The sequence below is a fragment of the Zosterops lateralis genome, assembly GCF_965231275.1.
Source record: "Zosterops lateralis genome assembly, chromosome: Z".
Taxonomy (NCBI): domain Eukaryota; kingdom Metazoa; phylum Chordata; class Aves; order Passeriformes; family Zosteropidae; genus Zosterops; species Zosterops lateralis.
In genome coordinates this window covers 21,531,290-21,773,747 of record NC_139800.1, presented here as the reverse complement: position 1 = coordinate 21,773,747, position 242,458 = coordinate 21,531,290, and the positions used below count along the sequence as shown (strand labels likewise).

Below are 242,458 nucleotides of genomic sequence, written 5' to 3'. Positions count from 1 at the left end.
ATAAGTGCTAAAAGCAAAAAATCAACCAAGTAAACCCTAAAATCTATAATAGAAAAGCCATATCTAAGGCAGCAAAGTAAAAAAGCATCATTTTTGCCATGGCTGGAGTACCTTATTTCTGCCTCTTCCCACTTGTGCTGTCTGTACTGACACTCAAACTTGTCATTTTTCATAGGTTCCCACATCTTATTTAATCTAGGACATTGGTGCACAAAGGGGATAAATTAAAGTTAACCTAGATAACCACGAATTTCCTTTTCTCCAACTTTTGCCAGCTTAACTGAGGAATGTAACTTCCAGAGCAGTGTTTATGTGACGCTGCTGTGGCTAGACACGCAGCTGGGCACACACACATGCACACACAGAGGCTGTGGCCACACTTCTGATGCAAGCAGCAGGTCTGCAGAGAAGTGAGGGACTCCCAAAGAGCAGATTACACCTCCCTTCACAGGCACGTGAGAATGCTCAGTGCACTTCAAGCACAAGCAAATGGCTAATGAGTGGAGGAAACTGGTGTTTTATTGTGCAGTATAATAGGATAGCACGGCAAAACACAATAAAAGGCAGACAGCCATATCCCTGCAACATAAACCTGGCTGGGCTTTGGAGCACTTGGGGTCTATTACATGAAAACTCTGTGGCCTGGGGAAGGCAGAGGATTTCTGCTCCATTTACTGACATTAGGCAGGGCTGCTGCTAGCATAGGTTCACCCCATTACAGCCACCTGGCAGGCTCTCCTGCAAGTTGTCTCCCCCTGAGATATCCTTGAAGTTATCTTGGGATATTCACCCTGGAGAGCTGGATGCTCCTGTAGATGCCAGAAACTCAGTCCTTCCCAGTCTGGCTGCCAGCTGAGGTTTCTTTGGAGCATGGCTTTCCTCTTGCCCCATTTTTTTGTTCTGTAAGTCCCCATTTACAGCCCAGCCCCAGCAGCTCAAGGCCCTCCAGGTGGCTGATACAGCCCCAGCCCTTGTGCTCTTGTGAGGCCATGGCTCATGGCTGTGCTTGCTCTGATTTCCCACCAGCCTCTTTAGAAGGTGGACAAGCCTTGTTAATCAGCAAGTGGCTCTAGGAGAGGACTAGGAGATAACATGCCTGCCTAGAACCAAGAAAATGGATTGTCTTCTGTCTTCTCTGTTTTGATGCCTTGTAATGCATGTCACACCTTAGAGAAGAAGATTCGGAACTCTGCAATCAGGGCTGATTTGTTAGTATTCATTAGGCATATATTGCCCCTGAGCTACAGAAACCCTGGGCTTTTTCAGACTGTGCTATTCAGCATCATCATGAGCAAAACCTTTTCCTTGTTTCTATTCCCAGCCTCATGTGAGCATTTTCTGCTTCTGAGCATTCCCTCTCTGATGCTGCTTTTGGACTGTGCTTGGTTGCTGATGGTCCTTGACATCTCCATCAGAGATGCAGGAGAAGATGAGTCCCCAGGTGCATGTGAGCTGCCAGAGCAGAGATGACCTGTCCTGGGGAATTTGTGTCTGTTCCATGGCAGAGACCTGCCCATGGCTCCACAAGCAGTGCAGATGGGGTGCTCTGCTGAGGTAAACTTTGCATCCCCAGGTAATCCATCCCATGCTGCTTCATCCCTCCAGTCACCGTTTCTGCTGCAGAACAGCCCCAGCCTGGGTAACTGCTCCCTACCTGGAAACCATCCTCCTGCTCATCTTTGCCAGCATCCTCTGTGAATCCTCTTTTCCAGCTTCATCTGTGCAAAGATAAAGAACAGAGCCACACCCTGTGCCTCAGTAAAAGGTGCAGAGGCTCTGTTCCACACCATAATGTGTGTGCCTTCCTAATAATTCCTGCCTCTTGGTTTGTAATTTCCATCACCACAGTTCACCAAGCTGACATTTCACACACAGGTGTCTGCCTCTCCATGACTTTTTGCTTTGTAGCAATGCTTTGTTCAGAGCAAAAGAAAACCTAAGGAAGCCTTTTAACACAGGCTTTCTTCCATAAGCTGGTGGAGCAGCGTGAATGACTCCTGACAAACACCTGCTGTATAATATACATAAGTACATGCTGCAGAGCCTGCCCTCTCTTCCTGCCATGCCTGCATTCCCCACAGCTGCATTTCACCCATCACTGCTCCAGTCTGGCTGCAGAAACCTTCTCAGCAGGACAGAGATGCAAATTAGTTGACGTTGCCCGTGTTTTTCCCTCCCTGGGAAGCAGCGAGTCTTCTGCATAGGTCAGCGCACGTGTGTGGGTGTGCCAGGGGGCAGTGACACAGGGACTGGGATGCTCCCTGTAGGAAGGTGGCTCTCCATCAGCACTTCTTGGAGCAAGAAGTCCCACAGGGAAGCAAGAGACACGCTGAGAAGTCACCACTGCTCTGCAAGACAGAGAGAGGAGCCCAGGGAAGAAAGAGGGGGTAATTCCTGTCCCCAGTGCTGCCCCCAGCCACCCTTGTGGTAACATCTCCCCTAGTGTTACCCAGAGCCCATCTCTGCACCCTTGCTGCGCATTGAAATATTGTCTTAGAGAGGCACAGATCTATGTGTGACACCTGAGGCAAATGGACTGGTTTAAAATCATGAACCCTAGAAAACATCCCTGATAGCATGGATGGAAGTGCATGGGAGGGTGCAGTTAGAGGTGTGGGAAGATCCATATGGTGGGGTGAGCTCAGGCATTCGATTGCTGAAGTGTTGGGGGAGATGCCTGTCCCAAAGACCTACCGTGAAAGGAAACAAGATGCCTCAGAGATGAGGCTGAGGGCAGCCCAGCTGTGCCCAGAGAGGCAATGGCAAATGATAGGTTAATAAGGCAGAGAAAAAGTCCTGCCTAAATATAATCATCATGCTGCCAGGGTGGTTAGGCCATGTCCTCAGCAGGTCATTCTGGTCCTGACCTGATCCAGTTGCAGCAACACGAATAGCCATCTGTGAGTTTTGGTGTGGAAAATATTACTAATTAAAATTTAAAAAAGGAAAGCAAAACATCTGTACTCGGCAGCATCTGCCATTCTTGCTTCTTCAGGGCATCGTGCTTGGAAACTTTAAAACAAGAGGATATTTTTAGTTTGAAAAAAAAATTAAAAGCACAATTTTAAAATTATATTTTAAAAAAATAAAACCAGCCCAACTTTCTTTTTTCTTCCCCCATTGCTACTGGTGCAGCCTGGAGAAGCTCTGTGAGCTCCTGCCAAGGAGCTGAGCATGGGGAGGGAGCAGGAGTGCAGAAGGATAAGGGTGGCAGTTTTACCCCTCAACATCAAGACCTGGCTTCTTTCTCCAAAAAGGAGAAAGCTGAGCAGGAAAAAGCTCTGACTTCAGTCCTGCCCTGCCCCTCAATCCGCTGAGAGTGTCACATGCGCTAACAGCAGCGTTTTGTTAATTAGGACGGGGCGGGGTGGAGACCAGACCAGGGTAAGAAAATGGAGAAATTTTAGGAAGTCTTCCCTGCTGGCCTATTGGAAGAAAACAAATAAAAAGTTGCCCATGGCAAGGCAGTGGGAGACAGCGTTAATCAAACGTGGTAAAAAGGAACCGGGGAAGGCAGAGAAGAAATTCAGCTGGCACCAAAAAAGGGGCAGGCAGGCCGATGGTGTGTGCCCTACCTGGGTGGTCTCAGCCCCTAGTTCAGCTCCATGGCGCTCCACTCTGGTCTGTCCCCTCCAACTCCCCACCCCACGGACGTCCCAGAGCCTGGTCCTCGGCCACCATCCAGCAGCACCCCTATTTCAGAGGTACTATGTACAGCCTCCAGAGCTCTGGAAAACGGGAAACCAAAGCCAAACACTTGCCTAAGCATCATTCATCTCCCCCACACATGGACGTGCCTTTGCCCTCCTCTCCCCTGCCCTATAGCCCTTGCTGCCGGCTGGCAGAAGCCCCACACTTTGGGGGTAGAGGGTGACTTGCTCCAGAGACAGCCTCAGAGCTGTTCTGTGGGTCAGTTTGATTCCTGCAGCATCTGGGATGAGGTAGCTGGGAAATGGCAAGGCTTTTCTAAAGAGCAACAAAATAGTTTGCAGTTTTTCTCATGAATATTTTCTAGATTTTTAGGTTTGGGTTTTTTTTTTTTTTTTTTTTTTTTTTTGTTTTTTTGTTTTGTTTTTTTGTTTTTTTTTGTTTTTTTTTGTTTTTTTTTAGATAGTGGCAAAATTACCCAAGGGCTTGTGTGGTTGCCTGCCTTAATCCTGAGAATTTTTGCAGTCATTAATTGGAAACTTGAAAGATTGTGAATGAAGCTGAAATGCTTGTCTGGCAGGCTGTGTCTGCAGGAAATACGTAAAGCCCAAGGGGACGGGGACGACAGGGAGGTTTGGGATGCTCTGTAACAATGCTGAATGCTGCAGGATGCTGACCAAGCTCTCTGCATTGTGCAGGCTGTCCTTTACCCTCACACACTTCCAATTTTGCCCGTGTTGATGGCACCAGTCTTCGAGAGCAGGCTCATAATTTCTTGGCTGCTGCCAAGATTAATGACAGTCACCCATCCTCTCCACCCAAAGCAAACTTAAAGATAGGGAGATCCAGCTGAGAAGTGCCAGGATTTATTCAGTGGCCCAGCTGGCTTCCTTTCTTTACTAGGTAGGCTCAAGTAATTTCTAGGAGTAACCTGTGAAGTACAACTGGTTTTCATTTGTATTTAGATGTCTGTATACGCACTGTCATCTGAGTGGCACTTTGGAAACCTCAGGGAGATGTTCTCTTCCTGGGAGCAGACACCCTCATCTCCTAAGCATGGTGGAGTGCACAGGGACCATTCAGGCCTCTCCTATCCTCTTGTCCTCCCAGGAGCAACATGTGTCTGCCCTGTGTCCTGCCCACCACCTGTGCCACCACAGTCATCTTGACACTTAACAGGTAGGGAGGACAAGATGTAAATCAGGAAGAGAAATGTACTGTCTTGGGAGAGGGTATCCCAACAATTATCCTGCATAAAAAAACAAAAGAGAGACCTGCTCCACCCTGATGCAAAATGGAGTTTGCCTCTCTAAAACCAGGAAATTAGGAAAATAATTCCAGGCACTGGTTGTGGCGGGGCAAGGAGAAACTCAGGACAATCTGTGACTCTGAGAGCCTTTGCACTTCCCAGACAGATGGCACTTGGCAGAGGCTGCTGTTGTGCTGCTTATGTTTGAAGCCTGGCTTGCTTTTCTGGGGAGGACAAGCCATGATGGGGAAGTGGTGAATATTCCCAGCCCCAAAATGTCCTTCTTATAAACCCACAGCTCTGCCTAGATCTTGAGGATGCAGGAAACATAGACGATTTTGGGCAGCAAGTGATGGTTTGTTATTGCAGGGGCACCCAGGGGCACACTGAGCAAGGTGCTGCACACGGGGACACCATGCAAGTGCTGGAGGGGGAACAGCACAAGTGGTTTAGTCCCTGTTTGTCAACAGCTCACGTGGAGGGCAGCTGCTGTGAAGGGTTTGGGGGTTTTGATTATTTTCCGAAGGGTTTCCAGGTCTGCCTGTCCAAGGGTCTTCGATGTGCCAGGCATGCAGGGCACATGCATGTGCAGAGTCACTGTGCATGCAGAGCCGTCACAAGGACGGGACAGGAGCAGAACCCCACATTGCCTCAGCTGCAGCCCATTAGCTGACCATGCTCTCTGCTCCTAAATCATTTCCTGAAGGGCTTTTTGAAACCAAAAAGAAAAAAAATCCCCTAAAGATTGTGGTGGAGGGGAGGGGGATGGGAGAAAATGGTGAAAAGTTCAAACATAGCCTGATGTCTCAGAGCTGCTTTCATGTCCGGCTCCATCTACCAGGAGCTTCGTGTGGGTGTGCAAGAAAAGGTAAAGCTGAGCACAGGCAAACCCTCCCCTCCAAGGAGGTGGGAGCCCAGGGAGACAGACTGAAGCTGCTTTTTTTTTTTTTTTTTTTTTTTTTTTTTTTTTTTTTTTTTTCCCCTGCCTGTGACTTTTTAGCAGTCCTTAGGGGACATTCCAAGTATGTGGCCAGGCATGGAGATAGTTTAAAACACATTAAGTTCACGGACAAGGTGTCATTAGGCTTCTTTGGAAGAGGAGAGAGGGAGGAATTATTTGAAGTTCATTTGCCCAGAGGGAGTGCTCTCTGAAGAGGAATGGTTTCGGGGCACGGCGGGTCTGGTTCAGGATTTTTGCTCTTCCTGCGACTTCGACGAGCTGTTTTGTTTGAAGACATTGGTTGTTACAGCGCAGGACAGGACAGAGAACAGAAACCATCAAAAGTATTTCGCCTGCCTTGCCTTTAAAGTTGCTCTCCCCAGACTGTCTAGGAGAGCAGGTCGGAGCCGCAGAGTCCCGTTTCATGGGAAATATCGACCTCTTTGTTGTTGTTGTTCCGAACAGGAATGAAAAATGTAAATTTCTGGTCAAGCAAACATTCCTCAGGGCTGTTCTGGAAAATTGAAGCGACACTTTCTCAGCATTTTTGTTATATTAAAATTCAGCATGCAAATTGGGGGTGTGATATATATTACATAACATGCTGTGAGCAAATCGCGATAGAATATAAGATGTAAATCTAAGCCATTAAGTTGAATGGTTTTCTCTAAATATGTTACCAAAATGTTACCTTTCTGGCAAAAGGTTTGGATTCTATTGAAACAGCTCCTGCTTTTGTTTTGGAAAATTTGCCTGTTGCAAACAAATCTGAGCTGTCTGCAGGCATCCTCCCAAGACATGCCTGCCCTTCCTCGGGGCCATCTTTCCATCAGGACCATCTCCTCTGTGAGGAATGGGCTCCTTCCACTGCTCCCTGCTTCAAATTTTGGAAGAGCTTCCTTGTGGCAGGGCTGGAATTTTGCTGGGCTCCTTGATACCAGTCACCTACTTTCTGGAAAAGGCAGGAAAAAATTGGCCAGACCTAGAAGAGCTTCTCTTAATTTTTTTTCCCCTGTAATAAGTCTGCAATTAAAGCTGGGTTTTGTTTGTTGGGTCGTTTGATGGTGGGTTTTTTTGGTTGTTTTTGGTTTTTTTTCTTTTTTTTTTTTCTTTTTGTGCTGTTGTTCATTTGAGCAATTATGAAATAAAACTTTTCCAAACCCTCACAAGCAGAAATGCTGCTTCAATATATGTACTAAAGTGTATTCTGGGTGCTGAGGAAGGTGAGGAAGGCAGGTAAGCCTGGGCTGGAAGTCACTGCCTAGCCTTACCTCAGCAATGGGCTGCCCCATAGTGATGTCCAGGGCTCTGGAAATATCCCTGGTGAAACCTCAACAGGAGACAGCTTTCAGTTTTGCCCTGAAAAAAATCACAAGCTAAAAAGCAAGGAGATAGGGAGTGACTTCTGAAGTGTCCAGACCTGAGCACTACCCCCAGCACTCTAAGAAAGAAAAAAGCATCATTTGGAGACATGACTGACTTTGGATTCACATTGCACACTAACTGCTCCAGACCTGCCTCAGGCTCAGGAGATACACAAACCTGAGCATCCCAGGCTGGCACTGTGCTTGTCCCTTCAGCTTGTTGAGTCTGGGAATCCTGATTCCGTGGGCAAGGTCCTTGTTGTACAGGCTGCAGCATGGAGACAAAGCCTGGCTGCTATGGGGCAGCTACAGACTTCAAGAATTGCCTCAATGCAGCAAGAAGCCCTTCAGCTTCCAAAATACTTTCCCTCCCATTCAACAGCCCACTGGTGACACAGAGAGGGCCACAAGAGTTTGTCTTTTTTAAAATTCAGTAAGACACTCAGGAAAACAGGGATACCTGTGTCTGTAGTTATGGGGAGGTATATTTTTTAATGATAATCACTCCAGTGAAGGCTGCAGGAGACATTCTATCCTTAGCCTGTTTTTCTCCCTGAAGAAGTCACCAGATTGGCAGATTAAATCCAACACAGGGGAAAATGTCCCTGCAAAGCTGGACTGGGGTGGGAAGGAGAGGCATTAGAATCACTCCAGGGTGGCACTGATTGGAAAAACAAAACCTCGCAATCTTTAAAAAATGTCTCTGTAACAGTAAAGGAGGAGTGTGGGGCCTGAGAACAAACTGTCTGTGATCAAAGCTTCTCCTAGAAGCTGCCTGCTGCCAAGTGATGCTTTGATGATGTGTTACCTGTTCAGCAGCTGGCAAGGCCCCCCTGGAGCAGGCATAATCTCCAGCCCTGCAGCTCCTGCACTGCAACAGACTCATTCTTGCTGGGGCAAACTGTGCTGGGCAAGAGGCTGCTCAGCCCACAGGCTGGTGGCACAGTGTGGAGATAGGAGCTGTGTCTCCATCAGCTCTCCCTCCCAAGGTGCCAGGGCAGACCTGGAAGCTGCCCTAAAAGGTGCCCTGAAAGGCTGCAGGATATCCCTAGTCTGCACTGCTGCAGCTGGCCTTGCTGCAGAAGGTGGATGATGTAAATTAACTTTGTCCATTTCTAAAGCAGGAGAGGTTAAAATTGTTCTCCCATCTCTGCACAGCACAGCCTAGGGAAAGCATCTGCTCTGAAGGGCTTACAGTGAAACCATGGGGTGAGACGGCAGGTGGAGGCAGAGGAAATAACTGTGGATAGAATCACACAGAGATTTGGGATGGAAAGGACCTTAAAGATCATCTAGTTCCAACCACCCTACCATGGGCAGGGACAGCTTTCAAATTAAGGCAACAAGAAAATTATCTGCACACTCATGAACAGGGTGGTGTGACAATTTAGGCATCTAGGCAGAACCAGAATTCTAGGGAAATGTAACATCTTCTATCAAACTAACTGACATTGGAAAAAAAACCACAGCTTTTTTTTTGAGATACGTCAAAACTTTTCCAGGTCTCAAACAGAAAGAGCAAACTTCAAAGGAAAATGCAAATGGAGAAGTGTGGCTCAAATTTTAATTGGACTTGTTAATCAGCTAGACTGGGGCAGTGAAGAAGTAGCTGATACATGAACATAGGGGAGAGCCTGGCCCCTGTCCCACTGAGCCAATGGTGCAGAAGCACAGGCAGCTCGCCACGCAGCCCCAGTTTTTTTTAAAGAGAGAATAAATTTTTTTTTAAATTTTAAAGAGAGAATAAAATTTTTAAATTTTTGATTTTTAAAGAGAGAATAAAATTACCCACTCACCTTCCCTGTTGAGGCAAGAGGTGCCCTGGGGACTGGGTCTGCCTGGTTCTGCTGGTGCAGCTCTCATGGAGCCCCAAGAAGCTGCAGAGCTGAGCTGGGCTGGGATCAGCACCCTCATGGATAGCCTAGCTGGGCTTCACAGATGTGCCAGAGGTGACCAGAGATGGGAGTTTTCCTTTCTACTGCAATCTCTGATATTTTTTCAGAAGAGATATCATGAGAGATCTCACCGAGCCTTTGCTTTGGGAGAAGTGTGTGTCAGGAAATCAGGAAACCACCCTATTCCTGCATGCTGAGAGCCCATCTGGGTATCACACCCTCAGGGCTGCTTCTTGGGGGCTGAAGATGTTTTTGTGCCTGGCATTACAGACAGAAACAGGCATGTCTGCCCTCATGGTGGGAGAATAGGAACTGGCAGCTGCAAATACCAGCAATGCTTGCTCCCGAGGGGGAATCTTATTAAAAAGCTCCAGTCCTGAAAACCTGACAATTGCATTTTCATACTTTTGGTCACTACAGAAGAAAACTGAAAGTTTTCCCAGAATGAAGCAGCCTGCTTTAGCTTCCTGAACTTGTTCCAAGTGATTGGAACTGTGTAAGCATCTCCTTGGAGATGGACATTGCTTTTGAGAGTGTTTCCCTGCAGGAGCCCAATGCCTTTTTTTCTTACTGGGTCTTTCTCATGGCTATGGAGCTGCATGTTCCAGTGTCTTCCTTGATAACAGGGAAGCCCATCTGGAGACGTCTGTGCTGCATGGTGAAGAATGAGACATTTTAGGGGGAAACTGCCACAGGAAGGAATGATTCACTGGCTCTAGGAAATGCAATGCTCTGTGTGAACATGCTGGTAGATTTACAATTCCTCATCCCTTTTGCACAGCAAGAAAACTTGCATGACAATAGCTTACCAACCTTGAGATGCAAATATCTGGCATTTCTGGAGATAGCAGAGGGCAGGGCTTTGTGCTGGGACTTGGTAGCAGCAGAGGTGTGTGACTGGCAGAAACTGATTTGAATAATTGGGTGTCACGTCTCTATTTTTCTTTCAGTTTAACTACATGTGTAATTAATTAAAATAATAACCTAAACGGTCTCCTGCTGGGGTTGTGTTTGCTGCTTCACTTCAGTCTGCCATCAACGCTGCTGAAAGAGTTTTATCGAGAGTTGCTTCTTGCTGAGAGGAGCTCGAGCAGAGAAAGGCTTTCCCAGCAGAGAAACCTTTAATGCTTGTGGCATCTCTGCTCTCCCCACCCATGTTGTCTGGGTGATGGATAGACAATAAGTAGGGATTTAATGTATCACTTCCCACATCCTCTGACTGACCTGAGCTTTGCCTGGCACAGAGAACTGCCTCATCCATGTCATGGGAAATGTGGTCCCTGTCCTGCATCCAAGGCATCTTGGTAATGCTGCAGAAGGGCTGTGAAATCAAGACCTCGCCCAGGTATAGACACAGAACAGCCCTGAGTATCTATGACAGAGACAAGGCACAGAACATAAGACTTGTCCTGTTGAGAAGTCCTCCAGGACCACTCCATAGACTGTCAATGTGTCCAAGACTCTAGGCACTGAAGTTTTCCTGAAAGTGCCAACTCCTCCTCCTCTAATTAATTCTAATTTCCAACAGCTCAACATAGGTGCAGCTGCCTCCAGATCCCATCTGATAATTTTGCTGTCTGTTTCTATCCACATTACCTGCCTCACCTCTGCTCTGCATGCCCAAGACTGGCAGGTGCCTTCAGCAGCCCTTACAAGAGAAGAAAGCTCTGGTCCATGAGAAAACCATTACAGGCTATTCATTCACTCATTCATTCATTCATTCATTCATTCATTCATTCATTCATTCACAATGCTCTCTAAGTGAAGGCTAAGATTTTGGTACATACTAAATCCCTTGCAAGATCATGGTGCAGCTTGTGTCCATTGCTTCCATGCTGCAGTTCTCTATGGAAGAAACAAAATTACTTGGGGAGCTGTGCTCCTGCTTCTCACACTCCTCCTAAACACTCTTTATCTGTGAGTACATGCAGTTACAGTGGCAGTGGGAGAATACTTAAAAAAAATCCAGATTCTTACAAGTCTTTCCCTGTTACTGTATTCATTGCTGGTACAAGAAATATTGTTCCCCTGCAGCTGAGTGCATTCACATCTCATCTTGCTCGTTTTCCCAGTTCTTTTTCTTGCCTGGCTGATTTTTTTCAGCAGCCAACACTAATCTATCCCTGGCAGTTCCTTCCCTGCTTTTAGTTTTAAGGATGCTTGAGATACAAGGTATTGACCACAGTTGTGACCATGGTGCCAAACAGCCCCTCACCCCACAACTCCTGCCTGCTCCTGGCAACAGAAGACAATAGTAGAGATTAAAGGGCCTGGCTGGCAGAAGCAAGATTATAAACTTGTCCAGAAGAAATTGAATTGGAATTTAGCTGAATGGGAAAGCAATCAAAATTCAAAAGGTTTTGGGTTCGGTGTTTTTTGGTGGTGTTTTTTTTGTTTGTTTGTTTGTTTGTTTTGTGTGTGTGTGTGTTTTGTTTGGTTTTTTGGTTGGTTGTTGGTTGGTTGGTTGGGGTTTTGTTTGTTTGTTTGTTTTGGTGGTTGTTGTTTGTTGTCTGGTTTTTGTTTGAGGGTTTTTTTTGGGGGGGGGAGTGTGGTTTGGTTTTTTGGTGGGTTTTTTTGGTTTGGTTTTTTTTTTTTTTTTTCTTTTTTGCTTAAACCAACTGACTAAAGTAGAGTTCCCAATACTTTAAACTTTAAGGATAATGAGGACCATTTTGATCGTCTGGTCTGACTTCTGCCTTGGTGTGAACGTGATCCCTCCTGCCAGCCTGAGCATTCCTGCCTCAAGTACAAGACTTTTGTACCTCTTTTAGAAAAACAATCTGCATTAATAGAGAGATCAAGAGAGTGGCAAGCATCTCAGTATCTTCAGTAATCCATAAGTGCAGATTAAGCTGATTTATCAACTCTTTGAATAAAAGGATGTCTCATTCCTACCTCAGAGAGAGTGAGGACCTCCTTCTGTGCCCACTTCTGGGCACAGGGTTCACAGAGCATGAAGGATATACCAGGAGGAAAAGCCAGAACACTGAGCCAGAAGAGAAAGGAAAGGAATCTAAAAGCATCTGCACTGCTTGACAAAATGTTCTCACCACTTTCCTCTGAGCCCATTGTCTGAAAATAAGGGATGGTGTGCTTTTGTTTCCATCCCTACTTCAATGTGGGGGACAGGCATTAGTACCCAGCGTGCCTCATCCAGAACCCTGACCTCCACTCTAAGTACAGTTGTGATCTACACCGGGATCACTGCAGTTATTTATCACTGGTTACAGCAGTGAGTGATGTGGTAGGAGATGTTACACCCCATGTACCAGCATTACAGCACTTTCCTAGCATGGGCTTGAAATGGCTGCTGGAGCGGGAGGTTTTCCTCTGACCCTGACAATCCAGACACTTGGGAAGGTGCTGAGAGGCAGAAAAGGGTGAACTCCTAAATAGGGGTTTCTCCCCTGGCAAGCTCAGAGGAGCATGTGGGAAGAATCCAGCCCATGAGAGGCAAATATGGGGCACTGCTGAGCTCAGCACAGCCAGACTGCAGTGGGAACACTGATGGCAACAAGCTGAGATACAGCACACTGGGATCTGGGCTCTCCCAGCCCTGTGGGGTCATTTGGTTGTTACACTGTTCACTGATCTGTTCTCTAGCTTCTGCAGGCCTTATCTGATGGGCTGCACATGCTTGGGGGAACATTCACCTCACAAGCTGCTTGAGGTGTCTGCTACCCACCTCTTCTGTCCTGCCCTGAATACAGCCATGGTTCACCAGCCACTGCAGACCTCAGATGTGAGCCCTCACATTCCTAAACCCAAGCACACCCTCCCAGAAGCAAAACAGCTGCTCAAAACATCTCACAGAGCAAGAGCCACTTGAAGGTGTGGAAACTGGTCCTTCTCAACACTTATACTCCTTTATATCACTGCTCCTTTGCCAGGGGTGCCTGAGGAGCCCAGGACATACTGCTTGATAATTTGAAGACATGGGTGGATGAGCCCTTGCTTCCCCACACTGCTGCAGGAACAGGAAAAAGCAAGACATAGGATTTAGGGACAGCACATGTACGCTGTGAGAGCATCTCAGGGATATTTTCATTTATACCATGCTGTAATGTCCAGCACCACTCTGCCCCTTCTGTCCGGACATCAGGTTTAGCAAACGTGCCTGTCATCCTATTTGTTAGAGAATGCCTATCTCGTTCAGACACCGTCTGCACAAGGCGTCACTTACATTAAAGCAAGGCAAAATGTGAGACCACCGTGTTACCACTTTCCTCTGCAAGTTCAGCCCCTGGGCGCTCAGTCCAGCCCCCGGCAGCCTGGGGGAAGCATCCGAGGCTGAGCACTGCGCTGTCGAAACGTGTGCCCACCCTCGAGAGCCCCCGCGGCCGCTCTGAGAGCGCTGAGCATCCTCCCGCGGTCCCCGAGCGGGCCCTGCCGGGAGATGGCACTGCAGGCACGGAGAAGCATCCCGCCGCGCTCCGCCGCTGCCAGCAGCCGCCACAATCAAGACAGTCCTTTTATTTGTCTTTCTCATCCTTCTCCCGAGACCCCGCTAGAAAAATATTCTCCTTGCCCCCTGTGGTCGCTGCCTCCTCGCCGCTTTGCAGCATTTCTTTCACACCGCGCAAAACTCACTGCTAAGGTAAGAGGTGGCGGGTGCACACGGGATGGCTGGGAGTAGCTGGCACATCCCTGTCAGCATCTAGGCAAAGAAGCATGGAGGCAGGAAAAGTCTGTGCCCTGTCCTTAAGCGAGAAAGACACTCCTTTCCAAACATAGGGTTTGCAGCCTCAGACTTTGCCTGGAACCCTCCAGAGCATGAGTATTTCAACTGCAGCCTCTTCTGGATTCATAAACACCCAAAACTTCCCTGGGAGCTTTTTTTTGAGTTTCACACAAAGAAGCTGTGCAAGCATAATTAATTTTCCTGTCTCTAGGTAGGAAGCTTTGCTAAAGTGGCTGTCAGGAAATCAAAATTTACAGCACCTGAAGTTTTGCTAACTCGCTGTTTTACATCGCAGTATCAGGGGAGATGCAGATTTTTCTTGTTTCTCATGAGAGCTTGAATCTCCACCTGGACGAGACTGAGAAATTTCGGCAGCCTTGTGCAATGCTGGCTCAATTTCCTAAGGAAACTTCATGGGCTTTTCCTCACCCTGCCAGATTTTTCAACACCTTCCAGGAAGTCACAGCTGAGCAGTTTTGGTCAGGATAGTTTTGTATTTCAAGGAGAATATTTGGACTGTTAGGTCTTCTTGGCAAATAGTTGTTGGATATTGTTGGATACTAGCAGAATGAGTGTTTGTGCCCCACAGTGGTGCAGTGTCTCAGGCAGCAAGGTGTTCCCAAAATGAGATATAATGCAAAAATTCAGTGAGAAGACACCCATTAATTTTCTTGTAAAAACACATCTGTTTGGGCTCAGATAAAATGTTCTAAGCTGATGCTGTCTGCAGCATGTTTTATTTTACTGACGTTTGGGTGCATTTATTTCTTTTTTGGTTGGTTGTTATTGTTTGTCCCTTTTTTGGGGGTGGGGAGAAAGGGGTGGATGGGATGAGAGGAGATATTTTTTAGTTGGAAATTCTCAAAACTTCAGATTTGAGAACAGAAACATGTAAGTGCCCTACCAGCTCTGAGGAGATGATAAAAAGCAATTATGCATTTTGACTTAATCCTCTAATCTGGTATTTTTATGGAGAATGTTTTGCTCAGTTTTAAGGAGACAAATAAATCTGAAAGATCAGTGTTGAAGGGTCACAAGTACAACATTTCAATATGGGGCAAACAGGCAGGTGGGCTCGACACCCTGTGATTGTGCCAGGTGTGTGAGAGAAAAGTTAATGTTTGTCCTCTTTGGTGCTTGGCAGTGGTGAAGGTGAAGGAAGGGATGGCTGGAATGCAGTTAATGGAGAAGAGAGAAAGAGGAAGATGGCAGAGGGCACAGGAGCAGAAAGAAGAGGAGGGTATTTCTCCATTTTTATAAAAGGACTGTATTGTGCACAGCAGTGTCCATTCTGACTTTGTCAATGGCCAGAGAAGCCATCTATCTCATGGTATAGATCTACCCCACCACAGGCACCAAGGAGCTGTGGGGTGAGGATGGGGCTTAGCCCAAGAGGGTTTTACTTGCTTGATTGAGCTTCTGGACTTATAAGAACTTATCCTCAAGGTTAAAGAGGAGAAACCAGCAAATCCTTATAAAAATTCCATCTTTGAAAGATTTGTACTCACTGATAAACAAAAAGGGGTGGGTGGGGGGACACAGGAATGGTGGTGGTGGCATCTCTTCATGGGCTTCATATTTGGGATGGTCATTTCCCACTGTAGCTCTCTCCTCTGAAGGCAGCTGATAGGATCTGCTGTTAGAGATGGGAGAGCTCTCTCTTCTCTTCATCCCCTGCTCCCCACACCCAGTACTGATGTTTCCCAGGTGTTTCTGACTTGCAGGGTTTGAAACTAAGTCGCCTTTGATTTCTCCTGACATTTCCCGGAATTTTGTTAACTACAATATTGTATTTATCCCAAATGTGGGTTTCTGGGGAAATTGTGCTTTTCAGCTAAATGCAATAAAGAGAGAAAGTGAAACAAAATTAATCTTTCTCCATCAACTGCCCCCCACCCCCCAAACCAACCAAACAAAAAAAGCCAATCAAAAAAAGCCTCACCAAAAACCCCCAACCCTTTTGAAAGTCATGGGGGCAGGGGTTTTCAAATTCCTCACCCAAAGACATTCAAAAAGCAGCTCTTTCACTTTTTTTCTTTCAAACCTGACCTTTTCATGCTAAAAACTTCAAACTGCTCTAATCCCTGGCTTCTGCTTTCTTATGTGAAGAAGATGATTTGTGATAGAAGCCAGTCCCACAACCAGAGCAAGGAGCCATGCTGTAGCAGATGCTGGCTTGCCTCAAGGTGCTAATCCACAGGCGGATCGTGGGGATGAACCAGCCCTGCTGGCATCAGCCACATTTTGGGAAGGGCTCGCACGTGGCTGGTGAATGGTGGGGTTTTGTGGCCGGGGCTCTCCATCTGGGCAAAAAACCCACAACCATCAGGACATCCTTGCTTTCTCCAGAGCAGCTAGAGCACTCCTGCCATGCAGAGCTTGGGGCAGTTTGGGTGCAGTTCTGCTACAGAAGGGCTGGAGGCAGAAGGTGGACGCCCTCTGGACACCTCCATGGCCCCCGACCCTGGCAGCTGAGAGCCCCAGTAAGATGTCCTGATCTACAGAGAAAAAACACCCAACCTGGCAAACACACAGGATTATGGTGCTGATTTCCCCATTCCAGAAGCATTGCAACACTAATCCTGTAATTCAGTGCAAAGTAGTGCAAAACATGAATGCTTTAAGGTCTCAGTTCTTGCCTGAGATTTCATAGGGTTCTATTTCTGACACTACAGGAAAGAAAGTGCTGGAGGAAACCTTTTCCAGACCCCTATCCTCTTGTTCCTCACTCAGAAATATATTTGCAAAAATGTATTTTAAATATGGCTTTCATTCCACGCTGAGCCTCTTCCGAGTGAGGAGCTGGCAGCCATGGGTCATGTGGTGAGTGGGTGATGGGACAGACGTTATTTATAACAGGTGTCAGGCGATACTTTGTCATCGATATCTTACCCTGCAGTGGCAGCGGCAGCAGCAGTGAGGGGTCTCTCCATATTCCAATCTCTGTTTTCCAGGAGTGGGTTTGGTAGCAGGATGCACTGAACCTGACATTCTTGTTGCACATGGAAATTTCACTCACTTATTTCAGCTGACTGGCAAGACCTGGTTCTCTCTGAATCCCAAACTGTGCTAATCACTCATCTCTGAGCCACTTGATGCCCATGATCAGGGCTACATCCAAGGACAGGATTTTCTCCTGCACAATCTTTGTGCACACACATGGCTGCATCACACTCTGTCCAGGCTCTGGATGTCCCCACAGCCTCTCCCTGCCTACACCTTTTTGTATGCATGCAGATGCTTGCCACCATCACCAGGACTCTTCCCCGGCAAATGGGTAATAGGCTGGAAGGCCACTGCCAGGTCCTGTGCTTATTATCTCCATCTTTGTCTGTCACATGCACCTCCCGCTATCTACACAGGAAGAAGTTTGGCAAATGTAATAAAGACAAGGTGAAGTTTTACATAAAATATTCTCTCCTGCTATGAGTCCTGAGGAATTTTAATCAGTCCAGGAGTACCAGCAGAATTCCTTTGCCTGCAAGTTTTCATGATCTTGCTTTCCTCTCTTGTTCCTCCTGGGGAGCATTTGCTGAGAAGATGATTAAACTGGGCTGGTAAAAGCTTGTCGGTTCTATACCTTCCATCTTTTCCTGCTTCTTTGCAAGAACATTTGTACTTTTTTCTGGCCTGTGGCATGCAAGGTCAGCTGCTTTCTTTGCAGTTTTCTTGTACGTTTCCTCACCATTGTTGTGGGGTTTTTCCCCCTCCAGAGAATCTCTTTTGTGCAAAGGCAAGAGACAAGGCTCCTAGCTCAGCCTGCTGTGTTGTTGTTCGCCTGAAGTCCAGCAGGAATTCAAGGAATGGTTCCCCACGTCTCCTATTCACCTTGCTCCTGCCAGTGGCAAGGGGTCGGGCAGGGGGCGGATATTTTAGAGAAGCTGTGAGCAAGGAGTGCAGACTCAGGGGCTGATATGAGCTCAGGGATTTTGGAGGATTGAAACTCATCTGCTGTTGCCTGCCAGTAGTTCAGTGTAGGAATTTGGGCATTTTGCTTTGAACAAATGATTCACCAGTAATCATTTAATCAGCTCTCCCGATGTTTGAATAATCTGTGAGTAATTTAGTCAGATGTTTGTCACAGAGTATCAAATAAATGGTTTGGAAAGGCACTGGCTCAGATCTCACCTCGTATATGCACAGCTTTGGGGTAAACCAGGTCAATGCTGTCCCCTGAGCTTTGGCCTCAGGTGTCCAAGAGATCTGTGCTGCTTTACAACTAGCCAGGACCAGCCTCAAATTGGCCAGTTCAGAATCTGACCATGGCTCAGCTGTACCATATTTATGCCATGCAGCTGTGTAGCATCTGCTCTCCTTTTTGGGGTTTCACTGCTGCTGGAGGCCTGGGGTGGCGTGTAATGCGGTAGAGTGGTATTTTTGGTGATAAGTGTCCTGGCTAGACATCAGTGTACAAGCTTGTGATGAGCCCCTTGCTTTCTCTGAGTGCCTCCCTCTGGGGTGCTATGGATGGGGAAAGCAGCCCAGGGTGATGGACCGATGCTGGCTCATAAGATAATGGAGAATCATTTCCCCAGGTTCAGGTCTCTTCCTGGACCTATTAGCTCTCCAGTATCTTTCCATTTCTGTCCCCACAAAACCACCTGCTCTCCTGACACACTTGCACAGCTTTTACTCCTTCTTTTTCAGCTCTGATCCTGCCTGATAGCAAGGAGGGATGGAGAGGGAGAATAAGGGGTTGTGATTTTTTTTTTCTTTTCTTCCATTTTGTGACTACTTCAATCTAGTCCTGACTTTCTGAGCAGCAGGGTCACTCACCAGCTTTGCTGCATCCTTTTGAAAAGCCTTGGAAACATCTCCTTTTTAGTTTAAATTTTCCCTCCTGGGTTTTTTTTTTTTTTTTTTTTTTTTTTTTTTTTTTTTTTTTTGGTTGGTTGGCTGGTTTTTTTGGTTTGGTTTGGGGCTTTTTTGTTGTTGTTGTTTTTTTCCATCTTTCTTTTTTCCTAGGACCTGCTATCACAAATTCCCCCAGAGTTCCAACATGCTGGTTATTCTTCATGGATAAAACTACTAACAATAAATAGATAATTTATTGTGCACTTTCATCTGAGACAAAATACCATTATTTCCATCCAATTAGTGTCTTTTAGCAGCATCAACAAAAAACTAGACAAAACCTGGCTCCCACCCAGCCTCCTTCCTCTGCCTGTGTGACATTGTCTCCACAAATGCAAAGAGAGGTGGTAGCTTTGATTTGATCAACATTTATCTAGTTAAAACAAAAGATAATTACTTTTGTAGGCTTGCCTGAAGATTAGGTTTTTGGGTTTCTTTAGCAGGAAGATCAGGAAGAAAATTCTGTTGTTTTGTTACTACTGTTGTTTTCTTCAGACCAGGAGAAGTCCTGGGATGCCAGGGAAAGTGGGAACCTGCCAATGGGAGTATTTCTCCCAAGTCTCGCTGCAGAGTTTTCTTGCATGTGTTGTTTCCTGAGTCACGGGGATTTGAGCTGGGAACACTCAGATATCTGGAAGCTGAAACAGCCCTTACTGCTGACCTGAATGCTGATGTCCAGGGAGCAGCACCCCAGCTCTGCCACAGTCACTAGGCTGGAGATAAGGGCAGAGGACACGCATAATGAGTTACAGGGCTCTGCAGGGCTCTCCAAAATTCCCTGTGGGCACTGCTCCCTGCCCCTTGCTGGCAGCTAGTCCCTGGCAGGGAGCAGGCTGTTTCTTTATGGGCATTTGTCTTTTCCAGGCTGGGAAAACAGAGGTATTTTTCTGCACACTAGCAGCCAAGTGGGAGATGTGGCTGGGAAAGGCTACATCCCCCAGGCCCCCTGCTCCATGGCATACCCCAGCCAATGCCACCAGGGTCCCAGTCAGCCTTACCCCAAATCCTACCCACATGGTGTTTGCTGTTGCCTGGGCAGCTGGCAGGAGTTGGAGGCGGGGGTGGATGATGCCCTGCAAGGGTGCCTTCCCCTCGGCCTCCTGCCCACCTGCCCTTCCTTGCCCTGAGGCCGCTTGGCTGTCCTTGCTCACCCTCCCCATTGGCTCCCGCTTGCTTGGCCTCACTGCTGCTTTAATTTTAGCAATTCCTTGGAAAGAGTCATTTTCCATAACTCAGCTCTCAGCGGAGCCCTCTGCCTGCCAGCTCTGCCTTCTCACACGTGTTGCTGGCGTGCCCCAGCAGCACACGCCTGCACCTGCCCGGCCAGGCCTGCCTGTCCCAGCCTTTTGCACACCAAAACCTCACACCCGTCTCCCATCCCTGCTTGGCACATTTCAGCCTGGCACTCCCAATTTTCTTGTGTCATGGCTGGAGTGGGCAACCTGGCCCAGCTGTATGGCCACCCCTGGGGTTTCCCTATCATCAGGAGTAGCTGAGCACAGCACAGGGAGACATCTGTTCTTTTTGCCCTGCAGACCCCACCCACATGTGTGACAGTTCTCTGTTCTTACCTGTGACAGCAAATGCAGTGCTCCTACATACTATAGGGGACGCCAGCCTGGGGTTGTGATGGATGGGCAGGGTGGGTTTGTTCAGCACCCAGCAGCAGTTTCTATTGAAGCAGGGAAGGTGGGTGCAGGTGTGGCTGCAATGGCTGTGCAAGAGGAAGCACAGCCCACGTGTGTTGGGTGTTTGGTTGTGCAGTGTGTGTGAGATGATTTCATGATGCTGTGCATCTTCCTGTGGACGCTGCTGGGCACTCCAGTAGGATGTTGGTGCGAGGGAGCATGGCACTCACGAGTGTGGGGTGTGCAAGGACGTGCACAGAAGTACACATGGGAGTGGTGGCACAGCGTCTTCTCTTGGGTCTGCATCTGGTGATGGAGGGAAGGACTGTGCATGGAGAGGGTGCATTGTGCACGGCCGTGTGTGTGTGCACAGGGCACACGTGAGGGTGACCACGAGCCTGCTGCTTCCACTCGGGGCCGCATCTCTGGGGAGGTGGGGGGTCTTGCAGGGGCTGCAGCTCGTGTGTGGGTGTGTGTGGAGGGCACCGTCCCCACGGTGCTTCCACGAGTGTGCATTTGCACGGAGGTCGGCGGGGTGCGCGTGTCTGCGGTGCCTCCGTCCGGCTCAGCATCCGTGGGGAGGGAGGACGCGGCGGCGGCGTGTCCGCAGGAACGTGGACTATCGTATGGCTGTGGGGGGTGCGTGTGTGGGTGTGCGTGCGTGTGTTTGTGTTTGTGAGCCTCTGTGTGTGTGCCGTATCTGCGTGTGTGTTTGCGGGCGGGTGCGCGCGTCGCGGCGGGGCCGGGAGCGCGTCCCCGGCGCCGTGCCGGGGGGTGCGGGCTGAGCTCATCGCTGGCTCCCCGGCGCTCCTTACCAGTGGCTTCTGCGGTCACATGGGTTATGTGCTGGAGTTTAAAAGAGCTTATAGCCCCCGAGCCGGTGCAGAAGCAGCCGGTGGTTGCATGGGGTAGCGCTGGGAGAGGCGGCAAGGAAGGAGCCGTGAGTACCGGGTGGCCGGGGCCGGAGGGCGGCACGGGGTGTACCCCCACCCACGGGACGGGGGAGGCGACGTGCGGGCACGGGGGTCAGCGGAGGCGAGCCGCGGGGCCCGCCGCCGAGGGAGGCGGAAAGGAAGGCGGGGGGAACGCTGTCTTCCCCCGCATTCGCCCCCGGTCTTGTGTTCCCTCCCGCTCTGCAGCCGCGCACCTTTCCAGCGCCCGCGCGTGTCCGCGCCCCGACGTGGGCCGCGCGTCCACACCCCCCGTGAGGAAACAATTTGGGCAACTTACTTTTCTGCCCCGCCGTGCGCGTGTTCCTGCACGAGAGATGGGGGAGAGATGGGGGCGAGATTGGGGCAAGGGGCCGGAGCGTTCCCGCACCCTCCAAGAGAGCGGGTCCGCATCGGGGCGCGGCGGCGGGGCCCCCGTCCCCTGCCCGGCCGGGAGGGCACCGCGGCCGGCACCAGGTTGAGGGCTGGGAGGGATGAGTTCTCCCTGCGGCAGTGCACGGGGCTGGAGCGGCGTTGGGCGGCTCTTTGTAAACTGGAGCCCGTGGATTTCCTGGGCGGGAGAGCAGGCTTCTTCGTCTCTCCAAAGGCGCAACCTGCTGTCTTCTCTGCTGTGGCAGTACAGATTTTTTTTTTTTTTTTTCTCTTTTCTTTTTTAATTTTTTTTTTTTTTTTTTTTTTCCCTGAAGTGCGATTTTGTAAGAAAAGTGTCTACATGGCACTTCTGGGGAGCTGCTCTCCGTAAGCTAGGCAGGCAGTTCATCCCGAGCGTGAGTACAAGGGCTGCTTTCCAGAATTGCATAATACACACCGATCCCTATGCTGCACAAAACTCCCTGACATTTCCACATCTTGGTGACTTCCCTCACTGCAATCTTGAAAACGGGTTGTGACTCCAGTCAGCTCGTGAGCCAATTTGTGCTTCCTTCACTGGGGACAGAACCAGGTCTGCATGTTCCAGCTTCCCTGGCTCCTCTGGCAGTCGTTTCTTTTACCACTAAACTTTTTTTTGCTATAACGATTGGCACTTCTTCATTCTGTCCCCCACCCCACATATGGACACATGTGCAGGATCTGTTCAGAGCGCAGGTTACAGAAAGGGAATTGCCTGCAAAGCTATTCAATTTATTTTTCCCATCTCTTTGTGTTTTAATTTGTGGGATGGTTGAGGAGGTCCTTTCCTCGGATTGCTTTTTGCTCGGGTACTTCTGATGCCTGCTCAGATTTAGCAAATTTCACTGACTGTGCCCACTCTCAGCACACCATGTTGTGTACTTGTGTGAGGGACAGGACCTGCACATGCTGCTGCTGACCCCACTGGCTGTATGTTCAGCATGTCTGACCCCACTGTCTGCTCCCTGAAAAATGCAAAGACATGGGACCAGCCATTCTTGCTCCCGGATCCCTGCCTTGACCCTCCATAAGGAGTTAGAGCTTTGCTATGATGTCTGGAGACATGCAAGAGATGCTTGTGTCTGGCCAGGCAGCATGCTGGGACCAGGTCCCGGGACCAGAGCTCTCTGGGGCTCACTGCAGCGGGAGGACTTTCCCAAGACAGGCTGAGCTTTAGAAATGAGAGCCTCGTGCCTGGCAGACTTCATTGCTACAGCTCCTCGAGATAAGTTTATCAGAGCCTCTTGTCAGAGCAAGCCAAGCCATGATCTAATGATTGTACATTACCTTTGGTCTGATCTACCCCAAGAGGACTCCATTCTGCCAGGACTCTGCATCCCCTTCCCCTTGAACAGTGCTCAGCACCTCCTGGACTTGGGAAAAGCCCTGGTACTCTCAGAGCCACAAAGCTTGTGCTGCACACACACATTCAAATAACTGTGCAGCCAAGGCTTAGCTTTTGGAGACGTGACTAATTCTCTGAAGCTGGCAGCAGGAGTTTTGTGGGTGCAAGCCCCAGCTCCTGGCCATTCTCAATTAATTCCCTGCAAGCTGGAGGCATGCATCCTGCTCCAGCTCAGTCTGGGGCTGGGTGTGCGCCTGGGGAGCCTGTCTCTCAGCTCTGTCGTTTATTATTGCTGCCGCTGCCATTATGCCTGACAAATGGGAGTTGCTGAGTAATGTGCTGTTTGTGTGTAAATATCTGAGTGCTCGCAGCTGAGCTCACTCCTGCCACTTTGCAGGAAGCCATCTCAGCACCTTTCCTCTGTGAAGACCCGGGAGTGCAAAAGCGTCCTTCTGCGGGGACCTTCCCAGTGCTACTGGCAGCTCTAGCCTCCTCTCTCTGCTGCTTCCCTGCAAACGTGAAGCCTCCATCCTCTCTGGCTATCGTGGTGGCCCTGCTGCTTTCCTGAGTGTGAGTCAGGGGTGGGAAAAGGCTCTGTGTGTGTGTGTTTGTGTGTGTGTGTGTGCGTACAAGCTCAGTTACTCCCAAGGGTCCTTGTCCGAGGCAGAGTGAGTTTCGGGGACTTTGAGTGTTTTGATGTAGACAGTCATGCATAAATAGGAAAGGAGTTTTCAGGTTGGTTTGGGTTTTTTTCCCTGCCTACTCAGCATTGAGTTCCCCCTTATTTCATCCCAGTACTGATGAAGATGCTGAATTACTCCTTCCCATATTGTTTTCATCCCATTTGCAGATTAGCATCCAACTGCTTCTTGCAGTCAGTACTTGCTCAGCCCAGCTAGGCTGATCGCAGCTTTTTTAATCTCCCATTGTAAATCAATCCCTTCTGCCTCCTGATCATTTTTGTCACTCGTTTTTCTGAAATCCCTCCAATTTGTCCATTTTGTGTCGGTGACGTATGTCTGGCCCTAAACATGATGTATACCAGGCATGGCAGTGTGAGGGAAGGACACCTCCTCCCCTCCCACCCCGCTGGGGCTTGTGATGCTTTGTCAGCACTGAACTGAGTTACTTCCCCATTATTCTAAGCTATAGTCCCTGCTCGGTGTTGCAGAAGACAGCAGCATACTCAGGTCAGTGCCCTGGGGAGAATTTCTCCAAATTTTGGTGATGGGTTACTGAGGTTTGGTTGCATGCTTCTAGCAGATGCTGGAAGGGGCCAGTGGTCTAGGTGTATTCCTGGGGTGCCTCTTCCCACAAGAACTAATTAGCTAACAGGAGGGATGAGGAAAATAAGCAAGGGTAAGCTGGGCAGATGGGGAAACTGAGGCACGTGCATGCACATTTCCTGTGCACCTTTCCAGCACACAGGTCTTGTTTAGGTGCTCTGTGTGTGGGGTTTGGTTGCATTCATTAGTGTTGCAGCTTGCATGCATGGGCATTTTCCAAGGAGATGCTGGATCTCTGGTCAGAGCAGTCTGGCACATGGAGATGCTGGGTTCTAGGCTGATTTTGTTCATTGCTTCTCATGCTCCTAGCCAGAGCCTGATGTCACAGGTGGAAGAAACAGAGTAACAAAATGCCTTGTATTTGTGCACTTTGAAGTTTCATCGTGCCAAACCCTGAGCTCCTAGGACTGAGCATTCCCATTCCCTGGAAGGGCCGTGCCCTTCCAGGATCTATCTATTTTTAGGAGGAGTTGTATTCTGGACTGTGTCCACTGCAGATGCTCTCTGCCTCCTCCTCTTGGCCCTCCTCCAGGGACACTGCTTGGAGGGGCAGATCTTGCCGGGGCTCGTCCAGAGCAGAAGAGAGGTGGCCAGAAAGTGCTGGGCATGGGGGACTGTGGCTGCCCCGGCATGCTGGGGGGGACAACAAGCTCACGCTGTCCCTTACATGAGCTGTAGGAGTGGCGTTTCAGTATGTTCTAGGTGCCAGTAGGACACAGTGGTTTCTTCACTGTGGGATAAGCAAGGGCACTGCCTGGGCCAGGTGGTACCCGGTGCTTGGCGGTGCCCGGTGTCGGTCCGTTCGCCAGGATGACACTAGGGGGCACGAGATCTGCTGGAATTCCTTTGTTGGGGATGGGAAAGGAGGATGCAAAGCTGCTCTTGACCCTTCAAGCCCCGTACATCATCCCCCTCCCTGCACGTTTTGTAAGACTACAAGTGTTAACCCCCACGAGCTGTCCCGGTAACTCATCCTGCTGCCAGGGCAGTACACAGCTCTCCGGAGGCTGCTCCACTGGGTCTGTCCGTCACTGGCCATGGAAGCAGCAGGAATAAGGATGGAAGCGATCTGCCTGAAGCAAGGAGGTGGTTGCAGCCGGAGTGCCAGGGAATCTCCGGGGAATCAGGGAAATCCAGGAAAACACCTTAGTATGGTTTTAATGCCTCTCTAGAGGCATTGTCCAGAGCAGGGATTAAGTTAGATTCAGGGCTGGCTTTCAAGATGCAGCATGTTATGGTTTCATTTTCTGCTGGTTGTTAAGTTCATGCATGATGTCTCCTCAGGGTCAGGTTTTCCCAAAGCAGCAAAAACTTTAGAGAGTCTGATTTAATGAATGGCTCTGATCGATCTGAAACATGGAGGGCGTGTGTATGTGTATATGTATTATATATGTGTTCATCTACATATTTGGACAGGGTGCGAAGAATATTTTTTTGAAGGTATGTTTATGCATTTCTGCATACATCCAGCTGTAATATTGTCCTGAGTCCTTAAAATCTATTATTTCAGCTGCGAATGCGTGTGTATATATTAAAACACTGTATACTGGAGTCTTCCTCTCTTGTTATAACAAACCTCACGGAAAGCAAATAAAGAGACATTGTTCTCATAGCAGGCTTTTAAGGGCTTAATATTTATCTTCTATGAATTTTGATAGTTTTTGTTCAGCATGTTTGCAGTTATGATGGTGGTGGGGGGCTGCCTTTCTACTTGGTGCTATTGGGAAACTGAAAACATTTGGATCATTTCAGCTTATTCATTACCTAATGAAAACAGAAGTCAAGCTTCTGGATTGAAATGTTGGCACTTGGTATCATTCCAGCATATTAATTTCTCAATGGTTAGGGTTTTTTCTAATGCCTTCTGTTGCCAGATACCAGGCTCCTTTGCTGGAGACCTGCTTCTCTTGCAAGCCCCCAGGCAATATTTTTAGTAGGACACTGATGCATTGCAAACACTCCTGTTCTCCGAGAAAAAGCTTTGCTGACTGTTGTTGAAAGTAGCACTAGGATGGCTAGGAACGAAAGATCAGAGGAGGACGATGCTGCTGCTGCGTCAGAATATTTGCTTTGTGCCTGTGATGGAGGTTTTGTGTCAGGTCCTGCAGGTGCGTGCCTATGCGAATATGAGGGCAGTTCTTCAGCTGGGCTCTGAGACAGGACTGAGGAGCAGGGGTTTATTTATTTTGAAATGCCTTGTGAAATGGAAGGAGGTCCGGGAAGAAATGCCGAGTCAACTTTCAAGTCAATTAGGGATGTATCTGGAGGTGTGAAGTGGTTTGAAGAGGACAGGGTGATTTGTCTGAAAGTATTACCTAATTAGAGGTTATAGTGAGGGCTCTAATTAGCCATGACACCCTAAAGATGTCATCAAAGCCCTCTTGAGGCGTGGCTGATCCAGTGCCATGGCTGTGAGCTGTCTGGTCAGTGTGGCCATGCACAACCAGAGCTGCTGCCCTTTGGCTCAGAGACAGCCCAGCCGGTGCTTGAAGTGGCTCTTTTCCTTTCAGGTGACTTGTGATACCCTCTGGGGCTGCTGCTGACTTCGAGTGATGTTCATAAAAAGTCACAGAATGAAGGGAAAGCTGCAGCAGCTGGAAGAATTAATACTGGTGCCCACTATGTGGGAAGTCTTCTCTCTTTTCCCTGGGGGAGATCACTTTCTGCTGCCCTCTGCCTGGAGGAGGCTAGCGGAGGAAGGCTGTGAGGGTTTGCATTAAGTGATGCTGTGCTAACAGGTTGTGGAGGAATTGTGACCCCTTTCTTAACATTGCCTGACAGAGGGGACATGGGATCAACTGAAAGCTGGCTTGCCCAGACCTGGTTGTATTTAAATACTATGCAACACACCCTGTGAGGGGGAACTGTTGCAGGAAGCAGTACAAGAAGTGCTGGGTGAGAGGGAAAGGCTCCTGGGAAGGATTTTCCCTGATATTGGAAGCAGCTTTCTGCCTGGACCTCCACTGGATCACACCTGGGTGGTGGGTGGTTGTTTCCCTTTTGAGAGCAGGGGCTGGGGGTTGCTCCCTCTGGGGCTGCTCTCACTGCCTGTTGTTCATCTATCAAAACCATTGTTCAGTCAGCCCTGTGAGGAGAAGAGAGTGGGAGTTGCCCATTCCCAGCAGTGGAGCCAAGAGCCAGTAGGAGCCACCTAAAGCCAGGGAGTTGACTGGTGGATGAGTGTGGGGAGCAGAGCCCATTGCCATTCTCAGCAACAGTGAGCAAAAGAATTCTCTCCTCTCTCAGGGCTGAGGTCCCCATGGCTGTCAGAGCCCTCTGAATTGTCAGGAGGGAGCAGTGGGTGGCTCAGACCTCCTTGGCAGGGAGGAGCTACTGTTACTCCTGTTTCAATAGGAAATAAAATAGATCTTGGGGCAAGGATGTTTCCCCTGTGTTTCATCAGTGCTATGAGGAGCCCAGCTCTGCAAAGGGACTCTTTTTGCTTTTGTAGATGGTATCTCAGCCCTCCGAATGCACACAACCAGGCACACTCCCATGCTAACAGTTACCAAAGGATGCGCCTGCTTTTAATTATGTGGGTGTTAAGCCAGTGAATTCATTTTGTTCACAAAGTTGCAGCCTGGTATTTTCCTACTGCTCCTGGTCTCTGGTGGCATTCCCAGACTCAAATAATGCAAATAACTTGGAGACTGGGTCTAGTAACCTGGAGGTCTAGTACCATGCAGGGGTGACCCACACAGCTCTCCCTGTGCTCCTGCTGTGGTGTCCCAGTGCTGCAAGGGCCACACTGGATTTTAGGGTGCTCTGTTATAGGTGATGGATGGGTCCCTGCTGTGGTGTCACAAGCTGATCAGCACAGAAGGAGGGATCTGCACTGCTGCTCTCCTGCCTGGAGAAGCAGCCTGGGTTGGGTACCTTTGCTCCTGGTATGAGATTTGGTTGTGAAATCAAACAGTGTCATGTATAATAAAACAACCTTATATCTGCTTTTGCTCTAGGTACAATCTGCACCATGGTCCTTTTGTCTAGGGCCTAAAAATGCTGGTGATAATGAGGACACATCCTTTCTTGTGGTTAGAGTGTGGTTCTCAGATGCAAAGGGGAGGCAGCCTGTGCTAGGCTTCACCACCAATGTGTGATTTACCTTCCTCTATGCCACTGAGCTAAGGGCTTGAAAAATAAATATGTTAAAAGGAAGGAGAGACAACAAAAGCCTGCTGCTGCTCTGAAATTCGATCAAAAAAAAAAAAAAAAAGCTCAGTCCAGTCCTCTGGGCTTCTTACTTAACGAAGAGCTCTGGAAATAACAGTGTTACAGTAAAGTGCCCACAGACAACTGTAGGTTTAGAGATGGGACTGCTTTGTTCTTGAGGAACCAGGTCAAAGTTCATTTTAGGTATTTTTACTGCCCCCAAAGGAGGGGTTACTGTCACTCTGTGAATCCAAGGCCATTCAAAACTGCCTGGCACCTCTCAGCTTTGAAATCCTTTCCTAGCCTGTTGTCTCTTGCCAGCATGCCAGACATACATATGGGTGGGAGGCTGTTGGATTTGGGAGCCCAGCTGGTGAGGGTGGGAGAAGTCACACTGAACTGCTGCTGCTCTTTCTCCCAGCTTGGTTCTGAATGGTTTCCTCTTGCCCCATATCCTGGCCATGTGTGGGGCTGCCAATTGCCCACACGTGTTGCACAGACACATTTCTGTGCTGCCTCTTTGTGCCTGCCCACCTATTTGCAGCTGGGGGAGCTGAAGCTGCTCTTTCTTGTGATTCATAAAAAAAGTCTTTCTCTGGATGGAGTTCTCTGTGCTTTTATTGACCTGGTTACAGGAACGACAGAGGCTTTTCCATCTCCTGGATGCGTGATTTCTGCAAGGGCTCTGGAGCAGGGGCTGGCTCTTGTTGCTGGTTTGTTTCCAGTTCTTCCAAGGTGATTAGTTTGACAGGCCCATTGGGTATGTTGGCAAGTCTAGTTTTTATTTTGTGCATGAAAGTAAGTGCTATGACAGGCAAAGAACACCAGCTAATGCTGACATCTGTGCAGGAGGGAGTGTCTTGGCTGGACACTATTTTTGGCCATGCCTCAGCTGTGCTACCTGGCAGAAACCCCTTGCCTTTTTGATGGGGCATTTCTGTAATGTCCCAACTTCCTGACCATTTTGGAGGCTCCTCCCTTGTATCTGCAGTTGGAGTTGTTTTGCCAGAAGGTGCGATTTGAGCTGAGTGAAACCTGAGTGCTGAGGACGTGCTAAGCATGCACCTGGTGACTCTCACCTGGTGACTCTCAGTGAAGGTGTCCATCCTTCAGAAATCCAGCAAGCTAGCATCAGTCATTCCCTCTGGCACACCCTGCCTGCTGGGCACAGTTTGTGCATATTGCCATCTTCCAGCAATGCCGAACCACACAATGTTCTTGGGGCTTGTTTAGATTTGAAGAGGACTAGAAGGGGGATCGTCGATAATCCTTACTCTGCAAAGTGCTTTTTTGCTGTACAGATACATCTGCTCTTTCCCAGTCCTCTTTGTTCTGGATCAGCAGTTTGAGCTTCACCCTAGCTTTTTCCACTGCAAAGCAAGGATGAAGAGGAACTTCCCCAACAGCCATGGTGGGTCCTTGACTTCAGGGGTATGCAGCATTTATGCTTCCTAGTTTTGGTAAATCTGTACCTGTGGTCAGGCCAGAAGTGGTGATGTTTTTTCCAAGCATAGCTCCTTTATGCACAGGGTAGAGCCATTTCTGCACAAATGCACCTGGTATCTCCCCAGTTCTTTCCAGAGGAAGGAAGGAGATGATGCCGTGACCTGCCCAGATCAAAAGAACCAACAGCAAAGGATTTGTGTTGATGATTTTGACTTTGCTTCTCCCAAGGAATTGATCTGGCCTGTCTTTGGGTGTAGGACCCAAACTAGAGGTTTAACCCAATGCATATCTCCATTTAGGCTTGGAGGGTTCCCCAAGGCAGTTTGCTGTAGTACATTACCAGGGTCAGCCTTTAACCTTGCCACCACTAGGGATTAGATGGAAGCATCATTGACTTCAGAGAGGGGAAACTGAAACCTGGAGTGTCCTTGGGATTTCCTTGAGGTCCCAGAGCAGAGCTGGTGGCAGAAAACCAGATTTCTTGAGTTGCTAACAGCTCCTGCCAGCTGTGGGACACATTAGTAAACACTTGAGTAGATCAAAGTAGGACATCTGGCTCTTTGTGCAGCACTGTGCTTATCTGTCTATCTGCCTGTCTGTATTTCTGTCTGTCTGTAGTGCTTCTGGCAGTCAAACCTGAGATGACATTTAAAGGCTTTACTTTTTTTCTCTCTTACCGGTTTCAGATCAAATTTGCTGAGTTGTCAAGCTGAAGATTCTTTTCTCCTAAGTGCTGGCCCAGCAATAGCTCGCTCTGCTCCATCCCTGCCTTGGAGGAGTCCAGTTGGGTTCCTCCTGCCTCCCATCAGTGGCATTAACATGTGGAAGCTGGAGCTACAGCTCTGCTAGTGGACGGGTGAAAAGAAAAAGATTTTAGCTTCCTTCTCCCTATTGATCAGGCCATTGTAGGTCAGCTAGTAGTAGCTGCTCAAAAGCAGCAGACAGAGCCAGAATTGCACTGAAAAAGATGTGTTGGGGTGGAGAGGGCAGTGGTAAAGACTTGCAGGCAAACCCTCTCTCCTCCTTAAGCCTGCATCATACCTAGGTCTTAGAGCCTGCATCATACCTAGGTCTTAGAGCCAAGCATGTGTGCCGTGAGTTGGTAGGCTCTCAGCAGAGTCCCAGCAGGCTGAGTGTCTGCCTTGAGACTGACAGGATGAGTAGTACTAATCCGTGTCTCACCCACTGGGTTTGAGCAAGGAAGGCGAGCGCTGTCCATGTGTGTGCAGCAAGGAAATGGCTCCTGTGTCCGTGGAGGCTGTCATTCCAATGCTTTGCTATGCTCTGCTGGTGGGGAGCGGCACCAGAGGATGCCTCTGTTGCTTCTGTCTGCCTTGGGGACAAGCACAGACATGTGTCTCCAGCTGGAGATCAGCTTGGGGAGTGGAGAAACCTCCCCAGAATATGCATTTGCAAGCTCTGATGTGTCGCAGTCCCTCACAGGCAGTCACAACCTCCTGCTACTGTGTTAGCGGGAAAACTCACTGCTTGTTTCCTGGCATGAGAAGAGGATGGTGCTTACCCTGCTCTGGAATAGGGAGCCAGGGGTGGCTGCAGGCTCTGGAGCTGGAGCCGGAGCCATCCCTTAGTCCCAGCACCAGCAGCCGGCTCCAGCTTTAGTCCTTGGAGCATTTTTGAGGGCTTTGTGCAATGTGGTTATAACTCCATCCCTTCCTCTTGTGCAAGCCTCCTCCCTGAACAGGCACAGTGACAAAGTCAATCCTGAGACAGCTGTAGTTCTCTGGATTTTGCCAGGCTCTCACCTTCCACTTCACATTCACCAGACCCTGCACAGTGCCTGTTAGGAGCTGTCTCAGCTGTCCGTGAGCAGCATCTTTCAGCAAGGATGGCAGCTCAAGAGAGTGCCCCATAATTCAGTGGGGTGCTGCCAGTTTAACCCAGCCAGTGGCCCCTTTGGAACCCCAGCTGTGCCTGTGGGGGATACCAAGCAGCTGCTAGACAGCAGAGACACAAACTGACCTGCACCTTGGCTTTTCAGGGCAGAATCAGGGTATGTGGATGGAGCAAGGCTGCGTGACACAAGCACTAACAGTGTTGGTTTCAGTGACCAGAAAGGCAGAGGTGGATCTTGTCACCCAGACTAGGAGACAGAGGAATTTATTTATTGTTCTGACTCTTTTCCAGAAGTAGCTCAGATGCCTCAGCAACAGGCAGCCCTCTAAAACTAAGACAAAAAGCAAACAATCTTTCCTTTTGCTGTGTCCTGGACAGTTAACCCTTTTAGCCATCCCATGTCCAGATCGCATGACCAGGATCTATGGGACTCAGGATCATCTTTCTGGAGACACTTTTGGGCATGCCTGTGTCCACAGAGCAGTAGTGCAGTAGTGCAGAATTCTTCCATCTGCAGATTTGAGATCTGCCTTGGGTAGAGTCTCTGTATCAGTACTGCTCAGTTCAAAAGCCCTGCCTGATTGCTGTCCTCCCTAACAATTGCTGCTGTGGACATTAACTTTTCCTAGATTTTTGCTTCCCTTTGAATATCACTGCTATGGATCATTTTCCTTGCATGTATTAGCTGGCATTTTCCTAAAGCTGAAGCTTGTGCTATTTCCTGCCTGTCTTTTTATGCTTTCTCTTGCTCCCTCTTCTGTCATGCCTAAAACCACCTTGGGCTTTTTTTTTGCTCACTTTAGAAGAGACTGCCCCTCTTCTTCTGAAAGGTCATAAGATGGGAAGAAATGGCCATTTAAAATATGAGGAATCCTGTCCACTTACATCGTGCTGAGCACCTGCCCAGCTGGAGAAAAGTGTCTCAAGGCTCCTGAGGTGGGAGGGTAAGTCAGGTGTTTTGTGGATGGGGAGAGCCTTGCTGGATCAGGCTGCTGAGGCTGTCAGCAGTTTGCAAGGGCTGCAAGGTGAAGTTCCTGGCTGCAGCAGTGATGGGAAGGGATCTGGGAGCTCCTGTACCAGGAGGCCTGAAGAACCACATATGATGGGTGCTGAGGATATGGCAGAAAGGTCAGGCTGGATGGGTAAGAGGGGTGTCTTCTCTCTGGTGTTGTAGATGAGGTTTCATGTTGGGAAGCAGTGTGTGTAAAAATTGGTTAGCTTGTCCTTTAGCAGTGTTTTTCCACCATTCTCTGTAGATTCCCGAGTGGAAACTTATTTTAGGTTTGAAGTCACCCCAATGTATTTTGTCTGTCTAGCTGTGGGTGCTGTTCAAGCTGAGGCTGTGTGGGGAGTGTGTGATAACTTCTTTTTTAACATCTCCTTAGTTCTATGCTCCTTAATTGATATCTGTAGTCTTTTATGTCTTCCAGCTGCTACGCTTGTCTCTCTTGAGGGAGAATGGTGCTGCAAAGCATGGGACAGGATTGCTATAGATCCTCAGGCCTCGAGCTGAGGACCTGAGCATCCCCATTGTTGGGTCCTCTTTCTTTGCCTTAGTCCTTGTGCCACACTGTGGCATTTTTAGAAGCCATGGGCAGCCATGTTAGCAGGGGAGGCTGGCACAAGGTTTCAAGAGGATGCAGTGGGAAGGTGGCTTTACCTATCTGGAACAATGAGCCTCTTTGTGCACTTTTTTTTTTTTTTTTTTTTTTTTTAATTTTTTAGACCTTGCCTTCCTTGTACCCTGCATCAAAGTAGCAGGAAAATACTGCTTTTCCCAAGGCCAGGTGCCAGGGGACCACCGCCTCATGCTCTAAGCTCAGGAGTCAGACAGCAGCTTAAAGACTAAATATATCTGCCTCTGCAGTTCTTGGCTTTTACAAAAATATATCTTAAAGAGGTAACTTTTTGCTGTGCAGTTCTCAGGGCTGGCTCTGCTGTGGTTTCCACTGAGATAGCATTTGGCTAACACAGCCAACCAGGAGTGGAACAGGCCTGGAGCTGTATAGAAAGTGATTAAGATAAGGCAGGGTTATGATTTGCCTGTCTGATCCTGAAGCTTTGTGCATTATTTAGTGTGTGTAGCAGGAGGTCAGTAGCCTCCTGATAATTTTCATTAGATTAGTCAGGCAGGATAATCACCTGCTCAGGAAAAAAACAACTCGACACTCTCTGTTCAATAGTTGGAGTTTAACTGAAAATAAATAGTCTTGTAATTATAAGGACATTGTCAAGGTCAAGAGGCTCAAAGATTTGCTTTCTTTTTTCCTCTGGTATGTTTACAGAGATCCTGCAATTCTTTGTGAGGTTTTTTTTTCCTCCCTTAAATTCAAACCGAGATCTTCAGGGCTCTTAAAAGAAATTCAACACTTCCACAGCAAGTGGACGTGAGCAGTGTTGCAATAGCCAAGTGGTACCTGTGCCCTGCTGCAGCTGAGTGACCCCATGCTAATGAGCAGGGCACTCGCAGGCAAGCTGGGAGTGTGTGCAGCCAGCCTAAGCAGACCTAAACCAGCATAGAGATGCTCTTCCCTCCTCCTCCTCCTCTGGCCTGACTGTGGGGTGGATCCAGCCCAGAAGACCAGGCCCTGCCAAGGAGGCAGAGGTTATCCCCTCTCTGGGAGCAGTCAGCCCAGCACGAGTGCCACCCTGTCGAAATGAGGCTGTGCATTATCTCTTGTGGGTGACTTTGCTGCTGTAATTAGCTGAGGCTTTCAGAAAGCCCAGGAAGGAAGAGGTGGGAGTGAAGCTGATGCCATAATCAGTACCAATTGGCTCTGCAAAGGGTGCTTTGCTAAAGAAACAGGGTATTAAATCCGGGGTTGGTTCTTGTGCAGTACCAAAATACTTGCCCTTTTTCACCCTAGAAGGGGTTGTGCTTGCTATTTATCCTCCTCATACAACAATAAAGCCTAGAGGGATCTTCTTGTAATCTTCTTAATCTGTCCAGCTGTAGGACTGCTTGGTGTTTGTGGATGAGATTTGGGAATGGCTTGCAAGTGCTCAAGGTAGATTCAGAGGTGGTGGTACTAGCCCAAGGTGATGGAGAGGTTGCTGTGTCTGTGCTGTTGCTGCGGTTCCTTGGCAGTATGCTGGCAAGGCAGTAGCCTTGGTTTGAACCAAGCAGTGGTGTGGGAAGCTCTCAGCTCTCTGCCCTGAGCTCAGCTGCAAGCCAGGAGAGCTGCAGGGAGCCTTCAAACATGGTAACCTATATGGCAGAGGAGGCACTGTTTGCATGCTTGTGCTGGCTGTGCATGTCTCTACCATGGAAAAATGGAGCTGATACCCCGAGTCCTTGCTGCTTTTGTTTTGTTTTGTTTCCAATCTAATTACTCTTAAGTGGGGATTCTTGTCATCAGAGCTGGTGGAGCTTGTGCTCGGCTCATCTTCACTGAGAATCTGCTGCTTTGGCTGCCTGTCATGGGCTGTGACGGATGTCCGGGGGAAGGCGAGGGCACGGCTGGGCCTGATGTGCCAAGTGACTGATGGTGTGGTCTGGTGACTGATGCCACACGTCTGCAGCAGGCGTGCGGTGCTCCCTCACTCTTCCTCCGTGGGAGATGGGAGGAGAGGGGGCTGCTTTGACAGCTTGCTTTGAAAGCAAAATTACTCCAGGGCTGGATTTCTTCTCCCCTCTTCCCATCATCTTCCCCCCCCCGCCCCCCCCCCCCCCCCACTTTCTTTTTTGCTTGACAGAAAAAACATAACTCGTCTTTAATTGGTGCTTTGTGCCTGTCTCCTGACAGAACTCAGCAGAGAGGGGGCTGGCTGGATCAAAACAGCTTGAAGTTGTGAGACTGTTACACGTCTGGCCTCCCTGTTTAAAACAAAAAAATCCCTAAACTTTTATTTCTAGCCCCCCTCACCGCATTTTAAGCCAATTCCTTGTGAACTATGAAACCAAGCAGCAGATGCTGTTCCAAGTGCTCCTCAGACATCCCATCGAAGAGCTCGATTGGCATGGGGAGTGTGCAGCTGAGCATGGCACACCACGCACTTGACCTTCTGCTGAGCCTGAGGTTTGGAGCATCTAATTGGCATGTATGTGGAAGGTTTCAGACTGCTTCATCATCTTACAAATAAGACCTGCCAGTGCCTGAAATGCAAAACAAATGTTGCGTGGCAGATCAGGCAGGGAAGTGGCCTGCACTCCTCGGGCAGCACTGCAGTGTGGTGGCAGCAGGGGGAAAAGACCTGGCCATGAACTTGTTCATCAGTGCTTCCTATATGGGCAAGGCAAAAGCAGTTTTAGAGCAGTGCCCCTGGCCCCTTAAACTGTTCTTTTGTGGTTTCCCTCTCTGTTGAACATCTGCAATTGTAATAGGCCAGGTAACATCTCCTGGGGGTGGGTGGGGTGGTGGGAGGAAGGCTATGCCCTTGTGATGTCTTCAAGATCCAACTCCAGCAGAAAACAGCCTTATGAGACCCACTGGGGCCTTTGCAGGCTGGGCTCACCCTGGTCTTTGCAGAACAATATCATAGAATCATAGCATATCTAACCCAGCATTGGGTTAGAAGGAACATTAAAGATCATCTCATTCCACCTCCCTGCCATGGGCAGGGTCTCATTCCACTAGACCAGGCTGCTCAGAGCCCCATCCAGCCTGGCCTTGAACACTTCTGGGGTGGGGCAGCCACAGCTTCTCTGAGCAACCTCTGCCAGTAGCTCAATATCAAATAGTTTGCTGCAAGATGTGGCTTCTATCTGGTCAAGCACTCCTCTCTCCAAGGGACTCCAGTTCTTCTCCTGGATTTCTGGAAGGGGCTTGGGTGTCTCCTAATGCTGCTTGTTCCAGCCCTGCTTGTTGGGGTGGCTTCCAGGGATATAAGACATAGAATAGGTGTGTCATTGAGGTCCTTTCCAGTTGGGTCTGTCCTCGTGCAAGATGGGGACAGCAAGAAAAGCAACTGCTTGGAATTATTTGTCTGTCTGTCTGTCTGTCTGTCTGTCTGTTTGTTTGTTTCTATTGTGGCAGGTGTTTCTGCTCTTCCCCAGCCAGAGGCAGGGATAAGACATCAGCTTGCAAACTGTTCCTGGCTGGGAACTCTGCTGGGCTCTTCTCCTAACTCTGCTTTTAGTGCAGACCAGCCCTGGTGCAGGTGGGGCAGAGGTCATTGCAAATGGCTACACAGCAGTTGCTTGGTCCTTTTTGCGGCATCAAAGCAAACCTGAAGCTGGATGGTACTTCTATAGGTGTTTCTGGGGCTCCTACTTGGATGATGGGAGCAAAGTACAAAGTGATTTGCTGCTAAATATTGGGCAATTCCATGGGCATCTTCAGGAACCCTGCCACTGTTGGTAAGCAGTGCTTTGGGGGAAAGGGGATGCTGGGAAGAGACTTGGAGGAGGATGCAGAGGGGAGTATTTGCAGCTGGAGGCTGGTGAGGTCTGAGCAGGGCCTGTTTGCTCCAGGAAGGTGGCTGCAGTGAAGGGCATGTGCAAAAGTGGAAGCCTGGAGGAGCTGCGTGCAGTCGGATGGGTGGAGTGGTGTTACAGGTAGTGTCCTTGAGCCAGGGAAGCATCATGGTGAGCATATGATGGTCAGAGTGATAATATAGTTGCTGTTGAGACTTCTGGAGAAAGAACTGGTAAATTGGCCTGTCTTGGGCTGAACTGGAAGTGACAGCTAGGTCTTCATGAGGAGAAGTCAAACTTATACTGCTGCAGCTACTTCACACCAAAGGGCTGTGAGCAGGGTCTTCTCAATATTTGGTAGGTATTTGAGTACAGAGGAGAAGGGAAAGAGCTGGAGCTGAGTCCTGGCTGGATTGATGCAAGTCCCAAGTCACATCACTGCCTGTGGTAAATTATAGTACTGCAAAGATCTTACCTGACTCTTGGGACAGGCAAGAAGGGGAAACACCACCCATGAGAGGCCAAAGCCCTGATGGGGTGCATGTGTTGCGGATGTTTAGATTGTGGACAGGGCTGGAAGCCCAAAGGAGTAGGTATTTGAGGAAAGCAGGCCTTTTAAGCTTGTTTCTTATTATATTCTCTATGGGAGCTTTGGACCATCTTACGGGAGGGAAGAAAAAAAAAAGTATCAGTTCCATCACAGTAAAATCCTTTTTCGCCAAATAATCATGTTCAAGGGTGTCTTCACTCTACATTGTAGGATTTTTCTTCACTTTTCCGGGGACTGTTCCAGACATTCTCCCTCATGGGTGGTCTCTCCCTCCCATCCACAATGCTTCTTGCAGACACCCAGAGCCCTTTCCAGTTTGTTCTCTGCTCTGGGTTGAGCAAGGCATTGATGCTCTGGATTGTTCTTGTTTCTGAATTTGTAAGGTCTATTCAGCAGATCAATATTTCACACCCTCCCAAGAGCTGGCTGTGTGGAAGAAGCTGGCAGCCACATTTGGGGGACACTTCTGTCCCACTTTTAGTTCCAGGTTTGCAGTCTCGGGGCTCCCACCCCACCATATCAATAGATCTGCTTGCCTGCTCCAGGGATGTCTGGAGGAGAGCAGGGCAAGGTGCTGTGACCTGGTAGTTTGGGTAGTAATGCAGTCTTTTTTGCCTTTCCTTTTATTTCAGCTTTGGTTACTGTGGGGTTTTTTTGTTTTGTGGTTTTTTGTTTGTTTGTTTGTTTTTCCAGTGGAAAATAACTAGTGTGTACCTATTAAGTTCCTGAGAGGTCTTAAATTTATTTCTAGGCTGGAAGTACCTTACTCCATATGGCAGAAACTGAGGGCTGCGGTAATCCCAGCACTGTCACCTCCGGGGAGCAGCCCACTGCCTCTACAGCACAGATGCTTTGTTGGTACCTCCTTGTTCTTGCTGCTAGGTGTGTGATGGACAGTGGCTCCTCAGCCCTGAGTCTGGAGGAAGTAAAGAGGGGCAGAGCAATGTCCTACAGTAGAGGAGGTAGTGTTGGGAGCTTTCAGCACTGCGCTTTGTCTGAGGGTCAATTTTCTGCCTCTTCATCCTGCTGAGAGCTCAGCCTGCTGCAAGCTTCCGACGTGTGTGCCCCTGCCAGGTGGAGAAAGTGCAGAGGCTAGAGGAAGAGATGGCCTCTTCCCGGATCCCTCTTTGCATTCGGTGGTATTCAAAGCTGCGGAGGGAGTCCCTCTTGCAGAGTTAGTGGGCGACCCTAATTGCTCCTCTTCCCAAGGCTCCTCTGCGTGTTAACGACCTGTAATGGGACGGGTTGTGCTAGCCCATTAAGCCCCAATGGGGTCCTTGTCGACTTAAAAGTGTGAGGAATTTCACTCAGCCATGTTAAAACACTTCCACCCTCTTTAATAGCTTCACGCGTTGATTTAACCCTATGGCACCTGGGGTTATTGGCTAGGAAAAGCCATCTGGCTCTCCCCAGCCTCCTGCCTTGCCTTCATGCAGCTACTTTGGCCATCATTCGCATTTCTGAGGGATCTTATTAGCAGGAGGGCTGTTCCAGCTCTTGCCTTTGCAGTGCTCCTGGTGGCTAGCCCGGCAGAGTCCGTGTGGGAAGCAATTTCCCTCCCATCGCACCGAGCGTGGTCTTGCTTTGCTGCTTTTAATGAGAGTACTTTTGCCCTGGCTTGTGTCAGCTGCAGCCCACCTGTGCTGCCAATTACTCCAGCGAATCTGGTGTGACCTGCCGGGCTGGATGTCCGAGGTTTAAGTGTTTCTGAGCTGCAAGGTGTGAAAAATCTCACCAGTGTTGAAACAGCAGGGTGGGGGAGCGGCTTTCTGGGTTATGAAAGACCTCAGGACATGCTGGTATCAGGTGCTGTTGATCTCCGGGGAATTTAGAGATTCAAGGGCTTGGTAATTGCAGGCATGTTGCCAGCGTGTTGAGAAAGAAATTCTTAATCACAGGCTGTGTGCCGTAATTTTTTTTTTTTTTTTTTTTTAATTTTATTCCTAGTAATTGAATTAGTTAAATGTGTATTGTAACACCACACTGCCTGGGTAGGCTGGGAAGGGTACACACGCTGGCCTGAGGAGTGCCTGGTGCCTGTGTGCAAACAGACTGACAGGGCTCTGTGGGAGCGGCAGCAGCGGTTCTGCTACATAAACACGATGCATCTGTCACACATTTCCCTTTTCTGGAGAAGCTGGCATGCCAGCCAGTGTGTGCCTTGCTCACGCTGACTGAGGAGCCGTCCAAGATGAGCTCTCCGCGGTGCCCACGTAGCCGTGACTTCCTTCTGGCTGGTGCCTGATGCTCAGATTCATTCCTGTCTCCTTGTAAAAACTGTTGTTATTGTCATAGTTTGAGTCATTGCAGGGCAAGTTTGTAGGAGAATATTGGCTGGGCTGCTGTTAGCCCAGATTTGTTTTTTATCTTGCACCAGTCAAAAGGCAGTAGTGGGGCATGGAAATGGAGGTAGCTGAATTAGTGCTGGGGTGTGAACCCTGTCTTGGAGCTCAGTGTCCCTTCTGTTGTTTATGCACCAACAAGCAACTCCTGATGCCTGAGGTACACATTTAGAGTTTCAGCTGGCTTGAAATCCTCTGACAGGGCCCAGCAGCTGAAAGTTGGGAGGAGATGCAGCTGGATGCTTGCTGAGCTCTACAGTGGCTTGGAGATCCTGTGGTCCCACCCTGGTGCAGAGCAGGAGGCACAGTCCATGGGGAGAGCAGTCCCTGGCAGCACAGCTGCAGGTCAGACGTGTCACAGAAATAGCAACTCATGTTAGCTCTAACTTTGTCAAGGCTTCTGTGTGAGAGCTTGTCTAGAGCAAGCAATTCTCAAAAGGCTGTACCAGGGTACTTGGTGAATTTTAGGGCAGAAGTTCTGCTGGCTCTTGCCCTTTGTAGGATCAGCTGTCTCCACGTTTCATTCTTCTGAATGTCTTGTGCTCCCTAATAAATGCCGCTCCAGTTAAATGCAAGGAAAACAGCTACAAATATTCAAAGTGGGTCAATTACAGGGAGAACTGAGAATGAATGAAGGAGGGTGTGCAATCTCCCTCCTCAGATCAGGGAAGGCGTGGGGGGCGGGGGGGGGGGGGGGGGGGGGTGTTTGATGCATTTAAAAGAAATGGGAAGATGTTGTTGGTGAAAGTGAAGTCTGTTTCAAAGGCTTAAACCTTCTCAGGGCACCTGTGGCACAGCCTGGCCTGGGACTTTTCTTTCTTGGCAAGGATATGTCTTGTACATGGAAAGCTGGTCTGAGTGACCTTCAGCATCTGGCTGTCAGAGAAAATGGGCTGAGTCAAAACAAGTGTTTCCAGAGCTGAGTGCACAGGCCCAGGATCTGTTTATCTCCATGCTGGGATGCTGGGGTTGGCAGCTGGGCTGTGGTCCTTCTCGAGTGCCTGGGCTTGTTCCCAACCCAGGCCCATCAGACCACTTGTGATATGAGCTTCCTTCTGACTCTGAAGGTCAAATGGCTTGCAGCAGGGTGACAAAAAAGCCCTTGATTTCAAAGAGATTGTTCTTGTGCCTTGCCCTAGGAGAGGTCTCATGGGCTGGGATGCATGCTGGCTGAAAGGAATGCTTAAAATGTTCTTTCTTTGCTCCTGTCAAAAGCCCTTGCAAATGTGAATCAAAATATCTGCCCCAGTGCTTTCCTGCTGCATGCTTTAGGCTGGCTTATTCCTTGAGAATGGCTTGGTCAGTGGAGCCAAATGTCCTGGGGTTCTGTCCCTGGCAGTGGAAGTAGTGGACATGCAAGGAATGGTGTAACAACAGGGTGAGCATGCACTAAAACTCCAGCCTTTGACAGTCTCAAAATAAAGAGATTGGGTTTTCTCCCCTCTGCATGAATTTGTCTAAGTACATGGATTCTAAGAAAACAGGTCCTGATCACCTACAGCATCATCACACCACCCACCCACTCTAGGGAAGAGCTGAGGGCCTGGATGAGCAGGCTTTTTCTCCTTCTTTCTGTGAGGGCTCAGCTGCTGTCAGGGTTGAGTAGGAAACTCATCCCTCACACTCCACCACTGCAAAGCCTGTGTTTTTGTACCTGCAGCTGCAAGGTGCCCTCCAGCAAGGCTCTGTGCTGTGATGAGCCTTGATGGTGCTGTGCACCCCAGCTTCATACTGCATCCCTCCTCTGCTCAGACATGCCTTGCCAAGCATCTCCAGGTACAGGTTTTATGCTGTATGACAGTAATCTGGTTGTACATCTTCAGCACTGATGTGTGACAGCTGTAAGATCAAGCAAATCCCAGCTGCACCTCACAGAGGTTTTCTCTGTCCCTTTCTGTTCTTGGTGCTTTATTGAATTACAGCTATGCAATAAAGCAACTGAGGGTACTCATACTGGGCAAATAAATTGTCAGCATCTAGGCCTGAAGAACACCTCACACATTTCTCTACACAACTTTAAATTCAGGAGAACCCACAAACTGGCAGCACCTGTTCTGGTAAGCCTTTGGCAGTCTGCTTGTGGTCAGAAAGAAAAGGGTCATGAGTGACTTTGGCATGGCACAAAGTTGTGCTGGGGGTGGAGCAAGGTTGTGATAACTAGATTGATCATCCAGCCCTAGTCGGTTGGAGATGAGGTGTTAGTTACTGTTGTCATGTGTGAATTGAAGGCAATGTTCAGGTGCTGGGAGGCAAGGATGCTACTCATGCACGACAAAGGGCTTGCCAGTTGGAGCAGTGTGGCTGTATTGCATTTGTAGCCTGACTTGAAGGCTTCCTGCTCTGCTCCCGCTGCAAGTGTGGCTTTCTACCATCTGCTTGCACTTGAGCTACAGAACATGGCTTTTTGCTGGGGCAGTGATACAAGGGGTGTTTGCAGAGCAGGGATGAACTGCGATTTATCCAGAGAGGAAACACTAATGGGAAAGATGCTGAGTGCTCCCAGCTCTGCCATGTGCCTATTGTGCTTCAGTGGGAGTGATGCTTAGGAAGATGGGAGTGTTTTGGTGTTGCTCCTCAGCTGAGTGTAGTCTCTAGCTCCTTGTATGGATTATGGCAGGCTGGTTTGGTGCTTCCAGATTAGGATAACCCTCACCAGGACCTAGCCTGCAGAGGTAGTGTATTATAGCCTTGGTAGCAGTGTGCTTACTTTCTTTTGGGTAACTAAAAGCTGAGTGTCTGCAGCTTTTTCCTTACAGAAAAAATAGAGGACCTGTGGGCTTGTGTCCATGGTGGGACAGGGTCTGAGCAGCCAGGCTGCAGTCAGTGGAGAGCATGTTCCCTGCATGGCATTAAGCCTTGCACACTGCTGTTACATCTGGCTGTGAAGCCTTTGGGGAATCTCTCTGCTGTCTGTACTGTGTCTGCGTAATACAAAATCCAGTCTACTTAAGATGCAGGTCTGTATGCACTCCCTCCACGCTGCAGCTCTGGGTCACAGATGGTCACTTCAAAATCACAGGATTCCATCTGCCTTGAACTAAAGGAGGCTGTTTGACCCAGAGCCTCAGACCGAGATGCTGCACAGGAAGGTGAGGGAGGGAGATTTTTTTTTTTTAACCTCTTGTTCCTTGTACCATCCCTTTGAAATGATCCTAGCTATTTAGGGAGTGGATGGTCAGAAGCCTGGCAAGCATGAGAGAATGAGGATGAACTGTCACTTGGTGATGGTCCAGAGTACCCGAGAAGTTTATGCAGGGCTGCCCAGACATTCCTGCTGGCGGAAGATGAAGTGTCCGTGCTGTCAACAGCTGATGGAGAGCCCCACTCTGACACCTCCCTGCATCTGCTGGCCCAAGTGACCTTCCCTGGGAGAGAGGGACCTGCCAAAAGGGTACTTTTGCTTTCCCTTCTGCTGTTTCCCACATTTGGATTGGGGATTTGGATTTGCATTTGGTTGCAAAGCTGCCATGTTTCTCCAGCATCTTCCAGCTCCTGGGGGACAGGCATGAGTAAGCCCACCCAGTGCTGCTTACACCTGCCTGACCCCAGTGCTTCCCTGAGAACTGAGAGGCGTAGAACAGAAATGGCACAAGCTGCAAAGGAGCTGGTTGGTGTGCTTTGATCTTCCCCTCTTAAGCAGATCATGCAGCTGATCAGCAATCCTGGCAGGTTCCTTGTGTCCGGGAGCCAGAGTATCATGGCAATGCAGGGAGCAGAGTACAGAAGGTTTGAAAGGGCACTGGGAGGTCAGGGCTCAGATCCAGCCGAGGGTGGTGTCACCCCAGGCTCCCCTAGGTAATGTGCAGGATGATATTGCTGTGATGTGGGCAGATTGCTGTGATCTCTTTAACAGGACATGGTCAGAGGCACTTAAGAATCTGGAATCTGTCCCTAGATAGAGTGCTCAGTGCCCTGTCATGTCTAGGCTGGGCCGAGGACAGCCTGGTAAAATGTTACCTTGTGGCACAGGATGAAGGGGATTGGTTTGAAATACTGAGGAAGGAAGTAAGGAAATCTCCCCTCCCAGTTATTTTTTGTTTGTTTGGTTGGTTTGGTTTTTTGTTTGTTTGTTTGTTGTTGTTGTTTGTGGTTTTTTGTTTGTTTGTTTTTGTGTGGGTTTTTTTCTTTTTTTCTTTTTTCTTTTTTTCTTTTTTTCTTTTTTTCTTTTTTTTCTTTTTTCTTTTTTTCTTTTTTTCTTTTTTCTTTTTTTTTTCTTTTTTTCTTTTTTTTCTTTTTTTTTTCTTTTTTTTCTTTTTTTCTTTTTTTTCTTTTTTTTTCCCCAAATCCTCTTCTAATCAGAGGGATTAGGCTGATTGTTGGCATGGCAGTACTCTGACTGTCCACATGATAATTTCCATCCTTTTGTCTTAAGCAATGGAAAGTACCAGCAAGAAATCTGTTTGCAGGAAATTCATTAAAACCCAAAATTGTCTGATACCCCTGCCAAAGCTGGTGGTTTCTCCTCTGCCCTTTAGTTGTAAAAGACCTTAGGCCAGCAGGACCTCAAGTGGAACAAGCGCCTGTTTTAGTGCTTGAGTGCACAAGGGCACCTTGTCCTACTGTTAAGGCCAGGGTCCATGCACATCATCTGCATTCTCTGCATCAAGGAAACAAGCGGAAGTTTTAAGGCCCCTTGGTTGTAAGGCTTCTTTCTTTCCTGGTCTTGCTGTCATCATGAAGATCTGAGTCTTCAGGATTGCACTTCCCAACTTTTAAGGGCCACCTTTCTCTTACGACAAAAATCCAGACTATTTTATCATGTATTCCAACATTTCTCTGCTCACAAGCCTGCTCTCCCTTTCCTACAGCTGCTTGTGTGTGCAAATGCTGCTGCGTGGCTGTGAGGTTTTGCCTTTGCAGCAGTTTTTGAGCTGTTCAGTGATGCCTTCAGTGTCTTGGGTTGAGAAGTGCTGGTCCTAGGGAGCAACATGCTCCTGCATGGGGCTGGGAAGGGGCACCTGGAATTTGTCTCCTCCCAGCATGGGTTGCATTTCTCTCTTCTTGTTTCAGTCAGTAATGCCTGACTGAGCTCATCTTGCTCAGGAGAAGTTTGTGCCTGCCTTGCCAGCTCTGAGCCCTTCTAATACGCTTCCCCAGGCATTTATTCCTGTGCTTTCTCCTGAGCTGTCACCAGCTCGGAGCACAAATGTCTTCGAGATTGAATGCTCTCATGTTATCACTTGGAAATACATGAGCAAAAAGGATTTTTGTAGGGAATGATAATGACCTTGATGTGTTTGCAGTCAGTGAGACATCAAACTGCCACTTCTAGGGTTCCTCTTGTGTGAGTGGAGCTGAAGCTTTTCTTTTGGGGAAGGATCTCTTGGTTTGCCGTATATTCTAGCAGTGCCCAGCCATCAGCCTCCTGTGGTAGTTACTTGTCTTGGGAGGGGAATCTTTCCTTGATTCAGGCATATTCTTACTGAGGATATTTCCCTAGGAAGGGAAGCTGTGAGGAGAAGGGGAAGGGTTTTATTCTCCCTGCACCCCAAACCCGGTCTCAGTGTTGAAGCATCCTGATGTCTCTCTAACACCTTGGATGTGCTTGTGATATGGGTTGCAAGCAATGGTGTGGCAGGTCTGTCTTTACTCTCCCACTGCTCCTGGAAACCTGGCTGTGTCAGAGTCCAGCTTCAGACCTGCATCTGGCTGGCCTCTGAGTTGTGCCACTGGCCAGCAGACTTCAAAGCTGGTGGCCCATCGGGGTGCAGTGCAGGAGCTTCTCTTGGCACCTCCTCTGATGCACTTGGCTGCAAGCTCCCTGGTGTCTGCCATCCCTGCTTGGAGGTGACCGGCATACTGAGGGTTTGATCCTGCCAGCTGCTGGCAATAGCAGATTTTAATTTCCATAATGGACCTGGTTCCTACAGAGATGGTCTGGAGAGAGATAAATCACACTACTTAGAAAAGAGAGGTTGGGCACTAGGTGAAGGAAGAGCCCATCTAGTTCCCATCCAGTTTCTTCCTCTGTTTCTTGTCTTTGCTGAGGCTGACATGCTTCCTGCATTCCTGGATCCTCTCCAGTATCTTATAGTTTACCAGGTCAGAGATGGTATAAATCACATTATTCACAAATGGAAGGTGCTGAACCAGAGAATTTCCTGGCCCTGATGGGAGCAGGGAAGGAAGAAAAGGAGTAAGAAGGGCTGAAGAGAGGAGAGGGTGGAAGTTTGAGTGAGTGGGAGATGGTTTTTGGGTAGGGGTGGATTTGAAGCAAGCAGGAGCCTGATTCTCCACACAGAGAGGCTGTTTAAGGGAAGGTGATGTGTTGCTGCAGCCTGTCACTGGTGCTTCCCATCACTCTTTCCCCATCTGTCCCCACACTTGTCACAGCAGCTGCAGGAGATGACTCAGAGGTGGGTGATGTTTCCAGATCTGTGCCTCCCACCATCCCTCAGAGGAAAACAGCACTGCTGGGGGTAGTTTCATATGCAGTTATCCTCTCTCCAGCTCAACCAGGCCTCTTCTCCTTCCTTGATTGAGACTAATGCTATTAAAAAAGAAAAAAAAGAAGTCTGATTTTAGTATGTGGTCTGCGTGCAGCATCTCTTCTAGATCTTCATGGCTCTTCTGGAGAAAGGCACCTTGAATGTGCTGCCAAAGCAAATTTTTTCCCCCCTAAGTCTTTTTGCTTATCTACTTTTTTGCTGGTTTTCTACTAATGCCTTACCGCTGAGCATAGGGCCTTTCTGCAGTGGGCCGGTGAAACATGGTCCCTGAAAATTCTCCAAGTGGGCAGGAACTGTGAGATGCTGGGGTGAGACAGTGAGTGAGTGGCCTGAGTACCATGTGTCTGTCCAGTCACCTCCTGGAAGGCTCCAAGCAGCCATGGCAGCAGAGCAGAAGCAGACAAAACTTTGCAGTAACTAACTCTTGTGTGTAATGGCAGAAAAAAAAAAAAAAAAAAAAAAAAAAAAAAAAAAAGAGACACTCCCCCTGCCTCCCCCACAAAATTTAAGAAATTACTGAAAAGAAAAAAGAACCCCTTCCTTTTTCCAAGTAATCAATTTGTTAGACTGACCAGTGAGGTGCTGTTGCCAAGGTTAGGAGGCAACCTAAAAGGAGGACAGAACAAAACCCAAAAATGTTAATAGATGAGAACTGAAGTCTGCCTCTGATGCCCCAGGACTGCCCAGTTAAATTCACTCTCTTGGATAAGCTGAAAGAAGCAACTTGGGCTGTGCAAATGCCCCAGGGCTTTGATAGCCTGGCCTGAGCACAAGCCCATGTGTCTTTGCAGGTCCTTCAAGAAATACTAAGAGGTTTTGGGTTGGATTTTGTGCATTCCCAGCAGCAGTTCTGCCCATTATCCCTGTGCTGCACTTTCCTGTTTGCTTGGAGCTGATGGAGACCAGAATGTGCCTCACAGTTTGTAATGAGCATGGATAATATAGATCAGAAGTGCTCTGTGAAATTATGTTTTCCTTCAATTATATGTGCTTGTTACTTGTGGCAAGGGCAGGAAGTGTCCCTTAAGGTGAAGGGTGGGTAAAGGCAAAACCAAACCAGCCTTTTTTGGCTGGTTCTTCTAGTCTCCTCTCCCTCCTCGTGGAGGTTACTTTGCCTTGGTGTCCGGAAGCCAGACTTGTGGTCCAGCCTCCACCAGTCAGGCAGGAATGGTTACAGATGAGCACCTCAGGCAGTGGAGAGGGAACACACAGTGTGCTCTGCTTGATGCCCTGCAACAAGTTGCCTTCCTCTCTCTAGACCTGGTTTTGTTTAGTTTTGTTTTTTTTTCCTCACTCCTGCTGTATCTGCAGAGGCTCTAAATCTTTCCAGGGAGGGCCTCATGCTGTGTGAGTGGTGTTGGAGTTGCTGTCCAGCCAAAGGCTCTGGGAATGCAGCAGAGACAAAACTGTGAATGGATGGTGGGGACAAGATGGCTCAGCACTGATACTGAGTGGCAGCAGTGCAAGCACATGCAAGTCTGATGCCCAAAGAACTTGCATTGGTTCTAGCTGCCTTCAGGAGGAGATGATGGGAAAGCTGTGATGGAACAGTGAAGGACTATTGTGGGAGAAAAAATGCCTGGGGCAGGATTCTTGCCATGAGGTTGTAGGAAGCTTTATATCCCCAGAGTACCTTGCCCGGTTGTATTTTTAGGTTAATAATTCTGTACCTGGGGAAAGTGAAGTAAAAAGTGGACTTTAAAATAAGAAGCTCTCAGAGGTATGAAGTGGCCCTGGAGAATTGCATCAGGAAGAGAACCAGGAAAGGAAAAAATTGTGAGAAGACATGCAGCAGTGAGGGATGTAAAATGAAGAAGTATGCTCATATGTGGATTTCTGTGGGCCTGGGAAGAACAGTCAGACTATTAAAAAGTCATCTGGAAGGATGCTCCTGGATGCCAGAGAGGAGTGTGGATGCTTTTGAGTTCATGCTGGGATGAATCTCTAAGTAACTTTGTGTGGAAGTGTATGCAGTGTATGATCTCAGACTTTCCAGCTGGTGATGGAAGGAAGGAGAAAGACTTTTTCACAGTACTGCCAGGGAGAAGAAAATAGAAGAGATACAATAGGTCCATTAAATAGAATTGTTTTCTCACCAATTTGTTTCCCTCGATGATTGAGATCCTTGCCATCTCTTTTTACCTGTCTTTAGCAAGACTAAAAAAGCCCAAAGAGGTGTGTGGGAGATTGGGAACACAGAAATAGCTATTAAGGAAAGCTTGAGGGTACTTTGCTAGCATCTCAAATGCTTGGCTAACCTCCGCAAATACTCTTCAGGGCATTAGGGGAATTAATGATAGAATGTAAATAACTGTGTCCCTTTGTTTTAAAAAAAAAGAAGGTAGTCTGGTGCCAGGGGTGTCGACGGTGAAAAGGATGCCCCAGTCTGAGGGGCAAGAAGGGCTCCCAGTGAGTTGTTCCTGTCCCCACGTGAAGTGATGTAATGTCTCTGCACTCTCACATGCAAGTTCAGCTCCAGGATGCACCTCTGAAATAGGATTACAGCCCCAGTGTGAAAGATGTATGCCATTTACTACTCAGCGCAAAGAGGCATCCTAGGCAGCTTTGACTTAAAGGTGAAGTGAGCTGCAGCTGGAGGGAGGAGTGAAGACCAGGCTTTGGTGTTGCAAGTGAGTTTTAGAGTTGCAGAGCTTCCCTGACAAAATTGGTTTCAATATGGAAGCAGAAATGGAAGAACAGTGGGACTTCAAAGTGATGGTGAAACACAGGGAATATCTGTTCTGACCTTTAGAGGTTGCTGGTCTGTCCATAGTGATCCTCCCCTTGATCCAGTGAGGATAGCTGACTTGCATTTTAAAAGCAATATAATCTGTCTTCTCTTTTTCCATTGGCCTGACTCTGAGAACATAGGCTTCTCTCTGGCAGGTCTCTTATATATGAAATGAAGAGAAGGTGCAGAGGGACACCTCAGAGTGGGCTGTCAGTAGATGTCTTTGGTGGTGTGATGCAGGTTGGCTTCTGGTTCATCATTTTGGGTGGTCTGGGGAGGGGACCAGGGCGTTTCCAGTACTCATCTGCAGTCCTCTGTTACAGCTCAGGCCCTCATGGGTGAGGTGGCTTGGAGTTGCAGCTGAGACCTGGGCATAGTACTTACCTCCCGAGAGGTGAGAGTTTGCCCTCTTAAAGTGACCCACAAGCTGAGTTGTCTCCTTTGCTTCAGCTGCGGGAATCTGGGCAGCCCTGGATGAGAGTCCCACTGCCAGCAGAAATCTTCTTCCTGCACCTTTGCAGGGGCTGATTAAGTCCTCTCCCAATCATCTCTTGGCTCAGTTGAACCAATCAAGCACTCAAGCCTGTGCCTGCACAGCAGGCTTTCCAGTTCCCAATTCATTCTCCTAATTCTTTTTGGAATCTGTTCCATTTCCACAACCTTTGTCTTTTTCCCAAGTGTGGACACCAGCACTGGAGACAGCAGCTAGGAATAGTCTCACTGTGTTCTAGCAAAAACTAATACTAAGCTCATGCTGTTAAGGATACTCCCTGGTGTAAGCAGGGCATTTTTCCCCCTTAATTATATTACTGTGCTTGAATAGCCTGACTTGTGTGTAGGAGCTACAGAGGAGATTTGGAATGGCATTTTTGGATATAGGAGGCTCATTTAGGTTAACAAGTGGACTGCAGTATTTGATTGTGCTGGCATAGATGGTGCTCAGCCTGGAAGAGGAACTTCAGCAGAGGGGACATGGCAAGGAGAGCCAGTTGCCCTTGTGACACTGGGTGTGCAGCTGATGCAGCATGGCAGGGTTTTGCTTATGCCATGGCCTCAGGTCCGAGGGTAGGGATGAAATAGTGATGATTACTTGGGAGGATCGGTTTTCCGCTGAGCAAGTAGGTGGAAAGTCAGGCAACAAAATTAGCTGAGTACACAAACAGTCTGGGCTGGACGAGGTTCTCTCCCCTGGGAGAGATTAAGGCATGTGGTGTCTTACGTAGCAGCAATGGCCCGTGTGCACTCGCCGTGCCTTGGCACTCTGAGCTGACAGTTGTTGAGCTGTTGGCTTTGTGCTCTGTCCTCATCACTCCCAGCCCCTTTCCGGTGACCAGCTGGGGTAGAATATCTCCTGACACATGCTCAGTCCTTCTTGCTGCTCTTTTCCACAGGTGGTTGAGTGCCCTGCCCTCCATCCCTGGGGCACTTGAGCTCAGTTTTGCATCTTGCCTGGATCTGTATGTGACTGTCAGGTTGTGAATGGTATGGTGGGACAGGCAGGACTCTGTAACCCCTGTGTCCTCTGGTTTGTGCCAGCTGAGCTTTTAACAACAGAGGCTGTACCTGTGAACATCATATGAGACTTTGGAAATAACTGTGATTGGCACTCAGACTGTGCCCCTGAGCTGCTGAGTGCAAGTGTCAGCACACCCATGAGCATGGAGTGACTGGCATCTCTCTCAGCCTCTTCCCTGACACACAGGATCACAGAGGGGAGGCGATAGGTGCAGCTGAGCATAGCAGTAAAAGTCTTCAGATCCTCAGCTGTTTGTCACCTGGAAGTGTAGAAATCAACAGCACGCTCTTGGTCCTGGCAGCGGGCTGGTGTGCTGTGATTTTCCTTGCATCAGTGTAGTGGTGGTCTCTGTGGGAGGCTGTGGCTGACCAGGACCCCGCAGGTGGTAGTTGTTCCCAGTACAGGTCTGGTAACATCCTACTCAAACTCCATGAAACAAACAAACAAACAAACAAACAAAATAATTTGTTGCATATTTGTTTTTGTTTTTGTGTTTTTTTGTTGGTTTTTTTTTTTTTTTCTCTCTGCAAGTGGGTCATATCTGCTCCCTAGTGTCAAAACACCAAAGCAGGTGGTAACTTTTTTGCAATAAAACTTGATGCAGGAATGGAAAACTTACATTCCAGCAAGGTCCTAATCTTACTTTATTTCTGAGAAGGATGAGAGCTCTTCCCCCAAACCTATCTAACAGAACATAGATAAACACTTGGCAAGGTCTGAATGTAAAGTCCCTTGGTGGGTCAGAATTCACAGTACATGGTAAAGCAATAAGAAGCTTGAAGGTGTCTCAAGTGGCATTGCAAGTAATCTCTTTAATTCTGCTTTTAATTTATGTCTGCTAATGAGCAGGGAGGAGTGGCAGAAGTCTTAAATCCATCTTCTGTAACTTGGAAAAGAGAATGAAAGTTGAGGAGCCGCCAAAAAAAAGGAAAAAAAAAAAAAAAAAAAGGCAATGATGTGAAAAGACTGTAAGGAAACCAAAACAAGAGAGAATGAGAAATGAAAACTCCAGGCTACTGCAGGAGGGAAATTAAATCCTAACGTGTAAGGAGTTTGGATGTTTCCTGTGCTGAAAGCATCAGACTTCAAGCATTTTGCAAATGGAGTCCAGAGGCCAGGTTTCCTTCAGCATAGTTTGGTATGCACCATGCTGGGTTCCTGTCAGCTGCCTGGCTCCAGATGTACAATTGCTCTGCTTAGGCAGAAGTGGGGATGGGAGGAGAACTCTCTGGTGGTCTCCTTTCTTGGTGTGCATCCCTGGGGACTGTCCCCTGCTCTGAGGCTGCTGGTTGTCTGGGAAGAAGTTAACACTGTAGGTCTTCCAGGTGCTTGCAGATAGCAACTTGATCTGGTTCTCTGGCTGGTTTTGGGTCACTTGCTGCTCCTTTGGCAGCATTTGTCACAGGGCCAATAACTTTGGTGTCTTGTAGCTCCTTTGTCATGGGTGTGTGCTGTCAAAAAAGCAATAAGGAGGGAGCAGGGAGTATGGGAGGAAAAGGTCCATGTTTTCTGTTCTCTCTTTCTCGCCTCAAATTTAGTCTGAGAAACCCTAAGGAGGTGTACCTTGAGGTGGAAAGTCCATATTGGAAAGGACTGGAATTGTGTTTTGCTAGATCCAAAGGTGGCTTGTGGCTCTGACACCAAAAGTAAAAAACAACAAAAAAAAATCCAGGCTGTGCAAGCTGGGGGAGCTTTTGCTCTGTCTCCCACAGACCCACTGAATGGGGCTTTGGAACCAGGTACCTTAAACCATAATTTGATCTGTGTCTCCTCATGGCTGGCTCCGTATGCGGCAGATGTTGAATTGCATTGCTTCCCCCTCATGTTCACCTGCAGATCCCCACAGTCTTGGCTAGTAAATTACCAGCCTAAATTTCTCCACAGGAGACTGCAAGGTAAGTAAATATTCTCTTTTAGAAACTTCTTTCCCGGTTGAATTGACTCTCTTGGTATTTTCATGCATTTTAAGAAGTCAGAACAGTTCACAATTGAAAACAAGCAATGTTTAGCTCCTGTGAAGGGAAATAGTCAGGTACCAGAAAGACTGTCATTTTCACCATGCTCTTACAAAAGAGGGTGTTACAGTAAGCTTGCTTATTTCACTGGAGGAGAATTCAGCAGGCTTGATGGAAACCGGATGAGACAGGCAGGGTAAATGGATTTTGCTGGGCGAATTGAAAGCAAAGAAACATGCACGTGTGGTGGCTGGTCAGGAATTAACTGTGTCTTGCAGAAACCAGGAATGATTAGGGACAGATAACTAGGAAGCCCTGAAACAACATCTGTCCAGCTATATTTAAGATTTCTTCACCTGTGGTATGACTCTAATGGCAATTGGAGGCAGTGAACTAGGTGGCTCTGTTGAACTGTCTTGCTGCATTTTGGCTCTCCATGGGCTGGAAGGGCTGGGAGTGTTGAGCTCCAGCACTCTGCCATGCTGGTGTAAGGTAAGTCGAGGGGACTTCCTCCAGATGCAGCATTCCATGGGGTCAGCATCACCTGCTGGAGGTGGCCAGGAGCTTGGGAGGACCACTGGGGTAGAGTAAAGGAAAAGGTTAGATGTCTCCTGGTCCCTGACCCCCCAGGAGAGGAGTGATACCCAGCCCTGCTTGCAAGGGCAAGAGGTTCTGCAGTGTTTTCCCACTTTTAGAGGGTGATGCCCAGTGGGCACAGGGCTTGGATCACTGTATCCCTTACTGGCACAAAGCACTTGTTCCCTGTTCCTGATGCAGCATCAACAAGGACCCTGCTGTTGGAGTGGTACCTCTGTCTTGTCTTGCTCACAGCTGTGTGGAGGGCTGGGGAGATGGAGCATTGGAGTGGTGTACAGCATCTTCTCTGTGCCCTCTTCTGCAACAGCTCACTGCCATAACATGAGAACAAGGCTCCTGTCCTGCAGGCCTGCAGGCTCTGAGCAAAATTACTTGTTTGCACCATTATAGCTACAGAAAAACAATCTTCCAGGCCTGGGGGTATGGGGATGTATTGGGTTTGTGTGCAAGGCTTTGGTGGTGGGGGTGGGAGCTGCAGAGGCGGTTTCTGTGGGAAGAGCTGCCAGAAGCTTCCGCCGTGTCTGACAGAGCCAGTAACAGCTGGCTCCAAGACAGACCTGCCATGGGCCATGGCTGGGCTTACCAGCAACTATGGCAGAGATTCTGAGATAACAGATTTAAGAAATGGGGAAAAATTGCTTTTGCAGCCAGAGAAGAGAGGAGTGAGGGTATGTGAGAGTGACAGCTCTGCAGACAGTGAAGGCCTGGAGAGAAGAGGTGCTCCAGGTGTCAGAGTGGAGATTGCCCTGCAGCCCATGGTGAAGATCAGGGCGAGGCAGCTGTGTCTCTGCAGCCCTTGGAGGTCCATCCTGGGGCAGATATCCATGTGCATTCTGTGGAAGACCTCACACCATCACAGGTGGATGCCCAAAGGAGGCCATGACTCTGTGCTGGAGCATGCTCCTGGCAGGACCTGAGGAGAGGAGCCTACACTGGAGAAGGTGTGCTGGCAGGGCTGGAGACCCCTGTGGGGGACCCACATTGAAACAGGCTGATCCTGACCCTGTGAAGGGGACCTATGCTGGAGAAGTTGATGAACTGCAGTTGGTGAGACAGACTCACATTGGAGTAGTTTATGTAGGACTGGCTTCTGTAATAGGGAACCCACTCTGGAGCATGGGAAGAATGTGAGGATTCCAGCCTCTGTGAAGGAAGGAGCAGCAGAAACAATGTGGTGAACTGACTATATCCTGTAATCCCCATTCTCCTGAGCCTCTGTAAGAGAGGAAGTATAGAAAATGGTGGGTGAAGGTGATCCCAGGAAGAGGGAAAGGGGTAGGTGGAAGGTGCTTTAAGATTTGGTTTAATTTTTCGTTACCCTACTCTGATTCGATAGATAATAAAATACATTAATTTCCCCAAGCTGACTCTATTTTGCTAGTGACGGTAATTGGTGAGCGATTTCTCCCTGCCCTAGTCTTGACTGAGGAGCTTTTGCTGTATTTTTCTACCTTCCCTGTTCAGCTGAGGAAGGGAGTGATAGATTAGCTTTGGTGGGCATCCAGCCCAGGTCAGCCCATCACAGGGGACTCTGAGCTTTATCCCCTGGGGATAACCAGGTGGGAGTCCAGGAGAAGGGAGGACAGCATGGTTGGGTGTGCTGTGCTTCCCCCAGCCTGATGAAGGAGCCTCAGAATTGCTGGGGGCTCTGTTTAGTGTGTGAGGACAGCTACAGCAAAACAGCCTTTCTAGTGTCATCCTAAGGTAAACCACCTTGGCAGGGAAAAGTCTGAGTGCCAGAATGAAATATCCTCCTTAATCACACCCCAAGATACTCCTCTAGCAGAGATTTCTTTCCTAAACAGAAGTGACATTGGCCAGGTATAATGCACAACAACAGACTCCTTGTGTAGCAAATGTGACCCAGAGTGTTAGGAAGAGGGTTTTAGTTCTTCCATGTTGACTGTCTTGCCTCTCTGGTGAGCACTGAGGCAGAAATACGCTCATTAATAAAAAAATATTGTGCTCTGCCTCTTGGTAGTGACTCTATTTACTTTAGTAAAGGGAAGTTATATTCTCCATCAGTATAAATCAGGAATAGTTGCCAGTGCTGTATCCCTTGGCAGGCTTATAAGCTCCAGGCCAGAGATGAGGAGCTGAGGCACTTGAATAGGGGGCAAATAATAACCAAATTATAAAGCTTATAATTTATAAGCTTATAAAAGAATAAGCAAAACCATGTAAAAACTGAAGAAAGGTAGGGCATCTCAAGATAAGGGAGGCTGCTTGAGTAGGCCTGGGAAATGCTTAAGAAGTGCCTGTTTAATATTAAAGCATTATATGTAGCCCATGAGTGTATTTGGATCTTGGGGCTAATGATTCAGGCATGGCTCTTGGACTGTTTGTTTATGTTGTCTGTGCGTTTGAAGCCAGAACACCTGGAGTCCCTCTTCACCACTGATCTGTATGAGGTTCAAGGTGGAGATGTGGGTGGGCTCAAAGCCTTGATTGCGCACTCATCTGGATCTTGCATTCTGTGTTGGAAATGACTGGATCTGGAAACCTCTGTCGTTCAGCAGGCAGATGCTGGCTGTCTCTGTGTTGGTTAGTGGCACAGACCAGTTTGGCATCATGGTTGGTATGAAGGCTAAATGGGATCCCGATACTTCAGGATGAAGTGATGGGGAATCAATCTTACATGGGCAAGGGTGAGGTAAGTTTTTTTATTCTTTGCCAAAATTAAGTCCTTCAGCTTGTAAGGTGTACCAGCAGCCCTCAGTTTTGCAGAGACATCAGTATCCATCCAGTTTCCAGCACTGATTGGTGCTGGAAGGTTCTGTGTGGCCTCACTACTGCTTTCCTCTGGATCTGTCCCATGTCAGCCTCTCCCTTGCTCCAGAGCTGGCATAGCCACTGCCTGGATTTCCCCTTCCCTGCCTAGGTGCTGCCTGCAGCTCCCTGCCTGACAGCAGGCACCTGGATGCCCTCTGAAGGGAAAGGGAACTTGCTTGCCTGGAGCTCTCACTGGACTTAGAGGCAGATGGTGCCCTGGGGAGGTGTAGAGCGATCACTTTCCAGTTGCTATCATGTCAGCAGAGGCTTGCTATGGAGCCACAGCTGCTATGAGACAGGATCTCTCTCTTGCTGGAGGATTTTTTTTCTCTCAGCAGCCTCCTTTCCTGGGTTAAAGCCTTTGACCTGATGAATCTGGGAAGCTGGACTCCTTGTGAAGTGTGCTTTGGGAAGAGTGTTGCTTAGCATTGAGTTGTAGCTGCCCATTGCAAAGTAGCAACAGGATTTTTACCTGGTGGCAGCATTCCTGGGTTCAGCAGCCCAGCAGGAGGCTTCCTGGACCCAGAGCTCTGTTTATACAGCTGCTCCAGTGGTTTTTGCAGCATCCATGGAGCCCTGTGCCACTGCCATTGCTGAAGGGTGTTGCATGGCTGGAAGTGCTTACAGGTGCAGTGGTGTCCAGCTGCCAGGTTATGTCCTCACTGAGTATCTGCATCCTGGTCTCTCCCACTACACCAGAATTACAGGCAGGGTCCTGCCTCCCCCAGATACTGCATGCACAGAACATTTTCAGTGTGAATGACCTCTGTGCCTTCCACTGGCTTAGAAATGTCCTAATCTTTATGCTAATACACTTCCCTATTCTCTCCTCTAGCAGGGCTGGCCCCCACTGCCCCACACCTCCGGATTTGTCTTTATTATCTTTCCATCCTTGTAGGCCCCTAACCTAGGCTGGCAGTGCTCTGAGGAGAAGTGATCGTTGGGGAATGGGTTCCAGGCAGCAACAGGATGAGCAGAGAGAGCATGTTGGTGCATCCTAGTCAGTAGTGCCACCAACGACTGTCACATCTCCTGCCAGCCAGATGCTGCCTGTAGATCCCATCTCCTAGGGGCAGGCATGGGGAGCCCATGGAGCGCCTTTTAGCAGGAGGCCAATGCTGCTTCTCGAAGCTGGGAGGACAATGAAGGCTCTGAAGCAGCCAGAGCACGGCCGGGGGCAGAGGGGGACAGGCAGGCAAGGGGAAGCCATGCAAATGGGGACTTTGATGTGGCTGCAAGGACTGGGGCTGGAGCATTGTTCCTATCACATCACATCAGTTTCACATTCCTCATGCAGGAGTGATCAACGCTTTCAGGGCCAGACAAAAGAGCCGGGAGATGAACAAAAGCAAGAGGGGGGGGCTTTACCTACTGCAGAATAGAGGCAGAGGATGAATTGCTCTCTTGGCAAGCCATGGAGATGGGCTGGCAGTTGCTGCGCTTTAGAGCACCAGCTTAAAATTTTTCTCTTTTATTTAGAGGAGAAGGGAAAAAAGGTAGGAGAAAGAGTTTCATGTGTGTAAAAGAGGGTATAAATAAGATAGTATGACAAGTATCTGTGGTTCTCTTACATTCCCTTGCCTGGTCTCCCCAAGTGATGACTCTTATCCTATTGCAGAAGTTCCTCCTGAGAAGAGCGGCTGGCAAACGTGGGTTTGACCCAGATTGCAAAGTGAGAATATTTTCAAGAGAACCTTCTCCCAAAATTAGCAAGGTGAAAGGGCTTGGAAGGGTCTGACCACATAGAGTGGAAGACTGGGCTCTCCTGACCCATGAAGCTCGCTGACATCAGCCCTGGGACAGGAGTAAGAGCTGTGTTGGTGAGAGCTGACCATTGTGCCCAGCTCTCCTAAACTAGGGTGTGAGGAGTAGAAGGGTGGAGGAGGTGAGGAAGCACTTAATCTTTGCTGCTGCTTATTTTGGGGTCCTGCCTGTTGCTGCAGGGATAACTTGATCAAGTCTCTTCACTGGGCCAGGTTTTGCTAGAGCTGGAGAGCAGGGATAGAGCCCAAGGCAGAATATGGCACATGTCTGTGTGTGTGCTTCTGTGCTACCACCTCAGCCTTTGCTTCAGCCCCAGTGGCTGAGCTCAGGGTCACTGGATTCTGGCTTTGCTCACTTGTTTTTTCATCCCTAGTGTCTCCTGGCTCTTGCCTGTGACTGACTCCTTGCCTCTCTGTGGGCCTGGAGTCTCCGTCCTGCCTTGCCCTCAGCTTCCTGCTTTCTCTGGTGTATGCTGCCATCCATTTACCTCAGAAAAGAGTGCATTGTACCAAATCTCTATTTTCCCCTTGCGTGTGCTATCTGCAATTTGGATTCTGCCTGTATTAAGTGGAACTTAATAGCTCCTCAAGGATGCTCTAGCCTCTCAGCCTTACCTAAAAACTTTTTTCCTGTGGAAGCACAAACCTTGAACATTGTCCCCACTGCACAGCTGTCCCTTGCTCTCCCACCCCCATGCACTGCTCTGGCTGCCCCCCCTTACCTCTGACCCACGGCCTCCTCCCCTCCCTCAGCTCCGGGCCCCTCTGCCTGAAAGGCTGTCAATCAGGCTGAATTGTCTGGTGGTTTTGTGATGTGGAAAGACTCCCACCAAGGAGTCAAGGGCCAGGCTGAGACCTTTAAACTCGATCCCATTTGTGTCTTAAATCAAACAGGAATCCAGGTCCTGGGATGGAGGGGGAGGTTTAAGGGGATGCAGAGGCTCAAAAGCCTCCACTGCCCCCCCACCCCAGTTTTCCTGGAGCCCTATCCCCACCTGCATTGTGTGGAGCAGGGAATGTGCCCATGGCCCTGGAGTTTAGGGCTTGTTTCTCTCTGTAGTCCTCTGCTCTGGGGGTTGGCAGCACTGCTTCCTTTAGTGGTGGCCCTTCGAACCACTCTCTGCCTTGGGGTACATGGCAGAAGTGGTCCTCTGGGCGAGGGTTGAGGAATGCGCTCAACATTCCCTAGGGAAGGGAAGGTTTCTGAGATCTGCTGTTGGGAGCATATGGGGTTGGGCAGGAGGGCAGAGCTCAGCAGCATCTCTGGTCTCACCAGTTTGTGGTGGTTGCTGCTGTGTGGGAGGATGTGGGTGCAGAGGTCAGATCAGTGACTAATGTCCTACAGATGGTTGCAAGGTTAGAAGTGATGTTTTAGCCTCCTCCCAAGACTCTACAGGTAAGCTTGACTTTACTGGACTGTTGTCATTGCAAAGAGGAGAGCGCCCTGGTCACTGTCTCTGGTGTGCCCGTGGCTCAGTGGTTTGAATCACACAGTGCCTGGTATTGACATCCATCTGATGGTGTCCATAGAGAGGGGATAAAACCAAAATGAGATGTCCCAAATTCCCAATCTACTGCCAGAATAGGGCATCAGGGCAGGCAAGAAGTGTTAAACACTCTCATCTTGTCTTTACTGTGTGTCAAGATGGGCTCAGTCTGCAGAAGGAAGATCATCTTAAATGGCAGGTCAAAAATCCTGCTTTTTTCTCTAGAAAGGGTCTTGACAGCAGCAGAGCTAGTGCTGCTTGGGGTTGAGCCCCATTCCTCTCACAGGCTTTGCTGGGGGCCCTTGACCTAGGACTGCTGCAAACAGGAGGGAGAGCAGGGCTGGGTAGAGAATCAGCTTTTTTCTGTTTAGTTCATGTCTTTTTCTGCCTGCTGGTGAGCAAAGGGTTTGCTATTGTTTTCTTTTCTTCCAATTTCTTTCCAAAGTCTGCATAGGTCAGAGATTTCATTTTGTCTTCCCAAGGGTAAGTTGCAAGTCTCTCTTCCCCTGACAGAGCCGTGTTTTCAGGAGAAGCCTGGAGCTGCCTTAAGACATGTACAAGCTCAGAAATGCAGTGGCTGTGTTTATTTTTTGTGTTCTGGGCAAAGTCAGAGCTGCTGCCGGTGCTAAGTAAATACAGAACTACCCTCATGAGTGACTGCATTAGCCAGGGTCATACTTGCTGCCTGCATGAAACCAGATGGATCTGTCTGGGGACTGGAACAGCAGCTTTCTTGTGACTAGCATAGGCAGAGCCACTGGCATTTAGATTACCAGCTCTCCTGTGCTTTTAACAGAGTGCCAAAGTTTGACAAAACCATTAAGTTAAATTAAGCCCTACGTGTTTCAAATGGATTCTGAGACTTCTGGCTCACTCATTAACAGAGCTGTCTCTTCTTCCTTTCTTCTTTCACTCCTTTTTTTTTTTTTTTTTTATCTATCCCCCTCCTCCATTTAATTCCCTCTCTGTAGCTGGTTTTACTGCTGACATTTAAAAGTAACATGTGAAGACTGAAGGAGAGACCTGGCACTAGGATGGCGCTGCTGTGAGCCCAGACATGCCCGGTCCTTCTGTGGTGGGAAAGAGGATGCTTGGAAGGTGTTTGCTCGAGGCAAGGCTGGGTCCCACAGGGCCTGCGTATGGGTTGGCCAGGGATGCTCCGGTCCCTGCAGAGCCCACGCCTGCTCTGTTTTTACCCATTGGCAGTGTTATTTATGGCCGGAGTTGCTGCTTTGCTGGGCCGTTTCCAGAGGGCAGAGAAGGATACCCTGGGTTCCCCGGGGTTCGCAGCTGAAGGGCAAGGGATAACAGGAAGCATCGGTGGGAACAGAGGCAGCGGCAGCACGGTCTGTCCGAGTCACCTTGACTCGCCTCCGGCGAAAGTGAAGTACTTTAAAGAGGCACAGGGCGATGACCTTGTAAATGGATGCGTGACCCAAGTGCTTCCCTGTGGCGTCGGCTTCTTTGTGTCCCTGATACTGCTCTTCACGCCTGTGGGGAATCACTGGGGCTGAGGGGTGGTTGCTGGGGTCTCATTTGCACAGCTGCGTCTCAACTGTGCAAGCTCTGCTAGTGACTGGTGTGAGAAATGCTGTCAGCCTTTCCCTGTCTCTCTAACGCAGCTTTTCGTGGGGCAGCAGAGCCCCTGTGGGACCTTGCTCTGGCTACCGGTGGAGCTGTTGTTGCCCTGGAGTGCATTTTGGCGGTGGACTGTGGAGTTGAAGAGGGTGAGCAGAAGAGGGGCGCCAGCCCCTACGTCACTGGGATTTGGAGGGATGGATGAACTCTGCATGAGGACCAAAGGCAGCTGCTTCACCGTAGCTCTCCTGCGGTTTGAGTGGTATCAAGAAAGAGGGAGAGTGGTAGTATGCAGTGGTCTTTAAGGCCAGGTAGAAAAACACTGAACAGTATTGAAGGTTTTGCAAACAGTAAATGCACTGAGGGTGATCTGATGGAGCTTGTGGACTAAAGAGAAAATACAGCTCGGATGGTGGAACAAAGCTGGAAAGGGTTTTCTGCTGGTGTCTGAGGCCTTGCAGTTCCCTGATGTGCTGCTCTGTAGTCCTGGTCCATGGAAGCATGCCTTGCCAAGTGCAGTACTGGCAGACAACATCCCGCATAGAGGCTCCTGTTCCTCTGCTTGAAAACTGCAAAATATTGGTTGCAGATGATGTGGGGACCGCTAGCTTTGGAGAATCTGGTCTTCACTGCTGGAACAGCCTTCCCACTGAGCAGGTCGGTGCTCTTTGCACTGATATGCCCTCAAGTGTCTCTGCTCCTGTGCGCCTCTTGCCCCTTGGCAAGAGGTCTTTGCTGCCTTGGCCTCATGTTTATCAGGTCACTCTGAGATGTGGCCTCTTGATGCACACGACCTCCCTTCTTGCTCTTCCTGTCACAGGCTGTCTGGAGAGAAGCCAGAAGCTGCACAAGGGGAGCTTTCAGCAGATCAACACGATTTGGTCTCGGGTGTGCAAAGCTGTAGTGTTAACCCATGCAAGGCACATCTGGGTGAAGCCTTGGGAGAATGTCAGCACTGTGCAATCTGCTCCCATTGACAGCCAGAACATGGTGCCCATCACAATATCTCCCTGCTGTGGGCACAGCCCCCTCCTGCCATCGTGTCTTGTTTCTCGGGGTACTCTCTCGTTATTTCCATGTTCATTAATGCTGATACGCTCAATTGCATCAGCTCATTTTGAGGGACCAAGTGCAATCCTGTGCCTTCATTTGCATCCCTGCTGCCTAGCTGTTGCCCAGGCAATGCCAGGTGCTCTGACATCATTACCCAGCCAACTGGCATCCTCTCTGCCCCATTAACCTTCCTGTAATTGACTTCAAATTGAACAGGGAAGGGAAGGGGAGGAGGGAAACTGTCTTGAAACGGCAACTGTTTGTGCCACCGTGGAGCAGGGCTCTTTGTTTTTTGAAGAGAAAACTGTGGCAGCTGTTTACAACTGGATACAACTAGGTTTGGGAAGTGTTTCTTGCCTGTTAGGCAGTTTTTCTTGTTTTGTAGATTTTCCCACCATCATCTGGGGTAATGAGATGTCAAAACTCCTTGGGGTGGTTTTGGGCTGGGAAACTTGGAGGGTTTGTGGAGAAGAGTGATGTTGGAGATGCTGAGAGCAGTGGGTCTGTGTAGCCCAGGGAGGGGAAGGTGAAGCAGTATGTTGAGGGGCATCACGGCAATCTCAAACTTCTTGGTGGGTAGGGAGAGGAAAGAGGTGGAGTGTTTTTTGTAAATGCCTAGGGATAGGGCAGCAGGCCACAGCCCAGTTTGGGGTCAGCCGGTCAGGCATTGAGAATTCTCTTGTCCCCATGTCAAACACAGGAGTAGGAGATGGGAAAAAGTCCTGTCTTTGAGATGCTCAGCCCTGACCTGCAGAGCCTCTGTACCTGAGATGTCCGGATCCATGCCCCTTGGATGGCACTAAGTTGAGATCTGGGTCAGGCTACAATATTCTATAGCTCTTATCCTAAATCCATTCTGGTAATTACAAATATGCTGCTTCTTCCTTTCCCCTTTTCCTTTCCCCTTTTCCTTTTCTTTTTCCTTTTCTTTTTCCTTTTCTTTTTCCTTTTCCTTTTCCTTTTCCTTTTCCTTTTCCTTTTCCTTTTCCTTTTCCTTTCCTTAATATAAAAGTTCTCTGGAGTTTTTCCCATTTAAAGGTAGAACTTGTTTTTGTGTCATTTTTTCTTTTGTCCCATTTTGAGCCAAAGTCACCCAAACAGATGCTTCACTTCAGATTCTCTACCACCGAATTGGCATCTTCTATCAACTTGAGTCAATTTTATTTACTCACCTTCTGCCTGCACAGCACTGCAGTCGCCAAGTCTTCTGTGTTTGCCCATGACTTGTGCTGAATGTAATTCGTTAGACTTAACTGAGCTGCCAGAGGAGAAGGACAGTGCAAGAGTGGATGGATGGAAACCTTGGCATCAGCTTCTTGATTGCCAAACCCAGCAGAACTGGTCCTGCTCCAGCAGAGCCCCTTGGACAGAGGCAGGTCTGTCCAAAGCGGGCAAGTGAAGCTTCTCTTACAAGGGAAGAACTTCCCATGTTCTTCAAAGTTGGGACAAAGGGGTGAAATACTTTTGAATTTTACTGCCTCTTATTCATTATTTACTAATATTATTGTTTTATTACTTATTACCTGTTAAGTATTAAAAGAGGAGATAATTCTGTACTGTGTTCTTAGCTTTTCAGAAGGCAAAGCTGAGGAACTTGTGGCAGGAGGGATTTCTTAAGCTCTAGGGTTTCAGATGGCGTGATCCTTCCTGCCTGGCATGGGCTGGTTCTTGCATTGCTTCATCTCCTTACTCCCTGCAAGATGCAGGAGTCCACACAGGATCAGATAAACCTGGGGCTTTTTGTACAGACCTTGAATTGCTGCTGGATTGTGGGGATAAGAAAACTGCTCATCCCCTCCAAGAGAGGAAGTCTTTATTTGGGCCGAAACCTGGGGCTGTCACTCCTAATTGCTGTGTTATGGAGGAAGTCTGATGGAGGTAATCACTGGCACTTGTGGGTGGTGGGTTTGCTCTGGGGTCTGACTGTCAGCTGGGAGAGGGTGTTTGAACCTTTGGTTGTCACAATGCTTAGAGGCAGGTCAGGGATGGAGGAAGTGAAGTATTAAGAGATGTCTGGGCTGAGGCATGCAGCTCAAGCTGGAAGTGGTATAACTGTGCCCTCAGCAGCTCTCCTGGGGAGCTCAAGCCCCTCATATTGCACTTTCAGTCAGTGAACCGTGGTGTGATGGGCAAAGCTCTGCCTCTGTTTCCCCTAGAGCTAACAGAGTTTAGTATCAATTAGCAGCTTAATTTGTAATTAATAACTTGCTGTCTCTTTTTAAAATGGCTTGTGGAGGGGGCTGACACAGGAAGCTCGCACAACCTGCAATGTGTTGTCATCAACTGCTGAGGAGCATCCTGAGATTTGCGGGGTGAGTTTGGACATGGATGTTGTTAGAAAGCAGGGAAACAGCCCTGGCAGGAGGTTGGGATGCAGGCTGTCCTCGAGATGAATCTGGGACCTCAGAAACTAATGCTTTTCAGTGTTTGCATCTATGAGTTCTGGCTGATAATTCTGGGGCAAATGTTGATCACTGAGCAGGGATCAGTCCAGGCACTTTCACCCTTGCAATCCTTCTGTGACAGCCACCTCAGCAGTGCTGGGGCTGCCTGTGTGTCTGGTGGCCACTGCAAGGGGCTAGCAGGGCCATTGCTTTCCTCTGTGAGTGGGAGCTCCTCCAGCAGCACAGGTTGCATGTGTCCCAGTCCAGCCTGGGATCTTCCTTTCTGGGGCTGACATATGTCATTTTCCTTGCAGGTCTTTGTGGGGTTTCCCTTCCTGTCCATATGGATTTTTGCTTTGCTGGCTGTACCATCCTGTGATGGTGTAGGGGAACTCCAGCCTGCCAAGCATCCTTTGCACAGGTCTCTGCCGTGTAGAAATTGGAGCTGCCTTGCCAAAGGTGGCAGTGAGTGAAGAGGTAGCAGGATACAATCAACCCAGGACCACCCAGGAGGGATTAGCTTGCCCTTCGTTGTACCCTGGGGAGATCTCCTAGCTTTAACTGTGTAGTATGTTACTCTGCAAGTAGTCTTCCTGGTACTGTCCTACAAGGAAGAGCTGGATGTAATGATGATGATGATGTTGATCCTATTTCTTCCCAATCTCCATTCTGCTCTATACTTCTCTGGTATGCGTGCTCCATGTAAGTTGTCCAGAGGACTCCTGCCTTTGTGTCGTGCTCCCAGGCCTTGCACCATCTGTCCCTCTCACTTTTCTTGGAGCCCGAATACATTTTAGGGCAGAAGTGACTATTTTTCTTTAGTAATTTTTCCTGAATGACCAGTTGCTGTTTCATTCTCTGAGAAATCAAAAAAAGTGTTTGTGTACAAGGAGGAAAAAAAAATCTTCTACGCTTCACCTGGGAGACGAGAGATGGCACAGAAAATGCAAAGTGGATTTGTGCAGCTGTGGGAACCACTGGAAAATGATGGCAGGAATATCAGCACTGGGGGATGCTCTGCATGTCCTGTGGGGAATGGGGCACATAATGTCTGAGGGATAGATGTTCTCAGGTCACTCCAGCCTCGCTTTCTCTGTGTGAGTGATGTAACTGGGTTTGAGTTGTTTTGTGTTTTTCCATTTCAAGGCTTTTCAGTGCCCAGCTGTTTGAGCCAAGTGTTCTCTTAGCATTTGAGGCTCTCTGTGCAGGGAGAGATTTGCATCTGAGTTGTTTGGCATTCATTTGTTGTCCAGTGGGTCTCCTGTCTGGAAAGGTCTGCAGTCGGGTCAGAAGCTGAGTTAATTTGCACTGGAAGGCAGACATACTTTGTTTTGCACGCTGGTTTCTTGCAGAAATCCCATTTGAGGTATTTGTTCTCTTATTGAAGCTGTGTTAGGAGCCATGACAGCCTCCCTGCAAGGCTGGAAAAGAGACAGCTAGCCTGAAAGGTGCAAATTAAACCTGTGCTCAGATAAAAACTGCTATTGCACTGTTAATGTGAGCCTTTCTTTAGAGTTTTGAGGCTTTTTGCTTGCAACTGAGGAAGAAATACTTACCAAGAGCCCTGTGGGAAGTAAAGCAGGCTCCAGAGTTCAGTTTGCAGCTACATTGGATGAAACACTGCAAAAATTCAGGGGAAAAGTGCCAGAGGGTCTTTAACTCTCTTTTGGATTAGTTCATGAAATGATCAGACAGGGCAGGCATTTTGGAACAGTTTGCCTATGAGGAAGGAGACTTGGGAAGAGCAGCTGTGTGGGGCTGTGGTGCTGCTGAGAATGGGGGATGTGGCCACTGCTCAAACACAGGAGCTGTTTGGTTTGAAACTTGATTATCCAAAAATTTTATTCTTCCCTGCCTGGGTGCCAGACTTGGGACCTGTGTGAGTAATCTTCTATGTCTCCCGAGGAATATGTCCTTCAGGGATTGCTCCAGATCCGACTTCCAGCTCCCAGCAATGTGTGTGTTTGCATCCCAGGTTGTTGTCACCACTGACAGCCCAAGGACCATGGGTACAGCAGGAAGGGTCCCAAGGCCTGGGGTAGAGAAACCCCAAAAGCATGTGTGTGGGGAAGGCAGATCCAGCTGCAAGTCTGGAGGGGATTAAAACCACAAGAGGCCGTAAACCCTCTTTGCTGTTAAGAGGGTCTCAGTGACTTGTTAGAACTCTGTGTGTTGGAGATGCTGTTGGCACAGTCCCCAACTCTCTCCCAGCCTGGGGTGCTCCTTAGGCCTCAAATACATCTTTTTCAGCCCTGCAGCAACATTGTCAGAGCTTTGACAGTAGAAAGTGATCCCTACTGAGTGTATCAGCACTTGAGCTTTCCTTCATTTCTCCTTGCACCCCAACCAGCCCAGGGAGAGAGATGGGAGAGACACCCATCATTGATGCCAGGGCTGTGCCATCTGTGGAGAGTCTGCTGCCAGTGGAGAGCCAGCTGTAGGCTGCAAAGGGTTAAAGAGACATTGACAGTAAACAGAAAGATAAGACAAAGCAAGTCTGCTGTAATTATGTAGCATTTATTATTAATACTCTGGAATTGCTGGAAGCAGGCTCTGTAATGTGAATACTGATACAGAGGTTCAGAAGACAATTTAGCTCATCTGTCTGTTTATTAGTTCCCTCAGCTCCAGCAGGCAGTGAACTAAAGCCGTGTTTGCCCCTTCCTTGTTGCAGTCCCCCCCTCTGCCCCTGAACTCTTTGCTGTTACCATAAAGAAACCTAGTTTTGTTCATCCTCTGGCCAGGTGCTGGAGCAATGCGTGGCATGATTCTGGATAGCCAAGCAAGGCTTTAATCCTTGACCTGAGCCTGTCTGTTTGCCAGGCATGGCCCAAAGCATGGCACTGGGCTGGGCAGAGCCATTGCCCTTCTGAGAGCAGCACAGCCACAGCTGATGCTGGAGTGGGATGTCCTAGGGCACAGGGCTGCACATCCTTGGGGTAGCAGCAAGACCACATGGCATGGGCTGCATGTTGGGGCCCACAGTTCATCATGGCCTTGTTATGAAGGGAGAGGGCAGAAGAGCTTTAGGAAGCTGCCTAGGAAGTAATTGGGAAGCTGTCTAGGAAATAATTAAAGGCTGCTGGGGTGGAGAGAGCAAGAAGTTAAACCATCTGCCAGGGGTTGCAACAAGTTTCCTTTTCCATCTGTGGCTTGGTAGGATTTGTCATTCTCACTTCTGTCCAAATTTCTGAGCTTCAGCCTGGGGTTTTTCTGCATATCCTGGGCATATAGGACATCCGTTCCTTTATGTATTTTACAGTAGTTTAAAGAGGATTAAGACAATAGCTAATCTAAATAATGAATGATGTAGATTGCTCAGCCTCTGAGCCACCTTGGTTTTTCTTGCACACAGATTAGTCAGCTCAGTAGCTAAATATCGGGGCAAACAGTATAAATCCATACACATAAGCCTCTCTGGCTTGAATAGGATAGAAGGAGTTTGAAATGGGCTCTGACACCGCTCTGTGTCTTGTCATGGTGTCTGTGGCCGCCTCGCTGACAGGACAGATGGGGAAGGAGGCTCAGTGGTGGCTGGTGCACAGCCCAGGTGGCTGAGGAAATACAGCATCCAGTGCTGCTCGGTCGATGCTGCTATCAGATATGGATGGTGGCAGGAGAGGGAAGGGATCGATGCTGCTCACTTCCCTGCTGCTGGAGCTGGCTGTGTTCTGCTTGAGCTGGGGGAGGCTGATACAGCCTCTGAGAGAGCAGCCTGCAGAGGGATAACATGGGCTGGTGGGGTTTTACTTGCATGAAAAGGCTGGTGTGGCTAGTACCTGCCTTCTGTCCCAGCATCAGTGCTAGGAGGGTGCTGGCAACTCCCAGGGAGTGTGACCTGCTGGAGAGAGCTTGTACTAGCATTGGACTGACAGCAGGTTTTTCTTAAGCTCTGAAGCAGAAGGATTAAAATCTTTTATTTATATGTCTGGTCGAGTCTGTCAGAGTTGTGTCAAATATTTTTGACAAGCAAAAATGCCATTTGCTTCAGCTTAATGAAAAATGATTTTTATTTTCCCCCCCTCCCAGGAACTAAAGGAATTGTAGTTTCAATTGCAGACCCAAAAGCTCCTCAGGAAAAAAAAAATCACAAAACAAAACCTAAAACCTGATTGTTGTAAGAGTTGGCTCTTAAAAGAGGCTCTGGGCTGATGTTTTGGGTCTCTGTAAAATGAGGGCCTGGAGAGCATTCAGTCATATGGTATCTCCTTTTATGAAGCTTTCTGGGCATATTATTCTAATGACATTTAATGGCACTGATTTCTTCATCTTAACCAAGTGGGTCTTTTCTCAGTCCCAAATAATTTTATTTTGCTCTCCTTCTGAGAAGCATGAGAGCTGGGACTGGCTTGACTTGGCACAGAAGAAGAGCGGTGTTGGTGGTTGTCTTATCCCTCCTGGTGGGGATGCATCTGGCTGTCTAAGCCTGAGGGTTGTGTGGAGGCAAAACTTGCATCAGGACCAGCACTTGTCAGGAGACCTGTTCTCGAATTTTCTCTGCTCCTTTGGAAATAATTCATTTTCTGTTGCTTAATAGGGAGCAGTGTGGAAATTATGGTTTGGCCAACACAGTGTGTCTAGCCCAAGGTTCTGCAGCTAAGTAAGCCCTGCCTCTTCCTTCTTTCCAGGCTGAAAAGCCTTGATGTGCTTGGAATGCCCTGATGCAGGAGATGCTTTGGTCCCCTTCCCTTGTGCCTCTTGTTGTCTCACTACTCCCTTTCTGTGAAGACCAGAACCATGAGTGGTGACCAAGTGATAGTCACATAATGGACTTGTACAGTGACAACATGGTCTGGTTTGGAGCAGAGAAGTGCTAGACCCTGTGGCATAGGCCAATTACACCTCAGAACATGGGTACAAGCCTTGCTCAGGAATGCAGGGTGGATCTGTGTCTGGATTTTACCTGGTCTCCTCATTGAGTGAGATCTGGGTTAAGATTCAGTCTGGGTCATGGCTGTGGAGAAGCTCTGTGTGCCACAGCTGGAACTGCACACTGATCCCTTTGGCTGGCTGAGTAGTGTGGGCAGAGACACAGATAGTGCAGGCTTGGGAAAAAGATCATGTGTCCCCACACCCTCTTTCCCCTTCCTCCCAGAGTTTCAGTCAAGGCTTGCTTTGCCTATGTCCTCCTCTTTGGGCACAGATCTCTCTTCCCCATAGCCCAGTGCTTGGCAAGGGGGGCCCTTTCTTGGGTGCCAGCTGGGAGGAGGATAGGGCAGTGGGACAAGCTGACAAAAACACTCACTGCTCATCCTGAGCTATTTGTCTATGCATCCTGACTAAGGATCAAGCTGTCACAACCCAGTTCCCTGCCTTGTGTTGCTTCCCCTGGGAGCTGTCAGGAGGCTGCTGGAGCCATGCGGTAACACGGGTCTCGGGGAGGCAAGCAAGGTCAGATGTCTGCTCAGAAATGAGATTGGCAATGATGCCACCAGTGCTGACAAATGGCCTGTCATTAATTTCTGACTCATGGCAGCAGAGAGGGCAGCAGTGGAAGAAACCCATGAGGTCACTGGCAGCCTCTCTCCCTCGGGACCTGCACACAACTTCCACCCTAAACCTTTCTGCGTAGCGTGGGCTCATCCCACGGGATCAGAGGGGGTTCTTTTCCTACACACCTGCTCTGAGTTTTTTGTTTCTGCGTGCAAGTGCGTGACACAGCTCCAGATGAGCTGCAGTGAAGCCCATAAGCACCTGGGAACTGGCACAGTCATCCAGTCCCTGTGGGAACTGAATTTTGTCTTGTGGCATGACTGGCTCAGCACTGGTGCAAGCAGGATGAAGGTTGAAACAAAGCTTGTGTTATCAGTGTGTTGCAATACTGTTGTGAGACACGAGGTGCTGTGCTGCTGGGAGATGCTGCAGGGAACTGGGGGAGACCAGGCTGGGATGCTCAAACCCTGGCTGTGCTCCCTCATGCTGGGGCATTGCCAGGGCTGGGTCTGCAGGCTGCTCAGCCCTCTTGCAGAGCAGCCTTCCCTCCTCTTCTACTCTTTGAGTCTCTTCTCATGCTTTTTATAGAAAGGGAGTTTTTCCTCAGTTGCAAAATACTCCTTGGAGGTTATAGCCAAACAGACAGGAATTTCTGTGGTAGATGATGCTGGTGGAGATGCTGCACTCTCTGCTCAGTCACGCTGGTGAGCTGCATATGACTGGGCTGCCTTTTAGGGCAGCTGTTGGTGCTACAAGTACAACCTTTGCATATGTGCAGAGAAGAGGTGACTTTCTCCTCTGGATTATTTGGGAGTTGTTTCAGTCTCTTTTAGGACATAAGAAGACATGGTTATTCCACCTTGACTCACTCCAGATGCTTGAACCTCTCAGCTTGCACTTGGGAGTGGATGGGCAGCAGCAGGCAGAGGCTGCAATGTGGGACTGGAATTTCTGTGTCTGGAAGAGCAGGGGGGAGGATGAGGAGGTGGTGATTTTGGAGAGTGAAGGCTGCACCACCACCTCAGGCTGCTGCAGTGGTGGTGCAGCCTGAGCTGTGCCTTCAGGACCTTTCCCCTCTGCCTCTGCTGAGCTACGATTCAATTTTTCACTTTTCTTCCATCCCCTCTTAACTGGAAGAAGTCCTAAATAAAGTTGCTGTCACTTTTATTTATGGGCACAGAGGAAGACACGGACAAAAAGCCTGTGTGCTCCTGACAGCTACAAAGCATCCGGCTGTTTTTGCTCACTCTCCTTGGCGAGGCAATCGATCTGGGCACAGGCAAGCACCCCTCCTTGGGTACATGGGGCTTCTACATGCCCCTACCCAGGGCACTCCAGGATGGGCTCTGCATCCTGGGTCCTCGCACTCAGCTGTTGCAAAGCCTGGCTTGTCTGGCAACACCTGTCCTAAAATCCTGGACCCCTGAAAATACAGTTGCATGAACATGCCTGCCTTAAGAATCCATCACAGGCTTCTTGTCTCCATCTTGATTGGTTCCAGTGAGGTCAACCTTTTTTTAATAACTCCTGGACTTCGGCAGGGAAAACTATTTCCTTCAGGAAATAATATAATTAAGGCTGCCTGACACTTCTGATTATAAGCCCCTGTCTTCAGTTGCTTGAAACTACGCCAGCCTTTAACCATTTGGACTGAAACTTCACATGTCGCTGCCTCCGGCTGAATTTTTTTGGAAAATTTTAGCAAAGAGAGTTTTAAGCTGCTCTCAAAACAGGGTTGGGGGGAAAAAGGCATTTGCGTATCCACAGTTAAAAATAAAATTTAAAAAAAAGGCAGAAAAATTCTTGCAGTTGTGCTGAAGAAATTCCAGTATCTTTGTGCTGTGAGACTGGGCCTGATAGTTTTGGGGAAAGTTTTGTGCCAGGCATCAGGGTTCTGCTTGTTGCTGACTCCACAGAAATGCACCTTCCCCACACCAAGTCGTGAGGCTCTGAATTGCGCACTATGTGCGTATGTTACCTGCAGCATATGCGGGGAGCTTCCCACAGCAGGGAGTGCTTTGCCTGGAGCACACAGCACTGCAAAACCTCTGCCCTCCAGCTCGTGTGGGGATGCCTTGCTGCTGGGAAATGTTGAGCCCCTTCTGTTGGTGCAAGTAAAATCCATGGATCCCTGATCAGGGTAGTCCCAGCTTGTGCTGGAGAAAGATTTTTTGCAAATGCTTGCGTTTGGATTTTTTTTTTTTTCATTAAGCATGTGGTTCAGTTATCCATTAGCCCTTGCTGTGCCATGCAGGTGCATCATGAGGGACATGCAGCATGCCATGAGTGCTGGGCTTCCTCGAGCGTTTTGCAAGGACTTGTTCAAAAAGTTAGTGCTTTTGCAAGCACGTTTCTCACAAGTCAGCTTGTTGCTACAGAAATGGCCAAAGTGAGAGTATTGCTGTGGGGCAGCCCAGACAGGCCCTATAAAACAGATGTCACACTGGTGAAGTGACCTGACCATGGCATTGCTGAGACCTCAAGTCCTGGTGCTTCAGGGTGAGCTCAGCAGTGATGCAAGCCCTCCTGCAGGGACCTGACCCAGGACTTGTCCCTGCTTTGTGCCTGGTGACATTTGCTCCTTATGTGAGCCCATCTGAGCTGTGATCAGCTGTGAGCTGTTCCTTGATTATGGGGAAGTACACCTCACAGATTTTCCCTCTGGCTCAGCAGTAACACATGCCCCAAATCAGGCCCTTCTAGTGACCTGTTTTGGACATGCTGAATTCCTTCAAAATCCACTTTGACCTCAATTTGAAGCCCCTAAAAAGCAAGTCATGCTTTGATTTCCATGTGGAAATCTGGGCTGCTGGACCTGTGGCAGGGCTGGCTCATCTGGCTCAGCATGGGGCACAAAGGTGGCAGGGAATTTCAGTCCTTTCCACAGGTTTCAGAGATGTCTCTGAGAAAAGGCACTGGGATTTTGCACTTTTTACCCATAATAATGCACTCCCTCCCTGAGGGTACTCAGTGCTAAGCCTAGTCTCTCTTCTCAGGTCCCTGCCAAGCTAGAATTAGAGCCCAGGAGGGTCTCTGGCAGGTAATGATAAATGAGCATCTCTTGCTGTAGCCTTTCCTGTTCACTTTATCTGTGGGTAGGAAAAAGCCCAACATTCACAACCAAAAACATTTCCAAAAAATAACCAAAGAGTTACACTGGCATTGCAGAGTGAGAGGAGGTTTGGTGCGAAGCAGCTCTCCCCCCTTCTTGCCAGTCACTCCTCAACTCTTGGGTGCCTGGCAGAGCAGCTTTTGAGTGATGGGGTATTGTGGGTGCTGGGCTTGGGGCAGCTGGAGTTAAATTTCTTGGTGGCTGACACCTGACAAGTGTGATAAATTGAGGCTCACTGTGGCTGCCGGCATGACAAACAGTCTGCTTCCATCCTTGTAAACTCTGTGAAAAATTTGTAATTATTTCCAAGCACTTTGCAAATGAGGGTTTTGCCATTAGGCTCCCAGTGTAGTTTCAGGGGGTGGTAATTTATTTATTTAGGCTTTGTAGGCAGGCAGGAGGTAGATTGGGGGTTGTAGTTTGGGTTTCTGCAGCATCCTCCCATTGGCTTGTCCAGGCTTTGCATGAGGTCCTGGGAGGAACTCTGGCAAAGCTCATCAGTTGAGGGTTGGGTGCTAATTAAAGCCTGTGGTGTTCCAGGCTTGGAGTCACTGTCACCCTTGGGAAAGAATCTCTGCAGGAGAGTGAGTACCAGACTTTCGTCTTGCCAGTGAGTTTTGGCTCCTATTTTTCATTTTTAATAATGCAAAGCCATAAGATTTTTTTTTTTTCTTCAAAGCATTTAAAAAGAAGTGGGGGGAGCAACACAACCTCAGCCACAAGAGCTGGGTAATGAGCGCAGATCTCTACTGATAATTTGTTTGTCTAACACAAAAAGCATATTTCCTGCTGTAAGGGAGGGCACCATTGGTTACGCTAATGCCTCTGACTCCATCTCACCAGGCAGCGTGTCAGATGTAGCACAGAAAGTCCTCCTCCTGTTTCCAGCCCTTAGTGTCTGTGCTGCAAAGCTGTACAGGCATGCTTTCCTCTTCACACTCGTGGGTTCAGTCGGACTGGCCTCTCTCTGCACTGCTTAACATGTGGCTTTTCTGAGCCTTAACTGAGGCTTTTCAGGATTAGGGCTCAGGCAGCACAGGACCTCATGGATGAATGCCTTGGTGCTGGGCTGACAGTGTGGTGCTTCTGTGCTGTTCTGTCTGGGGAGCATTGCTGTCTGCCTTTAAAGAAGATCAGAGATGCCCCAAGCTGCAGGGGTCTTTCTTCCCCTCTCCCATTTCATGTCTCTGAATCGAAATAATTAAGCAAATACGTGCTTTGGGGCTGGACTGTGACGCTCTTGTGGGAGGGCTCTTATTCTAATGAGGTTCGTGTTTGCACCGGTTACCCCCAGCTGTCAGGGCTGGAAAACAAATACCCCCCTACTGCCTTGGTTGTTTGCTAAACCTGAAGCAATGGCAGAGCTTCACCTGACAACAGAGCTTCAACCTGACATGTTGTCTCTTCTGTTTTTTTGAAGAAAATCCTAGATCTGAGCAGCGAGGGTTGGACAAGTGGCCAGAAGAATCCCCCAGACGTTTATGAGAAATTGGGGACGCCCCAAGGACTCTGGACTGGTGGAGAGGTAAGAGGTGGGTTAAAAACCTTGCTCACCCAGCTTGTCCTGAGTTGGTGTGCTTCATAGAAGTGCGGGACACATGTCTTCTGGTGAGGGTGATGGTGTTTATTAAATTGCGACAAAATGCTGCTCCTGGCTCTGGCGTGTGAGCAGCTTTTTAGCTGCTGTGCAAAGAGGGCAGATGCTGACAGTGGTTATTTGGGATGTGGAGGGGCAAGTATGGATGAACAGCCTGGAAAAAGCCTATGTTATGGTCTGCCCATGGACAACTTCTCCATAAAGAGCTCTATCACTTGAAAGCCCTTTGGGCAACTCAGAGGTACATAGTCCAACCACAGTCACAGAGGTCCTGTGTTGTGGCTGAACCACTCTGGAGCAGGTAAGTGTCACCCAGCCCAGCTTTGTGCTGGAAGGTGAGGTACTACCTCTTGCAGATGAGCACAACTTGGAGCTCTCATGTCTGCTGGGTGTGTTTTTTTGCTTTCCTGCCCTGGCAGGCTGCAGCATCAGGGATGAGATGCACAAGCTTTGCTTGAAAAGGAATGCATCTCCTTAGGAGACCACCACCAGCCATGGGCAAGAGTGGCTGCCCCACATCTGAGGCCTGTTGCATGTGTGCTCAGTATGGGTCTGTGGTAACACAGTGCTGTTTGAGGAGGGGTTTGGGATCATGTTCTTTGAGCCATGCTGCAGCAGGGAAGGAGGCTGGAGATGGAGCTGCCCCACTTGGGGATGCAGACCCTCTAGAGCCAAGCTGGGGAAGCCTGGTGCTTGCTGGTGCTGTGCCTGAGAAAGGAAAATTATGCATTAAAATTTAACGAGTTTCTAAATGCCAGACAAGGACGTCTTAAGTGGGAATTGTCACTGTTTGAGTAGTGCAGCCTTTTACTTAGTTAAAACTGCATGGCTTTAATTACGTTGATCCTAGAAAGCAATAGCTTACACCAAAGAGGAGAAACTGTTGACCAAAATAGCATGAATGATGAATTTTCCCTGTGCAGCTTCCCTCTACCCCTGCATCATGCTCCCCAGAGTTGTTTTGCAGCCCTTTTAACCCTGGATAAGCAGAGTTCTTTATCCTTTGAGCCACAAGCAAGGACAGAAATGCTCCCTGTGTGCATGCTTGATTGTTTGCCCTGGAGTTAAAAGTTCAAGGTTAAGGAATCTGGGGGTGGGCAACACTGCTGGAGCCACAGTGGGGAGTGGGCTGGGGCCTGGGCATGCAGAGATGCTCTCCAGCAGTGAAACCCTGCCCTTGGCATTGCTCCTTGGTGGCATCCCTGAAGTGGAATGGAACAAGGACTCCTTCCCTCCCCATCCTCAAGATAGATCAGCCCACCCACGGGACTCCTTGCAGCTCTGCAAATAGAGCAGCTCAAGCAGGGTACATCGCTAATAATACCAATTACTGTTACATGCTGGCTACAAGGTACACTGGCAGTAATGGGATCCTGGGGGGATGAAATGAAAGCGATATAATATGGTGAGATAAATTAGTGTTGTAAAATTAGCCATGGGTCTAGCCAGGGATCTGACAAATGTGTCGCAGCTTTGGTACAAGTTCTGAGCACTGCTGAACTGGATTTTGTGGCCCAGAGCAGACCAGATGGGAAAAACGGAAAAAAGAGTTTGAGGGGTCTCCATACACACGTGCTACCAGTTAATGCTGCTTGTTTCTTCTTTGGATTTGTGAAATAATACATCCCCTGATGCCTGCTTGTGTGTGGCAGTGAAGGAGTAAAAGCCCAGCCCAGATGATGTGCTGCTGGAGGAGCTTGAGCCTGGCAGAGAGATAGGAAGGGGGTTGGAAAAGCATCAGCAGGCTAGTACTCCTGCCAGCATTGGTGTGTCAGCTACCCATCCCTACTCTGCATCACTGGCTCCCTCTCCTGAGTTTGCTCCCAAAGGATTTGGTGGGATGTGTGGCAGGCATTTGCACAAGTTTTAGCTGTGTAGGAAGGGTAGAAAGCTGGTTTCTGCTTCCTGTGTTGCAGGCTGACCTGCTTTCCGACACTTAGATGTGCTCTGGGGCACAGGGATGTCTGGAGAGCTGGGCATCCCACAGCTCAGGGACTTCTTCCTGTTGACCAAGGGTGTATAGCCAACTCTTTCTCATCCAGATGCACACTTTATTCTTCACCCTCTGAGCCAAAGGGTGGAAGCCAGGAAATGGGGTTTTGTGCCTCATGGAGGCTGGGAAATGAATGTGGTCAGTTCCAGTGGGATCCACTTCCTGGTGGCTCGTTAGGACAGGCTCCACCGCAGGGATATGAACACTCCTGCCCATGAGACGCATGAGAGCCTCTCATGGGTTTGTAAATGCAAGATAATTGCCTGTTTAATGTCTGACATATTACACGGTATCTGGGGAGAGGCAGACATGATTTAGGTCTGATTTGATAAGGCATGTTATGTGACTCACTATAATAAAAAAGTGAAAGAAAAATTCTGAATATGCTTTGTAATGCCCTGCAGTGGAGCTGAGGGGGGCAGAGGGGTGGCAAAGTGATCTGCAAGGCCTCTCCCAAGTCTTGCCATGATGGTGTAAGAGGAATGGTGTGTTGCTAGAGGCCTTGAAATTAAGGACACGCATGCAGTCAGTAGTCAAGGCAAAAAAAAAAAAAAGGACAGTTTATTTTCGACCTCGATTTATATAGATTCTGGACAATGACTAGGGATTGGACAAATGAGGTTGACACCTCTCCAACTACACTGATCAAACTAGAAGTCTATCTATTGTCCCTCCTCCAAAAAAAAAAAGTAAACAAGAAAAACAGTTTACAAAACATTACTTTTGTTGACATGAAAATCCATAAGAAACTCCTCGACAAAAATGCAAACATCAGAAGGCTGAAAAAGATCAGAGTGACAATGCTGGGCACATGGCAGACCTGTCTGTGAGAGGGAACCAACTTGCCACGTCCCTAGGGAGGAGTTTGTAGAGGTCAGGCTACTGCAGTTCTGCAGCAGCACCAGCTTGAGAAACAAATCCCAGGGGATTGTCTCAGCACTGCCTGGAGAATCCCCAGAGAGCTGAGACAACTTGTGTGCTGACCCCAAGCAGACAGAGGCCTAAGGAGACAAGCTGCACTTTGTGGGAGGTCAGCCTGACCACTTTTTGCTGCCCTCCTGCTGCAAACAGGGTACAAAGTGCAGCGGTGACACACTTCAGATATATCAGACCCCAGCCAGCCCCAGGGCTGAGTTGTCCTGGCAAAACCAATGGGGTGATGAACTGCAGCAGCGGAGGGAACCCCTTCCTTCAACTTTCCTGCTGGAGAAGCAGGGTTGTGGGACCACAGCAGGACATTGAGCCAGCAGCTGGAGTGCCAGTAGCAGCATAAATAGAAATACAACTTCTCGGCTTCTTGTGCAGCTACGATATATCTTGTTTATATTGACTTTCTTAAACCTCTAAAATACATTGTAGATTGATCTACAAATCTGCAGAAAGCACCTTTTTATTATTTTTTTAAAGCCTAAAGCGATTTTCTGCCTGCTCCTTGTGGTTGGTTCTGAACAGACACATGTTCTGTTGTCCTATTTGAAGCTGGCATGCTGCCACAGTGGTAGGAAGTTTAGCAATACTTGAGCTGGATCGATTCAAGCCCATTATCTGTGCTGCCTGGGACTTGGTGGTGAAGAGGAAGAAAATATTCTCCCCAAAAACATCAAAGCCCTGTGATAAAGACACAGAGTTAAGCTCTATTTATAGGTGGACAGATGTCTTGCCAAAGCTCTGCTGCTGTCATTTGATCAGGCAGTTTTTAAGTGCTTAGCAGTGTTTGGATCCAAAGGTGGCTGAGGTGTGTCCCCTCCAGGCACAGCTGCAAGCCATACAGCTTCTAGGCAGTCTTTATCCTTCTTCCAAGAAGGGACCTGATGTTTAGATAGTAAGAATGAAGTGGCTGAGAGGTCTTGGAGTTGGTGACTAAGATAAGGTCAACAATCCCTCATCTTGTTCTTGCACCTGCAGAGCCCTCAAAGCTCCAGAGCAGAGCTGCCCTGATGTTACATCAGAACGGTGTGGCTGTTAGGTTTAAACACAGGCATCTTCTATCTCCTTGGATATCTGGCTCTTGGCTGTGTCACCCTTCCAGCAAAGAGATTTTTCTTACTGTTCACCCTAAACTTCCCAAGCACCAAGGTTTATCTCATGAATTTTCCTTCCTTATCAAAAGCTATCAAGATATTTGAATCAGGACCAGTCATGCAAGCTGAATATTTGGAGTGATTCCCCAGGCCAAGTTGTCTCAGGTCTTGCAGTGCATGTGCACATACATGTTACATGAGTGTTTGATTTTTGAGGGGCTGGTGAAAAGGGTGAGGTGAAATGGGTTAGCTAATCCAGATTCTGCTCCTGGTGTAAGAGAGTGCTGGTGCTCGTTTGACAGAGTTGCCCTTCATTTCCTTCCATACATTGGTCTGTCACAATAGTCATGAATTTGGGAATGGGAGAAGGGCAAAAGCTTCATTCTGCTTAGCTTTGAGTGGTGGTGTTAAAGGTGCTGTGCTGGTTTTCTTTTAGTTCTGACCCTAGATAAAGGATGAAAAAGCTTTTTCTAGCATCCAGTGGGAACCTTTTGTTTCAGATATGTCCACTGTCACTTACCTTTTTGCTATGGGTTGCTGTGGAGAGCCTGGCTCAGTGTCCTCAACAGCTTCCCTGGATATTTCAGTGACCCTGGCTGAATTTCCTTTACTTAATTAACACTGGGACTTCCCTTAGAGCTCCCAAGACTAGGGAAACATCTTGATGTTGTTCAAGTGCTGTGTGATGTGCTGGCTGTGCCTTTGCTGCCACAGCCCAGCCTGCTGTTGATCCTCCAGGCAGCTGGCAGGACCATGCTGGCACAGAGTAGGTGTTCCTATACCCAAGCCCAGCACCAAACCACAGCAATGAGCTGGAGAATTTCACGGTAAGTGCTCTTTTTTAGGTCTCAGTGAACTATGACTCCAGGAGGGAAGTTGTCATATATGGGTATGTTTGGGGACCAAGACCTGACTTCTTTAATTTATTTAACATATCATCTTTATCAGGTGCAGGATAGATGCTGGCTGCTTGCCATTCTCGAGGCTGGGAGAAAGGAGATTTCCCTTCCCCAGGGTGTCCATAATGTGTTCACCTGCACGGCTCCTGCAGAGCCCTCCGAGCACCGTTTGGTTTTAGTGTGTCTCCAGGGGGCCGCTCAGCTCTGCTTGTATAGTCCTCTGATGAGTGGGCAAGGCAGGAAGCAAATACCTTTGTTACAAAACCACATATGGGCTTTCAGTGGGTGATGACACTTCCTCAGGCTATCTGTCTAGTGAATGCACTTTCCCTCCTGCTTGTTTATATTCACAGGAGTGTTGCTTAGCTGCTCAGGTGAGCCACACTTGTCAAGAAAGATGTCAGTTTCAGGAGAAGGCTTTAATGCAAGTTTTTCTGCTGTTCTGTGTGATGGATGGTGGGGTGTGCCAAGAACCAGGGGAGAAGGGATGGAGCACTTTGCTGGGTCTAGCACAGGAGCCATGGTTGGGAAAGTGGATGCAGCAGTGCTGGAGGTGACATTTTACAGCTGGCCCAGGATGCTGATCTACAGTGTGACCAGGCTAATAATTCAGTAGTAATAATTCAGAGAAGTCTGATGGAGGCAAGCTGTGTATTCCAACTCTGAAAAATAACCATCAGCAATAAGGGCTGAACTTCTCTAAAGCCTTTTCAGAGGGTCTCATGGATGCTGCGGGTCTCATGGCTCCTGGAGAGCCTTGGTGGTGGATGCCTTGTACTCTGCACAGTAAAGCTGGAATCCATGGGGCCACAAACATGAGATGCATTTGCCTGGGGTAAGAGCTACCCCACTGAATCCTGGGTCTGATACATGGGGAACTACTGTCAGCCTGGTGGAGGGCATACATGTGTAAAGTGGGCACCTGCTGCACTGGATGGAAGGGAAAAGTGCAGGCCTACCTCCTTGTAGTCCTCTTTAATGCCCAGGGAGAGTGGCTGGAGGTGGGGATCTACTGGAGGAGTTGTTCAGCTGCGATGCGGATGGGCAGGATCCCACATCTAGGTGGGAAGAGGAGCGAGGGGCTCAGCTGCACACACCTGGATCCCTTCCATGACCATGTCACTCCCAGTGTTGTGTGCTCAGCACCAGTGACGTTGTTCAAAGAAGAGGTAGACAGCAGCACTTATTGCACTCTTTAGCAACGTCTAATGTATTATTTCTGGTTTTAAGATTACTCTTTTTAAGTTATGGATAGCTCCAGGAAGCCTGGACTGAGGCCCATATCTCCAGGGCAATTTACAGCACTCACCAGTCCCTCAGCACTCATTATAGCCCCCAATGAGGACACTTCAGTGCAGCCCTTCAGTAAGATCACATATTACTGGCTCTTTTTTCTTCCTCTTGCCCCAAATCTTTGCACTTTACATCTAAAAGGAGGGGCATGCAGGTGGGGAGCAGCACAATTTATGGATCAAAGATTTATATGCTGCTGCGATGCTGTATTTTTTCCCCACAGTGACACTTTATTGCCACAAATTACCAAACAGGCAAGGTTATGCGAGTGACAGCAGGCAGAGCTGTAAAGGACAGGAACAAATGGCAGCAGGAAAAGTACCCAGAGGAGAGGGGGAGGTCTGGCAGAAATAAAAGAAGGCGGGACAAGCATCAGAAATTAGTTTGCTTTAGAGTGGGATATATGGGTGAAATCGAGGAATCAGTTTGCCATCTCTGATACATGGGCATGACATGGGGATGGGAGAGCAGCTGGTGGTCTGGGTTGAGATTCTGTAAATTCTTTGGTTTTAACTTTCTTTTTCTTCCCCCTCTCCCTAAATTGCCAGGTCCTTCCTTTCTGCAGGCTGTTTCTTTTTTGTTTGTTTGTTTTTGTTTGGATTGGGTTGGGGTTTTTTGTTTGGTTTTTTGTTTGGTTGGTTGGTTGGTTGGTTTTTTGTTTGTTTTTTGTTTGTTTTTTTTTGGGGGGGTGTTTTTGTTTTTGTTTTGTTTTGTTTTTGTTTTTGGGGGGTTTTGGGTTTTTTTGGGGTTTTTTGATTTTTTTTTTTTTTTTTTTTTTCTTTTTTTCTTTTTTCTGTAAAAATGGCAGGTATTTAGTTGTTGAAGGGTTTGTTTGGGGTTTTTTTCCCTGTCTTCAGGGTGGTGTCAGCAGGGAGAAGGAGGGGTTCCTGGGAGGTGGTGGCATTCAGAGAGTTATTAGGAGGTGTTTTACTGTGCAAATGGTTGCTGTATTTTCTTACTTCATGGTTGTGGAGAGTGCAAATATCCCAGTCTTGCCCTTTTAGGGAAGCAGGATGGTCATTTATCTCCATCTGTATTAACACATTCAATATCCTTGATGGTGTGTGGGGGACAAGCACCAGCCCTTGGGCAGAGGAGCGTCTGAGACATTCTTTGGCTTTGGTTGAGTGACTCTGTCTGCATCCACTCACCCAAGTTAGATCAGCTTAACTTCAAACAAATGTAAAAACTGAGAGGCTGGAGTTTGGCAGAAGTATTAAGGGTGCTTTTGAGCTGGGGATGCTACTCAAAGCTGCCAGGGAGCTGTCACTCTATTATTCTTGCAACAAAACACTACCGGAGGAGCTGAGAGCCTCAAAGGCTCTGGAGCCACAGCCAAAATTGCATTTAACTTGCAGAAATGTGCTACAGCCATGAGGCTCACCACGCCGGCCCCAGGGAGAGTCAGCACTGACATGTGCCCCCCTTGCTGGCAGCACAGAGGGGATTCAGGGGCACCTTTGCACCACAATGGACCATTACACAGGGCAATTTGACTTGTCTGTTCCCGTGCTTGTAAAAGATAATTTCCCTTGAATCCCAATGCTATAAGCCAGATATTTAATCTTGCTTGAAGGGAGCATGTCTGAAGCATGCAGGGCATCACAAACAATAGTAAGCAATCAATAGGCTAAATCCTGAGGTCTCTTACCCAGACTTTGCTGGAGTAAAGGTTGACAAAGTGCTGAGTAGTTACTCCAGACTTCAGCCCTGAGCTGAGGGTAGAAGTGATTGAGTGACTTATTGATGATGCATTTCACTATGAATCTAGCCTGTCTGTTAGTCACAAATGCTCATTTAAGCATAAATCGTGGTCTGCTATGAGCAGATAGCTTCTCTTGCAGTGGAGCTGGGCAGAAAGATTTTAGATGAATGGCTTATTTGGTGAAAAATAGTTTTGGATCAACGCAAATAGCTTGTGTTTCTGTGTTATGCTTGGAAAATAGCCTCACAGAAGAAAGTGAAAGCTCATTTGCAAAAAAGATGAAGAGCTGGATTCTGACATGATGTTTAGATCTCCTTTCCAACTGGTTTTAGGTTTTCTTCCCAAATCAAAAAGCCAGACAAGTTTCAGAAGATTCCTCTAAAACACTTTTTCCTCTGAAACCCTTTTTCCTTATCCTCTGTTCCTGGCTTCTGCAGCAAAACCAGTGACACACAGAACTTCTAAAACCTGATGCTGACTCTCTGTGAACCTACACCTCATTTATTTTCAGTTGGCCCAGCAGCATGAGGGCTCAGGCTCTGGCAGGCATTCGTTCAATGCTGCGAAGCTGTGGTCTGGGATGTGTAAGGCTGCTGGATTTGCTCTCCTGATGGGGGACAGGGCTTATCCTGCCTTGATGGAACTTTGGAAGGTTTGGAAGTGGGATACAGCAGCCAAGAACACCTCAGCCCCAAATCAAGGCTAGGCAAAGCTGCTCCTGCTGCAAAAGACTGCAAGCCCTTTGGAGTTGTCTATGGTGTCACCTTCACCCCAAACTCTCAGCAGCTGGGATGTGGCTTGCTTGCTCCCATGTTGGCAAATTGCCACCGTTATTTTGATTCCTTAAGCCAAGTAGTTTCCTACTATTCTGGAATAAAACCATGCTACTCTATCACCTCCATAGCTGTTTTTTTTCCTCATAATGTTGCTTTTTCTTTGTTTTGAGCCTGGCTGCTGCTGGCTACATTGCTGTGGCTCCCAGAGCCTATGCTTACTGTGGCAGCATGTCGGTGCATCCATGGTTCATGCTGTAGGAAACCCCTCAGACAGATTTGTGCATGTGTATATGCCTCTCTCAGTATTTCCTGTTAATTAATGGACACTGGAGTCTGTCGTCTGTAACAACACTCACTGGCGGGTGATAAATTGTTTGTATGACAAGATGGCAGTGAAAGCCAGGCGAGCTGCGGCTGTCGGCACTGGGTTTGGGAACCAGGGGTGAACGTCAGTCAATAACTGGATGGGAAGAGGGATGGTGAAAAGCCCCGCAGCTGATTGCAAGATCCCCGAGGAATCCTGCCTGCTCATGCTGGAGGAGCCTTTCCTGTGTGCTCCAGCAAAAGGGCAACAGCCTGCACCAGACCCATGATTAACTGGCACAGCCCAGCCCCGTTGATGCTTTTTGGTGTGGAGGGAGGAGGAGGAAGGATCTTATGCCATGCCTACTCCACAGGGATGGATGCTGGCTAGAGATTGGATTCACTTGGAGGAACCTCTCCTGACCCATACTGGGCTTTGCTGCCTCTCATACCACAGAAAAGGCACTGTGCCAGGGTCTGGGATCTGTTCTCCTGCAGTGCTACAGCTTCCAGCAAAGCCTGCTTGGTGGCTGGAGTACCCTGCAATGCTGCCAGCACCAGAAATCCCTGACATGCTTTGCCTGCTGATGCCAGCATGCTAACCATGGCACAAGGCTTGTCTAGGCATCTCTGTGTAGGACTGGTACTTTTGGTGACCTTGATGGGCAGCATTCATGGCAGCAACTGTGTCTACATCACCAGTAACTGGGTTTAAACCACCAGCTGTGGTGGCTGAGGTGCTGTGTTGCAGAGCTTACAAGGCTTCATGGATGTGCTGGAGTGTGGGGCTGGATGTGATAGATCTGGGCTGCTGGTGTTCAGTGTTCTCTGCCTGGTCAGTTGTGGTTCTGAGCCCAAACTGAGCCCACACTGCGAGCCCTGCATAGGAGACTCGTCCCAGGGAAACAGTGCTGGCACCAGAGTCCAGCCTCCTGGGGAGCAGACATGGACTGACATTGCTTCTTGCTGCATTCCCAGTGGGACTTATGGCTGCTGCAGCCCTCTGCGTGCTGTGCACTGTAAATCCTTCTCCATTCTGGCTGGCATGCTGAAGCTGGGGTTTAATCACCCGTTGTGCTCACTTAGACTCCAGCAGCCAGAGCAGGGATCCCACTTGGGAGGACAGTGTGGGATCCCTGCTGCCCTGGGACCTGTTGTGCTTCCCATAGTGCAGGAGGGGATGTCTACATTTACTGGGAAACGGAATTATCTGCTTCCCTAAGTGGGGAAAATAATAATAATAAAAAAAAGTGCCTTCCACTAGGTCATGAGCCATTACCTCGAGGGGCCCTTCATCAGCTGATGAATTCTACTTAATAAAATAAATACTGAGAGAAAATGTAATTGGATTTCATTTATTACCCAGTTCCGCCTAGCAGCCCCAGATTATACAAAAGCAATTAGAGAAAGCTCTCCATTAATAGCTATCTTCAAGCCGCCCAATGGGTTCATTCCATCAAACCTTCTGGCTTGTGTAATTTCCTTTCTTGGAGCTCGCTCCTGGCCGGCGGAGGATGTGGGGTGCGCAGCGCCATTGCCAGCAGCCTGTAAACAAAAGCAGCCCTGTCTCTAACATTTGCACAGGCATCATCCTCCCAAGCATGTGGCTCAGCCAAAGGGTATCCTAGTTTAGGGCAAGAAGCCAGAGCACCTGGGCAGTTTGGCTGTAGACTAGGGCTTGATTGTGCCTTCCCTGGGATAAGAGCATCCTTCCTTTGTTTGGCATTGCCACACAGTGGATCTGGGCTGCTTGGCAGTGGGTGGGTGTGCAGAGTCCCACGGGGGCATTGGGTATAACGCTGTCCACCTGAGGGCCTGGCTGGTTCTCTGATGCTAATTTTTTCTGTAATGCCAGCTGGTTGCATCCCAGCTTCTATCTCTGGCATCTTGCAGGGACACACTTCCGCTTCCTTGGTTTTTTTTGCTCAGAGTACAAGGAACGCCTGGTAAAGCTTGCTAAGGCTGGGTGAAGGAGGATGACTCATACTATCTCCCTGAAAGTCTTATGGCAACACAGAGAAGCATGTTTGAGGACACTCACAGGGCACAGACCGACGTCTGGCACCTGTTGTCACTGAGGACAATGGCAGGTTAATCTGCAGCAGAGGGTTAATCTCATATCTTTTTCCATAATCCCTGTTTACAATGGTAGATAAGGAAAGACAATTACAGTGAAGATGGTAGCTGGAGGGAGAGATGTTGAATGATTCTGGAGGATGGTTAGTGAGGAGTAGTCCATGGTGGAAGTAGAAGGGGATGTGCACATCCCTTGTGTGCGTAGCATGTGTGTGTACAGCCATGAGAGGATGCAGCCCTCTCCCTCACTCCTCCAGAGCTTGAAGCCCTGGAGGAAAATTGTCTGGCCATGCTGTCTGCTTTTGGGCCAGTCTCATTTATGGAGGGACCACATTTTTGTTCCACCACAGCAAATGCAGGGGTGGAGGGAGAGAAGCGATTTTAAAGGTTAGTTCCCTTGCAGTGTGGAGGCGGAGGAGGGAGGGCTTTAGGGGACAAGGAGGTTCTTAGCTTCTGCCTGGGGGTGACACTGACTTCTCATTCCAGTTGTCACTCTGGGCAGAAGCCAGCATCCTTTCTCAGCTCAGACAAGCAGATCTGTTCCAGCTGATGCTTTGGTGGAGCCAGAGTGGCTCATCAGGGATGTACCAGCACCCATCATGCTTGTGAACCTGTACTTGGCTTGGGCATCTTTGATCACCTCTGCTGTAAATACACTCCCTCCCCCACTGCCTCTTGCTGTCCTCTTTCCTGGCTTACTTTTCATCCTCTCCCTGTCATGCTATAACATCCCTGGCACAAGGTTGGAGTGAGAGTAACAGAACAGCCAGGAAGGAGCTGATGTTTAATTTCAGACAAGAAACAACATAAGGCGTAATGCAACTGGAAAAGTGAGGGCAGATGGAGAGGGCCAGCAAGACTGTGTGGCTCTTCATCTTCATTACAAGGCTGATGTCTCTGGTCTTGCTTCCGTGCTGCTTTCCAGCAAGGGAGGGATGGCTAGCAAGCAGAGATGAGCAAGCAGGGAGAGCTTTGCTTACAAGAGGCAACACTGGTCCTACTGGATAGTGAGCAAATTGGAAGGGGAGTTGCTGGGGGAAGCAAGCATGGGAGTAAGGGGGTGCACAAAGATGATGTGATGGAAGACCCAAAAGGGACGAAGAGGGATGCTCTCCTTGATGGGAGATGGCAAATGCCTTGTAAATGCAAGCTGCCTGCTCACCTTGGGTACTCACTCTGGAGAAAGGAGAAGAGTCTTTGAGAGCATAGGAGGGGAGTGGTTGATGCTGATATAATTATGGAGGCAGGGGATTAATCTTGGCTGGTGAGATGGAAGGTGGTATGGGGGCACCTTTTTCAGAGGGAGAAGATTTAGAGCATGAGATGGTGAAACTGTGGGTCTGAGAGGAGGGCTGAGGTGTGGAAGGTGGAGACCTTTCTAGCATGGAATGAAGGATATGCAAAGGTCAGACACTGACTCTTGGGCTGCCACTGCTGTTCCCTCCTTCCTAGAGCAACAGCTTGTCTTTGGCCTGAGAGTTAACCTTGGGCTCAGTTCTGAGATGACAGAGAAGACTCCAAAAGAAGTGAATCCAGCCTCCGAAGAAGAGTGGGGACCTGAAAACTTCTTTTTCCAAGCCACCCAACAGCAGTGACAATGTGAAACCTTCCTTTTTGGCCTCATTGTTTGTCATTTTTTTTTACAGGGGTCTTTTACATCCCTGCTTAAAGCAGCCTTATTAGGATGCTGCCCTTCACCAAGGAACTCTGCTATCGAAAAAGAGCATTAAAGATTCAACAAATAGCTGAGAATTGGGATTGATCCTAACCTCCCATAAATGGGAGTACCTTCCCCCATTAATCAGCCTTGGTTTTCACTTACAGGATGATGGCCTCAGTGCTACACTTCTTCAGGACTAAAAGCACGTTAAATATTTATCACAGCTGAGTATTCACTTCCCCCACTATTGCCAACTAAGATCCACTGCTTAAGCCTGCGTTGGCCTGACAGGTTGTGTAGTGAGGTGGCATGCCATTAGGAAACCTCTTGTGCCAATGTGCTCTGCTCATTTGCTGTGCTAAGCACAAAGAGATGGTGGCATCTCTCATCTCAAAGCATGGTCAGCATGGGACTGTATTATAAAGTCTCTCTGCTGGCATTTTGCACTATTAAATTAAACATACTAGGGATGAGATGCTTGGATCTGCTCTTTAGCAGAGGGTTGGATTATCCACATTCCTCCATATCTCTTTTAACCTCAAAAATAGGATTATTGCATCCAAACTGCTCTGTAGGAGCAGCCCTCTGTGCTGAGGCTTTGCCCCTTGCCAGGGTCTTCATTAGCAGTTCACTGTGGTGCTGTTTACATTGCTGTGCCTGAAAATATTTCCCAGTTTATGACCATGCACTCTCCTGTGCTGAAGGGATGCCGGCAGTACTCTTTCCTTTCCTTAGGGTGCTGGGAGAGTTTTTATTGCCTTTCGAGGCTTGAAATGATGACAGGGTGTTCAATGATCCAATTATTGGTCTATACATATGTAGATACATCCTTGCTAATTGTGCCAGGTGTGCCCATAGCATTTCAGAGGGCAGCTATTTTAGGAGCATCTCTGGAAGCTGCCTTTCCATTTTGCCCTCTGATTGTGTGCTGGCATTTCTTAAAAGATGATGCTTGACTTTGAGAGCTGCTGCTGAACCTCAGAGGTTGGAAAAAGCTTTGGCTGCTCCCTACCTGAGGTGCCCTGGATTGTTGCTGAGAGCAAATCCTGAGGCTGGGTGGGAGCAGTGTATCTGCCCAGGAAAAGCTCCCTGTGATGTCAGGTGGAGTACTGCTACAACCCCACCCACGTCCCTGAGGAGCAGCTCTCCTTCAAGGACCTGGTCTCCTGTGCCTACCAGGTGGCATGGGGCATGGGGTACCTGGCCTCCAAGAAGGAGAGGAACTCCCACCAGAACTCAGCACAGACATCACTTGGCTAGTTCCAAGAGCTGAGATTAAGCTGTTGTTGCTGGGTTAGTGCTTACTTTTTTTTTTTTTTTTTTTTTTTTTTTTTTTTTTTTTTTTTTTTCCTCTTTTCTTTTTTTTCCAACTTGTTGGTTTGGCATCATCATGATGCATCTCCCTGTCTTGGCATCCACCCCCTGCCACCCCCACCTCCAGTTTGAGCTGCTGATGTGCGCAGCAGCCTTGTTGTAGCCGTTTACATGTACGGGCGCACAATGTGTTTCATTATCCTAGTCTCAAACTTGTTTTGCTGCTGTCACGCACCAGAAAAGTTAAACACGTCTGATCAAAGGCATGTAAACACAGCTTCAAAACAAATGCCCTCGAGTCCTGCCAAAAGCACAGAGCTGTCTCCAAGCAAATCACATCTAGTATTCCCCTGCCTGTGCCTCCTGCTTCTCCGAGCGGGTGTGCGATGCCACCTGATATCTGGGAGCTTTGTGGGCTGCTGTTTGCAGCAGGGAAGGGTTGCCCACTGGTTGAACAGACTGCAGAGAGGACTTGCACCAGCGAGGCAGCTGGGACAAGAGCAGATCTTCAGCCTCACAGCAGGAGGGAAAAGCTTGCTGCATCCTTGCACATGAGAGGCAGCAAACCCCCATGGTCTGCAGCTCTGGTGGGTCGAGGGAGAACAAAGCATGGTATGAATTGGCTGGAAATAAAAGTGCCAAGTGTGCTTTTTCCAGGTCTATCCTCATGCTGCAGCTGGTGTATTATCCTGATGCAGTAGCTATAGGACCAGGAACACCCAAGGCTACTGATGCCTGTGCTGCCTGGGCGTCACTGGGTTTTGGGCTCGGCTTGAAGGAAAGTCAGCCAATTGCATCATTTGTGGTATGAGAGGGGCTGGGCTATGGATCTGGGGATTGTCCCAAACCAGGAGATGCTTCTGCTCTGCTGGGTTTCCAGCCCTTGGGGGACACGGAAGGGTGAGGTGAGGTGAGACTTGCACCCCTGGCTCAGGGACTCTAATGTCACTCGATTTCCCATGAGATTGATAAAAATAGGGAATTCTCTATAGTGGCAGACAAGTCAGGTTTTCATCTTACTACAGCTTTACAGAGGCCTGGATATGCATCTTAAATAGGAATGGAAATCTTTGGGCTTTTGCAGCTTCTGAGGGCAGGTGTTTTCAGAAAACACTGTCTCCTTTCAAATCTGCCAAAAATCTATTCACAGCTTGGCTACCACCACGGCCAGCAAATAGTTTGGGAATTCATGAGCTTGTGAACTGACTCGGACTCTGAAAATGAGTTGCCCAAGGTCTATGCCAAATGCCTTTGAATAATGGACATGTCAGAACCAGATGGGGTTGCAAATGGCAGGCTATTAGTGCCCGATGCCTGTGCCAAGGAGTGCTGCACGTGTGTGCAAGCATGCAGTATGTGCAGGGCTCATCCCTGGAGTGAATGGAGTGACTGGGTTGTTGCAGTTAAGATGATCCAATGCGCCTCCTTCTAACCATCTAATTGCATTAACAGTGGAGATAAAATCACCATCATCCCCCACATTGCTGCTGGACAGTAGCAGGCAGGCAGGCTGTGAAATGCCCCGTAGGCAGTGGGGACATGGTCAAAGGTTAACGATGGTGTCAGCCTTCATAAATCATCCCTAATGAGACCTGGGAAAACGCTGGGTTGCAGCTCGGAGGCATGGCTTGGCTGCATTGACCTCCCTTTGCTTTGGGCTTTTTCTGCCGTTTGGTTTCCACCATTATCTGTGTGAAACCTTAGCGAGGCTGAAGGCACCGGAGGCTTTCCTGTATGGTGAGGAGTGGCTTTTCTCCTGGCACAGGCTGGCTGATGTGCTGCAGAATAAATACATTTCCCCCCTTTTATCTTCCCTAAGGACTAGTTCATGCCCCTAGAGTGCCAGAAATCTCGGGCTGGAGGGTATTGCCTGTGTCCTTGTGTGGAGGAGCAGCAGGCTCCACCCTTGCTGATGCTGGGTTTGGGATGCCTCCAGGTAGAACCCGAATCATAAGGCCTGGCTGGTTCGGTGCTGTCTTTGGGCATCGTTCCGGTCAGACAAAGGGCTGCAGGGACCTCTCTCAAACTTTTCTCCCAGCCCTTCTCACCTGCATTTGGAACCATATTATGGGAATGTCACAAAGTCCAAATGCTTTGTCTGGGAGAATTCACAAAATAAGTTGTGCAAGGTAGGAAGATGGAAAGTGATTATTAATGTCCCCACCAAAGGCTGCTTCTGGGGCTGGCAGTGGTGGGCTGCTCTAGGCTGTGTGTGGTCCCTGCAAAAGCTGCTAGACACCGGCTGGGACACTGGGAGGAGTGAAGCAGGGTACAGTGAATACTCCCTCCGATTTATTATTTATAAAGTACTGTCACAGCCCTGGAAGTGTTGGGACTCTCAGAAAAGCTGTAGGAATGTACTAATTAAAGAACACAATGGGAATGCAAATTGAGAAAGCTCCCCAGGGGGAAGGAGTCCTGGGGGGAGCTAATTTGCCAGTCCCCACTCCTCCCCTGCAAACTGGCTGAGACACTGGAGCAATTAAGGAGGAATTTGAGTGTTAAATATAATCTGGAATTGTGTTTTGGGCTTTTTTTTTTTTTTTTTTTTTTTTTTTTTTTTTTTTTTTTTTTGTAATTGGTTTATTTTTCTCTTGGGTAACTGTGTTACCAATTCTGTAATTGCAACTTTAACCCTCTATTCTGCTACAATAGCGGCTTTTTGTGGGATTTTTTGGTGTGGTGGGGTTGATCTTTGTTGTTGGAAATAAATTCAGATGAGTCTGCCAGCACCAAGGTGGCATGTCACCTCCTTGTGTGATGAAGGATATATGGTCCCAGGGCAGGGCTAACAGTAGCCAGTCTGGTAAGAGACAGTCCCTGGCTTTGGAATCATAGAATCACAGAATGGTACTGGTTGGAAAGGACCTTAAAGATCATCTCACTTCAACTCTGCCATGGGCAGGGACACCTTCCACTAGACTATGTTGCCCAGGGCCACATCCTGCCTGCTCTTGAACACTTCCAGAGATGGAACGTCCAAAACTTCTATGGGTAGCCTAGTCCAGGAATAAAGTACTGATTGTCAGAGTTGTCTCCTGAAATCCATTCTAAAAATATGGCTTTTTTGGCTGATCTTTTTTCCTGCCCATTTCTCTTCTGTGTGGCCTGGCTTACTCTTCTGTGCAGTTTTCACTTATCTTGCCTGCTCAGGAAATACATGTATTTGGTGTCATTTGAGCTGTGGCCAGTAGTGTGGGCTCAGGGTGGTGGTTGTGACTTATTTCTCTTTTTCCTGTCAAGTTCTTTTATATAGTCCAGGGTGAGAAGACAAATGGAGAGACTGTCACAGATATGAGGTGAAGTAAAAGTATGCTGAGGCTATGGTGGTCAGCAAGGAGTGGCCATCATCTCATGTGCTGCTTGGTGTTGGATTCACAGGTCAACTGTCTCCCTGTGTCCAGGTATGCAGTTGAGCAAAGAGCTTATGTTCTTGGGCTTTGGGTTTTGTTTTTTTTTTCCTTTATCTTTAGCACACACTTCAGTGTGCTGTTTACTGAAGGGTCTTCAAAGCTTGTAAAAGAGCACTGAGAAGAAAAACTGGTGTGATTGTAGCTGGGGTTATTTGTGATGGCTTGGTTGTTGGATTATTTTAAGATCGCGTTCTTAGGGAGGCAGTAACTAGTGTGTTGCAGGGTCCTCCTCCCTCTTTCAATTTTATCCTTCTGATTAGCTTGAATATTTATTGCATTTTATCAATAGGCATTAGTTGCCTGAGATTCTCATCCATTGCTGCTACTGCATGCAAAGGTTTGAGAGCTCTCAAAGCCGAGACATTGGCATCGGAAAACATCATAGATGTAGATTCATGTGATAATGAGAATCCTCAGAGCAGTAGGATTTTGTCTGCCTGTGGGGGTTGACGTGCTCTGGATAAGCTAATGCTTTGTGATAGAACAGCATCCCTGGTCCTAACCCTGAAAAGCCAGAATTCAGCCTTGCATGAGGTTGCAGAGCATCCCCCCTTCTCCCAGGGATATTGGGAAGGGAAGCCCCCACACACAGCCTGCTGCAGCTGGTGATTTCTGCTGTCACCAGAACAGGTTCCATCCCCAGGGTCAAGCCACAATACACCATGACCTTGGTGTGGCTACTCCTAGATAGCCTGGTGGCTCTTCATGTCCTCTGCCCACCTGGATCCAACAGCTAGCTATGGTGAAAAGTCACACCAAGCCCAGGAGCTTGGGGAGAGCCCCTCCATGGCTGGAGCTGGACGAGCTTCTCCCCAGCCAGGGCAGGAGGGTGATCTGGTGGAACTGCCTGTGGTCCACATCTCCCACCACAGGCCACATCTGTCACTGGGCAGAAATGGCCCTGGGGTTTCAGCATTGTTCAGAAGATCTCTGCCAGGATCCAGAGCAATCCCAGCCATTTTCCTCTAAGCCTGCCTGTATTTATTGCCATTTGTTTTGGTTTATTTTTCCAAAAATAAAAACTGGTTGAAGTAGTACAAAAGCTGGGGAGGAAACAGGCTGAAGGAGCCTGAGGAAATAAAGATTTAGCGATTGTGCTGCCCCCCCTCCCTTCTCACCCCCATCTCTGAAAAAAACCACAGAAATGTGGAATTTAAAACCCTTCCACCTTTATTTACTGTAGGGCCTACAGACTCCATCTATTACCCACAGTAGGTAGTCTGGTGGGGCAAAACAGCAGAAAAGTTTGAAGGTGGGAAAGGAAGGGCTGGGAACCTGTGGTGGAGCCAGGAGCATGGCCCATACCTCTACGATCACTGGCCATCCATGTTTCTTTCTCTACTGCCTGCAGCACCAGTGATGGTCTTTTAGAGACCATGCTGGGACCTGCTGACACATAGGATTGCATTCAGGTTCCAAAACAGCATTTTCCCATGTGACCTCTGACCAGCCTGTGCTGGGGTATCCAATTCTCCCCAGAGTTGGTGCTGATCACTCTCCCTTCTTCCCTCTCTCACTATCTGAAGTTAGTTTCCTCTGGAAGACATGGGTCAGGAATACTTGGGTGCTGACGGATCAGTATGTGCTTTCCTGGATCGGGGCCTTGCATTCCTCCTGCCCATCCAACTAGATGCAAGATCCCTTCAGGGCTTGCAGCACTGGGGAGATGCTGCAGTGGGGATGAGACCCGAGCAGTGCACCAAAACCTTTCGCCTGCAGCCACTGCTGCTGCTTTTCTGCTGGCAAAGGAGCTCACCTCCATTGTGGGGATAAATTACTGCTCTGTACTAGACTGGGTCAGGCTGATGGTGGATACCGGTGCACAGTCCTAACCCCAGCCAGCTCATTTAACTTTCTGACCTGTGAGACAGCAGCTTCCCGCTGGGAAACAGCCCTCGGCTTTGCTCATCTTGTCTTTGGGCAAGGGGAGAGGCTTCCTGCGAGCGGGCGGTGTCAGTCGTGGGACAAGGTAAGTCACCTTCTCTGCGGGGTTGTTTGCACAGCTGCGGGTGGCCGTGCCCGCTCTAAGAACCCCACATTCTTCTCTGCGCCAAATATCCGGGACAGGCATCCCTTCGCTCTCCACGCACTTTCATTTCCGTCGGCGAGCTTGGGGAGCCTCACCCGAGCATCCGAGCGCCGGGGCTGTCCCTCCATCATCCTGCTGGTGTTCCTTGCCTGGCCCATGGCACCACGGCGCAGCCACCTCCAGGCTGCTCAGGAGCGCCAGGGGAAAGCTGCCCGTGGGAATGCCGCCGTGGAATGCACAAGCAGCTGCTGCCGTCCCGCTTGGCGTGGCTCGCCGGCAGCCAGGCTGTCAGAGCAGGAGGCTCTCTGCGACCCCAGGGCGCTGACAGCCTCCCTGCGCAGAGCCTCCACGGTCACCCGGTGCGTTGTTTTGTTTCTCACCAGCTCTCCCGCTGCCCAGCCAAGCCCTTCCCTGCGTGCGGATTTTATGGCGGTGCCTCCGGGACGCTGACAGCCTGCTGACATCCGTGGGTTGTGGGTTTTTTCCCTTTGCTCAGCTGCCTCCGTCAGCCGGAAACCCCAGCATGAAGCATCTTCATGCTAGCAGGCGCTGTGAGATTTTCATGGCTTCTCTCTTTTCTTTTCCTGCATTGCAGAGACCTCCAATCCTGCCCCGTTTGTCCCGAGACACCACAAAGTGAAAGTCCCGTGCAGACAGCACATTGGGGCAGCTGCCTGTGTTGGCCCTGGGATTTACTACAGGCAATTTGTTTTCCTGAGGAAGTTACTTTCCAAGATAGCATCTGGTCTTTTATGAGATCTGATCAAATAAGGTGGTATGTGTGCAAGCAGGGGGTGGTGGTTTTATGTTTGTACATGTATTTTAAAAGTTTTATAAATAGCAGAGTGATGAGATGCTTTTTTAATCCACAACTGCATCTCCTGTGCCTGTGGTCTTGCTGAAATTCTTACTGGATCCAGAAAGCAAGTTGCTTCTCTGAAACTACACAAGGGCAGTACAAATACTCATGTCTTGGAAGATATAGGTGTTAGCAGTAGTATTCTGCAACATTTGATGCAGAATTATTCTCTGGGAGGATTACTCACAGCACAAGAGACAGTCAGCCACAAAGGTTATGGGGGAAAACCAAATACTTCTGCACACAGCTTGCTGGCCCATTGAATCTCTACAGAAAATAGCAAGAGACATAACCAGTTCTTAGGGAGCTAGGGCTCAGTTTGCAAATAATTTTCCTGGAGTAAAAAATTAAAAATAAAAAGAGGGTTCATTGTGTGTTCATGGGCAGAGCTGGAGAGAGAAACCATGTGCAAGTTTCCAAAGGGGCTCTGGGGTTTCACTGGTGCACAGCAAGTCCAGCATGGAAAAAGGACTAGATGGAAACTTGCTGTAGAGCTGCTTCTGCTTATATTTCTTGCTTTTAAAGCTTTGGCTGAAAGAAAGGAAATGAGAAATGGAGGTGCAGGTCTCGGGTGTTAGCTTTTGGGGGAATTTCTTGCAGTGACATTGGAATGAGGATTGGCTGAAAAGCATTGTAGTAATAGAAGAAGGAACTGTGCTATCTGCAGTCCTTTCATTAATGGGTGGTTAATAAGTGATGTGCTAATGGTGTGTGGGGACCTGGTTACTTCTGGCTTTCCGTCTGGGAAGTTTTAAAAGTATCTACAGAGCTGTATAATCTTATTTATATTTTACTGCTACCACTTCACCTCTTCCTTTTCCCTTTCTTCCTCTGTGTGCATCCCTTTCACTTTTTCTCGGCTGGCTGCAGCAGAGCAGGTAGGCATCATCCCTTGGCACGGGGTTGTGTCCCTTGTGGGAAGTCTGGCTGCCAGGGAGGCCACCAGTACATAAACTTCTCCAGGTGCTTCAGGCAGCTGTGGAACCCAATGGGATATAACCACCCCAGTGAGACCCTGCCCTGCCTTCCTGTTGGTTTTCAGAGTATCTACCCCTTTCCCCTGTCTTTAGAGTGTCATGTCTGGATGTGAGTGCTTAATCCCCTCTCCCGTGGTGACCCCCGCAGAGCCCACCCTGTTGACAAAGATAACACCACGCAGAAGCCACCCCTCGGCACATCCCCGACTCTAGGATTTGTTTTTCATTTCCTCTTGGTCTCCCCTCTCTCCCACTGTGAGACGTAAGGGTTTGGCAGCAGATCCCATTCACCCTGTTTGCTTTCCTGCGGAGAATCATTTCTTCAGGGCGTTGTGTTAGCAGCAGTGGGGGGCTGAGCTGAAGCCACTAATGTCTTCTTGAAGAAGATGTGAAAAGCAAATCTGTGATGCCTGACCTAATCTCCTACCTGCTTGCCACACCCCAGGGGATGACCACCAGCTTCCCCAGCTCCTCCCTTTTTGTGTTGTTCCGTACACTTTATTTTTTTCTGGAAAGTTTTTAAGCTATTCCTATAGACTTGTACAGAAAGGGGAGACAAAATGTCAACCCTTTGAGACAGAATGACAATAGAGCTGGTATTTCCACTACTTTAAAGCAAGCCATCATCAGATGGAACCAAGGTTTTCTTTGCCATGTGAGAAAAGTATTATTAGAAGAAAAAAAAAAAAAAAAAAAAAAAAAGAAAAAAAAAAAAAAAAGAAAAAAGAAAGCAACCTTCTCAGTTGGATATAGAATTATCAGCTGATTTAGCATCTGCACCCAGGCTTTGCTGCTCAGCTAAACCTACATCAGGATGTCACTGCAGTCATTTCCAGTTTGGTACCAGCTGTCCTACAGGCATCTCTGAAACAGTGCCTACCTGATGACAATGTGATGCTGCGTGCAGGCACTGGTTTTTATGAAGATCAGAGCTGCTGGTCAGGGGTAGATGATGTTTCACATGGCAAACTTCTCTTTCTTCTGTAGGAATGGCCAAGAAGCCATTCATGTAGAGGAGAAGGATTTTGAGGCCAAGATGCCAGTTGTGTGCATGTTTATAAGGGAGATGGGAGAGGTATATCCTTTTGATAGATCCTCTTACTTTGGCTCAGTCCCTTTACTTCTTCGGTAAAGGGCTGAAGAAAAAAGGCCCTGAGCTTTGATTGAAAGACTGGGTGCTGCTTTACCAGGAAAATGTTACTTGCTGTTGTTTGCACTGCTGTGAGATATTTACTCAGTGCCTCCTGCCAGCAAGTGTTTACATCTCTCAGGAGCAGCTTGCCCAGCGGGAACTTGCCTCACATCCTTGTTTCTGGCTGCTGGTGGGCACCCAGCCCTGTGGGTATGAAGACACTGGGATCAAGGTACTGGATCAAGCCTACTGTGCCAGTAGCTCCTGCTTTAGCTTCTTTTGGACACCCAGTGCTCTCCCCAGAACCTTTGGGAGATCTTTCCAGGGCTCAGTGGTAGCAGGAGGAAAATGCCTCCTCCAGGTTTTGTCCTTTGTTTCTGCCTCCACCACTGCTTGCTCAGCTGTTGTCCTGCTCTCTGCAGAGGGCACGTCCAGTGCCATGAACAAACAGCACCAGGAATCTTCTGCACCCAATGCATGCTCATGCCTGAGTTCAAAGCCACCTTTCTATCAGGGCTTCATAAATGACGTTTCTCCCAGGCACTTTTCTCACTTTTAGCTGAAGTTTTTCTGGGAAGCAGACACAAACTGTTCTTGGGGAGTTATTACAAGGTATTTGCTCAGTTCTGGGTGTGCATTGAGGAGGAGCAGGCCATGACCCAGGAGGCCCTGCTCAGTCCCCTGCCCTTGCAGAGCAACAGAGCAGATAAGAGATAGCTGCCTCACGCTGAACACTTTTTTCCCCCCAGCTTCTCATTTGGGATGAGGTGAGCATAAGCAGGGATTAGTTTGTTAAGCTGTGACAGTTCATTAAACTTCTTGGACTTTTTCTCTGTGTTTCCTCTCCAGACACTGATTGTGGCTGAGCTGGTGTGTGTGTGTGTGCAGATACTATGGGATAGGGCAGGCAGTGGAAATTTTTGAGATTTTAGTTTCCATACACCCTTATCTATTTGCAAAGCCCAGCGAGTACCTGCAAGAACTTTCACATTTTAGATATTTCTATTTCGAAAAGCCTCTGGAAGTGAAGTTCATTTTCCTTGGCTATTTTTTGCCTTGAAGCAAGCCTCTTTTTTTCTTAGGAACTGATGGCTAAGGCTTAGATGTGTAAAACTTGGTAAAATTAATGGGAGCCATGGCCTGAATCTCCTGCATGGCTCTTAAATCCTCTGACTTGTAAACAAGGAGCCTAGTTTGCAGCTGGCTTTCAAAGTCTGCCAGAGAAAAACCCAGAAGGCTGAAGGTAAAACTAGAGGGATGCTCACAGGGAAGAGAGAAATGTCTTGTTCCGTGATTAATCTCTTGTTAATTGCTGCACAAATACTGGGTTTGGAGCTTGTGGTGGTGAAGTGTCAGGGCTGTGCTGGTGGGTTTGACCATCACACCAGTCCTTTTTGGCTCTAAAGCCTGTGAAACCCCATTTTTCAGGCTTTGCATGAGACCCCATCACTCAGGACTCTCTGGGCTCTTGCATTGGGTTACTGTGCATGGGAATATGCTGCTGGCTGTATTTTTCCCAGTGTGAAAAAGTCATCTTGGAAGGGAACTTAATTGCATGCAAAGCTGTGCCACCCCACAGCGAGCTTCACCCTGCACATAGCACAGAAGGGGCAGCTGAAGGTAGAGATGTGAGAGCATCTCTTGTGTACCCACAGAAATCTCATTTGATCCTCAGTGGTGGGAAAGGAAACGAAGTAATAACCCAAGACAATTTAATAGAGTTTGGGTGAAATACAGTTGTTTTTGTAAGTTGGTCTCTGTGCAGTGAGGGCTCTTTAGCCCATTTGTTGTGCTTGGCTCTTCTCTGGATGCTGGCATCAGCTGCTCTGCAGGTGCACATGTCTTTGGCAGGAAGGAACTGGGATTTGGGGATTCCTTTGTTGTGGGAGGGCGAGAGCAGGGGGGTGGAGAGGGAAAAAAAGAAATGAGATGATGGTTGTGCCTTTCAAGTGAGTAGGGCACACTAGGGAGGCGGAAGGACATAGCCCAGGGTTCAGTCTCCTGTCTCAGACAGTCAGCTGGAGAAGGGGATCCTCTCCTGGTGGCTCTTCCTGCTTTTTCTGGGACAGAGCAGGAGTGAATCCTGCAGGTTGTGGGGCTGCAGAATTAGGGTGAGGCCAGCTCTGGTGAGTGGAAGTTTGCCCCTGAGATGAGAGCAGCTGAGGCAGGGAGAATTTCCTGTCATGTCCCCAAAATCTTGAAAGTTTGGGGCAGCAGGAGGATTGTGCATTTCCAGAGCAGAGTCCATAGAGACATGACATATTGGGACGTTTGTTGCCATTTACCTACCTGTTGTTTTCACCTCCACCTTTGCTCCTTTCCTGCCTTGTGTTGTGCAGGGGACTAGCAGAGGTCAAATAAGTCAAAGGCACAAACAAAACAAAACAAAAAAGCCTGAATCCCAGGTGGCCCTGAGGAAGTTATTTCACCCTCCCAGCCAGTGGTGGGTGGGACAGAATTCCCAGGGCAACTGTCCCCAAGGCCTTCAGATGTTATTCTTGGGAGGTATCACTGCTGTGAGCACCCCTGTGCTTCCAACCGCTTCCCAGTTTTGGAGCACAGGGACTGGTGGGAGCAGGCTGAGAACCCCTTTAGGCGCCCTGTACAGGGGCTGTTGGGCCCAGCAGACAGAGGAAGGGAAAAGGCTGATGTTTGCCCCAGCAAAACCCTGCGGATGAGCAGAGCTCTGCACACTGGCATGAGCCCAAGGCATCTTTGCTTCCTGCCACCCTTTCAAATTAAGCAAACGATTCATTTTATTTCTTTAATTTTCCAAATGGAAGTGAATTGGCTGCGCTGGCAGGTGCCTGATTGACATTCCAGAGAGGATGGGAGCTGAGGGCTGGGGGAGCTTCCTGATCCATGCCTGCTCCAGTGGGGACCCAGCCCTGCTGCTGGGGGCCACTTTGTCCTGTAGGAACAAGAAAGGGATAGTCGGGTTTCAAGTCATGGGTGAAACAGTTGCAATGCTGAGCTCCTTTGAGGTCTTTCCAGGGCAGAGAAGAGAACCATGGAACCCCTAGTGCCCCCTATTAACTCCTGGCATTTAGTATTTTATGAGTGTGGCTTTTCCTCTTGCCTTTATGATGCTTTGCAGAGCCTTTCTTATGCATTTGTTCAGTCCCTGCCTGCTTTGTGGGGATGCTATCAATAAATGACACTGGCCTCACCGGTGAAAGGGACAGAGTCCTCTTTTTCAGGGAAGTTTTGGGGTGGGATGCTCCCACTGGGGACCCACAGAGAGGGCCATGTACCCCTGCCCTTCTTGGTGTTTGTAGTTGCACCCCTAAACTTCCATTGGTCTGCACACAGGTGCAGGGCTCTCTGCAGAGCTGGCTGCAACTCTCCCTGCAGTGAAGTAAGTGTCCAGAGATGGAGAGGGGAAGATTTTCTCCACTACATGACAGTGATTATCAAATCTATCCGCTGCATCGGTGAAATGAGTGGCAGCTGGTGGCTCGCTGCCCAAGTGCATGGCGTGTAATTAAGGTCTAGCTCACCAGTCTCTGTAAAGATCCCTTCCTAATCTCTGGCATCACGGTCTCATACTGGCTTTTTACCCCTGCTGCTGTTTTTCTGTGATGTTTCTTCCCCTCGGCTGCCCTTCCCTGTCTCTTGGCAAGCAGCAATGGGGTAGGAATCCTCTTGACCCAGCCTGGGGCACTGGAAATGCAAACCCTCAGGATCTGAAGGCACTATCGACTGTCCTGGAACTGAATCAATCCTATGATGTGATGCTGCTGAACAGCCAGGGCTTTTTCACCTTGCCTCCATATCTCTGAAGCATATTGGCTGCTCCATGGGGTCCCTGGGAGGGTCTTGGCTGAGCATGTAAACCCCTGAGCTGTTCCACTGTGGAGCAAAAGAAACATGGCACACAAGTCATGGTGGTGATCCTAGTCTAAGTATTAAAGGAGAAGTTTAATTGACCATTTGAGAGAGGAAAAAGCAATTCTCACACTCCTCTCACCTGCTCTCAGGGAGGAAATCCCCTCTGAATTTCAAACCAGGACTCATGTTCTTGGGACTCATGCTGCTGCTGCTGCTGCTGCTCTGCTTGGTAAAGGTGTTACCAACTCTCAGTCTGTTTGTGACAGTGGGGAAACTGAGGCACAGCATACTAATGCAAAAAATTTTGGGTCTACTCAGCCTATGTCCCTGCCCAGCAGGACTCCCAGAATGGCAGGGACTGGCCATGGGACAGCAGAACCCACAGCATCCCTGCACCAGCCCTGTGGAGTGATGGGTCCTACCAACTGCCCCTCATCTCTGCAGTGTGCCCTGCTGTTGCAGCAGCCAAAGATCAGCTGTACCAGGGTTACAAGCACACAGAAAAGGAATTTCTGCTTTCTCTAATGCCCTGCCTATGGAGGACAAAACCCTTGGCGGTTTGAAAGAGGAAAGGTAAAACATGAGCTGTCTGTGAGCTGCATGGCAGCCAGAAGGATGCAGATAAAAGCTCTGCTGTCTACAACTGCGATAAATTTCATCTCTGGCTAATGCAGGAGTAAAAAGGAAACTCGGCAGCTGGGTTTTGTAATCCAGCACAGACAAGGTTTTCTGGGAGACACTCAAGCTGACTCATTTTTACGTGGGCATTAGAGATGTGACAACTTAATTGCAGTGAGTTCTTTGGAAGGGGAGCAGGAATCAATAGGTGTTGGGTAAGACACTCGTTTTAAGATAACGTCTATTTGTTAAATTATAGTAATTTGTCTCCGTGCAGCCTCGGAAGCTGTTAATTGTGAGCAGTCCAGAGGGTCGGCATGCTCTGTCCCAGCTTGAAACCCAAATAGTGTCCGTGCACTTTACATGCCTGGGATGGACATGCTGGCAGTGCTGCCGGCTAGTGGTGCTGCTGCCGCGGTTCAGGCAGGAGGGTCCCCAGCTCCGGGGGATGCTGAAGGTTATGAATTCAAGCCCTTAAGCGTGTCCTGTAATCCCTTTTCTGGCGCGTAGAAGAGGCAGCCTCTTCAATTTCCAGGGCATGAAGGGCTGGAGGGTATGCATTTCCCAAAGGCCAGCCCAAGGCTGCAGGGAGAGCAGCCAAAAATACTTAGCTTATTTGGGCACGGTGGGGATTTGCCTTACAAGGCTGGAGAGTAGTTTGTTAAACCAAAAAAACCCAAAAAAACAACCCAACCAAAAGCAACGCACCCTGGGACCAGATGCTGAGTTTTGCATGCTGGAGCAGCAGGGAGGTCTCCATGGGCTCCCTGGGACTGGCTCTGCTCCAGATGTTCATGCAAAAACCCCCCTGCTCCTGTCCTGGTCCCATGAAGACATGGCTCTCTAAGACTTTCCTCTCCGCAGCTTTGGGCTGATGTGGTCCAGGCTTAGAAGCATGTTGCAGGCAGGAGAAGGTTCTAGGGGATACTCCTGCTCCTTGGTAGGTTTGAGGAGGGGGCTCTCATAGAATCACAGAATGCTGTGGGTTTGGAGGGACCTTAAAGATCATCTAGTTCCATCTACCCTGCCATGAGCAGAAGTGCCACCCACTGCATCACAGGGCTTTGGTGTGGCATGGTTGGACAGACCAATTCCCCTAGCTGGTGCATGCTGCAGACCTCCTGTGTGCTCCTGGCAGCTCCCGGCTCCATGTCTCTTTAAGCGACTTTGTAGGATGTGGGTCTGGTGGAACACTGCACACCTCTGTGTGAAGATCCCACAGGAGTATGGGATAGCTGGAGGTGATGGGTAACACCTGCAGGAACTGTGTCGTCCAGCTGCATGCAAACCACCCCTCAAAAAACCCCTGCATTTGTGGGCATTTTCACAGGAGGCACAAAAGTCTAGACAAGCACTGTGTGTTTTCTACTCAACATTTTGCTTAGACGATGCTTTATTTTTCTGATCCTTCGCTTTGCTTTTTCCGGCTCTTCTTTCATTCCCCAGCCGTGTGAGCACAACCTACTGCCACCTGGTGAGAGCTGTCTGATGCTACACATCCCCCTGGCCTGGGACACTTCCCCGGCCTGCCTCCCTACCTGGTCGGCTTTGCCCTGCCCGGCTCCTCGCAGTTCACACTGCTGATACACAAAAGCAGCAAGGGACAGGGAAGAACATCTAGATGAGAAAATGAAGCAGAAGAGGCCCTTACTGGAGCAAGGGGTTGTATATTCTCTCTGTCTGATACTGAGGATATCTGTTGTGCAGTGATCTGTTCGATGGTGCTTGAAGTTTCCTCCAGAGCTCTTGGGAAGCAGAAGCACTCAGAACTGGTTTAGTGCTGTGTTGTGGCAGTCCAGCTGAGAAGTGGGACCAGGTGGGCCCTGGTTTTCACTCCACATCCAAAATGTGGCTCAAAACCATGCAGAAAAGAAGCCAGGAGACAGTTCTTTTTGCATCTCAGCCCTTCAGCACAGAACAGGTTGAGGGCCTTGTATCAGCAGGCAGTGGCTGCTGAGGGAGACCTTGCCAGAAGGACAGGTTATGTTTCTCCTTGAGTAGGTTGGGGCAAGGGAGGAGTATGAAGCAGTCACACCAGTATCCTTCCCTCAACACCCTGGAGAGGGCTGGGAGGCTCTCTGGGGAGAACAATACACAGAGTAGTTAGGAGAAGAGTTGCTCAAACCTCCTCTTTGGTCAGTAGGGTATGAGAATCTTGTTTCTGCAGAGAACTTGAGGCAATTTTTTTTGCTGGCCATGTAGCCAGCAAGGTAGCACTGCTTATCCAGGGCTTTCAGCCTTTGGTACAGGCTCCAACATGCTCCCCTCTCTGTCTTCAACTTCCACTTATCCATCAGAGTATTAGCCACTGGATTGGTACTGGAGGGTTAATAACTGAAGTCTGCCTTTGGCAGTGGCTGAGCTTTGGGTGCTGGTGCTGGAGGGAGCAGGCTTTGACCTTCCCACTCCCATGGTCCCTCACCACCTCCGTAACCAGCAAAAATCCTAGAAAGAAGGGTTCTGCCCTTGTTCCCTGACCTGAAAGGCCAGGATGCTCCAGCAGCACAGCCAAGCACAGAGCAACGTGGGTGTGCTGGGATCCAGGGCATTTGCAGGCAGATCCCACTAGAGCAGGAGGAAAGTCCTTTGCATGTGAGCTGGATGTGTCAATCTGCACCAGGCTTTGTGTTTGCATGTTGGAAAGGACCTTTGTGCTCATCCATGCACGTGCTCAGAGGGATGGGGAGGGTGCCCACATCTCACATGTCTGGGGTGCGGAGGTGGTTTCTGTTCTCTCAGGCTCCAAGGGGGAACAGAGGCGCACACACGTGACGGTCTTCGTGCCTGCACACCATCCACGTTGATCTCATGTGCTGAGATTCTCGCAGGCACCCAAAGGAGTCATCGAGCTGCGTGCTGATCGCTGCACGCTGCCAAAATCCTCTGGAATCCTCTCCCCTGTGTCGCCCCTTCCCAGGTCAGCGTCAGGCTTTGCTGCAGCAGGTGCTGAAACCCGTTCCTCCTTGCGACCTGCCTCCCTTGCTTTTCCAGCACATTTTCCAGAGGTCAATCATCCCCTCCCCACCGCTGGATTGCTTTCCTGCCCCTTCCCACCTGCTCCATCCACCCAGCAGATTTTTGGAGCTGGAGAGCAGCTATGGAGGGGTTTCATTGGGGGAATGTGAGTCCAAAGAAGAAATCAGTCCTATTGCGACTAGAGCTGAAATATTGGAAACACCGTGTTCCGATCCAGCAGCTCTCGAAGAATCAGGGCTGAATATGGCACTAGCTATTTCTGACCGCTAGCAGCTATTCCTGGTCTTGACCCCAAGGTCAGTCCTTTTTTCTCACCTCCTTCCCTGTGCATTTGGGTGAGCTCAGTGCAGGGTGTGCACACTCAGCCAGCTATAAATAACAGCAGCCATGGATGACCCCTTGGAAGGGCTCCGAGCGGAAAGCATCCCCAGCTCTGCAGGCAACCAAGATCTCCTGCCCCAGCTGAGGGTAATGGGCTCTGCCTTCCCATCAGGGATTTTGAGTTCCAGAGCCCCTCTCTTCCCTGTAAGCAGCCATTCAGACTTTCAGGCTGAGTGGGTGGTTATGGATGACTTTATTTTTTTAATATTTCTTAAAAGACACTCAAGCTTGATTTGCTGTCCTGCAAGACACCTGGGTTGAGATATCTTTTTTCCTCCAGATTTCTTTTCCTCTGTTGAGTATTGAGCAACCCAGTGGATGTGGCAAGGGGAGCGTCCAGGCAGAGGCAGCTCTGCAGGAGCCTGCATGCCGCTACAGCCTGCCGTTTCCTCAGTGCTTTTCTCCTCCTCATTCTCCCTCTTTCCTTCTCCACACCCTCACTTTCTCTGCACTCTTTCCTCCTTTCTACCAACTATCTGTCCCCCTTTTTCATTCTCTCACCTTCCCTCTCCTTCGGTTTTCCTCTGTGCTTTTCATCCCTCCTCATCTCACTCCGGTAGCTACTCTGCACTTGGACACACTCCCCTCCCTCCTCCCACTGTTTTTAGCCCTCCTTCTACTCAATCCCTTTTCTCTCCTTGATGCTCCCTCAGCCCCTCTCTGCAGCTGGGTACCATTTTGCTCTGCCAACACCAGCTGCCTTGTTTTTCTTGTGGTGCAGCAAATGTTTCTGCAGTGTTGTGGAGATGGCCAAACAAAAGGATCTTTTCATTTCAGCTGTGGGATGGAGAGGGACTGCACTGCTGGCCTGAGAGGTTGATACTCAGGTGGCTCCCACGCCTACATCCAGTCACCTCACCAGCCTGAGCACTGACCCCCCATCCTTGGAGATGAAGGGAAAGCCTGGTGGTCTTGGAGTCACTTGGGGTTTAGTTGAAAACACTCAGCTTGTTTTCACTTATTCTCCCCTATGCCTCTCCCGCTGAAAAACCAGTGTAATTGGAGCAGGAAATTAAACATTTGAAGCGTTAATGTGATAATCTGCTGGTTTAGGCTTTGTGGGGGGCAGAGAGCTACAAGCTGAGAGCTCTGCTGCTGCCATGGTGTGCAGAGACGGAGAAGGGATGTGATGGCCATGGGGTCTCCCCAGCATATCCCACACTCTTGGCCCAGATGGGGAAACCACGGGGAGGGTTCTTCTTCAGTTGTCTCTGCTTCAGGTGGTCTTTAGGCTCTTAGTTAGGATAATTTTTTGTTTTTTCCCTTGGTTCTGGTAGCTGTACCTCATTGTCCTTGCTGGTGGGATCAGGACCACTGCTGGTGTGTGGCTGCACCCATCACCTGTGATGACTTCCTCAGTGTTTTGCTGATGCTGGTGGTGTACAAAGCAGTCAGGGACCTATGCACGTCCCATAGCCCCAAGGCCATGGTTTGGAAGCATTCAGTCTGGAAAAGAGAAGGCCCAAAAAACCTGGAAGCTTTCAGAGATGCAAAAATCTCATAGAGCAACCAGCTCTTGAGTCCCTGGGGCAATAAGCTATTTAGGGGGTAAAACACAGTGTGTGAGGTTCAGGCTGTGTGCTAGGAGAAATGATCCTCATAGAAAAGATGGATAGATATCCAAACTGACTGCCAGACAATTAAGTTGGGTTTTCCATCTCTAGAGGCACTGAAGAGCTGAGCAGATCCTGATCACAATGACTGCACCAAGATGATCCTGGGTTCAGTGGAGGGTGCATTCCTCTGAAAGAGTTTGGGCACCGGGCAGGCAATGGAGAGCGGGTGTTCCCTAAGCTCCTCAGTGGTCTGTAAAGATGACTGGCATGACCGTATTATGGTTTTTTAATTCCTTTTTTTCTTTTTTGGTCAGGCTTGGATTGTCAAATAGACGCTTGCATTGTAATTTTTTACTTTAATAGGAATCATTTGTAGAGAGATCTGCTGAGCTCAGCATCCCGACTAAAGCTTTTGCATTATGGAGAGTTGCTGTCTTTGCAGATGGATGAGTTTCAAGGATTTCTAAATACACAGGCCTATCTGTCTAAACAAAAGTTCAAATGTTGTTCAGTTCACTGGTTTGGAGCAAATGTCAAAGAGGCAGGACTAGGCTGTCACCACTAAACAAACCTCTGCTCCATTTTCTTTTGCGCTTTCCACAAAATCCTGCACAAATTTGGTGTGATGAGCTCATTTCTATTTATGGGGTGAAAAACCAATGTGGTGCAGAGCTGTGGAGGTTTTTGCTCTGCTTGAGCTCATGAAAGTGTTGAAGGGAGGAATAGTGCCACAATTGCTATAACCCCCTTCCCTGTCCAAAAAGCCTTTCAGGGAAGAGACTGTGACCTTTCCTGAGGAGCATAAGATTTTCTTGGCCTGAGATGCTGAGTTGATGCCTTTTCCCAAGGACCTGAGATGAAGATGAAGGTTGTCCAACATCCTCCCTTAACCTAGAACATGACCAGCATTCTGTCCCTCACCCATAAGGATGCTTGTTTCACTTTTTCTAAATAATACCCCAAAATCTGGGCTCTGGAGCCACTGGCTGCAGAAGTGGGACAAGTTCCTGCTTGTGTCTCATGGGTTTTAACATGTTGCAAGCCATGTGGAAAAAAAATAAAGAATACAGCTGTTTGCTGACAGGGATGTCACCAGAAGATGCCTTGGGGGTTAGTGTTTAACTCCTGCCCTAACCTTTGTCCCTTTCTTTCTTTGCTGCAGCTCTGAGGGTAAGGCGAAGACAATGTGTTTTCTTCAGTGACACTTGTAGCAGAATTGTGAGATGGTATTTGGGTAGAGGCTCATATGTTCAGCTCTCTGTGTCAGCATGGAGTATTTGAAGGCTTCCAGAATAGGTGTCATCTCCAGATACTTACTGGGGCTGATGGGCATGGAGAATCCTCTCCTTTCTTCACCTAGTCCAGTTCACTGACAAGCCAGTGGAGGGAAAGGGTCATCCTTGGCTATTAACCACTCATGGGAAGGCTTTGTGGGATGGAGATAGCAGCCTGGCGTGGGAGACAGGAGACCTTTTTCCCTGACACCTGCATATGGTGTGACTTCGGCACAGCCTCTCACATCCGGTGTTTTTTGTGTGTTTTCCGAGGCGTTTTGTATTTACTCCTTGGCCAGTGCTGGGAGGACTGGATTGGAAAGGAAAGGGATTTTCATACTTCATCTTTTTCTCACCGGGGCCTGAAACGTGAGCACCTCTGAAGCATTGCCGAATGAGGTGGTAATGTGTTCATCAGCTGGGAAATCACCAGACCTCAGAAAATGGAGGGGAGAGATGGAGAGACACACGAGGATTTGTATCTGCCCACCTGCCCCTGGGCAACTGTGGTTTTGGGATGCAGCTGGTGAATATGAGGAGTACAGTATGAGGAGCATCCCAATGATGTTGGGAAAGCTGGGGATTCTACCTGTTTCCACTCTGTGGGCAGCAGCTGCCCTGGAGAGCTATGTGGACATGGCATTTGTAGTGATATGCTGAGAGTGGTGCTCCTCAACAAGGGCTGAGGGAGACATGAGAAGAGAGAGGACCCAACTCATTAAATACCTAAATATGCCAAAGAGGTGCTCAGGAGAGCCTCCCTCCTGCAGGCCTTGGGTTGACTCTTGGCTCTGTCCAGCCAGGAGCAACTTGCTGTAGGAAACAGGTCCCACTTTCCTGTCTGGATAAAGGTCTCATCCATAAGACCTCGTGCTGACTGTGGTGGTGCTTCTCTAGACCTTGGTGTTCTTTTTCACAGCATGACTCTTCCTTCACCCACTTCCAGTGCCACACCACACACCTGTAAGTCTTTTCAGAAACCAAAACACTTAATTTTTGTTCTAAACTCCCCCTGATTGTGGGTCTAGGGGATCTTCAGTGGCAGGATCTAAGGCAACTAAGACCTAGCTGTGCACCAAGTGCTACTTGTGTAACTAAAGCAGCTTGAAGTCTCCTTTTTAATTTGCGGGCCCCCCATCCTTCCCATATTCAAGGAGCATTTGTCGGCTCCCTTTTTTGCTCTCTGTACTTCCTTTCTCTTCCTGTTTATCCACCTCCTTTGTAAATTAGTCTCAGGCTCCACTCTTCCACTCTTTCTCTGCATCTCATGGCTTTTATTGCCTGTCTCTGAACAGATACTCTTTGGCCCTGATTTTTTTTTTTTTTTTTTTTAATTTTTTTTTTTTTTTTTTTTTTTTTTTTTTTTTCCCCTCAGGATATCCAGGATTAATCAGAATGTTCCAGGTCAGGGTGTATTGTTTATTTACAGTGTCACATATGATCCCAGATCTTTATATATCAGCTAATATTTTGTTTGCCATTTTAGCCATGGCCACAGAGCAAAGGCTGACATCACTTTGCTGCCTGTTTTTATCTAATTTAAGCCACAGCAATGTATGTGATTAGTTCAAAATTTCCCTTTCAGCATGCTGTGCATTTATCATCACACCATGCTTCCTCAATGCCTGGCACTGCCACTCACTTTGATGGTCTCCCCATCCATCGTATTCTTGATTAGCCTAAATAGTATTATCATCTGCTAGTTTTTACTCCTCATTGCTCAGCCCCTCTTCAAAGCATTAATAAACAGATTATGCCATGCTAAGCCTCGTCCAAACCACGAGGCACAGAGACCTGGCAGTGCCAAGCTCAGTCCAAGCTACTTTGGCTGCTTAATAAATTCAGGGTGTGAGACATAAAGAAGGTGATAGCAAAAGGAGACAGAGAAAACTCCCATAGTTTTGTTACAAGTGAAAGTGTTTCTGTTTTCTGACATGCTCACATTGCTGCCCCATTCATTTTGTGTGAATGGCTAATGCTAGTCTCCATAACCAAATACGCTCTTATTGTTACTACTTTGAAATTTATCCATTGTGCATTTAAATAGCAAGGGCCTTTTTAGGGGAATACTTAGGACTTTTGTTTCATGAGAATAGAACAGTTTAATATGAAGAAAGTGTAGAATATTATTGATGTGTGATATGGTAAAATTATGGATGTGGACATACGCTTGCATTTAGATCAATAAATGTTATTAATGTGTAAAGATATAATTTTTATGTTTCTTTTTTTCCAAAGGGTTTGTGGTTAGTTTGTATTTTGAGCCTATTGATGAAAGAATAGTATTTATTTTGAAAAGTCAATGATTCAAATCAGGGCAATTTTTTAAATGGGCTGTAACTTGTAAGCAGCATAATAAATTTTCTTTGTCATTTACAGAAGTATTTCCCTTTGTGCTCAAGATGAATGTGGCAGCCTTCAGGTCAATGGCTCCAGTTTTCCCTAAGGTTAATTCAGGAGGTACTGAGCTGGCCTCTTCAGGGTGAAAGCAGCTTGCATTCAAAATCCTTTAAAATTTGCATTATTTAGGAAAGGAAGCAAGGCAAGAGTGATCACAGCCATGTTCACAGTTTTCCTACATGTTGCCCAAATTGAAATAAATGTAATTCCTAAAGTACATAGGAAATGTGGCAGAAATAGCACGTCTGTGCTCTGGTTTGTAGCCTCACGGCTTCTTGGAAGCAGCTGCTGCTCTGGTGGCTGTGTCAGCATTAGCAGACCTGCGCTTTGTGAAGGTCCCTTCCCATCTGCAATCAGGATAGGTGGGGGGTTTTTGTACAGTGTGCCCTGGCAGTGATTTCTGATGTTTCTTTCTGAATGAAAATATCATGAGAGTTCTGTCTTGCGCTTGCTGTAACCAACTGTTTGGTTGAGCAGCCTTCAATTGCTGTGCTGGGTGGAGGAGCAGTCTGTTGCTCCCTTTTCACTTCCTTGTTTATTATGTTTGTTTTGTTTAGAACTTCACTATGGAGAGGTTGGGAACTGTATTGCAGCTTGCTTGCTTCCAAAATACTCTACATAACTTGCTTTGAAATGCTGGTTGGGAAGTGGAAGAAGAGCTCCCATTTTTGGGGGGTGCCCTATGGGTGCCGTGCCCCCTCCACTGGCTCTGGCTTTCCTCTTGTCTCGGGAAAGCTGTGTTCTTCATAACCCTGAGCAAGAGCTGATCAGAGATGGGAGAAGGACTCGGTTGGCTTTATTTGTGTCTTTGCATTGGTGGGATTTCTGCTCTGACTCTGAATTCAGCTTGAGTCCTTGCTCTCCCACTGCACTCTAGAGCCGTTGGGAATATTGTTCCTCCAAAACCTCCACTTCCCCTTTCAGAGGATGGTGGTAACCTTCTCCTGCTCCTATTTTACTCAGTAAAATAGAAATTCTCAGTAATTTTTCAGTAGGATGAAAATAGATGAGGTCATTGGTGTCTATACAGGCAGATTTGGCCTCCATTTTCTGTTTACTAGGACTGCATTAGTTATGAATAATGGCGCGTCAAACTACTCGCTCCAAGCAATTTATTCATGGGATTTGGCCCCGCTTGCTGTCTGAGAGTTGCCTGCCAACAGGATCTGATTTTTAAAGTACACTTACAAACATGGAGCCATTTTGCCCAATCTCTTTGCAAATATATCTGGGCCTCTGGGTGCTCAGCGCTTCTCTCAGGGTGGTACAGCTGGGCTCCAGAAATCACATCCTGGTGTTTGAATCCATGCATGAGCAGCGGCCATGTCCTTTGAACCAGTTAAAAGAGATGGAAAACAATAAGTCATGGGTGATTTTAAATAGTCTTCTTTCTCTTTTTGCCCCTGGGAATGTCATTATGCGAAGCTGGCAGCACACACACGATCCCAAGCCTTTGAGACAGGATTCCCTCCCTAACCCAGGAGAGACTGCAACAATTTCTAGCTCATTTCTTGCCGTCTGGCAAATTTTATGTCTGATTTTTTTTGCTCTGTCACGTCCCCGCAGAATAACCATTGATTTATATAGCGTCCAAGGCCAAAACAAATGCTGGATACCTGTCCAAGAAAGGGTCCTGCTCCCCAAACTTGGACTAGAAAGCCAAAACCAAAGGGAAACCCCCACTTGCTGTGATGTTGGTGGAGAAGGGATACAACAGCCCACCTGTGATGGGAAACAACCATAGGCCAGCCCTATTCTGCTGCTCATAGGATGTGCCTCATGGGCTGCTCTTCTCCCAGGTATTGCTTGCTTGCTTGCTTGCTTGATTGATTGATTGCTGAATTTGCACGCCTCTGCGATAGTCACTGTCATGCAATGGCTCTTTTGTCAGGCTGGACTGAAAGATTTTATTCTTGGGAGACAGTTTAGGCTCCAAGATGCTTCCCGAGAATGCCTGGGCTGTTGTTCCCATGGGCCATATTTGGAAATCCCAACTGTTTCTGCTTGACCAAAAGCACCAGTTGATTTTAAAGGATGTTTTGTTTGTGTTATTGGGCAAGTTTCTGGCCCCTGATGGTGTTGAAAGGTAAAAAAAAAAAAAAAAAAAACAACCCACCAAAAAAAAAAAAAAAAAAAAAAAAAAAAAAAAAAAAAAAAAAAATGTTCCCAGCTCACAAGACATTTGTACTAATTAAACAGCAGGGAATTTGCTTCACTTCACCACAGGTTTGATTTTTAGGCTTCTGTCAGGCTTTTTGCACACAGATTTCTACAAACTTCATTAATATGGATGGTAGATGTCATACAAAGTTGGAAAAGTTTTTCTTCTCAAAGTTGGTGGGTTACAGACTGAGGATTAGAGATCTGTTCCCACCACCCAGTCCCATTTCCTGCTGTTCCTGATCCCCTCCCTTGCCTCTACAGGAAGGAGGCTTCTCAGTTTATTAGGGGGTGATTTATGCCAGGAGCCTGTCCAAGGTCCTTTGTGCTGCTGCCTCTCTCCCTGGATATAGAGGAATTTTGGGAGAACTGCATCCCAGAGAAGATAGCAAGAAGGATGCACAACCTCCCCTAGGTACCACACCACAACTGAAAATCTTACTACATTTCTTGTTAAATTCTGGAGCCACTGGTGAACTTGGGAATCCCCCTTTGTCCCAGGGAAGCAAAGCAGTCCCTGTAAAGCCACCAACAGATTGGTCTTCAGTGATTAGCCTCTGCTGCCAGCAGAGAAGCTGAGTGCCATGACAAGAGAACCCTCTGGACTGTAATAGATGCCCTGATGTTACTTGCAGTGTTGAGACCACAGGGACAAAGCTCCTGCTCCCCCCGGTTTGGAGCAAGGGACTAAATCCCTAAGCTTACATCAGGGCAAGCCCCTGCTTCTTGCTCCAGCAAGGTCTCTTATTTCAACCATAATTTCCCCTCCTTCATCCAAGAGATTCTCCCTGAAACACCCACCCCTTCCATGGAATATGAGGATTTTTTTTTCTCCCCCTCTTATGGAAAATCACACAGTCGACAAAATCTTTTCCAGTGCTAATCCTCAGCTATGCAGGAGGACTCCTCCGGCCCCGCAATAGCAGGGGAGAGACAGATGTTCAACAGATAATTAGTGCAGTTGTGCAGCGCCTTCCTGCTCGAAGCCTGGATGCCAGAGCCTCCAAGTAAGTTGCTGTGTGTCTGCCTGCATTGCTTTGCGCTGTAAGACCTCTTTGAAACATCAGGACTGACAGGACTTGCTGCTTTAGGAGACACCATGCTCCCCAGTAAAGTCCTCTCTCACCCCCATTCCCAGAGCCATTTCTCCTCTTTATCCATTAAAGCATCACCGAGCCTCTCCAAAGTCTTCTTCCTATGGGTTATCTGCAAAAGAGGTGCTTATTTTTCCATTTTGGAAGTTTTCTGATGTCAAGGATTAAATTTTTGAGACAGAACCAGCTCCTTCCCACTGAGGATAGCAGCACTGAATGCAAAGGGAAGTGGCAATTTCAGCATAGGGCAGAGAAAACACTAACAGTTTCTAGAGGTTTCATTTCTTCATTTCCATTTTTGAGTTGTTTTCAGAAGCAGGCAGAAAAGGCATAGGCTCATTTTGGTTGAAAACCAGGGAAGAGGAGTCCTGACTCCTGTTTGACAAATGACATGAAGTTGGGTTGCAAATCCCTTGCAGAAACTGGGCTTTGTAGGAACAGGTGGCTCCTTTCTACATTTTTCCATTGTGGTCCTGAAGTCCATCATCAGCTTGTTTCCTAGTAATCAGTTTGTGTGGGTGTGATGGCATCTTTTAAAAAGCCAGGTCATTCACAGGGCACTGGAGTGCATCTGGGGGCTGTGACACAAGCCTCTCCTCACAGTGAGACTCCTACACCAAGATCTGAGGACACCTGTAAGTAGCTGGCAGCCACAGGGGTCAGAGGTGCCCACAATGTTAGAAGCGGATCCTCCCACATGAGGGGTCCTAATGGTTGGACTCAGTGAGATAAAAGGTCTTTTCCAATCTTAGCTGTTCTATGATTCTTGGTTTATATGGCTCATTTCCCCCTGACTAGGAGGGAGTGGACATGGGGAATGCTATTTCATTTTCCCAGGGGAGCAGCATCACCCCCTGAGGATGAGCACCTGCATTTCTTCTGATGTCAAGAAGACCTGCCCAAATTTCCTCTGTGGCATTCCCCAGCTGCCTCTCCTTTTTGGACTCCATTTGATCTCAGACTAGAATATTTTGCAGAGTTCTTGCCCCTCTGATACCCACTCCACTGCTTCCCAAGTACAGCTGCCTGTGGCAGCTCATCGTGGGTCTGATGAGAGTTGGCAGCTCATTGCACCCACATGAAGGCAGCCTGGCACAGGGAAGACCTACACCAGGGCACATTCTTTTAACATGCTCTTCAGCAAATTTAGTGCTGTCTTTTAAATCTTGGTTATTTATACAGAAGCACTTCTTGCTTTCTGTGTGCATATGGGGTGGGGATCACCTTAGAGGAGGCTGGCCATATTTGGCTTAAGTAGTTGGAGCAATTTTCAGATTGGTGAGTGGAATAGCAACTGGAGGGCCCAAAAGTGGAGCCAAATCACTTATCCTTCCTCTGTCCTCCTCTAGGCAGGTTCGTAGCTTGCTCAATATTCACCATGCAGCATGAACTGACTGTTCACAGCACCTACTGTTGTAAGATTGTTTTTTGGGGTTTTTCTTTGTTTTAAAAAATCTCCCTCTTTCAACAACAACAAAAAAAGGGCAGCTTTTGATGCATGTCATTCTTCCCTTCTTGCATATGTTCATTTTTGATTCAAGCACAGTTGAACCTTTCTTCTCTCACAGAGCAAAATCCCCTTGAAAAGTGCAGAACCTGCTTGTGTGCATTTATTTTTACTAGATCTTGAAAGAATTTGTTACTTAAAAGAAGGAAGAGGGAAAGAAAGAGTCTGTTCCTGAGCTTTACTATGATAGGACCAAAACTAATAAGGTAACAAGCAGCTCTAACCTCAGCTTAATTAACACGTCGTTAAGATCAAGTGTGTGTAGAGGTAACAGCTCAGTGTCACTGCCTGGCACAAAGCTCTTATGGGTGAACTGAGAGGTGTGGCGACCCAAGAAATGCATCGCATTTAATTTCTTATTTGAGTGTTTATTCTTTAGCCCCAGTGTAACCTAAGTAATTTTTCCAGGGGAGACCTGCAGCACTCATAGCAATTTTCAGGTACAAGTGGGAAGAAATGAGTATTTGTGAGAAAGGGCAGGATGTGGTGAGGGAAGATCTCAGAAGTGCAGGCAGGTCCAGATCTGGATCCTCGGCTGCTGAGAGCAGTCAGGAAAATGGGAGATGACTGAAAGCTTTTAGTGCCAGAGCTATTTGTTGACATCTGAGGCAGATCGCTTTCTGATCTCATCTCCCCTTGCGCTGGGCTTGGAACCAGAAGGAGAGGTAAATGGGTCAAGATTCCCGAGGGAGTGGTGAGAAGGGCCAAAAAGCAGGCGTCCGCAGGGGGAAAACAGTCGATTTGGCAGGTCTGGAGTTCATTGAGAAGTTATTGCTTTGGAAGGTACAGGAATATCTGTTGGGAGTCATAGAAGAGTTATTGGTGTTGGAAGTTATGGTGTAGAATTATGGTGGAGGATATAGAGACCCTTATGGAAGCTCAGCAAACCTGTGAATCCATCTATCTAAGCACCCTCAATTCCCACTGAAATCCTCTTGGAACAATAATAATCATTTAACAAAGGAAATGGTTTTTGACCCAGACAACTAAATGCATTTCCGCTTAGTGCTTCCCAGCCCTCGCCTAATGCTCAGCCGTGTGTTGAGGTTGCCTGTTATTTTCCCAGACATCAAAGGCTTTGAAGGAAAAAAAACCCGAAACTGGGGAAAAATTGATCATTTGCCATGAAAATCTGCCCTGAAAAGAGCAGTCTGAAGAACAATTAGCCAGAGGTATGCAAATAGATTGCAAAGGAAAACATGACTGAGGAGAATCCCCCAGGGAGAGGTGGTGCAGTGCCCTGCTGGTACAGGAGTGGTTAAGCAGGATGAGGGCAGTACAGTGACATTAATGTCTCCTTTAATCAGGTTTTGTTAGAGTGGGTGGTGGAGGGGATCTACTCCAACGGAGTGCTGTCAGGAGGAAATGGATGAAACCGGGGGCTTTGCTCTGCCTTTGGAATGCCAGGTCCTGTCTAATACATTAAGAGCCCAAAGAGCACCATGCCCTGGATGGAGGGACTGATCTGCTGCTATCCTCTCTCATTCAGCTGGGAAACTGGGGCTCTGAAGTGCTTTTTTTTTGCTGCCTTTCCTGTAATAGGAGGTGATGGTACCCACGCACGGCTGCTGCTGAATGTCTCTAGCATGGACACTTAGCTGCACCAGCTCTCTTTCTATGAAGCTCCTTTTGGGTGATGAATATTTAAAGTTAAATGATAATTTTAGGTCATGAAAACTCACTTTCTACCTGCAAACTCTGACAGTGAAATGAATCCAGCCTTGTATGGTTCTGTCTGCAGAACATATTGTGAGCATCTGAGAAGGACCTGAGTCTCCCTGCAGTGCCAGTGCCATGGGGCCACTTTCAAGCACCAAGTTCATTTTGCCATTGCAATCTCATTCCTTTATTTTTTGTGTATTTTGAACCAAAGAATGATCGTTCTGAGAAGGGATCAATAGGCCAGCCGAGTGTTCAAGTTATTAACTCACAAACAAACAGTGTCAGGGCTGATGGGAGAAGGAAGAATGTCAATTTTCTGTGCAAGCGTTATTGCGAGGAGCCATCAAGGAGTGTTTTATTTAGCAAATCGGGGCTATAGGAAACTGCTGTTCCCTTGCTGGGAGAATGGAGAGAGATAAGGAATCAAATTATGTATCTGGTAAAGTGTCTCAGGGGTATTAACCTTCAGGCTGAGGGTCAGCCTGAAGGGACCAGATGGGGTAGGATGTCATGTGAGAAGGATTCCTCTCTTTTCTTATTCATCTGCCTTTCTATCTTTGCTCTCACCAGTGATAAAACTCTCTGCTGAGTCTACTCTCTCATCTCTCCTCATTTTTGGGATGTTTGCCTTCACAGGCTAAGGACATGAACCTGTCCTGATTCTTTCCATAAAAGGAAAAAGAAGAGCTGTCCTGTTCAAGCTATCCTCCATTGGAAATGGCTGGTAAATAACAAGGAATCACCCACTCAGCACCTTTAGGGCTACCCACAGAACAAAGTGTTTGTCTTATCCTTCTTTGAATCCTCATCCTGCTCTTGCCTAGAATGGTGTACCAGTGCTTTACATCCCCTCACATCATTTCAATCGCATTGCCTTTTGCCCATAAGAGAGTGGCAGAGGGCTGGAGAGCCAGGCTGGCAGCTGGGGCTGTCCCAGTTCTTAGCAAATCCAACCACGCATTAAAATCTTTGAAGTCCCAGCTCTTTTCCACTTTTATGTCCTGCATCACCAGTGATGCAGTATGTAAAACATATTACCAAGGTCAGAGTGTATGCTTTGAAATCTCAGCTGCCACAGAGGAGGTGGCTTTGCAACACATAAAATGTAGTTGGTATCTTGCCACGTCCCAGACTTGAAATGTTCCATGCAATATGCTCTCTTGCCTGATGCTTAGGAAGTACATGGGGGAAACCCTCTACTTCATTGCCCTGCACTCAGGTTTGTCCTGCTGCTAGAAACAGAGAGGTGAGGTAGGACTTCTCTGATGTTTTTGTGTGGATCTCTCTTATGGAAGTTTTTGCAGCAAGTGTGCTGAGCCCTTATCCTGCAAGGGCATTGCTGAGACACCAAAGGGCACTGGGGGGCTACAGCACAGAAACCTTGGGACTGCCTTCTCAGGTTTAGTGTGTTTCCTGATGAGCTTCCAAATTCTAGTGTTAATGTGGGGCAGAGCACATGACAGTGTCATCCCTCTGCCCTTTTCTGCAAGGCAAGTTAGGTGCTGATTTTGGGAAGGCAGTGCTCTGCTCTGGCCCAGTGTGGGTGCAACGGGTGGGAGGGCTCCTGCCCATCTAAACCCCCTCACTTTGCACCACCAAGACCACTGCTCTCCTTTCCACTGGTAAAACCCTACAGGTGGCAGGTCCTCAGGAAAAGAGAGCCTGATGTTTTCAGGGAGCATGCAGCTACTTTGCCTTGACAAGGCCGTAACAATAGGGTGGGAAAGAGTCTTTCTATTGCCATGCAGCCATCTGACATTTAAGAAAAAAAGTGCAATTGAGTCAAACATCTTCTGGGATGTGTTAGCTCAGCCCTGCATGATCTTGTTCTTGTGATGCCTCTATTTCCATGATCCTGTGGGGGTCTGCGGTTATATTGGGTAAAACCCTGCCCACTGAAAGGGGTCTGGCTGCAGTGGTGCATCACAGCCTGGAAGCTTCATTTCCCCCAGAAAAGAGCCAGACAGTTTTTGGGATTCATGATTGTACAGTCCTGATGCTTTCTAAGTGTGGAAGGCAGAGCATGCTCCTGGACCCAACTATTGTTCCTTTGCTTGCTGAATCACATCTCTCAAGCTAGATTTTGAGGTCCTGATGTCCCAGTTGCTGGAAGCAACGGATTTAATGCCAAACCCACTTGGCTGCATGATTGTTCCTTTACATACCCTTTGCTCACACATGTGTACATCTCAGGCATGCTCCTGTGAGCTGTGTCTTACAGGCTGATGAAAAGCCTTTTCCTCAATTAGAGGTGGAAAAAATAGTGAGGGATGGCATTGGGTTCACATCCAGTGAACTCCCAGTGCTGGTTTGCTGTGGAACATCGTGCTGGGTTCCTCTGTGGAAGTGCATGAGGTGCCTTGCTGAGCAGCCATCATGTCCCAGAAATCAGTTGTCTGCAGTTTTGTGTTGCATTTCTCACCCCAAAATCTCTTCTCTTCAAACACAATTTGGTAGTGACTTTCTGCTGTGCACATTAAGTCCTCTGACTCATACACCACAGAGTTTGGGGCGGAGAGCAGTGGTGGTTTGCAGGGCAGAAGTTGTTGTTCGAGGAGGCAAAACAGCACAAGCTCTGCCCTTGCAAACAAGAAAATCTGGCCATAAAGTCCAATGTTTTGTTCCACATACAGCAATTCCTTTAAAAAAAAAGATTTAAATGAATGAGCCCTTCAGCCCATATTTTTGCAGAGCTCTGGTCCCAATCAAATAGCTGGACTGGGAGAAGCATTAGAAAATGGGGGAACAATCTCAGGTTAGTCCATTGGGAAAGTTAATAGACATTTTCCATCCCAAGTTTGTAGGATTCTAGGCTTTTTGCAATAGCTGTTTCACTTAAACCACAGCTCTGTGCATTGCCTTGCTCAAACTGACGGCTCCTTCCCCTCCAGCGGCCCCGCTTGTCTCATTAAAGCTCCCACCTTTCCGCTGCTCAACTGAAAATCAACAAAGGGAAATTTAGGCTGGATATCAGGAACAATTTCCTCAAGTTGACCGTGAAAACGCCTCCAGGGAGGAGCAGTGGAGGCTTCATTTCTTGAGTGTTTAATGGGTTTCCCATTTAGGTGTGGGAGGGAGAGCAGCCTGTCCTCAGCAGCCTGTCTGGAGAATGCTGGGCATCCCTGGCTGTGGGCAATGGTCTTGCTCTTCTTTTGATCATTTCCCTAGGGAGAAGCGGAGCAGGTGTTGCTGATACTCCATCCCTACTGCTCTCATCCCCGTGCTTCAAGCATGTCAGTGCAGTGGATTTCCCCATTAATAAACCCTGAGATAACTCCCTGCCTGGGACAGTGACCGAGGCATATTCAACTTGAAACAGCATGTGCTCACTAGCTGTCCAAAAACTGATTTCAGGTGAGAGTAACTCCACATGTGTGCTGGAAAAAGCAGGCGCCTTCCTTCAGTGACTCATATTATTTCAGCATCTCATCCTTGGACCTGTGTTTGCTGGACTGGGGTTTCACTCAAAGCTCTTCTGTCCCAGGTTGGCTTGGCTTGTCTTGGCTCTTCGCTGTGTTGGGGTGAGCCTGTGGCTGCATTGCTGGGTACTGCTGCTCCGTTATTTATTGTATGGATGAGAAAGTGTTTTTCCAAATGGAGTGTGGTGTCCTGCTCCTCACTCCATCACAGCGAGTGCACAGAGCACTGTCAGGGCTGAATCCTGGCATCACCACGTTGCACCTTCTCTATGGTCCCTAGGGAACAATCTCAAGAAAGGGTCCAAGGCATTCCCTTCCTGGGGAGGCTGGTTATGGCATGTCACCATGTTGGAATTTAATTTCATGCTGGACTTTTAAAAAGATTATTTTAACTGGAAATGCTATGTCTTGCGCCAATCCTCCTTGACCAAACAAAGGGGCAGGAAGGATTGAGGAGCTGCTGCTTTACTAAAGTCAGTCAGCTTGAATGGAGCAAACCATGGTTTCCTGAAGGGAATGCTTGAGTTATCATGGAGGATGCTCTGGGGCAGAGGAGGCCTGGAAAGGAGTGGGCATAGGCAGGGCTGCCATTTCTGACTGGTGGTGCAGGCAGAAAGTGCTCACAGATGGGAGGTTCTGAACCAAAGTGAAGCAGACATCCTGAAGAGCTAAGCTGAGGGGTCAGCTCATGACTCAGACAATGTGAGAGATGGGAAGAAGAGGTGACAAGGAAGAAACAAAGCTGTAGGTAGAGTTAAATCCTTGCTTGGATTCCTGCAGCATGTTGGAGGACTTCTTGGAGATCAGTGGTAGAGAGGAACAGAGAACCTAAGCATTCTACAAGGATAGTTGGTCTTACCTTGAATCACTTTTAGCCTGGAAGCCTGGTACATGGAAAAAGACAAAGAAAGATCTCATAGTTTAGCATCATATGGTTGCTCTTGCAGGAGCTTTGAAAGGAGAAGAAAGTACATTTGTGGTGTGAGAGAGAGATCAGAGTTTCCACAGTCCATGTTCCTCATGGTGCCATGTGAGTGTCTTATGGCTGCTCGTGGGCATTCCCATTGCAGGGACCTTGTGAAGCCATACATATGAGGGAGAAAGAAGCCCCAGCATTTCTGGGGATCACCATTTCAGGGTGTTGGCAGGGAGTATCCCACAGTGATTTTTCCAGGTCACATGTCCTTCCTTTCCCACTCTCCCTCCACAGCTGGTGTTGAACAAATGCAGAGGAGGACATTTAATCCTTTCTTTGAATAATTTCATAACCTAAGGCTAAAGGCTACGGATGAGCATGGCCTGTGGGGGACAGTTGAAGGTCCTGGTCAGTGTGACAAGAGGTGGTGGCAGTGCAGCAGCTGCCAGGCTGTTTTAAAGCAGAACCCTCTCTAGATAGCTTTTAAAAATACACATGATATCTCACAAAAACATGGTTGAGGTGTGGATTCCAGCTGTGCACTTCAGAGATTTCCAGTCTTTTGTTTCCCGTGCATGAACCCAACGCACTAATCTGTAATTTGGGTCTGACTTTGCTCTTTGCTCCAGCCGGTGGAGCTGTGCCGGGAAGTGGGACGCCACGTGTGACCCGCAAGGGCTCGGCAGAGAGCAAGCCAGGAGCAGCGAGGGGGAAGGGGAGCAGGTTGGGCTTAATTTCTATGGCTCAGTTTGCAGAACACTGTCTTCCCATGCAGGATACTTCTGGGAGATGGGGCATCTCCTTAGGAGCTCTTCTAAAGGCTGTGCATCCTTGCAGTAACCTGCTGCCTTCACAGAAACAGCACAGTGTCAGGGATCTCCTGGCCTGCACCCACATCCCAGTTCTCTGAGGAGACATTGCTCGAAGTCTTGCTTTTGGTGCAAAGATGTGTCCTGAAACTGCAGACTTTGGGCAGCATCCCATGAGGGTATAGCTGTCTCTGACATGAGCGCAAGCAGGCTCTGAGTAGGGACAGAGCTGGTGCAGAGCCCATTTTCCTTATGCATCACAGAGGACCATCAGGATGGCGGTACATCTCTAGGCCTTTTCTCAATTGGCATTGCCCTTAGCCCCTCCAAGATGGGTCCCAGGTGTCTTTGCCCTCCTGTGCACAGGAGCTTCATGGGCATTCCCATGTCTTCCCTGGGGAGTCTCACAAAACAGAATAAAGACCTGCAGCCCAGCGCAGGAGCCAACACCAGCAGGAGCCATGTCAAGCAGTCTGGAGCCAGGATATACCCAGGCAGTTGGGAACACAGACCTCAAGAGTTTCTTTGGAAGAGGAAGCCACAGCCGTGTAACACAGGCAAGGCTGTTCCTGTAGCATTCTGTGGGCTGGGAACAATTCCCTTTGGGAAGCCCAGATGCAGCCCTGCAGCCTTTCCCCAAACTTTCTTAATTTTCTCACTGACTCCAGCAACATGAGGGTTTCCCTCATGCCACGAAAGCTTGTTTTGCAATGGAATTTGTTTCCTGCGATGACGACACTTTGCCCTTCCAGAGCCAGCTGAATTCTTGCTAATCCTCCCTTCCGTCGATTCACACATTTTTTCTTCGTTCTGCTCCTAGACCACGGCACTTTGCTAAGCGTCACAGTCAGCAGCAGGTAATTTAAGCACACATCTGCTTGCAATCTGGGAGGAAGGAGAGAGGCAGTTTGTCTTTGTTAGAAGCCTGGTGATCATGGCTCTTTGCTTACCTGGTGGCACGAAGACTTTTCTGTGGCTCTGTGGGGGCTAGGTGGGAACCAGGGGTCAGCTAGGATGGGGACACAGTGCCTGGCTCTGATCCCTTGCCTGAGGGTATCTTTGGGCATGTCCAACCAGGGTTGATGAGCTGCATGACCCAACTTGAATGCTGCTATCTGCTAAGTTTGGCTTCCTCATCTCTCTTCCCTTAGGTCCCCTTCTTGTGACTGCTGGACTTTCAGCCTTCTCCAGTGGAGGCTTGCTGTCCTGCTGGTTGATGGCACCCAGGTTTGATAGACAGAGAAAGCAACTGGAGCCAGTGCCCAGACCCATGCCCTTATTTCAGGAAAACTTCGAGGTTTTGGTCTCATCCCTATGGATGATACAGGGAACACCTAATTCACAGGAGGTGGTTGGAGCTATTGTTGGGGGCATGGGGGGATTAAATAGCACAATACTGTAGGAAACGAAGGCTTGTCCCCTTCCAGTGCTTCAGGTGAAATTTATTTCAGCAAATCCTCCATTCCCTATTGCTATTCTTTCTCTTGGGTTTCCTCTCAAAACGCAGAGCTGCTTGGTTTATTTTTGAAGCTGCCCACTCCCCACTGGCAGAACAGACATGTCAGAGCATTTATGTGTCAAAAAGGCTGAAGGTCTGCAAATTAGGATGTAACTGCTGATTTTCCTGGGGAAACGAGGACATGTCCCTATATTTTTCCAAGGAGCTGTAGAAGTGGAGTGGTGCTGAGATGCTACCATGAGATATTTGGGCTGTGGAAGGATGCTGCAACCCTGAAACACTCTTCATTCACCCCTTGCAACTCCCTCCTTTCCTGTTCCAGTCCCTGTGACTAGTTTTTAAATGCACCAAAGTCTTTCTCTGTGTTTTGCTAAGTTTAGAATGCTTGCCTTTTCTGTCAATGTTCCAAAACAGCTGCTGAATGAAAGGCAATCTTTTTCTGATATCCAATACCATAAGAAGGAGTGATTTGAAAATGTGTTGATTCCTTGGGCTGTGGGAAAAAGACCTGTACTGCTGGCAAAACTGGGCTGAAAAGTAATGTGGGTTTTTTCAGGGTGGTTTTTCTTTTTTTTTAAATAGGTTCATGGAAAAACAACTCATATTTCTTCATTGCTTTGAATTTTCCCTGGAGGATTCTAAGGGGCTGAAGTCTTGTATTTCTATACACTTGTTTGCAGGGACGGCAAAATACAGTGGATTCACACAAAAGCCTCAGATTTGGCAGTATTGGAAAAAGGGGATCTACGTAATGCCCCAAAGCATCATTCTTACAGCCCACAAAAGCCAAACATCCCAAGGGGAGCCTAGTGCCAAAATTAGCTGAATTCACAGCCACATCAGTGGGGTGAAGTGGCTGTCCAGTGGCTGGTGCCGGAGGAGCTGTGCTTCCTGGCCCTTGCTTTGGCACAGATGTTTTGTGTCACACTCAAGTCCACTGGCAGCAGTGCCGGGGCTTTCCACTCCCTGTGCCTTCAGGGCACCCATGAGGGAATTGCTCCCACTATCAGGCTTTAACCCTGTTGGCTAAGTGTGAGGTGAGAGGCTGATACCCAGGCTTGATCCAGATGCTGCTTTGCCGGCTGTGCGTGGGCTTTCCTCCACCCCGGCAGCAGTCTCAGGTCCTCTAAAGATTGCATGTTTGAGATATGTGTAATATTAGTTCACGTAAATCACATCAAGCCCATAGTTTCCAGCACTGCTGGCTTGGGCTCTTGCAGACTGGCTTGCTGTCACTCAGCCACAGGCCGTCTAGGTTAGCTTAATGAGGAAGCCAGACTAAGATGAAATAATTAATGCAGCTGTAGGAGTCTTTGGGGAATTAACGAGCTGGCCCAAATCTTCCTCCCCAGCCAAAGCATTCCAGGCCTTTGTGAAGGTTTGGAAATTCTCCATTTCCACTGGGTACTGAAGGTGGGTCTGTGGTCTTTCCAACCCAGGATGCTCCCAAGCAAGTCTCTGAATCAGCTGCATAGGCATGAAGATCTGGACTGGCTTCAGGGCAGCAGCTGGGCTGGAACTGTGGGCAGGAAGCATTGTGGGGGGTCACAGGTGTTTTGGGAGGGTCAAACTCCCATGAGAGGAGTGAGGAGAATGGTGCAAGGTTCTGGAGGATGCTCTGTGGTTGAGATGCTCTTGTTGACTCCGAGAGTGAGGAGATGAGCCAGTGGCCTCTCACTCAGGGCTCTCCCTGCTCCACCAGTGCAAATGGGCACTGACAAGGGGAGACACCCACTCCTACTGTGGTCCTGCTGCTCAGCACAAGCCGAGATTAAAGAAAGTTTATTTAGTAAACCCATTCCAGGATAAAGCTTTTGATTTATAGGCGCCTCGATAGCGCTCCAAGGAGAACTTGTACAACTTTAACTGCATTTTCTCAGCATCACACCAGCCCAATAAAAGAGAGTTCATATGCACTGCACAAATTCTCACTTCCAATATAAAAAAGGTTTTATGAGACTGGAAATCTCACTGGCTCTGCGGGGCCGGGTGTATTGGCGGATACTCTGCATGACAGACCCGTGATTCCTCTTTGAGTTGTCAGACTTCAGTAGCATTTACAGCTATTTAGCTATCAAATTTTATGTGCAGCTCTGAGAGAAATGTGTCTTTTAAATACTGCTCTGTCTCATAAACAGCAGTCTGTTAAACCATGTCAATGGTACAAGCAGTTTGTGGAGTCCTACAATGCAATCACCTACAGGTCCACTCATTACCTGAGCAGCAAAGTGCTAAACAACTCACCAAGTTAATTTCTCAAGCCAGTTCTCTTGGCTGGGGATCAGCTTGCCAAGCAAAACCTCGTAATAACCATGGTCCAGCAGCCCATATTTAGGTCATGTTTTAGGTAGAGTCTCACTTGCTTGGTGCTCGCTCAGACAAGAATCTGATGTTAGTCATCTGCACTATGGTTATATCAAGAAGCCATCAGCAAGTTCACATCCCCAATTTTCCAACCCAAAACTTTGAAGCTCAGAATCCTCTCCCTTCTACAGAAAGACTGTTTGGTCTTCTCTTTGTTCCTCCTCCTCAGAGAAGGAGCTGGAAGCAGGATATTTCCAGGGTGCTATCCTTGACTTTGGCCATAACAAAATCCCTTCACTGCCCCTTGAAACTTCCCCTTAAGACATCCCTTTCCTCTTGCTTTGCCCCTCTGTGCTTTTCCCAGCCATGGTTCAGGGGAACAATATGTACCACATTACATCTCCACTGTATTTATTTGGTGACCCAAGCTGAGCCTGCTTGTGTCAGATGAAGACCAGAAGCTTTCTTGCCCTTTTTGCTGATAGTGCAATCCAGTTCCAACACTAGGATATAATTTATGGACTCTGAGCAACAGATCGGAGTTGAGCCAGACATGAGCTTTCAGACTCTTTTATTTCATTCTTTGCTCCTTTTTTTTTTTTTTAATCATTATTTTAGCATAAACTAGTAACTTTATGTGCGTGTTTTTGAGCTTGTGCCTCTTGGAAGGTGCGGACAGTGCAGAGAGCCCAAGCTTTGGGCGCCTTCACCTCAAGGCGTGGGGTAACAAGCACTTGGATTCCTAATTGCTGCTGTGTACTGCAGACTGGGAGGTTTGCTCTCCCATCACTGCTGTTTCTGTGTGCAATGAGCCAGGGGAACAGCAAGAAAAAATTTTATATATATATATATGTGTGTGTGTGTGTGTGTGTGTGTGTGTGTGTGTGTGCAGCATGGTTATTTTCAAACATGAAATTGCACCTGCAAAAATAGAAGCCAGGAAAAGGACTGGCAAGCAGCTTGGATCTGGGAGGCGCCATGCGTGTGGAGCAGAGATGGAGACAGCATCTCTGAGTTCCTTTCCCATGCTCGTGACGCCTGATAGTTTTAGCGGACATTGCTTTTCCTCCCACTTGCATTTCAATTAATCATCTGCTTGTCAGCGCTCTTCTCCCCAGCTCCCCACCCCGCCAAGTCCCAGGCAGCGGTGCACACACATGCAAAGCGCCCATGCACGCAGGCTGCGTGCTGATGGGCTTGGGCGCTCGTTAATCACTTACTGGTGTCATGTGAGGCAGCCCCTGCAGAAGGATCTTTGGAAAAGGGACAGACAGCCATCTCCTTGGTCTTCACTTTGTCAGTGGGGTTGAGCTGAGCACAGGATCTGGCCCTGACAGACCACAGCTCCGTGGCCTGTGTTCCTCTCCATGTTCTGTGTCCCACTCCAGGCAGAGAGCTTGTCAGATGTGTTCACCCGGATTTTGCTTTTTAGTATTTGAAATGAGCACTGAGCAGGTCCATCCCCCTCAGAATTTGTGGGGGACTTCATCATATGTCATTTTTCTTGGCAATGGCATACTCATCTGTCCAATGAAGTAAAAAATGTCCTGGGAAAGCTCTAGTCCAGAAACCTGCTCTGGGCAGGGTGTATACTGAGTGTGGACCAGTTTACTTTGCCTATTTGGGTTTTGAAAACCTCCAGGCTTAGGTCTTACAAGCTGCCTGGGTTCATCTTCCAGCAGGTGACCGTAATGAGGTTATGCCTTCCTTATAGCAAGCCTGAACCTCTCCTGCTTCAGCTCTTGCAGCTCATGCCTGTTGTCTCTCACCTTCGCACCACAGAGGAGACAGCCTGTCTCCATCACCTCAGTAATTGCTAGGTAGGTGCTGTTAGGTTGCTGTTCAATCCTTCCAAAACCATCACTTTTACAGGCTGTGCAAGCCATGTTTTCTCAAACTGTCTTCATCCCCACTTGCCTCCACCTCATCACCACCCTTTCTGGACTTGCTGGAAGTCAGGCATCGCCAATCTTGAACCAGAGCCCCAAAACTGGGCACAGTGCTCCAGATGTGGTTTAAGGACATTTTTTTTTCCATTTAATTTTTTTTTTTCCATAGTGAGTCTTACAGACCCTGCCTAGGCATATACTTGGCATCAAATTTCCCCTTTCCCATTGGAAAAGCTTGCCAAAAAATATGAAAATTAATAAAGTCTCTGTGTGTACACACTAGTGTGCACACTTATTTAGGCAAGATTCCTGTTTTGAAGATTCAGTAGATTTTTTTATTAATACTTTTCTCAAGTGTTTAAGAACTCTTTGAGCCCTGCACAAAGGTGCTGCTCTGCTCACAGGCTTTTCTGCAACCCCCACAGGAGCTGTGCCCTTTTTCTGAGCTGTCTTTGACTTCACTTCCACAGAGATAGTGGGATCAGACAGTTTCTTTTCCTAACCCCTCTCCTTGCCCAGGGTTTCTCCCAATTAGTGCTCTGAGTTTTTTCTGCCAGGAAGAAACTTTTTTCAGGGCCAGTCAGAATTGCTCCAGCAAGGCTGGTACACTCTGTGCTGGGAGGTGCTGGAGTTGTAGAGAGCAGATTGATAGGGATGAGAGATGCAGCCAAAGGTGGAGAAAGGGAGCACAAATGATTTAGGAAAGGTTAAAGAAGGTTGGTGTCCAGGCAGGCTGCAGAGGAGGAGGCAGAGGTAGGGGCTTACAGAAAGAGAGAGACTCAAGGAGAGGAAGGGAGCATTTGCTGGAGGGGAGCATCCCAGTGAGAGGACAAGAAGATAGTGTGAGCTAGGCTCCTTCCAACAGAGCTCATGGCATGTTGCAGAAAAGCCAAGGCTGCTGAGACAGAAGCTGAGGATGGAAGGGCCAGCAGCATGATGGGGGAAAATGAAAGACCAAAAAGCCATGGCAGTCCCTTCCTGGGTCAGGCTCTGCTCTGCAGCCAGAGTGAGTATTTTCGGTCTTTCTGAGTTTTGCAGAAGGGCATTAGCTAACAGATGTACCCAATGGCAGGTCCAGGATGAGCCAGCTCCACATCCCAGGAGTGGAGAGCTGGGTTGTGAATTGAAACCTCTTGTTGGGCCAGGGAAGTAGAAGTCAGGCTCCCACTCTCCATCCAGGAAGCAGCATAATGGGCTCAAGCAACCGGAAAGCAGCAAAACCAGGGGCAGAAATCTGTTTCCCTGCATTTGCTGCTCATCTGTGGCTCTATCCTGTGGTGAGCACAGTGAGCTGATGAGTACGAGCAGACCTGACTCTGACTCAGTTTTTCCTTTGTTCTGCCACTGACAAATATTCAGGGACTGAAGTGAAATGCTGTGCTTTCCTCTTCCAAAGCAGGGCGGGGGGGGGGGGGGGGGGATGGGCGGCAGCAGGGGGCAGGGGAAAAAGAGAGAAAACAAAAGGGATGGGAAGGAGTCCCTTTTGCATCCTGCACCAGCAAACCCTCGTCATCCTGTAGCAGGAGGCCAGCACACATGAATATTCCTGTGCAATATGTGCAAGTGATGAGCCCCATATGCAGGCCTTGGGAGAAATTAAATGTTTTCTACGGCATTTTCCAAAAAGCCTTTCTATCAAAGTGCTTGGTCAGGAGCCAAAAACGCCCCAGCTTTCGTGGCCCCAGCTGGTTGACACTTCTTTATTATTTTATTTTTAAATGCTGATGAATATTTTCTAATTAAAAAACAAGCCCTCCCCTAAACTGAGTCTTGCCCCAGTGGATGGAGTAGAGCCAGACAGATTGGGAGGGGGCCGGAGGCTACTGGGGATTCTATGGCTGCTCTTGGCTGATGATTTTCTCTTCCTTTGGTGCTGGAGCTTGCAGGAAGGGTCCTGAGACAAAAGGCACACGTGGTTCACATCTGCCCTGTGGAAGGCAGCCTGCCAGGCAGGGGTGGCACCCTGGTTCCTGCCTGCTGCCTGGCCCCCGAGAGAGGGGAGGAATGAGCGCAGGCTCCATGCAGGAGATTTGAAGCATACCATCCTCCTGGAGTGGAGATCACTGAGGTACATCTAGGCAAGGGGATTTCCAAGTCAGATTTGGCATTGCAAGGGCTGACATCCATATACTGGTTGCTTTGCCTGCAAAGGTGAGAAGGAGCAAAGCAATGGTGTAATTTTAGGGGTGGAAGAGATTTTAAGGATGGTTGCTGGAGGGAGAAGGAGCCTGAGAAGAAGCAGATGCATAGGATGAGACTTGATGCTGGGACTTGTCTTGAGCACATGACCAAAAATCCTGATAGTTTTAAGACATGTGAACGTGGTGCACCTTTGGAGAGAGCTGACCTATCAGAGGCTTAAAAGAGAGATTTGCACTGGTTCTGTGGACCAGAGGGACAGCAGAGCCCAGAGAGTCCAGCAAGAGCCTGGCTGATGGGGCAGGGTGGTTGTGCAGGGAGTGTGGGGCCAAGCAGGAGAAGTATCAAGCACTCCTCTGCTTACTCCTGGAGTCTAGTAGCATGGTCACCTCCAGACTCACAGCCCCTAGAATTGCCCTAGCATGAATAAAGACTTGGATCTGTGCTCCTTGGATGTGAGTCTTCATGGCAGATCACAGAGGCCAGTGCATTCTTTTTTAGTGGCTGGCTTTGAGGGCTTACCAGTGGAAAATGTGTCTTGCTGCAGGAATACTGGCAGAACTGTCCTTACCTCCAGCCTCCTTTGTGACAGCCACATGCTTTGAGAGTGAGAGCTCACAGAGCAAAGTTCAGGGAATGGAGAAAAAGGCTTCTGGGATCTTGCAAAGTGGGACTCCTCCCAGTTGAGTTGTTTTTCTCCTATATGGCCAAGTTGGATTCAAACTGCTTCTAGTGTAGGTAGGTATAAAGGTGATGGTGTGTCTACCTTGGATGCTGTATCCCATAAAGAATAGGAAAGAAGAAAATAGAGAGGGGAACTGAGCAGTTTGACATCACTAAATCATTTCTGGGGCTTATTACCAATGTATGCATCTTCCCTCCCTTGCAGGGCTGAAAACAATTTGTATTTTAATCCAACCTCTCCTTCATTGAGTATTCATTTATTTCTCTTGGCTTTGCATGGCAAAATCTTCCTCCAAGTGTACATCTTCTTGGCTTTGTTTCTTGGAGAGCGACTGAGACCCAAATACAGTCTCACACCATGCCTCACCTGCCAATGGCAACACACAGTGATGCTGGGCTTGCCAGAGCCATGCTTGGAGGAAATCCTCATTTCCAGAAGGGTATTTTATTTCCCTCATCACCACCGAGACCACCACAGCATGGGTCTCAGTGGACAATCACTCCATCCTCCTCTCTGCCCTGCAGGAGCTGCTTCCCTGATGTCACACAGGGAATACCCCTAACAAACATACTAATTTAAGAGCTGTAAAAGCCCAGGGGCAGTGGGAGGTCACAGTTGGCACAAACAGATGGTGTTTTGTCCTTGATAATTAAACTTTCCTGTAGTCTTGAGCAAGATACTTTCCTGAATTTTTTTTACAGCAGAGCTACCTCCAGCCAACTCTATTTCTCCCTCCTCATCCTCTGCTTGCCCACATCAAACACTGTCTGTGAGCAGATTCTGGGACAGGATGCCAGGAAGGTCAAGGGGCCCCAGGGGTTTTCAGAAGGGTCCTCAGTAGCCCCTTGTGGGGTCTCACCCCACATGCTCTGCTGGCTCCAGGCTCTGGCAGTCAAAGAGGCAGCAGCTGGAGGCTGGAGAGGAGCACCAACCTGGGGCTTTGGGGTACTCCCAGCCGATTTCAGCAATGCTTCTTCTGCCTCTCATGGCTCCCTTTCCTCTTCCACCAGCTGCATCCAGGCAATGCTAAGTGGAGAGGGGGCAAGAGAGCAGAAGCCAGTGATGTCCTACTACAAACTGAAGCAGCAGTGGTGCCAAGACTGCTGCTGCCACTTGGTGAGGCTTGGCTTGTGAGTAGGGTCCTTGGGGGGTCAGAACAAAAAGAGGTCAGTTCCTACACCCTGCTGTTGCAGAAGAGCATTTGCAAGCATAAGAGAGCAGGCACATCGCCCCAGTCCCACTGCCAGCCTTAGGTTCAGTTCTGGGGCAGACCACTAAGTCTACCAAAGAGGCTGCTGGCAGCAAAAACCCCCTTCCAGCCTCGCTGGAGCCATCATGGGCTGCTCTCACTGAAGAGCAGGATTGGCTCCTCCCTTCAATGCCAGCCTTGTCACTTGTCATTAGGGCATTAAGGAGAATCCACATGCTTTGGTTTTCCCCTTTGGTGGCCCACTTCAAAAACTGGGTGCTGCTGTGATGTATAGACACAGATCTCAGAAGTCTGCACAGGACATGCTGTCCTGTGGAACCACATGAGGTGAGTGTGGTGATGGAACTCATGGAACTGGGTGAAGCAACGACCAAGAAACCTCATCTGTCCACAGAGTGGGCAGAGTTCCTCTCCAGTCTTCTTTTTCCTGCCCAGGTTTTGAGCAATATTCTTGCAGTGAGGAGGGAGGCAAGAGACAGCCCATATGCAGGAGGAGAACAAATGTCCTCCCTGTCACATCTGTCCTGTCTGCCTGCAGTGGACTGTGTCCCCACAGCAGCACTGTGGGCCAGTGACCCCAGAACAGTTGGTGTTGTGAAGGCATTAGAGGCAGTGGGGACACAGCACCTCCCGTGGAACCTGAAGAGGGAAGGACAGCAAGCAGGGACCAGTGGGCAGCACACAGTCCCCAGCATCCTGAGCCCCTGTCTGCCTCCAACTGTGTTTGCTGCTTTCCTGGGCCTTAGAAGCTGCCTGGCTCCTGCCTACCCCATCCTCCTGCCAACTCGTGCTGCAGGCATGGAGGAGAGATGAAGCAAAGCAACACAACCCATAGTCACCATCCCTAGAGGTATTTAAAAGACATGTAAATATGGCACTTAGGAACAGGGTTTAGTGGTGGACTTGGCAGTGTAAGGCTTACAGTTGGACTTGATGAGGTTTTTGTCCACCCTAAATGATTGATTTTATGATTCCATGTTCCTGAGGCATCTCTGGGGAGGCAGCATCAGAGTCATTGTAGTGGCTTCCTCTGTGCCAACAGTTTAAAAAAAAAGAAAGCCCAAGCAAAACGCCAAGCTAAAATTAAAATGCCTGAGAAGCTCTGTACAACTGGGTGTTTCATCAGTTACTCTCCCAGAACTGCTAAGCCAATAGCTTCTTCCCTCCTTGGACAAGACTTCTGCCAAGATCTCTTCCAGAGCTCCTCAGTCTAATCCTGCTCATGTCCCTGAGCTCATTCAACACAACCTCAGGCTCTTGTACTCCTCTAGCTCTCTCTCAGAATGCTGGCAAAAAGCAAACCTGCCCTGCTGTTTGAGCAGCAATGCTGTGGCCTCAGACCTTGGATGCCTGTGTTGATTCAGGAATGAGCTGTAGCACTCCCTGGCTTGGGGACATCACCACCAGGAGGTTTACTGAGGCCAAGCCAGCACGGTCCTACCTGCTCTGGAGGAAGGGGGTCCTGCAGGGTGCCAGCAGCCTGGTTAGGGTTACAGCTGACAGTTTTGCCCTGCTTTCCCCTGTGCTTCCACAGCAGCACTGTGCTCTTCACCTCACACAGCCCCAGTGCCAGTGAGCTCAGACACAGTGTCCACATTGTGTCCAGCCCCTTGTCTGGGTGCTGCAGGGAACAGCCCTCCTGAGGAGCAAGGCTGGGCTAGTAAGAGATACAGTCCTGATGTTTCAAGCAAAAAAAGGTTTCTGTGGAACCTTGTGTGTGCAGGTGCTATTGAGGGGAATGCTAAAGCCACTGTGGCCAGACATGCCCCAAAATCTCTCCTAGCAGTGACCACAGGAACCATCATGCTCCTCTATGCCATGTCTTCTGTGTCATCGGCATCTAAGTGATAGAAGTCTGTCTGGACAAGCCCTGTCTGTACTCCCTTTCCTCTTTGTTTTTCTCAGGATGGCACATGACTATGCCAAGGTCCAGATTTTAATACTAGGATGCTCTTCTCTACCCTGGAGCTTTGGATCTGAGGGGATGTTGGGTATTTCATAAAGCAGCCTCACTACAGAGTCTCTCCTAGGCAGAAAACAGTGATGTGAGCAAAATCTTTGGGGGACTGAAGGGCAATGCAGCCCTGCAGACAAAAATAAGAAACGTTGCCAGCATATGCCTGGAAAGCACAAAGCAAACCTGGCATGAGACAGCAGAACCTTCCTGAAGTATTTAGCGTTGTTTGCTCAGTGAATGGGAGTTTGGTTTTGATTTTGTGGGGTTGTTTTGGTTTTGTTCCACATCATTAATTTTCTGCTTTTGTGGGTGGAGCTTGGGAATTGAAGTGCCAAAAATCAGCATGACACCAAGAGCTCCATCCCACAGTAACCACAGCCTGGAGACTCAGAATGAGCAGGAACTGCTCCCAAATTTGCCCATCTTGGGTAATTTTTCCAGCTTCTGGAGAGGAGCACTGGTCTGGAGAGGAGCGCTGGGAAGCACCTGAACCACAAGCATCTCCCATCTCCAGTCTCTCTCCCTTCTCTGTCTGATCTCTTCTATCTGTTCCTGACATAGCACCATCTATGGAAAAACACTGCTCAAGACCTCATTTGAATGGAGGCTGCAGATAAAAAAGTGCTCATTCTGGCAGTTCTTTAATAGAAGCTAAGATCTGATTGATTCCTGCAATCTCTCTCTGCAGGGAGACAGGAAATTCTCAGTGCAGAGGAAACTTGAGGAAAAAGAGAGGGAAAAATTCTTTTTCCATTGTTGTTCTGAGCTTTCCTTCATCTCAGAGGTTGCCTGGGTGGGACTGTGGGCTGTGGAGGAGTGGGGCTTGGGTATGGCAGCTCGGCTGAGCTTCCTGCCCAGGTGGCACTGGTGTCTCTGAGGAATAGTCCTGGGGCAATGTTGCTCCTCTGCCATAGGGATTCAAGCCCCTCCTGCCCTGCTGTGCTTCCTCATAGTGCCATTGTTGAAGACATGTGATCCTTATTAGTATGCTGTTCCTTGTGTTGGCTTTTATCACTGCTGGAGCAAACGGCTGGTCTTGGACTGCTGCCCTCCGCTTGAAGAAAAACTGGTTGACATGGTGGGAGTTGTGAGGACAGGTATGGGCTATAGGAAACATTCCGCTTCGAGGCTCCAAGCAGGAACAGGGAATGGGCGCCAGCTGGCGACTGCCTGTGCAGCGGCATTGCCCCACAATGGATTTGACACCAGGGGCTGTTGCCTGGCAGGGTCACAGGGGAGGTTCCCATGCATGGTACCTGTCCCATACTCTCCTGACATTGTGCTCCTGCCTGTCCTCTGGCCACAGAGGGATCATAGCATCCCAGTGTGTCCCAGGGGTGGACTGCACTGATTGTACTGATACTTTCAGACACCAATTTGAAGAGCTGCAAGGTGTGGTTTGAGAAGAGAGAACCACACCTTGCTTGTGGAGCAGGAATCCCCCAGCCCCTTGAGCTGCAGGGTGAGGACCTCTTGGGACTCTCAGGACCCTACTGGTCTTTCTACAGCTCCCTACCCTAGTGGGAGCATGTCACCATGACCCACAGAAGCAAGAAATTACCTGTCCTGGGAGCCAACTTGCCAGTCTGGGAGATTCTCAAACAGCCTGAGCCTTTTCATGGGTTATTCCTCCCCAGACCATCCCAGCTACCCCTGTAGCTCCTAAACACTACATTACTCCCTGAAAAGTAGCTCTGATTTAATCTGTGCTGATGTTCCCTCCCAAAGAGCTGCTTTCTTCAGCCCCATGGATATGGAGAGCAGCTTTGGTCATTGCTTTTTACACTGAGACACCTTTCCAGTGGCATCCAGGGAAGATGGAGCAACCTTCAGCAGGTATGTTGAAACCAAGAGCTCTACAAGTCCACAGCTGCCTTTGGGGCACAAAGCAGCTGGGAAGTTTTATGAGGACCATCCTTCCACCATTTGCCCATCTCTTAGACCACAAGGGCAGGAGGGTCTGTTCTGCCATCCAGGGCTCCAGCAGTGTTCACTGGGATGGCAGAAGGAGAGTGATGAAGGAGCTCTGCTGTGGGGTGCTCCTTCCTCCAGGATATCCTCTTCCTTGGGGCCTTTGCTTCATTACCAGAAGGGGAGGAGGTGGAGGGAGGAAAGTCACAGTCCATGAGGGCCAAGAGTGAATTTATTTCTGGCCCCAGTCATCCCTGTGGCACTCATGGTCCAGGGGGGCAGTGCTAATTGCTCTATTGACAGTGAGGGTTTAAATTAGTTTAAGAAAGCTTTTCAAGAAGTGGGGATTCTGTCTCTGCAGATAAGGCTTTCTGATTATATGTATGAAGGAGATTATAAAGTCCCTCTTTTCTCTCTTCCTCTTAGGCAGCAAAGAGGAGTTTAGTGCTGACAGGGCACTGTAACGTCAGAAGGCTTTAGGGCTGTTAGCAAGCATCTGACATTAAGTGACAACTATTTTTCCCTCTCCTTTCCCTCGCCTTGGTGCCAGAGGTGATCTGAAAGGAGGAGAGAGCACTCAGTGCCTTCAGGTGGCCAAGCACTGCTGCCCACATGGGGTGCAATCCTTGGGAACCCGGGGCTGGAGGGTGTCTTGCCCACTTCAATGCTTCACTGCTCATACCAGCACTACACCCTGCCCTTGGGGAGGGATGGAATGCCACAGGAGGCACCCTGGATCGCCGAGGCTGGGGCAAGATGTGTGAGCATCTCTGGCAAAGGACTAGACTGAGGAATTGAGAGTGGCTTTGGTAAGGGTGTTGTTTCTCCTTCAGTGATGTTGGGGGCCAGGAGGTGTCTGCTGTGAGTGCAGGGGTGCATTGTGATGTCTACAGTTGGCTTCTGCACGGGCATAATACCACACCTCAGGAAGAGGCAGACTGTGACCTGGCCTGCAGGACAGGTGAGCTGCAGTGCCTGCAGTCAGCATCTGCACTTCAGGTGTTCAGTACCACCCTACAGCCAGTGCCTGTGGTGCAAGTGTGCAGTACCACCTACACTCGGCATCTTCAGTACAGGTGGTACCTGAGCACATGCCATTGGTGTCTGCAGTACAGGTGTAGCAGCTACAGTCTCTGTCTGCAGCACAGGTGTCCATGCACAGCCCATGTCTGAAGTACAGGTGTCTGTCCACAGCCCATGTCTGCAGCAGAGGCTGTACTGCAGCACTGGCAGTCGCTATGGGCAGTGCAGTCACACCGTGGTGCCTGCTGTGGGTGCCTGCAGGACAGGCACTGCAAAGCTCCTTTGGAAGGCTCAGGGCAAAGCTGGAGGAGAAGGAAACGACTAAACAGAGTTTGTTTTCCCCTAGTTCACAACTTCAGAGCCAGGCCCCATAACAGCACCTGGTGGAGAATTGTCTGATGGAAGTCTTTGTCAGGGAAACACTAGGTTTTCACTTTTCTTTTGAGGCAGCCACACACTTCTAGAATGAGGGTTTTATTTATTTATTGTTCCTGAGAGCAGCCTGTGGCAGGTGAGAGTTGTGGTGAGAGACTGGGGTGTAATCCACATCCCTCACTAAGCCAATGACAGCCCTGCCCTGGAGCTGCTTTTTACAGGTACCAGTTGGTACTCCACTGCTAAAGCTTTGGGGATTATACTTAGGGAGATCTGAAAGGGATCCATCCTTTTGCCTGCTCAAGAGATGACACTGGGACTGTCAAGCAGAAAGTGGCATCCTACTTTTTGCCTGGATACACAATCCCTTTCAGTCCTTTTGTGCCCTCCCAGGACTGTCCTTACCCCATCACACCACAACAGCTAATGTCACATTGCTGTGCTCCTTCCATCCTGATCCAGCTCAGGGAACACATGCCTGGATACATGTTTGTTTAGACTGAGAGCTGCTGGAGGGGACCTTATTCATGTCTGTTTTGTGTTCCCTTCTGCTAAGAGTGACCATGACTGATGCCCTCCCTATCCTTGGTGTAAAGGACAAGGCAGGGAAAGATCAACCCTTTGCTCTCTCCTCAAACAGAGAGCTGGGGACAGGAAGGATGGCTCCTGAACTCTGGTCCACCCTTTTACATGTTCCCTCTCCCCCTTTCCTTCTCCCCAGGATCCTCTTTCCTCTCTACCTCCAAGAAATTACTCATTACAGGGGGAAAATCTACCTTTTGCACAGAAGATTGAGTTTCACACTGTGGGATTTGCTGTGTAATGAATGTGGTTCCTCTTCATCACCTGTAAAAATGCTCCCTGCTGGCACGGGGACATAGCTCAGGAACCTGCACACCTGGGGAGCTGCTGCTTACTGGCCTGTACACCCAAATGCCAGGGTGCTGGCTTTTGCTAGAGAAAGAGATAAGTGAGCAAATACAGCAATAGAAATTTGCATTGGAAGCATTGCAGAAATTGTGAAGGCTTTGTTATGTGTTTGGGGGAAAAAAAATCAACATGGCTTTGGGCAAAACAGTTAAACAAAGCAAATACTGCATGGAAAATTGCAATTCAAATGAGAAAAAGTTGGTTTTCTGGCTAGATTTTTTTTCCTAAAATAGCTCTGCTCCTGCCTGGTCACAGGGCTAATCTCTAAGAAGAGATGAGGTTTTCCAGGGTGAGCACAGCCAAGTGGTGAATTCTGTGTGCTGTCACTGGAAGCCTCTGCCTGTATCCTGGCAATGCCACGGAGTCTTCAAGGATGTTATCTGGGTCCCTCTGCTCTCTTACTCTGCCTGTATCCCTGGCGACTACCAGTGGGACAGGAACCATTCCTTGCCACATAACTGTGTCTGTTTCGATGCTTGCCTAGGCATGCCGGCAGGAACAGCAGCAATTCTTTTAAGAGCTGATAAGATGAGGGAGGAGCAGCAGGGGGTGGGCAGCAGGTGGCTTCGTTCCCTGGCAGGACTGGGAGGTAGAGAATGATGCTGGTGATGATATTTGCACTGAGCCAAGCTGAAGGCAACATCAAGGAGATCTCACACTTTTCAAAGAGCAGATTGGTTGCTGCGGGGTCCTGTCCTGCCTCCTGTCATTGCCATTGACCCCAGAAGCAGGGTGGCTGCACTAGCTGGAGATATCTGGATTGTGGTGAATGGAAGCTCTGGTCCCTGGTTCTTTGTCTGCTTCAGTTCCTGATGCCACCCATCTACTCCCAGGGCTGTACGAAGGGAATATTCAGTGGAAAGTAAATTTGAGTGTGTTATAAATGCAATGGCAAATATCGGATTAATAAAAGACAATTTATTAATAACAGAATATCGAACACCAGAAAGATGAGAAAACCACAAAATAGGAGAATATCAGCGCCGCGCTGGGTGGACAGGGGTCCGCACACCAGGGTGCAAGACGCCCAAATCCACGCCGGTGCAGCTTTCAGTCCACCGTTTTATAGGATTTTTCTGCCCTTAGGCAGTCCAGGTGTCCAGGGCGGGCTGAATAGTCCGAATTTCTTTTCGATGGTCTTCCCGGATCTTGTCAAGTCCTGTTGTTCCATTCCGGGAAAGTTCTTTTCTTATGTCAATTTCACAGGTCAGTCTTATGTTGATTTCAGTTTGCATGTCGCGCCAGGGAGTTGATGAAATCTGCATCGTCGTCAAGAAGGAATTTCTCCTTGCATTGGCGAGGAAGTGATTCTTATCAAGGTTGGCCAGAGTCTTTGTCTAGTCTGATGATTCTTGTCCTGTTTCACAACTGAAGCCGTGCAGGCTGAGGGGGGGAACGGTTTGCTTCCTACTGGATTTTACATTTTATTAACATTGCTCTTATTATACACCGGATTATTATTTCATACACGAATTTTTACCCCAAATTTATCACAGAGTGTAAATAGGGAGAGTTGGCTTCTGGGTTGCAGGTGGTTTCCAAGATTCTCAGGGCCCCACATGTCAGCAGTGCCCCAGGATGTGGCATTGCTAGCTGCCTCAGGTTCCAGCTACCACGCACTCCCTGAGCTGCCACTTGTGAAGGCAGCTGGAGCACAGGTAGCGTGACAGTCAAGGAGCCATGCTGCGGGCACAGAGGGGACACATGGAAAAGGCAATGGAGGTGGAGAGCAGGCAGGACTGAAGAAGAGTGATAAGGAGGTTGTAATTAGCACTTAGCACTCCTCGTCCAGAGCTTTCAGAGGAAGGTCACCTTCATTATCTCTGTTTTACAGACGGGGAAACTGAGGCACGGGGAAGGCAGTTAGAGTGATTTGCTCAAGGTGACCCGTGATGGCTGGGACTTGCATGTCTGTGCTCTGCAGCACCAGCACACTGGGAATGGCTCTTGCTGCTAGCCCTTCAAGGCCAAACCCAGCACTGAAAGATCAGCAGTAAAGGACATGGCTCTGCCCATCTCCAGGCTCATCCTTGTCAGACCCCCTATCTCCCGCAGCATCTCTGCCCCTGAGAGACATTTGAGATCAGGCTGGTCAAGCTGCACCCCAAAATCTGCTCATGAGATCCCACCCAGTTGCTCTTCCCTTCCCCTCCAGCCCTGCAAAGGCTTGCTGTGAACCCGAGGCCATCTGGGCTCCTGCAACCGTCGTGTTGGGTAATGGGATATGTTTTAGTGGATTTTTTTTTTCTCTCACCAATACAGCTCCCCCTTTATTTAGGTTTAAATGGATGCCATCTGGCTAATGAGCCCATACTCATGTTCTAGATTAAAAGGCAATCCTGTGCACGTTACTGATACAGTATCTGAGATTAGAGAGGCTTAAATGGTTTTTGAAGGTGCAATTTGCTTTTCATGCATGGTGCTATTTACCTCCTGGTGGGTGGGCTGGCAGCCACCGTTGCTGTCCCCAGCAGCTCCCTCCTCGCTATAGTCTCCTCTACCAGCCCTGACTGCAAGAAAATAAGAGCTTGGTCATCTCCGGCCTGGCAGGGCTTGTACAGGGTATCCTTGTAGTTGTTGCTGCCATTTGTCCACTCCTGGGGGGGCTTTTTGGTGCACACGGGGTGTCTTCATCGCCTCCTTTCTTAGCTGTCACCCCCTCCACAACTCCCTGCACCACAGCCTCCCCTGGGACAAGGTACAGCTCACCAGGTTGGAGTAGCCTCTGCTCCTCTCCCAGCCCAGAGAAGTGGGGGACAACTGTGGCCCATCAAGATATTGATGGCAGGTGGCTGAGGCTGAAGTGTGTGCTGAGGTCAACATCTTGCACACTCAAAGCACCAGCTGCTGCTGTGAACTACCTGGGTGTGCTCCCATCTCCTCAAAACCCCTCTGCAACCCATTTGCAGGTACTGCTGGCTCTTAGGATGATGCTGCATCTGCCAAGGGGAGCCCGGCACCAGGGGTTGGCTTTCCGAAGGAAAATGTTGAAAATGAGACGGGGAAGATAGAGCATTTGTGCAAGGCATATCATCACCTTCAGACACCTCCCATGGAAAGCACCACAGGTTATCGAGTGATGAAGCGTGCACCAGCAAAATGCCTCATTTTGCAGTGGATTTCCCCTTGGCTGCCATGGAGTTGGTTTTACAGTCATCTCCTTGCAGTCTCATCACCAGGGGCTCTCAGCACTGGGGGCAAACCATGACTGCTCCTGCCTGTGTTTGCTTCCACAGATGGCTAACCCTGTCCGGTCAGCCTGCTGCGTGGTGCTCGCTGCAGTGGTGGTGGTGTACGCCCAGAGGCACAGCCAGCAGGGTGAGTCCTTTACACCTCCCAGGCCCTGGGGGTCCTGAAAAACAGGAAAAATGGAAATGCTTCTCCTCCAGCCTCTCTCCTGGGGGAATCTGGGTGCACCCTCTGGGTGTGTCTGATATTATTTTTGTGCATGTTATCACTTTTCTCCATGACAAGTGCCCCCTCCAGGCCATCTCTATGAGGTTTGGGCATCCTGCATCTCCCTCCACTGATGCCCCTTGCCTTGCCCACAGCTCGCTGTGTCCCTACTGCTTTGGATCCTTTTGCCTATGCTTTTGTGGATGTTGCCCCATGCAGCCCACCCATGAAGGGATGAAGAGTTGAGAGCATGCATCAGCCTGTCAGCTCCGAACTCCAGTCACCCCTGATAGCTCCATGACACCCTGTCCCATGACAATGATGGATGATGCTTCATCCTGCTCTCACCTCCTTGTGGTGACTTAATCCCCCACTGTCAGCACACATCTGTGCCCACCACTAGCTCACATCTCTCCAGGCTGGCAGAGGATTCAGGGCTTATTTTAGTGGTGATTTTAGAGAGATTACACTTTAGAGTCACTGGTGGCATTGGGAGTTGAAGGAGCCACACATAATCCTGGGTCTAGGCAGGAGCAGGAAGATTATGAGGGCTGGTTGGGTCCTGGTGTGGAGTCCAGCTCTGCAAAAACAGGACAAAATAGGGAACCTCCAGAGTTCACTGCTTTTCCTTGCAGCCTGCCTGTAGTTGCTTTTAGAGGATCTTAGAGGGGACTTTTGCTGATTAACTCCAGTAAACACATTTATGCACCCCTGGGCTCTGTGAAATTGAGAAGCCCAGCCAGAGTGCCCCACTGAGCAGCTCTAAATCCATTTGGGTGGTTTACATTGCCACAAGTTTTCAGGTTGGACACAAAGCAGTCAGGGTTGGGCAGCACATCCGCATTGCATGGGGACAGCCACTCTCTAGACATGGAAGGAGCTTGTTGGCAGGTGTTGCAGGAAGGTCCCCAACCCCTTCCCAGGGTGCCTGCTCAAAGCATTGTTGTGCTTGCAGGACCATTCCCTGGGAAGTTTTAAAGGACCTGGCAAGAGGACTGCCAGAGCATCCTTTGGATGCACTATGCTGCTTCCTGCTGTGCTGTAGCAATAGTAGCCCAGACCTGTTGCACAGGGAGATGCACGAAGCACAGAAGTGCCAGGTACTTCACGGTTGCCCACATTTGAATTGTGTTGTCTAGGCAGGAACAAATGCTGCTTCTCACCAGTGAGTGGACCACACATTTTGCCATGGACAGCTGGTGCAGAGCTGCAGTGACTGTCACCTTCTGCTCTGTGATACAGCAGGATTCAGGGGTTTGGCAGCATAGCCTTCCATGTCAATGTGTCTCTCCTCTTTCCCTTGCCTGCCTGTGTCTGGGAGGAAGTCTGGGACACCAGCTCAAAAACTGAAGCTGCTGAGGTCTGTGTGCATCAGCAAGTGCCCAAATGGTGTGTGAGAAGTGACACAGGACTCTTCTCATCTGTAGCAGCTTCACTGGGGGTCAAAAAAAGGATACAAGGTCAGAAAATCAATTACAGGACAGTGGGACACCTTCAGGACTGTCCTCAATCTGTTCCCCAGAGGCACTGCATATCCGTATTGGGCCCCTCTCTGAAACACTGAAGTATGCTCTGGGCAGGAGCTTTGGAGCAGCAGGTCTCCCATCCACTCCACCGTGCCTGGCTCGGAGAGTCTGCACATAGACAGGTCAACGCTGGAGACCCAAAGCTTGTCCCCTGTGCCCCCCACCCAGAGCTCATCCCTCACCAACTGGGCTGAAAAAGCACAGCAGGAATAGGGGGGAGGATGGATTAATCCCACTGGTGGCAGGGACCCCATGGAGTGGGGGGAAGTTGCTGGCATAGAGTCCATTTATCATGCACTTGAGGCACGTTCGACTTTAATAGCTCATGAAGCACTTTAAGAGATGCATTAGCACTGAATACTTGAGTGAGGAGGATGTGACAAGCTGTTAAGTGAGCATGAGCACGGTGGAGGGAGCCTGGTCACCTTCTCCTGGCTCTTATATGCACCCCAGTGATTACTGGAGCGTCCTGCAAACTGCCACATGAATTAATAAAAGCAGCATCAGGCTTGGTGAAGGTGAGGCTGCTCATATATTAACCCCTCTGCTGCTCACCTTTAGTCCTTTTCCATGGAGCTGGCAGAGCACAGGGTGCATCTGTCTGGGATCCAGAAGCCTGGGATGATTCCCAGTGTTGGTGGAAGGGGGTGGAGGGGCTCAGAGGTCAGTGGATTTGGAGTTCCTGTGACCTTTGGGGTGACAGAGCTCTCATGCATTAATCCCTGGCAGGTTGCTAAGGTTTCACATGCATCACACAGCTGGGTACGATGCAACTTCCCAGGGCGGTGGGCACTGGGTGGTGGGAGACCAGAGACATCCAGCAGGGCAGTTCCAGTGGGATGCTCAGAGGCTGGTACTAATGTTCTGGTTCTGGCAGTGGGTTTGGGGTGTCTTGCTGCAGGGAAGGGCAGAGGGGCAATGGAAGAGAATGTCCAGGACTGTCATCTCCAGTGCATGAATAAGCAGCTTTCGATGGGGCTGCCAAATTGGGCCAACCTGCCTGCAGAGATGGGCATTGCACTGGACAGGCACAGGGCTGTCCCCATCTGCACAGATCCAGCTGGCATGGAGGGATGGACAGGAGCTGCAGGAAGAATGGGAAAGTACACAGTAGGCAGAACAGGCTGAAGACCTGGGAGAGAAGGGGAGAGCCTTAGGTCCTTCACAAAGAATCACAGAATGGTTAAAGTTGGAAGGGACCATCAAGTTCCATCCAATCCCCCTGCCATGGACAGTAACACCTTCACTAGACCAGTTTGCATCAAGTCCCATCCAGTCTGGCCATGAACCCTTCCAGGGATGGGACATCCATAGCTTCTCTGGCGTGAAAAACAAGGTTCAGTTTTTGGAAAATTCTAAGAAATATGTTTAATAAAAATGAAGACAATTAGGAGATAAAAAAAGCTAAGTATGGCCGGCCCAGTGACTTGGCATTCAGCCAAGTCCACACCTTGTTATCTCAGAGACATTCTTTAAATACCCTTTCTATTGTATTAGTTTATGAATATTCATCTACTTCCATAAACTAGTTTCCATATTCCAGGAACTGCTTTGCACGGCTCCTCCTTGGGTCCACCTTTTTAGAGCATGCGTGTTTCGTGGCTGCGTCTTTATTATCGCCTCCAGCTTGGTCCTTGGTCCATGCTTTCTTCAGGTGGTAGGTGCTGATAGTTGGTGTATCAATAGCAGGGTCCTCTTTACATGTTCACTGAATGTTATCCCAACCAAACAGACAGTTTAAGCATACTACATCAGTTGCTACCACTCTGCCTAATCTTCTTTTACTAATAGCAGAAATAAAAAACTTATATGCTATATCCTTAAAGTTATTAATCATATAGCACACATCTTGTGAAAAGCCAATTTTATAATACACATTTATAACATCTGGGCAGCCCTCACCAGTGCCTCACCATCTTCACAGTGAAGGATTTATTCTTGATATCTAATCTAAACCTACTTTCTCTCAGTTTAAAGCCATTACCCCTTGTCCTGTCACTGCATGTGCTGGTGAAAAGTCCCTCCTCAGGTCTCTTGTAGCCCCTTTACATACTGGACAGTGCTATAAGTTCATCCCAGAGCCTTCTCTTCTCCAGGCTGAAGAATGCCAAATATCTCAGCATCTCCTCATAGAAGAGGTGTTCTCACCCTCTAATCAACTTCCCATTATTTTGGATAGCTCTGTTTTCCTTCCTGTGTTTTGTTCTCCCGGCAGTGGTTGCTGCCAATTTTTTTCAGAATGGAGGAAGGTGATGGGGAAGGCTGAGCAGAGCACTGATGTGATGCTGCCTGCTGTGACACTCAGACCTTTGGTTGCCCGAGGCCTCCACTGTGTGAGAGCAGAGCTGGTGGGGATCCCTGCAGTGCAGAGACCTCCTCCTTAGCAGGGCCTGGGTGCCTTCAAAGGTCTGTGAGAGGTCACAGCTCGAGCTTTGGGGTTTAACCGAAGGTGTTATGTGGGAAGTGTGTACATGATGGAGGATGCCTAATCACGTTAGGCCACAAAGTGAGCATGCATGAGTGATTTCAGCTTTTTGTACTGAATGCTGTGACTGCCAGTTGCTGGACTTATCTGTTCTTATTAAAGCCAATGCCCATAGCAGTCCTGAGAAGAGGGAGCTTTGCTTCCTCAGTCTACCACAGTGACCAAGATGTCTTCTCCATTCATCAGCTCTGCCAGAGTTATGTCCACATCTGTCCCAGATTGAGATTTCTTTGCTTTTAAAAGAGGAGTAATTCTGCTTTATTGATCCTCACCTTGCTGAATTAACTCATGTTTAAACAATAATTATGTTTTCACCCAGGAGAGGAGACAAAGAGATAAAAGGCTCTGGAAATGAATGCACTTCAGATGCCACATGCCGGGGTTAATTTATTGATAAGCACAGAAGCTCCCATCTCCTCTCTTCCTCACCAACAACAAGCAATTAGCCCCCATCATTCCTCAGCTGAGGAAAAGAGAGATTTTGTTTCATTACTCTCCCTTCTCTCTTGCTCTCTTAAGCCCTGACGCTAATCTTTTGCAGTTGGTTCTGCTGCAAAGCCTCCCGGGGGCTCCAGTTTGTACATGCCTCGTTAGAAATGCTGCTGCAAAAACAAAGCCTGGACCAGTAAATAGCCTTCAAAATGCACAACAAAGCCATGCAAATTGGCGTTTCAATGAGAAATCAACTGTAGATAGGAAAACCTCTCTCACCTTCTAGAATTGCCCAACCTTGTCTGTGTAGCATTTTTTGGCTGACAGGAATGTGACCAGCTCTTTCTGGACTCTGCTTCCTCCATGTAAGTCAGCCCATGCCAGGGAATGCCACCTGCTTGGCATACTTAAACTGGACACTTTGAGTCTAGAAGTGTTCTCTGGATTTGCTGTGTAGGAGATGGTTTTTACATTCACATTGGTCTGTGTGTTTTGTTTGTAGACATCTGTCTAGGTTTCGGTTGTTGTGCAACTGCAGTTCCTCTCCCTCTCCCTCTCCCTCTCCCTCTCCCTCTCCCTCTCCCTCTCCCTCTCCCTCTCCCTCTCCCTCTCCCTCTCCCTCTCCCTCTCCTCTCCTCTCCTCTCCTCTCCTCTCCTCTCCTCTCCCACAGTGTCCTTCAGTCATGCATTAAGCGACATGACAAACATCTGTCATTTGTTGTTTGTTTTTGCACACATTCCCCAGGGTGAGTTGCATGTGCAACAGTGATCTGGAATTTTTGTAATTGCCAAGGCACAGGCAGTCGCTGGGGAGGGCAAGGTTAAAGGGACTGACTGTGTGTGCAGAGTGGCTGGCTGACAGGTTGGAGATGGTGCCTTCTTCCAGGCTCAGGCTGGGGCCAGTCCAGGAGGAAGCTCTGTCTTATTACATAGCACCTTCCTACCTCCCATGACACCTCCTTTTGCCTCTGGCTGAGTTCTGCTCTCAGCACTGGCACTCTGTCTCCAAGTGGCCCCCGACAGGGCCTTACGGTGTTGTCCTCCCCAGGACACTGTTCTGCACTCTGCGAGTCTGACCTACATTCCTTCACTGGAGATGAATGGACTTGTGCTTGGCTGCATAAAACACATGTTCCTGCTGAGGGAAGGCTCGTATATTAACTGCTCTGGACTCTGTGTGTGATGGACTCATCCTTTCCATTATGTACATCAGCCCTCATGTCACTGGCAAACTTTGCCAGCAACAGTTTTATGTTGCCTTCAAGATAATTGATAAGACAAGTGATTAGCAATTGGCCAAGAACAGATCCCCGTGGGACCACACTGGGAACACCCTCCTGCAATGATGATTTCCCATTAACAATTAATTCCCCATTAGCAATTACATTTTTTAAATCCTTCCTGTTATAACTCTGGATGCTCTCATTATCCAGCTGGCTGAATATACCAGCCTCACTCCAAACTGGAGCCCCATTCAGCAGAACCTGCTAAAATCATTCTGAAGGCTGCCATTCAAGGGCAGATATCTGCCCTTTGCCTCCTCTGCCTTGCTCATTGCTGCTCACAGCTAAGCTAGTCCAGGCTTGTGGCCATTCGCTGGGAACCAGCATTGTCCTAGTGGGATTACTGTGTCTGCTGGGGGACAGTCTGCTGGCCCATCCCATGCTGGCCAAAGATACAGCCTGGCTGTAATTCAAGTTGCCCTATGATGCCTTTCCAAGGAAGGTCCATCATCTCCACCCCTGAGCATTCATTACTGTGATGGTTTTCCCACTGCTTCCCCATCTTCCCTGCCAGCCCACAGCTGCAGGGAAGCAGAAGAGACAGCAATCCCACCTGGAGGTACACCCCCGCTGCAACCTGTTAGACTCTGCTGCACACTGTTAGGGTGCTTAAGCACCCTTCAAGTTCTGGAGTCCCCTTTGTTGCTCTGACCTTCTCTGGTGAAGATGAGCCTGTCTAAGAAGAACCCCAGACCTAAACAGGCACAAACATCTGCATGCTCCCCTTTCCATTCCTAGTCCTTTCTCTGTCCATGAGCACCTGGCTTTATTTTTCCTTTTTTTCCCAGCACAAGATGCATCTCCTGAAAGTTTCTCTGTTTGCAAAAATAAAAGAAAATAGCAAAAATAGCCCAAGGTCCTGGAACAACTTTTTCTATTACTGGACATCCCCCTGAGCTCAAGTAGATTTCCTGCCCAGACACAGAGTGAATTACGGCCAAGCTCTAGGCAGCTGACCTTGTGGTCAGCCAGAGCACAGGCTTGCTAATAAATGTGGTCAGCCCCTACCGCAAACAGCCTATTTTTAGTGCCTGTGCTTTCTTGCCCACTGCCTCATAACTCCACAGGTTCCAGAGCCGAGCATCCCACAGGGATCCAGCCAGCAATGCAGGGTAGCCCTGTCGGGAGCACATCCCAGGCTCAGTCCTCCCTCCGGGGAGCTGGGGAATCAAGAGGGTTCATTTCCACGCATTGTCTGTTAATTTTGCACTGTAGAAAGCCGCTAGCGCATGGTGCAGTGCAGCCTGTCCTGCTGGGACACACTGCGGGAGCACGGCTTATGCCTGTCAGACCGGGATTGGAGAGCTCCCAGCTCTTACCTAGGGTCTGTGTTTGAAAAATAGCCACAGGTGAGCAGTAAGATTGATGTCCCGTTGTGCTAAGTGCTGTTGGATGCAGGAGGTGAGATGTTCTTGAAGTGTAAGTGGGGGAGAGAAGGGAAGGACAGGAAGAAAAATAGAGGGACTGGCACTTAGGTGAGAGGAAACACGGCTTGATGGTTCAGGGCTTTCAAGTCTTGCTTTTCACAAGTTACCAAAGTTTGTGGACACCACAAAGAAGCTGCCTGCTTTCTATGTACAATTCTGTCTGGAGTCACTGGAACTGAATTTGCCACCCTCTGGAAACGGAAGTAGTTGTTTGAAATGGAGCTGATGAAGTTCTGGAGTAAAGTGGAGATTTCTCCCATGTGAGCCATCCAAGAGCTTGGAGAGAAACCTAGATGGCAATATCTGTGATGCTAACGAAAAAAGGAAACTCTTCCCAAAAATAGGTCCTGTGTATTAAAGCAGATCACAAATCTGTGAAAGAATCAAAGACAGAAAAGAAAATAGAAAACACAGTTTTAGAGTGTGGATCTATCAGGCTTTTTATGAGCCTGTGGTCCCACAAAACTGGTAAAAACAGTTCATATCTGTGGTGAGAAGAAACTGCCAGGTGGATCACAGTCTGCCAGGTCTCATTAGTTCTGCCCGTGCTAAGGAAAAACATGTCTCAGTAGTCTCTTAGGCTTCATTACACATCAACAGTAGGAGGAGGAATGGGATTCATAGTCCACCCTGACATCTAGAGAAGCTTCAAGTGGAGGATTACTGCTAACACAGGGCAATGCCGCCACAACCAAGGGGGCAGAGGCAGGAGTTGCCAGGCTGTGGCTGTGCAGAGGGAGCAGCACTAAATTTGTGGATCATCTACATAGGCCAGAGGGTCCTGCCAACAAATCCATATTGAAACCTAATGCTGAACAAGGCCTGCTTGTTGGATAGAGGCTGGGAGGAAGGGTTTGGATTTTCTTCTTGGCATGGCATTGTCCTGCTGTATGGAGCAAGAGCATGGCTTCCTCTGCTGACACATGGTAGTAAATGGACACATTGCCACAGCAGCTGGGATCTCCCAAAGGCTGATAGAATACAAAATCTCATTTGCACAGATTTTTCAGACTTTAGTAAGCTGAGGTTTAGCCTAGCACAGAGAATAGCCATGGACCTTGTTCTTGACTGCTGAAGAAGGGCTGTGTACTGTCCTAGCATTGAGCTCTTTTGGTAGGAGGAGGAAGAAATCCTCATCTTTTCTTTACATTCTCAAAGGCTTCTAAAAATGGAAGATCACATAGAACTGTGACAGGTGGAGTGGAAACCTTTATTCCTTAGGGATTTGGCTTCAAATAGCCTCCAAAAGCTCAGAAAAGTCTCAACTCAGAAGTCACACGTGGCCATCCCAGTGACATGTCACATTTCTAGAGCAGGCTGGTCCCACCAGCCCATGTGTCCAACAGAACTTGGACTGAATGTACTACTCATTATTTATCCCATTTAAAGAGTTTTCAGTGTCTGAAGTCCTGGATGCCCTGGGACTGCAAAGCCAGTCTCCAGTCAGGCTCAAAGACCAAAATGCATCAGCCCTGGGGGCAGCTCTGGGCACCACTTGTAGGAGGCAAAACCTGAGCAGTGGATGCTACAAATCATCCCTAGGATATGTCACAGTGGCAGTGTGTGGCAGAACCCAGAACCAAAAAGTCAGGAAAGGCTGAGACATTCAGGTCCTGCACATCCTTCTGTAGTATTGGGCATGGAATTGCTTGCTGCTATCTTCAGCACACCTGTGACAAATCTGGGAACAAGCAAAGCCCTGGATAATGGGAACACAGGCACAGAAGATATTGAGTACAAACATCATCATCTCTGCTTCCTCAGAGAGGATTTTCTGCGGTGGGAACAGAGCAAAGATACCATGAAGCATGTTCAGGAGGGCAGATGCTGGGGACACAACATCCACAAATGTCTATTATTGAAGTCCTTGGTGGGGTTAATTTCTCAGAGCAGACACTGTGCTTCTGTGGAAAGGGGAATACCAGATTCATAATCAGGCCAGGAAATGCTGAGGTGTAAAAAATATACAGAACAACTTGCAAAATGTGCAGTCTGTGCTGTGGATGAAAAGAACATCTTTCAGCATAAGTGGTCTTGGGCAGCACTAAATGGGGTGGATCCATGCAGAGAAGCCAATATAATTGTGGCATATTAAAAGGAGAAAGAGAAGGATTGAGGAGGGGCTGTGGCAGGCTTGTTCCTTACAGAGGGGAAAAGCGATGTGTGTCACCTTGTAATGGCTGCTCCAGGAAGGCCCATCAGGTGGAGAAGTGAAGTGAAACCACAAGGCAGTTGACAGTGATGGAGGCAGGAGAGGTTACAGCAGTATTAGTCCTGTATGAACCATTGATCTTTTGGTGTACAATTTGCTGGAAAAGACTACTATCTAGGCTTGGCTGTTAGCAGGTGCTAATTGAAGCCAAGCAGCCTGGAGCCTCATTGCACTGCCTTCCCTTGATTAGAGCCATACTGGGGAGGCTGGTGTTGGGGACAGGGATTTGTGGGCGTGATTCACAGCACGGGGATAAAACTGCCTTTATATCTACTTAAGACACAAAAGGAAGGGGATAAAATATTCTTCTTGCACAATTGCATGCACCTGTGTGCAGGAAGAATCTCTGGCAAAACACATCCACTTCTCAGTTCAAAATTCCCTATGGATGGGGCAAAACCTCACCTCAGGGTGCACATAGTTGGCAGAAAGGTAGTGCCTTTCATCCTAGGTTCAACACACTTGACCTTCCTTGCTTTTTTTAGTTTGCAAAGCCTACAGCATTTCCCCCAGAGCAGACCTGATTTAAGTCATCTGCTAGTAGCCAGGTTCTCTTAGTTATTAATTCTGGAGGTTTTCAAAACAGCCAGAGGTCTGCAGAGCTGATGCTAGAAAACATTGACCTGCAAGGCCAGGAGCCCATAGGATTTCTGCCAGCCAAGAACTCCATGATTTGTCAGTAGAAGAGAGCTGGCACCATCACACTGAGGAATTTACTGGGATGCACAAGCTAAAGCAAGGCTGCAGCGTGTGGCCTGTCTTGCTTGATTCCTGCTGGATTTTCTGAGGTGTAATGAGGTGTGCCCACATATGCATGCATTTCTGATGTCCAGGCCTTGGGTATGCTGCTGAGTAACAGCTCTGCTCACAGAGAGATGGTGGAGAATGGATGCTCTGCTCCTCCAAAGGACACTTCTGTTCTCTGTAGAAAAGTTCACTCCAGCTGGTCTCTGCTACTCATAGAGGGCCTGCACCTGCTGCCTCTGGGATCCAAACTTAAATAAAACCAAGGAAGTTGATAAGCATCCCTCACAGAGGTAACAGAGCTCCAGAGGGAGATCAGGGTCTCATCCTGTTGTGAATGGCATGAAGGCAAGCTCAGAACAGCATCACCAGCTGAAAACTGGGGTGGTGCAGAGCATACACACGGGTGTCCACTGCTGGGAGCTTGTCCTTCTTAGCCCCACATCCATTCATCCATCGAAGTGAGGATCTTCTCCAACCAGGTGGTTGAGCTCTGCTCATCATCTGCATTGTTTATGCACAAATCCACTCACAGAGGGAGTGCAAATTGAGCCCGGACTGCTCTTGATGGGATTCTCCACTCATAGCCATGAACTTGAGACTTTGTAGGATGAGTCACAGAGAGCCTCTTAACTACAGCCAAACCACAGGCCCTGGCAGGTTGAACTCCACTGAGTTTGTGTCTTGCCTGTGCTGTGGTGTGGCAGCTCCAGCTGACTAGATGCTGTGTAAGAGAGAAACTGAGGCACATGGGAGTGAGAGTGCATTAAATCCAGAAGCTAATGTCTGACTACTTACTCCTCTCCTGCGATTTCCTGTGGGAAGCCTCCATGACTGGCTATAACTGTGAGCCTGGAGACCTGCTACAACCCATGCCAGCTGCCAGGACAACTGACGAGGCTGGGTGCAAAGGGATGAAAATCCAGTGATTTTGCTGGGGAGTAGGAGGAGCTGTTGAGCCTTGCAGGAGCTCCTGCTGTTGGGAGGTCATGTAACATTACATAGGACAAGTCTGGTGGTCATATTCACATCACAAGTTCCTGTGCTCAGCAAACTTGAAAAGTAGTTTTTACCTTTGTGGTAGGAAGCTCAAGGTCTTGCATTTTTCCTTTGTGTAAGGGTCCCTCAGTGTGGCATAGTGGAAGGGCAGATCAGGAACTTGGATTCCCCACTGGTGTCTCCTCACTCTTAGAGCATCACAGAAGCCCTTTGGCAGGGTTAGGCACCACGGCCACAGGCTCACCTTCTAGTGAGCTCCAGTACTGTTTCCACTGGTGTTCCAGTGAAGTCCATTTACTCTCCTGGGTCTCTTTCCTGTCTCCTTTGCTCTCAAGGAGCCTCCTCATCTTTGTCCATTAACACTCAGCCCTTGCCTTCCTCTCTCCCAGCATCACAGGGCTCATCCCTTTGGCCACTAAGACAAAGGGCTTTCCTCCTCCTTGGTTTTGGAGGGTGCTCATGCTCTGTCTCCGGCCCCACACAAGCACCCTCCTCTTAGCCTTGGCTGGGTGTAAAAGCTGTGCCAGCTGTTGTTGGAGAGCCTTTAGGGATGCCTGCAGGATACCTCACTGTTGATTTACAGCTGCAGCTCACTAGGGTCTGCCCCAGCTCAGATGACTCCTTCAGCTCTCAGCTCTGTCACAGACATGTCTGTCTATCTCTCCTGGTTTGCAAAGAGAGTTTCTGTTGTTTTCAGCCCAAGTTGTTCGAGGCTGATCCTCACTTTTACGGAGCCTGAACTCTGAATATTCAGGAAGAAGCACTGAAGTTGGTGTGACCATGGTTGGCAGGCTCTGGCCCTTAATTAATTAGCATCGATTGTACTTCCAACAGTGGAGGAGGGAGCTGCAGCTCAAGGAGGCAGTGAAGTGTTGCAATATAATCACTGCAGCTATTTCCATGCTGCTGGTTGGTGCTCTTCAAAAGTTACCTAGCTGCTGCATTGGCAGCATGGTAGACAGAAAGGAAAATCCCAGGGAGAATAGCAACAACACGGGACTTTGGAAGCTGCTGTCATTTTAGAGGAAACACCTGTCTGTATGTCTATGCAGGGTTGGGGGTTTAAAATTTTTTTGTTGTTTTATTCTTTTTAAAATTTATTTTTCTATTTATTTATTCGTTTTCTGGTTATTGACATTGCCTTAGTTTGACTCAGCCTAATCAAAGGTGCTGTTCATGTCTTTTGCATGGCAGCAGGGTCAGTTCACCCCTGAGCTACAAAGAAGTGCTGTTTAAAAAGTGGCATGTGCGTTATCTCACAGGAAATTTGGAGCAGGTTGCAGGGTTAGATCAGTCTTTTAAGTGGAAGTGTCTGCCCCCTCTGAGCAAGATACCCAGTGGACAGCCCTACCTCTGTGTTAGTGAACCCCCTCACTCTGTAATTTGGGCAACCCTATTTCATTGACCTCTCTGAGTCTGTGGGCTTTTGTATCCGTGATACATTTCTTTCTCCATATTTTTATAATTTTATTCTTGGCAGCTCCAGACAGGTGGGCCCAAGCATCCTTCTATTGATCTATGAGGACTTTGAGATCTAAACCCAGAAAGAAAATTTCAGGATTCAGGTAGACAGATTTAATCCCGTCACATTCTTCATCCTGCCCTAAATCACAGCTCCAGAATGAAGAACCTCACAGTGAGAGCCACCATGAGCACTCACAGTTCTTTTAATGCTGTTACCTGATGTTGCAGATGTGTCTCCTGGTGAATACTGAACCCTCCTGAAAACATTCAATGGCTTTAATTTGTGCTATGGCACGGGGCAGTAGCTCCCAGGCTTGTCCCTGTGCAGCCCAAAGCCCCACAGCATGCTGGACTGTGACTGTGTGCTGGGACTGTGGAGGCCTTCCTTTCCCCACATAACATGTGTGCACAGACACCTTGCCAGGATTCTGGAAAAGCTGTGCCAGGACTGGGTGATGGGTGGGAAGTGTGTGTCAGCAGGCAGAGACCTTCATGTCAAGCCTGGTAGCACAAGGAATTAGTGAAGAGGGGCTGTGGGGTGATTTGTGTTTTCCTTCCTCCAGTGAGTTTGCACCATTTTTCTTAACTTGCTTAGCCCTGAGGAGCTTTTTAATGTAACCAGTATTTATGGAAGTCTTTTTGCTTTGGTGCCTCAGAGGGAGTCACTGGTGTGCACAGCAGCAGCTGTTCCATAACCCCGCAAGCCATTCCTGCAGTGCCCAAGTGCTGGCATCCCGAGGGCCATACAGGGGTTCCAAGTGGATAAAAAGGCACTGCCTGAAGTTAATTCAGTGCTTTGTGGTTTTGTGTTTCAGCAGGGTCAGGAGAGCCCGACCAAACCCTGGTGTCAATGTACGAGGTGTGGTAGGATCTCAGGGAAGGAAGAAAACCAGACCCTAGCTCTGATGAAAACAACTCTCCTGGGCCAGTCATTTCATCTGCTTTGGGGACTACATCTCCATGTGTAAGACAGGGAGAACAACGATATCCTCATTTGTCTCACTCATTTGTGTTGTCAGATCCTTTTGACGGGAGCTGCATCTTGCTTGGTGCCAGCACAAAGCAGTGGATGACAGGGTGGCGCTCCCTGGGGGCCTGCAGGCACTGTGACAGTGTGAGTGCTTGGAAGAACTGCCTCCATCCGCTCTGCTGGAATCCTGTGCTTCCCATGAGGGGCATCTCCATCAGGGAGCAAAGCGCTGGCTGCCAATCTGTCCTGGGCAAAGCTGATGGGGAGAATCCTCAGGGGAGCCATTTTCTGTTGGAAATTAAGTCCCATCAACATCCGATGTTTTACAAAATCATACTTCTCTGTCAGGGGAGATAAAAAAGAGATGAAGCGTAGGGGGAAAAAAGACTGCAGTTTGTCTTTTTGGTATTTTTCTGAAATGGTTAGGTTCTTCACTTTGACTTGACACCCCCTTCACCTTAAAAAAACAAATGTTTTGCAAAGCCTCTTGCTTAACTCAGTGGAGAAGTTTTGAAAAAACACATGAAAAACATATGAAAATCTTTGGTTTCCATTCTGAAGGAAGGGACTTGGGTGTTTTGGTGGTTTTTTTCCTCTTTAACAGAGAATATTAGTAAATTTGGACTTTTGCCCTGGTGGAGGCAGAGCAGCATTTTCAACTTCATGGCACCCTGAGCCTGCCCTGGCCATGCCAGAGCTGCCAGAAGGCTGCAAGCACTGGCTCTTGGAGCAGCCGGGGCATCTCCTCTCCCATTCCCACTCCTGTGGCTGCTCTCCCATTGCTGTCTGCAGCCACTCTCCCTGGGTGGGCTGCAGAGGATGCTCTTATTGCTGTGCTCCAGTTTTTCTGTTCATGAGCTCAAGCTGGAGGTAGGGGAAGTGCAGCTTGCTGCTTGTAGCTGCTTTCCATGCATGTGTGCATAGATTTGCACTGATTTTCTCTCCTTAAGGATTTCCCCCTCTCAGAGGCAGTGCATGTGGTTGTTTGCAGGCTTCTGCCTCTGGGCAATTTCCTCCTCCTCATTACTACCCTTCACTCCCTCATCCCTTATCCTCTTCCTCCCTCCTGATAGAGACAGTCTCTCACAGCCGACTCATTTCAGAGATGTTTTTTTCACTGCCGAAGCCAAGATTTTTCTCTCTCCCATTGCACTTCATCTGGAAATAGGAGGAGGAAGCAGGTTTTGTGTTTGGTTTGGGATTTTTTTTTCAGCAATAAATAATTTCTGAATGTTGAAGAGGCAGGAGAATGAAGCTGGTGTTAGGCTACATTGAGAAATACTCCATTTGTTCTGGGAGTCTTTCACCACCCTCCTCCAGAAAGCTTTCTCTAGTGCTTAATTTTAAAGCAAGTCACTATTATTTTTTGTTTTCTTACTTTCCAGAGGAGATTCCTCTATTATTTTGGCTTGTCTGGAGATTTCTATGTACACCAGGCTTTTTTTCCTTGGCTGTTCTTTCTTCTTTGATTTCTTTTCGCCAGGGTTAAAAGCCCCAAGTCAGCAAGGTACTTAAACACATGCTCAAAGTTAAGGCCTTGCCTAAGTGCTTTGCTGACTTGGAGCCAAAGATATTTTCTCAAGTCCTTTAAATGCTTCAGAACCTGAATTCAAAACATTTTACAGAAATTCCAGATTTCAAGTATCTCTTATGCTAATAATAGTTGAAATTCACTACTACCTTCAGATGACTGGAGCTCTGGACATGGCAAGCTTCTGAATAGTCTTACTTTCAGAAAATATGCTTCCCTAAAATCTTCTGCTTTAAACCCAAGAGCTCTCCAGAGAGCAGGACACACTTACTTGTATTTCAGTCAATGAAACATAACTAGCCTTTTAGCTGTTGTTTTGCAGTAAGACACTCGTAGCTTTTAAAAGTTGAAATTTAGAAAATAATGCATAATTGGTTCAAGAATGGATGTCTGCTCCTGAACTAATATTTGCTCATTGTCCCCAACAGAGGCAATAAAAAACCCCACACCAAACTGAGGACTCTCTGACATGGCAGGATCAGTAACTGGAGGTTAGGAGATGCTCTCGAAGGCAGACTGGGTTCCCAAAAGCAGTGCTGCTTCTTAAGAATTTCACCAGATGAATGGCAACAAAAGTGGTATAAAGAGGGAATGGCAGTGAGTAGACAGGCAAGAAAAGGCTCTGTTGAATAGGAACAGAGGGAGGAGGAGAAGAATGTATTTCTAGAAGCAGAGAGGCCGCAAATATCAAACAGAAATTGCCGCATGGCTTTTTTGGGCTCTGCATGATGAAGCCATGAGGGTTCTGCATAATGAGGCCACCAGCCAGCCAGTGGGAGCTGCTTTTGAAATGCTCAGCTGCTTATTGAAGAGCATCTTCTTCACAAGTTTTGGAAAGGGTGCTAGGCATTGGTGCTTAGGGTACCAACAAGGGAGCAGGGCCAGGCAGTAACTGGCTCAGTTCACAACCCCTCAAGGAGTTGCATGCTCCCTCCTCTGAAGCACTCTGTGATGCTGCTGAGAATGGGACCAACCCTACTGAGAGCTCCTGACTCATGGGCCTTGTCTTAAGCTTCTCTCTTCTGAGGTGGTGTGATCTCCTCTGAGCTTCTGCACTGTGCTTTGCAGACATATGAACAGGATGTATCCAATCTATGATTCTGTGATATGCGCCTATCTGTTGCACTAATGATCTTCAGAGGTCCCTTCCAACCCAGCCCATTCCATGATTCTATGATCTGCACAAGAAGGCATGCAAATGCCCCAAAGCACTGAGTACTTTCAGTCCTGTGCTTTCTCTTGGATCTGCTCCTTGCTTCTGGGATCTTCCATGTACTGTGCAGAAAACCCTGTCTCTCCTACCTGCTCACAGACAAATCCAAAAGGCACTGACACCTTTGGTAGCTCTCTGACTGCAGAGTAACTTGTAACTACACATATAGCCTGTGGATTTATGGGGCTCCTGAATAATGCTGACCCCCAAGAGGAGCTCAGAAACCATGTGGAGGCCACAATCCTGTGGTCATGACATCCATTGTTCAGATACACTTTCCAGCCCTTAATCAGAGACCCAGCCTCATTCAGCCCCAAGCTGGAGTGTGTCTCCAAGCTCTGCTCAAGATCTAGGGGCTCTGTCCTGGGGTCATATTGTGTGGTCTGTAGTGCTCCATTATCTATACTCACTGATTTATCTTGTCTCTGGTGTAAGTAACACTTTTTTTGACGGTGCCATGTATCTGATATGCACCACCCATCTTTCCCCCCAGCAGATGTTCTGTGTGGTGGGAGGCCTGCAGCTCTACTGCTGTGACACAGCTCAGCACATGCTAGTGATCCTTTCCAGGCTTAGCTTTGCTTGAGGATCCTTCAGAATTAAAGGCATCAAATGCAAATGTAGTATCTCGTATTACCAATGCAAACCCCAATGCCTTGTCTTAGTTGTTAATACATCCCCTGCAGGGGAGAGAGGATGAGTGCCTTATTTTTAATATTGTTTTGAAATCAGCACTGGACTCTAGATATGCATGTGTTACTTGGAGGAGTGATGGTGACCGGGTCAAACTTGAGAAAATGGTCCCCATTATATCAGCATTTATTTTCCCCACCCTCTTCACTGTGCAGCAGCTCAGCTCGTCTGCTATTCTGTAGCCACATACCCAAAGAAAATCTTGGTGTTGTTGCAGGGAGAAGAAATCCCTCTTTTGGGAACAGACAAGCCCTGGGGTATAATCTTCAGTGGATGTACAGGTGGAGACAACAGTAGTGGTGCTTCTGTTGGGAACCCCAGGGAATGCCTTGTCCCCAATGTCTTGGTGCTACAGGCTGCACCCCTGTTTTGATTTCTCAGTCCAGCTTCCGTGATGCTTTTGAGTCCTGTCCCTGTGTGCAGTGCACTCTGTGCCTCCTCCTTGTGGGGCTGAGCAATCAGGAGGAGCATGAACCCCCTGTATCTGTATTTTAAAAAGCAGAGGAGTTTTTCCATCCTCAGGCACAGAAGGTCATGTGTTAAGTTGTAGTTACCCCAGCTCCAAGCCCAGCTGCTGACGATCCACCCAGGGGCATAAGTGACAAGCCACTGGCCTACAGCAGGCAGAACACAAGCCAACAGACAGACAGAAAGAGCCTGAGGGGCTGAATTTTAAAGCTATTAAATGATTAAATGCAAGGGGAAAAAAAGTTAATTTAGCATCGCGGTTGTGATTTTACACACCCAAGAGCCTGAAAATTGAGAGCTCTGCTTCTCACACAGGGACTGTAACTTGGCACTGCACAGATTGTACAGTATGTAAAATTAGACTGGAGAAATAGTAAATATGCTGCAGGGACCAATACTGTCTTGGCAGAAGGAGGATGGACTGAGTGGGACCCAACAGGTCTTTTATGCCTCTGACTTCCATAATTCTGTGCTAATAAAAAAACATTGTACAATGCCTGATGCTAATCTGCAGCCCTGAGCAGGGTGAAGCAGGAGCTGGGTTGTTATGTGAACAAATAGTGGTCACCCCCAGTGTATTTGAGTGAAGCAAGGCTGTTATTTGAGGGCAGGTGTGTGGGCGTTGGCAAACAGGGATGGGGAGGTGTGCACTGTGCACCAGGCTGGAAAGGCAGGTTGAGGTCAGCGGGGAGTGAGGCGCCTGGATGTCTCTATCCAGCTCTGCACCCACCTCTCCCTCCCCAAACCTCAATAAATACAGGCATCTTCGCACTGTTGCTGGACCACAATGTGCTTTTCTTGTGTTTACGGCTCTGATTTGGGCACCTAATTCTGGATTGTATTGATTTCCCCCTAAACGGCATTGAAAAGCCTGATCTAAGCACTCTTTTGTGGCTTAGAGTTATTTGTCCTGTCTGCATGAAAAAGCAGGACCAAAAAACAAGCCTCTAATTCACCCATTATGCTAGCAGCTGTCCTTTGGCAATGAAGGTTGAAGGCTCAAGTGAGCCCAGCTGAGAGGATATTGGTGGGATTTCCTATTGTGTGCTGGTTTCCTTAGTGCCATTCCTTCTGGTGTTTCAACACCGTTCACTCCATACTGCCTCACCTGCTGGGGCAGCCAGCCTGATATAGTTGCAGGGAGCTGGATGAGTTGCTGCTTTGCCAAGCAACTGCACTTCCTCAAGATGAGTCATCTAAAGCTGACTCTGCAAGGAAGCCAAGTGGACAAGGTCGCATCCAGCCTTGCCTCAGGATGAAAACAGTGTCACTGCTCAGACAGTTGCAGCAAGGAGAGCACTTAGACTCCCAAGGCACTTGGACCAGGAGAGCTCAGACAGACATCCATGTGATGGTCTTACCAAGACCTTCTGGAAAATGGATCAACACATGAACTCAGGTCCCTCCTGAGATGCAAGAACAAAGCCTCCCGTGGAAAAACCTAAAAAGCCAAGATCATCAACCCAAAAGAATCGAGACCTCTCTGCTGTAGAGCTGGTGAAACAGAAAAGCAGAAGTAGCAGCATCTTCTCCTGGTCCCGCCTTTGTCAACAGAGTATGATCCATGATAGAGGAATGTAGACATTGCAGATGGGTGTGCACCAGCATTAGCACCTTCAGGCAGAGCTAAATCCTGCCCTGAAGCCATAGGAAATGACGGTTTCTTTGTGATCTCCTGCCTATACATGGCTGAGGAGACTCTGTTACAGAGGCAGGATGGATTTGGTTGCTGTTCTCAGTTTTGTTTGTCCCCTGTGACCAGGGTCAAGTTATGCTTGAGGGACTACATCACTGTACAGCTCCTACTACTCCCAGCGAGAGCTGAGCTGGATGGCATGCAGGAAAACAAGGCTGCCTCTGACACAGAGCCCTTCTGGCTAGCAGCCAGGAGCACTGCCAGTGTGGAGCTCTGGGCTGATGTGAGTTGGCAGGTCTAGAGAGCTGCATGAGAAGCTCTGTCCCACTGCGGGGGCTGATGAAAAGGCAGCAGTACCAGGATAAGACACAGACATAATAGGGTGCATGGAGGACTCTCTGGCCTGGTGAGATCCCACTCAGACCAGACCAAAGCTGTTGATTTAGGCAGTCTGATGATACAAGCAGAAAAATGACACTTAAGTTGCTTGTCTGCTAAGGCAGCATTCCCCATGCTCCTGCCAGCCAGGGCTCCCCATTGGCCCACTGCCCAAAAGACATAGGGAGCTGCTGTATCCCATGGGCTGAGCCAGTGCTGCAGCAAGGACTTGGCCCTCGCTTCTGCTGTGAGGCTATGTGTCTTCTGCTTCCAGCAGTGGGTCTGTGTTCTGTGGTTTCCTGCTGAGTTTAGCACAGTGTTTTCTCCTCAGGAGGGTGCTGATTTTCTGCCTCTGCACAGCCTTGCTGGCCCCTGTGCATGAGTGATGCAAGTGGCACCATCCTGATGGTGCTGCCATCCTGTCTGCTCTTGTCACCTGGAGCTTGGCCTGAGCAATGGCATGTCAAGCTCATAGTGCAGGCATCACATCTCCCACTGCTGGACCATCAGGTCCAGTAGGGAGCCTGTGGATTGGATTATCGTTTTTAACAATGGAACATTTGATGGTAAAAGTGTCCCTTCATCCTCAGAAAGGCCCAGAAGATGTTTCATTAAGATTCATGGGAGAGGCACCAGCCTGTGGGGCACCAACCCCAGTTAGAAGGGCCATGAAGACCCTTGTCAGCCCACCATGGACATCCTCAGCTGGGTTTGGGGTGTGGCTTCAGAGGGAGGTGAAAGGTCAGACTGTTGCAGAGCTGAAGCAGAACTTCTGCAGGAGCATCAGGGCTTTGCCAATGTCCACAGGAGGATGTTTTGTGGTCACATCCAGGCTGAGGGAAGACGTTTTCCTGCCCTGGATCCTGCCCTGAGCCAAGCATGTTGGAGGGGTCAAATCCCTTCTTCACAACACTCCTGAAGTAACCCACGGTCTGCTTCCATGCTACCGTGGTGTGATTGAGTACAAGTCCTTTAGCACCCATCTGTTATCTCTTAATTAAAGTTTCTTTCTAATTATTTTTTCTTGTCAAAAGCAAAGCTGCTGACTCCAGGGATTTACCAAAGTAGAGCAAACAAATGCAGTCTCTGCTTTCTGCAACTCTTCATTAATGGACAAAATTAACTTGGAGCAGTCCATATCTTTGGCTACATCGATGACACTTAATTATGCTTGTTTCCTTACAAAGATATATCCAGTTTTAAATCACTTGTGGAAGAAGTGCCTCCTTAAGCATGAAATTTCTTCTCCTTGAAGGAAGATTTCTGCTGGCAAGAAAAGCTGTGCAAAGACCAAGTGGCATCACAGGGAATAGATGTGAGGAGATCACGAGTGGGGTGTGCTTCGGGAAGCTGGTGTCAGGAAACCCTCTTGATGGCCAGAGGCTGCTTAATCTCAAGAAGGGCAGACCTCAAGGGCTGTCAAGCTGCACAGGGGAGTGGAGCCACTGGCATTCCTTGGACAGAGTTGGTGCTGCTCAGGCCAGTGGGCATGGGTCCTGAAGCAAGGGAGAGGCCACAGGATTGTGCCATTACCCTATGTTATGGCTGGAGCAGGCCAAGAACATCCTCCCACAAAGGCTGATCAGGTCACCTCTCTGTCCTCTTGTCTTTTCCATCCTGTGGGGCTCCCTGCTCATCTCCTGTGGGCTGATTCATCTCTTTTTTCATGGGAAGTTGTGGGATGAAAGACTCCTCTGGTTTGTATGCCTGGAAAGCTCTTGGCATAACCCTGGCACTATGTAAATATTAAATGTACAATTTATTCTGTACATAGGCAGTTAATTAGCTGCTGAGACAATTATTTGTGGTTGGTTTCTCAGCTGTGGGAGGGACATATGAAGGCCAGCGGGGTGATGTGGAGGCCTCTGTCCAAAGACACACATGTAATGCTCTGTCCCACTGCAGAAGTGCTCCATGTCCTGTCAGAGAAAGTGGGGACCTAGCCTTTCTCACTCTGTTGCTTTCATCATCTGCAAAAGAAGGAAAGAGCCAGAGGCTGTGGAACCTGCAGAGTGCTCATCCCTCTCTCCAAAAGTGCTGCAGTGCCTTTCTTTTGCTCACTCCCTGTTTACACAAGCCACAACCCTGCAGTGCATTTCAGCACAGCACTCAGAGGGAATATTTGTCCCAGTCTGCCTGCAAATCACTGTGGCAAGCAAGGGTGGTTTTGGCCCTGTGTGTCTGCTGGATGCAGGCCCTGTCTTGCTACAGGCCCTGGCTGAAAGACCCCCATTAAAGGGCTATGGTGGGTGCTGGTGCCAGGAATTCAAACCATCTTCTCCACTTCCCCTGCTTGCTGTCCCAGTGACCCCTCAGGCATCTGGCATAGACCCTCAGTGCCATGTCTGTGGCTCCACATTTGCCAGTGCCCAGCAGCATTCCTATCATGCCTGGCAGCTGTTCATGCTGGCTGGGTGGGAGCCTCAGCTGGAGCAAGAAGAGTGGAGGAGTGGAAATGGAAGGTCCCAAGAGGTGTTCTGCTCCTTCCCAGCACAGTGCATACCAGGGCAGTCCTCACCTTTTGGCAGGATTTCCTTCTGCTATTGCCCTTCCAGTTTCAATGTAGGTCAAGATTTCATTAAGGAGGAAAATGAGGATGAGGTTTCTACTGGATTTCCAGCTGGATGGGTTTGGGAAGCATCCAATATGTTTCCGTGGGCCCCACATCTCAGATGCTTCTGTCTGCTGTCCTGTTGGTCTCTGTTGCAATTGCAGGACCTATAAAGATGCCACTCATCATTGCTAGTGCAGCAAAGCAGGCCACAGCTCATTTCGTCAAGCTGCCCCAGGTTCATTACTCTAAGCTCTCTATGTTTGTCCCACAGCTAGAAGCTCTGTATGTTTATTCCCATCTTCCCTGCACATAATTTAGCTGAGATGTGGGTAAAGCTGTCATTTCTCCCATTATGCATCACCATGGCTCCTTTCTAGTTCCGGAACTTCATGTCATAAGCCATGCTGTGGCTGGCAGGTGAGCTGTGCCCGGCAGAGGATGTGGCCCTTAGTGGGCTTGGGTGCTGAGAGGCCTGTTGCTAGTCGGGGTGCCACATCACAGCCCCTTTATGATGATATCACAGCCTTGTGATGTCACTTGACCCAAAAGGCAGCATGCTATGGAGAAGCAGGGTGGTGTAGGGGCGGGGCAGGGCAGGGCAGCATCTTGAAATGTCACTTCTAGGCAATGAACACATCTCTGTTGCTGGGAAGGAATCTTTGGAAATGTCTAGTCCAGTGTCCTGCTTGGAAAAGGTCTGTCCTCAGCAGAAGACCAGATCAGTCATGGCTTTGTCAACAGACCCCTGACAACCTCCATGGATGAGGATCCCCCTCTCTGTGGGTACCTGTCCCAGTGCTGTGTTACCCTCCAGGAGAATAAATTATCCTCCATGTCCAGCTCAAATCTTCCACCAGCACATTCATGTCACCAGCTGATATCCATCCAAAAGGGCTGGTCCTGCAGGACAGGCATCATCGTGGTCATTGATCCCATGGGTTACCAGTGACATGGTGACCAGGAGTGTGGACAAACCTCCCTTTACCCCCTGTTGAAGGGAGCTGTGGAGCTCTGGGTGGGCTGGAGGGGCTCCTGCCCATTCCCAGCCTGCAGGAAGTGGAGGGTACCAGTAGAGCTCTAGTCACCCCTGCTCATCCCCATCCTACAGCAGAGCTGCTGTTCTCAGTGGAAGATAGGCTTCTCCAGCATTCCAGGGGAGCTGACCCCATAGTGCCTCTTCCCAAAGGTGCCCCTTCCCACACATTTGCACATCACTGTAGTTGGATGGGACTCCCACACCTGGCATGGGACAAGGGAGGATGTGAGGACTTGTCTCTGCTCCAGTAAGACCCTCAGCAAATCCTGCTGGGAGAAATGCCTCCTCTGAAGTTTGCTTTGGGTTTCTGCTTCATCAGGAACCTTACACCATTGTCTTGGAAAGAAGCATTACTTTCAAAGACCTGTCTTCCAGTAATGGCTCCCTCAGCCCTTCTGGATGAATCCCAATGTGTTTGTACTGTGTTTAAGGAAATAACTCAATGTAACTTTTTTCCTTCCCAGCTTAGTCCTTCAGCCACTAGCTATGGACAAGCTCTAAGCCACCATCCTGAGGGGCAGAGCTGAGCATTCCAGAGCTTTCCCCCCATCTCAGTCCTTCTCTGGAACTAGGCATCGGACAGGCAGGAGCCAGGCAATGGTGGCAGGTCTGTGGATCCATCACTGCATTGAGCCTTTATCTGTCATAGCTGGTGGGTGGTGCAATGGTGGGTGTCAGAGCTCCAGTGTCTCTGGTAAGTAGAATTCCAAGGGTAAGAACAGGATAGTCAATGGTCGTGTGAGGCAACAGGAAACAGGAAGACAAAACCTCTTTACCTTATGTAGTAGAAGAAATTAGAGAACTTGAGTAAGATGCTTGAAGTCTTACTGAAACTCTGGTATCTGTATTTGTCCATCCACACATGTGCCTAGTCATCTGTCTGTCCATCTGTTCATCATCCATCCATCCATCCATCCATCCATCCATCCATCCATCCAGATCCAGAGCCATTCAAATAGCCATCCATCCATCCAACACCATTCACATTCATTGGCCTTCCATACCTCCTTTCCTCCATTCCATCTGTGCCCATCCAGCCTACTGTCCATCTGTCTGTGGTTACACATGTTTGTCCATCAATCTACTGTCTTCTTCCACTTCTGCTTATCTGTCTGTTTATCTGGTCTTGTTCCAGCTATGCCTCCTCACACCGATGGTTCATCTTAGATGTTCTTTCCTCTTTCTGCCTGTCAGTACATCCTCCCAGCTTTTTTAAGACCCTTGAAAAAAATTTTTGGTGAGCACAGTTTCCCAAAGGTCTCCATCCTTGGCTAGCATCAGAAATGGTCCTGAGGCATCCCACCAGCAACTTACTCACTACAAACCATTTTCCTTGTCCTTTGCACCCCCTTTCCCAGCAGGGATAATATACACAAATTCTCTCTATTCCTGTCAGAAGCAGGTGTCCAGACAGACCGTCTACAGGAGGGCTGAGAACTGCCAGGCACACCTCCAGAGCCAGCTTTGCAGATGGGATCAGGATGTGGGCTTAGATACAAGGAATAGCTGGATCACGTTCATGTGGTCCCACCTATCAGTGGGACCCAGGAGCTGATGTATGGAGAGGGAGAAAAGAGAGGAGAAGCCTTGGAGGTGCTTCTTCTGTCATCTCTACCATCAGTTGCTTGCAATCTCCCAAGGTTTACTTCGTAGCTCAGTGTTTTAGGTTATCTTCTGCTGACCTAAATTAATTTGTTTACTCACTGTTCCCCCCACCAATGTTGACATCAACAGCATCTGATGGATATAGATTTCTGTAATTTAATCACAATTCATGCAGAAAAAAAGATCGCTTTCTATTGCTTGTTTTGCTCCCCTTATTTTATTAGGAGAAAGAGCAAGCAGTCCTTCTCTATTTGTCCTCTTCATGTCACTTATCATTGCTAAGGTGTCTGTCATGTCTTTACTTGGTTGTCTCCTTTTATGGATGAAGGGTTTGAGTGTGCTAAACCATCCTTACATGGGATCTGTTTCCAGCCTTAGCTGTTCCTCTTTCCTTCCTCTGCCCTGCTTCCAGTGGTGCTGTGCTCATAACAACATGGAGACGGGCTTGTTCATGGTTTTTGAGTTACCATGCTTTCCATTTTGAGTTTGAGTTCTTGTTCACCACTGAGCTGATGTTTTCAGGGAAGGGAGTGTAATGACTCCAAGATGGGTTTCCATGGAGGGTGTGGCACATTTGAAACCCTGAGTGTGTAGGGGAAGCAAGGCTGCATGCATTCTACTGTGCATTAATCAACACAGGGTTACTGCCTGGTGGTCTGTACCATGATGTCCTGCAGCACTTTGGAACCCAGCTGTGATCTGGCTGCCCTGACAGCCTCAGCAGCACTCCGTCTTCTCTCTGCCCTGACCCCTTTTACCTCTGAGTTACGAGGGTGTTGGGCAGATCCAATGCAGCTTGGATCTCTGTCAGACTTCAACAGTGACATTTTCTACTGCTACATTTGATAGCTTGTTTTCACCTTTGGTCTCACAATTTTAGCTGCTATAAATCCTTGCAAAGACTTTCCCTGTGTGTCAGGGCTGCTTAGTTTCCTTGGAAGGCACCTTGTCAAATGTGGTTTTGAAGCCCAAGAGAATTTTGAGAACTGAACCACCCTTGTCTGTGCACAAAGGCTCAATGAAGCCTTGAAGGAACCTCATCCCCATTCATCTTCCCGTCCTGCTTCACCCTGTGTCACACACACGCACTCACGTGGTTTTATCCTTGCCACATGCAGCTCAGCACAGCCAAGTGTAGCAACACGGGAAATATTCAGTTGCTAAGGATCATTAATGAATGTCAGCTCCAGCTCCTGTCCAGAAATCTGAGAAAATTCAATTAGGCAGCTGGTGCCCAATGAGCTGTGTTGCCCCACTCGTGAGCTGCTACATCAAACAGCTCAGCAAGGCATCATGTTATTGTGGAAAGAATAGAAAACCCAGACAGGGAGACAAACAGCACTGCATGCACCAAGCAGCTGTGCCTTTCCACAGCACACCATGGTTAGGTTGCAATCCTCCTGCCTGGTTTCCTGGATAGGGAATTCCTCCTGCTTCCCATCTGTGCTAGTAAATACCTAGAGTTTGCTGGTGACAGGTCCTGGGGCTGTGTCATCTCTCTGCTGGGAGTTTCTGATACATGTGTTTGATTTGTGTCCTGAACAAGTCACCTGGACATACAACTGGCAATATCTTGTGTGTCTGGCTGTGCTGTGGGGCGTTCAGCTGGTGAGCCGTATGTGCAGCCTTGACATGTGTTCACCATAGCAAACGTGAGAGGAAGCGATCCTGTGGGTGCAGGTGGTCCATGATCCTCTGGTATTCGTCAGCTGGTCCACTCCAGTCTAAAATAAATCATGGCAGGGGACAGGAGCAGAACTTGGGCTTCCCTGGCCACTAACACTGTGCCAATCCACACCCCAGTCCTTCTCTTTACTTCCCAGATGGAAAGGTAAGATCTTATTTCCAAGGACTGTGCTGAGGGGTTCTGAGCTCACCTGCTTTTCTCCTTTTCTCCTATTCCTTCCCACAGACAGCCACATCCAGTATGAGCGGGTAGGTGCAGACGTGACCATGAAGTGCGGCTCCATGGACTGGGATGCAGCCGTGACCTGGACAGCCAATGGCACCAGGGACATGGACGAGTCCCACCTGAACGGGTCCTACCTGATCCTGAAGAATGTTGACCTGTCACAGAGTGGCCAGTACTCCTGCTACGAGGGCTCCTCCTGGCACCTCAAATACCAGACCTACCTGAGGGTGGGAAGTGAGTACTCCAGCATGTCACATTGAGAGGGACAGTCTCTGCTCCCATATTGACTCCCCACAGCCCTCCCTCTTGCCATGCCAACCCCTCTACTTTCTGTATATAGGGTTGTCTGCTGCACACCACCATATGAGGTCCTCATGGCATACTAATCCCAGATGGAATTGGCTATTCTGCCCCAAACTTTAGATCAAAGCCAGTAGATTAAATAATGCCTCAGGAATAATTTGCGAAGGGGTTTACCTTCTCCCTCCACCCCTGTGCCACAACAACCATGTCTGCTGGTGGAAAGAGCTGTCAGAGAGGATTGCAGTCAGCAAGGAAAAGTGTTGACTAGGATTACTGTGGTGTGGTTGTTTCAGAGGAGCAGCCAAAAGGTGTTGGTGATCCCTGGGTTTGCAGGATCCTGGGTGCACAGGCATACTGGAGGACAGCTGTTCATTCCCCAGCATTTTGCGTATCTTCAGCATGGGATGTGCTGATTCCTGGGCCTCAGCAGGGGAGATAAGAGTTGTGCTGTATTTCACATGATGCTGAGAGCTGATAGCAGCTGTATGTTTTGAGGGCTTCTGTGTTTATACAGCTGATAGCAACTGTGTGTTTTGCAGCACGGCATATGCAACTGGCAGCCGTGGCTGTCTGGGAGCACCAGCAGGCATAGCCAGCTGGGGGATAGTAACTGTGATGCACCAGCTGGAAGCCCTGCCATCCAGGAGTTCCCAAGTTTGGAAGACACAGCAGAGCCTTCCTCTGCTCCTTATCTCACCTTCTGCACCTGGCATCAGAGCTAGGGTGGTGTTTCCATCCTAGGCCATGCTTCAGGGACAGAGAGTCACAGGGGGGTCTGTGTAAGCCTGAAAATAAGGCATGAGGAGTTCACTGCACCTAGAGATTTGAATTTTAGAGATGCTTTGTGGTGTCCTGCTCATTTAAGGTGTTGTGGGATGATCTTGACGTTTGAGCCAAGGAGAAGGTGTACTGGAAGGAAATGGAAGGCTATGTGAGAAGCAGATAAGGGAAAGCAGTCAGCACAGGGCAGGCTTTACACCAGTGAGCAGGAGTGGGGGTTGGGAGCATGGCAGACAAAAAGCCACTTCTTAACAAAGGAGTCAGGGGCTTTTTAGCCACATTATGATCAGGAGGTGTTCACAGAGCCAGAAGAGGCAGTAGCTGGGTCCAGTGCAGGCAGCAGCACAAGGAGATTGTGCAGTTCCTCTGCTTGGGCATGTGCTCACCAGATCCCACCTAGGGAGAGGCCCCAGGCTGTGCCAGTACACAGAGCGCAGCAGGTCTGCAGGAAGCAAGGGGAGTGGGGAAAGGTCCACAGCCTCCAACCACTCCTCTGCAGCTGTGGCATCGCTGTGATTTCAAAATGGCTCTTCCATCTGCTAAGCACCTCGCTAATAGTAATCCCTGTCAATCCGCTCAGGGACCCGTGGGAATTGCTCAGCGTTAGAGCCCAAATCCTGCTGTTCCCTATTACTGTGTGTTCTCATTTGCTGGAGACTCAAAGCCCCCTGAGCACTAGGCAGCTGAGAAGCCCAGTTGGACACTGCTGGGGCCACCAGCCCCCGGAGAAAGGGTGACAAATAAATAAATAAGTGTCTGGCATTGTTAACACAATTAACTGTGCAAGGAACTAATCAGGTGAGATGCTTTTCATGGTAATTAATTTAAATGGCTGGATTTTAATTTAATGTTCTCTGTGAGGTTTCTTTTCCCAGCACTGCATCCCCGGCCCCTGCCTCCCCCACCCCACCCTAAGTGTCCTGGCTCTGATGGGAGTGATTGATTCCCTAGAGGTGTAAGGACTCATGCAATGGAGTGGATTTTTGAGCATCCCTGCAGGGAATGGAGATGAGCTTGGGCATGTAGATGGAGATGGGTGACTTGTGGGAGGTTTGCAGTATGGTCCTGTGGTAGCATTGCTGCTGCAGCTGAGTGCATTGGGATCCCGAACCTGAGATTTCAAGGATCTTGGATTCATTTCATTTCAATTGCATGAGAAATTAAATGAAAACAGGCCTGTGCCTGCATTTTTCTCTTTTACTGAGGCAACAAGAAAGATGACTGCAGTGAGAGTGATGGGCTGGGGCTGCATGTGGAGAAGTGCTGGGGATCTCATTAAATAAATGATGGTACCTGGAATGTGCTCCCCAGGCAACGCAGGAGTGCTCCTGAGCATACAACACCACAGGAAGGATGTATAGAGGGAGCAGAGAAGGGTCGAGGACCAGGAAAGGGTGTCAATTAGCAAAGCAAGCCCTGTCATGGGGGTCAGTGAGCACAGGGATAAAGGGAGACCTGCCAGGAGTCAAGCTGAGCGAGACCTTGCAGAGGAAATGAAAAGGGGGGTTAGCCATATAAATACAGAGCAAATGAGGAGAGAAGAGCAGAGCTGGTTGTGCAGACAGGTTTCAGGGGAGATTAAAAGTAAGCTCGGCAGAGCCCAATACCAAATGAACCCCACCGGGTCTGAGCAGCGATGCTGAGAGCAAGGGCAGCACAGGCTAAAGGAGAGGAGGGATCATAAAACCTGGAGATGACCTTCTGTTGTGGAGGCACCTTCAAAGACAACAATGCACTGAAGGCTTGGGGAGCACCTCATCCCCATATGAGGACATCTGTTCATTAGCAAAGCTCATTAGCAGCTGAGAGGTCAGTGGTGGTACCCAGTGCAACGTGTCTCCTGTGCCCAAGCAAAGGAAAAGTCCTCATCAGACAGCCTGACCCCACTGCACAGTGAGGCCGCATGGTGCACTTGGAAGAGGGAGCAATTAAAGACATGGAGACAAATGGAAAATGGGAAAGAAGTACAGGGGGGGCTTGCCAGGGATGTATCACAGCAGATTAACCTGATAGCTCTCTTTGATAAAGGAACCAGTTTTCTAAGCCCAGAAATGTGGTCAGTGTAATCTGTCTTGACTTCAGTGAAGTATTTGCTATGATGCCACATGGGAAATTATGAGTTAAACCAGAGAAAATGTGGATTAGTATGAGAATTGGAACACAGCTTAGGAAATAGCTACAGGGGATCAGACTGTGCTGAAAGGGGGAGCTCCTGAAAGGGAGGGGAAGCTTCGGCACCATGTTTGGGCTGCATTTGGGCCACTCTCTGTGGTGTAATCTGTAATGGCTCTGGCCCACAAGGACCATGGGGCTTTGGCTGGATATGCCAGTAGCTAAGGAGGAACAAGAGAATATCTGGGGTGGGGATTTTATGCTGAAGGGACCAGCATGCTACATAATGGTGCAGGCACAAATGCGTGAAGGTGTTTCAAAAATTCAGCAGATGAGAGGGAAAGCACAGGTAGCTCATCTGGTCCCTGAGATGGGTTTTACACCCAAGTCCACATCATGGGGGGTTTGGCTGTGAGCCCAGCAGCACCCTGCAGAGGCTGTGGGTAGCTGGGCTGTCTCACTCACTGCAGAAATGGGCACACTGGTGCACGTGCAATGGGACACTGTGCATTCAGGGGCTTCCCAGACTTTGCTGTTGCTAAAGGTCCCAGATCAGCCACCTACAAGGCATGAATCCTCCTCAGCACAAATTGGCCTGGGGGAAGCTGGCACTTCTCCAGGGGAAACCTCTTCCAGGGCAGTTTGAGCAGCGACTTGTTGTTCTGCCCCATTCTTCAGGCAGCTGAGTAAGAGGTGAAGCACAGGAGAGCAACCAGGTGTTTATCTTCAGTGATCACCTGCCCTGCAGCCTGACAGCAGCAGATGCCCTTGTGTGGCCAGAAGTAGGAGATGGGTCCAGGTCTTTTTACACATCAGACGTCCGTGGCCTGAGCCCAGGGCTGAGCATCAGGAGCAGGGCAGGAGGGAGCACAAGGCTCTGGATCACCAGGAGCATAGTGCCAGGCTCCTGGCTGCCCCCACAGGCCACAGCTCTGCATTTGGAAAGGCGCAGCCGGAGGGCCTGGGGGTGGATATAACAAAGACATTGGGAAATAATGCACTCTTGAGGTTTGGCACACGGCTCTGTGTGTTACAGAATGTTATAAAAATACTGCTAATGGGCCAGAGAGGAGTGGAAACGCACGTCGGAAAGGCTGCCAGAAGCCAGAGAGTGCATATGAGAGCGAGGAGGCCTTGTGTGCAAAGAAGGGAGGGTGGGAGGGAGGCAGCCAGGGCAGGCACCCTCCTTCTGCTCCTATCCCTCCATCTCTTTCTAACCTACTTATCTCCATCCCAACCCAGCACCCCTTCCCCTTAGCCCTTCTGTCCTGCTTTGGGCATACCCAAGCCCTGGTGGACACACATCTGACCCTCATCATTCAGCTTGCTGGCCGAAAAGGCTGCTGCCTGATGGGATGGAGTGCAAGCAGGGATAGCATCTAGATGGGAGAGAAAATACAGCAGAATCCCCTCCAGCATCAGGGGCACAGATGCAGGCAGTGGAGTTGTCTTTCATGTTCCCGTGGTGGCCTGGGGTCTTGCAGCCTGGTGCCAGCCCCAATGCTGCCCCATGGGCATTGCTGCCTCCCAGGCCATGGATGTGGGAAAGGGACTGGCAGAGTACAAGCAGTCCTGAGCTGGCCTGCTTCCTCCATGTCTGTCACTGCAGTGGCTGGCGAGAGAAAGAGGAAAAAACATGCGGTTTGACGGAAAATGACATGGAAAAAACAACCAAATTAACAGAAAAACAAACAAAGAAAAATCAGAGAGCTGGGGGGGAAAGGGACAAAGCAACAGGAACCACATGTGAGCAGGGAGGCCAGGAGAGCCTGAGTGTTCTCTGGACTGATTAGCAAGCAATCAAACATCGGCCACTAATAAATAATCAGAGCCTCCTTTTTCTCTGCCTTAGAAGTCTCTTTCCTCCCAGCTGGGCTCCAGCTGCAACCAGAGGGTTGTACTGCAAGTTTGCATCTATTTTTTGTTGTTACTTTAAAACATTTTTTCCATTTCACCTATCCAAAATAAAGAAGCAAAACAAGGAGGTAGTGACCTCTCCACGTAAGACATGTGAGCATCCCATGATGGGCACTGGCTAAACAGTGGAGGAAGGCAGTGCCAGGGCTTGGTGTGTACCTGCCTATTTCCATGGCTCAGTTGGGTGCAAAAAAAATGCAGAAGGGCACTGATGACATGCCAGCTTGGAAGAACTGAAGTTTGACTGGCTCTGGCAGCCAGTGGTGAAGATGTGGCACTTGGATCAGGGTGCCTCTGGTCAGGCTGGTGCTCCTACCTGGACACTGATACAGAAGCACAGGCTTGGGGTCAGCATGTGCAGATAGTTCATTGCTCATGTCCAGCAATCTGTGATGCAGAGCTTTTTTTTTAAATTATTATTTTGAAAAAGCCCTTTTGATGGATTTTTCCCCTCTGAACTCTTCCAATCCTTTCCCATGGTGATGTAAACTTAGGCTATTTCAGGAGCAACAAGTTCAACATAACTGCAGCCATTCCCTGGCACCAGGCAGGGAACAGCATCCACCCCTTCAGTTCATCTGTCTTACCCTCCCAATGTGCTCCTGCCCCTTGAGGGTAGTCCTACACAGGTGCGACCCTAAGGCTGTGCCCAAGCAGTGCTTGGGAGCAGTACTACATTAACATGGACCAAATCTACTGTAAGGGTGGAGCTAATTAATTTAAATGACTATTGGTGCTCCAGAATCAGGAGATGCACACCGGAGCTGTTGCATTCATTACTGTGGAGAGTTTTTTTCCCCCATGTTCCTGTGGCACTGGGGGCTGGGTAGGTGCAGTGGTCCTGAGGTGATTCACAGCCAGGGATCACCCCCCCCAGTTCCTGAGAGCCACAGAAAGGGAGTGTCAACAAACTTGCAGGTATGCTTCATTCATTGAAATTCAGCTTTATTTCACATGGCATGCAGGCTCTCCAGTCACTGCCTTCCCACGTTGTGCTGTTCATGCATGGTTGGGAAAATTCAGTGGATGAACCATGCTGCCTGCAATCAGATTTCGGGTCTTGGCCCGTCTGAGAGCTGGAAAGGCGTACTGGGTAACAGTATGCAAATTACTATCCCGGGTCTTTAAGGAGAAAGCCAAAAAAAACCCACCCAAAAACCCCACCACGCTCCCAGATGCAATTAGTCCTAATCGAATTAGGAGCCAGACTAGAAAAACAAACACATTTGCAGGCAGCAGGCGACCTCTCCGCCCCGTTCAGTGGGCTGCAGGCTGTGTGCCGCAGCGAGAAGGGCTGAATGGAGCCGTGCACACACTCCAACACTCCCACCCGCACTCACACCCGTGCCCCACTGCTCCAACCCTCCTTCCCCTCGCTGGGCTGGGCAGCCAGCCCAGCTGCAGCATAGCAGAGTGATGCTTCCTTGGCTCACTATGTAAAACATGATAATCTGGGGCAGCCAGTGTCAGAAACAATAAAAATATCCCCTCTCCCATTCTTATGGCTCCCCCTTCCCACGGGGGGCTGGGGACAGCAAGGAGCACGTGGTAGTGGGGCCAGCAGAGCATCACAGGACATTTATGAGTTTCCACGACTTAGGACAACAGCACCAGCAGCTCTGCCCCAGCCTTGCCAATGCTATTTGAGGGAAGAACATGCCCAGGAGGTGGCCAATGAATGTAGGATCCCACTCCCATGTTCTGTCCCCACTGGTATGTGAAGGGATATGGCCCCACACTTGACCCTAGTGACTCATGCTGTGTTGAGTGCTATGGAGAGCTCATGGCTCCGCCGACATCATGGCAAGAGCATCATGTGGCACAAGGGCACGGAGAAAAGGAGAAGGTGGTCACTCTCTTGCCATCTTCCTTCAGTGGCAGAGTTCTAGGGTTGCCAGCGATGAACCAGAGCCAAGGATGGACTGTCTATCAGAGAGAGGCTGCTTAAGATGCCAGAACCCTCACAGAGGATGTGGGATCCTGAGCCTTGGACTTCCATGTGACATGAGCCCAGAGGCTCCCTGTGCATCCTCTCCTGCAGTTGGGCTGGGAATAAGATCATAGGATAGGACAGAGAGGGAGCCTGGCTCCAGCTGCTGGGCTGGAGGAGAAAAGGAAAAAGGACTTTGGGGCTTGGCAGCTTCTTGGAAAACCCTCCCCATCCTTGCCTAGCACAAATACCAAACACTGCATGCAGTACCGACATCCCATGTCCTGGGTGGATGGCAGCACAGCCTCCTTCTTCTTTCCTGAGATTTTGTTTATCCTGCCTAACATTACAAAAACAGCTCTGTAATTAAAGAATCCCAAGTCCAGTCTAAACAGCTTCCCACAATCCTTGTTCTGCAGTGCCAGGAATTAGGGATGCCTAGGGCTGAGAAGACAAATCCTCCTCCTTTGCTGGGGGGTGGTAGTCAAGGGTGGGGACTGTGACAGCTGTGGGGACTTGAGGGGACACACACTGCTTCTCTGTTTGCACTGACCTCTGCTCCAGGAAGGATTTTATCTGAGCTCCTCCTAAGTGCCCCTTGTCAAAATATTTGGTGCAAGCTTCCTGCCGCCCACCAGCAATGTGTCCCCAGCTTCCAGAGTCCTCGGAGGGGAGGAACAGGCCAGGATACAGCCACCTCCTGACACTGCAACTATGGGGCAAGGAGTAAAGGAGCCGATGCTCTACGTGTGAATGCTCCTTTCCTTTATCCACTACAGCTCCAAAGGGCTGTGGTACTTAAATAAGATCACTATTTGCTTCCCAGAAGATGATGAAAGAAGAAACATCACCAATGCCACCAGCCCAGGGTATAACTCTTGCCTGTCACTGCCCACATGTGCCCATGATTGCAGGTACCCTGGCCAGGTAGTGTCACCAGGCACTGACACTAGAAGACCCCACAGTGGAGATCCTCTATGGCCACATCCCTCCGTCTGAAGGAGAGGAGATGGCAGGCAGCAGCAAATTCTCATCTTTTCTCAGTATCCAAAGCTCTTCCATCTCTCTCTGGAACTTCTAGTAGTGGCTGGGAACAACCCTGGGTCCCAGGCATGCAGTGAGGTGCCAGCCAAGGGCTCATCAGGGTCAGGGCAAGATCCAGGGTACTTCAGCATGAAAGACATTGTCATTAGCTGTGGTTTCCCGAGCTGCTGAGTTTGCTGTAAATAATTTAGCAGACTAAATGTGTGCTAACAGCAGGTCAGGACAGGGAGCACAGGAGAAGGAGCAGAGCTTTGGGCCTGGAAAGCAGGGAAGGGCACCAGGATAAAGTGAGATTATTTTCCTCCTGTTAGCTGGACAGGGTGGTGTCTCCCCCATGGAAAAGGAGTCAGAGGGTTCCCATGCCCAGTGGATCTCTTTCCTCCCCAGTCCCTTCTTGAGCTGTCAGCATCAGTACCAGAGGCAACTGCAGGACAATTTCCAGTTGCTCTTGCTCCAAGCACTTTAATGCTGTTTAAACAATTATGCAGTTGATAAATTTTGACAAGAAGAGATAGAAATAGCCTGGGAGAGCCATACAGTAGAAATGCTCTAAACAGATGTCCCTTTTCTCCCCCTCCTGTGCTCCCTGGGGGTCTTTATCATTTGCTGCCAACTGAACAAGGCAGCTTTTGCATGAGTTAGGATGGTGGGGAGGGGGAGCAAAATGCCTCATTAAAATGGTTTATGATACCATCCCTGGGGGGACAGCTGCTTGTTTTCTCTTCAGGATAGTCTTCTCTGCACTGATGGGAGCCATACAGAGCCTGCTGAGCATGGTTAACTTTGGGCTGTGTGCCCCTCTCTCCACCAGCTCACAGGGCACCAGCCTGGGCAGCCTGGCTGCTGATGAGGCTGGGGAGGGAGAGGGGTGTTTGCCAAAAGCAAGTGAGGAATGACTAGCTGATGTGCCAAGCAGCATGGGGAAGTCTGGTCTCACTCTGGGGACATGAAGAGCAGAGCCCAGCAGCATGTACACAGAACCTTGTGTCAGTAGGCTCTCCAGCACTGCAGTTTGCCCCAAGTGGCAGAAATGGATGACAGAGGGATCACAAAACCATGACTGGAACAGACTCAGGTTCCCGGAGAAACTCAGTATCCTGTGTGGCTGAGTTTGGATGTAGGTCAAGGAGGGGGTTCCTCTGGAGATTCACCTCTGGAGGACAGTAGATCATTTAATGGGTCCATGCCAGGAAACCATGAGCAGGTTTGGAGCTATAGCTCAGACCTTGGTGCTGCATTTTTGCTCATGTTGGGCTGTCTTGTCTTGAACATTCCCAGCCCTGGATGTTTTTCCTCTTCATAGCTGGACAGTGTGAGTGGCTTTGTACTGAGCACATTCCCAACTCTGCACATTCTGTGAGGATCAGCCTTGAATGGCATGGCTTTTCACATGCCATGGAGCCATTGTGTCCTCTTGGTCAGGGAAGAAAGCAGAGGGTTGCAAGCAGCTCTCCACCTTTTGGCTTTCTGGATGCTGTGTGACCTGTGTTAGTCTGAGCCAGTGCTTGCTACCAGCAGGCTAGAGCCAGGGATCTGTAAAGTATTTTTTTGTGTGGTGGATGAGCTAGAAATTGCCATCTTTTGATGTCTTTGCAGTTGATGTGGTGCCATTCACTTTTTTGAGAAAATAATTGCATAGCCCTTCAATGCAAAGCTCATCCCTGCTTTCCTCATATGAACTCAAGCTGCTTCTCCTTCCCTCTGTGCCTGACTTCCCTGAGTTGCCAGCCAGGCTCCTTGGCCTCACCAACCTCTTCCTCTACTTTCTATCTTGTCTTCACTGAAACCCAGGGACAAGGATTCAAGTGCTGCACTGGAGATACAGGGCAGCCTGTGCCACCTCTCATTCCTCCCCCAGCTTGGTAGTAAACAGGGATGTCAGTGCCTAAATGAAAAGGCAGAAGTGAAAATTAAGACACAGACTGGGGAGGAATTTTCTGAAGCCACAGAATCTGGCTTAAAAACCTCTGTGATGATTCTGTGCCATCCTCACCTTACAAGGCTTCCCAAATGGGATGTGTTGGTTTGGACAGCCCCAATGCCAGGACTCCCACCCACCGCAGACCACCGTAGGGACCTCTGATCACACAGGTCTTCATGTTTCCACATCACACTATGGAGTGGGACAGCTCCCAGGCAGTCAGCCTGGATGTGTTACCCGTGGGCAACCTCCCCTTTCTGCCACAGCCTTCATCATCCAGCCCTTCCTCCATTCCTTCTCCCTCTCCTGTGGCCAGCATGTGGGTTTGCTTCTGCTTATTCTGCTCACAGAGACGTGATTTCTAGGCAGAGAGGAATTCCCCTATCTCCAGCTGACCTGAAGCATTGGACTTAAGTAGCCAGATAAGGTCCAAAATCAGAAACTCCTTCCCGGAGCAAGGAACACGGAGGGAGGAGCTGGTACTGTGAGCACCCCTGCTGTTCACATCAGTGCAAAGCAAGTGTGATTATGCTACTGGATTGCTCTGTGTAAAGGCACCGGGCTGGTCCTTGCTGTGAATGTCAGTGGTGATACACGGCCTTTGCAAACACCACTTGCTTTACTGGAGCAGCATAACCATACCAAAAACGCTCCCATCACCTCCAAAGGCTCAGGAGGGGAAACACCCCTCACTTTTTTAGCTGCCAAAGCAGTTTTCATGAATGTGATTTTTGCAATGGTCATGTGAGGTCTGCTGTGTCTGCCCATGGATGGTTTTGTCCAGAAGCAAAAAGGAGCACTGGGCTTTTTCATGGGCATTAAAAAGCTCACAAAGCTCCTGTGAGACATAGTCATTGCAGGCATAATTTTGCAGCATTCCCTTCTCCCACTTCCCTGTCTCTCAGCAAAACTCAGGGATGATTCCCACTGGAGTGAGCAAAGCAGTTGCCCAGGAGCACTGGCAGTATGAAGTCTGTGCTGCCACACACCTCTGGGGCTTAATTATTACTAAAAAACAAAATGGCAGAGAGGACAGAAGACAGTTCCTGCAGGAGGATGGCAGGATGGAGGTGCCCCAAACTGTGAGTTTATGTTGGGGCAGGCTGGCAAAAAAGGGGACTCTTGGATCCAAGACCGAGCCAGCTTTGCCAACTGCTGCATATGTACAAAGACAATATTAGATCCTTGCATAGTTCACGTGATGCTATCAAAGAAGTGATTTGAGAAGGACCCTGGGAAAACGGGAGTAAAAAAGGAGGTGAAGGGAGCAGGGGGAGCTGCCAAAAGGAGAAAGACTTAAAATAGTCTGTTCAGTGATTTCAAGGGAAGCTGGAAAGATGCCTTGACTCCTTTTGGTAATTACCTCCAAGCAGAGAAGATACTGGGTACTAACCCAGCAAGCAAAGGCATAACTAGAGCCAATAACTGGAAGCTGAGCCACAACCACATTTGAATTAGAAATGAGGCTCATATTTTTAATAGAAAAAATGATTAAGCATCGGAACAAACTGCCAAAAGCCATGTCGGCTCCTCTGTCACTTGTTATCTGCAGAGCAGGGCTGGCTGCCTTGCTGAAAGATGGTTCTGTCAAACACAAGTTATTGGGCACAATAGAGGGGTAATGGAGGGATGTAATGGCCTGTGCAACCCAGGAGGTCAGGTGAGATGAACTAATTTTCTCCTATGGCCTTCAAGTCAGTGACTTAAAGAAGGTACATGTCCCTGTCTTGCAGATTTAGCTTTGCAGTTGCTGTTTCTTTCATCAGAAAATGTGGCTCAGGTGTTCAGTGGTGCAGATCAGGGCTGTGAGGAAAAACCTGCAGAAAAGGAGGATGTGGGGTGTTTGGAGGATGCTGCATGTCCCCACTTAGGATGCTCCTCACCCTGCTCCATTCCAGCTCCATGATGTCTTGGCTTTTGTGCGCCCTGCTCCTGGCTGGGAGCAGACAAATGTTGCCTCAGTTCTGGGATATCTGCAAGGCACAGGGCAAGGCAGGAAAAAACAATGGGACAAAATGGGACAAGATGGCTTGGGTCTGAGAAAGGGAAGGAAGAAGAGAGATAGGATGAAGATACTCATGTAACCATTAGCATGAAAGACAGAAAGCTCTCACAAGCCTCCTTCGAGGGAGGGATTGACAGAGAGATTTTGATGGGGAGCCGAATGGAGATAATGTGCCATCAAACAGCATGAAATCTGCCTCCAGCATGCAGACAGGAGCTTGGCACAGCACACCCAGAAGCACTTACCTTCCTTAATGACTGGGCAGAGCTTCCCAGGCCACCCCATTATGAGCTACCTCCCCAGGCGAGCTGGCACAAAGGGCTTGGCCAGCCCAGGGGCAGTAGTGCCACAAAGCCAATGATGCTCCAGATCCCAACAATCTCAGCCTTTCCAACTGGGTGTAAGGCAGACCCTGAGAGTACAGTGGGGCAGCACACAAGTTTGGGGTCAGACCTGGTTAGCTAGTCTCTTTTTCAAGGTCTCTGACCCCTCCAGGAGCAGGAAAAGCCTTGCATCAGTCACAGGGGGCCATGCACCCTGCACGTCACAGTGCTGGTATTGCTCACAGGGCCACTACCCAGGGCAGGAGCAACTGGTGGCCAGAGTAGCAAAAAGGTTGTGGTGTGCTTGCAGCTGGAGTTTCAGGGTGGTGTTGCTTGTGGGCAAAGCAGCACTCACTCCCCCAGGCTCTTCACCAGCACCCTCCAAGTAGCAGGCACAGCTGAGCTCAGCTGGGTGGGCAGCCCAGCAGAGACACAAGAGGAGGGGGATGCAGCCCCAGCACAGGGCTCCTTCTGAGCAGCTTTTCCCCATGAAGGAGCTAACACACCATTAGCTGCTGCCAAACACAATTTGGGGCACGTATCTGGGACAGGAGGAGCTGGCTCGTGCTAGGAGGAGGCCAAGTCATGTTTACCTACCACCCTGACAGCACTCCCTGTTTTGTGTGAAAGAGGCGCTTTGATTGCTGACATCTGTAGACAATCAGATAAGATTTAGAGTTATTCCTCTAGGCATAAATGGTATTTCTAATCTCATAATCCCTTAATATTGTTCTCACCATGATGTGGCTGGTGCTAATCCCTGAGAGTTTTTTCTAGGGCAAATTTCAGGGAAGCCAGGGAGGTGGCAGGATGAGGGGTTGTCCACCTTCCCTCTCTTCAATCCCAGAATCCCTCCTGGGTGCAAAGCAGGCAGGGACAGCAGGTCAGGCTGCATCCCCTCTTGCCAGGTGGAGGATGCTCACACAAGGACAGAAGCATTTCAGAGCCTTTCACCTTTTCACTGCTGCAAAGAGCCCCTGCTGGTCTTCCTGCCCCTATCCTGCTCCCAGTTTGTCTCTTGGCTGATCAGCTCTGTGGCTGTAGACTCCAGCCTTTTTAGCAATTTTGCTGCTTTCCAAAAGGAAATACTGATCCCTGAGGAATACCTGGGGCCTCTGTTTCTGTTCTGAAGAGGTGCAGTGAGGGAAACACCCAACTGCTGCAGGGCTGCAAAGTCCAAGATTCCCAGTGAGCTGAGGGTGATAAGTGCTTTTTAAGGACCTGGGCTGCCTTTGGCCCTAATTTTGCATCCTCTTTGGGATGGTGTAGGGAGAACCACTTGGGCTGCTCCTTACCCCCTGTCCTGACACTGGTGTTCTGGATACAGATATGCCTCTCTTCAGCAAGCCAGTGGCATTCCATACTGGCCACCTTGCAGGCACAGACAAGGTGGAAAATGAACTGAAAACCTCTCACCATCTACTATCAGAACAGGCAGGGATTCCTGTTTCTCTTGTCCCTGCTGCATCTTCCTTTCTGCAGCCCAGCCCACTTGTGTATGACAGCTCCACTGGTACTGAACCACTCCAGCGGTTTGCACACCACTCACAGCAGGAGCTGGGGTGAACTTCAGTCTGGGTGATGTCAGGCTCCCCTGCTGCCTGCAGTCAAGAGCATCCCACCATGGTGCAGAGATGGAAATCATGCTCTGGGCACCAGTCCATCCCAACAGATGGTAAGGGGCCAAGGTAGCATTGTCTCAAGGAAGCAGTTTCCAGTTCAGAGGGCCTGGTGTGTGCAGACACAGGTCTGTGCCTTTCCTGTCTTCTGGGTTCCTTTGCTTTTACAGCAGCTATTGCTTCTCCTGCTGCTTCAAGTTTTCCCCTGCTTTTATTCTGCAGAATAGGTTGGAGAGGCAACAGAAATGCTTCAGCCACATTCTGGGAATCTCCTTCATCCTGGCAGGGTGAAGGTGTTGGAGATGGCTTGGTAGCAGTAAATACCCAGCAAGTTTGTGTCTGTTTATGAAGTTTGGAGAGCCTCGTGCTGGTAACAATATGCCCATGGCATGGGCATGCAGCAGGACAAGGGATGTGTGAGGAGGCACTTTCTCTAGGAAAGTGTGCCCATCACTGTGCCCTTCACACTCCTCTCACACCATCCTATCCCCCAGCAACCTTCCCACCTGCCTTGCTGAAACCTGTCCATCACTACCTTGCAGCTCTGAGCAATTTGTTACTACAGCTACATTTTTCCATGCAGGGAGAGCTTGGGTCTCTGCTGGGGTGAGGTCTCCCTCTCATTCTTCACAGTTGGAAGGCTTAGCCTAGAGGCCAGGCACTGAAGACTGTGCCATGGGAATACTGTGATGGCAGGACTCAGGATAGAGTGCTGTGACGGTGCAACCTGTCTAGGAGTCCCTTAGTGTTTTGCAAACACTGAAACTCTGAAAAAATCCTTGGGAAGAGAGGGGTGGATGGTGTAGGTTTGTAGTGAGTCAGCCTAACATTGCAATGTACATCCCTCCTGCTCTCTGAAGGGTGGCAACTGGAGAAGGAACTAGCAGGAGCTCTCATTGCACTGGGAGTTGCTAATCTTCAGATTCCTAAGTGGTTTGCCCAGAAAGAAGAAATGAATGGGATTTGCAATTTCCTGGCAATTTTGGAAAAATGCCCTGTAAGTCAGAGCCCAGTGAAAATTTTTATTGTATATTGTTAGAGAGTTAAGCACTTGTGTTCAAGATTTTGCTCATTCTATTTTGGTTTGATGAGGTTTTTAATTAAATCAGAGGGAGCTCCAAAAGCAAAAGCCCTGAAAACTCAACTTTCCATTTAAAATCACCAGAAGCAAAATAAATAAAATAAAATAAAATAAAATAAATAAAAATAAATAAAATTTAAAAAAAAAAAAAAAAAAAAAAAAAAAAAAAAAAAAAAAAAAAAAAAACAACCCACCCTGCTGTTGTTGTCCTGTTTCTGTTGTGAACAAACAGGCTGCAAAGCAACCACAAATGTCTAAAAGCCTTTGGCACAGCCAGATCTGTGGTAGTCCCCTGGGCAAGGTGCTGGTAGGACAGTTTGCTTTGTACCCATTTGGGTGGTCTGTTAGTGCAAACTGGCCCTGCTGGGGAGGGGGTGGATCCATGGCCATGGTTAGGTGAGCAAATGCTGTTCTGTGCAGCGTGGGCCTGGTGTGGGTGCAGACCAAGGGCTTACCAAACCCTGAGACACAAGGGTGGGAAGGACACAGGTTAGTGTGTCCATTGACATTGGAACTGTGAACCTCTGCCCCTTTCCATGCTTTCAGTCCCTGGTGTGTCTCTCTCTGTGTAGGACTACCATCACTCTGCCCAGAATCTGGCCTTGCTCTGTATCAAAGCTTGGACATAGAGTCATTAAGATCAAGTAGACATTCTAACTTTGCCTAATTAGGGCATCCACATCTGCAGAGGGAGGGCAGTGACAGCATTCCCTGGACTCTGATGACCTCCAGAAGTGGATTGTGCCTGTGTTATCTCCCTTCAATGAGCAGCCCAGTCTCTGTCTCTTAAAACTTGTTTTAACCGCCCTTTCTCTCCTTGGGGCTAGGATAACATTGCTGTTCACAGCCGAAGGCCCTCCTGCCTCCATGGAAATCATCCAGGGCTGCACCAGGAAAAGTAGATAATTAAATTCAGGCCCTTGCTTTTCCCCCATCAAGCAGATGCAGCATGATGGCAGTCCTACAGCGATTTTATTTGGGGTGGGGGGCAGAAATTTCAGTCTTGAACTTCCCCATAGCAGCTGCTGCTATGCGTCCTCTGAGCCAGGGACCTGCTCCCCCTATCCGGCCATGCCTCGCTGGCTTATCATTTCCAATCCTATCAGAAACAAAACTGCTGCTGCTTAATGCTTCATTACAGGCTGTTATGTGTCTTCTGCACTGCCCAGGAGAGCAGCGAGGAGGGCTCTGACTCTATTTAATAACTGTTTCATGGTTCCTAATTGACAGATAAAAACGCTACTAACTCAGTTTCATCGAACATAAACCATGGGCAGGAGCAGCGGTGCCCTTCTGGAGCCAGGGTGGCAGCATGAATTTTGATCCATTATTTTGACATGGGAAATCCATAATATGCCAATCTGCCATCACAATGACGGGTTTACACCTCACTTTTTCTCCCTGTTGGTTTTGGCTTTTGCAACCTGGGAGAAGCTGTTGGAGAGAGATTTGAGGAAGGGTGGCCAGGGAAGATAGAGGGAGTGAGTTGGTGACTGGTGCTTTATTCTGAGGGGCATTTCCCACGAGGGGCTGCAGCACTCCTGGCACAGCTCTTGGCAGCAAGGATTGGCTTTGCAGCACGTGCCCATGGGGATCTGTGTCTGCTCACCTCAGGACTGTGCCTCACTGTGGCAGGTCCCTAGCCCCAGGACCATCACAGTGTGGTTGTTAGGCTGAGCCACCCTTGTACCTGGGGAAGACTCACCAAGACTTTCAGCTCTGGTAGAAAAGGACCTATATGTGTTCAGATGAAATAGGTAAAGATTGACTATTGTTATTTGGAGATGCTGGTAAATAGAGGTGGGTTTTTTTGTGCCCTCTGTGGTTAGCAGGATTGTATCATCCCCTGGGGTGTTCCCCTCCCTCTTTCTGCTGGTATAGGTGACCAAGTGACTCAGAGTTCTTCCATGTTCTGCCGTGAGAAACTCCAGACAGAGAAACCCCTGCTGTCTCCAGGAATAGTAATGATAAATGTTGGGATTCAAAAGCCACATGCTGGACCTGATACCTGCTATTCAAATAATTTGGGATTTGCCTTATCAGATCCCACATGGAGCTGGCACTTAAAAAAAAGTCTTTGGAAATGAGATTTTTCAGGACTTTCTCCTCCCATCACAATGACTAGAAACTTAAATACCAGCTGGGAGTCCCATAGGTATTTGTGACTGCTGCTGGGGTTGAATTTCACCCGAGGTGGGAGCAGCCTCCCTCCCAGGAGGCATGGGCAGAGGTGGAGTTGCAGAGAAGTGTTGAGGGCTCATAGCTCTGTGCAGAGCAAAGCAAAGCTGATGGCCACTGAAGGCATGCTGAGAGGATGAGAGGTTATTAGTAGTGAGTGCTTCAGGGATAACACAGAAGATATTGCTTTAAATAAAAATCACCATAACAGCAGCTCTAACAGTACCCTGTGGGTCGCTTGGAGGATAATCAGAGGCAGCAGAGGTCCAGTGCTGGCACACTCCTAGCTGGAAATATCACACTGGAGAGAGCCAGGACTGATGCCTGTGCTTGTGAGCAGGGACAGGGAAGCAGACACTGTGCCAGGGTGTGCAGCACACACTGGGATGCCTAAAGAACATCACTGTAGTGAGGTGAGAGGCTGGACCCACCATGACCTGCAAGGGCACACCGTACTTTTTGCAGCTCTGCTGGGAGCCACAGTGCCAAGACATGGATATCCATGATCTCAACCAGTTGCACAGCCCCCCCGTGGAGGTCAGATTCCTATGGTGTGAGTCAGCTGCATTCCTCCCCAAGGTCAGCGAACTGTGCTGGGCTTCAGCGGCCTCGGCTGTCTCCTGCCCCCAACACTTGCAGTGATTAACTGCACTCGGGATGCTCGATTTGGGTGGACAACACAAAGGCTAAGGGTCTCAGGTCAGCTGGGGACAGCTTCAGCTGCTTGTTCATGAAAGAGGAGAGGAGCAGAGCAGTTTCTTGGCCACCCTTCATACCAGGAGTGCTTTTATCAATGGAGTGTGTAGCGGTGATAAAATGCTACCGTCTCCATAGACAGCTAATCCATTGGTATGGATTTGTTGCTAGGGAATCCCATAGGCCCACCCAGTTCCTTGTAGCTGGCTGTAACTCTCCTGCCATGGGTACAGCCACCTGCAACACCAGCTGCCCCCATCACAATATGGAGCCATGTCATGATGGGCTGTCAGCAAACAGAGATGTGATGCAAGATAACAGCCAAGCTGTCAACATGGAGAAGGCCTCAGCATGTAACAGAAGCATTTCTCCACTCCAGGGATTTTTGTATGTGGAGTTTTTAGTGTGCTTCCTCCTGATAGGCATACTTCCATGAGAATTGGGCATTTTGCAGAGGAAACCTCCCATGCTCTTCAGCTTTCCCACTGAATATGGGCAGACCATCTGCTGGACCTGCTAGACCTGCTGCACAGACAGCACAGGCTGCTGCACCAAGGTGGATCCACATTACCAGATCTCTTGTCACTTCCTGCTCAAGGGAATTTAAATCACCTGAGTAGGTCCCTGCCTCTAGGATGACACAGCTTCCTTCAGGCCAGCTCACAGCCCGGTTCTGGCATTGAGCAGGCAGTGTAAGGGTCAATCCAGTGCACTCATGCATTACAATCAATGAATGGAGACAGCGCCCAGCCTGGATCCAGCCCTGATCCTACCCACTGAGCTGTTCCGTAAGCATTACACACCTGATCAGTATCAGCTTCTCTCTGAGGACAAGGTAAAACAGCAAACCCATCTGCACTGGAGTGGCTGCTGGGAGTGGTCAGGTGCCTGGAGCTGTGGCTGGGTCTCTGCTTGCACTCAGACTCTGCACCAAGACAGTCACTTGGGTTTAATGTCCCTGTGAATTACATGTGTGGGGCTTTTTTCAAATCAATGCCACCTTCTTGTAGATGTGAAGTTCCCAGTCCAGTGCTGTAGCCCTCCAGCAGCACCCCTGCACTCCCTCAAGGAGCTCATTTCTGCATGGAAAACCCCATGGAAAACACGGGGCAAAGCTAAAGGAGATGCAGCACAATCAAAATCCAGCTGTTTTGGGGCTGCAAGCCTTACTGTCAGTGAGTCCAAGCCAGTGGTAGTATGAACAGAGTGCCAGACAGTGTCTTCAACAGAGATAAGGATATATCCAGCACTCTTAGAGGCCAGTTTACAATGCTGAGATTCTCTCCAACTAAACCACTTGGGTTCAGATTTTCACTCACTCACTCACCTGATTTCCTCATTTTTCTTAATCTCCCAGCAAAAATTAAACCACTGTCTGCTTTGACCAGCTCCTTGCCTGGAATTAAATTACTAACTTCTGGCCACTGATGGTCTTGGGCTGGCTTGTCCTAGGAAGATGGCAGTAGAGAGTACAAGAAGGGTAATAGAGAGTAAAATTGCAACCAAAGAGCTTTGGCCAAGGAAGCAGCTTTGTCCTCAAGCACTACAAGATGATTGATCCCAGTATCTTTGTGCCATGTGAAAAGGTGGGTGTGTGCACCCCCTGCAAGTGACCCTGTGATGTGGAATGTGAGGAAGATGTGGGGCCCCAAGGCTGCTGCCTGCTCTGCTGTGTGGCCTCTGCAGGGCAGGATACTGCCCTCAATAGATCTCTCATTGAAGGGCAGCAAAACTGTGAGGAAACCATTCAGCCCTGATATCAAGACTTCCAACGGCAAGAAATCCTCTTGAGCCTTTGGCAAGCTCTTCCAGGTGTCAAAAATATTTACCATATTTAATGCATTTTTATCAGGCACTGGTCTCTGTGGTGACCAGTGACAGGACCTGAAGGAATGGCCTGAAGCTGTGTCAGGAGATAGTTGGGCACTGTTACAGCTCTCCAGGGAAATAGTCACAGCACCAAACCTGACAGAGCACCAGAAGCGTTTGGGCAATGCTCTCAGGCACTTGGTGGGATTCTTGGGGCTATCGTGTGCAGAGCTAAGAGCAGGGATTGATGATCCTTGTGGGTCCTTTCCAACTCAGCATATTCCATGATTCTGTGAAAACGCTGCAGAGAGGTGTGTACTCCATATAAAGGAAAGATTCGATTTGCCTTCCCTAAGTGTCTGTCTGTCCCCATCCGGCACAGAAAGAGTGGAGACAGACTGCTTGATCCAACCAGTTCCTTTCCAGGTGGTTAAAGATAGATAAAGGTAACTGAGAGCATCAGCCCAGCCCTTCAGAGAGGTGACTATCCAGCTCTCCATGGCATTCCTGCAAAGTTTCTCACCAAGCTTGGCTCTCATCAGGCTGGCATCTCTCCTGACTCAGGGCTTGGGGAGGGCAAGATCTGCCCTGCACGTCTTCACTCTACGACACTCAAGTCTTCTAAATCCTGCCTTGAGAGACATCCCACATCTTGAAAGACTTTTGGCCATGTCAGGGCCAACATCCCCATCTTGTAAACCCTCAGCTCAGGCCGAGCTCAGGTGGTTTTCCTTACTGAGATCTATTGGTAGCTTTACTCTTAATAGCATGTACGTGATGTGGAGTGGGATAGCCCAGTCCAGCTCTGGCTGGCACGTTATAAATCTCAGAAAGAAAAAAAATATGGAAAGGGCCAGGAGGCTGGGGGGCGGGGGGGGGGGGGGGGGGGGGAGTGGGGGGGGAGCGGCGAGAAGTGATAAAAAAGCAGAAGAAAGAGACTGTTTTCCCAGAACCCAAAAGCAGACAGGGGTGGGGAGTGGGAAAGGCAGGGTCATACGGCTTGCTGGGGCAGAGTGTGCAGTTGTTTATACTGGAAATGAGTTTCTGTTTATTGCAAGCTATGGTGGGGAGACCACAAAGTGAACGTAAAACAAAATGGGAAGGGTGTGGGAAAAGTCAGGGAGGGGGTGTGGGTGCCTTTGACAAACTCCAGGAGTCACGTCCAGTAATAAATCAAGCCGGGATCTGTCTCAGGACACAGGACCCAGAACATCTGCTTGGGCTGCAGGGAAATCAGGCAGGCAAGGAGGGATCTCCCAGACTTGCCAGGGGCAAGGCCAGAGACAGGGGCTTGGGCAGCTCAGCCACCCATGGGTGCTGAGCCCAGCAGCACTCAAATGCCTGCAGAGGTGACTGGGCACCTGGGGTTCACCAGGGAACTGCACTCGGCTCTGAGGGATTTAACAGGCATCTTTAGTCAGCCACTCCATCCTCAGTAGCCCTCCCTTTACTGCTCTGTTCCTCCATTTCCCTTTAAGGAGACTGTCCGTAAGGTGATGGTAAGGTGGCACAGGATGCTTTTCTCCCATCTACCACTTTTCCCAAGCCTTGCAGCAATTACCACGTGGGCAGGCAACTTCTTCATCATTTCAGAGCATGGTGTAAGTGCGATCAGGAAAGGAGGACCGCTGCCCAGTTCCAGGGCAGCAGGAATTAGTATGTTAACAGGGCTGGTGGTGAAATAAGAGACAAATCCCACAACTCCACTGGGGCCAGCAATGCATCCATTCTGTGTACAGACTTTGAAGGTATTAAGTGCTAAGGATTTTGGTTTGACATCTGAATCCAGCTGCATTGTTGTGAGAAGCCCTTGCAGGTTATTGCTCCAGACCAAATTTCCATAAATAATCTATTGCCTTGGGTGTAGTGCTTTGGAAGGGGTGGTGAATGTTTGTTTTGCTGATTTAAGCATTCCCATCCTCTTCTTCCTTTTCCCCTTCCCTGGAAAATAGATCCTATTAACCACTGCAGATGACACAACACATGCCAATACATTTGCAACCCATTTGGCTCATAGCGACAGCTGCTTTCGAGCTACAAACTTCCTCAAGGGTCCAAGTAAAGCATCAGCATAGGGGTGAAACAAAGTCATTGCATCTGCTTGGTGGGTCCTGGCCCAGTTCTTGCCTTTCCATCCCATATTAGTGCAGAAAGCAGGATAGAAAGCCACTGAGATGCATGTGTGAGTTACGACCTCAAAAGTCATTTGAGTTTTGCTATGCTGGGCCATGGTATGAGCTGCTCTGCCATAAAGCTGTGGGTGCTGCTGTGGGATCTGTTCTCCAGAAATGCCTATGAGTAACTTTCTGGGCATGGGACCAGGTACCTATGCTATGTCTCCAGCATCTCCCTGTGGCAGACAAACCCCAAATCTTCCCATACTGGATCGTGGCCAGGGTCAATCTCGTATCACCACTGGAAAGGACCAAAACTTTGGCAGCATCACAACATTTACCCACTTATTCCAGACCTGTTGCCTTTCTTCCAGTACTGCTGGTGACTTACACACCATAGGACAGCCCTAACTGCATTGGCATTAACCCAGTCAGAGCTGTTTTTTTCTGCTCCAGTAGAGGATGGCAAACCATTGGGAAACCCAGACTGCTCTGCCTGTCTGTTTTTTGCCAGCATATCCTTGCAGCTCTCATCTGCAGCCAAGCCCTGGCTCTCAGACCTGTCCCAGCTGCTCACCTCATCTCAGAAGGACTGTGAATCATCTGTGTGCATCAAGAGGAGAGTCCCTGTTGCAGGAGGTATTTGCAGGAGAATTGCATTCTCCTGGTCTGTGATAGGGAAGTGTGAGTCCAGACACCAAACATCCTTATGCTGCTGGCAAGGTCCACACCATGGGGCTTGGTCTTCACCTGTAATTTTCTGTGCAACACTTCAGAGAGCACAGCAAAATCCTTCAGTGACTCTAATGACATTTCTCTCCAAAGCTCTAGGGTATTTCCCCCCCATCCCTGTGAAGTCACGCTTCAGGTCTGCTGAAATGCTAGCAAATGCCTCCTAAAATCCCCTGGAGCCCCTGTGACAGTTTATTGAGAGTCCAGGACTGTTTGACCTTGGAGGGGGTGAGAAAGGGAGGGGAAGAAAGAGCAGCCCTAGGCTTCCCTGCCAAACTATTTGTTCCATTACTGAGCCCATTGCAGAGACCACAACACAGGCAGAAATCAGTCCCAGACCATCAGTGGGGTATCTGGGCACAGTACCTTCCTCTCTTCTCTGCCCCAGGTCTCTCAAGCATCTCCCACTGCTGCATGAACAGTGTGGTGTGTTCCCTGAAAAAGCAGCAGTGCCCCACCCACCTGTGCATGGTGCCCATCCTAGCATCCTGGCCCTCTCATCCTGCCAATAAAAGTTTTGTGAACCTCTGGGTCTCAGCTGTGATGCTTGGATTGTGCAGAAAGGTTCCCCACCCTGGGGGAGCTCTGTGCTAGAAGCTCCCACCATTCCTCAGGAAAAAATTAAAACACTGATAACAATACTTTTATATGACAATAAATGCTTTAAGTGCTTTTTATTTCTTCTTTGTTGTAAGCAAATCAGAGGATGCATGGTAGGCTGCTGTTCTCCATGAGGCAGGAGAGGCTGTGCTGAGCGTCCAGGTTATCGCTGTCGGGGCAGACTTGGCAACGATACTGCTGTTGCCAGTGATCTGGTGCTGATGCTCCCAGGGAAGATGTGTTTGCTTCTGGGGTTTCATTGTTAAAAGGCCCTCGATAAATTACAGGGAGTCTGGAGGAAAATTGATTAAAGAATTAAAAGATATCGTATGACCTAAAGGAGAGATTAGGAGAATTTAGTGAGGTGCTTGCTGCTGAGTGAAGCTGAGGGGAGTAGGGAGGGAACAAAATGAAAACAACCTTGCAAAGGTGGTGATTAGAGAAGGTTGAAACAGTCTCTGTGAGCAACTGAATTGGTTTGTGCCTCACATTTTGTTTTGCAAATGCTAGGCTCTCACACACGGGTGGGAACGGGCTCCCCAAGCGCTTGAGCCATTGGAGCTGCCCGGACAGAACATGCCACAAACATCCCCTGGGGTTTGCCGCCTGCTGCTTGTGGGGATTTAAGCATGAGCCAGGATTCGAGGAAGATGAGCATCATGTTCATAGAGCAAAGGGCCTTTTTTTAGCTCAATTTCTTTACAGATGGACTGGATAATGGGACCTCCCTTGAAGCCAGCTGAGTTAAGGACACAGCTATTACTTCCAAATGCAGTGAAGTCTGGAGCTGTGTGACTTACATCATCCCAAGGACCCCATTGCCTTAAGAATAGAATGAGGCCAGGGTCCGATTCAGGCCTGAGGTTAAAAAACAGACATTAGTAAAGAGAGAAGTGGTATTGAGCAGTGCTGTTAGCTGAGCTGGTATTGCAGCCCCACGCCTCCAGAAATGTCACACTCTTCTGTTTTTCATCTGCTTGAAGGACACATTTTGGATGAGCTACAAAGACTGATGCTCTTCCTGTCTCTACCCCAAGGTACCAACAGCACAGGGGAAAATTTTGACTTGAGCTGGGAACACTCCTACTGTTAGTGACATGTCTGACTAGTATTTTCTCCAAGCCAGAGAGTGAGCAGCTAAGAACTGGTGTGGAGATCTCATTTCCTGTGATAAATTAGGCATCTTCCCAAATGCCTGTCATTAATGGGCTATCATCATCCTTGAGCAGCCAGAATAGCACCATAAACCAGAGCCACCCCCTGTGGTGTCCATCTCAACTCCATCCCTACTATAGCCCAGTGCTGTGATTTTTCCAGAGTGTTTCATGCAGAAGCACAGGTGGGATGAGTCAGGTGGCTTCTCTGGATGTACCGAAGGAGGCTGACTGCTGCTTGGAGGACTCTCACATATTTGGGATGGGAACAGGATGGGGAGAAGCTTCTTCTGGTCCTGTGTCAGTTCTCTACACCTACCTCTAGCATCCTCTTTGGCTCCAGCCCAGCTGTTTTTGTGAGATGCCTGCAAGTGGTTTTCCTGCAGGACTGCAACAATGACATGAAGCTGGGCAAAGCCACCAGGATTACAGGAGACAGGGCTCTCACACACTCACAACAGGGTCCAGGCAGCTGAAGGACAGGCACAGGTTGCAGATCAGCCCCGGGAACAGAGTAGCTTCTCACCAGGAGATGATGTGGAACAGAAGGGCAGCCCCAAGGATGTGAGTGGCTGACCAGGGGATTCTGAGTCTGTGTGAGCAAACCCAAATGCAGTCAGGATGGCCAAACACAGGATGTGCAAATGGCTCCTATGCCTGTGCACACATCTGGTGCACCATGTGGTACAGATGCCTACCTTTATGGTTCCTGTCCTGACTGAATCCAAAGTAGAGCAGTCAGCTCGAGGGCACTGTGGGGTCTGACTTGTGAGGGGATGGAAGAACAGACTGCAACATATTCCCTAGCAGAACATGTGGATGAAAGGAGAGGGTGATTTTCAATAAATGCTGAAGGAAAGGAACTTTTCATGCAAAAGCCAGTCTTAGTGTGAGGAGAAAGTGGGTAGGGGTTATGTCTGCTTATTAGCCACTCCCATTAGCTCCTCTTGCCCAGACAGGAAAAGCCCAAAAATATTCTTCACTGCTGCAGAGAGTCAGAAACCTCTTACTTCTTCCTCTCCATTCCACATGAGGTGAGAGGCCTCTCTGCCAGCAGGTACCTCCCTCACTGGGGAAGAGGAGAGCAGAGAAGGCGACATAGCCACACTGCATGTCAAGAGAGAAGTAAGAGGACGCATTTTTTGAGAGCTGCTGCCTATTAAAGGCACTCCACACTCCCCCATAGAGATAGCTGGTAATATTCGTGGCTAACTTGTTGCTCAGTTCATGACAAAGTGCTTATAGCTTCCCTCCAGAGGCTCCTCCTGGATAAATATACGACTTCCAGGAGTTCTGGTGGGACCGCTTTGCCGAGGATACATGGCTGTTGATGGTCCCAGTTGCATCTGATCACACCTGGTATTTTTCCTGTCTTCTCCATCTGGAGAGAGGATGGATTGCTTTCTTGTAAGCAAATAAGGTGATGGAGGGGGCAGAGGCATTGCATGGTGTAGGTTGTGTTGGGAATTTCTGCCCGGAGCTAGGAAAAGAGGGAGAAGGGGATGCTGAGTTCTCTGCTGCACACAGTGGAGGCATGAAGGCAGGGGACCCTCGGGGTCCTGAATACCTGAAGAACCCCTGGGATCACACTGCGTTCCCCCTGCATGACCAAGACAAGAAAGGCACAGCCCTCTCTCTCAGCACACAGGGATGTTTCCTCTCTATGGCTTTCCAGCTGATCTCCTGAAGGAGATTGTCAGGTGTCTGCAGGCTGCTCTGGTCAGTCCTTTTATTGAGCTGCCAAGGAAGGCAGCTACTTCTCCCTGGAGTCCAGGGCTGTGATATGCTCCCATATGCACCAATCACAAGCTCCTTGGAGTGTGGAGAAGTTACTGGAGAAACTGTGTCCCACTAGGAAGTATCTCCCTCCTGCATTCCCTTGGTACAGCATATCCAGCCCCATGTCAAGGAGAATAGTCTCCTGGAAGGAGGAATTATTTAATCGGGGACTGGAAAATCCCATGTAATTCACACCCTTCATCTTTCCCAGCCATTTTAGAAGAGACAGGCTTAGCATTTGAGTGAGAGCTGCAGGGGCATGAAGCTCTCCTCTCCAAATCCCAGCTGTGGAAAACCCTGTGAATGTTCAAAAAGCAAGGGCACATCAGCCCCCTGCTCTCCCTTCCCCGCTGTCTGGGCATGGCAGACTGGCATCCTGAGGTCCTCCAGCCCTGACCTGTAGGCAGGGATATGCTCTCCATCCCCGGACCCTCCCAAGGCCCCGTTTGCCGACTCTTTTCCGTCGTTTGCTGCACACTCCCTCACCCTAGACTGCTCTCCAGTCTTCAGGAGCTGGACGGGGGCCCGGCACAGTCAATCCCAGAGCAGCCGGTAACGAGGTTTGGTCATTACTGCCCGGGGCTATGTGCGAACCAGTGACCTGGCTCTGAAATGGTTTATGTTACATGCAAATCCCCTCGCAGAGGTGTTGGGGGAGGAAAGCCGGCCTCGCCGTGAACTCCCTGGGCTGAAGAGCAAACCCCAGCGCCGCAGAGAACTTCCCGTGCTCGGCGAGCTGCTGTGCTGCCGCATCCCACCTTGCCGGTGTACCCATCCCAGGGGTACCACACCGAGCACCGCAGCCCCGGCCCTGCTCCAGGACTGGCGGTGCTACTGTTATACACAAAACAATAATCAGCTGCCGTAACGAGGATGCAGAGTAGCTGAGCTGGCTTCCCTGCTGTTGTGCCGGCTCCAAGTGGAAACAGCTGCATTTGGTTTGGTTAAATGTTTTATTTACTCACAATTATCCCAGATAACAGGTTTACGTTCGTTTGTTCAATATTGAATATTGTTTCAGAGCAAAGCTGCTCTTTGGTCCCTGGTGGAAGACTGGAGGGTCAGAAGGGACTTTCTGCTGTGGTGTGGTCCCAAGAGAAGGGTGGAGGTGTCTAGCGATCCCGAAGGCACCCAGCCTAGAATGCTGCCTCATGGGAATAAAGCCAAGTCCAGGAGCACAGCTGGGTTCGTGGTGCTGGTGTGCTCAGCAGGATGGGCATTTCCCTGGGGCAGCAATGATGCCAAGAATCAGCACTGCCAGAGAGAGTGGGAACAACAGGGTCTGTCATGCTTTTGGGATGCCAGATGGCTTCTCCTGCCTAAATCACCTTCCTATTGCATCCTGCACCTTAGGGAGCACCTCCAGCAAAGGCTGCCATTCCAGACAGCCAGCCCGCCCCATATCAGCATTGCCAGAGCCCCTCTGCTCTTGCTCTTTCCTCTCACAGATCAAGGCTGTGAGGTTTGATAGGTAATTTTCTGGAGGCTGGAGGGTGGTCAGGTTTGAGGAGCAGCTCTGCTGTGCTGGAAACAGCATAGCCTCATGCAGTGCAGGATGGAGTGAACTCTAGTGAGCCTGTGGTCACACTGGGAGCTTGCCCTGCCACTTTGGCTCAAAGTAAGATGCTTCTCCTCTCCTCTCCTCTCCTCTCCTCTCCTCTCCTCTCCTCTCCTCTCCTCTCCTCTCCTCTCCTCTCCCAAAAATTTACAGCATTGCCTCTTGCCATGCTCACTGAATTTTCTGCAAGGGAAATGAGAAAATCCATAGCTTGGTTTATGAGAACCAATCAGTGCAAAACAGGGCCTTTAAGAAATTTATCTGTTGCTGAGTCCACCTTTTTCTCCAGCACTTCTTGTGGAATAAATTCTTGCTCTTTGAGGCTGGGTAGATGGCTCTTTGGTGGCAGCAGGGTCAGGGGGTTTTGGCTACAGCTGCAGGTGTCCCTGGCCAGTTTTGGGAGCTACAAGGGAGGTGCTGCAGTGTTGGTCTGAGGGCTGGGCTAGATGCTTGCTGAATGTGGGCAACTCTGGCAATCAGCTGGGGTGACTCACACTCCAGAGGAATATATCTTCAGTGTCTAATTTCATGGGAAAGGAATGTCCCTCTGAAAATGTCCACTTGCTAAGCTTGGGGTGACTTAGCCTGAAAGAAGAGACATAAACCCTGTCTCCATCACTTGCCCGGGTCACCCAGGAGTTCACTGAGAAACAAGCCCATCTCATCCTGTGCTCCTGAACCCCTAGGTTCTCTAATTCTCTCTCAAATGAATTTTGCTGCGTCAATTAAAACAAACAAAAAAAACCAAACCAAAATCAAATCAAAACAAAACAACCACACAAAACCAACAAATCAAAACCTGTTTTATCCTTCTTGAAGAAGTGGTGGTTATGAACATGATGTTCCCAGAACATAGGGAGCATCACCTGCTGCCCTCTGCACCCCTTCTCACCCTCACACTTATCCAAGAACAGACGGTCAAAGGGAAACAGAGCAAATTCAAAGGTTCACCTCCCTCCCTTTCTGCAGCAACAAAAAATGGTTGTACCCAAACATTTGGGTCCATGGAAGGGACTGTCCTCAGCCATAGCCATGCTGCACTCCAGCACAGGTGGCACATGGCAGACAGATGCTCCCCTGATCCACCTGGCAGTAGAAACATGATTTATTCATCACTGTTTTCTTTGTTGTTTCCTACCAGCCTCCTGTACACAAACAGGCTTTTAGAAAAGCAGCGTTAGATAAATAATACATTGTGCTGGCAGCCAGCATGTGCATAACAAAAGCATCTGTGTAGATGCGTGTGTGGACTAGCAAGGTCTGCTGCTTTTGTGTCCATGTGTTCAGTGCTGGCATTTCATGCCCAGGTGGATTCCTATTGTGCTGTCCAAGCCTCTGCAGCTTTGCTTTTGGTCAGTTGGGTGGCTTTTTTTTTCTGTATTGGAATGTACCCACCACCAATGGTGTGAAAAAAGTCTTTAACTGATGATGTGATTGTGTGATGGGCAAACAGCAGGAGGTTGGCAGCAGAACAGCATTGGTTGTGGGGCTGTCCCCCCATGTAGGGCAGCACGGGGGTCCTGCCCATGTGCAGGCAGGCCGTGTCACAGCTGTACCTCTAGCTCAAGCACATGCTGCTGTTATGGACCCTGGAGTCTCTGCTGGCCCAAGACTGAGATGATGAGTTATGCAGGTGACCCCAAAAGCACACTATGGGCTCATTATCCGCCATCAGCCCCACGCCTGAATGTGCCCCAAGTGCACCAGAAAAAATACCTCCTACAGAAGTGTTTGAGAGGCCTCTTAAAACTTTTATTGGCGCTATTTTTTGTATCCCTCCACCTGTGGAGCAAGGCATCTTTAGTACATTCGGCCCTCAGCAGGAAAGGAAAATTATAACTGATCCATTTCAGAAACCTCTAAAAGTGACCTAAAATAACTTTTCTATATATAAAAGTGTCATGATTTTAATGTCCATTATCTCATGACCTAGCAGAGCTAGGAAAAGCTCTTGTAGATCATTTTTAGTGGTTTCTAAAATGGATTGGTCACACTTTTTCCCTGCACAGTGGGACTGAGGGTACAAGGACAACTGGGCTTTAGAGATGAGGAGGGAAACAAAAAAAAATCTGTTTCTGTGCTGGTGTATCCAGAGCTGTTTCATCTTCAAGAACCACTTGTGATGCTGTCCCCAGCTGAGCAGAAGTGCTGAAGTGACAGCTATTCCCAAAAAGCTGGAGAGTTAAATAGACGCAAAGCATGGAGCACTGTGTGGTGGGAAAGCCAACTCCATCCCTGCCACTGGTCTTCTGAGGGATCTGCAAAGATGATGACCCTGGCACCAGCTTTCACTGCTGTGGCAGACCCAGATTTTGCTGGACCCTCTCATAGTTTTGAGCCATGCACCCAGATGGGATGTGCTCAGCTCTGAGCTCAGCTCTAAGCCTTTCTTCACCTCACCCAGAGTTTTTGCAGCGAGGCTGGTTGCAACCCAAGCCTCTGGGAAGCTGCCACAGCAAGGCATTAAACACGCTGGGTTTTCAGAGAGAACATCAGCAGAGCACATGGGAGAAGTGGCTCCCTGCCATGCAAGAGGTTAATAGACAGATTAGAGAGGGCAGGCGCTGTTTGTGGTGAAAGGAAAAGAGCTCTGCTTTTACAGAGTTCAGCAACTTCATGAAGCAACAGGGATGTAAATATTTGCCAGAATTAGAGAGGCTGTGTGTAGGAACCCAGGGAGGAATGCCCAAGTAGCTCAACATGTTGTTTGGGCCGTTTGTGGTGTGGGGCAGGTGCTGAGATCTGGACATCATCTGTGACAGGATGGAGAAGGTTGGAGCAGGACACCCCACACCCAGAAGCACTGCCCAAAACCTCAGGGCAGAAAAAGCCTTTAATGTTGCTCCCTTGATGGCTTTGTTTTCCTCCACTGCCTTTCTTGCTCTCTCTGTTGGCCTGATGGGCTGGCCTACCTCCAAAGACAGCATTACAGAATGCTCGATCGATTGGAGCCTGCAATTTTATTTGCTGCCTTTAAGAGCCTTTGATGGGCAGCATGAGCTGTGCCAGTGAGCTCTTTCCTGGGAGAGGAGAGGAGAGGAGAGGAGAGGAGAGGAGAGGAGAGGAGAGGAGAGGAGAGGAGAGGAGAGGAGAGGAGAGGAGAGGAGAGGAGAGGAGAGGAACAAGGTTGCAGGCTACCATCTCCCACAGGGAGATGAGGAACCTGCCATCACCTTGGAGAAAACACCATGGTTGGGTGGGCAAAGAAAGCCCTCCTGATGCAGCAAGGCAGCTGAGAAGAGACTTGCAGCCCTGTCTTTTTGTGGTGCCTGGCAGTGGTGGCCATGGTCACCCATGTGGTGTCATGGTCACAGCCCCTGAGGCACATTGCACTGGCCTCACGCTCTGCCATGAACTTTCTGCCCATCAAAGTGGAAAGTGGGGTAGCTGCCTGACAACTCCCTCCCAGGACCCCTGTGGCTCTGGGACTGATCGCTCTCTGGAGAGATGGAGGTTGCAGGAATGGCTATTGTGAGACAGCTTGTGCCTGCCCAGAAAGAGAGGGCAAGGGCTGGGGTGAGACAGGCTTCATACAGCAACTTCCCTTCGGCTGCATCCGTCCTTGAACTCTGCATCAGGAGAGCAGAGATGCGAGGATCATTTTGTCTCCCTTCCCCAGTCTCTCTTTCCACCTCTGGCTTGCTAAAAGACACCAGAGAGTAAGAAGTGGAGCATGCTGGACACAAAAGGTTGAGGCTGCTGTTGGGGACCAGCCTTGAAGCAGAGGGCAGGATTTTCACAGCATTCAATGCTGTGGAAATGGGGCATCTTCAAAGGCTGCTGCGGAGTGGGGATGGAAGCGGGATACAGAACGGGCAGACCTCCCTCCTCCTCCCAGCAAAACGAACCCGGAGGACTGAGCCCGCCCCAGCCTTCTCAGTGGGGGAATTAGCACAGATCACAAAGAGCCAGATCCGGCGTGATACTGGAGACAATGGAGATAAATTATCCTCAGATGGACTAATTGTGGTGCATAGCAGCGCAGCATCTCGGGCCGTGCTGGTAGGGCTGGACCCTGCAGGAGTCCAGGAATGCTCGAAAAAGCCCCGCCTGCTTCTGCCCGTCTTCCCGGCGACTCCCGGTTACGAGCGGAACAGCTGAGCGCAAGCCGCAAGTGGGCGAGTCGCCTGCGGTGGCATCCCCAGTGTCCCCAGCATCCCCAAGCAACATTCCCAGCCCCATCCCGGTTTGCTGGGTGCCGGGCAGGTGCTGTTAGCCCACAGTGCCGCCACGCGGTCACCCGGCACCCAGAGGCTGTCCCCAAACCCCCTGCACTCCTTCAGCCCCTCCGGGACACCTCCTGACCCCCCCATTACACCCTGCAAAGAGCAGCGCTGCCTTTGCTCCCACCACGCCCAGGGGAGGCAGGGAAGGGGTTAAGGAGCCTGCGGGGAGGAGGAAGAGGACAGGGCTGTAGCAGGGATCAGGCCCTTGTCTCTGGCTTTGCGATTAGCCATTCTGTTTTGATGTGGAGGGTCTGCTTGAATAATTTAACCGGGAGGCTCATTAACCAGGCTCTGGCCTTCGTCTGTCGGTTGAAGGCTGAAATAGCCATTAGGAGGAACATGCGGAGTGGAGCAGTACAGCCTTCCCTCCTGCCAGCCCCCTCCGTTCCTTCTCCCTCTCCTCCTTGCTCCCAGTTCCCTGACTGCTGCACTTGGCTCCTAATCAACTGCTTGCACCCTCTAAGCCCTGCCCTAGGGGCGCCGGGGGTGTGCAAACGCTGTCCCTCAGTTTCCTCTCTGTAGACCATAGTAGACTCTGTAGACTCCAGTCACAGATGGAGCTCACTCCATCCCCTGAGTGTGTCATGCCACTGACGCCCGGTCTGTGGGGCTGAAGAGGCACTGAGGCTGCCAGGTCTGCTCAGTTTGTTCTAAACCACCTGCTTGGAGAGAAGAGCATGTCCTGGGATATTCCCAGTGGGTGGATGGGGATGAGGGCTAACAAAAAAAGGAAAAGAGGGAACACGACAGGATGAGACAGCCTTTCCAAGGGGAATCCTGGTGCACATTCAGCCCAAGGAGTGTATTTTATGGCAAGGCACTGTGCCAGGGTGCTGCTCTTAACACTCAATGCAAGTGCCTGGGTACCAAGAAGAGTTGACTTTGGTGTCAGACCAGGTAAGATTTTTAGCAACAAGGGCAAAATTTGTCAGCCAAAAGGCATCACATCTCATTCTTCATATGTGCTGTCCCTTAGTATTATGCAAAGTTTTCTTGCAACTCTTGCTGTGCTCCTGCAAAAAGCAGAGTCCTGCACATGCATCCAGGAAAATCAAATACAGTGTGAACACTTTGCTGGGTTTAAAATCCCCTTCTATCTCTAATCTCTAAGATTAGCTGATGAGGCCAGAGGAAGGCTGCTCCTACTGGGTGCTCTCATCCTATCTCCTGTTGCCTGTGTGTCTCTTTGGAGGCAGTGCAGCAGAGTCAGAGAGCTCTTCCCCATGGCAGCTCTTCCCCATGCCAAAGGCGTTAACATTGTTAGTCTTCCTGCAGAGCTGGATTTTCTCTGCTGGTTTCACATTGTTCCTCCTCATCTTGCCAGTGGTCTTTCTTCCTCCCTTGGGTGACCTCTGATCATTTGGAGGATCATCCTTCAATAAGTTTATCACTCCCCAGGGATGTGGCAGAGAAAGCTGTGAGCAGTGTAGATTAATGGGGTCAAGAGAGCAGCACCTCCTCCTCATCAGCAACATCTCTGTCACAGCCTTGAAGACAATTTCCCCTGGTACCTGTAAACCTTCTCTGTTACTCCATCCCTCATTAGAAGCAGTGAGCTGCCCAAGGAGAAGGTGAGCTTTGCACAGCCCAGCCCAAAGCAAGGTGTCATGGAAGACATCAGCAGAAAACATAGGACAAAGATCCCCATGGTACTTCCAGTGGCTGATAAACACAGTCCAGGCTCCCATTGCAAACTCTCTCCTCCCAGTGTGGCAGCAGCTGGGAGTGGTGGGTCACCCCTTTGCTCAGAACTTGGTGATTACTCCACCTCAGCAGGTAATTACCCTTTCTCTTTCCCTGGCAGCGCCCCCGAAGGAGCCAGTGCTGATGTGCCGGTCCAACAACTACCCGAAGGGTTTCTACTGCAGCTGGCACCTGCCCACTCCTACGTACATCCCCAACTACTTCAACATCTCTGTCATGTAAGTGTCTGGGAAGAAAGGGTGCAAGGGGATGAGTTCCAGTCCTTGCAGCCTGGAGTAGGTCTCAAGTAGTGCCATGAAGTCTTGGAGCAGTGGTATCACTTGGAGCATATGGTATCATTGTCCCAAAAATGGGGATGAGAAAGGATTTTCTGGAGACATACAAACTGCATGTTTGAGACCAGGACTTTGTGCCAAAAAAGTTTCAATTTCCCTAGAAGGGACCAGGAAAGTCCCCATCTCCCTGGTCTCCTTTCCATGCTTCCCAAGACCATCCTCTCTGCACCAGTTGTCTGTAGTAGATGTTGTGCCTACTGTTTTTTGGCACATTTGGCACAGCCATGCTCTTTTCTGGTGTAAGCTGGTTTTTGTTGGGCAGCAGCAGTTTCTCTCACCTAGAACTGGCCATTCCCTATCCTGAACCTGTGTTCTGCCACACCCCTTATGCAGGCTGATGCCGTGTATTATCTCCTGAGGTTTGTGTTACCATCAGAAAGGAGACCTTGTTTCTCTCGTGGGAGGGCCAGACCCAAACCCAACCCCAGCAGGGTCCCATTCTTTCCTTGGGGCCAGCATGAGGACATTCACTGAAGCCTCTGTGTAGGCTTGGGAGAAAACCTCATACACTGGAGCCCACACAATTCCTTGGCAGGAGGAAAGCAGCCCTTTGGCTGCAGCAAGGGCTAATGCATGGGGACCATTGTCATAGTGGGGATGCAGAGCTGCACAATCTGCCTCCTTCCTCCAGCAGCTTGGGTGCATCCAGAGGTAACAGCTCTTCTCACTTCTGCTTTTCAGACATGGCACAAAAGACATGGTCTGTGAGAAGGATGCCACTCCCAAAAACAGGTGTCACATCAGATACCTCCAGCTCTTCTCGACAGTGAAGTACAAGGTGACTCTGACAGTCACGAATGCTCTGGGCAAAAACTTCACCACTCTCACCTTTGACGAGTTCGCCATAGGTAACTTCCACAGCAGCAACTGCCCTCTCCAGGGCAGTGTTGGGGTTGGCTTGCTCTGCAGTGTCATCCATCAGAAAGATGGGGCAGGGAAAGGACTGGTTCTCCAGTGGAGATTCTGCCTATCCATGGAGATGAGGGTCTGAGCCACTCTGGCATCCTCCCTGTGCCCCTCCCACTCTCAGGGCCCTGCTGGCCTACCTGAGCATCCTGGGGGAGCCAGGCAGGATGCCCACAGGCAGCCTCCTTGCTGGTGACATCAGTGATCTGGTGTCATGTGTGGTCCCACCCCCAGTTGTCCAGATTGACCATGGTTACTGAGTTGACATGTATTAGGGCAGACAGCTGTGAAAATTGTGAGGTCCAAATGGTGTTGCCATTCTTACCCTCTGAATGTCCCTAAAGAAGAGGTTTGGTGTTTGTGCTGCAAGCAAAGTCATGGGAATTAGGATTAGAAAAGAAATTAAAATGTCCCATTCTCTTCTCTCCATCCTTAGTCAGGATAAAGCTCTCCTATAATCAAGTTCCCCCAGCCCTTACCTAATATTTTCCTAAAAACTCCATTCCTTCTTTTGCACCTGTTCACTGCAGCATCAGGACAGCAGATGCTGTGCAGTGTGGGACAGAGAGCAGCAGGCCCTGTGGACTGGGGTGTCCATGTCTTGGGCTGTGCCACGGGGATGCTTCCCAACCATGTCCAGACCCACAGCAGAGATACTCCCCTGACTGTGAAAGGCAGGCATGATCTCAGTAATCTAGTGCCAAACAGGAAAGCAGGGAGCTTTTGCCACCATCCAAAGCCAGATTACAGCTGGTGCTGTGACATTCTAAAAGAACAGGAAAAATGGGAGACAATGGAGTTCAGGAATACACTGAAAAACAGTTTTCTGGCTGCATGTGTCAATTACTGAAGCTGAAAAACAAATAAGCAAATCATTAAAGTGCAGCCAGTGGTTGGTCTTTGCCTTCGATGTACTATGCATCATAGCATGGGGAAGCTGGAAGTGCTGCAGTGCAAGAAGAGGAGCTCCACTACTATACCAGATTTTCCCTTTGTACCCCAAATCCTGGAAAATACCAAACAAGGCACCAGCTCCGAACAGAGCCAGGAGATAACTTGGAGCGGGGACTGTTCTGCTGTGTGTCTGCAGCCAGGGTCCATTCCTGAAGCTTGTGTTCATCAGTGCATTGGTAATGCCTATAACAATACAGGGAGCTTTTCAGGGAAATGGTGGAATTTCAGTCAGTTGGATGCCTTTAAATGTTGAAATTGTTGTGTTTGTGGAAGATACACTCCTTAAAAATGAAGGTAACCTCCAGCCTACATGGCCCAGGACAGCAATTAAGCAACGTTTTCCAAGTTCCTTGCATTCCCTCTTGCAGGAGTTCAGGGCACCCTCTTGTAACATCTGTATCCCACCCATGCCCTGCCTAGCTTCCCAAACATCTGGTCCTCCATCCAGCACACAAGAGCAGCTCCCCCGGGGAAGCACACCCAGCTGCAAGCCTCAGGCATCCCAACCAGCACAAAGCTAGATCCAGCCCAGCAGTTCGAACTTGGCCCAGATTGGAGCAGAGAGTCGGTGAGCAGAGGCCAGCACTGCCCCAGGCCAGCCCTTAGCAGGGGTGTACTATTGCTGCCCTTGTACAAGTGCCTGGAAGGATGCAGGGAGCCTGGACATGTTTCAGCAGTGCTGAGAGGTCAGACCACCTGGCATCACCTGGCTCCAGGATGGCATTTGGGAAAGGGGTGATGGGCTGATGCCGATAGGAGAGGCTGCATCCTACACCAGTCCACTCCCATAACCACTTCAGTATCCAGTGGCCTTAAAATCTCTATATTCTGTAAATACTGAGAAATTCCCCTCCTCAAGATTTGGTATGAGTGCCATGCATCAGCAGCACAGACAGGGTGGCGACAGAGTGCTGAAGCAGGCAGTCACAGGCTTAGCAGATCATTACTTAGCATCTGCTGCTGCTGAACAACAGCCACCTACCCTGAGTGGAATTTCTCATACCATCCTGGTGTTAAAACAAGTGCACTGCATTGTTGTGTTTTGCTAGGTAGTTTTGCCCCAGGTTGCATGCAGTCCTCACTGAAGCTTCAGTGTCTCTTCCAGCTCTCTTCTCTGCAGCTGCAATCCAGGACTGTGTCCCAGCATCCAGTAGGTTCTCTAGGGATCTCAGCTGGCCCAATGAGATCTCATCTGGGAGATTTTTCTGGGTTTCCCTTTGCTAGATGAAGGGTGGAAAACCTATGGCTCAGGGCAAAGCCGCTGCTTCGCCTCATTGAGAAAATGCTGAGTGGGAACATTGCAACATCTGCACACATTCTGCTAAAATGAAGAGACAGTGTCAGCCAGGACCTGTGTGATGCTTCTCCTGAAATCCCTGGGCTATGATTGTCAGCGCCTGCCTTGTGTTTTCCCTTCAGCCTAGAGAAAAACATCATACCTTCTGCATGGAGGTTAAAGTACAGTCACGTAGCCCTGATTTCCTGCCCTGCTGGGGACAGAGCAACCTGGAGCCAAGGACAGAGCAGTTCAGGGCAGGCAGCTCTCCCTCCCAACACCATCTGAGCTGGGAGAAAGCCCACTCCTGGGTCAGACCACCCACCCAGGCTGGGCAAGCACAAAAAGCCCCCTGGGAAGGAGTGACCTCCTTTGGTTTTGTTTCTTCACTCCTTTCTCTGTCCCTGGAGCCCTCAGCAGAAAATCCCTTCCTCGGCCACTCAGAAGATAGTCTCTAATTGAGTGGAAAATGCCTGGTACTTTCTTTTGCTGTCTCGAGCCCATGCCTTGCTGACAGTCATACCATGCTGGTTATTAGCAGCCAGCTGTGAAGGGTCACTCTGCATTGCCATTTTCAATGATGACTGGAAAAGTCAGGGCTTTTCTGGCCCTCTGGCCCCTATCTCCTATTGGCAGAAGATCCAGACTGCCTTCCTCCTCATCTTGCTCCTGCAAATTGTTTTCATAATTATATCTTCTGCAAAAGTATTGATATTAATAAAGGTGAGTGTGAGGAGGCCCTGCAGAGCCCTACGGACATCAGGGCTGCAGCCCCAGTGAGGAGGAAGTGGAAAAGGAGCTGTAGAGAAGAGGATCTGGAGGCAGAGGAAGATACCAGGGAGGAGTGAGGTGGTGTGTAAGGAGCTGCCATCTCCTTCATGATGGCTGGAACAGCATGGGGACATTTTTGGCCCACTAGGATGGAACCACACCTTCCTCACTTGTGTTTCAGCCCAAGAGCTGTTTTTTGTATCTCCCAAGAAAGCCAGGACAGCACCACCATATAGCAACACTGGTATCCTGCCTCAGCACCTTTCTCCTCATATGATCCTGGGGAAAAATATGAGAAGATGCATAGCATTAAAAGGAGGAAGGCAACCTTGAATGGGGCCTTGCAGATGTGGATAACTTCTTCAAATGTGCCGCCCATCCTTTCTGTGACCTTGGGAAGGTCATCTGATCCTTCCAACTCCAGCTCTGGAATGATGAAGATGCAGAGCATCTCACAGAGGCTGCATGATGCCCATGTCTGTATGAAACTCAGAGTCTTTGAACACAGGTATATAGTTGCCTAAGCAGAAGGTCAGTTCAATTCATACTACTTAGGGAGGCAGAATTAAATTACCTAGACTGACATTTGGCTAAGACATGGAGTTTAATATCCCTCTGCTCATGGAAAATGCCAGGGGATATTTAATGGCCGCAAGGGATCCATTTTACTGCTTGTTGGAGAGACGGGATGGGCGACAGGCCACTCCATGCCACAGGGTCTCAGCTGCCTTTCTGAACCACCAGATTCATTTTGAGACATATCTGACAACAGCCAGGGGCGATGGATAGCTAAAGACTTGCAGTTAAGGGTGAGCATGCAGCATGCAGTTAAGGAGAAGCTGCTTCCCGATGCTCTTCTTGCACTTCAAGCCCTCCCTTAGACACAGCAGCCAAAAACCAAGCAGGAAGAGCCGTGAGTAGCCTCCTGGCCAAGTCCCCTTCCCAGGAATGTCTGATGATGCTCCCTCAGCTCTGCAGGATAATATTACATCTGGTTTTATAGCCGCTTAACCAGTACTCAGCCTAATGCCCATCATCCATTATTATTATTACTATTACTGCTTTTATTACGTTACTGCCTGCAGGCCCTCAGTGAGGACAGGGCTCTATTATGCTGGCTGATGTACAGCCAGACAGCCCCTGCCTCACCATGTGCAGGCTGAATGGAGGCAGACAAAGGCTGGGGAAGGAGGAGCACTCGTCCCTGTCTGCAGGGTATAAAGGACTCCTTCAAGGTCACATAGAAATCGGGAAGCTGGACACAGCCTGTCTCCCCTCACTCCTCAACTGGCCCCTGTGGGACCAGCCCAGGTGTTTCCCGTGATAAGAACAGCAGGATGAGGTCTGTCCTCAGAGACGTAGATTTCAACTTCTCTGGTCCCCTCTCCTGGCTATTGTGTCCCTGCTGCCTTGGAAAGACATGGCAGGAACAGTTTGGGCTTTGCAGTTTTGGAGGGGTTGTCCCTGCTGTGCTCTCTAGCCTGGGCAGGAATCCTGTAGATGGAGGGACACAAAAGGAGGTACCAGGGTCTTTTGGTTTTCCTGTTAACCTGCAGTGCTGTTTGAAGGCTCATAGCAGCTGGGAACACGCACTTGAAGCCAGGACAGCCCTCCTCTGTGCACCAGTAGCAGTGTCTAACTCACAGGAGAGGGGCTAGGGGTCAGTCACATCCCTGCAAAATGGGCAGGTGACTCCCAGCTCAGCATCAGGGCACTTTTTTTTCTGACTTCCTTTAACAGTCACCTTAGTATTTCTTATTGCTGCCCAAGCACATTTGCCATGCCCAACTGAATTTAATCATGCCTTCAGGCTGGCATACTAAAAACCAAGGCCAGACCCCTGCATAACCCCAGGGAGTATCCACTGCATCCGTCCCTAGCCCAGCACTTTCCTTCCCACTTCTTCGCTGCAGAGCTGCAGTTCACAGTCATCTGCATTCATTCAGCCAAACGGACTTTTGTTTTGCAAACCCATCCTGCTGAGCCAACACTGGATTTATACTTTTCCATATGCATTTGGACTCCAAGTCCCTGTCGATGGAAGCTGATGTCCAGCCCCAGCCCTGGGATTCAAAGGGAGCAGAGGAATTGCAGAGCCATCTGGAGTAGCTCAGCACAGCCCCAGCAAAGTGTTCCTGCTGCTGAGGATAAAGCCATAAATGGAAAACTGTGCCCCATCCTGCCACAGAGAGGGGTCTGTGGGAGTTGGGACATGGCACTAGGCACCCATCGTCAGGCTCACCAGCTGAGCAGCCACTGCCAGAGCTTCTGGAAGCATCCTCTGAGCGTGAAGTGACATTGGAAGGAGGAAGCTGCCCAGCCCTCCTCACACCCACTGTGATAGAGGGAAGGTGGTGAAAGCCAGGGTAGTGGTGAAGATGATGGTGATAAAGGACTGCAGCAGGGTGTGTGCCAGGGTGGTCAGCAAGAGGAGGCTGGGGAGAGAGAGGTAGTGGTGGGCTATGTCATGAGGGAAGCGGGTCCCACCAAGGTAGCTGTCTCATGTGCAGACAAGGAAGGGTGTTCTCAAAGCATCACAGGCTGGTTTCTCCTGAGAGGAGCAAGCAGTGGCAGTGCAGGGACAGTTGCTGCAATACCACCATCATTGTGGAGCAGGGGTGGCACCAAGCAGCTCACATGTGACTCCGCTTGCAGCAAACTGGCCACACATCAGCACCTGATCCCATTTGAGTGAGGGAAAGATGCCCTTCACACATTGGGATGGGCTACAGGCAGGTTTAGGTGGTGAGGGAGCAGCTCACTCACCACCACTTCCTTCCTCTCTCAGGGTAAGCAAGGCCCCTGTGAGGGCATCACTTCCCACCTACAGCAGGTGAACGGGAACCCTGGAGTGAGCATGGAGAAGACCTCTGACTGCAGGGCATGAGCTCTGCCAGGCAGAAGGGGGCTCCCCACAGCTCCACCATCCCTTCTCCATCCTTGGGAGGGGAGTTTGATGCTGACATCTTCACAGGCTTCTGCTCAAGGTGGTCAGAGCCTGGGGACCATTGTTCAGTCCAGAAACTGTCAGGTCAGGAGGGATCCACTTGCCTGCATATGGACTTGGAAGGGGGTTAAGCACCTTCCCAGGACATGAAGACTTGTGCATTTCTATTCTTGGAGCCTACATCCATCTCTGGCACAGCTTTGTGCCTAGCTCCATGTGTCCAGCTCCTTCCTGACCATGATTAAAGGATAAGCATGGGCGTACACAAAATTTTTTAGCTTTGCTATTGCAATTGGGAGTTTGAGCTGTCAGGATTTGATCAAACCCTTGGCAAGGAGCAATGACTGCTCTGCAACAGGCAGCGACATTCATCACAGCCTGTCTGCAATGAGCTTCCGGCACTCTGGAAGTAGCTACAACATCAAAGCACGTTGCATACCTCACAGCCAATTAATATTCACCTGAAATACATGTCAGGTAGCAAGAAAATATCCCTATATCCCAAAAGCAGAGCAGGGCAGTGAGAGAGAGAGAGCTGGGGTGGAAGGTGATCAGAGCAATCCTTCCCCTTTAGTAGAAATGATGTGCCAATGCTCTGAATCCTCAAAACCCCAGCCCTAAACCCAAGGGCCAAACCCTGCCACGTTATTGTAAGGTAAATAGGTTTCAATGTATGTCAGACTCACAGAAATCAGCAGTTGCAAGGGAAGTGCAAAATTTTGGCTTGGTGGGCTTCTCATCCTGATCCAATTAGCTCTGTGGAGAAGGGATGCTTTCTGCCCTGGCCCAGTTGTTTCCATGTGTCTCCAGTGCTGTCACCTCCTTAATGGTGGTATTTTGAGCCAGAACAGCCATACCGCTAACCTGGACAACAAAAGGTGATTTGCATCTAATTAGTTTGTGGAAAGGATGCATGTTGGCTGCTCCTCTTGGAAAGCACAATGGTGTAAAGCCCAGCCAGCTTTGCCAAGGGGTATAAAGGAAATAAGCCACGTGCAAAGCTTTGCCAACCATCCTCTTTTCTTCTCTTTCAGTAAAGCCAGACCCTCCAGAGAGTGTGGTGGCCAAACCCGTGCCCAACAACCCTCGAAGATTGGAAGTGTCATGGCAAAACCCCTCATCGTGGCCTGACCCTGAGTCTTTCCCACTGAAGTTCTTCCTGCGGTATCGGCCTCTCATCCTGGACCAGTGGCAACATGTGAGTGATGCTGCAGTGCCTGGGATGAGAGGGAGAGGGGCAGCTTGTGACTGGGAACAAGTTATAAAAAACTGTTCAGGGACAAAAAAGATGTATATTTACTGCCCAGGCAACCTGGACCCTGTTGCTCTCCTCTTTCTTGTTGCTTTTCTCTTCCTCTCCATCTTTCTTGTAACTCACACTCTGCCTACAAATGGCTCTGCAGCCTCTCCCTGCTCTGTGTTTTCATCCATGGCCCCTATCTACTTTCCATACATATGTTCTATATAAAACTTGCCAACGAGATGTAAAAGGCATTTAAAGTATAAATGTCACCACATTTAAATGTGCCTCTGCCACATTTAGATTTTGAACTGGAGATAAAATACCGCTCACCATAATTCAGAGCACAGTCACTGAGCAATTGCTGCGATGTTATCGTATTTCTTACTTTTATTTCTTGTTACTTTAAAAAAAAATAGTCAGTGAAATCCTTGGCAGCCTGGAGGACAGATTTCATTTGTTAGTGCAGGAAGATAACAAACAGGCTTTCTTCTTTCTTTTTTCCTTTCTTTTTCATTTTTTTTTTTTTAACCTCTGTGTGCTGCTTGTATGCTCAAGTTGTGTAGGGAAGAATTCTGTGGCTGGAATGGAGGTGCTGCTACTCTGGCATAGCTCATCCAGCATCCCTTCTGTGCCCAGGCTGGGCCAGTTGAAAGCCAGTTAGGTGCTTTGCTTGATAAAAGATTTTGCTAAAAAAAAAAAAAACCCAAAAGCCAAATAAGAGGCCGCACTGGGTCCCTGGGCACCTGCATCAAAGAGCCAAGTGGGATTTTCTTCCAACCAGCACTTCCTGGGGTGAGAAATGTGGGAGAGTGGATGAGAGGCTTTGTTCATGGCTCTGCAAGGTGTCTTGGCGACTTTTTGCATTTGCTTGGATTTTTTGAGGAGACAGCACCACAGGTTGTGTTTCAGATTGTAGCATTTGCTGATGGCTCTGAAAATCAGATGGTTTTCCTGCTTGCCTCTTTGCCCTTTGCTTCCTTTCTAGTAGTGGGAGAGCATCTGTGGAGCATCCAGAGGGGTTAGAAAGCATAGGTGGAGTTTGGGTATTAGTTTTCTGTAGGTTTATTTTTTTCATCTGGGGAAGAAATGCTCAAACTGTAGAAGCAGTGTAAAAAGGGTAAGATTTAGTGGGAATTGCCAAACACAACATTGGGTTTTTTTCCTCAAGGTGTGCAATTGTTGTGGGAAATGCTGATGTTTTTGCCCTGCCACAGCCTGATCCAGCCAAATATGCTCGTTTGCACCCAAAAACTGTGAAGTAGCCACTAAGCTACCTCATACCTCAGCACCCTCGGAGTGGCTGGTCTCTCTATCACTGGGTGTGGGGCACCATAATTGCAGAGTCAAGCTCTCTGGCAGAGCCCTGAGGGCGTCTCCACCAGTGCCCTCAGGCAGGCAATGACGGTGGGAAATACATGGAGGTGTTAGTGGCACTGATGGCAGGGCCACCCTAGTTGGAAAAGGCAGTTCTTGGACAGTAAAAACTTCACTTCTTCTATATAAAAATACCCTGAGGTGCAGAGAGAGCTCAAGGTACCAGCTCTCCTGGTGGGCATAAGGATAACTGGGAATGGTTCATCTCCCAGCATTCTGGGAAGGTGCAGCAGTCCTGGGTACTGCTTTTAATCAATATCCCCTTGCAAGAGACATGTTCCTCATCACTGACTGTTGAAGAAGAGTGTTTGGGGAATAATTTGCTCAGTGAGCAAGTGCAAGCATTCAGTAAGTGAGGTGCCAGCCTTGTTTTCTGACTCCCTGGCCTGCTGGCTGGGTAATGAAAAATCTGATTTGTGGATGATTTGAGGAAAACTGCCACTATTCATCAGATGAGTTATTTGTGAAGCCTAATTCAATCGTTTCCCAAACACCAGAGAAAGGCAGTGCTGCAGCAGCTGGAGCTGCTCTGACCTCAGACACCACTGACACATTCAACCTGCTTATCCCAGCTGAGCACCCTGCAAATGCAGGTGTTTGTACCTAAAATTAACCCCACCAATGTCAGCATGCTTGGAGCATGCCCAAGCCTCCCTGCAGTCTTTGTTTAACTTATTACTTGTCATTTTGGAGGGTGTCCCTGTTCCCCCAAATCGAGACAGGAAAGAGAAGGACATGGTTGGTAGGTCCAAGTCTAGCTCATTTATCCCTCTTGTCCTGCAGTGGTGGTGTTTGGTCTCAAGTCAAAGGGACAAATGCCCTGAGAAGGGATGAGGTGGTCACACGTGCCCCACTTGCATGGGGTATCTTAATTCTCATGGAGTTGCAGGTCTCTTGTTGCAAGCTGCCCCCCATCTTGGCTCTTGCTATCCCCACTGGCTGCTGGCACAGAGAAGCCCTTGCTTTAATGCCCACACAACCTGCACACTGACAATGGGGCAGCCTGGAGCTCAGTAGGGAAGAGAAGTCCCTGCCAGCAGCCAGGAGGAGGAGTTAGGTAACCTCATGTTCTGGCATGTCCCTGTCTGCCCAAGGTCCACAGGCTGACCCCCATCCCTGCCTCCTCAAGGCAACCCACCTCTGCACCAGCCGTGGCTTTTAAGCATGTACTTGGCTGCCCTGTGGGAAGCCCAGCATCCCTGCAGAAGGAAACCCACAAAGGAGCATCAGAGGCTGCCCAGAGACAGAATATCCATGCAGGCTCTGCTCACACGTGGTGTTTCTTGGCAGAAGAAGCAGCTCCTCTTTCACCTCTCCACCTCCCGTTATCTTTGCAGGGTCTGATTTATGCACAGCACCTCGGCAGGCAGAACCGAATGAGCACTAATAGGATCAGATGGATGTCGAGCTGTCGAATACCATAGGGCCTGATTCAATCAGCATCTGCTTTCTTCCAGGCTCTTCCTTTCAGGATTTTAATAATGCCAGGGCTTGGCACCAGAAGATGAAGCCATTCATGGCAGGAGCAGTGGATCTTATCGAGACTGCCACTGTGTGAGCTGGCCATAAATGCAGTTTCCCCTCCACAGAGAAAGTCCAGTGATTCCTGGCCCAAGCATCCCACACCATGAAGCAATCTGTGGGGAGAGCACCTCATCCCCTTCCCAGCGCTTTGCAAATTGGGTTTGCGCCCCAGCGCGTCATTTGCAATCCCTTTCCCCTGCTCAGCAGCACCTTTCCACCCACACCACTTAGCAGCTCTCACATTGCAGTTTGCTTTGGGAATTACCGTGATATGGTCTCAGAATTATTGTCATGGAGGGATGATGATGATGATGCATTTCCACATGGGCATGCAGTGAAGCATGTGCCGGATTGTGCCACCTCACAACAGCTCCTTTGAACCTGGGTACAAGCATTTCACAGCTGTTGGGATGCAGCCATGTCACATCATGTCACATTATGTGGCTAAAGGCTCCCCTCCACCCCACCAGCACTGAGCTCACTCTGAAACTCAAGTAATTTTAAATTCATACTCCTCCCTTTCTGAAAGAAGGGCTGGTGGTTTCTCTGCTGCCAGAAGAGAGATAGATATTTGTACCCTAAACAGGTTTTTTATTCTCTCCTTTTGGCAAAATCTCCCCTTCTGTCTCCTAAATATAAAACATTAAATGTTTAGGGTATCCTTTATTTTTCTTCCGCTTTTAAGTTTGTAATTCAAGCCAGATTAGCGTGGTTTCCTCTTCTGTTTTACAGCCCCATCCTGGCCCCAAGCGAGCTTTCCTAATGCTCTCAGATGTTCCTCTAATGGCTTACCTAGGCTGGAACTGATACCCTTTCCTAATGGATTGCTAATAGCCTGTTTCTGGTTTTACAGGCTCCTTCAGTTAACTCGCAGCAGCAGCGATTGCCGCACTCACACATGCAATCTCCCTGCAAGCACATCTGCACGCTCACCCCACATGCAGGCGGGTGGCCAGACACCATCCTGAGCATCTCTGGGGAGCCATGGGCAGGTCTTGCACCCAATTTGCTCCCCTCCCGTGGCATTTTCTGGAGCAGGATCCCTCCCCGCCCCCGCTTTTTTTGCAGTTTTTTGGAGGGAGATCACGTGCGCTGAGCACTTGCCAGCTCGATGCACATCCCAGGAATGTGGCGAGGCTCAAGAAGGTATTTCTTATGCAGCGTCAGAGCTGGTGGCCAGACCGAGGGAGGATTTCCTACTGTGGGTTGCCAGCAATTTGCAGATGCCGTCGTGAAGTCTAATTGAACCCACTGGCCGCGCTGACAACATGAAATGTTAACGAACCGTGAGGCGGGCTGCGTCTCAGATCTTGAGATTTGCAGTAAAAGGTCATGAGATATTTAAAGCTAATAATGTGGTTGGGTTCTCTCCTTCCTCTTCTGCGTTGGAAGCATTAGGGCCGTGTTCGTGAGCATTTGCAAAGGCTGGAAGTGTCCCTCTCTGGAAGTGCAAGCAGAACAGGATTTTAGGAGCTGGGAAAAAAAAAAAAAATCCCCACACAGACATCTGTGCCTGCTCTGATCCAGGCGAATGATGGGGGTTTGGGGAAAGGAATGGAAAGTTTGTGGGTATTGCCAAATACTTAGTGTTGGGTTTGTTAGTGCAAGGATGGCATTGTCCTCTGGACTGACCTCCCTCATCCATATTGGAAGTGGCTGCCAGGATGGGCTCAGGCTTGTCTCACAGAGCAAAGCAATATTTTTTGGTCAGAGAGGTGAACCTCACATGCTGTCTTTGGAGATTCCTGCCTTGGAGCAGCCTGAGATAGACTGAAAGTGTGAGCTAATGTGTATATCCTGTCTGTGATGGGCAAAGGAGAGGATGGAACAAGCTGGGTAGGAAGGCAATTAGTGCTACTGCCCACCACAATAGCATCCTCACCTGCATGGTGGCAATGCCACTTTGCAGTGAGAGTCCCTCTTTGTGCCTATTTGCATCCCCCTGTGCCTCTGCTGCTTTGCCTGCACTCTCCCTCTTTGCAAGGCAGGAGGTCACCCTGAGCAAGCTGGGTTACAACTTCACGCCTGGTAGTTTTTATTGCGGCATTTCTCTCCCTTCCTCTCCTGGCTGCAAAGTCAGTGATTAAAAAAGAAGGGGGGAAAAATCCAAAGAATTAATAGGTAGGAGCAAAATATTGAGGCTGTAATAATGTCACTCGCAGCTCAGTGTGAGGCAGTCAGGGCTGGAGCAGAGAGTTTCTCAGAGGAGGGTGGGGATGGGAAATGCCCAGAAATCCCCTTTTCTGGGACACAGCAGGTTCAGGACCCTTGGCTGGCATTCCCTGGGTGCACTTGGCCTCCTTGGAAACTGCTGGTGACCTAAAAGTACTGAGCACCTGGCAGCTGTAAAGGTGCCACAGAGCAGCAGAGTCTGCAGAGCATGCAACTCACACATGCATGTCCTCACCTTCAAGCTCACACAGCTACAAGCAGGTAGGAAAGTGCTGGCAAGCCTAACTTTCCCTGCCCACCTGCAGACCACACCAGGCAGGTGTCTGTGTTCTGCCATGCCCATGTACAGGCTGCTTTCATCCCCAGCCCACTGCATCAGCATGAAGGCATCTGCCTTCACAGCACTATATGCCAGTGCTGGCTAGGTTAGAGTTGTTGCTGAGTGCCCTCAGTATCCCTCATCCCATCTTCCCCATAGCCACAAGCAAAAGCAACCTCTGACAGTTGTCACTTGGCAGGAGGGGACCAGTACATCTGCAGTCACTGCAAAGCTCAATGCAGCCCAGTGGCAGGATCTGACCCTTGCTGTGGGGAAAACTGGCTGTGAAATAGAGTCCGCTGGGGTGTCCCATCCCTATCCCAGTTCCAATTTCCCCCATCATCCAGTATAACTCAAGTAGCATCCAGAGGAAGAGGCTGCAAGGATGCCAGATGTTTGGCAGAGCCAGGTTGTGCTCTTAGAAGGGTTTCTTTCCATGTGCACTGTGGGTAGCAAAGGCTGTGTGAGCATATCAGCTTCACCTTACAAGAGCCAGAGAGGGTGCTCCTTTTGCTCTGGGGAAGGCAGATTCATCTAGGCTTGGTACAACACCTGGGACAGGTGCATGGTCACTGTCTTGTCACATACATAGTGCATCCCTGCCTTGGGACAGAGGGGTGCCAGTCTTCATCCCCATACTGCCTATGGGGAGTAAGCAGTGGAGCACCCCAATCCCATTCTAGGAGCTGCACTGGAAAGCAGGAGGTGTCAAGGAATGGAAAACAGAGCCACTGCCACCACAGGGTAGTCAACAAACACATTTTCAAGGGGGTGCATAAAAGAAGGCATCTGATCCTGCCTTTTCCTCCTGCACCTCCTTTAAACACACCAGCCCCCTGCCCAGCTGTCAGGGCAGAGAAGGGTGGGGTTTTCTTCCCGGTCCCCTGCCTCGTCCCCTTCCAAAGGTCATCTGAGCTTCCAAACTGCCTGTGCATCACCCTGTTCACATGTAATTGCTACCTGGTGACCCTCAACCAAGAGCAGAGCCTCAATGGTAACAAAGCACAGTGACCTTTTTTGCTGCCAAGGCACCCTGGCAAGGTGGGCTGGGGGCATGGGAGCAGGGTGAGGAGAGCTCATCCTGAGCTCCAGAGGGGATAATGGCTTGCTTAACTCCTGCTGTGCTGAGCACAGTGAGACAGGGACACCAGTCTGCAGGCAGGGACTGGAAGGAGGGCACACATAGGTGTTGGGGTGTGTATGGGTGCTGTGGATGTCCCCAGGCCTCCAGCACATGTGCAGGAAGGACCAGCATGGACAGGGGGAAGGCCAAGTAGGACCAAGGCAGTCCTCCCCTCAGCCTGCCCTAAGTGTCTGTCTCTGTCCATCAATGTGGCACTGGCCCATGTGCTCATCCTGTTGCTTGGGACTGTGGGTAGGCACTCAGCAGCTCCATCCATAATCTTTCCAAGCAGGAATATGGGGGCATGTTACTCTGGCAGGGAATGAGATCCCAGCCCACGCTGTCTTCAGCAAGCTGTCATCTGAATTACTGGGTTCAAGGGTTTTCTTAATTTCTCTCTCCTCCTCTCTCTCTCTCTTCTCTTTCATTCTTTCTCTCTCCCTCTCTCTCTCTCTTTTTTTTTTTCTTTTTTTTTTTCTTTTTTTTTTTTCTTTTTTTCAATGCTAATAGCTCTGCATTGCACTGGCTACTACTGATCCCTCATTAATCTGGGCAGCACTTCACAGCCACTTGGAGTGACTTTTGGCAGGTGCACAAAGGCAGGCAGCAACACACAAACCCTCACCCTGGCCAAAAGAATTACGATGCACAGCCTTCCTCCAACTTTTGTCTCTTTGTGGTGAGGACATGGATTAAGGAATTTCTTCCTCTGCCTTTGATGCTGTGTGTCCACCCATCCCCCCATAGCCTCCTCAGTGTGTCTTCCCCCAGTTCTGTCTCTCCCTGTCTGTGTCCAATTGGACTCAATCCCTGTGTGCTTTCTCATTTGTTGTGGTATTTCTGTGTTGGGTCATGAGCACCCACCCAGTGGCTTCCTCTCCACCATGGCAAATGCTGGATGTGTCTCTGGCTGCCCAGTTCAGAAGTTCTGCATCCAAAGGTTGTATGTGTGGGGAGAGATGGATGATATCATCTATGCTTTCTGTTTTTAACTGCTGTGTGAAGCAGAGCTTAGGGCAACATCCTCCCAGGTCCTACGAGAAAGGTCCTCCAGTCTGGGTCCTGGGAGGACACTCCTCCTGCCCAGGCAAGGCACAGATTTAACCCCATTATGCCTGTGACACTCCACCTACAAACACTCAGTTGCTGGTTGGTTGTGTGTGGGAAGAGGCAGGAATTGCTCCCAAAGGAAAGCTGAGAGGGATCTTGGGATGGAGAAAATGCTCCTGATGGGAAAGCAGCCTGGCCAGGTCATCAGGATCTTAGTACAGCTGGCCTGCCTGCAGCCTGCTTGGTGCAGGGCCCAGGGAGGAGCCAGGGGGTTCAGAGCATGCTGGAAGTCTTGGATGGAGTCATACACCAACTGGATAAGCCCAGCATCTTTCAGAGCCCTGTCCTCATTCTCCAGTTGCAAGCCATCCCCCAGCCAGCACAGAGCAAGTCAAGTCAGCAGGGAGTTGGAGCTCACCCTGTGAGTTTTCATTTCACTTAATTTTCATTAGAAATTAATTTAACTTGATTCCCTTGGCATTGCCATCCACATTGGTGGATGCTATCAAAGAGTTCCCAAGGTCTGGGTGGCAGAGAGAGACTCACTGTGCCACTACACTGCAGGAAGGTGCCCTGCCTAGCAGACCAGATGATTCACAACCTGGTGGGTCTCCTGTCTACCCACCCCAAGGTGCCTGGGCTCCCAGTGGCTGAGGGGGAGACCAGTCAGGCCTTCTGTAATCCAGATGTGGCGCCCAGGTTGGGTGGCAGGAGCAGCTGGGAATGCAGAGCCCAAGGGCTCTGATGTCCTGCGCAGAAGACTGGATGCAGCCCTGGAAGTGGGAATAGGGAAGGAAAGGCTTTCACGTGGAACAAGAAAGCAAAAATGCCCCTCCTCCTGTTAGGAATCCTCCCGAGTGACAGTAAAAGCCTGGAGGGGGCTGTAGCTTTCATGCCAAAAGGATTACATCTGTGCTGCACAGAAGGGACTGGAAAAAGGCTAGTTCTTTCTCGAAGTAGGTTCCTGCTTTTAAGGTACTCCTGCAAGCCATGGGGTGATGGCACTGGCCATCTAGTGTGCATATCATCCTTTGTGTGTGTACAGCCACACTGCCAGGGCAGCCTCATCCCACAGGTGCAAAGGACAGGTACCTTCTGGGCACCCCAATGGTGCAGTAGCATGCCCCCACCGTGATGTGATGCTTGCTCTGCTTGAGCCCCTGGCTGAGCACTGGTGCTCCCAGATGGGCTGTGTCAGTCCCACACCACCGCTCATCCTGCAGCATCTTTATTAGAAATGTGTCTGGGCAGGGTGCAGGGCAGAAAAGGGATGCCCTGTGTGTCCCCAATGCCATGCACAACACTGCAGGGGGATTCTCAAATGGGCAGCATGTTGATCCTCAGTCTCAGAGATGGCTGGAGGGCAGTATCCCACTTAGCCTCTGCCAGATACTCCTGCCCTGGTCACTTGGATGCTGAGCCCTCCCCTTCTGTCAGCCACATGTGTTTGCTCACTGGGGTCATTGGGTGACCATCAGGGTGCATTTCTGCTGAGCACCTGCATCCCTCTGTCATGGAGCCAAGCTCTAAATGGATCAGGTTCCCCTGGAGGGTTAAATGGGGTTACACCATTGCACTTTACATCACAAAGGACAGCAGGCTTTTCTATGGCTCAGACAGCAGTGACAATGGGATTACGGGAATAGTTTCTAGGAAAGACATCTGGACACAACTTGATACTTGTCCAAGGGCCCAGGTGAAAAGATGCAAGCCAAAACAATGGGATGCCAGCAGGCACGGGAGCAGGCTGGCCAGTGGTGTTGCTGGTGGGGAAACCTCCTCCCAGCACTGGCAGTGGTGCCCTGAAAGCACATACATGTCCATGGGAGCCCGCACACACATCTGCTAGTTTCTGGTGACCTCTAGAGGAAGCTGCTCCACTCTGATTCCATGAGTTTGGGAGTGGAACCACGTCTCTAGACTTCTAGCATAGCTGCAGCTGGAGCACCTCCCGCTCCTTCCATCCCTGTCCTGGGCTTGTGCCTCTGCCCACAACGCTCCAGTATTTCCAAAAGTGCTGAAAAATCTTGTTATCATCTTTCAGCCGAGCTAAATATACTGATTGCCTTACACCTCCGAGGGGCTCCTCTGACCACCCTGCTCTCCCCACTGCTGCCCTCAGGTCGAGCTGTCAGATGGGACATCGCACACCATCACAGATGCTTACGCTGGCAAGGAATACATCATTCAGGTGGCAGCCAAAGACAATGACATTGGCACATGGAGTGACTGGAGTGTGGCTGTTCATGCCACCCCCTGGACAGAGGAGCCCAAGCATCTGACCACGGAAGCCCAGATCACAGGTAAGAGCCTCCTCCCAGTAAAAACAGGCTTCATTCCAGAGGAGCCAAGGACTCCAGGCTAAGGGATCTCCTCTTTGGCTCTGCACAAGTTTTGTCCACAGCCAAGGATAGCCCCCAAACACCCACGGAGCTGCAGCCCTTCACCCTGCACTTTCCCCCCATCTCTGGCCCTGTCAGCAGGTGCAGCCATGGCCTAAAGAATACTGACTCAGCTCACCTGGGTCCAGCATCCTTCTCACCAGGATCCTTGGGGCAGGACAATGAGGCTGGCCATTGTGGTGTTGTTGTTGTTGTTGTTGTTGTTGTTGTGGTTGTTGTTCTCTGGAGTGCTATCTTCTTCCAGCCCTCCCTCCCCTCTCCAGTCCTACCCCCTCCACACCTCTGACCCCTCACAATGGCTCAAAGGGATGCCAATTCAAAATAAAAGCCACTAAGTTAACAAGTCTGTGTTTCTAGGAAAGAGCTGGGACTGTGTCCAAATGGGTGTTATCAGCCCTCAGTTTCCCAGAAAGGATGGAGCAAACCCTGCACTGGTTTCCTTGACTCCTATGCAGAGAAACACCTTTTTTCAAAACAGCACCTGGTAGAGCACCTGGATATTCAGGCAGCAGCAGCCATTTGCAGCCCCTCCACCATTCCCAGGTGGATAAACCCCCACAAGGAGTGCTGGAACACCTTGCAGCAGCACTGCTGTCAGCGTTTTGGTTTTGCTTTTATTCCCACCTGTGTTGTGCTAAATGGAAATGCCCCTTCCAATGTCACCTGCCCCCTCCATGTGCAGGCATACGTGTGTCCCTCATATGCGTGTTCCTCACACACACATCCCTGTATAGGCAGCCTGGTGCAGCCAGGCAGGGTTGAAGTGGGACATTCCAGCTCCAATGCTGAGCCCCACAGTGAGGCCTCAATGGAGTCTGAAAGATGCTGAGACAGACTCTGTGGTCCCCAGCAATCAGCCCAGATAGTCTGGCCAGGGACGCACCTGTGCCATCTGGATGTGGCCAAAGCTGCCCCAGCCTGACTGCTCATCCAAGCACTCCCTGCAGTCCTGCAGCCCTCTGCAGCTATAGACAATCCACCTGGTTCAGTACAAAGCAGGACAAACCCTGTGAGCCAGCCCAGTAGATGCAGCCTGTTGTGTCTGGCATGTTCTGTGGGTGAGGGAGGCTCAGCACTAGTGGCTCATTGTGACTTCTTAGCTAAAACTCCAACAGAGCTGGTGCATAGAGTGGTCACGTTGAGGATGAGAAGGATGCCTAGTTCTGCCTGATGGCAGAAACATCTCCAAGCAGTAGGTCCACTGTCACAGCCAGGAAAGTCTCATGGATCACACTACCCCTTGGATCATCCCAGCCCTCCACCTCAGCCGTAGTGTGGTATAGCACTGAAAAGGGCAATTTAGGGCCGGGTCCTATCCACAGCAGGAGGAAAGCAGGGCTGCTCCTATGGGATGAATCCCAGGGCACCCAGCTCCCCTCACCATCTTCTCTCCTTCCTTGCAGAGACAACAAGTGCTAGCACCTCCTCTTTCATGGCACCACCCACCACCAAGATCTGTGACAAGGGGGCCATGGTGGGCAGCGGGGCCATGGCAGTGTGTTGGACAGTTGGACTGGTCGTGGCTGCCTATAGTATCCTCTTTATTTAGTGAGTATCTCCCAAATCAGAGGCATAAGAAGCAGGAGGTGGGTGCTGGGATGGAGACCCTCAGGGCTCTAATGTTGGGAAGGGGATGTTCCAGCCAGACTGTGGGTGAAGGGCATTGAGAACAACTAATTTGGGTTTTTCTTGCAGTTTTGTAAATGCACCAAAGTCTGACTGCTTTTCCAGATGGATATTCAGCTGGAGATCTCAAAAATGGCTTTTCAAGCAAAGCTGGCAAAGTGGTCGGTCTTTGATGTCTTGTTCTCAGCAGCCCTCTCCCATCCTCTCTGCTGACATTTTTTAAGAGGCAAAGAAACCACATGGAAATCTAAGGCCTTTGCTTAGTGAAGAAAGAAAAATTGTCTGAGATCAAAAAATTCAGAATGTATCTCAAAAATGTCCTTAATTTGGCTTAGAATGGAGCTTGCAGCCTGGAGTGCCATAAAATGCCCCTCTCCTCCACAGATCAGGGCTGCCGTCTCATGGGTGTCACACCCAAATGCCCTTTTACTGTCCTCATATTGCCTAAGGACAGGGATGGATCCTGGAAGCAGCCACATCTGTCACTTTTTGTAGATAAAGGATATGCCCCCCATCCTTTGGTGCCCAAAGTGAAGCCCCTTGTGGGCACAGGGGTTCTTTGCTCCCCTCTGACAGTGTCGTCTCATGCGTGACAGTAGTTGGTGGCAAGCAGCCAGGGGAGCGTGGGCAGGGCCCAGCCCTGGGAGGAGGAGGTGGAAATTATGTGTTTGGTTACCTGGGTGAATTTCCCCTGTGGAAAAAGGCCAGATTCCGCTCGGTGTGTCCCACCAGTGGCTGGTCACAGCTGAGTTTGGAGCGAGACCGTGACCCTTCTCCTCCCTGCTTGCAGATCTCCATCCGCCCATCCACCGCAGCCCAGCGCAGACGCCTCCCCACCGCCCACGCCGCCCCCGCCCCGCTCCCGGGTTGACTCTCTTAGCTCTTCGATTTTGCACACATTGAGGACGTATCACGCTTCTCGCTGTCACTTCGGAGGAGGACAGAGCTGCTGCCGTCCCCTGGGGAGCCGCAAAATCCTCTCGCAGCCCGGAGTGAGGCGACGCATCTCCGTGCCCCTTTCCCCAGCCGAGTGAAGCGAGCCCGGGCCCCGCCGCAGCTGAGAGGGCCCCGCTCATACAGCTAAACCCCCCCACGCCAAAGAAGTGCCCGCCGCCCCGCGGCAGCGCACCGAGAAAAGGGGATATGAAAACGGGGGGGTGGTGAGGGGAATGATGCTCCAAGCTGTGTACCCCCTTACGGCAAAAGGGGGTCCCCCAAGGACTGGACTCGCTCCCCTGAGCTCTCGACCATGTGGCGAAGCTGGAGGAGTGCATGGATCGGGGGGGTCTTGGTCCCCTCCGACGGGGTGGTGGAGGGGGGAACTGGTGCTATGGGGAGCGGAGAGCTGGCGGGGTTTTAATGGTACAAAATAAGGAAGTGAAACACCGATAAAACCCTCCTGCCCCCTGCTGAGCACCTGGGAGAGCTGTCCCTCCACCTCCCCCTCCACAGCACCCTGCAGGAGCCTTCGCCATCCCCAACCCCACCCCCAACATCACTCCCAAACTTTTAACCATATTGGATACAGGGCATCGCCCCCATTGATGTCTTTGTCTCATTTTCCAACAAAAGCAGAATAGCTCTGCTGTTGCCTTTAGAGCTGGAGCCCTGCAGACCTGTGCCCTGCTGTCCCCCGCTGTCCCCAGCTGTCCCCAGCTGTCCCTGTGCCTGCTCTGCTCTCCTCCCCTCCCCATCCTGCCCGAAGTCCTGTTTTGTAAAGACACCTCCTCTTGGCCCTGCCTGGACCCAAGCGCAGTATTTAATACCGTACGTCCTAGTATTCCCACTGTTGACATGCTGTATTTGAATTTTTTATAGATGTATATATATTAAAAAAAAAAAAAATCAAAAAAAAGTAATAGAGGGGATAAAACTAAGCTCACAGAGACAACGCACACACGCACACACACACACACACATGCACCAGGAGAAACTGTCTTCATTAAATGTTCATTTCATGATGACTGGCGGCTCTGGGTGTTTTTTCCCTTCCATGTGGAGAGGGTGGTTCTGGCTGCCTGTTTCCATGTGTGGTGCTGGCTGAATTGGAGAAGACATGGGAACAGCATTGAGGGGGGACACAAACACTCTGGAGTTTGCTCTGGCATTTGAGACCATAGCACCATTTTCCCAGAGGGGTGGGAGACCCAAAAACTGCCCTTCAGGACATCCTGAGAAGGGGGATGCCCAGCCTGGAGATTTCTTGGTGAGGGAAAGGAGATGGTTGTCACTACGCCATATGACACCCATGCTGTGACAGAGAAGGGCCACTCATGGGTCCTGGAGGGTCCTGTGTGTCCCCAAGCTCTGGCTGTGCCCTGAGATCTCTCAGGCAGGCAGGAGGATGGAGACCTGCCTGTGCCCCACTGCAGCCTGGAGGCTGGAGGTGGCATGCAGTCACAACTAATGCACTTCCCATGTCTGATTAATACTTTCATGTTAGGAAAATGTCAATGGCCTAGATGCTCTAAATTAAAGTTCTGTCAGGGCAGGGCTCACAGGGACCCAATGTGGGGACAATGGATGCAGCAAAGTTGATTGTTGGAGTCTGTCCCTATCTGCCTTACCACCTGGAGCCGGGATGCCATCAAGCAACGCCCAGGGGAAAATGCTCTGTTTTTTAGAAAATTACCTCCCTGGTGGCCCAGCTGAGTCTCTGCACCAGGGAGATATGTGTGTGGCTGGCTAGCTGGATGGCTGGATGGATGGATGGTTGAGTGGGTGGAAGGAAGGAAGGATGGAGGTAAAGGAGCCAGAGCCTTGGCTCTACAAAGCCTGAAGGCAGCACCAAGCTGGTCACTTGCACCCACCAGGCACTTGCTGTGATTTGAACAATGCTGGGGCTTAGTTTAGGGAAGAGCTCAGTCAGATGCAGACCTATCTCTGGCTTGGCCATGCCGGCGGCAGCGCTGACTTGGTTCGCTGGTTAATGTTCCATTACCAGACAACATGCCTCCATCATTTATTAATGTTTCATTAGTGTTAAAAACATCTGGTAATTAATTATGCACTAATTATGGATTCACAGTGCTAAAAGCTGGGGTAATCTACCATAGCAGATGGCTCTTTGGGGCAGGGGGAAGGGACAGCTCTTAGCAGAGATGAAACTGTCAGGCTGAGCCCTTGCCAGGGGGAGCCATCCCAGACAGACAGATTGCCTTCATCTCCTCCCAGGATTTCCATAGCTGGTCCAGAGGCATGCTGTCTCAGGTTATTAAGCAGAAGAAACCTGTCCCTCTCAAGCTGTTTCAGGGACCAAGGGAGCAGTGCTTCCACTGCTCAGGGCAGCTGTGTGAGAAGCCATGTCAGAGCAGTGGCTTTCACACAGAGGCATCATCCAGCACCTGGAGCTGGTACTCAGCTTTCCACCGGCTCCAGGATGCCATTTGTCAGCCCCTCCGTGGTGCCTGGCCATGTTAACCAGCAGTCTATAAAGCAAGGGGTGTCGTAAAAGCCCACTCATTAAGTGCCCCAGGAATATTATGTACAGATGTGTAGAGATGTTTCAAACTGGGAAAGGTCCCAGGGGAGCATCCCTGCCAAGCAGAAAATCCATCCACTTAGCAGTATAAATCCATACAGGAAGAAAGAGGGAATTACAATGCTCAGAGAGACCTGTGCATCACATAACCTGAAATCCAATACATCACCCGGGTGCAACGGGTCCCTGCATCTTCCCAGCACATATGTGGCAGTAAATCCCACCTTAGGTGTTGTTTTGGGCTGTTGCTGATGTGAGAGCAGCCTTGCACGGAGCTCCCCAAGCTCTGCAAGAGGGATCAGAAGTGTAACTGGAAAGCAGGAGCTATTTCCTGAACTTGAAGCCTTGGAGGAAGCAGAAACGCCCCCCCCCCCCCCCCCCCCCCCGCCGTGTTTGAGCAAGGGGCTGAACAGTGGAATGGGACTGAATGACTGCACCTCCTGCATCCTTCCCTTAGGCAGGTGCTAGCAGAAACCTCATTCTCCCTGACCCAATAGTCAGAAAATCTACCTGCTCCCACACCAGCCTCCCAAGATCTTCCAGGGGATGACAACCAGCTTTTTTATCACAAATTAGGCTGACAGGAATGCTTCTGTTGTGTAGCTTATGATGGGGTGACATGCTTTGGTGGATGAAGAAGGAGCAATGGGTACTGTGTTGTGCATTTCAGGTCTGGCAGAGTTTCAGTCTGGCACAGTCACAGGTGAGAATGGGGAAGAAAGCAGGCTCAGCTGCTGAGAAAGCACACCCATAGCTGCACTGCCAGATCCGAGCTGAGAGCTTGCTGGCCTGGGTGGAAATGCCAGGTGGGATATTTTGAGCCAATTGCCAGAGGGGAGCTGCTGTTTATTTGCACAGGGGTAGACCTGCTCCTCCAGTGGCAGATATCGTCCTCCATCACAACAAATGGAAGAAGTGTCAGGTCAAGGTGAAAGCAGCAGGAGCTGGTGGAAAGGCAGTCCCTGGGATGAAAGTGTGAAGAGCAGTATCTGTGAGGGATGAGATTGGAAACAGAGTCAGCTTGACTTGGAGAACCCCAGACTCTCTCAATCCTCAACCTGCAGTACTGTCAAGTCCAGTAAATAAAAGAGCCCAGCCCAAAAAAGAGGGTATTGATTCAGAAAAAGATTATGTCTCTGTACAGAGCTTACGTCTCCTGTACACTGGATGTCTTTGGCAGAGTATAGCCTTCCTCCCAGGGCTTTCTTCCCAGTGGCAGGAGGGGTAGCTCAGGCAACAAAGTCCTACCATGAGCAAAATCTCTTCTCTGACATCTTTGGTGTAGGAATGAGCCCAGGAACTTTGAAATAATCAGCCACTAGCACACAGAGAAGCAGATGGAGCTGCAGGTGCAGACCCTGGAGGTAAAAACATCCTTGAGCACCTTCACAATACTGAAGGGCAGAGGTTTGTAGCAACAAGAGATGACAGATGATCACAAAAGACCACAAATGACAGTCTTGGACCATCTTATTTGTAGGTGGCTCCAGACAAGGACTTGATTCACCTCTAGAAGAGACTGCCTGTTGGTTGAAAATCCTCTAAGCAGTGATGCTCTTCTTCCTTATGTCCATCCTGACTGGCTCAATGTCTGTCCTGGCATTGTGTCCCTGGTCCACAGACACTTCTGCCTGCAGCCTCATACCCTCCCTCCCCACTAGATCAGCCCTTGAAACCTCCTCATAGCCTAGATAGGCAGCTCCCACCACTGTTTTCCCATGTCCCACCACTGGCCCAGTGCTACAACCTCTCTACTCACCTCCAGTCTGCCCCAGCCCCCTCCCTGATCTGGCCAGGGTGACCCACATGGATTATATGCTCACGGCATCCCAAACCTCCCTACACACAGACACGCAGCCAAGCACAGCCCACCCAGCTCAGCTGCAGCATGGAGACCAGACCACACCAGGGTCCTCTAATAAGCAATTGACTCTTTTTTTTCCCCCTTTCAAGAAAAAGCCAAGCATTAATTTGGCTTCTGCCACTCTGTTTATCTAATAGCATTGCTGATTGATTGTCTTATTTATAACCCAGATCCGGTGTCTGGGCTGCTTGCGGAGACGGAGTGATTGATGGAAAGAAGACAGCCAGAAAGGGACTTAATGGAGCCATGTGGCTGAGCAGCGGAGTAGTGGCTTAGGCATGAAATGAAAAGTGTCTCCCACAAGTCTGGGCTCCTCTCCTCCTTTCCTGCATGGTTCCCAGGGAAGCTGCTAAGTGCTGGGAGAGAGCAGCATGCTCCCTACTCCCTGCCAAAAGCAATCAGGGACCATACTCAGGTCTCCTCCAGCAGCTTGGCCAAGGGGACACAGCCAACAGGGACTTGGACTGCTTCCTGAGAAGGCGTCATACAGTCTCTGGGAAGGTTTCCCCCTTCCAGGATGGAAGGGATGGTTGAAAAGTGTGAGGCAGCCTGAACCCTACCCCACCAGCCTGCTGTCAGGATGCCTGTCCTGCCAGCTGGAAATCAGGTCCCTGCATAAACACATGATGCAGAGAGAAGCCTTTCTCAAAGTGCCTTCCTGCAGGCTGGCAACATCTTCCAGAGGTCTCAGTTTTGTCCAAAGCTGGACTGAGATAATTCTACATCTCCAGGGAGTTTCTCTGCTTCTTACACCCAGTGGTCACCAACCCCAGCAGCTCACATGTGAATTACGCCATGGAGACAAACCCTGCCATAAAGCATCAACAAATAGGGAAGGAGATGCAGTCCCAGGAGGTGACATGCCATCATTCAGGATGATGCTATGGATATGTGACAGTCTGGATATGTCCCAAACCTCCAGCCTGCAAATTCACCCCAGAGCAGCCTGTCCCCAGCTGTAGGAGCGAGTCGTGGTCAGGATATGGCTGACAACTCCAAGTCCTCAGGAAGGCATTTGGCTTTGATCTGAGCCAGAACTAAACCCTCATCTTGTCCATAAAGATCACTTTGGGAAGAAAAAGACAACATACTGGTTCAGTCAAAATATTTCATCGCTGTTTAATGGTCTTTATTTCGTGTCTGATTGTAACAGATAATCTAATATGAACCTCAAGCAAAGCCAAACACAGTTGTTTCATTATGAAGGACCCCATCAGCCAGCTTTGACGTGGCCAAACCCCACTCCTTTCCTTTTTTTGTTTTTCTTCCTTTATTTTTTTACCACATCTGAAATATGAGGAAAACTAAAGCAACTTCATGGACACTGCTGTTTCAGTGGACTGAAAGAAACCATCCAGGAGACAGGTCTCCAACACTGGACATATTGTTGCTCCCAACACCAGCACTTGGCAAATATTATGCAATGCCTCATGATAGTTTTATTGCTTCCAGGAGAAACGCCTCCTTGGAAAGCCCCCTGGACCAGCAGATATGGGCAGGTGATGAACACTCTCTTTGGCAGGGAAGTCCCCAGTCATGGTGGTCCCTCTGTGGGTGATGCCACTATCACCTCACCATGTGTCCAGGGCTGCGAGGAGAAGGGACCAGGACAGGGCAATCCTTGCAGAATGATGGAAGATGGAGGGGCCCCTGAGCAGTGGGAGCGGAAATGGCCTTTGATGTGGAAGCTCTCCTTTCGCAAACACAATGAATTGCAGAGAAATTTTATAAACATGGCTATTGTTGCTCCATCCCTTTGGTGGGAACAGATGGTCCGAGTGCTCTGTTCGGCCCCCCCTTCCCTCCCCTCACTCCCTATCCCCATTAATAAAGCCCCAGCAAGTCCAGCACCGCTAAGGTTTTCCCAAGGGGGATCAATAAATAAATGTAATAACAACAAAGGGGCCCATGCAGACGAGATTGGGTTACAAAGAGGCCTCGGCCCCCCTCCTCCTTTCCGGGTGAGAGTCACTGTGTGCAGGCACTCTGGCCAGTTCGAGGAGAGGTTCCTCCATCCCCACTGTCTATGGGAAGCAGGGACAGGATCTTCCCACTGAAAGAGCCAGGCACCACCCTGCAGTCATGGATGGCAGCATGTGACCTTGGTGCTTACCTTGCAGCCTTGGCCATGGGACATCAATGGCATATGGCTGCCAGATCCCCACCTTTGGAAGTCACCTGAGGTAGCTGTGGGAACAGGTTCAGACACTGATCCTGGGCGTGCAGCAGGCAAGTGCCTTCTTCTAAGATTTCCTGGCCAAGAGGTTGATCCTTTCCCAGCAGGATCCCATCCAAGATAGTGCACTTGGGAGCAGGCATCATTGCTTAACCTGGGCTCACTTTTTGCCTTGCTCTTGCCTGATGAGAGACCAGGCAATTTTCTGGCCATCTGGAAAGCACTGGTGACTCTGACTTACTCCTCAATGGTGTCATGAGGTTTAATATAGGTTAGCTGGGATTAAAGCAGAGCAGAGAAGTTTTCAGACAGGGTTTTCCTGTCAAAATCACCAGCATGCACCAAATGCTGCCCACAAGACTGCAGGGCAGGGGACTAGCTTCTCCAGGAACATCAGTAGGGTTTGAAAGTGGCTGCAGTATCTCACCAGACTCTGAATGGTGGAGCAGTCACATGGAGGCAATACATCAAGGGGTCTCTCCATTGCAGAAAGGAGAAGACCAGCTCCACAAAGCTTTTCAGGAACTCATCTGCTGAGGAAGGGCCCAAGGCTGGAGTAACCCCATGGGAAAGGCCCAGAGAAGACTTTGATGATGTGAAGGAGGGACTGAGCAAAGGCTTGGATCCAAGAGCCAACACTGAGCCCTGCTGACACATCCCTGTTAGCTGCCATTGTCCAACCTCCTCCCCAGCTGGTCCCTGCCGCTTGGAGGTGATGGGATGCTGGTTTTATCTGTGCAGGACTCCTGCAGCTGGGGGTCTGTGGGATGAAACGTGTTTCACACACGCACATGCATGCACTGCCACCTCCCCTCTGAGCCGCCCTGGGAGTCCCTGCCTCCACCTAACCCCTCGCTCATAAAAAATCTAAAACTCTAGATATCATCTCTCACAAACATGGATTTGAGGCCTCGTCAGTCACCAGACACGTCCCACAATCTGCACTGGCTCCAGACAGCTGGAGGGGTTTGCTGGAGGACCAGAATGACTTAATGCCGCCTCCCACGTACCGGGGGTTACCCAAAGTGCTTGGTGTGGGGAGAGAAGCAGGGGACCAGGAGCACACAGCCCCATCCTCACCATGCTGCCACCATGCCATGCCCTGCACCCAACAGGCTGGGTGCTGGCCTAGGGAACGACTGATAGAAAAACTCTCCCAGGGTGCAGAGGCTCTCCCTGTGGGCGCAAGCAAAGCAGCTGGCCTGGGCTCCAGTGCCGGGGAGGTTTATGAGGGCTGACCCCTTGCACTGAGCGCCTGGGGCAGGATAAATCCCACTCCGCCTAGGAGTGCAGGTGCACGAGGCTGCGGGGGAGGGGAAAGGACTACAGATGCATGGGGGATCCGACAAGGGGGAGCTGGGGCCGGCCTCAAGCTGTGTGCTGCTTTGGGTCCATCCAAGTGCCGGGAATGGTCCCCTTGTCTGCTCTGGAGCCCACTGCATTGCTCTGGGGGTGCTCTGGGTAGGGCTGCCAGCACACAGCCTGCCATGGCGAGGCTCAGCGGTGCAGGAAGCCTTGAGCCATGCCAGTAGATGTGCTGCAGGATGTCCAGAGGAGACTCGTGGCACTGTGGAAGTACCCACAGCCTCCCCTGGGTACCCCAGATGTTTGGAACATGGCTCCATAGCTTTGTGCCTCACATTCACCCCTGGTTTAAATCCTGTCCAGGACCTTCTAGCTACTGTAATGAAGGCAAGAGGAGATCACTTATTAGGTCCCTATTAGGCCTAATGGCAGTCATGGTGGCATGAAAGATGCTGTGCCAAAGGCTTCATGAGAGGACACTGGCAATGTCCCCAGCCATGGGGCTCCTGACCTCCCTGCAACACTGGGAAATACTTGAGGCCTACATTGGAAAAGGTACTTGGGATCAACATAGTCCTCAGTTCTACAAGTACCACTCTGGGCAGTGGGTCCTGCTGGGCCTGAGACATGGGGAACATCATGTGCAGGGCTGACAGCGAGATTTGCAAGAGCAAAAGGGATTTCACCTCATAGCCCACTTCCCCTATTTCATGTAACACTGATCTGAATCCTTGCCTTAGGAGCCAGGCAGGGGGTTGGGAACCTTTCTCTGAATGAATTATAATCATCTTTCGGAAAAAAAAGAACATAACACAAAGCAGGTGGCTGAGCTCGAAGGTGGATAAATGCCCATCACAGAGCACCTGACTGAAGCCAAGTGCAAGCTTAACTTTGGACTCTTTGAAGTCAGCACATCCTCATGCTCTCTGGCGATTTGGGGCTTAAGCCTTCCGTGTGTGCCTTCTACCAATACCTGCGTAATTTATAGACATGTGAGGCTTTTCAGAAAACTTTTCTGTGAACCTGTTGCATCAACCCAGTCCAGCTGGTCACATCATGTTTGCCTCTCCTCAACAGCTCAGTAGAAGCACTGTACAATATGAATCAACCCCAAGAGTAAATGCTAAGACTTGGTATCCCAATCACAGACCACATTTCTCAGGCATGCCGTGCTGTGCTGCATGGCTACCTTACCCTACCTGACAAGCAGCCCACTGACTAACAGATGTGCACACCCTTTAATTACAGCACAGTGAATCCACTTAGTGCTGTTTCGTTAGGTATCTTGTCTATTGGAGGAGCGCAAGCAGTACTTGCTCAGCTCAGAAGCCCAAGTCTCTGGATTTTCAGGCCCTTAATATTCACTCTGATCTGTTCATAAGTTATTCATGGGGAGTGGGAAATGCCTTACAAGAGAACTCACTCCAAACTGCGAGTGCTTCTGAGGCACCTTGCAATCTGCTTGCACAGGGAAAGGAGGGGAAAGTAATAAATAAATGATTGTTTACAAATTATTTACTTGTCTCCACTAATTTCCACACTGTTTACCTGGCAGCATGCTGAAGTCAGGAACAGTTAGAGAAGACTTCATACTGGTGTACAAGCAGATGGAAGTTGGGCAGCGTGGGGGGAAGGAAGTCAATGCAGCAGAAGAGCAAGGAGCCAGCTTTGGCTGCCAAAATTGGCTATTGAGTGCAGACTTGCTTGGTCTTCACATTCCAGAAGAAATTGTTGTGCAGGGCTGTATTTCTGTCATAACTTCCTAGGATGCATGGAGTCGAGTCCAGGGCCATCCAAGCTGCTGAGGGTGATATAGTCCTTAAGAGGATTACACTCTGCAGAAGATGACCAGGCTTTGCTAGGAGTTCACTGTCTATTCCCAGGGAACCAGGACTTTGTGGGGAGAACCAGGAGAAAGTCCTTGCTGTGAACCACACAGCAGAGAAAGACCTGTCTGAGCTCTTTTGGTATCAACAGTGTAAGGTCTGTGAATGTGGGAATGATAATGCTTACAGCCCATGGTATGTTGCCCCAAAATGCAAATGGGAGCTCTGCCTTGGGGCAAAATCACCCCAGCAGATCATGGCTACCTAAGGCAGGCAGCAGAATGAGCCTGTCCTCCCACTTAAAGCCATTTTAGGCTTCTCAGTCCCATCTCAAGCTGATTTCCTACCATAAACCAGAGACAGAAAATCACAGTGAAGAGGGATGAGCACCGGCAAAATTAATGTGTGTGTGGATGTCATTTGGGGAAGAAAAAGGCAATCAGGCTATGTCAGGAGAGCAGGACAAGCTGGGAACTGGTCAGTCTCAGCTGGGTTGATGTGTCTTCCAGGCTTCCCCATGCTTAATTCCCCTCATTTTGCTTAAGGGTTAGTGAATTCCCTTTGGCTGACCATTCAGATCCTGTATCCTTTCACACTAGGTGCTGGAGCATCCTGGGATATCTAGCTATGGAAGGAGGCACAAGACTCTTGCAGGACGGAGGGGGAAATGCCTCCTGGAGCTTGAACCAAGACTGCCACCAACTGCTGGCAAATCTGAGGTGGGGGCTCAGGGCTTGGATAATGCAGTTGCACAGTGTGTGATTAACTCACCCTGTTGGACAGTAACCCACAGAAGACAGAGTGACATTGTGTATGAGGGACTGATGAGGTTCACAGAAAGGGCAGGTGGAAGCCAAAGGCTTACCCAAAGGCTGCTTTCATTAGCCAGCATAAAAACATGTACAAGATGGGATAGAATCATGCCAGCAAGCCCCATGAGCAGCCTGTCCCCAGTGCTCAGAGCTGCCTGTGCCTTGATCAGACCTGGGGACACACAACAGTGTCCAAGTCCTCAGGCTACAGGAGACTGAGCAGTGCTGCAGGTACACCAGGGATGGAGGGGGGATTTGGGATGTTCTCACCTGTAGCGTGGAGAGAGAAAGCTGTCTGCAGGACATCTTTAGGATCTTGTCTCCTCCACTTCCTCCCTGGTCTCAGCTACCCCTCACTCCCTCCCACCACCCCTTAAACTCCTCCATGCCCCAACCTACTTGGCACTGACCCTGCTCCCTACAGCCTTCCAGCTCATCACTCTCTGCAAGCAGCTTCTAAATCATCCTTGTACACATATCTTCCTTGGCCTTGGAGAGAGGGAATTTATCCCCCTAGTTCAGCTGTCGGAGACCTCCAGATGCCAGAAGTGATCAGCATGCTCTTAATTCATTGCACAGGGTGCAGGGCCCTGGTGAAGGCTCCCATGCCCGCCTCCCTGCCAAACCTTTGGGGCATGCTTGCACCCTGGCCATGGAAACTTTCTAGGAAAATTGCCCAGCATGACTTAATTGCGGGGCTCCTAAATGAGAGCACATGAACCTCAGGAAGCAGAGAGGCAAGAGGGGATTGCAGGCAGGACATGCAGCAGAGGGGATTGCAGGCAGGACACGCAGCTTGGGGTGATCCGGACAAGGTGAGTATCTACATGGTAGAGACTCTCCCCGCTCCCTGGAGAGTCCTGAAGCATCCAGACCAACAGACAGCAGGCAGATGATTCGGGATTGCCCTAATTCTTGCGAGTCCTTCATCAAGTCCATTACAGAAGCACGACTAACACATCCAGATGCAAACATCTGGTTGTGCAGCCCCTCTTGTCATTGACCTGAGGAAATTGTGCGGCCAAGGAGGCAGGAGGGAGAAACATGTGGAAATGCCTGTAGGTCCCCTGCCCAGTACATGGATCCAGCAGGGATGGGCTCACATCTGGGTGAGCTGACTGGGAGCTGGCAGCAGTTCACTCACTCACACCAGTCTGCTGATCTCTCTCCAAAGCCCCCCCAGAGTCTGGATCTCTGGTGTGAGATGAACACTGAGCAAATACCCCTGTTTTCCTGCCACAATTACCCTTTTTAACTTTTCAACTTATCACCTGCATAGAGATTTATAAAATTTTAAAGCTAATGGTGTCTCCAGTAATGATACTGCAGATGTACAAGCTGCATCCTGGGATGAATAAATTATAGGAGGCCGAGTAAATTGCAATGGGAAGGACAGCAGCTGCAGGATGGAAACAGATGGCTTCACCGTGCGCCACAGCTTGGTCTCAGTGCGGAGTATGTTCCCAGGGCTGCCCCTTTCATGGTGGCCCTGAAGAACACCTGGGCACACCTGAGGCTGCAGATCCCCACAGCATCAGCAAATGCTGTAGCCAGCATGGGGATCTGTGCAGCTGGTTGAGTGCTGCTGTGTGACTGGGGCTACAGTGGCAGTCTGTGGGTCAATAGTAGAGTAGGAGACCTGTCTTCCTTCTGCTGCTCACTGGGTTTTCATGCAGGAGGAGTTCACAGGAGGTGACAGGAGCTGACGGGATGCTTGGCAGCTTTCTTGAGGGGAGGTGGCTTGTGGTTTCATTTTATGCTACATTTCTCCCAGAAAAGCCTTTTCTGCCTCTCTCCACCCCTGCACATGCACACAGACAGTTTGAAGATCAGGGTGGCTTATCCTATTCCTTTGCCCTTTGGCACAAGGCACACAGATGTATGATGAGGATGCACATGGGATTGTGCATCAGGGTCATGTTTGTGTCCTACTGATGTGACCAAAGGGACCACCACAGATCAGTGCTTGGCTCCTGCGCACTGAGGGGCAGCACTGCCATAGCTGAAGTCCAACAGTGCCACATTTCCTGAGCTGTGGTTCCAGCAGGGTGACAGGACAGGGCTGTCTCTGTCCCAGACAAACGACGGTTAACAGAGCAGCTGTGATTCCCAGTTCAATTAAAGTTGCATATCCTTTAACTACTTCAGTGTTCACCTTCCCCTGTGCCCAGGTTCACATCCCAAACTCATTCTGACACAGGTAACTCCTGTCAGGGCATTTTCAGGGCTCCTCGAAAGCTGCTGCAGTCATGGCCTCAGATATTAACAAGCCTGGCCTGATCCTCACTACAGGACTGGGGTCTCAGCCACATATCTGCTGTCCTCTCTGGTTTGTTGCTGGAAAAGCTCAGCCCCAGTGACATTGAAGGGGTGCAAAGTAAGGCACAGGTGGCAGAGGAGCTGGGCACATACAGACACGCAGTCCCTAAGTCACTCTGTTCCCTGCTTCTCCTTGTGAGAACAGGGTTCTCTGGCCCAAAGCATACACTGTGGAGCTTACCTCTGTCATGGGGACCCCAGTGAGGCTGATTAAAAGTGGGGGCTTTGCTCCCACAACTGTCAATGCCACCAGAGATTCTCTGACAAAAATACAGATCTTTAGTATGAAACCAGCCAGCACAGCTCCACCTCTTAGGGATTCAATGTTCATGCAAACCCATCCCCCACACATGGGGTCCAACCAGCCTCACTCCTCCTGCATGGTAGCTGCACCACAATACTCTATCCCACTCCTCACAGGTGTCCCTGGTCCTGCCACAATTGGGAATGTGCAGGAGGAATTCAGCATCCTCTGGTCCTGGTGCAGGAGTGGCAGGAATGCCAGAGGATCACGCTGCCATCCTAAAAGGCTTTGATAGGCTGGAGATAGGGGCCAACAGAACTTTATGACATTCAGCAAGAAGTGCAAAGTTCTGCACCTGGGGAGCAGCAACACCATGCACTGATGGATTCTGGGGGCCACTCAGATGGAAAGAACTGAAGATCCTGGTGGACACTGAGCTCAGTATTCACCAGCAGTATGCTCTTGCTGAAAAAGACTTATCCTGGGTTGGATTACAGAAAGTGCTGGTGGGTCAAGGGAGAAGATCCCTGTGCTCTACACAGCAGTGGTGAGGACACAGCTGGAGCCCTGTGTCCAGTTCTGGAACCCCAGTAGAAGGGAGATACAGACATACTGGAGAGTCCAACAAAGGGCCAGGAGATGATGAAGGGATTGGATCATCTCTCCTGTGATGAAAAGATGGGAGAGACTTGTCCAATGACAGGACAGGAGGCAGTGGGCACAAACCAGAACATAGGACACACTCTTTGATTGTCCAAGTGACCAGCTGCAGGAGCAGATTGACCAAGGAGACTGCTGATTACCATCTTTGGACATATTCAAAGGCTTCCTGGATGTGGTTCTTGCCAACCAACTCTAATGGGCCCTGGTTAAACAAAGTTTAGCTCTGGAGGTCCGTGCAAACAACTGCCATTTCAGGATTCTGTGAATAACTTTACAGACATTACAATATTTGCATTACATTGCAAATTTTACATGCATTACAACTTTTGAACTGTGTTTTTTTGTGTGCCTGCAGGTTGGAGGGCTACACTCAAATACCCAGGCAGGAGAAGTTGGGCACTTCTGGAGATATAGCCAAATCTAAGCAGAAGGGAGAATACTTTCTCAAAGCCTGTTTATATCCATGGGCTAAACAAGCCAAGCAAGAGCAACACCTGGCCCCAGCACTGGTGAGGTTCACTCCTTTGTCAGCAGCCCCAAATACCACCTAAGATCAGGGTCCTCAGACCATCCCCAGAGCAAAGCTGGGAGGGGACAGGGAAGCCTTCCTCTTTGTCTGGAGAAAGTTTTACTGCACTGGGTAATACTGCCTAACTCCATTTTCTTTCACAGATTCACTGCCTCGTTCCAGAGCTATTGCGCAGGCAAATGTGTCCAAAAGCAGATGGATCCGCTAAGCAGTTCTTTCTTGCACATTATCTCATACAGTTTGGGTGCAATAAAACTTCCAGGCAGAACAAATCTTCAAGCTTGTGCCGTGCCTTATTTTTAGCTGCGAAGTACGTCTGTTTTAGTGCTCCTAATCCCTAGCTTGGTAGTAATTTATGGAGCAAGTTCTTGGCTTGCTTGGGCCAGAAGATTTGTAGTAAAACTTTTATAAGTTGTAGAGATAAATCCCATGGACTCTTGCAGTTTCGGGGGACTCTCCTCCAGAAGTGTGTTTTGCTGAACACTCCCTCAGCATGGGAGTATGTTCAAGAAAGAAAGCATCAGATGGCTGTGAATAAACTATCCTGGGTGTCATCATGATCTGCAAATCACCTGGAAGGGGAAATCAGGGGAAGCCATGGATTCCCCAGTCTCAGACATTCAGACAGAATTTTGAGAATACCTGCCCAGCAGGAACTGTTTGCCCTACATTTAGGTCCTCTGAATAGTGCCTGACAAACCCTAGCAATGAGCAAGGTTATCAGGCTATGCCAAGCAGTGAGATGCCTGGGACAAGAGTGGTGGCTCTGGCTTTAATGGGGTAATCGGTGTGATAAACTATTTGCATGTATATCGCCTCAGAGCCTTTAGCATGGACAAGGCTGTGGCTTAAGAACGAGGGCATAAGGGGAGGGGTTTGCAGGATGGAGCAGTACTTTATGCAACAGTGGAGTAGTGGGATGAAAAAAGTCAAGGAGTAGAGAAGGGGAAAGGGATTGAGAATTGGACCCTAGAGCAGCCCCTTCCAGATCCTAGTGGAAACATGGGCCCATAGTTGTTTTCCCAGCTCACCCATCCAAAGGTTGTGTGTAGCACCAGAGCTGGTTTTCTAGAAGCCCAGATGTTTCTAGAGGTGGCAGCTCTCAGACATGCCCTGTGCCTGAGCCCAACAGCTAAGGCAGGAACTGCTGTGTAACGACCATGGCACATCACAGCAGAGAGGAAGGTGATTCACCATCTGCATGCTGTACTGCAAAGGGCTGGTATTTGCTTTGCAGATGTTCTTAGATTCATGCAGACCCATAGCCTCAAATACTTCATATTCCCAAGGGCACTTTTTTCTGAAGAGAGGGAATATTTCCAGAAACCATAAAGGAAGGAAGGCCAAATTCAGAGAGGAGCTGCTGCAATTCTACACAATTTTATAACCAAGCAGGTACCAAGGTTAGCTGAGGCTGATGGGTAGATGACCTACTGCTGTGCTGGCTCCTCCAAAATGGGAACAGCCTTCTTTGTACTTGGCATAAAGATCATGGAATCATATCGGGTTAGAAGAGACCTTAAAGAGACCTCAATCTCACTATCATGGGCAGGGACATCTTCCACTAGAGCAGGTTACTCAAAGCCCTGTCCCACCTGGCCTTGAACACTTCCAGGAATGGAGCATCCACAACTTACCTGGGCTCTTGAATAGGACAACCCTCTGGTGTTGTTGACTGCTGTTATAGTGGAAAGAAGGGGCCTTTCTCAAAAGTTTCCCAGTAACTGAGTCAGGGATAAAGCTGTCCAAGGCCCAAATTTAGTTCTCTGTTTGGTGTTCTTTGGGAAATGTGGAGAGCAGAGTCAGTCCCATCACAACCTGTTGGGGCCTGATCAGTCTGGGCTGAGTGGGGGGATGGCCCTAAGAGGCATCCTCACACAGTCCTGGCTTCTTCCAGAAATACAGGTAGTCCAGTTCCAGTGCCCACCTTGCCTGGGAGAAAAGTCCAGACACCGTCTGGAGCTCAGAAATATTGGAAAGCCCCTGTTCTGTGCTTTTCTGTCTCTAATGAACACTGTCTGCAAGGAGGATTACCTGCAAGATTATCAGCAGGCTGCTGCACACACTTTTACCTTCTCACCCACCTGACTGCTGCTGGTCCCAAAAGCCTGCTGCTCCCTCTGCAGCTCACAGCCCACATGTCTCCTGCCCTGTCACTCTCCCTAGCCCCAGCCTCTTTCCCCACCCCTGTAGGAGTAAAGTTGGTTTCTTGTCACACTGGAGAGGCTTCTGTCATCCTAGGCATCCTCTCCTCCCTCCACGGGGCTCTGAGGGGCCACTGGGTTTATCAGATTCCTCCCTCCCAGAACCCACAAAGTTTTTGTCAGTATGAAACTGGCAAAAACGTCCAGTCCCTGTCCCCAGTGTCATGCAGAGATGTGGCTTCTTGATGCACAGGGCAAATTCTGAGTGATCAGGGCTCCCTATGCGGCTCCCAAAAAGCTGACTTTGTTTTCTCATGTCTCTTCCCATTTTCAACCTGATTTCTCCAGTGAATGAGCAGAATTCACATAGTCTGAGGCAGATGACAGACACCTGGAGCAGTGTGTGCCCAGTCAGGATGGTCATTGCATCTCATCCACCATGGAGAAAGGAGATAACACGTTTCCTGAGCCACCAGCAAGAATTGCAGCAGCTCCATTCAATCTGAGCAAGCCCTGACCTGCTGTGGGCAGGGAGCACGGGGCAAGGTCCTAGAGGACCTGTGCAGAGAATTGCTGGCAAGCAGGTGTGCACGCTCTGCTCTGCTGCTGCTGCTTCTCATGGTCCTGCTCTCGGCGGTCTGTGCTGCCCTCGCACGGCTGTTCTGGGAGCTCTGCAAGGATCCTCCAAATCGAGCCAATGCTCCCACACAGACCCAGGCTGCGCTGCTCGGCTGCCGCCGAGCCTGTAGGATACCCCGAACAGACATGGATTTACTAACAATGCCACCCTGCTGTGAGATGTCTGCAGGGACCCCCGCTCCAGTGGCACTCCCTGGCAGCTGCAGCAGGTGCTCTGCCTTGGGGGAGCTCACACAGCCCCTCAGTGAGGGACAGACACATCCCCAAAGGAGAAATACTTCCCCCATATCACCTTCTCATCCTGATTCCAAGACAAAGGCTGAGACCAGTTGTCAGGGTCCGCAAACATATGCGGGGAACCTGATGGTTCGTTTTGGAGATCTCAAAGCGCAAAAGACACAATAGGGGACAACTCAGTTTGCTTAAACAAAAAATGCACTTTTATTTAGTGCCCACAATGCGATAGTAGGGAAAGAAAATAGAGAATAGTGAGAAAGATAGAGAAAGAGGGTAAGGGGGTTATAGCTACCAACATGGAGAGTCGGAAGTCCTCAAGGCGTAGAGATGCCCATGGACGCGATCTTCTCCAGTGGGGTGATCACGAAGGGTGTATGGGATCTACAGAGTCTTTATAGGTTGGTTGCCACAGCGAGTGGCACGAAGCCAAGGAGAACCAGGCAACTGGCACATGGCCCAGGCAGGCACCTGTGTGAAGGTTGAGTGCTCAGGAACAAGCTGCAAGCTGTACCCTTCTAGTACGGTCAGTATAGTCAGCTCAGTCCACTGTAACGAGCTACTATTGGTCTTGCATTCCGTTCTCGTGGAGATGCATTTCAGTCCTCGGCAGGCGCCCCACCTCAGCCAGGCCAGGGGCTCTCTCCAGTCTCTTTGGGGTCTTGGTCTTCAACCATCGGAGACAGTTGTGGGGCATAACACATCCACAGACAGACTCTGACACCAGTTTCCAGCAATGACTTATATTCCAGGGACTTACCTGAGACAATTTAGACATACTGCATAAATCCCTCTTTTCTGGTCACAGACTTCTTCATCTGCCCTATGGCTCCCCTCCTCCCTGTGTACAGCCCTGCCATGCTGCTCCTGCCACTGCAAGTGCCACTCTATGCTCCACAGTTGTCATTTCTCATGGGGAGCAGGTCTGAACCCAGTGACACACGGGGAAACATCAGATTTTACTGGTGTCTCACATAAATCTCCAGCCCACAGCATCTTCCCCTGGTGCAGGGGTGGCTGCTGCTCCCTTTCTTGTATGGGTGGTTCTGTTCTCCATTTAGACCTGTCCTTGTTCATGGGATGCTTGCTATTAAATATTAAAGTCCTCTTTTTTCCTGGTGCCTCTGACCTCAAGGCCCTCATCTTCTCATGACCCTGTGCCACAGAAAGAGATGTTATGCTGTTATCCTCAGCTGCAATGCTCCTTCTCTCCCAGGTGTCCCCACTCTGCTTGGAGCCACATGGAGCAGCAACAGCAGCTTGAAAAAAAATGGTCAAACTAGATGCTTTTCCCTTTTTCAAGACTGGATGGCTGTTGCCTGAAGGAATTTCTTGGAGGATATACCAGCAAAATTCAAAACCCTAGTGAAGTTTTGAATGAGGATAGCTTGGCCCCCCTCAGAAAATCTCTCTCTCATAGACATCCTCTTTGCTGCCTGCCTGTCCCTGAACCCCAGCATTACTAGAATTACACCTGACAGTCCACACAGCAGCAACAACCGCTGCCCTTTCCACCATATCTTTCCTGATTTTTCACTTTCAAAACTTTGGCTTTTCAGAGTTGTTGTTGTTGTTGTTGTTGTTGTTGTTGTTTTCTCAGAATAAAAGAACTCCTAACAGATGTCCCCAAATCTCTGACTGTTTCAGGGTTCTGCTGCACCCCTGAGCACTACTGGGCCCCTGAGCACCGGGGAGCCGGGAGACCTGAGGCATGGAGGAGAAATGTACCTGTCACCTTCTGCACAACCAGCCACCACAACATCACTGCTTAAAGGGAGCTTGGCTTATAAAAAGGGGGAATTTTCACAGAGGCCAACAGTAATAGGGTAAGGGAGAATGACTTTAAACTGAAAGAGAAATTTATATTAGATGTTACAAAGAAATCTTTTTGCTGTGAGGGTGGTGAGGCACTGGTATATGTTACCAAGTGAGTTGTGGATGTCCTGACCCTGGAAGCGTTCACAGCCAGGTTGGATGAGCTTTGACCCCCCAGCCTAGTGAAAGATGACCTTGCCCAGGGCAGGCAGATGTTGCAATAAGATTATCTTTAAAGTCCTTTTCACCCCAAACCATTCTGTGATTCTGTGGGATCCCTTGCACTAGCTATCCCAGCGTTCTTTGTCATCAAATTTAAGGAACAGCATTTGACCATTTGAAACCTGATGCTGTCCTCGCCCCTGCCGTGACTTTCTCAGCAGTAGAAGTGGGGTCACACAACGCCCAGGAAAGCTCCACTTTGACAGGTCGGAATTGCTGAGTACTAATGGTCCTGTGGAGAGGGTAAAGAGGGCAGAGGGTTGCGAGCTGCAGGTCTGCAGCAGCCCGGGAGCCCAGAGGAGACGGATGCGGTCCGGGAAGTGAAGCTCAGCCCTGTTCGGCAGCCGGGAGAGGGCAGCCGCAGCCCGAGCAGCGCGGCCGCAAAGAACGCCTGCATTCCGGGCCTCGCCGGCCACTGCTTCCTCTACCCCCGCAGCCGCCCAGCCCCAGCTGAGAACACCGTGGTCCAGGCTGGGAGCGGCTGATCCCGCCAGGGTGGACACACCAGCCCCGTGCCCGTCCCCGAGGTAAACCTCCTCCTGCAGCGAAATCACTACGTGATGGAGCCGGGGATGCAACAGGGCAGAGGGTTTTTACCACAGGATCTCAGTCTTCCCATCTTATCCCTATTTCCCAACTCTGTTCCGTGCTACAGCATCACCCACATTCCAAATGTGTGGATCTGGGCTTTCGAGGGTCAGAAACAATGGGACTTTTCATATGAACATAAAGACCTTTCCCATCCCATGTGAGCCACAAACCAGGAACATCCTCCAGGAGCAGATGCTTAAAGAGAGACCCCATCCTGCCCAGATTCACAGATGTTAGCAGGTACCAGGAATGGCTGCATCAGCAGGATGAGGAGCATCTCTGAAATGCTGGGATTTGCTGGAGAGATGTAGAGTTATTCTGCCATGAGACTGAGGAGTAGGAGTATGACTGGTATACCCCTGGATCTGAACAACCAAAATACAGTCTGCAGTCACTAACAGCTTTGGGAAGCAGCCAAGCCTTGCCCATGGGCAGGATCTCCTTGCATAGTGCCCAGCAGTTGGCTCCATGGGCAGCATCCAGATGCTGAGGGCTGGCACCAGGGAGATGCTGCCCAGAGCGAGAAGTGAAATCCACCCTTCAGAACACTCCCATTTTTCCTCTGTAAATAAATTCTCATGTTCCACATCTCTGGGTTGGTTTTGGTTGAGTAGTTGGGTTTTGCTTGCTATCTCACCCTATAAATTTAATGCCTTCAAAAAGTCATACCCAAATATTGCCATGGTCCTTTAGTCAATGTCTGCTGGGACTTTATTTTGGTAAAAAACATA

The 242,458-nt window shown here is 49.3% G+C and overlaps 1 protein-coding gene across 4 annotated transcripts; it reads left to right on the top strand.

Moving 5' to 3' along the window:
• Positions 1-21,100: 21,100 nt before the first annotated feature.
• Positions 21,101-222,843, top strand: CNTFR (ciliary neurotrophic factor receptor; the record flags this gene model as incomplete). 4 transcript variants are annotated; one of them, XM_083884082.1, is made up of 9 exons in its annotated part: positions 21,101-21,199; positions 74,181-74,285; positions 140,529-140,610; positions 167,257-167,490; positions 200,942-201,059; positions 201,858-202,024; positions 209,065-209,228; positions 218,958-219,138; positions 220,641-220,786. In XM_083884082.1, the coding sequence occupies 9 exons, from the start codon at positions 21,101-21,103 to the stop codon at positions 220,784-220,786; spliced, it is 1,296 nt and encodes a 431-aa protein (XP_083740208.1). The 4 variants fall into 4 exon arrangements, with proteins under 4 accessions (XP_083740208.1, XP_083740211.1, XP_083740209.1 ...); XM_083884085.1 differs by lacking the exon at positions 21,101-21,199 and adding an exon at positions 23,380-23,514; XM_083884083.1 differs by lacking the exon at positions 21,101-21,199 and adding an exon at positions 221,654-222,843 and having other exon boundaries at positions 74,182-74,285; positions 220,641-220,785.
• Positions 222,844-242,458: the final 19,615 nt, after the last annotated feature.